The 288,358-nt window shown below is 40.1% G+C and overlaps 1 protein-coding gene and 1 long non-coding RNA gene across 3 annotated transcripts; one reads left to right on the forward strand and one right to left on the reverse strand.

The window, feature by feature from the left end:
* Nucleotides 1-5,321: 5,321 nt before the first annotated feature.
* On the forward strand, nucleotides 5,322-114,564 carry LOC126091869 (T-complex protein 1 subunit delta). Its single transcript, XM_049907153.1, has 13 exons — nucleotides 5,322-5,587; nucleotides 14,525-14,577; nucleotides 34,805-34,894; nucleotides 43,837-44,088; nucleotides 50,792-50,887; nucleotides 65,682-65,843; nucleotides 77,993-78,132; nucleotides 78,294-78,390; nucleotides 78,647-78,888; nucleotides 78,986-79,084; nucleotides 98,343-98,478; nucleotides 101,637-101,750; nucleotides 114,326-114,564. The coding sequence occupies exons 1-13, from the start codon at nucleotides 5,476-5,478 to the stop codon at nucleotides 114,341-114,343; spliced, it is 1,611 nt and encodes a 536-aa protein (XP_049763110.1). The 5' UTR covers nucleotides 5,322-5,475; the 3' UTR covers nucleotides 114,344-114,564.
* Nucleotides 101,760-121,719, reverse strand: LOC126091871 (uncharacterized). Of its 2 annotated transcripts, none has more exons than XR_007521272.1 (3): nucleotides 120,069-121,719; nucleotides 116,362-116,572; nucleotides 101,760-102,009 (listed from the first exon to the last, which is right to left on the reverse strand). It is a non-coding gene; the product is annotated as an uncharacterized LOC126091871 (long non-coding RNA). The 2 variants fall into 2 exon arrangements; XR_007521273.1 differs by having other exon boundaries at nucleotides 118,927-121,719.
* Nucleotides 121,720-288,358: the final 166,639 nt, after the last annotated feature.

Consider the following 288,358-nt stretch of genomic DNA (forward strand, 5'->3'; position numbering starts at 1 on the left):
TCAAACTGATGTAGTTGTCATATCATCCCCAAACTACACACCAAACCTTCAAATCATGAAGTTACATTGCATTAATTACCATAGGGCGCGCCTAAACACTACTTTTATCTACATCTGACTTCCCTGTGGGATCTATCTAGCATTTACTACGCAGTCCTCTCTGTCATGGCTGTGGTCTAATCTTCTTTCTACCTCAATCAAACGACTGTGAAGTTCCACCCACGATGTCTCTGATTAATTTCACATTGCCCTTCTCTTAAGTTTAAAAAGGAGTTAACGTTGGCACTGCTGGCTGTACCATCACTGCTGTCATCCCCAACCACTAATGCCTTCACATTCTCGACTAATTTATCTACCTCCCTTTTCAAAATTAAATTGTTTTCCTGTGTCCTTAATGTTAATGCCTAACTTATCTTCCACATCTTATATGGAAGTACTGTGGGATGTAATCTGTAACTGATCTTTTATTTGTTTGCTCATTCCGCTATGATATCTTGCAGCACTTTTTTGACATGCCCTTCAACATCTTCTCATAATGTAATCTGTTCAACTTCTATGGTTTCAACAGTTTCTCAATCCTATTAAATTTTGCTTCTTGTTTGATGCAGAGTTCTTTCACGTAGCGTGACAACTATATTTCGTTCATCATGAGAATAAACCTGATGTAAACAAACACAAATGCGATGATTTCAAAAATGGTTCAAATGGCTCTGAGCACTATGGGACTCAACATCTTAGGTCATAAGTCCCCTAGAACTTAGAACTACTTAAACCTAACTAACCTAAGGACATCACACACACCCATGCCCGAGGCAGGATTCGAACCTGTGACCGTAGCAGTCCCGCGGTTCTGGACTGCAGCGCCAGAACCACACGGCCACCACGGCCGGCAAACGCGATGATTGGTCAGAAGCCGTAGAATACGTACACTTGTGTTGTTACACTCCCAGAATTAGGTCCTGCTTGTGTATTAGGTATCTTATTACTAAGTTACATTAAGTAAAACTTTGAGATATTCAAATGCATTAACAACCATCGACGATTTTCTTAATCATGCTTTAGTCACGTAGTTTTTATTTCAAAAATCGTGTACGGTCACAGCCTCTGCAGCATTGTACTCTAATTGCCGCGCTGTTAATGCGTAGTATGAAAATGGCTGAGGCTGCTTTCTGTTCCGTAGTGAAACACACGTGTCGAACACAGTTAAAAAGTACTGAGAAATAGGTTGTTCTTAATGTTTTCCAGAAATTTACCGAGATAATCGGCTTTGAAGTTTTCCCAGCGTTGCATATAATGCAGTTGATAAACCAACTCACATTGAATGTGTAGTGCAGTCGGTAGCGTAATGGAATGTAAAGCAAAAGCGGCTATTCGTGCGTTTGTGAAAATTTCTCCAGTATCATTTTTTTCTTCTCGCTCAATTTGAAATACCTACATCTCGTAATTATGAAACTCATCATCATTTTTTATGAATAATGCACGGCCTCTTGTTTCTAATTACATATTGGATGCGAAATTCCTTTTTCCGTTTCAAACACAAATTCTTAATTATCGATGTTATATGAAAGACTGTTCATAAAAGTTGTTTAAATTAAGAAAACATAACAATTTAATTTTCAAGGCAAAAATGAAAAACCAAATCCTCTTTATTTGGACTATGTCCATCGTTTTGTAACACACATGAAAAACAATCATTTTCACAGCATCAAGCACATCATACAAGTGCTTCATTGTTACATTTGCTACTGTACCATAAGAATATATACCCAACAGAACTGATCTGGAGCCAAAGTGTGGGATTTAGCCCGAGAAGTGACAAGACAAGCTGCCAGACGTACTGGAACTAACACATGTAGCTTTTTCACTCGTCACTGCCGAACGCTGGCGGGATATACAGGATGAAAAGTATTTAAACCGACATACTCTGGGAGGCTGTAGGTGGCATCAAAACAAATGTTTTTCCCTAATATCATTTTTTCCTATGAGGATTTTTTAAACCGGTGGAGGCCTTATTACGCTCTTCAATTGTTAGAGGCCGTATTACGATCTTCAGTTGTTAGAGGGCGTATTACGCTCTTCAGTTGTAGGCAACTGCTGTCCACCAGTGTAGTAGTGCATTATCTGCGTTTACTAATGGAGTGATACACCTGGGGTGAGTACACTGATGTGGTTGGTGCATACTACGTAGCGCACCACAACGGACAAGCTGCACAGCGGGTTTATCAACAACAATATCCTAATCGCCGTATCCCGCATCATACGACCTTTGCTGCTGTGTACCAACATCTGCGTGAGACCGGGTCATTTAGCAGATTACCTGGACAGGGACGCCGTCGCACGGTAAGATCGCTGCAACTTGAGGAAGCTGTCTTGTAGCATGTGGAGCAGGATCCTTCAATCAGCACTCGTGCAATTGCACGTAACATGGGGACGAATCAGACGAATGTAAGAACAGTCATTCGAGTGCAATTTTTACGTCCATTTCACTTGCAGAGTGTCCACAACCTGGAACCAGTTGATTATCCACCCAGAGCATAGTTTTCGCGGTGGTACCTGGAACAGTGTGAAATGTATCCTACATTTCCATCCTCTGCGTTATTTAGCGATAAAGCAACGTTGGGGCGTGATGGAGTCTTCAATATGCACAATTCGCATTTTTGGAGTGAGGATAACCAACATACCATAGTTACTAGCGCTCATCAAGTGCGGTTCTTCGTTAATGTGTGGGTCGGTGTTGTTGAGGACTGTTTAATTGGGGTGTATCTGCTACCTAGGCCATTAAATGGCAGGTAATATTACAATTTTCTCACCAGAGCATTGCCAGAATTGCTGGAAGACGTTCCGCTCCCTACAATACAACACATGTGGTTCCACATGACGGGGTGCCAGCACATTTCAGTCACCGTATGCGTCGATTCCTGGCCCGATGGTTCCCAGAAAGGTGGATTGGCAGAGGTGGTCCTGTACCACGGCCTGCTCAGTCCCCAAATATTTCCCCTCTGGACTTTTTTGTGTGGGGCGAGATGTACAACCTTGTTTATGCAACTCCTGTTGCATCAGAAGAGATTCTGGTAGCCCGGATAGTAGCAGCAGCAGGAACAATTCAGGATATTCCTGGGGTTTTTGCCTGTGTCAGACAGAACATGATCCGACATATTAACCTTTGTTTACGTGTCAATGGAGGCATTTTTGACAATTTACTGTAATTGAAATAGGGTTGTGTTAATATGTTGCCTCTTGGTCATAAAAAAATTGAAAAGTGTTTGTTGGTTTAGTTACTTCGCCACCAGAGAAATCTTCCTCTACCGGTTTAAATATTCCTCATAAGAAGAAATGACATTAGGGAAAAATATTTGTTTTGATGTCCCCTACAATCTCCCAGAGTTTGTCATTTAAATACTTTTCACTCTGTAGAACGGCTCGTCATAAAAGGAGAAAATTCTGTGCCTGGCTGGCTTCGTGGATTCTGTTGTTGATAGATTCGTTATCCACGTAACAGGTGACACTTCGAGAATTGAAATGTATTTCTCGGATTTGGATAAGGAAGGAGCTAAGAGATTACCAGACGACTGACTGTAAGTAATACCTTCAGTGACTTCAATGTTTAACTATACGGCGAAATCCTTGAATATTCTCTTATGTTACACACAGATTACGCAGAAAAATTACCCTGTGGTTAAGTCAGAAATTTTCATCATTCTTGTTTTAGTTATAATAGTTCGTTATCTAAAAACGATAACGTGTTGCGGTTTTTGTCTAGTCGTATAAGGAGCGTATTGTGGAAGATTTGCAGTGTATTATTTCATGCTGCTTAAAAATTAAATGGCATTCGAAGCTGTATTGTTCCTCTGCTCGTCTCATTTTACATCAACTGACCGGTCAGTGCTAAATGAAATGCGTCAGTAAAGCTGTTGTTCCGTATAATCGCTAAATCGACGTGCGCGTGACCACAGCACAAAACGTGCCCTATTATCGTACTTGACAGTACTCGCGACAGCTAGGGTGCAGTCCCACGTGAAACTGAAATCCAATGAGGTTCCAGCATCTACATGTACCTGGTTACTCTGCAATTCACGCTTAAGTGCCTGGCAGAGGGTTCATGGAATTATTTTCATACTACTTCTTTACCATTCCACTCTCGAATGGCGGGTGGGAAAAAGGAACACCTGAATCTTTCCGTTCGAGTCCTGATTTCTCTTATTTTATTATGATGATCATTTCTCCCTACATAGGTGGGTGTCAATAAAATATTTTCGCATTCGGAAGAGAAAATTGGTGGTTGAAATTTCGTAAATAGATCTCGCCGTAAAGAGAACCGCCTTTGTTTCAATAACTGCCACTCCAACTCGCGTATCCTATCAGTGACACTCTCACCCCTACTGCGCGATAACACGAAACTAGCTGCCCTTATTTGCACTTTTTCAATGTCCTCTGTCAATCCTACCTGGTAAGGGTCCCACACCGCGCAGCAATATTCCAGCAGACGACGGACAAGTGTAATGAAGGCTGTCTCTTTAGTGGGTTTGTCGCATCTTCTAAGTGTTCTGCCAACAAAGTGCAGACTTTGTTTCTCCTTCTCCTCAATATTATCTGAGTGGTCTTTCCAATTTAAGTTGCTCGTAATAGTAATTCCTAGGTATTTAGGCGAATTGACAACCCTTATATTTGTGCGATTTATCGTATACCCAAAACGCGGAAGAATATATAGTGGCCGGCCGGAGTGGCTGTGCGTTTCTAGGCGCTACAGTCTGGAACCGAGCGACCGCTATGGTCGCAGGTTCGAATCCTGCCTCGGGCATGGATGTGTGTGATGTCCTTAGGTTAGTTAGGTTTAAGTAGTTCTAAGTTCTAGGCGACTGATGACCTCAGAAGTTAAGTCGCATAGTGCTCAAAGCCATTTGAACCATTTGAATATATAGTGCAATGTTTACATCTGGTTTATTCTTATGATGAACGGATTATAGTATGAACTGGCCTGAACATGCTTCACAGCTCTTCAGAAAATTGCAGATTGTATCATATTTCAAAAGCTGCGATAAATAGGGACAGTCTCTGCATTTCAAAATGCAATTTTTAAAAATATTTTCTCCGGATCATTTTTAAAAAATACTTGTTGGAAAACAAACTTTATCGCTTCACCCTCTCGAATACGCAGTGACGTAAAGTAATTAATACGTTTCAACCCATTGTTTGTCTTTCTTGTTTGCGGTAATGTATGCCTCCCCCCCCCCCAATTCAGTGATGTTTACTTTCTTTATTAAGAACTGTAGGAAGTTCTTTGATTCCCCAACTTTCTCTAGAAAAGGCACTTAGTTCAAAGATCTAAAGAGTTGTTGGTAGTTGTCTTTGGGATTGTTGCCGTATAAGGACGAGAGTGGTTTTCGAGCGTGGGTGGACAGTTCAGAAATTTGGGAGGAACGGTTTTGCACGTGCTTGTGTAAAGTGTGGTTAATTTAAAAGCACATTTATTTTTCCATGATGACTGCACAAACTGGCGCTGGCGATTCCAGAAAGACCCAAGCGGGTGCTTATAAAGATAAGAGAAAACCAGCAGACGTTCGCGAGAGCAATATAAATGCTGCCAAAGGTATGCCCAAAGTTACTCTGCCGAAGTTATTTGTCGCAACTTCTTACAAGTGAGACATATATCTGATTCTGAAAAATCTTAATTTTATTACTCGGATTCCCAGTGCCCGTTACAGTCTTTATTGAAATAAAAATTGGGCTAGTGTGATGCTGGACACCCATTCCAACATGAAATCTTGGTTGAGGCGACAGACGTCTCTGTAGCTAGCCATGGTTGAAGTTAGCTTGAATCAGTGTGGTCGATATAAAAACTAAAGGTAAATTCAGAAGACAAACATTAGATAACGAACAGGCCACCGAACGACTTTTTGATGCATAATAACGCCCCAGTGACAGTGGGAAGTATTATAGTATTGAAGACAGTCGCACATGTAGTAGATATCGCGGAAGATACGGATTGTGAAACTTAAAGTAGTTTTTTTTTTTTTCTTGTCTACAAATTAGGTTATTTGATGTGTCGACACTTGATCGTTACACAAGATCAAGTAAGCAGATTTGTAGACGAGAACCTGCATCAGTACTGTGAGCTTGATGTTATGAATCAATTGTAAAGTGGCCAAATCAGTGATTGATTGGGCCCATCAAGCAACACAGATGAGTAGTAAACACTTTTAAGTTAAGATTCATTCATTGTCAGGAAACACTATTTGGCGTGTTTGGCAGTCCTCATTGTGTTTGCTTTGAAGACTGTGGTATTTTATATGGTTTCACTTCGTTGTCTTGTGGACTTAACTGTCGTGGTGCTGTAGATGCAGTGAATGAAGGATTCATCTATCTTAACAAAGTAGATCTAGTTAGAATTCTGTTTGAAGTAGATAACCAAACACGTTACAGAGACTTGTTCACTGAACAGTACATGCAGCTAAAATAAAAAAAAAAATTGGTTTCTGTTGATCTGCTGTTTACAAAACTACCTTATAACACAATTTCCATGCAGCCTTGACATCCGAGCCTAGAGTTTAGAGTGGACCTCTATTGTGATGTGAATATCCTCAGCAAGCTCCCACTTAACGTAAAGTATGAGAATACTCAAATTCAAAATGAAGTCCCCCCCCCCCCCCCCCAAAAAAAAAAAAAAAGCCTTAGTACATCTGTACGTGAAAATTATATTCATGTTAGTGGCACAAGAAGTAACAGTTTTAATTTATACAGGACGTTGTTCTTATGGTAAATAAGTCACTGTAGACTTTTAATAGTTGATTTGTTTATGGACATTAAGAAGTAACCAGCAGCCACATGCAACAGAGGAAGCTCCAGCTTTTTTTTCTTAGTAGCAGCATTCCAATTAATTTTGTAGCTACAGTTAGTCCAAATATGTTAAACTGCTGTAACAGTAGTAAATTATTAGTGCTGTTTCTAACAGATACTACACATTGATGTTGTTTACCCTGACTCATTTCATATCCTTGAAGGTTCTCTATAATTAGATCTGCTGGACACAAATTATGTATGAAACAAGTAGTTGATCCATGTTACTTAACACTACCTCAGTCAAAATCAGAGTTGCACACTTTATGTAGAAAAATGTATTATGGTGAGAATAGTTTCAGCTTATATGCTGCTCTGATAGAAAGCCATGTCAAAAATTTATGCAGTATCAACTACTACACGACTGAACACCATACAGGAAATTAAATTAATTAAGAAGTAAACAGGAACAATGTTGTTAATCCACAAAGAAAGGTAAAGGGAGGAGGGGGGGGGGGGATGTGGAAGTAGACATGGGTAGAGAAATTTGACTTTTGCAGGAAATAAAAATTTAGAAAAATTATATTCATTAGTTATTTACTTCCATGTTTAGTCACTCATTGGTGAATTTCTTTTATGACTGACACAATGGCTCAATGTGACAAAAGCTACAAGAACTAATATAATAAATTGTGGAAGTGCTAAATAGATGTTAATTAGTTGCATTTCAAAACTGCATAATCACTCTAAGAATACTTAAGTTTTTTAAAAAATATGTTTGAACAGTGGATTATCATCATGTTATAAACTTACATTTGTCTGTTGAGATCAACAGACTCTCTTGCAAACATTGTATTTGAGATGACTGTAAAGCACTTGATGGCTCAAAATGTAGTAAATTCCCTTTCCTTCTCCTGATGAAGAATTTTAAATTTTCTTAAAGTTGCTCTGTTTCTGTCTGTCAGACTCAATTGTGGTGTTGAGTAATTGACACCGTCATTCAACATGAAAGAAAACTCGTGCAAACATTTCCCCAAATCAAATAACTCAACAGCTTCTTATAAATGTAAACCAGACAAATGAGGCAAAAGACCTAACATTCAGAGGCAAGGGCACCTGGAAATGAGTCAGTTCTCAGCTCCTTTAGTGAAGGAGAGCTGAAAAAGCCATAGGAGAAAAGTAAGAATGACAAGGACCTGGCTTGGATGACAAATAGAACAGACAAATGAACTCAGACTAAGAACACAGAAAAGGCTTGTGGAACTCTACGATAACTGCTTAAAACAGAATAACAAACCAAAAGTGTGGACGGAAACCTAGATAATTGCTGTTGTAAAATTGGAGAAAGAGCTTTCCAACCCTCAAAGCTATTGGACTAGCACTAGCACATTATTATACTGTCTATATAAGATGTTTGAACGAATGCTTTTGAACTGTCTGTTACTGAAGACTGATAGTGTACAAGAAAAGGCCAGTTTCGGACTACAAACAAAATGTGCAGCACAAATGTCTTATGCAGCACATAGAGGGTAGATTTGAAAGGGGAGACATGTCTCGTGTCCTAAAGGTCCCCACTTGACCACCTCCAATTTTGATGAAAATTTTTCAATATATAAGATTACTGCTCCATGAATAACTTGTTGAGGCCATTAACCACCTTTTTGTGGAGCCTACTTTTCTGACATTGTGAGTTGAATGAGTAATTTGTAAAGTTTGTTTTACCATTGCTCAGGATCCAAGGGACCTATCATGATGAAACTTAGCGATCCAGTGCAACTTTTTGTTGCAATGGCTTAGTTGTAGAACAAAGCTCAAGTTATGGTAAATTTATCGTAATGTGCTATCAAAGTTGATCATAAATGTTGTCATAACAAATTTGGACTGTGTTTTATCAGCATGTGTCTATTGAAAGAACTTTAGTCATCTATGATCCGTCAAAAATTTGTGTGTGTATCAGCTTGACTGTCCAACTAATTACTTTTCAACATGTACTCAAAAAATTTTAGTTAATTTTCCAACACTTTCGAGTGGGATCACTCAAATCTCATTTCTCTAGGCACCGTGAAAAGAGCTCATTTTGTCTTAGCAGGGAAAGTGTGTTTCATTTTTGTGACAGACAAGTTTAGAGACAACGATGATGGTAAAAGCGTTCTTTGACTGTGATGGCGAAGGGCACTTTTGTGTGGTGAAGACTGTTCAGATTTAATGTGTGCATTTTGAATGATGTAAAGTCTGTTGTTATTACTAGTTAAATGTGTTTTTTCTGGGGGAAAAAAATTTCAAATTATCTCAAAGAATTTCCGGGGCACAGCAAGGATTAGTAAACCAAAGAAGTGAAACATGTTTTATTGAAGATACACAAAAATATGCTTTCATAACAGAGCGATACTTCCAGTATGAATTTCTACAGAAATCCCACTGTAACCATTTTGGTGCAAAAAACCTTTCTGTAAAACTGGATTTGTGGATTATTAATGTGGAAACAGCAAGTCAGTTGTAAGCTGTGACAAAGCAGTGCGAAACTTGGTCAGAAGCTTTGTTCAACTGTAGAAAACAATTTTCAGCAAAGAAAGCAGAAAAGTCTGTGTCAATCCCAGTCAGAAGACGAACCCGAATTAGCATTACCGGCAGAATCAAACACTCAGTACAAATGGAACTGCTTTTGGGGCTACCCCTCTAAATTTAGCGTTTCAGAGAGGACGGTGAAAGCAGCTAGAAAGTTAAAGGCAAAGATGGTTTATTTTTGACACTGCCGAAGAGCAACTGGCCAGAAGATTCCAAATGTTGTAAAAGAAAGAGTAGTAACATTTCTTTCCAAAATGAAGAATTTAGGCAAATTTTCCCAGGAAAAAAGGACTGCGTTTCAATTAGAATAAATAGAAATAAAGTTTTGATGTATGAATAATTTGAGACAAATGTTTGCCACATATTGACTTCAGCACAGGCCCGAAATTGGATTTTCCAAATTCTGTGAGTTGAGGCCAAAATTGTGCATTGCTGCAGGAACTTACTGAGTCTGTGTTTGCACTATACATAAAAACCTAGAATTGATACTTGCAAGCAGTCCTATAACAGCAGATTACAAGAGTCTGATTGCTAAAATAGTGTGTTATTTGGAATCCAAAGACTGCATGCTTCCTTGGTGAGAGACATTTGTCCAGAAAAACAACTTTCAAAAAGTTTTTAGAAAGCAGTTTTGAGGACAGTGGTCCAGATGATACCATTGAGTGCAAACAATGGGTTCACACTGATGGGTTGGAAACCAAGCAGATGACCACTGAAGATTTTATGGAAAAATCTTGATTTCAAAGATTTTCAAGCTTTCTGCTAATTATATTGCAAAGCACCAAAGTAAGCTTCTAAATTCCACAAAGGAATGCCTTAAGCTTACTGAACTGATCAGATTAATTGATTTTGCCAAAAGTTATTCATTGTCTAAGATGCAGCTCAAGGTTTTCGTTTGGCTGGCAGTCAAGTAACTTTACACCAATTTGTTATGTACTTTAGAAATAACATATAGGCATCAGCATCATCAGCTACTATGTCATAAGTGAATGCTTGAAGCAAGACACAGTTGCTGTACATGCTTTTTTAATTAAACTAATAGAAGAGCTAAAGTGTCACACACATTTGCTACTTCAGTGATGATGGGTCAGCAACACAGTATAAAAGTGTCAATTTCCTGAATCTTTGCAACCATCAAAATGACCTTGAAATCTCAGCTGAATGGACCTTTTTTTTCTGCAAGCCATGGAAACTTTCCATGTGGTGGAGTTGGATGGACTGAAAAGTGCCTGGCAGCAAGAGCAAGCCTTCAGAGACCAACTGAGGACCAGATTTTGACACAAACCAATTTGTTTAAATACTGCTCAAAGAATACCAGTGGAATCCAGTTAATTTTTGTTTCAAGCATTAAAAACTGAACAGGGAGAAAGCTTCAAAAAATGGCTGCACAGTATCAGGAACAAGAGATAATCATCACTCTGTGCCATTAAATGAAAAGTAAGGTTGCATTAGAAGTGTACCCAAAGATATAAAATTGTTTTGTGCCAAATGTTGACTGAGGTCAAAGAATGATTTCTTATGGAAATATTGCAGCCTTACAACCAGGCCAATACATTACCTATATTTATGATGGAAAGTGGTGGATTGGCAATGTCTCAAAAGTTTCAGATGAAGAAAATGTCAGTTTCTTGCATCCAAATGGACCTGCACATTCATTCTGCTGGCCAGCCAGGCAGAACTTGGATTCCCGACCAACACATTATTTCTGTCATTCCAGCTCCATCAACAACAAGAATGGGCTGACAGTACAGCTTGTAATTGATATTAACAACACATTTAAACAACTGAATCAATGAGAACTGAAAAATTACGACTTGGGAACCATAACAGCAAGTTTGGTAGTGGCAAAGTGAGCATGGACCAATGAAAGTTTCTGCAAATGTAGTTGCCCAACCACACTACTTGTGGAGCTGTAATTTAGTGAGGGTCCATATAAGTCCTGTATGCACATCCTGTAAAAATTTCATCAAAAGTCAAGCTAATGGAGTGGGGAGCGTATCTAAATTTAGGCCACTTGACATGGAATGGCCCAGGGGTAAGGTTACTGGAGCGGTATTAATGAATCTTTCATCTGCTTACGATACAATTCAACACTGCATAATGCTCCACAGAACCTATTTGCTGACCCAGAACTAGGCTTCTGTAGAATAATTGGCACTTTACTTTGCAATCAAAGATTCTGTGTTGAATTCCAGGGAAAAGGCAGATTTTGGAGGAACACAAAAAAATACGGACAACTGAGGGGAGTATATTGGCACTGGTGCTCATCAACATTTACACAAATGATCAGCCAAGACCTAATCCATGTGAAAGTTTCATATATGCTGATGATGACCTTACTTTGACTGTATATACAGATGATGATGATGATGATGATGATGATGAGGAAACAGAACAGGTACTGACAACAGATCTCTCGTGCAGTGAGGAGGAGTTGTTCAAGTCACAAGAAAATCCTGTGGCAGTTGCTCATTTCTGGGCAGAAACTGTTTTATTTCAGTTTTGATGTGTGTGTATGTGTAAATTTGTTCTATTTCCTTACCTGAAATTGTAAATTAAGACTCCTATGTGTCTGCTTAGAACTCGAGAACATAAAATAAATAAATTTGATTTTTCAAATATTGTCATGAAATGGAAACACTTGATGTTGAAGGCATTGGGGCAGTATTGTTGCTAAATAGAACTGAGCACCTTCAGTGGCTTTTGAATCTTTGTCTGATCTGTAATGATAAATCTTTGATTCCAGTAATATTGAAATTTAAATATTGCACTTTTTATTTTCCATTTATTTGTTTCTTTATGCATCCTTTGGCAGTTACTATAATTGTCAACAAAATTTACATGTCATTTAGGTAATCCTTGACAGTATGGTATAAAATCACTTTTCTTACAGATCATTTTTAGCCTGTCCCTGAAAGCATGCATTTCACTTTTGCCTTTGATTACTTGCAGAAGTTTTTTGTCTAATTTAATTATATTATACAGCACACTATTGGTTTTTTCGTACTGAGATGTGAGGTTCCACATTTCTGTAGAGACCTGTTCATTGGGTACAGGTTGATATCTTTCAGTTTGTATATTCTGCTGGTTTGTTCCCCAGAAATTTATGCCATAATTCTATAATGAATGCATTCAAAATATGGTGTTCTAGTGCATGAGGTAAGCAGTAACAGGCGTAGTCAGCATTGGTTCGGTAGTCATTCAGTTAGCTCCCCTTTCACTTCAGAGAGTCTTACCTTTGGATTTTTCAGCTTATTTGGGAACTAATACGGTTGAATTTTTTATGTGTAAGGTTAATTTATTGCCTTCTATCGACCTGCATACATACTCGATTGTTTAGTTTTTTGTTTACTCCACTTGGTATCTCATCACTGATTATAATACTAGCTTCATCAGCAAACAGTACCGTTTTGCTGTGTTTTACATTTTGGAGGAAATCAGTGATATAGCCTGTATCAAGAAGAGTATTGGGCCCTGTACACTTCCACAGAGACTCCAATATTAATGTATTCTATGTTAGCAATGTGTGTTATAGTAGATTTGAGTTTATTCAAGAGATCTCCACATACTGCACTTTGTTTTTCAGTTACGAATGAAAACATTATTTACTTCTTATTTCGTGTATGCCATTTATGTAGCAGAATCGTGTTTATACTGTATTAAAATCATTCGTAAAGTAAAGGAAGATCTCTGTAATATGATCTTTATGCGGTACTTTTACTGAACCTGAAACCAGACTCTTCTTCACACATTAGAATACATGTTGTTAAGTAGGCTGTGAGTCTGTTTTTCATTATGGTTCTATTGTTTTAGGAAATAATGACAGTAAACAGAATGGCCTATAATTTTCTGGGTTGCCTTTCTTATGTAGGGGCAGGACTTGTGCATACTTAAGTGTTTCTGGACAGCAACCTGTGGTGAAAGATTCATTTATGATGTCAGCTGAAGGGTCTTTGATATTGTCTATACACCCAATCAGCAATTATATGGATACTTCATCTGTACCTGCTGAGGTTATTTTGTTAGGCTGTACTCGACAATCCATAATTCATCTCAGTGGTGGGTCACAGCATTAGTATGTTTGGAACATAGTTCAATGTTTGTACACGTTCTCTCTTGTCAAATTTCTGCTGTAACTTGTAGCCTATATTGGTGAAGTCCGGATTCACAAAGTTTTTTTGGGATCATGTTTTGTGGCACTAGTCGGGTAAAATTGCATGTTCACTTGTTTCACTTTTTTGTATTTGTTTCCAGTTTGGTGACATGTCAGGCTACTTTGATTTTGTTTTTGTCTTCATTTTAAATTACAATGAGGCAGAAAGGCTAACCACTCAATAACCTCGGAAGCTGAAAGTCTTAGTGCTGCTGGTAGAAGCACATTAAGTAGAAAATAGTAATTTTCATTTTTGGAATGTATTGTATTTTCTTCAGAGGGGAAGTTGGGGAAGTTTGGAAAGGGGGGACAGGTGATATACCCATCTCTTATGTAGAGAGGGTTACGCTAAAGTTTCTAATCTTGTAGATTAACAGCACTGTGTTAGCTGAAGCAGTGATGAAGGATTGGGTATGGGCTCACAATTGTGAAATGACAATAGAACAGGACAAGACAATGTATTTTGTAAATGGTACACTTTATACGTACATTCATTCATTCGTTTAAGGATTAAAGAGCATGAAACTTGTCACTCTAAATGTTCTGGCAGTCTTCACATACCTGCTCTTAATTCAGTCTTCAAAATCCCCCCCCCCCCCCCCGATCTCATTCTGTTTTTTCTACTTTTTATCTCTCAGTTGACTTCCTTGCTTCTGTTTTCAGTTTGTCTGTGTTATAATATGTCGCATCCATCTCCCCTCCCCTGCTTTGCTGTTTTCTGTCCATTTCCATTTTCTTACAGAAGCAAGTGTCAAAACATTATGGGAACTAGAAGTTATGCAGTTATTCTTCTTTTAGTGTCTTTTGTCAGTGTGTATTGTGAACCTGTTTTAGCAGTACATGTAATTCAACACTACTATGCAATTATGCAGTGTCAGTATTCACTTTAACGTAGATGCTAAATTCAGAACACTCATAAATAAATTTTATTTTCTTTATTGCCTAAAAGGGAATGTGGAAGGTCTCTTTAAAAGAAATTGTGTGTTTCAGCTAGATTTCTCAAAAGTTTACTGATTTTTTTTTTTTTTCCAGCTGTTGCTGATGCTATACGCACAAGCTTGGGGCCACGAGGCATGGACAAAATGGTGAGCAGTTTTGTTCTTCTGATTTACTTTTGTTCCCAGTGTCTTAGCATAACACTTGGAAAAGAGCAGTTTAGTGTGGAACTTTGAGATGATTTGGTAGTGATGTAAGGAGAGTTTACAGTTTTGCATGCCACTGTTACCAGTAGTAATGTCAGGTCTTGTCTGGATTACAGTCAAAGCCTTCCAAATCATTGAAAAGATCCAACAGATGTTGCACATCACATACTGTCTAGTCAGTCCAGCTATCTTCGTAGCTTCAGGGCATTGGAGAGTGAGGATAAAGCATTCAGACATCCCGAGAAGTTCCAAAGCAGTCTGACAGTGTAAGACATAAGGTACAAGCTAAGTGAAGGAAGAAAAGTTTGAAAAATGTCTCATTGCTGTAAGGGGAGTGCCAGAACTGGATCAGTGCTATTTATGAAGTGATAACGGTGTAACTAGTATTTTTAAGCCAAGTGCACTGCTCAGAATTGTGTGTGTCAGACTCTTTGGAGAAGGATCTTGGAAAAGATTATGTTTTAATAATGGAGAGTGCATGTAAACTTCTTGGGTCATAACCTCAATTATACAGGCACTTTGCTGAGGCTGCTCATCACACTAGTGTGAAGATCATCTCACTGTTTGAATTCTGTGATAAGCCCCGAATGAAGCATTATGTGGAAAATCACTCAAGGGAGAGAGGCATTTCCACATCTGTGTGATTAAAGTATTGCCTGTCACTCAGTTGCATCATACGTGGCGTAGTTACTATCTGACTGCTTCTTGTAAGAGAATAACTAAAGGGCTAATTGCCAGAAGTGTGTAGTCTAGTCTGACCATCCCAGTGATTTACAATGTGTTCACTAGGCCATTTTTAGTGTAAATTCATCCAAAAGATGATGCTGCAACTTGGAAAAAGTGAAGGATTGTAAAGAAAATGCATTTAGGGCCATCCCCTGCAATCTCATGGGGAATGGTATGGTGACCATCCCACAATTTAGTAATATTTGGTACCTGTGCACAGCTCGTGGTCTAGTGGCTAGCATTGCTGCTTCTGGATCATGGGGTCCCAGGTTCAATTTCCGGCTGGGTTGGGGATTTCTCTGCCCGGGGACTGGGTGTTTGTGTTGTTCTCATCATTTCATCATCATCACTGCATTGTGTAAAAATTGGGACTTCGTATGGGCACTGATGACCGCGCAGTTGAGCACCCCACAAACCAAACATTGTCGTAATATTTGGTACATGGATAGCTACATGTTGTAATAGTAAATTTGCCAAATAGCACTGTCCTAACTCTGTTTTTGATAATTTCAGGTTTGAAGGCTTAAGGGTGTGTATCCAGTCATTAGTCAGGCACCAAATTCCCTATTTTCAGTAATGTTTTGACTTAGACCTCGGTTTGTATGCATTTAGTTTGTAGGCAAATAAGTTGATGTAGCATATAAAAAGTAGAACACATCATACAGATTTTTATGAAAAATGTTGAAAAACACTTTTTCAGTTCAGTGCTTTAAATTTATGGTTTTTTAAGAAGTCATAACTTTGCACTGGGAAACAGTACAGACCTCAGCTTGTGCACTGTAACTCTTTAGTCCTGGTATTAAGAATAACTAACAGTGAAAAACATTTGGCATTCATCAACATCTGCATCATACTCTAGCCATCTAATGGTGTGTGACGGAGGGTACTTCCGGTACCACTATCTGATCCCCCAACCCTGTTCCACTCGCAAAGGTGGTTCATGGGAAGAATGATTCTCGGTAAGCCTCTGTATTGGCTCTAACTTCTCGATTTACTCCTTGTGGTCAATACGCAAGATGTATGTGGGGAGGAAGTAATACGTTGTCTGACTCCTCCTGAAAAGCGCTGTCCCGAAATTTCAATAGTAAATCTCCCCATGATGCACAATGTCTCTCGTAATGTCTGCCAGTGGAGTTTGTTTAGTATCTCCATAATGCTCTCTCACCAGCTAAACGATCCCATGATGAGATGCACCGCTCTTCGTTGGATCTTCTCTATCAGTTCTACCTGATAGGATCCCAGATAGGTAAACAGTACTCAAGAATTGGGCGAACAAGCGCCTTATAAGCCACTTCTTTCGTGGATGTGTTACATTTCCTTAAAATTCCTCCGATGATTCTGAGTCTTGTGTCTGTTTTTCCCACTATCTGTTTTATATGATCACTCCACTTAGGGTTGCTCTGGATAGTTATGCCTAGATATTTTACGGCAGATGCTGCCTCCAGCTGTTTGTCATCAATAGTACATTTATTTACGTTCAGGGTCAACTGCCAGAGTCTGCACCATTCATCAATTCTCTGCAGGTCATTCTGAAAATTCTTATCTTCTGGTGTTGCTACTGTGGTATAATGAATTGCATCATCTGCGAATAGCCTTAAAGAGCATCCAACGCTTTCTACTAGATAATTTATATATATATATATGGTGAACAGCAACGGTTCTATCACACTTCCCTGTGGTATTCCGGATATTACCTTTGCATCTGTCGATTTAGTTCCGTTAAGAGCGACCTGTTGAGTTCTATCTCCAAGAAAGTCTTGAACCCAGTCGCAGGTCTGCTCCAATACTCCATAAGCTCATATTTTTTTCATTAAATGGCAATGCAGGACGGTATCAAATGCCTTACTGAAATGAAGGAACACAGCATCAACCTGTGCGCCGTTGTCCACTGTGCTGTGGATCTCGTGAAGGAGCAGTGCGAGAGTTTCACAGGATCTTTGTTTGCGGGATCCACAGTGATTTTTATAGAGGAGCTGTTCATTTTCCAAGAATGTCATAATTCTTAGGCGTAAAACATGTTCCATATTTCCACAACAGATTGACGTGAATGATATAGGTCTATAATTGTGTGGATCCGTCTTAAGGCCTTTCTTAAAAACAGGAATTACCTGTGCTTTTTTTTCCAGTCGTTAGGTACCTTTTGTTGCTCAAGCGATCTACGATAAATTACTGCTAGAAGGGGAGCAAGTTCTTTCACATAATCTTTATAGAATCTTATAGGTATCTCATCTGGTCCTGGAGCCTTTCTGCTACTAAGCGATTGTAGCTGCTTTTTCAATTCCGTGATCCGTTATCTCAATATCTGCCATTTTGATGTTCGCACGATGATTGAAAAGAGGGACAGTGTTAAGATCTTCTGCGGTGAAACAACTTTGAAAGAGAAAATTCAGTATTTTGGCCTTCTCTCTATTATCTTCCGTTTTGGTGCCGTTGTGGTTGCTGAGAGAATGAATAGATGATTTTGACCCACTTACTGATTTTACATATGATCATAATCTCTTAGGGTTTTTACTCACGTCAGTTGACAATGTCTTACTTTCGAAATCATTGAACTCTTCTCCCATTGCTCTCCTCACGCTCATTTTCGCTTTGTTTAGCTTTGTCTGTCAGCTGTGTTTTTACTTGTCATGAATCTGAGATGAAGTGCTCTTTGTCTATGTAGTGCTTTTCTAATATGGCTATTAAACCATGGTGAATCTTTCCCATCCCTTAAAACCTTACTCGGAACATACTTGTCTAGGGCATATTGAATGATGCATTTCAGTTTTTTTCCATTTCTTCTCCACATCTTCATCATCATCACTGAATATTTGATGCTGCCTGTTGAGATATTCTGAAATTTGTATCCTGTCGCCCTTGCTGAACAAATATATCTTCCTACCTTTCTTAACATCCCTTGTAGGACCCGTCATCATAGATGCTGTCACAGCATTATGCTCACTGATACCTTCCTCTACATTAACTGATTCGATAAGTTCAGGTCTGTTTGTTGACGGGAGGTCTAAGAAGTTAACCCTCATGAGTTGGTTCTCTAACTATCTGCTCAAGGTAATTTTCAGACAAGACATCCAGAACAATACCATACGATTCCCTGTGTCTGGCACCAGTTTTGATGGTATAACACTTCAGATACCTGGCAATTTGAAGTCACCCCCTATTACAACAGCATGATCAGGAAAATTGCTAATAATATTCTGCAAGCTCTGTCTGAAGTGCTCTACAACTACAGATCCTTACACAGGTGGTCTATAAAAGCATCTGATCACCTTTTTTGACCACTCTTTGATACTCAATTTCACCCAGATTAATTCACATTTGGAATCCATGAAACCTTGCTAGATTTTATCGAATTTTTTACTGCAATAAACATGCCACCACCATTGGCAACTATCCTACCCTTACGATGAACATTCCAGTCTGAACTTAGGATTTCGTTGTCATTGACATCTTGCTTCAACCAGTTTTCTGTTTCCGTTGTCGTTGGTGTTTCTTACCTTCGCTTAAAGGTGACTCTGGAGCAGTTGAATCTCATCTTGATTTTTTATTTGCTGAAATGTTTACAAATCTGGTAGCAATCTTGGCTGCAAAGAATAATATCATAACTCACTTTATTCACTGGCAAAGATTAAATAAAAGTGCCAATTACGCATACCATCTAAATTCACTACCACAGGGAATTGGTAAATAAAAACCATGTGCACTTCTTGAAAAACTGTTCATAAAAATATTTGTGGTTGACCTATAGTTCAGAACTGTAAAAAGGTGAGAGCGGAAAACACTTTTCATTTTTACTAATGCATATGTTGTATTTCACTGTTTAGTGTCTTTTCAATGTAAAGAATTAAGACACAGCTTGGATGCACAGATGTACTGATGTATTCTTATTCTGTTAATATGAATTAACAGACAAATTAAGTGAAACAAAAGAATATATATATATATATATATATATATATATATATATATATATATATATATATATATATATATATATATGGTTATAATAGAAGGAAACATTCCACGAAGGAAAAATATATATATATATATATATATATATATATATATATATAATTTTTTTTTTGCCTTGCATGTAACATTGCTTTCCTTGCCATCATCCAGAAACAAAATGCGTTCTCTTAAAGATGAGATACAAGATTTTTTCGTAAAACATATTGTCAAGTTTATTCAACCATGCATTGTGACTTTGTTATAACAGGACATCATCTTACCCACTAGATCATGGATAGAAATGTGATTCATCAGGAGACATGCAGTTAATCTCAAAGTCTTTAAAAGCATGTGATGGTCACCCTAGGATCCACCAGAATATCTTGAATGTACATGGAATGACCTTTTAGAGCCTTCTATCAAAAACATCAGAAGACCTAGTAAAGAAAAGATGAATTTCTCAAATACAGTCAGGAAAATGAAAATGTAAAGGGAACGTCGGTAGAATGATATGCGTATCAGAACATCATATGGGAATTGCTGAAATTGAACAAATTTATTTTGACGGATACAGGCTAATATCATACTGCTGTAGGAAATGCAAAAAAAAAAAAGGGGGAGTAACTGTATATGCAAAAAATGAAGTTTCAGGCTCTTCAAACTAATGAATATTGTATTTTTTTTTCAATGCTGTGCAACAATAGTGGACCAGAAACACACAAGTTCATACTACTGATAGTTTACAGACCACCTGCAGGAAGTATCTTCTTAAAGCAGTTAGAAGCAGTTTTAGCAAAGTTATGCAGATTTAACTAAACAACAGTTATTGTGTGTGGAGATTTTAATGTTGATTTTCTGTCAGAGAGTACTGACTGATGTCAGGTAGTGTTCTTGACATCAAACTTACAGGTGTTTTCCATAGCAAAATTCTCTGCTTTGATGTAAGGACATAGTGCAGTAGCTATAGAAGTTTCTTGTTAGATCCAGTAACTTGCAGAGACTGGGATGTAATATCTTGGTCAGTGGTTTATAATAATGTGATAGTCAAATGTTAATAAAATTTACTGACAGTTTAGGAACAGATCATAGAAGAAAGATATTGTCACAGAATCAGAAACAATGACTTCATCACAGTGTTAAATGCTGGGCAGAAATTTATAAAGCAGGCAGTGACGGAAATTTAACTCTTTCTTCAACATATTCCTACAGCACATTGCTTGATTTATTTCTTTATTAACCCACAAAACAGTTTACATTGTATGGATTTCGCCATTCAGAACAATTAACAGCTTAAGATCTTCTTGGCTTACAGCCATGTCAGGTGGTTAAAATCCCACAAGCTTCGGGAATTTTAACCACCTGATGGGGCTAGAAACCTGGGCAGATTTTATTCATATCACTGTGAGACCACGCATTCAAACAGCTAGCTTCAAATTAATTTCTTGCACATTAATTGTTGATGTCTTTTCTTGTTATCAAATTACATGTGTTTCTTACTCATAGGTAATTATTATTTTATATGAGACAGAAAGCTTTAAATCATGTTTTTCCTTAAAACAAATATGGGCAATCGGGGGATTAAAATACCTTATGCTAGGAAGAAAGAACCCTATGTGATTGAGAACAATCACTAGTCAAGATTTGAGATTCTGTTAGCACCAGTATTGTAAAATTCTTCAATCGGTCTTTAAGAAAGCAAAAGTCATACACAGTGCTCACAGAATAACACTCTAAAGCAAAACCTATTTGGATCAGTCATGTGCCTGGTGATACATGTTGAGCTTTTGCAGTCTTGTAAAGATAAATTATTTTGATGGTAATTACTGCTAGTGGTGTACAAATCATTCATTAAACAGTGTAATAGTGTGTTTTTTAAGCTTAATATTAAAATTATCATTCAGTGTCCAGCAAATAGTGTTTTCACTTATGTATGTTCAACCTTTACATGAGATGTGAGATACTGCTAGGGATGTGACTAGATACAAATGAAATATCATCTTTCAAGAAAAGACAAGTAAGAGATGTATTTCAAAAATGAACAAAATGTTTCCAGAATTTATTTACTTAGATACCATCTTTCATATCTCGTGCATGAAATATCAGTTTTTGGAGGCATTGAATCACAGACAGGCACAATGAAAAAGACTGAGAAAATATTGAGCTCACAACACCGCCTCTATGTGGTGAGTAGTACTCTGTTTACATATTGTGATTCCACCCAGGATTTCCCATTGTTCGAAGTATCAATTTTGGTTGTTTTACAAATATGATAGCTGCTTCTGTCCATCTCTTCTCGCTGGTTTGCACCTTTCACCAATAATTCTTTCAGTACATACTGAAATGCTGTGAACAGAAAGAAAAGCACATAGGATACATCTCTTGTTTTTTATGCATATATTGCCACTTCAGATGTATTTTTTTCGCAAAAAATGTCATTCATTAATTTTCTTTGAATTTTTAAAATTTATGTAGTTTCTGACTAGGAATTAGCCTTGAAGATACTGTTTATCGCATTGAATTTATCTTTAGCTTCTCTTTTTGTCCAGTTATATGAATTCTCCCATTCATTTTTTTATATATCTATATTAAGGCCTCATGTTTTCATCAGACTAATTATCAGAATCACTTTCAGTATTATTTGTTCAAATTTAAGGGGTACACATGAACAAAATACTTTCATAAATCCCAAACTTTGCAGGTCTTTTACAGTAACTGAAATATAAAAAGCTGGATGATGTAGCTGAATGTAATTTTCCAGGTCGTCTTATGTATCGTGGAGTATCTGCATATTAGAGTTTCTATATACTCTAGATATTTCTATTTTTCGTTATAAATATTTGTGTTTCATGTGACTGAGCCAGTTTTGAAAAACTTGAAGATCTTATGACATTTCTGTCTTGTGGGTCTTAGTACTGGTGATTCAGAGTGGCTCAATGCATCTGACACTGCTAACTTGAGTGAGTAAGCAGCACAACCCAGAGGAACAACGATACACATAACGTGTGTCAACAGTGACAAAGCATTTTGTCACTAATTGCCATTCAGAAACAAATGTTTCAACACATTGGGCAATATTTTCAGAAGTTTGCCAATCAGCAATGTGCAGAGTGGTCATAATGGCATGCTGTACTTTGTGCTGCATAAAAAGTGCACTGTCATTGTTAAAAAAAACCTTGTGTTAATATGTAGGTCCACATGCCCACAAACCTTGTGTTAATATGTAGGTCCACATGCCCACAGTCGGTACAATTTATTTGGGTTTGGCTTGTCTATTGCCAGTAACTTCACAGTATAACTGGTCCTTGGTGGTTTTTGAGGCGTGCAAATGGTCAGTACTGTAAATTGTTCCTCTCACTTCTTCGAACGACTGAGGTCACGAAGTGGCTACGAAATCAAGCTTGTTAAGGTCATCCTGATTCAGGATGCTGAGACGGTTTCTTCAAAAACACTGCATATTCAGTTGGAATGTGTTTCTGATTCTAATGACATCATTGTCAACAGGATATACAAACCTAATGGTACTTTTTTACTATTTTGGTAAGGTGTTTTTATCTTTTTGAATGCACTTGCACTCTGAAATGTTGTGCCAAAGAGATGATCACATCCATCTGTGCATATGACAATTCATTGTGCAAGCAGGAACAAGGACTTTTGTGACAGAGCAAAAATGTTAAAGGGGAGAGAATCTTGGATGAAATGAACATAAGCATAAGGAGAAACTGTTGGTGATATTTGAATCCAAAAGCAAACGAGGAAAAGTCAGTCCTAATCTGCCTGGATAGCTGTGCATGTTAAAGCACCACTTCCAGGATGTGAAAGAGTCTGCTGAATCGAATGTATCCAGCAGATTGATGACAGGGTTGGTGTACCAGCCAACTTGGATGTGGCCTTTAGGCTATTTCCTGTATACCACTAGGTGAATACCAGGCTAGTACAAAAGTCCCGCATCATTTACTTGCAGGTTGTATACAAGGTGGAATCCAAAATTTTCAGGACTGGTGCTGCCATCTGGAAAGTAGTAGTAGTAGTAGTAGTAGTAGTAGTAGTAGTAGAAGATCTTTCCACCACTAGGTGGTGAGAGCTGCACATCTGATGAGCCAGTGTGCGAAGTGGCATTCAGCTGGGAGGACATGTTGCGTGTCCACAGTGATTTCCATCTCTGTGTTTGGTGTGTGGCGATTTTATGATGGATCCGTGAACAGAACAGAGCGTGTGTATCAAATTCTGTGCGAATCTCGGGGGAAAGTGCTACCTAGTTTCTTGCAATGATTCATCAAGTGTTTGGGGGGACAGAGCATGAGCTGTACGCATGTGTTTAAGTGGCATGCTCGGTTCAGGGCCGGCCGTACAGGTGTCAAAGATGATGCTCACACTGGAAGGCCCGTTACTCTCACAATGCCAGACATTGTTGCCAAACTACAACAGTTGGTTTGTGTGGATTGATGTCGAACCATTCAAGACCTTGCGGATGAAGTGGGTATTGGTTAAGGGACATGTCAACAAATGTTGACTGATGAATTGGGCATGCATCTTGTCGCAGCAAAATTTGTGCCAAGGATCTTGACTGCTGATCAGAAGGCACAGCGTGTTGAAGTGTGCACGGACCTCTGTCGGACTGCATCTGATGGTCCAACCTTCTTGTCACGGGTTATCACCGGCGACGAGAGCCGAATTTACAGTTATGACCCAGAGACAAAGGAACAATTATCCTAGTGGAAGAGCCCGGGCTCCCCAAGACCCAAAAAAGCAAGACAGGTGAAGAGCAAAGTTAGGAGCATGATCATCGTTTTCTTTGGTACCAAGGGAATTGTGTGCAAAGAATTCGTCTCGTCCAACCAAACCATGAATTCTGCGTACTACTGTAACGTTTTGTGACGACTCCGTGAAAATGTGCGGTGATGACGGCCCAAACTTTGGCATCAAGGGAACTGGCTGCTGAATCATGACAACGCGCCCTATCACACATACTTTCTCAGCAGGACATTCTTGGAAAAAAAAAACAACGTGGCAGTTGCACCCCACCCATCATACTCGCCAGATTTGGCACCTTGCGACTTCACGCTATTCCCAGAACTGAAACTCAAGTAGAAAGGCCATTGGTTCGACACTCTAGAGAGGATTCAAGAAGCATTGCTGGCAGTGATAAACACCCTCAAAGAACAGGACTCCCAGAAAAACTTTTGACCAGTGGCAGAAGCGCTGGGACTGGTGTGTAAGTGCGGATGGGAACTACTTTGTGATGCTGACATTAGTCCAAAGGTGAGGTTTTCAACAGATGGCAGTACCAGTCCCAAAAATTTTGGACAGCACCTCATACCCCCGGGGACAACTGGGAAATCCGGGGAAAACCTTGGAATTTTTCATTGTTTTAGTTTTCAGTTAAATTTTTGTCATTTTGATGGGTAAGAACTGATACTCTAACAAAGGATTTTACTTTAGCCCGCTACTGCAGAATAATACTGTAGCAATAAAACGTAAATGAGAGAATAGAACCAAAATAAAACTTCAATTGCAAAGAAAATGCACTATTTACAACAGCAAAACACAATGTACATAAAAGCAGCATAATGTTTCACAGACTAAGCAATACTTCATAACAGCAAACTGCTTTCACTGCATCTTTCTCGTAGGCCGCGTTTCAATGAGTGTGACTTCACAGTTGTTTATATTTCAAACAGGTGGTGGGAAAATGTTGCGATTGGTGGTTTGAGAGGCATTACTTTCAAAATAAATTTCATTTTAAGCAACATGAATTATGTTACATGCTAGAATGTGCAATGAATTTCTTAAATCATGGAGTGTTAGACTCATTCAAAATTTAACACTGAGGACCAGGTACCTAGAAAAATTTCAGCCCATTACTTAAAATTTTACTGCCACATCTGTGTTTCGTCTCTTAAAGGGCAACACGCACTAAAAAAACCTAGTTTGAAGGTGAGTTTTCATCTCTCTTTCACTTCATCCATGTTGATAAATATTACATGTGAGAGCTTAGTTTTTCTGTGGTAGCTGCATGTATGCATATTAATTTAAACCATTAATTTTCTAATTTGTGTGTTTGCACTATTTGCCACTGATGTTGTTTGCTGATTGGGTCACATGTCCTATCACTCTGAATATCTGCTGTGATTGGCTGGCGAGATCACGTGACATGAGCTACAATTGCTGGGGGAAAGTGTGTTGCAGGCTAGATTTCAGTGTTTTGGAAGCTATTGTGTGGTATTTGGTGGAGTTTGTATTTATACTTCTGTAATATAAAAACATAAACTGTAAATGTTGAACAAATACTAACAAAGAGATAGAGGTGCTGGCCAGTACTTACCTCAGCTCAGTACAGCTGATAGATACACAAAACAGAACAGAAAATTTACATTCCTAGCTTTCGGAACTTTGTTCCTTCGTCAGGGAGGAGAGAGGGGAAAAAAAGGGAAGAAGGGAAAGTGGATTCAGTTACTCACAACCCAGGTTATGAAGCAACAGGGAAAGGTAAACAGGTAGGGTAGCAAGGATGGAGGCATGGTTGTCACTGGAAAGCCAAAGATATTCTACTGTTAAGTACTGTGCCAGCTGCAAACCAAAGAGGATGCATACAGAAGTAAAGAGGTATATAGTATAAAAATAAACACAACTATGTATGATAAAAAGATGTGTGAATGGCTGAAGAGGAGAGGGAAAAAGGAGAAGACTGTAGAGTAAATGGGAGTGAGGTTGGTTAATGTAGGTTCAGTCCAGGGGGATGGCGGGATGAAAGGATGTGGTGGAGTGAAGTTCCCATCTCGGCAGTTCCGAGGGACTGGTGTTGGGTGGGAGAAGCCAAATGGCACATATGTTGTAGCAGGTTCCTAGATCCCTAAAATTATGCTGGACGACATGCTCTGCTACTGGGTATTGGACATCTCCTAGGCGGACAGTTCGTCTGTGCGCTCAGCCAGTTTAGTTGTCGTCATACCGATGAAAAAGGCTGTGCAGTGCAGGCATGTCAGCTGATAAATGACATGTGTTGTTTCACATGTGACTCTGCCTTGAATTGTGTATGTTTTACCAGTAGTGGGGCTGGAGTAGGTGGTTGTGGGGGGGATGCATGGGGTAGGTTTTGCAGTGGGGTAGATTACAGGGGTAGGAACCGCTGGGTAGAGAAGGTGGTCTGGGAATATTGTAGGGTTTGACAAGGATGTTACCTCCATAACATCCTACAACGTATGTACCATTTGGCTTCTCCCACCCAACACCAGTCCCTCGGAACTGCGGAATGGGAACTTGCACTCCAACACATCCTTTCATCCCGCCATCCCCCTGGACTGAACCTACGTTAACCAACCTCACTCCCATTTACTCTTCAGTCTTCTCCTTTTCCCCTCTCCTCTTTAGCCAACACATCTTTTCATCCTACATAGCTGTGTTTATCTTTATACTATATACCTCTTTACTTCTGTATGCATCCTCTTTGGTTTGTAGCCGGCACAGTACTTAACAGTAGAATATCTTTGGCTTCCCTCTGACAACCATACCTCCATTCTTGCTACCCTCCCTGTTTACCTTTCCCTGTTGCTTAATAACCTGGGTTGTGAGTAACTGAATCCACTTTCCCTTCTTCCCTTTTTTCCCCTCTCCCCTCGCTGACGAAGGAACAAAGTTCACTAAGCTAGGAATGTAAATTTTCTGTTCTGTTTTGTGAATCTATCGGCTCTACTGAGCTGAGGTAAGCACTGGCCAGCCCCTCTATCTCTGTTAGTATTTGTTTCACATCTTTGCCAGCCGCTGTGGCCGAGTGGTTCTAGGCACTTCAGTCTGGAACCGCGTGACCGCTACGGTCGCAGGTTCGAATCATGCCTCGGGTATGGATGTGTGTGATGTCCTTAGGTTAGTTAGGTTTACGTAGTTCGAAGTTCTAGGGGACTGATGACCTCAGATGTCAAGTCCCATAGTGCTCAGAGCCATTTGAACCATTTTTCACATCTTTATGAGATTTTCCATTAATCATTGTAAATGTTGACACATATCAAAGATCTTTACAGAACGTATTGTTTCTTGCTGGGTTTCATTTCCCAGGAATTTCTATACCAGTATATAAAGCCTTTACCACTCAAAGGGTTGATAAGTTTTACAGGGTCGAGGGAAAGTATATTGCCACTTAATGCAGAAAAAAAAATGTACTTTCACCTGGGAGAAAGTGAATTTTCACCTGGAAAAGGCGTATTTTTAACCAGAAAGTCCGGGGATTTTTTTCTTGTCCGTGTATACACCCTATAAATGATTAGCATACATTTAGAAAACTTTCACATACTTTCACATGAATAACACTATATGCAGACAGTTGGGGGTACACACATTCTGTGGAAGGTGGTGAATGGCGTCCGGCACTTAGAAGAATGTAGGACCTAGAAAACTGGTCATTTATGTCATTATTTAAAGTGTTATTGGCACATATGGAATAATATCTTCAAGAGCTAATAATGACCAAGCTTCAAGATTTATTTTTTGTATTTACTGTAGTTCTTTTATAGATTACAAATTTTAAAATAAAACCAACCTTCCATAAATAGTATGAGGTGAGTTACTGAACAATTCCTTCCTCTTGAGCTTGTAAAATTTCTTGTTCACTCAGCAAATGTGACATATTTGTAACAGAATTACAGAAACCTGCGAAACCTAGCGGGTACATGCATGAAATGTCATCAACATGATCACATATTGGCTCAGCCATTCGCAAAAGCGGCAATTACGTTTGCTAATGTTTCTTTTGAAATAATTCTGGAAATTGACAACAGAAGGCATCACCTGTCAAGGAACAGATAGTGAGACCTCCGTACATTGTTCTCATATGGATGAGTCAGTCCAGTTTTTGAGCATAGGCGGCTCGTACAGTGAGAAAATCGTGCCTCAAGCTATACTCGGATGTGGTCCTTTGAACACAGCATTGTGGCCTTAGTTATGCTCGGGCTTGGTCTCCAAAGTGTTAAATTACCCATGCGAATTCCATTAATAACCATGCTGACCCTGCACTGATATGGGACAGCGGCACAAGGAAAGGAAGAGAAGATCAATTCAAACTGAGACTAATGGCATTGTAAAAATAGAAAAAGAAACATTAGGTATAGGGGTTACATGCTCCCCAGAAACAATTTCTTCCACATTCTCTCTCTCTCTCTCTCTCTCTCTCTCTCTTTCTTTCATCTTCCCAAAGAATGATCTTAAAGGCAGAAACATGGCTTCAAACTGTCAATCAGATGCCAGAGTTATGCATTTCTGCAGGCTCAAAACATCTTGTCATCACTCTGAACTCTACCTAGAAAATAAATTACTAGAACTGGTTGAGTCTTCTCCATGATAGTCAACCGACACAGTTTTCACATATATACACCAACTGGAAACAATCTGTTTTGTGAAACTCAGTGCACTGTAGTTACACATCAGCACCAACTCTGGAGCTGATCACATGCTTTTCTGAAGATACTTTCACGTATGGCTCAGCAACTCCATCGATATTACACTGCTCAATGCCGTCCATCACAAAACTATGAAACTGATGAGTGGCATCTTTTGCACACGTCTCACCAACAGTCTTCTAGCAGGGGCTGGAGTCCCACAACTAAGAGTCCAGTGACAACTCCTACTTGCAAATTATGCAGTCATTCATTCATTCATTCATTCATTTCTATGCCTGGTCAGCATTTCCAAAAAATAGCAGCTGTGATAACTTTGTCATTTCCTTCATAAACATCGTGTTGTGCACCGGTTGTCCAAGAGGGGGCATACAAATAGGTGGCTTGGATCTTCGTCAGCCCCGCAGTTGCAAGAGGTGTCTGTGCTTGTGGGAAGGATTCCCCATTTCTTCAGGTTGGTCTTGCATCGAGGGATGCCCACTCTTAGGCGGTTGAGGGACCTCCATACAGGGTATTGTAGGTTTTCGCCAGGAGCTAGTTCTTCTTTTGGTGAGCTCTACGGGCAGTGAGCTCTTCCATGTTGCAAGACAAATTGCCTCTGGTGTTCCCTCGAGTGGCACAGTCCTACAAAGGAAATTCGTGCAGGATTTAAGACGGGATGTTGCTGCCTGATGACCATACAGGGGATGTCGGTGGCCATTCTCCTGCTTTGTTCTCTTATTGTCTCCGGCAGTGGCCCTCCAGATATTGGGTGGGGCTATTCCAGCAATCAAATACAATTTCTGCACTGGTGTTAGCTTCAAGCATCCTGAGATGACCCTTGTAGTATTGTTGATCGCAATATCAACTTACTTAGCATGAGTTGAAGTGTTCCACACAAGAGCAGCATACTCAGTGGCTCATGCACAAAGTGCAAATGCTGAAGTACTTAGGAGGTGCAGGTTGGCTCCCCAGCTGCTGCCAATCAGCTTCTTAAGTATCCGATTGCTAGCAATGACTTTCTGTTTCACATTTAGAAATTGCTGCCTGTACGTTAGAGCCCTGTCCAGTCTGACACCTAGATAGACTGGTGTTGGGCAATTTTTCAGTTGCTCTCCTTACCATGTGAAATCCAGCTTTTGCTGTAATTCACTGTTTTATAAGTGGAAGGCACTCAGTTGAGTTTTATTGGGACTGGGCTTCAGGTGGTTGGCAACATAGAATTTGGAGAGTTCATCTATTGCTAGAGACAGTTTTCCCCTCTACTTCTTTAAAGGTTGGCCCCTGAACAGGTACTGCTATATCATCGGCTTAGATGAAGCACCTAGTATTTGCTGGTGTTGGTTGATCATTTTTGTAGATATTGTACAGCACTGGAGCAAGCACACTGCCTTGGGGAGGCTGTTCTTCTGCGTTCGCCATCTATTCCTCTTACCCTGTAATGAAACTACAAATCTTCTGTTCTGCAGGAAGGTGCTAATAAGGGATGTTAGTTGGTAATCCTTTGTAAGGTCATACACTTCCTTCAACACTTTCCTGTGCAGCTGTTAGATCAACAAAAGTGACTCCAGTAATCTCACCACCCTCAAAACTGTCCTCGATGTGCTGGGTTAGATTAAAGATCTGACTACAGCATGATTTGCCAGCATGAAAGTGTGCTTGTTGTGGGATAAACTTCACTTTAAGGGTTGCACTGATTCAGTTAAGTACCAGCCGTTCTAATATCGTGATGGTGTGGCATTTTTTGTTATCATTTGGTTCCTTCCCAGGTTTAAGTACTGCAACGACTCGAGACTTCCGCCACATTTTGGGGATGTGTAGCTTTGTGACACAGGTGTTCATTAGGCTTAGTAGCCACTCCATCGTTTCACAGCCGAAGTTCTTTATCTATTTAACTCTAAGGTCATTGACACCTGCAGCCTTATGCATCTTCAAACTGGAAATGACAGCTTAGCGTTCAGCCATGGAGAAGGGATCCCTAAGAAAATAATGCTCTGTTTGGGTCACGCTGAAGAGCTTCTTTGGGCATCCTTCCTTAAACTTTGCCGTTCGGCAGGAGCCGGGTTGCTGCTTTATTAGGAATTTACTCGTAAAATTGCCTTGTGATTTTACAGGATCGCCATTCAGGTTTTTAAGCAATTTCCAGGTTTGTCTACCGTTCAGCTTCATGTCTATATTCTCTACCAGGTTACTCCAATTGGTCTTGTGAGTTGCTGAAATGGCTTGTCGTACACTCCTGGAAATTGAAATAAGAACACCGTGAATTCATTGTCCCAGGAAGGGGAAACTTTATTGACACATTCCTGGGGTCAGATACATCACATGGTCACACTGACAGAACCACAGGCACATAGACACAGGCAACAGAGCACGCACAATGTCGGCACTAGTACAGTGTATATCCACCTTTCGCAGCAATGCAGGCTGCTATTCTCCCATGGAGACGATCGTAGAGATGCTGGATGTAGTCCTGTGGAACGGCTTGCCATGCCATTTCCACCTGGCGCCTCAGCTGGACCAGCGTTCGTGCTGGGCGTGCAGACCGCGTGAGACGACGCTTCATCCAGTCCCAAACATGCTCAATGGGGGACAGATCCGGAGATCTTGCTGGCCAGGGTAGTTGACTTACACCTTCTAGAGCACGTTGGGTGGCACGGGATACATGCGGACGTGCATTGTCCTGTTGGAACAGCAAGTTCCCTTGCCGGTCTCGGAATGGTAGAACGATGGGTTCGATGACGGTTTGGATGTACCGTGCACTATTCAGTGTCCCCTCGACGATCACCAGTGGTGTACGGCCAGTGTAGGAGATCGCTCCCCACACCATGATGCTGGGTGTTGGCCCTGTGTGCCTCGGTCGTATGCAGTCCTGATTGTGGCGCTCACCTGCACGGCGCCAAACATGCATACGACCATCATTGGCACCAAGGCAGAAGCGACTCTCATCGCTGAAGACGACACATCTCCATTCGTCCCTCCATTCACGCCTGTCGCGACACCACTGGAGGCGGGCTGCACGATGTTGGGGCGTGAGCGGAAGACGGCCTAACGGTGTGCGGGACCGTAGCCCAGCTTCATGGAGACGGTTGCGAATGGTCCTCGCCGATACCCGAGGAGCAACAGTGTCTCTAATTTGCTGGGAAGTGGCGGTGCGGTCCCCTACGGCACTGCGTAGGATCCTACGGTCTTGGCGTGCATCCGTGCGTCGCTGCGGTCCGGTCCCAGGTCGACGGGCACGTGCACCTTCCGCCGACCACTGGCGACAACATCGATGTACTGTGGAGACCTCACGCCCCACGTGTTGAGCAATTCGGCAGTACGTCCACCCGGCCTCCCGCATGCCCACTATACGCCCTCGCTCAAAGTCCGTCAACTGCACATACAGTTCACGTCCACGCTGTCGCGGCATGCTACCAGTGTTAAAGACTGCGATGGAGCTCCGTATGCCACGGCAAACTGGCCGACACTGACGGCGGCGGTGCACAAATGCTGCGCAGCTAGCGCCATTCGACGGCCAACACCGCGGTTCCTGGTGTGTCCGCTGTGCCGTGCGTGTGATCATTGCTTGTACAGCCCTCTCGCAGTGTCCGGAGCATGTATGGTGGGTCTGACACACCGGTGTCAATGTGTTCTTTTTTCCATTTCCAGGAGTGTAGTATTTCACCAGCTTGAATCATTTCTTCTGCAAGTGGATCCTCGTCATAGAGAGTTTGTTATTGTTCTAACAACCGTTTGTCATCACTGGACATGCCTGGAACATACTGAGTTCTACATCCTCTTGGAATAGTTTTCCTTGAAACTTATTGGATGCATTTGATGACTACTACAGGATTCACAGTGCATATGACAGGTCTATGTTGGGTACAGGGTATGGGCCCTCCGACAAACAAAGATGTTGTCTGGGTTGTATCCTCTTTTCCACCTGCCACTGTTAAAGGAAGGTGGGATCTTCAGATCGTAGATCAGATGTAGGTCATGAGCCTCAGCCCAAGTTTTCTACACTCATTCCATTTGTGTCAGTGTCTGGGTATCCCCATGATGTGCTTCTGCAATTGAAATTGCACATGACAAAGTTCATGTCCTGATCATTGATGTTGCCTGGTGTTTTAATGCTGAAATCGGCATCGGTTGTTTTGTAGGCTGATATTACATAGAAGAATGGAGTTAGCTCTGTGAGGAGCTCGATGTTGTTTTCAGTCAGTGAGGCTGATGTGATCTGGCAAAGATGGCACTGCCGTATTTGTCGTGAGGCCTTTCCAGTATTAATTCCTTACCAGCAATTCCTGGACAATGTTTAGTACTTCCCCTGTGTGTTTCCTGGACTAACAGAATGTCACATGTATATTTTTGCTACTAAAACTTCTTTCTATCGGGAAAATCCCTCGGCGTTTATGGGGGGGGGGGGGGGGGGGGATGGTCTTTAGAAAGACAGGTCAGGATGCAGTCCATTTGAATGGAGACCTGTTACCTGTTGTGAAAGGATATGCCATCAGCGCACTTTGTAGCGTCTTCTGACATTGCCCAGGGTACACCCCTTTGCTACTAATTTCTTGGTCTTCTCTTATTGCAATCTTCGTGGAGGTTCCTTTCATGTACCCCAATTTTGCAGTGGCAGTTCTCCAGATGCTAAATCACCCAGTCGCTCAGTTCTTTTCCACCATTATCAATACAGGCTCTTTACGAGCTGACCCAGAACAGACAAACCAACAAGGACGCATCTGGAAGCTCTGAGAAATGACCTCAAACTTCCTCCATTGGAATGTGCAAGATTATCTTGTCCTGCTGCATCTCTGTGGCAAGTAACATGGCCTGTGCCACAAGTCATAGGAGAACACCAATCCAATAATTTTCTGATGATTGCTCTTAACAACTGAGTGAATTTTGCTTTTGCTTCCAGTGATCGTTCTGAACAGAAATCTTTACTGAATGCTTCTAGAGTGTTTACTGCTGAACTTACTGCAGTCACCCAGGCCCTGTGTCACACAAAATCTCAGAAGAGTAAGCTCAATGAGCGAAGCTGTTTACAAACTATTATCTGTGTTACACCCACAGTGTATGTGAATGTAACATTCAGGACCAGCTAGCAGAACAGTACATTGCTGGCATCCATGTTACTTTAATTTGGATGCCATGCCACTTGGTGATTACAGGAAATGAACTGGCTGATTAGAAGACAATGTCTAAAGAACTTCTCAGCATCAGAATCTCCACCACTGTCGTACAGTCCCAACTATGGCACCTTATTCTCAAAGGATGGGAAGAAAAATGGCCAGCTAGAACAACATACAACAAATTAAGACTGGTTAAGGGAACCACAGCTGCAAGGAAGATGTCTCAAAGAGCTTCTCAGAAAGAATGTCTTGCTGTGCAGACTGCACATGGGCCACAGCAGTTGTACCTAAGGTTTTTTTCCCAAAGTGATTGACCCACTGTGATGTGAATATGGTGCTGCCCTGACAGTCACCCATTTACTTGTGGAATACATTATTCTGAACAACATTCAGAGAGGACTGAAGTTGGATTATTCATAACGCGTCCTACTTTTTGACTTGAAGTAGCTGCCAAGTGAACTCTGCATTTTATAAGATTATGCAGTTATTATAAAAAGCTAAGAGTCCCCCTTGTTGTCGTTTGATATAGGGGATGAGCATGGAAGGTGAAACTTCTGCCAGGAGTGGCCACCATCTGGGCCCCCACTCCCTTTACTCCACTACTGTGCTGTGCTACTACTACGACAAAAAATCTGAAAGCCTGTCATCTTACTTATTTCCCTGAGGATTACACCTCTTCACCATCGCTACTGGTCTCCTGGAAAGCAACCATCCGTTTTGGTGTGCATCAGCTACTTTTTAAACATTCTGTCTTTGTAGGTACCAGTGACCATGCAGTTTGGTTCCATCCAGCAACAGTCATTGTCGTAGACATGTTCTCATACTATCGCCTACTTTCCATTATGAAGCTCATATTATTGGATGTTCTTTCATTATTTCATATGCAGTAGGTAGACTATGAATATATTTAACCTACTGATAAAATGAGCATCATACGCTTTAATATGTACATTTGTCAGATGTGGTAAATAATCTTCACCGAATTAAATGTATTCACATACATGTAACTTTTCCTTTCCACAGATACAAGCCAGCAATGGTGAAGTGACTATTACAAATGATGGGGCAACAATTCTGAAGCAGATGAATGTCACACATCCAGCAGCAAAGTTGGTAAGTAAATTCATCCACCCATTGCTGCAACTGTTTAACTAGAATGTAGTTGTTGTCGATTTGTGTGTGTGTGTGTGTGTGTGTGTGTGTGTGTGTGTGTGTGTGTGTGTGTGTGTTTGTGGGGGGGGGGGGGGGGTTGTTTTTTGTGCTGCCTGGTGAGAATTCCATTTTTCACCACTACAGTTGAGACGTACAGCTTAAGTCTTATTTTTAAAAATATTATGAAGCTGTACCTTGTGTAGTATATAAGTTCATAGTCAGAATCTGCATAGTGTAAAGCAGAAATGGCAATAGGTTATCTTCATGCTACCATCCTGAAGTATATCACATCAAAGCATAACTTTTTTAAAACAAAATTTGTCATTCACACTTCAAAAGTGACACCAACATTTTTATTTTAATGCATTATTTAGGTGACAAAAAGTGGGTTCTTTGAGTAGACAATTGTATTAATATTGTGTACTTAATATAGTGAATTGCAGAGAAAAACAGGATGTTGCACAGGACAGTCTGACAGACATAACAGAATGGTTGTAACAGAAATGACGAAATTTTAGGTAGTTCTGAAAACAAACAATTGGTAGAGAGGATTCAAGAATTTCATTGTATGCTGATTTATGTATAAGGTAAGGAAATTGGCAACCCAAAAATGACAGTTTCACCCTTTACTTTTGCTTGTGGTCTTTGGTCCAAAGGTTGGTGTGGTACAGATTTCTACACTATCCTATCCTGTGCTAGCCTCTTCATCTCCAAATAACTACCGGGTCATTCCATACCAAGTGGTCTAGAGATTTCCACACTACTGTCATGGATATTTTGATAAAATATTGTGTGACCATTTGCACTTGTTCCCTGTAAACATTGCTAAAGCCGCATGATCACCAATTAAATACTTTTGGAGATATCTTTATTTGCTTGACCCCTAGTGCAGCTATCAACAGTGGGCTGTTAGTGAGTTTTCAGCAACTTTTAAATATATCTCCAGCAGTACTTTCTGGAAAGGAACAAAACTAGATCATCCTTTACAACATTTTGCATTCTCTTAAAAGCGAAGTTGGTCCAAAAAATAGATGCTAAAAAATGTGAAGTTAAGCTTTTCATATCTCCAGCAGTGCGTAATATATTTAAAACTGTGTGTAATAACTTACCTGTACCAGGTCTTAAAACATAAATTTTCATTTCCTAACTATTTTCCAGTAGTTTACAAATTGAGGGCAAAGTTAACGATTTTTGTAAAGAAACCAAAAGGTGGTTCTTTAGGTAACTTTTATGATAAAGAATCTTTTGCAAACTCTTTAAAACCTTTTGAATTAGAAAGACAGTGTTTTAAAGTTCTAAAATTCTTATTTTGGTTTTGCAGTGCAAGCATGTAAGACTCTAAAAGACAATGACAAGGTGGAGGCGAATTGAAAATATACCCCCATTCCACTGCTGCTTAAACTAAATCTGACATCTTTTATTCTGTTCTACACTTGCTTAGTACTCTTTGGGAAAGGTAATATGGAAAGTCCTGATGATAGGAAGTGAGATAGTCAGAAGAACATGAAAAACTTCAAAAAGATGTGTGTTTTGTCATGCCTCGTCATGACATATTTCAGCCTGTTTTTATGCTGTAATTATTACAGAATCAAACTGATTAGAAACTTCAAAATTTAATTGTGCTTTACTAAGGCACTGGACATCATGATAGTAAGTTGTTTCATAAGAGGTACAACAAACATTTTATAAACAGTCTCCAAGTTATACACCATTGTCACAATGTGTGAATTTTGGTGAAGTTCGTAGCAGTCTGCCTGACTTTTTTTTTGGAAAGGATTCATTTTATTTCTTGTGCGAGTATGTCTTTTTATTCTGCAATGCTATTGACAGGCTAGTTTAACTTCAGTTTAAATTACAGTATATTTTGTGTTTGCATAGTTCGCAATTTATTGGAACATCATTATACAGATGGAAAAATTGTGTAATGTGTGGCTGTGGTCCATGGTGGCTTAACCACTACTGCATCCCCATTGTCAAAGGGGGCAACACCCATTAGCTTTGTAATAGCAGCCATGGGTGGATTTCTTTCACTGGTTCCCAAGCCTTATGATAATTTTCTTCAAGTCTCAAAGACCAAAGCTAGAAGAGATCTCCTAAGCTAATGTTTACTTCAGACTATTTGAATTTTTGTCAGGTTTCTTTAATTTATGTAGAATGTCACTTGGAAAACTATCCTGGCGGCCAGATGATGTCACTGATGGTGGTGGAATAGCAGCAATAATGTGCTGTTCCAGAACACAGTATTTGTCACTCCTCATGGCCAATAAAATGGATTTGTTGCACTATGCGGTTGCTTAAATGTTATCAGAGTATTTGAATGGTGTGCTCGATGCCACGAAAGTTACTTTTTCTGTGCTTCTGTGATGCTTAACGGTCTGGCTCAAGTGAAACCTCATCTGTACCATAGAAAAATGGTTATAGTGCAAATAAAGAGTATTTGGTTTTTCACTGTTACCCCAAGAAATTAAGTTGTATCACTTTCTTATTACGAACAATCTTTTGTGAAATATAAATAATTGCAAATTTATATTTGCAATGGAAATGGGAATTTTGGGTGCGATATGTAATTAGTAACAATATGACATGCATTTTTCATAAATTATGATCAGGTATGTGTTAATCATCATATATTTGATGACTCATATATTTAAATGATTTAGGTATTTGAATTGAATAAATAAATAAATAAATAAATAAATAAATAAAAAGACCAAAGTGGTATTCAAACCAGTTATCAATCAATTGTTCTCCCATGCTGCTGATTAAGCCACACAGCTTGTCTACAAAAAAGCCTAACTTTATTGTTACTCGGAAAATTGTCAAGTTTCTCGAGAATTTCTGAGAGCTGTACCAAACTGCTTCGCGATTTGATATTTTGAGTTCTGAATTTCACATACCGTAAATAAAAAAATAAATAAAAAAAAAGGAAAATCCAATTGTTGATTGATCACCTTGTCTGATGTCATATCTGCAATCTTCTGTATCACTAGCACCAGAAATTTTTCTGTAAACTTGTGAAAAGCATTAAGAACAACTTATTTCTTGCAGATTTTTAACAGTCTTCCTGCATGTTTCACTATGGAACAGAAAGCAGTGTTAGCCATATTTACAGTACATATTAACAGTGCAACAATCAGCGCACAAGCAGCAGGTTTAGAGACTGCTACTGTACACCGTTTTTTAAAATCAAAATAGCCAAAGTATGATTGAAAAATATTGATGGCTCTTAATACATTAGAATGTCTTAAAGTTTCATTTACAACAACATAGTAATAAGATATGTAATGCATTAGTGGAACCTACCGTATTTGCCTGAGTATAGGATGACTCTGATTATAAGATGATCCCCTTTTTTTGAAGAAGCCTCTGAAGAAAATTTTACGTGTATCGTATTCTGACTAATCAGAATTACAAAGTGTTTTTTTGACATAAAGTATCTACCTAAAAAGTTAACATCCTGCCTATTATAAATTTATTCAATTTGTTGTTTGTCTAAATTTTGATAAAACAGGGAGAAATAAAGTAATGAAAAGAAATGGTTTACATTAATTTGTGAACCCTTTTTAGCAATATTTTTTGCTTAGTAACCCTGTCACTATTTTTATCATCATCCTAACAGCACAGCTGTAAAATTTGTATCTTCATTGTCACAAATATTTGGCTGTTTCTTCCGAATATGTTGTAATTTCTGAGGTTGTGGTTACCGTATGACCTGAGAACACAACTGTTTTTATCTTTATACATAACAGCTCTCGCTTTCTCTACTGACATGGGAATGTTACAGCGTCACTTGCTTCCAAACATATTGTCTGCCCACTGTGCTCTCATTGGCTGCTAGAACTAGGTGCTGACACACCCTCATTTGTTCCCATCTTACTTCATGGTGAGCGTCAATAACATTATAGTATGAAGCTTGTACACCACTGCCCCCTATCTAGACTTTCACTACCTTGTGCAGAAATGAATACTGTTGTTGAGTGTTTGTACAATTTTAAATTCAATTCAGTTCCGACTACAAGTGTTTTCAGGCAAACTGCTGTATAAACATGGTAGATGTCCCTAAAAAGCCAAAGTATGCAGTATAGATGCTTATGTTTGGCAGTGTCACATAATTTTCTACCGGCGCATTGCAGCAAGCTGATATCATTGTTCTCCCTCCAGCCCTTCTGTAGTGCTGCCCTTCAGCAGCTGTGAAAAATGGACTGCAGTATCTTCAAGTGTGCAAGTCATAAGTAACAACAGCAACTAATACATGAATAAACGAGCACCAATATGATAGTGACTTGTGTTGGAACTGTCTCCATACTGCCATAATTTGTTCTCACAACTGTTATAATCAGTTTCATAAGAATGATTTCGTTTATTAGGCATTTCATTCTGGTTTAAGTTTTCCTTCTTGTTTCACCTGAATTACACCATCGTGTTCTAAATCTGATTAAAAGATGGTAATGTATATACTTGCTATTCTAATATGTGAGCAATGTCTGAATTTCTCATTACAACCCACTTAGTAAATCATTAGCCTCTCTAATCAAATGAAATATTGATCTCAGTTCAGAATAGAGTAACGTTTTTTGAAGGGGTACATTTGCCATTCTGAATGTAGCCTTCGCTTAAAAAGCTACTTAATTGTTTGTACATAGTACCCATACATATATTAGAACTTTTATTGCAAATCTGTTCAAATACTTAGTTTCCAAAGTGATAAAATTTAATGCTATTTCCTCTAGTGTTTCACCAAACTTGTCACATTTTAAGCAGAGCAAATGATTGTTGTAACAACTAGTTCATAGTTTCTCGTATGTCCTTTGCACTGGTTCTGTATGCGTCAAATGTCATGTGTTGTGTGGGCAACGTTGATACTGTATCTAGCACTTTGGTGTACCGGGAAATCTTGAACTTGTTCGAACACAAGTATCATTTGCCTAGACCTGCCCTTCTGAATTCTTCAAAATAAATTTGCGTGTAACCTCAATATCCAAAGCTTCATCTGTAAACGAAAGACAACCCCAGTATACTCTATTAAACATTGTAAAAATGTTAGCCTCAGCAGCAGTAGTTTAATCTGCGAATGTAAGAAAACCCTATACGTTTTGAATGACGAATTTGGGAAAAACCCTCGTATTGTAATCAGTTAAATATAGTACTTCCAAGAGTGTAACAGCATCAGCATGCTTGTACTATGGCTCTTGACCAGTTATTGCATTTGTGTTTGTTTACATCAGATTTATTCTTACAATGAAGGAAGTATAGAGACTTACATTTCTTCTTTAGCCACTCCTGCTTAGCCATTTTGCACTTCTGGTCACCCTCAATGTTAGACATCCGCATTTCCCTTCACCTGCTTCATTTGCAGCTTTTTTGTACTTTCTCCTTTCATCAATTAAATTCAATATCTCCTGTGATCTCCAAGGATTTCTACAAGGCTTTGTCTTTCTACTTATTTCATCCTCTGCTGCCTTCACTATTTCATCTCTCAAAGTTACTATGCACGTGTCTTCTACTGTATTCCTTTCTACCATTTCACTCGGTCATTTCCTAATGCTCCCATTGAAACTCTGAACAACCTCTGGTTCTTCAACTTATCCAGGTCCCATCTCATTAACTCCATGTCTTTTTACAAATTCTTCAGTTTTAATCTAAAGTTCGTGACCAATAAATTATGGACATTCCACTACTGACCCGGAAAGTCTTTCAGTTTAAAATCTGATTCTGAAATCTCTGCGTTACCATTATATAATCAGTCTGTAATCTCCCAACCTTAAATGATACTTAAACCAAGTGTTAGTGATGATTAAATTGTGCTCTGTGCAAAATTGTACCAAGTGGCCTCCTCTTTCATTTCTTTTCCTCCATCCATATTCTACTATTATCCTTGTCTTCCATTTCCTACTACTGAATTCTAGTCATGTGTCACAATTAAGTTTTCCTCTCCCTTAACTACGTCAGCAATTTCTTTCATCTCATCTGTCTTCTTCGCCTGTGGAGGTAGGTGGCAAATGAACTTGTACTGCTGTGGTGGGTGTTGCCTTTGTGTCTATGTTGTCTGTGATAATACGTTCGCTATACTGCTCATAGTAGCTTACCTGCATTCTTGTTTTCTGATTCATAATTAGACTTACGCCTGCTTTACCTCTATTTGACTTACTCCTGTATTACTTCTATCTGATTTTGTATTCATAAACCCCTACTCGCCTGACCAGAAAGCCCTGTTAATCCTGCTACTAATTCCCACTATACACTGAGGTGACAAAAGTGATGGGACAGTGATACATACATGTATACAGGTGGTGGTAGTATCACTTATGTGAGATATAAAAGGGCAATGCATTGGCAGAGCTGTCATTAGTACTGAGGTGATTCATGTGTAAAGGTTTGACATTATTATAGCTGCATGAAGAGAATTAAAAGGCTTTGTGCATGGAATACTAGTTGGAACTAGATGCATCGGACATTACATTTCGGAAATCGTTAGAGACTTCAATATTCCAAGATCCACAGTGTCAAGAGTGTGCCAAAGACACCAAATTTCAGGCATTACCTCTCAACTCTGATGGCCTTCACTTAATGACAAAGAGCAGCGGCATTTGCATAGAGGTGTCATTGCTAACAGACAAGCAACGCTGCGTGAAATAATCGCAGAATCAATGTGACAACTATGGCGAATGTATCCATTAGGACATTGTGGCGATATTTGGCATTAATGGGCTATGCGAGCAGATAACTGACAAAGAGTGCCTTTGCTAACAACACGATGTCGCCTGCAGCACCTCTTCTGGTCTCGTGACCATATTGGTTGGACCTAGATGACTGAAAAACTGTGGCCTGGTTGGGTGAGTCCTGATTCCAAGGTGGTAAGAGCTCATGGTAGGGTTAGTGTGTGGTGCAGACCTCATGAAGCCATGGACTCGACTCAAAGCAGTGTGCAAACTGGTGGTGACTCCAAAATGGAGTGGACTGGGCCCTCTGGTACAATTGAACTGATCATTGACTGGAAGTGGTTACATTTGCTTCTTCAAGACAATTGGCAGCCATTCATGGACTTCATGTTCCCAAACAACAACAAAATTTTTGTGGGTGACAATGCACCATGTCACAGGGCCACAGGTGTTTGCATTTGGTTTGAAGAACATTCTGGACAATTTGAGTGAATGATTTGGTCACCCAGATCACCCAACATGAACCCCACTGACCATTTATGGGACATAATTAATAGGTCAATTCGTGCACAAGATCCTACACATGCAACACATTCACAATTGTGGATGGTTGCGGAGGCAGCGGGGCTTAATATTTATACCGGGGACTTCCAATTACTTGTTGAATCCATGCCTTGTTGAGTTGCTGCACTAAGCCAGGCAAAAGGAGGTTAAAATGATATTAGGAGACATCCCATGACTTCTATCACCTTAGTGTATCTAACTTTATCTTTTTTCATTTTCAAATTTACTAACCTAGCTAGCTGATTGAGGATCTAACGTACCATACTCAGACCCGAAGATTGATAGTTTCATTTCTCCTGAGTAGACCCTGCCCGAAGATCCGAATGGGGGACTGTTTTACCTCTGGAATATTTTACCCAAGAAGATGCCATCATCATTTAACCATACAGTTGAGATGTCGTTGGGAAAAGTAATGGCTGTTAATTGGCTTGCTTTCAGCTATTCACAGTACCAACACACCAAGGCCATATTGTCTGATGTTACAGGGCCAAATCAATCCATCATCCACTGTTTCCCTTGCAACTACTGAAAAGCTGCTTGTGCCTCTTCAGGAATGTTTGTCTGACCTCTCTACAGACACCTCCATTGTGGTATTGTTAAAACACATAAGCCGCCCTACCTCGACGATGTCTGTGGCTCATGGGGCTATCTTTTAAGATAGTGGCTTCAATTAAATAGCACAACTTCTTTATTATAAAGGCTTTTGTACAAAATTTTGGCATTTAAGTAGCAACAGACTGTTCTTCCAGTCATGATGATATCCAAAGACTGGTTTCATACTTCACACATCTATCTTGCGAAAGTCTTTTGTAATCTACATGGCTGTTGCAGCCTATACCAACCTGAACCTGCTTATTGTATTCAGCCCTTAATCTCCCTTTAAAATTTTTACCCACTACACTTCACTCCAGTACCAAATTGACAGTTTGTTGATGCCTCAGAAAGTGTCCAATCAATCAGTTCCTTCCATTAGTCAAGTTGAGCCATAAATTTCTTTTCTCCCCAGTTAGATTCTTAGTTATCCGGTGTATCCGTATAATCTTCAGCTGTCTTCTATAGCACCACATTTCAAAAGCAAGTTTTTTCTCCTTGTCTGAAGTGCTTATTGTCCATGTTTCACTTCCATATATCGACTTGCAAGTTGCCGAAGTGGTGTCAGATGGAAAGACTTTCACCTGGCGAACGGTCTACCTGACGGGAGGCCTAGTCACACGACATTTATTTTTTATTACTTCCATACAAGGTTACACTGAAGACAGATACCTTCAGAACTGCTTTCTTTGCTGTAGGTGTCTACATTTTATATCCTCTCTACTACTTCAATCATCTGGTATTTTACTGCCCAGATAGCAAAACTAGTCCACCACTTTGTGTCTTGTTCCCTAATGTAATTCTCCCACTATCATCTGATTAAACCCACAACATTCCATTGACTGTGTTTTACTTTTGTAGATGTTTGTCTTCTAACTTTTTCAAGACAGTATTTCCATTTAACTAAATTTGGACTTTGATGTCATCAGGTTTCTCACTAATCAGTGAAGTGGCTAAAAAAAGTACCTACGATTATGCTGAGTGTTTTACCAATATATATTTTTGTAGAATTTAGGAAAGCATTGAACATTTTTCTTTTATTTCATATTTGCTTGCTTGTCATCTTATACATTTTACATTTGCTTACAGCTTGTTGAACTCTCAAAGGCACAAGACATTGAGGCTGGAGATGGAACAACAAGTGTCGTCGTCGTCGCTGGCAGCCTCTTGGAAGCAGCACAGAAGTTACTGGCACGTGGCATTCACCCAACAGTAGTTTCAGATGCATTCCAGCGTGCTGCTGCGAAGTCCGTGGAGATCCTTTCTGGCATGTCACAGCCAGTATCTCTGGCAGACAGGGACAGTCTCATACGTTCAGCGGCAACTGCACTTAATTCTAAGGTTCGTTTACTGATTCTTAGTCCTGTGAACTATTTGTTCAGAGTAAATTAATTTTGTGATGAAAAGTACATATACAGTCCAGTGATGGCAACTTGTGCAGAACACTAATATGATAGTAATAAAGCCATAATACCCACATTTTTTCATTTAACTCAGTATTTTTAAACAAAATATGGTTTTAATGGCTAACAGTGTTTTGGGCAAAAAATGCTACACCTTGGTCACGACATGAAACATATCAAATTGGCATGAAGTGCAGGTACATGCAGGAATGTGCAGCTAAATAACATTTCAGTGCAACTGCATGAGGTAGGTAGGAGTAATGCCATCTACATTCTGTATGTAAGGAGGGATTACATAACGAGCCTCTCTTGTTTGTGACAGGATGTTATTTGTGTAAGGGGAATCAGTACCAGTGTGCGCTGGAATTACATACTCAGGACAGTGGCCAATTGAGGCTGCGGTTTGTCAGCAATATTAATGCTCACAGTAGCCATAATCCCAGCTGTCATGCAAATACGGAATTGATGGATTCAGCAGAGCCAATCTCGAGGCTTTGTGGCATCTGAGGTGCCCAGTGCGACTAGTGCCCAAGAGTACAGATATTCTGTCCAGTTGATTTCCCCTCCCCCTCCCCGAGAAACTGACACATCAACTCTCATCAGCAAGTACGATTGATAAACAGAGGATAAAACTGAAGCAGCATGGAATGACATAATCATATGTTATCCAAACTCAGTTCCTCAATACCCAATTGGATTAGAGATTATTGTTGACTTAAGAGGTAGCAGCTCAGTGTACTACTTTCTACTATACTGTGTATGCTCAATAAATAAAATTCCGTTATTTGGTATCTTTGTGGGTGTTAAAATTTTATTTGCCTACAGTGTATAAATTTCATACAATTAACAGTATAATTAATATATTGAATAGTAGGTCAAGGGGAGCAACATTGGTCCAAAATAAGCTGGCCTGGCAGAAAAGTTTTTTGTTGTACAAGAGCCGTGTGATTTGAAAAGCAGTTCTATGACAACCTTCACCCCTTAAGTTTGGTTTAGTGATACTGCCAGTGAAAGTCTTACCCAAAGATGGAGGATGTTTCTTTCTGTTGTAGGCAACATATTGGAAAATTTCAGAAAGTTATGCCATTTCGTGAGCCTAAAGATTCACTTTTTGAAATTTCTACTTTATCCCTCCCCCACGCACGCATACACCAGAAAGTTTGGGTGATAGCAATTGGGGACAAGGTGTGCATTCACCAAAGTGATGAAAATGTGGTATAAAGGCCATTGGAATACAATGCAATGTGATGGCTGCCTACTGTTGGTCACTTCACTGTGTGATAAATTGAAGGACAAAGCTGCTAAGACACTTTGAGGGGGAGAGGAGGGGAGGGAGGGAAGAAATAAAAGCCAAGGGATACACAGTTCCTTTGTAATAGGGAGATGTGTTCATGTTTGTACTTCAGTAAAACTTCTGTTCCGATTGAAAAAATGTAAGGGGACAGTCAAATGAAAATGAGACAGATGGGAAACAATCATATCAAAAGTAGTTCCAAACTGTTAATACATTTATCCAACTGTGAGACAAGATTGTGAAAGCCTTCATTGAAAAAGGTTTGTGTTGCCTATAGAACCATGATTGTCTCTAGGTACGCACATCATTTTCCGAAGCAAATTGAAAGCCAAGAGTGTATTTTCTCAGAGCTTCAAAAATACGGAAATCTCATAGGGAGGGATTGGGAATGCATGGAGGAAGAGATACACATCTGGGTACAATCATGGTTCCATGGGCAACCACAGATGTTGACCATCTTGACTTTCAGTGGGATAAATGTGTAAGCAACTCTGGCAATTACTTTTGAGATAATAAACAGTTTACTTACTTTTTTCCATCTGTCTCATACTAATTTCACTGCTCGTTATAAATTAATAGGGCAGGGCAGAAAAACTTAATTTCAGGTATGGATTCGTTTTTGAAGGTACCAGATGATTATGCTATTACCTAACAAAAAGTTATCAAAAAATATTTTCCATGGGCCTGTTAGATTGTTGATGCATTGTGTTACATTACTGTCGAACAAATACTCAGTTTTGTAAACTGACACAAATTGTTTATAGTTTATCTAAATGTATTAGCTTGCAGGGAACTACCAAATTATTTACATTTTCATTATTTTGCTGCTAATGTACAGAATTCTTTTCTTCTCCTTCATTCACGAAAATCTGAAACTGATTTTTCTATTCATGACTTAGCTATTTCACTTGGGGAGGGATAGGGGAAGACTGCACAGTCAGTTTAACAACGTATTAGTTGTTGCTCCTGTGTATTTGTATGAGGGGACTTCAAAAAGTAAGTTACATATTATTGTGGCTTTTATTAAATGGTGTACTAAATTTCAGTGACACAGATACAGGGCAGTGTTTTTCAACATAGTTGCAAAGATCCTTTACACAGCAGTCAGAACATACTACCAATCGTCCAATTCCTCGATACTAAAAATCTCCTCATTGTTCATAGAGCCATTTGAAAACTGCTGTTTGGATGTTGTCATCAATGAGAAAATCTGCATTAAGATCTTCGTATCTTGTTGCCTGTTTTGGTTGATGTAACAACTGCAGCATTATGGAATGTGAAAATAAGGGCCACCTGTTTGTTTTACCCGTCCATTTCAGCACTGCAACACCCTGTGAGTGAGTGATATGCTAAGACTTCATTTTTCGTGAGTCTTGCATTTTTCAAGGCATTGAGAGGGTCCCAGACGGCAGACCCGTAAAAAAAATATTGATGTAGGTTTAATCTGATCCATCATTTATTAATCAGTATCCAATCTCTACTTTTGAAATGAATTCCAAGTAGTTCATAGAGGTACGAAAATTTATTACATAACCATCTGCATTCTGAATGGAGGCTTAAATCACTATGATTGAAATTGTACAAAGCTTTTTCAACACCAATGTTGTCCATGATTATTATTTATATCTTCGCTGGCAGCTCTTATTCCTTATGAAATCAAGGTTGGCTCTTGTCTTGTAAGATTCCAAGGGACTCCCCTATGCTGTCTTTGGGATGCTAGTAGCTTCATGCTGCACTTAACTGTGAGGTAAGGGTGTCTACTGATGCTCCAACTGGCACACACTGCCTGAGAAGCAGCTCAGACAAGTAGTACATGGGAATGATCACACGTGTATTAATTTAAACCTCATAACTGGGGACCAGGAAATGTAGCATCTATTCTTGACAAACTTCGCATCTATTTTTTGCAAATTTTGCTTCTGTATTTGTTAACATTCACATCTATCTTTTAATTTGTAAATGATTAGATGCACAAATTAGAAAGGTTGACATGCTAATGAGTGACAACAAACAAAGCTTTAGTTCTTTGGAATTGTTAAAAAAGTACTGATTGGGAACTTTTTCTTCAAAAATGGCCTTCATTTTGTTTATTTGGTTGTATTTAAGCTTTCAGATGTGGTTGTTCTGTTGGAAAGCAGCAGCATTTTCCCATTAGCGAACTCAATCCATCTCTGATTTAAGGTCTCTCTGGACATTATTTGTCTTTTCCCGCCCAATTCAGTGATTAAAAAATTTGCAGACTATTAACTTTGATCTTTCTTGGGCGTTTGTATCCATGCGAACCATGCTGTACAGTGCTACAGATAGAAGTGACAAGGCACTTATCGTAGAAATAGGACTGAATGTTTGATAACTCTATTTTAATATTTGGTGGAGAATTTTGATATAGTCAAAAAAGTTACAGATTTTTATTATCCAACTGTTATAGTGCAGAATGCAGGCACTATTGGCTATAGTGGAAGGTGGCAGCGAGTGTAAACAAACTATAGAGTTTTGACAACCAGAGGAGAGAGGAGCAGTGCGGAGAAAAGAGCCCCACCTCACTCTCGCAAGGCAGCAGCATACAGCAGAACTGACTCATTGTCACAGGGATCGCCAATCTCTTCTGGTGTTGTGAGCATTGTAATTGAAATCTGTGATGGACCAGGATTAGATGCTTCACATTTTTCAAAATAAGAAAACGAACATTGTACAACACAAAGCAATCGGGAACAGCTACCGCACAATTGCTTGTTGAGGTTAGAGTAATGTTAATGACACCATTCAGGCCCGATCTCCAGCAGTATTTGATGCAACCACAGTTCAAAACATCCGCCACGTAATTTACAGCATTAAAAGTGTCTGCATTACACCTTCGTTTCAGCATTAGCTAACAAACTTGCATTATGTGGTGTATATCTTAGACCAGTCAACGGCCCACAGTTGGCATGGCACCAGGTCATTGAGTGCATTGATACGCCATTGAATTTCGTACACTTTTTATTTTGAAAACATGGTCTTATGCACATTATCTTTCCAAATTGGGCTTAACCAGATAATGTACTATACCAGTAACAGAAAATTATTTATATACAGAAAATAAAGCTTTTCAAACTATTACTGATAAAATAGTTCATCCAGATACAGTTCACAATGAAATATCATCTACTAAGTAATATTACATTTTGAGGTAGAGTTCACATGTATCACAAAATGCAAATTTTTCCTGATCACTACTCATAACCATTATATCAGTTGCTGACTTGCTTGCTTGTTTACAAATGATTGATAAGGATACAGAAACAGCGCCTCTGGCGCTTATGGAAAAAGCCACACATTCATTTCTGCAAAAATCCTGTATTCTCAGCATCCAGTATATTCTCCCTATACTGTTCGTGAGGCAGAAGGTCTATAAAATCATCTGATGACCATGTTTGATCCACCTTCAACACATATATTTACACAAATAATTTCACATTCTTATTTACCTCACTAGATACTATTGTATTTTTTATGGCTGTAGACAAGCCTCTAACACTAGTATTCGACCTATCTTTGCACAAGACATTCCAATCAGTTTAGAATTTCATTTCTGTTAACATCCAATTTCAGCCAGGTTTCTGTTTCTCAAATGTGTGATGATGAATGCTACTTTAATTAATGTGGACAGTATTCCATCCTGTCTGAAATCAGAGTGTACCTTACCAGGCCTGCGGAGGGATATTTGTCCTATAAAAAACCATGTGTGGAGTCACACATAGTCCCCTATTCCAATAGCCAGTTCTCCCGTGTTTGTGTGTAGTGCACGCCTAACCTCCACCCAAGTGTGGAGGTTGAGAATTTGTTTTAAGCTTTTCACTTTACTCCAAACCAAACACCACTATCGGTACCGGGTATGATGCTGCAAAAACACTAGCTCACCTTCCACACAGTAAATGGGGTTAGTTGCATACATGAAATCACCCACTGATGTATACAAACTGAGGATGTCCTCTGAAATCCGGTGACAGATGACATTGTGCTGACTTGAGCCATGATTTATAGCTGGGTACTCAATTGAAGCTGGTGTAGTCTCCCACACATCCTGGACATTACCTCCACTGACTTTCTTTCCTGACCTGCCCACCATTTCCCTAAGGGGTTCCATCATCTGTTTAACATTTGAACTTCCAGTGACAAGCAGTCCCACCCGCTGAGCTTGTTCTGACCTTTCAGGATGATCTGTCCCAGTCCCAGCTGTTTGAGACATCCCATGCTTGATCAGATGTGCTTTCAGCGGTGGTCAGTACCACAAGTCTTTATTTTTCCTTTCTTCCCCCCTTAAGGCATAGGTAGGGGAGGGGGGCAGCAGTGCAGCTACTATCACCTTTCAGCTAACAGCAAGAGATTTGTAGTCCTACAAATCATCCACATTAGGCAAGTGTCAGCCAGTCAGGACGTCCAAGTTGGAAAGGACTGCAACATCAGGGAACCCATGTGACATCACAGTCTCCAGAGATACTAAAAAGTTCATCTCCAATCCCCTAACACCACCGCAGTTGAGGGCAACAGCATCGAGCCTTTTGAAAATGCTCAATGCATCTTCCAGCTGTTTATGGGCAGTGGCCAATTCCCCTCCATCTGTGCACAACAGGCACAGTCCCTATACCCCTTCAATCAGTTTTAGTCTGTAATACAAGTAATATAATGCCAATCCAAGGAGTTGCTGGGTGCAATCTTTCAGTTCTGCTGCTACTCTACTTGTGGTTTTTTCCTAGACTACCAAGTAACAGCCCACTATGCAAATACATCAGATGCCTGCAAAAACTTATTCTAAGTTAGTATACACTAGTCAACAAAGTAATATAAACAGATGCGTTTCATTTATTCGTGAAAGAATCTGAGGCAAAAACTAAACTAAATCCTGTGTAATAAAGAAAAACTGCTGCTGCTTCTAGTGTGTCCACTGGGCTCTGCAGCAAGCACTGATTCCAAATGCTGCTTATTTATGCGTGTTTGTCATTGGTCTTGTGGATACATCTTATACAGGAAAGAAATGAAATTTGTCATTTTTATAAAATATGTTGTTACCCTTTACTTATCACTGAAGTATTATGGTTGTTTATTGAGGTTTGTGGAGAATTGTTTGTAGGCTTTAGAAAGAGAGGGTGGAAGGGTATCTGATATTTGGGAAATAATAAAACTTTAGGAGAATGTAGTAAACATTTTCTCTTACTAAAAGTGAGGCATGTTTATAACAATCTGCTACCGTAGAGTCACCATTATTGTGTTGTTTTCAGTTATAGTATGTTTTGATATTGAGGGCTGTGACAGTACACTAATGTGCCCATAGTTAGAATATTTAATTCTATTTTTTGTATATTTACAGGTTGTATCACAACAGTCCAGCTTACTGGCACCAATAGCTGTAGATGCAGTCCTCAAAGTGATTGACCCTGCACAAGACACCAATGTTGACCTGAAGGTGAGACTGATAATATACTTAAATATGTGCCCTGTTGTCCTTATAGTTTTACTCCTTTAGTTATATAGTCTTTTTTAATTATGGAGGTGTGAAATAATTCTGATGAGTTACTTGGAAGCTGCATATGTTGCAGTGGTGAGGAAATGCTGCTTAGTCTAAGAGCTAGAAATGAAAGTATTGTGGGTGCCAGTAAAATGAACACACATCCAAGGCTAGTGTTTTGTGGAAGGTAACTTACTAGTGAGGGTAAATATTGTGGGATATCAGCTATAAATCAACATTTTTCAGAAAGTGATGTACTTGCTCTGCAAATGCAATCTTGGGCACATTGTGGTAATACACTTCGTGATTAAATCGGTGGGAAATCCAGGATGGAATGTGACAATTTAATACTTTGTGGTTAATGTATCGTGATCTAACACCATAACTGATGGAACTGGACCTTTCACTGTGCATGTTCTGCCAAATTTCCTGTTTTTCCTGCATCACACATTATACAAATATTCCAAATGTATCACTAATACTAAACTACTTCCGAACAGGCCTCAGAAGGCCCAACAGTATCGATTGGCTGCTGTGTCATCCTCAGCCCTTAGGCATCACTGGATGCAGATGGGCTTGTGGTCAGCAAACTGCTCACCCAGCTGTTGTCAGTTTTCATGACAAGAGCTACTACTTCTCAATCAAGTAGCTCCTTTGGTGGCCTCACATGGGCCTTTCTTGCCAGCAGCACTTGGTATACCCCAATGGTCACTCATTCAAGTGCTAGCCAAGCCCGATAGCGCATAACTTTGGTAATCCTGTGGAAACTTGTGTTACCATTACAGCAAGACTTTTGACCCCATACTTACCACAGGTATGTGAAATTATTGATGTTGTTCATTCTGTATAATAATTGTATTTCCATGCTTATTGAAAGTTAGGCAATGCTTCCTGTTCCCTACGCCAAGTTTAAAGTGCACTTTGTTTCAAAAATCGCAGTTGTTGTCCCTTTCTTTTTGTGGCTTTATCAGTTACACACTAGTGCAGTTATAGTGTACTTAGTGAAATCTTTTAATAGAAGAGCATATTGCAAATTCATGTAATTTAATGCAGCTTCAAAAGATACGTAATACCCACTAGTAAAATAAAATGAACTAAAATTTCCTACTAGATGATGTAAAAACATTGTTTGAATCTCTCTCTCTCTCTCTCTCTCTCTCTCTCTCTCTCTCTCTCTCTCTCTCTCTCCTTTTCTTTTTTTAGGTAGTTTATTTACGTTGATGATTCATCTTTCATATTCCCCTAGTAAAGTATGATGGATAAATTTGAATGTGATTAACTGTGATGGTATTATGATTTAAAAAAAAAAAAAAAAAAAAATTATCAGACTGAAATTTAATTTGTCAAAATAATTGTAATCTGCAGAATGTTGTAAAATAGGTCTAGTAGTTTTTTTGAAAAGCTATAAACACAGTGGAAGTTACTGAGTTGAATTATATTATGAAGTAGTGCTTATTTTTAATAGTATGGAAGCGTGTCCAGAAAAACGTGAGAGAAGTGGGTCAAAATGAAAATGCAGACAAGCAATGAACTAGTTAAAATCTAATACTTGAGCAGGTTAATGCATAAGAACAGAAACTGAGTGAACAGAAAGTGATAATAGAAGTAGAGCAACATTCGTTGGTGGGGCATTTAATTCAGTAGAAAGCCATAAGTGAACTCAGGCAAGGAAAGGATGTGATTAGAAAAATCTTTTTTTTTTTCCAAAAGTTATTGGTATAAAATGTGTAACAATGCAGTCATATCATGTCAGAAGTTTGCTTGGATTGTGATGGTTTATAAATCACCTGTTATTAAGATTAGACCTCGCTGACATCCATTAAATGCCCTAACGTCGTAGATTATGTGTTTCTATCATAATCTTCTTCCATTGTTTCAGAAAAGTTATACGGTTATTAACAGTTATTTTCTTACATAGTGGGGAAACTTCTGTTACACAAACTTGAGGCATTGCCATACTGACCAGATGTGATTACCGTATTTACTCGAATCTAAGCCGCACTTTTTTCCGGTTTTTGTAATCCAAAAAACCGCCTGCGGCTTAGAATAGAGTGCAAAGTAAGCGGAAGTTCTGAAAAATGTTGGTACGTGCCGCCACAACTAACTTCTGCTGTCGAATATATGTAGCGCTACACAGGCATGCTTTGCAGGCACAAAGATAAATACTGGCGCCAAAACCTCTGTGTCAGTAAATAAATTTAAAAAAAAAATGTGGAAGACGAGCTTTTTTCTCCGCCCCGAGTTTCGACCACTGCATTTTCATACATTATCCAACAAAGTAAATACAAATTCCGTATTGTTCATCTTCAAAAGTAGCAGCATTTCAATGTACTATGAAAATCCGACTGGCAAGACTGTTTGGGATGTTTGTCAATATGGCCAACTCTACGTTCAGAATTTTTTCCTACCTGTGAGAAGGGATGGTTGCTAATAGGAACTTTTGTGAATTGTGAATCACATGAAGTATTCTCTTCACCATAAGAATAATACGAATATAAACATTTTGCCATATATTCTTTGCTATTGCTATCTCATTTAAATCCTGTCTGCCTAATAAACTACGAAACTAGAGTGAGACAACAGCAATCGCGGAAGAATATACATAGCATGTCATGTTTATATTCGTATTATTCTTATGCCTTATGCGGAAGAATATACATAGCATGTCATGTTTATATTCGTATTATTCTTATGCCTAATAGTGATACAGTCAGAAATGAAGCATGGCAATTGACTAGATTTTTAAATCTAAGATGACTCTAATTTCTGTGCAGAATGTAACGTACTAAAGAGGCGTCTGCAAAGATTTTCAAATAGAAATTTTTTTTCGCTAAACTCGCGTTCAGAAATCTTCTATCATACGCAGTCTATTATTTGGTGCTTGTTGATCATTATCAAAGAAAGCATCATTGCAAGTAACAACAAATAGCAGTCTCTTGCCATTGTTTCGCTAATGAGACGATTCCTCTCTTCTTCTTCATTTTTTTAAGCAGCGGTAGCGCGCACAAAAACAAGCCATGCCACGAGCGGCGACAGGTCGTAAACACTCATTATCAGAATGCAACAAACAATCCATGACACAGTACAGTTTAACAATCCCCAGCGTATCAACTTGTGCAAGAATCCTAAAGCCTTGTGCATTGTTGGTATTTTTGTGTAAAGAAATTTATTTTTGTTGCTATTAATATTTGAAAGGCTGCTACATTTGAAGATGAACAATGCGGAATTTCTAGTTACTTCGTTGGATAATGTATGAAAATGTAGTGGTCAAAACTCAGGGCAGAGAAAAAAAGCTAGTCTTCTACCTTTTTATAATATATTTACTGACGCAGAGGTTTTGACGCCAATATTTATCTTAGTGCCTGTAACGCATGCCTGTGTAGCGTTACATATATTCGATGGCAGAAGTTGGTTGTGGCGGCACCTACCCACATTTTTCAGAACTTCCGCTTACTTTGCACTCGATTCTAAGCCACAGGCGGCTTTTTGGATTACAAAGACCGGAATAATGCACGGCTTAGAGAAGAGTAAATACAGTAGGAATTTTTACCACAAGATTAATAGAAATCTCATTTTGTGAATTTGCTTCAGTTGTTACAGGGAATTGGCAACTTTGTAGTTCAGCAGATGAAAGGATAATCAGCAAGCTTAATTTAAAAGTTATTTGTTCCCTGCCTTGTAGTACACTGCACCATCCAAAACGTAGCCCCACTGTGAATGCTGTTCTCGAACAAGAAATGAGCTGATTGACCTTCCTAAAAGCTGGAAATTGGCCTGATTACTGTCAGCTGCTGTGAATCAGCATATTGGAAGAGCTCCCAAGATATATTGGAAGAGCTCCCAAGAATCGTGTATCTGTGATACCTTTACTAGAGGTACCTCAAGTATTGTCTTCTTCTGTGGATCATGTCTCCTGTGTAGACAGTACAGGATCTGTCATTACTTGTCCACTTCACTGTGATTGGCGTGTCAGTGGTAGATTAGGCATTATGTACAAGGTGGACAGGGACCAGGGAGGACTCAGGGTGTTGCACAGATCCCCTTTATCGACAAGTTTGAGGTGCTGTCTTTCACTAAACTGAAACTGATACAGTAAGACTGACTCGACGTGTTTTGGGGAAATCTGTATTGTCTTTGGCAGAAGGTGGCAAATGCAAAAGGATAGGGGTCTATTAACCGTTGGCAGTTCAAATGTACAGCGAATGATGGTACCCCTTAGGGAAATGGCAGCAGGGAACAGGAAATGGCACCAAGTGCACTCGGAAGCCTCATTCAACATGTTGAAGACAGTATTCTAGTAGCCATTGAGGGAACAGGTTGCAACCAACTGCAGATTGTGGTGCACGTTGGAACAAGTGATGCCTGTTGTCTGGGCTCCAAGGATATTCTCAGTTTATTCCAGTGACTGGCAGAGAAAGTTGAGAATATCAGCCTTGCACACGGAGTTTCAACAAAGCTAACATTTTGCGGTATTGTCCCCAGAACTGATCGTAGCTGTTTAGTGCTGAGTTCAGTGGAAGGATGGAACCAGATAATTTGAAGGTTCTGTGACAAGCTAAGCTGCGACTTCCTAGACCTGGCTATTGGGTTGAGAACTGTACTGGTCCCTCCTAAAAGGGTCAAGTGTGCACTACACATCAGAGGCTGCTACCCAGGTGGCTGGCTGTGTGTGGGATGCGTACAAGGTAAAAAAGATTTGGCGACTCTCCCTGCAATCCAGATTATGATAGTTGTAGGAAACCCAGAAGTATCAATGTAAGATCAAATGGCTCTGAGCACTATGGGACTTAACATCTGAGGTCATCAGTCCAATGTAAGATCAAAAGAGATGTTTTCCCACAGGTGAGAGTATTAAAGTCCTAGTGGTAAACTGCTGAAGCGTTCACAATGAAGTGCCAGATTTTGAAGTGCTCATGGAAAGCAGTGAAGCTCACTTCATACTAGGTACAGAAAGCTGGTTGAAATGTGAAGCTGATAGCAGTGAGATTTTTAGGGAAAATTAAATCTATATTGAAAGGATAGGCAAATGGAAATGATAGTGTTGTATGTCACAGTAGTTGAGAAACTCATATCCATCAAGGTAGAAACTGAAGCTGCATGTGAGATTGTTGGACAAGACTCAGTATCAAGGGTGGGCATGAAACAATAATTGGATTGTTCTATCACTCACCAGACTCATCTTCTGACATAACCTAAAACTTCTAAGAAAACCACAGTTCACTTGTAAGTTCCTCAATCATACTGTAATAATTGGTGGAGACTTTAATCATTCAACAATTAATTGGGAAAATTATAGTTTTGTTAGTGGTGGGTGTTATAAGATATCCTATGCAACTTTACTGAATGTCTTCTCTGAAAACTACGTAGAACAGATAGTTAGGAACACAGCTCCTGATGGAAATATATTAAATCTAATGGCAACAAGTAGACCTGACTTTTTTGAGGATGTCCACATTGAAACTGATATCATTGATCATGACCTATTTGTGGCAGCAGTGATTACCAAGGTACAAATGACAACTAAAACAAGTAGAAAGACACACATGTTCAGTAAACTAAATAAAAAGTCAGTAGTATCATATATCACAGAGAACTTGAAACTTTCAGCACAGGGAAGGAACATGTAGAGGAACTCTGGCTCATGTTTAAAAGAATAGTTGACCATGCACTGAATAAATATGTACCCAGTAGAACAGTTCATAATGGGAGAGAACCTCCATGGTACACAGTCACTGTAAACAAACTTCCAAAGAAACAGAGATTACTGCATAACAGGTGTGAAACAAAGTATAGAGCCATAGATAGAATGAAACATGTTTGGCTCTCAAGAGAGCAATGCATGATGCCTTCAATTGCAGAATATTGTCAAGTGATCTTTCACAGAACTCAAAGAAATTCTAGCCATGCGTAAAGGCTGGTAGTGGCACTACAGTTTGTGCCCAGTTACCAATGAATAAGATACGAATTGAAATTGAGGGTAGAGAGCTTTACTCCATTTTCGACTCTTGCTTTACAAAGGAAAACCCAGGAGATTTGCCCCAATTTAATCCTTGTACCACAGCAACCTGCAAAGATGAAGGAAATAATTGTTAGTGTCAGTGGTGTTGAGAAACAACTGAAATCATTAAAATTGAGCAAAGCTCCAGGGCTAGTGGAATCCCTGTCAGATTCTACACTGAATTTGCAGTTGATTTAGCCTCTCTTCTAATTATAATCTATGGTAAGTCCCTCAAACAAAAAACCATGCCCAGTTTGTGGAAAAAGGCACAGCTCACACCTGTCTACAAGAAGAGTAGTAGAAGTGATCCACAAAACTACCATCCAACATCCTTGTCATTGATTTGTTGTAGAATGTTAGAACATTTCTAACGTGACACAGCGAAAGCGTGGATCAAGGAAACTGTATAGATGCAGTATTTCTTTATTTCCAAAAGTCTTTTGACCCAGTACTGCACCTACGCTAATTGTCAAATGTATAATCATATGCAGTATCAAGTGAAATTTATGACTGGATTGAGGACGCCTTGTTAGGGAGGCCGCAGCTTGTTATCTTGGCGACAGATGAAGTAACTTCGGGTGTGCCCCAGGAAAGAATGAGAACCCTTGCTGTTCATGTTGTATGTTAATGACCTTGCAGACAATAGCAAAATCAGGCATTTTGCAGATGATGCAGTTATCTACAATAAAGTACTACCTGAAAGAAGCTGCATAAATATTCAGTCATATATTGATAAGAGTTCAAAGTGGTGCAGAGATTGACAATTTGCTTTAAATGTTCAGAAATTTAAAATTTTGCACTTCACAAAATGAAAAAACTTAGTATCCTAACCATACTATCAGCAAGTCACTGTTGGAATTGGCGAACTCAAATGAATACATGGGTGTAACACATTGTAGGGATATGAAGTGGAATGATGACATAGCTTCAGTTGTGGGTAAATCAGGAGGTAGACTTTGGTTCATTGGTAGAATACGGGGGAATTGCAGTCAGTATACAAAGGAGGTTGCTTGCAAATCACTTGCACGACCGGCTGTAGAACATTGCTCAAGTGTGTGGTACCTGTACCAGGCAGGACTAACAGGGATCGTGAACATATACAGAGAAGAGCAGCAGGAATGGTCGCAGGTTTTTTAATCCATGGGAGAGAGTCACAGAGATACTGAAGGAACTGAACAGGAAGACTCTTGAAGATAGACATAAACTATTCTGAGAAAGTCTATTAACAAAGTTTCAAGAACCAGCTTTATATGATTACTTTGGGGATCTACTACAACCCCCTAGGTATTGCTCACACAGGGATCGCGAGGATAAGGTTAGAATAACTACTGTACGCACTGAGACATTCAATCAATCATTCTTCCTGTGTTCCATAAATGAATGGAACAGGAAGAGACTCAAATAACTGGTACAATGAGACGTACCCTCTGCCATGCACCTCACAGTGGTTTACAGAGCTTAGATGCAGCTGTAGGTTTAGACGGGTAATACACCATTGCCTCATGGAACTAAAAGTCATTCTGCTGCTCTTCTCACATTTCCATTTAACACATGGCCATATGGACACATTAAGTGTCCTTAATGTATCTGTGGGTATTTACTTCTCATTTCAAAGTAACAGATGGCAGTAATAATTCTATCAGCATTTGCCTGATGAGGGAGTATGCTTTGTAGCAGTGTGTGACATCACACAAAGTTTGTATTGGTAATGTAACATATTCAGTTTTAGCAATATAGCTCTGTATCCATGCAAAAACTGAAGAACTGCAAATAAAACAAATTTTACAAATTGATATTACACGATGCAAACACTTCTAAAATCTATTGAAATGTCTCTATCCAATTAGACTCGGTGTAATATCCTCGGTTTTATTTCATATTACCAGTTATTTACAAGACAGTTGAACTGACTGCAATGTTTCACATTTGAATAACATCAGCATAGCAGCTTTTCATGATTGGTAGAAGGCTGTTATCAGGTCAAAACCTCTGATGATGCGACATCGAAAGTGGTTTACTTTGTAGGAATTGTAATCCTTTATCATTTGATGATAATCGTCATTGCTTGAAACTGGCCAAGAATAAATTGTTTCCATACCACTGGAGCTCTTCAGAGCTGTTTACTATTGTGAGAATGTGTGGAGATCTACATATTCACGATGTTTGGAATGTGTAAAATGATACATTTCATGTTTTTTAATAATTTTTATACTGTATAGTTGCAATTGTTTGATAAATATTACAACATTTTTTCCAATTTGCATTAGTTATACTACTTGAAACGCCAGTTGACTCAACATCTCCGTACCTAATTACACTGGAGCAACCAAGAAACTGGTAGACGCATACATATTCAAACACAGATATGTAAACTGTCAGAATATGGCACTGCAATTGGCAACACCTATATAAAACAAATGTCTGGTGCAGTTGTTAGATCAGTAACTGCTGCTACAGTGGCAGGTTATCAAGATTTAAGTGAGTTTGAATGTTGTTACAGTCAGCGCACGAGCGATGGGACACAGCATCGCCGGGGTAGTGATGAAGTGGGGATTTTCCTGTATGACCATTTTAGGGGTGTACCGTGATTATAAAGTATGTGGTAAAACATCAAATCCCTCTCACTGCTGCGGCCAGAAAAAGATCCTGCAAGAATGGGACCAACAATGACTGAAGAGAATTGTTCAACATGACAGAAATGCAACCCATCTGCAAATTGCTACAGATTTCAATGATGGGCCACCAACAAGTGTCATCATCGATATGGGGTCTTGGAGCCGAAGGTCCTCTCATGGACCCTCGATGACTGCATGACACAAAGCTTTAAGCCTTGCTTGGGTCCATCAGCACTGACATTAGACTGTTGATGACAGGAAACATGTTGCCTAGTCAGACGGGTATCGTTTAAAATTGTATCTAGCGGATGGATGTGTACGGGTATGGAGACAACCTCATGAATGCATGGACCCTGCTTGTCAGCAGGGGACTGTTCAAGCTAGTGGAGGCTCTGTAATGGCTTGGGGCATGTGCAGTTGTAGTGATATGGAGCCCTGATACGACTGTAAGAGGTGACACGTAAGCATTTTGTCTGATCACCTGCATCCATTCATGTCCATTGTGCATTCCGATGGACTTGGGCAATTCCAGCAGGACAGTATGATACTCCACATGTCCAGAATTGCTACAGAATGGCTCCAGGAACATTCTTCTGAGTTTAAACACTCCTGCTGGCCACTAAATCTAGCAGTAACATCATTAGACAAACCTAAAGAAAAAAAAAATCATTAGACTTTAAACCCAAATAGGAAATAACCTTTATCACACGAAAAATAACTCCCCAGCCGTGAACATTATTGAGTATTGCATGATTCATGGTGTCAATTCCCTCGAGCACTACTCCAAACACTATTCGAGTCCATGCCACGTCATGTTGTGGCATTTCTGTGTACTCGCTGGGGCCCTACGTGATATTAGGCAAGTGTACCAGTTTCCTTGGCTCTTCGGTGTATTTTCTAATGATGTATGTGGTGCTGTTAGCTTAGGTGTTAGTGTGGTATTGGCAACTCCAGGAACAGTGAAATTGAGTGAGATAATTCAGAAGTAAAATGGTTATCTAATTATCAGTGAGATCATGGTTAAAGTGAGGTTCTGCCAATCCAATATTGACTTTATCTTCATGCATAATATGACATGTTTCAATAAACTATATTATGTCAGATTTTCTTCACCTACATACGCTGCCCTCTATAAGTTTGGAAACACCCAGTGATTGTGGACAATCGAAAGGAAATACATTATAAAATTGCATTTTACTGTTTTTTTAAATGTCTATTATGCTCAAACAATACATTGGTAAATGCAAATATTAAATTTTAGATTTCTCAAAATAGCCACCCTTTTCTTTAATCGCTGCCTTGCATACTCTCGGCAAGCAGTTGGTCAATTTTGCCAGTGCGTCAATTGGGTTTAGTCTCCATTCTTGCTGCAGGACCTTCCACAAGTGTGTCCTGCTTATGATTCCTCGTTTTCAGATCTTCATGTCCACCTCATCCCATAGCAGCAATTTCTGAACCTCCAGAGAATAGTGACTGGCGGAGGTGTATGTTTTGGGTGGTTGTTTTGCTGCAAGACAAACCCCTTCTCAATCAGAAGCAAAGCAGATGTATTGACATGTTGCTGTAGATTGGCATGATAATCCTTTTGTTCATTTTCCATCTACTTTCATCAAATCTCTTACTTATTCCCACTAAAAGATCCTCATACCATCACAGAGCCCCCTCCAAGTTTCACAGTTGGAATTAGGCATAGGTGATTCACACATTCATGGGGTGAACAGCTCTTAAATTTTTGGTATTTACTTCCAAATATTTCAAACTTGGGTCCATCAGTGAATAAGACTCTTTCCCAATCCCCTGCTGTCCAACGTTGGTATGTTGTAGTTCATTGAAGTCTTTTCTTCTTGACAGAGCACAGCAATGGTTTCCTTGCAGCTACAGAATCCTGGAGGTTGTTTTCTGCCAGACTGCTCCTCACTGTTGACTCTCGTGTATCCGTAGTTGGGTTTAGCTCGTCAGTCAATTCAGACAGTTTTGAATCTATTACCTTTACCAGTCACTACCAAATACTTTTTCTGGTGTTCTGATATTTTTCTGGGTGCTCCTGAGAGAGGACAATCATCATAGGGGCCAGTATTTCAATGTCATTGTATTGTCTTGATTAGTGGTGTAAAATTCCTGGGGATATATAAGTCGGTGCAAATACCCAGGAGAAATGCCTGGGCAAATGTCCAAAATTCATAAATGCCTAGACATTTAGGCATTTTAAATACTGATAAGCAGTACTATAAAAAAAAGAGGCAAATATATTGTATTGGAGAAGGTGTTTTTGCAACATTGCTTCTTTAATGTTTGGGTAAACAAGTTGAAAAATCTGCCTCAGAGTTAGGGGAGAGTTATTGGGGAAATAAATTGGACTGTAGACACAACTTTTTACATCTTCAATGAGGGCAGGTCTTGGAGTGGTGCATAGTAAGAAAAGAATACAACACTCAAGTGTAAAAGTAATTTTTGAAGTAAAGTATAGTTTATATTAAGCAGCTAGCCTGTAGGTAGTACCTTTACTTATACTATACTACTGCAAAAAAATTAAATATTGCCAGTCAGTTTTTTGATCTGAAGTCAAAGAATCATGAAGTTCCAGCTGTGCTTCAGATTCTCCTTAATCTGACTCCTTGCTGACCACTGTGTTCCTTCCAATTTTGTCTTTGCTTGGACTTGTCAGTATGGACTTTTCCTTGGAATCATTTTTCGTGGTGTCAACAGGCTTGTGTCATGTTCCTGCTCCATTCATCAACTTCCAGTTGTAGGAGAGGTAGGTTAGTTTTGCAGCTATCTGCGATATGAGTCTGTTGCTTTTTTACTGTGGATCCTGCTGAAGGAACACTCAGCAGCAGCAGATGTAACTGGTGTGCCCAGAATTTTTATGACAACTTCTGCCAGTTCATTAGTTCCTCTTAAACCTCACCACCACAATAAAGAATGTATGTGATGATTTTTATCTTCCTGAGGGTGAGTACTCACTCCTTCACACACTAATTGTCTGGATCAAATTTTCCTTGTTTGTCCCTGTAATCCACCCAGGGGGCTCACCACTCTTTGCTGAGTTCGTGCTTGGCTACCATGGGACCCAAGCCTTTACAGCATCTTCTGTGCTGTATGTGTATCCTCCTGCTATTCTTTTTCTGCTTTCTTGGGGAACATGTCTGGGATATTATTTTTGGGCATGTGTTCTGAATTTTCCGTAGCCTGACATCAGAATAGTCCCTCAACTGCTTCTTTTCTTCTTCGTTCCTTGCGCAGTCAGTCAGTTTGTGTAGAACTGAGCAATACCGATATGTATGTATATGTACAATAATCACACAGTGTAACAAATTTGAACTTCTTGTCTTGCCGTGAGATGAAAGTAGATGTTCTTTACTAGATCACATATGCTGAGTGCGAAAATGAAATCGGAAATGTTCCATCACATACCATTTTTTCTGAAAAAGATACGCCACATTTACAACTTTCTGTGTCAAATATACTACTTTCTACAATCTTGGAAACGACTCAGTAGCAGTACAGGAGGAATCTGCAGTAGCTTAATATACAGATCATGCAATAAGTATTTCCTTCTTATCCCATCCAGTAAGTCTCCCCTGACCCATGGTACTGGCTGACTCTATCCCGTTTCGTAGACTTTTCCATTCCTTTTCCTTCATCCCTCTTCCTTCCCCTTCAACCCTTCTACGTGAAGGAGGAGCCACTGGCTCCGAAAGCTTGCCTAATTATAATCTCTTTTATGTGTGTGTTCTGCTGCCACTTGGTGAGTAGATCTTTTATCTATCCAATTACATTATTTAAGTCAAAAGTAATTGTTTGTATTATAAAACATAAAATAAAATGAGAATGGTATGAAAAAGCTGAGTAAAGCTGGATGTACTTAACAGGTTAGAAACTTTTCCTGAAAACTTTCTGTTTACGGGTAGGTGGTGAAACTTCTTGTAGGAGTGTCCAGCAGTAATTTGCCAAAAAATTTGGCAACTATCTTCCCTTATATCATCTTTCCATGATGGTGACATCTTGTTGAAATCACTCAACATGTTTGTCACTCATGTCTCCAACATTAGGTGGAAGAAATCCAAATGACAATGAAGGAAATGTAATTTCAGAGACATATTGCACCCCATAGCCTTGCAACAGATCAGTATGTGTTCTGTCAGTTCCCTGTAATTCTCAGACATTGCACTTCCCAAGAAATTGTAGCATACATCCTTAAAAGTGAGGCAAGCTGACTTCTCAGTATCTGTCAGCTACTGTTCAGAGGTAATACCTTTCATCAAGTCACAGGTCTGAGGTCCAATGAAAATTCCTTCTTTAATTTTTGTAGTACTAATTGCTAGAAATTTAGAGAGTAAAAATCAAAAACCCTGGCCATCTTTGTCCATTGCTTTCACAAAATTCTCCATAAAGTCCAGTTTCAGATGGAGTAGTGGCAACAGCAAACTGTGTTTGTGAACTAGAGGTTCATGTGACACATTTTTTTCACCTTAATTGAAAATTTCTCTCAAAGGCCACTCTTTGACTACATAATGGTCTTTCATTGCCCTACTTACTATCCCAGTGACAAGAAACAGCAATATCTGCATTCCCAGTAGTAGTCCCATAACTTTGGGATCACAACAAATTTTCCATTTGTGATTTGAATAGCCACGTACTTCAGGAGTAGTGCAGTGTTATCTTAGTTTTCCTTTAACTGAAGGGAAAAAATAGGTCACTGGTATCAAAAGTTTCTTGTTTCTGTTACTTAAGAGAACCTGTAAGGAAGGTGTAAATAGATGCCAATCTTGTGGGTTGTAAATGGCCCTAAATTTTGTAAGCAGCCCATTTATGCCATTACAGTATACCAAATTCTGTCATTGAGAAAAGTAGAAAGGCCATGATGTCATTTACAGACTGTAATACTATTGTTTGGTTGTAACATGGTCTTTTCTTGAAGACAAGACCCAAGTAATTCTGCTTGCCTCTTTGAAAGTTTAGATATCTTAAAAGACCATTCAGTTCTGCGACTGTGGTTCTAGACGTGCTGCAGATGGTGTGTACTCCTCAAGATCTTCATGACCTACATGATCTTTTGATTTCTCGTCATCATTGTCTGTTTCATCTTTGTGTCCATTATGTTGGTTGTTTTAGAATCAAAGAGTGTCAGAATGTGGAACTGGGTGAATTGCAGATTCCAGATTTTGACTAAAAACTGTATGTTTTAATTTACTTGAGATTCCTTTTACTTTCGTTAAACAAAATTAGCTATCTGTAATGTGGTTTCTAGGTTCCCCCCACAGTTGTGGTATGGCACATTGCATAGCTGGTTGGGTTCCATGCAACCAGCCTCTTAAATAGTGGGAGCAATGTGGGCAACAGTCCTGTGGTGCCCAACATTTACCCTCAACTAACTTTAATTCAAAATACAACTCCTTTGCCTTTTTGACAATTGGTGAAATAGGATTTCTGAGACTTAGTCTTAAACTTGCTATGCACCTGGTAGAAAAGATTTGGTGAATTAACACAAATCGTAGATGTTGCTGAGTATAAGAAATGCAGGAACACCCACAGACAATATTCTTTACGTTAGTGATGTACACATGTCAAGAATCAATAATGTGTGGTTACATACTGAAATAATCATTGGTCGATATTCAACTGACCGACGCAACTGCAAATCTCTTTACCTACCCCAAGTGGCTATCTCCTTTGCCCCTCCACTCCCACCAATAGGCAATAATATTCCTAAAATAACGGAATGTTATAAGCACCGTGACAACATAATGCAGCCAAGTGCAGGTAATATTGTGTTTCCAGAAGAACGTTTAAATGATTGTGAATGACAGTTTCACCATTGTCATCAGGGCAACCACATATTTTTGTTCTGTGACAAATTTCATTGTCATGCTGTGTTATCTGTACAATACTGTAAGTGTCATTAATAATTGTTATTTGAGCATACTATTCTGTATTCTAACCAGTAACTCACGTAGATCCATTGTAATACACAACATGGTGTTTCCAAATTTATGGATGGTAGTGTATGCTAAAACTTCCAACAGTGAAAATTTGAAGTTTTTCTACATTAAATATTGCACTTGCCTTCCAAAAAATTGTAATTTGAGTCAACTGTCAAGAATATAGACATTATTTTTTGAATTTATTATTATTCCAGGACATCCGCATAATCAAGAAACTTGGTGGAACAGTTGAAGATTCTGAACTGGTGGATGGTATGGTTTTTACACAGAAGACAGTGAATGTAAATGGCCCAAAGCGTGTGGAGAAAGCCCGTATTGGACTCATTCAGTTCTGCATTTCTCCCCCTAAGACAGATGTAAGTAGTTACAAAACCTGCTTTACACAAAATAATGAAATGGCATAGAAATTTTTTTCTATGTTTTTGCCCTGAATGATGATTGTTATCACCTCTTAGTGGAACATTTTTCTTGGGCAGAAAACAAGGAATGCATTTTTTTTTTTTTTTTTACAGCTTCCAGACAAGGTCATTTTTAAATTATTGATGACATATTGCTTCCAGTTTGAGTTACATTAATAGGCAGCCACTATGATTTACTATGTTGTCAAGAGTGATGTGTAGTTTTATCATATTATCATGCAGAGAGTGGAAAGATGTGTGGGTTTTTGACTTCTGAAGGATAGAAATCAGTCTCAAGTTAATTTCACTGTGACGTATTGAAGAGGTTTCTTTTTGAGAACTGTGTAACAGTGCTGAAGCACTCAGATACTGTCAGATGGTATTACTGAAACCTCACAATATTGTGATAGAGGTAGACATTTATGTTGTCCATGATGGAATAACCAAAGCAAAGACAATGCCTAAGAAACTTCGCAACACATACAGTGAAGGTATCAGTGCAGTTATGAAACTGTTGTTATCACTTAAAAGGAAAGATTGCCTGATTAAAAACAATCATATGCCATTTTTTTGCAGAAAAATTTGATCTGTTTGGTGCATATTCAATTTATTCTGAAAATCGGTCCTAATTTCGATTGTGGTCTTAAAAAAATTAAAATTAAAAAAAAGAAAAATGCTATGAGACAATATGTACATCTTTGCAATCTACTTTATTTTGGATCTGTGGTTGGCAAGCACAACTTTTTTTATTATTTTAATTGACAATTGCTGTGGTGTAAATCTTAATTTCAAAAAAATATGTATGATACATTATCTTTTGACTGATATAGCATAATTGCAAAACCTTCCCTGTGTGTTTTCACCATCTTTTGTTAGATAAATAAAATTTAAATGTTAGTAAATCCAATTTGTATGAGGTATCGTGTAAGCTTTATGCAAGCTGATCAGCTATTGCATTGTCAATGGGAAAAATTTATCCATTTCCAAATTTCTTTTTTCATGCCCATACCTTGCAAAGAAACTACTTTTATGTACTTAATTTGTAAGTCATGTAATCAAGGTCTTGCTACCATTACCATCAATCAAAATCCATAGGATATGAATCACTGTTTCCATATTGTGATACTCAGGTGCTATAAATTTCTGTTCTGGTTCACACACTGTTCTCATAAACATGAGATGGACATTATAGTCTAGAACTTTCTCGTATTGAGTTAAGAAACATGACAGCCTCTGTTACTAAAATCACTCCAAGGGATCAACAGATCTTTTGTGGATGTGTGTGTGGTATGCAGAGTCCCCGAGCTATAGCAGCCTTTGTTCTTTCCCGTTCTGCTGTACCTTCCCCTTCCTTTTTTGTCCCTGCCCTTATTCCACTCCCGTGGCCCTCTCTTGGTGTTCTTATTTATACTGGCCCGGCTGTTCTCCTGACTTAGTTTCTTCTTGCAGTTTTGGTTTGTCTGTTTTTCCTCCTCCATCTCTAAATTTGAAATCTATAGTGTGAGCCAGATGAAGAACAACTCCCTCCCTAGTGTCTTTGGCATGGGTTCCTCTCCTCCTCCTCCTCCTCCTCCTCCTCTCCTCTCCTCTCCCTCCCTTTCTTTTTTGCCCCCTTCTCATTCCTCTCCGCCATAGCCCTTTTGCCTTCTTGCTAGGTCTCCAGCTCGGTAGCCAGTTTGTGTGGTGGAGCTGTTATGCACCCATCTCTGGCTGAGCCTCCTGACACCACAGGGATCACACTGCTGGTACCTTCACTGTGAGCACCTCGTGAAAGCCTAGGAGTGTAGTTTTTCGGGGCATCAGAACTGGCAACAACCGTCATGCTAGGCAGCTGTTGCTGTGGGTGGGTGGTGCCCATGCCCAGGGTGGGAGCCCCTGATCAGAGTGGATGGTATCAGGGTGGACTTTTGGCACATGAAACATGTTAAACTCTCTGGCCTGTGAATAGTTCACTCTCAGTTCCTGTTTCTGCCTCCCCACCCACTTTGGCTACCCTCTGAGGGTGGCCAGGCCCACCAGCTTGGGGTGGAACCCTTTCCACAGTTCCTGGTCTGTACCAGGACTGACAGAGACACTTTTGCCATCTCCACCCACCCCACCCCCTTTTTTTTTTTTTTTTTTTTTTTTTTTTTTTTTTTTTTTTTTTTTTTTTTTTTTTTTTTTTGTTTTGTGGAATACATTGAGGACAAGTTTCGTGAAGTTCAGTCCTCAAGCAAGCTGAATCTGGCCACCTCCTTGTAAAGACAGCTTCTGCCAATCAGCCGGCCTCCGTCCATGCCTGCGACTGCTTAGGAAACATTCCAGTGAACATCATTCCTCAGGTCTCTCAATATGACACAGGTTGTAACTTGGCATAGAGACCTTCTCCTAGAGTCCGATGAGGAACTTAAGGTTATTCAGGAACGATTTAGTGTTATTTCATCCAGTGTTTCCAGAGGGGCTCTAAGGACAATCCTGTAGACACTGGCAATTTCATCCTGGCCTTTGAGGGGCATACTCTGCCCGAGGTGATCAACGTAATGGTATACAGATGTGACACCAAACGATACGTTCCATCTCCCATGCATTGCTTCTGTTGCCTCAAGTTTGGCCATGTGCTCTTGCGAGGTGATGCCACTCCCGTCTGTGGTGACTGTGGCCACCCTCGTCATGTGGAGAACCCTTGCACCCCACTGCCTAACTGTGTAAACTGCTCTAGTCTACATTCTCCCCACCCACCGGAGTGCCCAGTGAATACAAAGGAAAAAAAAATCCAGGAAATAAAGATCCTTGACTGTCTCAGCTACTTTGAGGCCAGGAAAATTTTGACAGACTTCACCCTGTGAATATTTCATCTACCTTTATCTCAGTTATATATTCCATTCATCTTCCCTCCTCCTTACGCCCATGTTGTCCCCCTTCCCTTTCCTCCCCCCTGTCGAATCACGTCCTTTCCTCTCATACAGACTTAGTTTTGTGCCTCCTCAATGATGGTTGCCCTACCTACTTCAGTGCCACTCATGACACCTATTCTGCTATCGACCTCATGGTCTCCTCCCCTGCTCTTGTGGCTTCACTATAATGGTCACCTCAGTTTGATCTTCGTGACAGTGACCATTTTCCAGTGGTTCTATTACTTCCCTGCCACCACCAGGAAGACAAGCTCTCACACTGGGCATTCCACAGGGGCAGTTGTCCTTCATATATGTCTGCTGTGCGCTTCATCACTTCTCTCTCAGATTGCTTTGATGTGGTTGTGCAAGATGTCACCGACGCTATTCTTCATGCCGCTGGCCCTGTGATCCCCCTATCCACAGGTCCCCCTCATTGTCAGCCATTACTGTGGTGCACCAAGGACGTAGCAGTCATTATCCAGGACTGCCAACAGATGCTACAGTGAATTAAACGACACTCTTCGCAGACCAACTTAATCGCTTTTAAGTGTCTCTGTGCTAAGGCTTGCTGCCTTATTAAGCAGAGTAAAAAAGACTGCTGGGTGTACTATGTTTCCTCCCTGGGGACATATGCCTCTTCCTCTTCTAGCCTTCTGGCCACCAGTGACAATCAACTGTCTAGGGTGCTCTGTGCACTGATCCATTGGTTCTTGCAGAACACTCCATGACACACTTTGCAACAGCATTGGTGTCCTCTTCCTATCCTTGTTACTTTTCTGCGGCAGAAACGACCTGTTGAGGAAACCCCCTGCCTATAATGAACGCTTCACTGAATAGGAATTCTTGCTGTCTCTTACCTCTTCACATGACAAGGCCCCAGGCCCATATTCATTCCACAGCCAGATGATCCAACACTTGGACGTTACACAGAAGCAACATCTACTTAGGGTCTTCAACTGCATTTGGTTCACGGGTGTCTTCCCCTCACAATGGCGAGACAGCATAGTTATCCCTGTACTTAAGGCCAGGAAGGATCCAATGTCTCTAGACCGATTAGCTTGACCAATGTACTTCGTAAAGTGCTCAGGAGGATGGTTATCATAAGATTATGTTGGGTACTCAAATCTCGGGGCCTTTTGTCCACCCCCATGCGGGTCCGGGGGTTAGAATAGGCTCGAGGTATTCCTGCCTGTCATAAGAGGCGACTAAAAGGAGTCTCTCACCTTTCTGCCTTCATAATGATCCCCTCTAGGGTTTGACCTCCATTTTTTAAAATTTTCCCGAAGAGCAAGCCAATTGGGGAAGGGCACCTTACATTGTGCATCGTGTCCATCATTTGTTGAGATCTTTAGCCCACTTTCTCTTCGTGGCATTGCAGTCCCGCTCATCTTCCATCTCTTGAGCGAGGACCCCTTCCTGGGTGCGATTTCCTCCACCCATTGTGCTGTTTTGTTTTCTGCGCCGACAATGACCATGGAATTATTTGCACCTCATATCCAGCACGGTAGCCAGTCAGTTGTGTTGGAGCTGCCATGTACCCTGTTGGTTGTAGCCCCCTGACTACACAGGGATTGCTCTGCTGATGCCTGTGCCAACTCTCCACGTACGCCAAGAAGTAGATGCTCGTCACCCTGGGTCATCAGGACTCCCGGCAAAGGCCATCCTACCAGGTGGCTCTTGCTGAAGCTGGGTGGCACCCATGGGGAGGGCCCCTGGTCGGAGTAGGTGGCATCAGGGCGGATGACATGCCATGAAGCATAGTACGTCATCTCTTGCTGGTGGTCTGCTGTCAGCAGTCTCCAAGCAGGCAAAGTCTAACTTCAGTGCTAAGAAATATGACCTCAAATTGTACCCCTCCCTGGCCACACCATGGGAGGAATGCCATGCTAATGATGGCAGTGAAGCTTATTTGCCCTGGTACCTCATATATACAAGAGTTGATGGGGAATATTTCATGTCCTTGAAGCCTCAGGTTTTTGTGGAGCATTTGGAGGTCAAGTTTGGGGAGATGGAGGGCTTGTCCAAAATGTGCTTGGTATCAGTCTTGATAAAAACAGCATCTTCTGCCCAGTTACAGGCATTATTCGCTTGTGACAAGTTGGGGGTTGTTTCTGTTACCATCACAGCTCCATAAGAGCTTAAATATGGTCCAGGGTATTATATTCCACTGGGACCTTCTTTTGCAGTCTGATGACGAGCTGCATGCCAATTTAGGGTGGTGAGGTGTTCATTTCGTCCAGTGCATCCATCGGGTTTCTAGGGATAATCAGGTTGCCACCGGTGCCTTCATCTTGGCCTTAGAGGGTGACACGTTGCCCGAGAAGTTCAAGGTGATGGTCTACCACTGTGACGTTGAGCCATATATCCCTCCCCCGATGCGGTGCTTTAAGTGCTGGAAGTTTGGCCATATGTCTTCCCGCTGTACTTCCAGCGTCACATGTTGAGGTTGTGGACATCAGTCACATCCCAATACTCCATGTGCCGCACCTCCCATCTGTGTCAACTGCAGGGAGCATCATTCACCTTGCAGACTACAGGATATTACAGAAAGTGAGGAAAATCGTGGAACATAACACCCTGGACCGACTGACCTACACTGAGACCAAGAGGAAATTTGAGCGCCTTCATCCTGTGACTACGACCACCTCTTATGCCACTGCTACGAGAACAGTTGTCACTTCATCAGTTCCTCGCATTCCTGTCACCTCTCAGAACCAGAAGACACCTGCCCCCCTTGACTGGGGGGGGGGGGGGGCATTTCTCTCCCTGTTGCTCCCACACTACCTATTTTTGGAGCAACCCCTCCCCCCCCCCCTCCCCAACCACGGGGGACATCACTCCCTACTTCTAAGCCAGAGAAGCGTAAGTCTTCTTTGGCTCCTCTGGCTAGGAAGGGGTCTCTTGGGTCACTCCCTGCCCAGGTTTCTGCTAGTGGGAAAGATGACACCCATCAGTGGCTGAAGAGTCCAAAAGCAGCTGGTCGTAGGGCTTCACGTTCATCCTCAGTCCCGGAGACTGAATCAGTAAAGTCCTCTCAGCCAGGGAAACCCAAGGAGCTGCGAGAGAAATCCAAAAAGAAGGTCCCCAAGACCAAGGGAATTGCGGTGGCACCCACACCACCGCTACCTACAAGCTCAGACACAATCGATATAGACTGCTCAGGCAAAAAGCCGGTGACAGCAGGTGATCTTGAGGTGTAAACTGCTTCATTGAATGTTCCATGTCTTCCCAGTCTCACGATGATGTCATCCTCCGGTGGAATTGTGGCGGTTTTTTCCACCGCCTGGCTGAGCTGCGGCAACTGTTAAGCTTTACACCTGCTTTCTGCATTGCCCTCCAGGAAACCTGGTTCCTGGCAATGAGGACCCCTGCCCTCCGTGGCTATAGGGGATAATACAGGAACCGTAGCGACTATAATCGAGTGTCAGGTGAAGTTTGCGTTTATGTCCTAAACTCAGTCTGTAGTGAAACTATACCCCTTTAAACCTCTCTTGAAGCTGTGCTGTCAGAATGACAACGTAGGAAATAACTGTCTGCAGCTTATATCTTCCTACGGATGGTGCAGTACACCTGAATGTATTAGCTGCACTGATTGACCAATTCCTTAAACCTTTCCTACTTTTGAGAGATTTTAACTCCCATAACCCCTTGTGGGGTGGTACCATGCTTACTGGCCAAGGAAAGATATCGAAACTTTACTGCCTCTTAAAAACTGGGGGGCTGCCACACATTTCAGTGTTGCTCTTGGCAGTTACTCGGCCATTGATTTATCACTTTGCAGCCCAGGACTTCTCCCATCCATCCACTGGAGAGCACATAATGACGTGTGTGGTAGTGACCACTTTCCAATCTTCCTGTCACTGCCCCAGCATCAGGCCCACAGACACCTGCCCAGATGGGCTTTAAACAGTGCGGATTGGGAAACTTTCACCTCTGATGTCACTGTTTAATCTACCCCATGCGGGAACATCGATGTGATGGTTGAGCAGGTGGCTACAACAATCATTTCTGTGGCAGAAAACATGATCCCTCGCTCTTTAGGGTTCCCCTGGCGAAAGTCACTGAAGCAATTAAGGAGCATCAGCGAGCTCTACAGCGGCATAAGCAGCTCCCTTCCCTGGAGCACGTCATAGCCTTTAAACGGCTCCGTGCCCGCATTCGCCAGCTTATCGAACGACGGAGCAGGAGTGTTGGGAGAGAGATGTCTCGACCATTGGGTGCCATACGTCACATTCCCAAGTCTGGGCAAAGATCAAATGTGTTTTCAGGTACCAGACCCCAACAGGTGTTCCCAGTGTTAACATCAATGGCATGTTATCTACTGACGCAAACGCGATTGCTGAGCACTATGCTCAAGCCCCTGCGTTCGAGAATGTAGGACTGCCTGTCTTACCTTCTCTGTATGCAGACAACTTCTGCATTTCGTACTGCTCCACAAGTACTGGTATTGCTGAGTGGCACCTATAGGGAGCCATCCGCAAGGTGCAGTCATAGGCTCTAGCCCACAGTTTACAGTTTTTGGCCACAAAGTCATTTGTTATGCACTTCTGTCGGCGTTGTGCCATTCATCCAGAACCAGAACTTTACCTTAATGACGATCCACTCACTGTAGTGGAGACATATCGATTCTTAGGACTGGTTTTCGATGCCCGATTGACTTCGCTTCCTCACCTTTGTCAGCTTAAGCGGAAGTGCTTGCATCACCTCAAAGCCCTCCACTGCCTGAGCAACACCAACTGGGGTGCAGATCGCTCTACGCTGCTGCAGCTCTACAGAGCCCTTGTTCAATACTGCCTTGACTATGGGAGTCTGGTTTATGGTTCGGCAGTGGCCTCAGCTTTGTGTTTACTCAACCCATTGCACCACTGTGGCATCCGTGTATCGACAGGAGCTGTTAGGACGAGACCTGTGACCAGTGTCCTTGTGGAGGCCAAAGTCTCTCCATTGCAGGTTGGGCATGTACAACTGCTGCCCAGTTATGTTGCACACGTTCGTAGTTCTCCTGCGCATCCAAATCACCATCTCCTTTTCCCGCCCACGGCGGATCAACTCCTGCATCGGTGGCCCAAGTCAGGGCTTCCAATTGCAGTTCATGCCCAATCCCTTCTTTCCGAACTGGAGTCCTTGCGTTTACCACCTACACTTGAGGTCCATTCACACACACCTCCATGATGTTCACCTAGGCTGCAGCTTTGCCTGGACCTTTCACATGGCCCTAAGGACTCAGTTAACCCCACAGCTCTCCACTGCCACTTCCTCTCGATTCTTGACATGTACTGAGGCCATGAAGTGGTTCACATTGACGGCTCGATGGCTGATGATCAGGTCGGCTTTGCATGTGTCCATGAAGGACATATTGAACAGCATTCCTTGCCCAATGGCTGCAGTGTTTTCACTGCCGAGCTGGTGGCTATATCTTGTGCTCCTGAGCACACCCGTTCATGCCCTGGGGAGTCGTTTCTGACTCCTTGAGCAGCCTACAAGCTATCGACGAGTCCTACCCTTGTCACCCTTTGGTAGCGATCATTTAGGGGTCAATCTATGCCCTGAAACGGTCCAGTCGTTCAGTGATGTTTGTCTGGACTCCAGGTCACATTGGAATCGCAGGCAACGAACTTGCCAACAGGCTGGCCAAACAGGTTACGCAGAAACCACTTGGAGATCGGCTTCTCTGCAACTGACCTGCATTCAGTACAAAGCCGCAAAGTTTTGCGGCTTTGGGAGACGAAATGACATAACCTCAGCACATACAACAAACTATGTGCCATCAAGGAGACTACGAGTGTGTGGCAGTCCTCCATGCGGGCCTCTCGCAAGGACTCTGTGGTTCTCTACCAGCTCCGAATTGGCCACGTTTGGTTGACACACAGCTACCTCCTGCGCAGTGATGGCCCACCTCAGTGTCAGTGCGGCACCTGGTTGACAATGGCCCATATCTTGGTGAGCTGTCCTCCTTTGGCTGCCCTGCGATGGACTCTTCAGTTACCAGACTCGTTGCCATTAATTTTATCTGACAATGCCTCATCGGCTAATTTAGTTTTACATATTATACGTGACTGTGGGTTTTATCATTCTATATAAGTTTTAGCGCATGCCCTTTGTCTGTTTGTGTTCTCCACTCTAATGTTTTAGGGTGGATGTTTTAATGTGTCGCAGAGTGGCTGGCTTTTCCTTTTTATTCTCATGGTCGGCCAGCCATGGTCATCTGCCCTCTTGTTTTTACCCCTTCTACTGGTTTCTTGCTTCTCTGTGGTATTCTTTTCGTGTTTTGTCCATGTTAGTGTTGGTTGTCCTTCTTCTGGTTCTTCCGTTCTCCTGTTATTGTGTTGTACGTCTCCTTTCTTTTCTTCTTTCCCTTGTGTAATAGTTTTACCGGGAACAAGGGGCCGATGACCTCGCAGTTTGGTCCCTCCCCCCACCCTTTTTTAAACCAACCTACCTTTTGTCCACGTATCAGTGTGGCTTCCAGGAAGGATGATCTACAGCTGACCATTTACTCAGATTGGAAACAGCAGTCCTGTTTCGTGGTCTTCTTTGACCACATAAGGCGTATGACATGGCTTGGCACCATCACATTTTAATTATCCTCTATGATTGGGGCTTTCATGGCTGCCTTCTAATTTTTATCCACGAATTTTTATTCCACCACCTCTCCTGGATTAGAGTTGGCACCCCTCTGCTCCAGGAGAATGGTATCCCACAGGGTTCTGTGTTAAGTGTCAGTCTTTCTCCTCACCATCAGTGGGTCTTTGGTTACCCCAGCATTGTATGCCAACGATTTTTGCATCTGGTGCAGCTCCCACTTGTTAGTATCTGCTGAATGCTGGCTCCAAGGCATCATCCAATGGACCTGTGCATTGGCACTTTCCCATGGCCCCGTATTTCTCCCTTCAAAACATGGGTTACTCATTTTTGCCATTGATGCACGGTATATCCAATGCAGAATGTTATTTAGGAAACCAGCACTTAGAAGTCCCATTTCTTTGGTCTTCTTTGTGATAGAAAGCTGATGTGGCTGCCCCATATTCGCCTCCTGAAGACTACCTGCATGCCGGACCTTAATGCTCTCTGCCTCCTGGCCCATACATTTTGGGGTGCAGACCGTGCTACTCGTCTCCATATTTATGTGCTCTGGTTTCTTCCAGTCTAGATTATGGTTGTCATGTTTATAGCTCAGTGGCCATTTCCACTCTGAAACCTGTTTTTCAGTATGGGGTGCATATGGTGGTGATTCCCTGACCACCCTCTGTACCTCGCCCTCTTTGCAAATGAGGGACTTTTTCCTCCTGGTATCTGCCCTTGGATGGGATTACTGATTGGACTGTGTCTCACTTTCCCCCGTCAGGATTGCTGTTGCCACTCACTGGAAAGTACCTCGTGCATTTCCTCCTGCGTCCTCGCCCCCCTTCCTCGTGCCTAGACAACTGATAAGGACTGACCTATTCCAGGGTCCTAAGGTCTCTGTTGTCCCTATGATATATCGGTGTCTTATATGTTCCAGGGTGCTACCGTCTTCTACACTGTTGTTTCTAAAAAATAGATAAGATGGGATACACTTTTACATCTCCTACTGCCATGGAACACCATTTACTGCCAGGATCATGTAGTGTGTTCACAGCAGAGCTTGTAGCCATTAATAGATCCCTCCATTTTGGTATTCAGGCCTCCCTCCACAGTATTTTAATATGTACTGATTCATTGAGCAGCCTGCAGGCTATAGGCCAATGATACTCTCTTCACCTTTCCCTTTGGTCTCTGCTATCCATGACCTTCTCTCTGTCCTTGGCTGTGCTGCCTGCTCAGTTGTCTTTCTCTAGGTCCCAAGTCATGTGAGCATCTTAGGGAATGATCTGGCTGACCACTTGGCTAGAGAGGCAGATATTTAACTCCCCATTCCCTCCTGTGATTCCAGGTGTAGATATGCAGACCCACATGAAATTTCTCTTTGCCCAAAACTGGTATGATACCTGGTGCAGTACTGCTCTCAGTAATAAACTCTGCACAGTCAAGGAGACTACTGCAGTTTGGCACTCTCCCTTCTGCTTCTCTTAGTAGTAGTCCACTGTCTTATGCCATCTACTCATCAGTCAGACCAGATTCATTCATTGTTTTCTCTTGCCTGTGGAGCCAGACTAACAGTATTCCATATATTGATAGAATGTCCCCTTCTTTTGGCTGCCCGTACTAATTATAGGCTTCCAGATTCAATGTCTTAATATTAGCAGCTGATTCATGGTTGGTTGAAATGGTCTTCAGTTTACTAAATGAAAGTGGCTTTTATTTTCAGTTAAAATGTTTTGCTTTACTCTTGAAGCAGGGACAGGGTGGTTGTGGTTGGAACCTCTCTTCAAGTTTTGTGTGTCTGGAACCCACGACCACTCTCCTTGCGAGGACCTCATTCTATTCATCTGTTTATCTGGTTTTTAGGTTTGGCTTACCCTTTTCTGCCTTCTACTTATGAGTTTTTAACTTCCTCACTTTATAGTTTGACTCCTCTGACTAGATCTGCCCACTTTTAGCACACACATCTATCTTATGCAAATTAACTTTTGAATCACAGGACTGATGACATCACCATTTAGTCCCATAAAACCCATAAATCAATCAATCAATCAATCTGTTAGTGAAACAACCACTTAAGAATTCTGGTTTGCAGCACCATTGCTCCCTTATGCTATTTTTGATGGAGTATTAAGGCTATACTTCCAAAAAGAAAAAGAAAAAGGAAAAAGTTTGTTGTAGATGTGGCAGTATGGCAGTGTGAATCCTAATTTTTTTTTTGTCGTTGAAGGAACAACCACTTTTAAAATTAACTGAATTTCAATTAGTGCTTTGCAGATGATAAGCAGGAAACATTTCCTAAGATTCTGCAAAATTACATTTATTTTATTATGGACCAGCTTTTGGCTTCTTACGGCATCTTCAGGCGACAAACGAAGATGCCTAAGAAAGCAAAAACCAGTCCATGACAGAATAACTATAATTTTTCAGAACATTATGAAGCGAAGTGTTTCTTGTTTAATACCACCATTTTCATTTAAGTCTTTCATTAATCATGAATTTTTGAATGGACAGTAGGCATTAATTTCTGGTAACTTAGCAGTGTGTTGTATTGAAAACAAGTTGTGTGTGTGTGTGTGTGTGTGTGTGTGTGTGTGTGTGTGTGTGAGAGAGAGAGAGAGAGAGAGAGAGAGAGAGAGAGAGAGAGAGAGAGATAATCATTTCTAATTGCAGATGGACCACAATGTCATAGTATCAGATTACGCAGCAATGGACCGTGTTCTGAAGGAAGAACGTGCCTACATACTTAATATAGTAAAACAGATCAAGAAAGCAGGCTGCAATGTGTTGCTTGTTCAGAAATCTATACTTCGGTATGTCACCAGATTTATTTCTGCAGCATTTATAATTTAATGTTTTAGTTTTAAGAGCTGAATGTTTATATATGATCTTGCGATCCAGTTTTATGTATTGCAATTTCTTTATAGTGGTTTTTAACTTATTTTTTCTGAAGATAATTTTATGTGTTTTGCAGGGATGCTATAAGTGATCTGGCAGTACATTTCTTGGACAAAATTAAAGTAATGGTAATAAAAGATATAGAACGTGAAGATATTGAGTTTGTGTCAAAGGTAACTACAGAAAAATTGTGATTATTTTCCACTTATTTATTAAGCAGAGTTGTGAACTGAAAGTTACATAAAAATTCATATGCCTTGGCAGTGATCTTCTCCTGAATCATACAACACATCTGAAAGCAGATGTGATGTTGATGTTTGTTCCTTCTGAGCCTCATCTATCATATATTCTCCCTCCACATTTGATCCTTTTTACTTTAGCACGTGGTATACTTGCTCAAAGTAGTGATAACATTATTGCTGTTTACAGACACTTGGCCTGAGGCCGATTGCTAGCTTGGATCACTTTGTACCAGAGCACTTAGGATCAGCAGAGTTGGTAGAGGAGGTTGCAGCTGGAGCAACAGGAAAATTTGTGAAAGTTTCAGGCATTCATAATGCGGGTCGTACAGTGACAGTGTTAGTGCGAGGATCCAATAAATTGGTGCTTGATGAAGCAGACAGGTCACTGCATGATGCATTGTGTGTTGTTCGCTGCCTAGTGAAAAAAAGGTCAGTGGTAGTTAACTTAATCTGAGTTTGAAAGCTTGCTTTTGTCTTCTTATGCTATCCATATGATGTGCTGTTACTAATTTAGACTTGTTTTCAGGGCTCTTATTGCTGGAGGTGGTGCACCGGAAATAGAACTTGCTCTCCGTCTTGCCCAGTATTCACAAACTATTACTGGTGTAGATGCATACTGTTTCAGGTAGATCAAATACTATTGAAATTCTACTAAGTGATTTTTTAATTTGGTAGCCAGCCACTGATGATAGTCATTGAGATATTCAGCATGCTTATTTAAGTTTTTTTGCTGTTAGCTCCTGTCTGATGCTGTAAAATTGACAACAGTTGGTTTCCATGAAGTTTTATTGTGTGACTAGCTTAGTGCCCACTGCTTCGCTTATGTAGACTGTGTGGTCTGCACAGATTTTTTGTATCAAATTTTTATGTTGTTCAAAAATTGCAAGATCTTATAAACTTTTCATTCTGACTATAAGGTGTGCTTCTGAGTTTATGACAAAAAATGATTCTGGTAGCTGGAGTCGGAGATTTTTGTTAATCCTTCCTTTCGAGTTCTTACAGTGGTGTTTCCATAGAAACTTCCATATCCTATTTCACCCCCATAGGCTTTATAAGTACTTTAATGATGATTTGTTAAAAACAAACTTCCACCTACTATTGAACCTCCTTAGTGTTTGCATTTCAAAAAATGCCGAAGCACTTTTTTGAGAAAACAATTACCACTTTTCATAGTTATAGTTCAAAAATTGCTTTAGTAGTGACATTTTCAGAAAACCTTCCATCCGCTACGTCACCACATCTAGGGTGGGATTTTGAATAATCCCATACTAAACAAGACCTGCCGTATAAGATCAACACCCTCTCCAAATTTCAAATTTCGATCCTTAATGGTTTGGGCTGTGTGCTAATGAGTCAGTCAGGACATTTCCTTTTATCTACACTCATAGAGATGTATTAATGTTCTAGATGACTTTTTCAGCACCATCTTACTTATCAAACCCACTTGGAGATTTGACAAGAAATATGGGTGGTTACAATTCAACTAATTTGCATGATTGACAGTAGGAGACAGTAATTTCTCTAGCCAATTTTTTTATTTAGAATGTCAAACATGGAACATCTGACATGGAATAACAACAGTATGAAATAGGATGGATTGCTACCCTCAAAGAGTATCTGATGGCTTCCAGTAGGAATAAAAATTTGATTTTCAATATTTTACATAACTATCAACTGAATTTAAAATTTTGTCACAATCTACTCATCAAGAGGTTAGTCACTGTCCTCACCCATCCAGCCCGCTCACTGTTCCTATTCCAGCACTACACAGCCGTCATTTCACCGTCACACCCAGTCTTTTAATTTCTTTTTATTTCTCTCCTTTCCACTATTAACCCCCCTCTGCACCTTCTCTCCTGCCCTCTGTCCAAACTGCAACACTTCACTGTCCACCACTCCCACCATACTATCCCTCCCTCTCCCTGCCCCAGCCTCCTCCTAACCCCCATCCAGTCGCCACTCCCATCATGCACTGGTGCTGCTGCTCGCAGTGTGGTTTCTGTTCTCTGAGACTGTGGGTGTGCGTGTGCGCGTTTGTGTCTACTGCTGACAAAGGCCTTAATGGCCGAAAGCTATAATTGTGTGAATCTTTTTGCTGTGCCTATCGCGACTCAGCATCTCTGCTATATGGTGAGTAGCAACTTTCCTTCTCTGGTATTGTTACATTCCATCTTGGATTTTCCATTGTTTGATTCCTTTCACTTAAAGTGGAGTGTGTGTCACCCAGACTGTGTTTCATAGCAAGAGCACTTAGTGCCTTCCAGTAAAATCTAAACATCATTTCAAATCTTTTTAAATTTTTTCTCATTTACATGCTTACTTCCATTAAACAGTTATTCTGTACCACCATGTTTCACTAAAATTCTTTGAGATACGTTAGGTGTAGCTGTTGGGTAGGTTACAGTCTTTTTGTATTCATAAAAAAGAACTGTTTTTTTTTTTCCTCCAGTAACTTGTTTAGATATCACTCACCAATGGTTTCAAAATTTTTGTAAAATTGTTAGTCAAACCCACATTATTTTCAGAGTATGTTGTTGGTTAGAAATAATTGAAGGAAGAGGGTGTTCCATAATTGTGAATGTGTTGATGTTATGGGGCCAGTGAAATTAAATGACATAGGAAAAATTGCTGGAGTTCGGACTATCAAGTAAATTTCTCAGCATGAGAATATTATTATTATTCTTTCTTTCTTTTCTCAGACGTTATGTCTGGTCAAAAATGGAAAGTGACGCGGACCTTGATCAAGCGTGACTTCCTTTTAACTGTACGGTATATGTTATATTGTATTTAGGAACTTTCGGGTCATTGAACATGTATCGATAATTACGGATTTCTGTAGTTGTATATATAAGTTTGGATGTAGCTGTATGGCATTGATGTACTGGTGGATATTGTGTGGTATGACTCCTGTAGTTCATAGTATAATTGGTATAATGTCAACTTTATCCTGATGCAACATGTCCTTGACTTCCTCAGCCAGTTGGATGTATTTTTCAATTTTTTTCTCCTGTTTTCTTTTGTATATTTGTTGTATTGGGTGTGGATATTTCGATTAGTTGTGTTAATTTCTTCTTTTTATTGGTGAGTATGATGTCAGGTTTGTTATGTGTTGTTGTTTTATCTGTTATAATGGTTCTGTTCCAATATAATTTGTATTCATCACTCTCCAGTACATTTTGTGGTGCATACGTGTATGTGGGAACGTGTTTTATTAGTTTATGTTGTATGGCAAGTTGTTGATGTATTATTTGTGCTACATTGTCATGTCTTCTGGGGTATTCTGCATTTGCAAGTGTTGTACATCCGCTTGTGATGTGATCTACTGTTTCTATTTGTTGTTTGCAAAGTCTGCATTTATCTGTTGTGGTATTGGGATCTTTAATAATATGCTTACTGTAATATCTGGTGTTTATTGTTTGATCCTGTATTGCAGTCATGAATCCTTCCGTCTCACTGTGTATATTGCCTTTTCTTAGCCATGTGTTGGATGCATCTTGATCGATGTGTGGCTGTGTTAGATGATGCGGGTGCTTGCCATGTAGTGTTTTCCTTTTTCCAATTTACTTTCTTCGTATCTGTTGATGTTATGTGATCTAAAGGGTTGTAGAAGTGGTTATGAAATTGCAGTGGTGTAGCCGATGTATTTATATGAGTGATTGCTTTGTGTATTTTGCTAGTTTCTGCTCGTTCTAGAAAGAATTTTCTTAAATTGTCTACCTGTCCATAAGAAAGTTTTTTTTATTTCGATAAATCCCCTTCCTCCTTCCTTTCTGCTTAATGTGAATCTTTCAATTGCTGAATGTATGTGATGTATTCTATATTTGTGGCATTGTGATCGTGTAAGTGTATTGAGTGCTTCTAGGTCTGTGTTACTCCATTTCACTACTCCAGATGAGTAGGTCAATATTGGTATAGCATAAGTATTTATAGCTTTTGTCTTGTTTCTTGCTGTCAATTCTGTTTTCAGTATTTTTGTTAGTCTTTGTCTATATTTTTCTTTTAGTTCTTATTTAATATTTGTATTATCTATTCCTATTTTTTGTCTGTATCCTAGATATTCATAGGCATCTGTTTTTTCCATTGCTTCTATGCAGTCGCTGTGGTTATCCAATATGTAATCTTCCTGTTTAGTGTGTTTTCCCTTCACTATGCTATTTTATTATTATTGTTGTTATTTGTTTCTATTCTCAGACGTTATGTCTGGTCAAAAATGGACAGTGACGCGGACCTTGATCAAGCGTGACTTCCTTTTAACTGTACGGTATATGTTATATTGCATTTAGGAACTTTCGGGTCATTGAACATGTATCAGTAATTACAGATTTTTGTAGTTGTATATATGTTTGGATGTAGCTGTATTGCGTTGATGTACTGGTGGATATTGTGTGGTATGACTCCTGTAGTTGATAGTATGATTGGTATAATGGCAACTTTATCCTGATGCCACATGTCCTTGACTTCCTCAGCCAGTTCGATGTATTTTTCAATTTTTTCTCCTGTTTTCTTCTGTATATTTGCTGTGTTGGCTATGGATATTTCAATTAATTGTGTTAATTTCTTCTTTTTATTGGTGAGTATGATGTCAGGTTTGTTATGTGGTGTTGGTTTATCTGTTATAATCGTTCTGTTCCAGTATAATTTGTATTCATCATTCTCCAGTACATTTTGTGGTGTGTACTTGTATGTGGGAACATGTTGTTTTATTAGTTTATGTTGTATGGCAAGTTGTTGATGTATTATTTTTTGCTACATTGTCATGTCTTCTGGGGTATCTCTGTATTTGCTAGTATTGTACATCCGCTTGTGATGTGATCTACTGTTTCTATTTGTTGTTTGCAAAGTCTGCATTTATCTATTGTGGTATTGGGATCTTTAATAATATGCTTGCTGTAATATCTGGTGTTTATTGTTTGATCCTGTATTGCAATCATGAATCCTTCTGTCTCACTGTATATATTGCCTTTTCTTAGCCATGTGTTGGATGCCTCTTGATCTATGTGTGGCTGTGTTAGATGATACGGGTGCTTGCCATGTAGTGTTTTCTTTTTCCAATATACTTTCTTCGTATCTGTTGATGTTATGTGATCTAAAGGGTTTTAGAAGTGGTTATGAAATTGCAATGGTGTAGCCGATGTATTTATATGAGTGATTGCTTTGTGTATTTTGCTAGTTTTTGCTCATTCTAGAAAGAATTTTCTTAAATTGTCTACCTGTCCATAATGTAGGTTTTTTATATCTATAAATCCCCTTCCACCTTCCTTTCTGCTTAATGTGAATCTTTCTGTTGCTGAATGTATGTGATGTATTCTATATTTGTGGCATTGTGATCGTGTAAGTGTATTGAGTGCTTCTAGGTCTGTTGTTATTATTTTATTATTATTATTATTATTATTATTATTATTGCCGTCTTCAGACATTGCTGACGACTGATAGTCTTCATTGGGGTGCCGCCTTTATATCCCATGACCATTTTTGGGCATGGAGCCGGTGCAATGTTGGGGAAAGGGTGTGACTAGGCTATGATCCAATGTCCTCAGTCCCACTGCCACTTTCACAGCTTACAGATATCTTCCAGCGCAGCTGCTGCTGTTATGTGCAGTAGAACCATTAGGATTAAAGGTTTGAATCGATTGAGTTTGGGTTGAAAGTAAAACGCTAATACATTTATTGACCACTTGGACAGAAAATACAGACAACCTGCCCAAATAACTAAATTCACAATTCAGTACAGCAGTGAATTGTTAAAAAAAACTTAAATCTTAATAAAATTTAAATGAGTTTAATAGCATAATAAAACAATCAAAAGCAATTGCTTATGTGTATCTTATGCTACTAGTACTTTTATTGGTTTTTATATTTAATTTAACACATTGCAAAGCATTTTGAGCATGTCATGTTGAGTAATCGGATTTCTGCCGGTTATTCGCATCTTTCCTGCACGATATTTCAACTGCGTAACTCGCAGTCTTCTTCAGGTGCTGTCCGATACTGATTCCAGTGTGGAAGAAGTCCGGTATTTATGCCTATGTTGTGCTAGGCATTCCCTCTGCGGTCCACACCACATCTGACGTTCTGTCCATGTTGTGCACCGACCAATAGCAATAGCTGTAGCGTTTTCTTCTAGCCCCGGCTGTTCCGAACGCTGTGCGCATACTTTGTGTATATTATCCATTGTCAGTATAGCTGAATTAAGATCTGAGTGGCGTCCAAGCTGTGCTAGACATTTTATCTGCTGGTTGTCGTCATTTGAGTCCTGTGAATTGAGTTCTGTGAATTGACAAGCTACAGTTTGCCTGGGGCCAACATTCCCTGCTAGATCACAAGCAACAATGCCTGTCTGTAGGAATTTGGTGACTAGCTTGTGAATGTTTTTTTTCCCATTCGAACCTTTTGTAATATTAAATCTTGTTTGAAAACTGTTCCTTGTTGCTATAGGATTGTGTACCAACTTGTGATATTCTAACACCGAAAAACAGGTTGTTAATTGGTACACATTATTTCTACCTCTTCCTTCTGTATGCTAACCTCCTTTACCATTTCAGTGGTGGAACTGATCACTAGGAGCTGCAGCACACTATTTATAGGCACTGATTTTGTGATTACAGTGCCTTCTGTTAGCACCTTTAAGTATTTCTGTATAATTCTGTAAAAAATTCCTTCAACTTTTGCAATAAACATATTGTTTGTTGCTCTCATCTAGCCATCTTAATTTTAGTTTTTGAGACATTAATTTTTAAAAACAGGTAGTCCTTTCTTCCGGGTGTATACAACCCGGGATAACTATGAAATCTGGGAAGAACTGAGGAGTTTTCATCCAGGAAAACACAGGAATATTTTAGATTTCTGGGAATTTTTCATTGTTTGATTTTTCAGCTAAATTTTTGTAATTTTGATTGGTAAGCACTGATACTCTAACAAGGAATTTTACTTTAGCCCATTAATGCAGAATAATACTGCAGCAGTAAAACATAAATGAGAGAATAATACCAAAATAAAACTTAAGAAAATATGTCATTTACAACAACAAAACATAGTGCATACCCAAGCGTCTGCCAACAGCAAAATGTGTCAAAGGCTTTTGAACGAAGACTATGTAATACTTTGTAACAACAAACTGCTTTTGATGAACATGATGTCACAACTGTTCAAATTTTTAATGGGTCACAGGAAAATATTGTGAATGATGCTTTGAGAATTGTTACTTTTGCAGTCAATTTCTGTTTACATAAGAATAATTATGTTAAATGTGAGAAAGTGCGACAAATTTCTTAAATCACAGAGCATTAGACTCTTTTTCAAAGTTTAACACTTTGAGGGCTAGCCACTTAGAAAAATTGTTATCCCAAAAGACTAGCCATTTATGCCAGTATTTAGAATTTAACTGGCACATTTGTGTCTGATATATCTCCCTGCTAGATCACAAGCAACGATGCCTGTCTGTAGGAATTTGGTGACTAGCTTGTGAATGTTTTTTTTCCCATTCGAACCTTTTGTAATATTAAATCTTGTTTGAAAACTGTTCCTTGTTGCTAGAGGACAAATGTAAGGATGTAGAGGCTTGTCTCACTAGGGGTAAGATAGATACTGCCTACAGGAAAATTAAAGAGACCTTTGGAGAGAAGAGAACCACTTGTATGAATATCAAGAGCTCAGATGGCAACCCAGTTCTAAGCAAAGAAGGGAAAGCAGAAAGGTGGAAGGAGTATATAGAGGGTTTATACAAGGGCGATGTACTTGAGGACAATATTATGGAAATGGAAGAGGATGTAGATGAAGATGAAATGGGAGATAAGATACTGCGTGAAGAGTTTGACAGAGCACTGAAAGACCTGAGTCAAAACAAGGCCCCGGGAGTAGACAACATTCCATTAGAACTACTGATGGCCTCAGGAGAGCCAGTCATGACAAAACTCTACCATCTGGTGAGCACGATGTATGAGACAGGCGAAATACCCTCAGACTTTAAGAAGAATATAATAATTTCAATCCCAAAGAAAGCAGGTGTTGACAGATGTGAAAGTTACCGAACTATCAGTTTAATAAGTCACAGCTGCAAAATACTAACGCGAATTCTTTACAGACGAATGGAAAAACTGGTAGAAGCCGACCTCGGAGAAGATCAGTTTGGATTCCGTAGAAATGTTGGAACACGTGAGGCAATACTGACCTTACGACTTATCTTGGAAGAAAGATTAAGAAAAGGCAAACCTACGTTTCTAGCATTTGTAGACTTAGAGAAAGCTTTTGACAATGTTGACTGGAATACTCTCTTTCAAATTCTGAAGGCGGCAGGGGTAAAATACAGGGAGCGAAAGGCTATTTACAATTTGTACAGAAACCAGATGGCAGTTATAAGAGTCGAGGGGCATGAAAGGGAAGCAGTGGTTGGGAAAGGAGTGAGACAGGGTTGTAGCCTCTCCCCGATGTTATTCAATCTGTATATTGAGCAAGCAGTAAAGGAAACAAAAGAAAAATTTGGAGTAGGTATTAAAATTCATGGAGAAGAAGTAAAAACTTTGAGGTTCGCCGATGACATTGTAATTCTGTCAGAGACAGCAAAGGACTTGGAAGAGCAGTTGAACGGAATGGGCAGTGTCTTGAAAAGAGGATATAAGATGAACATCAACAAAAGCAAAACGAGGATAATGGAATGTAGTCGAATTAAGTCGGGTGATGCTGAGGGAATTAGATTAGGAAATGAGACACTTAAAGTAGTAAAGGAGTTTTGCTATTTAGGGAGTAAAATAACCGATGATGGTCGAAGTAGAGAGGATATAAAATGTAGACTGGCAATGGCAAGGAAAGCGTTTCTCAAGAAGAGAAATTTGTTAACATCGAATATAGATTTAGGTGTCAGGAAGTCGTTTCTGAAAGTATTTGTATGGAGTGTAGCCATGTATGGTAGTGAAACATGGACGGTAAATAGTTTGGACAAGAAGAGAATAGAAGCTTTCGAAATGTGGTGCTACAGAAGAATGCTGAAGATTAGGTGGATAGATCACATAACTAATGAGGAAGTATTGAATAGGATTGGGGAGAAGAGAAGTTTGTGGCACAACTTGACTAGAAGAAGGGATCGGTTGGTAGGACATGTTCTGAGGCATCGAGGGATCACAAATTTAGCATTGGAGGGCAGCGTGGAGGGTAAAAATCGTAGAGGGAGACCAAGAGATCAATACACTAAGCAGATTCAGAAGGATGTAGGTTGCAGTAGGTACTGGGAGATGAAGAAGCTTGCACAGGATAGAGTAGCATGGAGAGCTGCATCAAACCAGTCTCAGGACTGAAGACCACAACAACAACATATCTTAAAGGGGAACAATCATTAAAAAGGACCAAGCTTCAAGGTTAGTTTTCATATTTGTTTTAGTTCTTTTTGAAGATTAAAAATTATGCAATAATGATGGCAACAAGTATAATAATCCCTTTAAAAAAATGGGGGGGGGGGGGGTGAGTTCTTGAGTAATTTCACATGTAACTGGCTTTTCTATCCACAAATGTTCGGTGCACAGCATTGATATTTATAATTGTGCTTGTCAGAAATATTCAGGAGCTGCAATTTAAGCTGGGCTCTTAGGAGCCTCCCTTAACCACACCCTTGAGGGGAGGGGGAGGAGAGGGGGAACAGCAAAGAACTTTTGTCGAGCTGTATACTAAGTGAACGCTTAACTTTTCTTGTTGCTGTACTGTATGTATATTAATTTAAAAAAAGAACTTTTCCTACTTGCATCTACGAACTACTTAACACTGATGCTGCTATTGGCTGACTGCACCATGTGTTGTACACTCTGAATATCTGCTGTCATTGTCTTATGAGATCACCTGACATGAGTATAATGGGCTGACAAAAGTGCATCATGCAGCACAATCTCAATTTCACTGCTTTGAAAGCTACCACACTGTCTTTGGTGGAATTCATATTTATACTTTCATGATACAAAAATATGCAGTGTACGTGTTGCTGCATATCAGGTCTTTCCAAGAAGCATTTTTTTTGCTGTGTTTTGTTTCCTAAAATTGTGGGAAGTTCTTTGTCTATGTATAATATAATTTCACATGGTGTTTTAGTGTATTGTCACGCAGGAAAAAGTATATTTTCACTCGAGAAAAGGTATATTTTGTAGCTGAGAAATCCGTTCCCTCCCTCCCATGTTTTAATATCAGTCCACCTCGGCATATGAAGATGCCAGGAAATACCCTTAACTAACCTGAAACGGTACAGTGCTAAAAAAAAGGCACCAACCTTTTCGTATTCTCTGAATATACTCGTGCTACCTCTATTGTCTGTGTCCAGTCATACGGCTTAGTTAATTACATTGTACAAAACAATGAAAACTTGTAGGCAACCAACTGTCGGCTTAATCACACACTAACAGGAAGAAATCTGTACAGTAAACAGCAACATAATACATTGTAGGCAGCTAACTTAATGTGCTTAGTTCAAACACACACTAGCAATGCTCTGTTCACAGGTAGCTGTCAGAAAATGTTGATTTAGTGAGTAGCAGATTACAGTACATGCTCTGAAGATAATATTTACATGCACAACATATACCCAACATTCTGTGTGTGTGTGTGTGTGTGTGTGTGTGTGTGTGTGTGTGTGTGTGTGTGTGTGTGAGAGAGAGAGAGAGAGAGAGAGAGAGAGAGAGAGAGAGAGAGAGAGAGAGCAGAAGCAGTGACACACTAGTTCCAACGGCTCAAGTCTGCTTAGGTGAGCCAGCACACAATCACTGATGTGCATACAGCAACCACAGACAAATAGGCCAGCTCTCAGTCTGCAGCAACACTTCAGTCTTTGACTAGCTAACGAAAGTGCTTGAATTTGTGATTACGTCAACCTTCTTTCTATTAAATGGAAATTACCATGAACAAACAGATGGAGTGGTGATGGGCAGCCCGCTACCGCCAGTGGTGGCCAGTATTTTTATGGAGGCATTTGAACAAGCTCTGGAGTCAACAGTCTACAAGTTCTTATGCTTTTCTTGGTATGTGGATGATACTTCCATAATCTGGCTGCACGGACATCATCTCGTCTAAACGACATCTTGCAGCACCTGAGTTTGCTGCACGAAAATATCAAATTCACAATGAAAACATAAGAAAATATTCAGCTTTCATTTCGGGATGTGCTCATCAAGCAAAGATTATATGGCACACTAGGACACAGCATTTAATATAAACTGACACGTACAGATTTGTACTTGCACGACTCCAACTGTCTTCCTTCTTTGCAACGAGATGATGATGTAATCTCGCTAAGGCACAGAGCACGTGAAAATTCAGATCAAGGCAGTCTAGCAGCCAAATTGAAGCACCTACAGGGTGTGTTCCATATGGATGGTTGCAGCAACTGCCAGATAAAATACACTGTAAGACCAAAGAAGTCGAGGACACAGTCTGCTGAGGATGAAGGAAAACCTGTTTCAGTGGCAACCATACCATACATCATGAAGAAGGCAGTGAAAGTTGGAAGAATACTGTGGAAACATAACGTCAGGTGTGTGTTCCTCCCATCAGCCAAGATGAAAGCTTTGTTGGCATCAATAGAGGATGACAAAACTCCGGAAACTGGAGGTCTACTGCATCTTTTGCCATTGCGGGGAAAATGTATGCAGGTCAGACTATCTGGGTGTTACAGGAGAGATGCATGGAGCATAAACGCCCCACGAAAAATGAACAAAGTCCACTGTGGCAGAGCACTTCATCTCTCATGGACATGTCATGAATTACGTTCCCACAGTGTTGTTGCAACAGTCCAGTACCTTCCGGGACTTTATTCTGAAAGAACCTACAGAGCTCATACAGCTACACAATGAACTAATAAATAAAGACAGCAGTTATCAAGTAAGCAGGGCCTAGAGCCCGGCTTAGAGCACAGCCAAATCACAGTGGCAATCTGAGCAGGAATTTACGTCCTTTGCTGGTGCCAGCATGACTGAGAGGACATGAGATCGTGCCCCAGCGATGCACTTTCATCTGAGCCTGGAGTCTGTCAGCTGTAGGATGTCTGTGGGGGTTGGGAAGGGGGAGGATTTAACGGCACAGGCAGGTAGTCATTGGGAATGCCTGAAGGTGGCCAGAAAATGCTTTGCCTTAACATCATTCCTTCTGTATGGCACCATTTGGTTGACTGCCCAAGAAATATTAAAAATGTTCCTACACTGGGAAACTCTAAAATCACTAACAATAATATTGCTGCGGAAACTTCAGGTTGTAATAGCAACAGTATTAGGGAAAGGATAAATTGTCGCTCCTCACCACAAAGGTGATCTATAAAGTTGCAGACAGGCACAACAGTAATTTCATTGTGCCTTCCTGCAACTCATTGGGTCACCTTTATGGTGAGTAGCAACTATCCTTTTCCTAATATTGTAGACAATAATCTTGTATATTTAAAAACAAAGATGATGTGACTTACCAAATGAAAGTGCTGGCAGGTCGACAGACACACAAACAAACACAAACATACACACAAAATCCAAGCTTTCGCAACCAACGGTTGCCTCGTCAGGAAAGAGGGAAGGAGAAGGAAAGACAAAAGGATATGGGTTTTAAGGGAGAGGGTAAGGAGTCATTCCAATCCCGGGAGCGGAAAGACTTACCTTAGGGGGAAAAAAGGACAGGTATACACTCGCACACACACACATATCCATCCACACATACACAGACACAAGCAGACACTTGTAAAGGCAAAGAGTTTGGCAGAGAGTTTGGGCAGAGATGTCAGTCGGGACGGAAGTACAGAGGCAAAGATGATGTTGAAAGACAGGTGAGGTATGAGCGGCGGCAGATTGAAATTAGAAATTAGCGGAGATTGAGGCCTGGCGGATAGCGAGAAGAGAGGATATGCTGAAGGGCAAGTTCCCATCTCCGGAGTTCTGACAGGTTGGTGTTAGTGGGAAGTATCCAGATAACCCGGACTGTGTAACACTGTGCCAAGATGTGCTGGCCGTGCACCAAGGCATGTTTAGCCACAGGGTGATCCTCATTACCAACAAACACTGTCTGCCTGTGTCCATTCATGCGAATGGACAGTTTGTTGCTGGTCATTCCCACATAGAATGCATCACAGTGTAGGCAGGTCAGTTGGTAGATCACGTGGGTGCTTTCACACGTGGCTCTGCCTTTGATTGTGTACACCTTCCGGGTTACAGGACTGGAGTAGGTGGTGGTGGGAGGGTGCATGGGACAGGTTTTACACCGGGGGCGGTTACAAGGGTAGGAGCCAGAGGGTAGGGAAGGTGGTTTGGGGATTTCATAGGGATGAACTAAGAGGTTACGAAGGTTAGGTGGACGGCGGAAAGACACTCTTGGTGGAGTGGGGAGGATTTCATGAAGGATGGATCTCATTTCAGGGCAGGATTTGAGGAAGTTGTATCCCTGCTGGAGAGCCACATTCAGAATCTGATCCAGTCCCGGAAAGTATCCTGTCACAAGTGGGGCACTTTTGTGGTTCTTCTGTGGGAGGTTCTGGGTTTGAGAGGATGAGGAAGTGGCTCTGGTTATTTGCTTCTGTACCAGGTCGGGAGGGTAGTTGCGGGATGCGAAAGCTGTTGTCAGGTTGTTGGTGTAATGCCTCAGGGATTCCGGACTGGAGCAGATTCGTTTGCCACGAAGACCTAGGCTGTAGGGAAGGGACCGTTTGATGTGGAATGGGTGGCAGCTATCGTAATGGAGGTACTGTTGCTTGTTGGTGGGTTTGATGTGGACGGACGTGTGAAGCTGCCCATTGGACAGGTGAAGGTCAACATCAAGGAAAGTGGCATGGGATTTGGAGTAGGACCAGGTGAATCTGATGGAACCAAAGGAGTTGAGGTTGGAGAGGAAATTCTGGAGTTCTTCTTCACTGTGAGTCCAGATCATGAAGATGTCATCAATAAATCTGTACCAAACTTTGGGTTGGCAGGCCTGGGTAACCAAGAAGGCTTCCTCTAAGCGACCCATGAATAGGTTGGCGTACGAGGGGGCCATCCTGGTACCCATGGCTGTTCCCTTTAATTGTTGGTATGTCTGGTTTTCAAAAGTGAAGAAGTTGTGGGTCAGGATGAAGCTGGCTAAGGTAATGAGGAAAGAGGTTTTGGGTAGGGTGGCAGGTGATCGGCGTGAAAGGAAGTGCTCCATCGCAGCGAGGCCCTGGACGTGCGGGATATTTGTGTATAAGGAAGTGGCATCAATGGTTACAAGGATGGTTTCTGGGGGTAACGGACTGGGTAAGGATTCCAGGCGTTCGAGAAAGTGGTTGGTGTCTTTGATGAAGGATGGGAGACTGCATGTAATGGGTTGAAGGTGTTGATCCACGTAGGCAGAGATACGTTCTGTGGGGGCTTGGTAAACCTGTCCCATGCACCCTCCCACCACCACCTACTCCAGTCCTGTAACCCGGAAGGTGTACACAATCAAAGGCAGAGCCACGTGTGAAAGCACCCACGTGATCTACCAACTGACCTGCCTACACTGTGATGCATTCTATGTGGGAATGACCAGCAACAAACTGTCCATTCGCATGAATGGACACAGGCAGACAGTGTTTGTTGGTAATGAGGATCACCCTGTGGCTAAACATGCCTTGGTGCACGGCCAGCACATCTTGGCACAGTGTTACACAGTCCGGGTTATCTGGATACTTCCCACTAACACCAACCTGTCAGAACTCCGGAGATGGGAACTTGCCCTTCAGCATATCCTCTCTTCTCGCTATCCGCCAGGCCTCAATCTCCGCTAATTTCTAATTTCAATCTGCCGCCGCTCATACCTCACCTGTCTTTCAACATCATCTTTGCCTCTGTACTTCCGTCCCGACTGACATCTCTGCCCAAACTCTCTGCCAAACTCTTTGCCTTTACAAGTGTCTGCTTGTGTCTGTGTATGTGTGGATGGATATGTGTGTGTGTGCGAGTGTATACCTGTCCTTTTTTCCCCCTAAGGTAAGTCTTTCCGCTCCCGGGATTGGAATGACTCCTTACCCTCTCCCTTAAAACCCATATCCTTTTGTCTTTCCTTCTCCTTCCCTCTTTCCTGACGAGGCAACCGTTGGTTGCGAAAGCTTGGATTTTGTGTGTATGTTTGTGTTTGTTTGTGTGTCTGTCGACCTGCCAGCACTTTCATTTGGTAAGTCACATCATCTTTGTTTTTAAATATATTTTTCCTTCGTGGAATGTTTCCTTCTATTATAAACATATCATTAATTTGAACCCAACAATTACGTTTGTTATTGGCGCCTTTGCATTTCGAAATCTTTCCTGTCGACTTATTTCTCTTTTTTCTCTTTATTTTCTCTTTCTGTTTTTACCAGTAGTCTCACTTTGTATTCACCCCCCTTTTTACCGTAATCTACTATACATTTTTATCCCGCCATATATATGCTCAACAATACGTAACCCACTTCCCAACCATAACCAAAAGATTTTAGTTTCCGCTTTCAACACTACCGCTGCTATAAAATCCACCGTTTCTAGTTCAATAACAGCTGCTTTCACGTATTTAACAACCATTTCGGCTACTTCTAATAACTTTTAACTTTATTTCCACTTCCGTTTTTCGCACATCACTGATCATTTTAGCCGCTCCCCACAGGTTTTAACGTCATTTTTTCTACAATTGTTAGCCCCATTTTCGTAATCTTTCACCACAACACCACTCCTTTAATACGTTTTTTCGAAATTTTCTCGAATTTCTCCGTCCTTTAACGTCATTTTAGCCGCTCCCCACAGGTTTTAACGTCATTTTTTCTACAATTGTTAGCCCCATTTTCGTAATCTTTCACCACAACACCACTCCTCTAATACGTTTTTTCGAAATTTTCTCGAAATTTTCCCGAATTTCTCCGTCCTTTAACGTGATTTAGCGGCAACACAACCACCTAACCTTTTTACACATCGCTGTCTACCAACCCAAGTTCAATACAAGATCAACTTAACCAACACTTTTTCGCCTTTTTTTCATACCAGATCTCCAATTGCTTTCTAGTTCACCTTTATCTCTCCCCATATATTTCTATCTTTCTTTTTCATTTCAACCTCATGTTAAACTTTCCACCTTCTAATACCATGTCACCCTCACAACACCCCCACAACGACCCCATTAAGTTTTATTTACATTCCCTCCGCAAGCATGCCTTCACCCTAGCCAGATTACGCTCACATATTTTATTTTCTCAGGCTTGTCTGACATTTGGCATAACCCCCAAAGGCCTCACACTTAAAGTTCCCATCTCTGGTTGCAACCCTTCTTTCCATCAGTCCCTATACCAGTTCCAAACTGAACAATCCATTGCCCTCACCCACCTAATCCTTCACCTACACATCAACTCAGCCAATGAACACACCCGTCAACTCCTATCCTTAATAAAAGTCCTCAATCTTTCCTCTCCCACATCCACACCGGCTATTCAGAGCATCCTCCTACAGGCCAACCGCCAATTAGAACAGCATGCCACCCTTCACCTCAAAAAACTATCCAATCTCCTGGTTTCCCACCTCCGGAAAGGCAACTCACTCACCCTTCACAACCTTTCCAGCAAACCTCAACCACCTCTCATTGCACACAAACCCAGTCTCTCCCATCTACTCAATCTCCCACTTCCAGCTCCACTCCCTCCAAAACCTCAAAATTCCGATCAACACAATCTGGCACCACAACACCCTAATTCAGTAGTTAACCTTTCCTCCAAACCTCTCTCCCAATCCGAAACCTCTGTCCTATCCAAAGGCCTCACCTTCAGCCCCACTCCCAGATTCAACCAAACAGCCCTCGTCAAAGATTTACTGTCCTACACTCGTACTCTCTGCTGGAAGTATCACTTTGCCACGAAGAAAAATGATCCTAATCCTACCCCTAATGATCCAACTCCCCGAGACACTATCCAAATTGAACCCTGCCTGGAACAGTTCCGTCCTCCGTCACAGCGGGACCCACCTCCTCTTCCTCAAAATCACCCTCTCCAAACCTTCCAGGAATTTCTGACTTCCAGCCTTGCCTCTCAATCCTTCTTAAAAAACCTTAATCCTACTCCCAACATCACCACTGCTGAAGCCCAGGCTATCCGTGATCTGAAGGCTGACCGGTCCATCGTCATTCTTCCGGCGGACAAGGGTTCCACGACCGTGGTACTTGATCGTCGGGAGTACGTGGCTGAGGGACTGCGTCAGCTTTCAGACAGCACCACATACAAAGTTTGCCAAGGTAATCCCATTCCTGATGTCCAGGCAGAGCTTCAAGGAATCCTCAGAACCTTAGGCCCCCTACAAAACCTTTCACCTGACTCCATCAACCTCCTGACCCCACCGACACCCCGCACCCCTACCTTCTACCTTCTCCCTAAAATTCACAAACCCAATCATCCCGGCCGCCCCATTGTAGCTGGTTACCAAGCCCCCACAGAACGTATCTCTGCCTACGTGGATCAACACCTTCAACCCATTACATGCAGTCTCCCATCCTTCATCAAAGACACCAACCACTTTCTCGAACGCCTGGAATCCTTACCCAGTCCGTTACCCCCAGAAACCATCCTTGTAACCATTGATGCCACTTCCTTATACACAAATATCCCGCACGTCCAGGGCCTCGCTGCGATGGAGCACTTCCTTTCACGCCGATCACCTGCCACCCTACCCAAAACCTCTTTCCTCATTACCTTAGCCAGCTTCATCCTGACCCACAACTTCTTCACTTTTGAAAACCAGACATACCAACAATTAAAGGGAACAGCCATGGGTACCAGGATGGCCCCCTCGTACGCCAACCTATTCATGGGTCGCTTAGAGGAAGCCTTCTTGGTTACCCAGGCCTGCCAACCCAAAGTTTGGTACAGATTTATTGATGACATCTTCATGATCTGGACTCACAGTGAAGAAGAACTCCAGAATTTCCTCTCCAACCTCAACTCCTTTGGTTCCATCAGATTCACCTGGTCCTACTCCAAATCCCATGCCACTTTCCTTGATGTTGACCTTCACCTGTCCAATGGGCAGCTTCACACGTCCGTCCACATCAAACCCACCAACAAGCAACAGTACCTCCATTACGATAGCTGCCACCCATTCCACATCAAACGGTCCCTTCCCTACAGCCTAGGTCTTCGTGGCAAACGAATCTGCTCCAGTCCGGAATCCCTGAGGCATTACACCAACAACCTGACAACAGCTTTCGCATCCCGCAACTACCCTCCCGACCTGGTACAGAAGCAAATAACCAGAGCCACTTCCTCATCCTCTCAAACCCAGAACCTCCCACAGAAGAACCACAAAAGTGCCCCACTTGTGACAGGATACTTTCCGGGACTGGATCAGATTCTGAATGTGGCTCTCCAGCAGGGATACAACTTCCTCAAATCCTGCCCTGAAATGAGATCCATCCTTCATGAAATCCTCCCCACTCCACCAAGAGTGTCTTTCCGCCGTCCACCTAACCTTCGTAACCTCTTAGTTCATCCCTATGAAATCCCCAAACCACCTTCCCTACCCTCTGGCTCCTACCCTTGTAACCGCCCCCGGTGTAAAACCTGTCCCATGCACCCTCCCACCACCACCTACTCCAGTCCTGTAACCCGGAAGGTGTACACAATCAAAGGCAGAGCCACGTGTGAAAGCACCCACGTGATCTACCAACTGACCTGCCTACACTGTGATGCATTCTATGTGGGAATGACCAGCAACAAACTGTCCATTCGCATGAATGGACACAGGCAGACAGTGTTTGTTGGTAATGAGGATCACCCTGTGGCTAAACATGCCTTGGTGCACGGCCAGCACATCTTGGCACAGTGTTACACAGTCCGGGTTATCTGGATACTTCCCACTAACACCAACCTGTCAGAACTCCGGAGATGGGAACTTGCCCTTCAGCATATCCTCTCTTCTCGCTATCCGCCAGGCCTCAATCTCCGCTAATTTCTAATTTCAATCTGCCGCCGCTCATACCTCACCTGTCTTTCAACATCATCTTTGCCTCTGTACTTCCGTCCCGACTGACATCTCTGCCCAAACTCTCTGCCAAACTCTTTGCCTTTACAAGTGTCTGCTTGTGTCTGTGTATGTGTGGATGGATATGTGTGTGTGTGCGAGTGTATACCTGTCCTTTTTTCCCCCTAAGGTAAGTCTTTCCGCTCCCGGGATTGGAATGACTCCTTACCCTCTCCCTTAAAACCCATATCCTTTTGTCTTTCCTTCTCCTTCCCTCTTTCCTGACGAGGCAACCGTTGGTTGCGAAAGCTTGGATTTTGTGTGTATGTTTGTGTTTGTTTGTGTGTCTGTCGACCTGCCAGCACTTTCATTTGGTAAGTCACATCATCTTTGTTTTTAAATATATTTTTCCTTCGTGGAATGTTTCCTTCTATTATAGACAATAATCTTGTCTTCATAAAAGCCAGGCTGAAGTTAAAATAACTTCAGAGGAAGATACAGTGTTTTAATTTAAAGGCTTTCCTCTGGATAATAACATAAAATTCTGTGCAGTCTAGAGAGATGCAAAGAAACCAGAACAACTGTTACATCAACAACAGTAAGTACAGAAAAGACCATCTCTGGAGACTTGTTTTCAATGTGAGTTCTAATACCAGGCAAAAGGAATAGTTACTTAATTAAAGATCAGTTTGAATTTGTGAAAGATAGGAGGCCACTCAGATAGCCACACATGTGTATGAACCTACCCCCCCGCACTCTCTCTCTCTCTCTCTCTCTCTCTCTCTCTCTCTCTCTCTCTGTGTGTGTGTGTGTGTGTGTGTGTGTGTGTGTGTGTGTGTGTGTGTGTGTGTCCATCCATTATTCGTTTTTATGAGTTCTATAAAGATTTGAATGTAAAATTGTTTAACATGGCACTTGTCCAGTTTTCTTTTTTCCCTCGTATTGTAAATTATTTTAATTTCCAAATTTCAATTACAGGGCCTTTGCTGATGCATTGGAAGTGATACCTTCTACTTTAGCAGAAAATGCTGGACTGAATCCAATTGCAACAGTCACTGAATTACGGAATCGACATGCTCAGGGGGAGATGTACGCAGGCATCAATGTTCGAAAGGTGAAATTGAAATTTTCTTGTTTTAATAAAAAAAAACTTACTGTAACTACTGTGAGACTGGGAGTTGTCCTTATAGTTTGTGTTTTATGAAATGCATTTTATTTAACACAGCAAATTTTATAATTTTCATAATTAAGTTTATCTGGTCAACCCCATTTCTCTCCTCTGCCTTCATTAACCCTTTGCACTGTATAATGCAGACACAGGTCATCTGCTCTCTTATTTAAATCACCACCAGAGTGCGCTATAGAGAATTGCACGAGTCTTTTTGTGGAAACAGTGAGCTGATGGACAATTAGGATATACATTAAAACAAAAATTATGCTTTCATTCATATATCTTTACCTAAAGCATTACAACATAAAACTTTTCTTTGTGTGATACTTTTTAAAACTATCCAGGGTGGACTGCTTTCATCGTTATTTCACTCTAATTGTTTACAAATGAATCACTGTCATCATCAAAATCATTGTCACTCTCATTTTCACTTAGACTTTCCTCTAAAAGCTCTGCAACTTCTTCCTCAGGAAGGACTGTGAATGAAGAACTAGCCATTGCGCCTAGCAGCTTGAAGGCAGTAGTTACAACCTTTCTCTCAACAGAACTGCCACAGTTCAGCACATAGTTAACATAGACATTCCTTGATGACAGTATTGTGTAGCATAGAGGCCTGGAACAGTAAGATTCCAGGGTGGTGATTCTTTTGGTAAACTGGACTTCTCAAAGAATTACATTTTACCTGACCGAGTGAGATGGCGCAGTGGTTAGCACACGGGACTCACACTCAAGAGGTCAATGGTTCATATCCATGTCCAGCCATCCTGATGTAGGTTTTCCGTGATTTCCCTGAATTGCTTCAGGCAAATGCCGGGATCGTTCCTTTCAAAGGGTACGGCCGACTTCCTTCCCCATCCTTCCGTAATTCGATGGGACTGACAACCTTGCTGTTTGGTTCCCTCCCCTCAAATAAATTAACCAATGAACCAACATTTTACCTGGAACAATCAGGGAAATCTCAAGGAATTTCATAAAATCTCAGGGAATTCTGTATTTTTAACCTAACATTGAAATCAAATTTTAGTGAATTTGATTTAATGACTTTGACATCAGCAGGACATTTTTCCTTTTTTTCTAAATCATTGGCAGTGGAAACAGCTGGAAGATCTGGATTGGTCAAACAAGTTAATGCATTTTGGCATCCATGGCGAGTTTTCCATTTTAGTTTGCAGAAAAGCACAACTCTGTAGCAAAGATTACGATGATCAGCAGATTTGTTACCTCCAAGATGGTACACCCCTTCACTTTAGCACATGTGCTCAGGCTGTTTTGATACCAAAATCATTGCAGTGGTCATAGGGGCCTTTTGCAAGTTTGCTCCTACCCTTTCTTTTGTAGTTCCATTAAGGTTAGTGCACATGTATTTTCTGTCTTTACCTGCTAATCTCAAAGAATTGAAATACCTATGATGGAGCCATAAATGTGATGACTAGCTTAGTTGTTATATCTAAGATGAAACTGACTTCAGGCGAGATGTTTACTGTTCCACAAAGTCTCTTTCATATAAATGTTCAGAGCTGTACTGTTCTTTTGAATGTCTTACCATTGTTCATTACAAAACAATTTTTCAGTTTCAACAACTGTTGTATCTGCCCTTTTCTCCAAGACACCTCAAAAATTTGCCTGTGGAAATAACAGCCAGAGTTGAAGTCCGATACAGTCATGGTGGTAGCAAAATGCCATATTTTTCTATATACATTGAGAACATGTAGACAAGGAATTATTACTTCAAAAATGACAAGAGACTGATCTTGTCAGTATTCCAGATCTGTTCCATGAAGGCACAAAATATTTTCTGCAAGTAGAATGTACCAGTATTATTGATACAGGACGAGTTCAACAACGTTTTTCCACCCAAGTGGTTTATCATTTGACGTGCCCTCTCTTCCCACCTTTCCCTCATACACTTTAACCTGTGAAAGTTTTCACCTATTGTGATAGGCACTGTAAGCAAATCTTGTACTTGGGTGCAACTGGCACCTATCTTAGCTTGGCACAGCAAGTGACTGCTACTAATTGTGATACGTCCTATATAAAAGTCTAACAGTGGTGGGGCCTCTGACACTCCTTCCAGCTTGGTGGCCCAAGCAGCAGCTTGTGTCACTTGGCCTGTACACCAGCCTTGGGTAGGTACTGTGCATGTTAACTGAACAGTGAAAAGTTTGTAAATGGTCGTAGTAGCTGAATAAACAAAATGCTTAATGACTGAATACAAGCAAATTATTTTCCGTCATAAGAGATGCATTCATCTGATACAACAATTTGCTGCCTACAAATCCCTCCACTGTATTAAACAAAACACATTTCAATGATGTACAGCTAATTTCCCACAGAAGATGTGTCAGAATTATGGCTGTAAATCAGTGAGAGTCACTTCTGGTGGAGAATGACCTTCCTGAAGTCTAAAACTTTAATTTACTATAATTTACTACCTCTGTTTGATGTAATACACGAAAATTATGCAGTGATGGTACATAATAGACTGACTGTCATGGAGGGTTTAGATACACAAACACACCATTAATTCTATAATAACCAATGACAGTACATGAGCTAGGTCATATAACTCCATCACATCGCTTACAGTAGATTCACATTCATACACCATGCATCATCATCATCATCATCATCAACAACAGGCTTGTAGTGACTCCGTAATTGCTGTTATGGAGGAAGGGAATTTGATCGTATTGGAGGCCAGGGCAAGGTACGGCGTTCGTGAATGCATTGTGACACAATGACACAGCATGGTCGTGGATATGAGCATTTGGGGGTCTTGTGTGGTTGATTATGTGAAGGTGTGTACTTTTGATAGAGAAAGAGCAAGAGCTCATAAGCTACTGTAATTATTGTTGCATGTTTCTGTGTGCCATACAGCAATCGGGTACAGGTAAGTGGATGTCTCTCTTTTATTTTACATATTTTTTCCTTATATTTTCTTTTAACATACTTTACTGTTTTTACAACATTTTTCTACATTTAAAATAAACCAAATAGACCTTAGACTATAATTTGTTGCAAAGAATTTCTAGCTTGTAGGAATGCTGAAATTGGTGTTGTCCATTGACTTAAATAACATTTTTATGATTTTATTTTTTCAGGGAGCGATAACAAACATCCTGGAGGAAAATGTTGTTCAACCTTTGCTGGTATCAATAAGCGCCATTACACTAGCATCTGAAACTGTCCGCAGCATTCTCAAGATAGATGACATAGTTAGTATTATATGTTCATTATACTTTATTAGTATACATAATTTACATTTCTTTCAGTACAAAAGTTAATTAATGTAGTGCATACAGTCGCTACTACTATGAGTTTTAGGTATGTTTTTAGGCATTTGATAATTGGTGGTGGTTGTGGTGGTGGTGATGGTGGTGGTGGTGGTGGTGGTGGTGGTGTCAAGGGTAAATTTTGGTTTCCTTCCTGACTTGGTACTTCATCTCCATTTAATTCACTGTTGGTAGGATAGTTCTGAAAAAATTTAAAGATTAGTAGCTCTTGCATCAGCCTATAAGGCTTTGATTGTTGTGTCCTTTTGCTTAAATGTGTTCTGTTCTTAATTAATTAATAAGAAATTTCATTGCGACACTGCAGTTGTCTTGAAGTTTAACAGCGGTAGTTGGTGCACTTTTAAGACATTGGACTCTTTATTTTGGAGAAGAAGGATTCAAATTCTCACACAATATTTCTGATTTAAGTTCTCCATTGTTTCCTTAAAACTCCCTGATTGAATCCTATTAATATTCCACAGACAAGGCCATGGAAGATTTCTTGCCTTACCTCCTTTCTGTTGTTTAAGGACATCATGATTTACTGCAAAAAGCAGCTGATTAATACTATTTATTGAACTTTTGGCTTACAGATTATCATCAGGTTCATAAAACATTTTCATCATCATATTGGGCGATAAATGTTTTTTATGTACCTAATGATGGTCTGCAGACATTTATCAAATGGTTCAAATGGTGCTGAGCACTATGGGATTCAACTTCTGAGGTCATTAGTCCCCTAGAACTTAGAACTAGTTAAACCTAACTAACCTAAGGACAACACACACATCCATGCCCGAGGCAGGATTCGAACCTGCGACCATAGCGGTCTCGCAGTTCCAGACTGCAGCGCCTAGAACTGCATGGCCACTTCGACCGGCAGACATTTATCAGCAGTTTTTGGCTGGTGATAAATCACGACATTCTTCAAATATTTACAAGCTATAGGGTAACCAATTACTTAAAGTTGAGCAGCTGTTTCCTTTTCCTTTCTTAGCTTTTATCCCTCCATTTACGCAGTTTATTTGGCATTATAGTCCAATCCATGGACAATGGCAGTTCACGCATGTCGAGACACAGAAGGGGATTGCAATGTTGGCAATTACAAGCTACAGTTGCAGTACGCCCACACCTGTGCTTTCTGTGTTAAGAAAGTGTTTATCCTGCAAACTCGCTTACATAGAATTTATCATGTAGCACCACCAGCAGCCATTACAACTCGCAACAGATGGAATAGAAATTAACGAAACAACACACTACAATCATGTTTAATGCTCACATTAGCTATGCATACATAGCAGAGTGCTCAGAACACTTCTGAACGCTCATTGGCTGTCGGAGAAAGCGCGACGTAGATGTGCAGAACAAGCCTAAACTCGATTGCTTTTGTTCAGGACTCTTTAACTATAAAATCAGACTGACAAGGAAAGTGCTTTAACTTAATTTGCTAACTATAAGCAGTCATTATTTATATTTTTCTATCCAACTTAAGTCATGGAAGCAGTTGTTTATAACTCTTAGACACATGTGAATGGATGGCAGATGGACCAGAGAAATTCTGTACTGGATTTCACTTTTCTGTATGCCACTTTGCTGGATTCCTCGTGCTGTCTACCTATGTGTAATGTTCTTTGCAATCATAATTACATAACTTATTCACTGTTCTATTTGTTTCCCTTTTTCTCCCAGCGATTTCCACTGCAGCTCTCTCTTCCTTTAGACTGCTTTTGAACTTTTGTATGGCTTTCATATTAAAGCTATTGTCTCAGTGCTACAGTTCACAACTACCAATAAACAACAGTTGTGAACATACTTTTCAGGTACATCAAACGTGTAGTTTTAGAAGTAGTGTTTAGTTTATCAAAATCACTCGTCATTTTTGTGGTACTCCTTATTCCGTTCACTGCTGACTCAGTGTTACCATCAAAACTCAGACTTAAAACTTCTAAATGTTTGGTGCTCTGTAGCTCGTAAATATTTGTTACGGGAAACCTTGTAAGTACCAGGAGCTGCATTTAAAATGTTTAATAGTCCAACCAGTATTTGAGTATGGAATTAATCATCAGTGGGATCTGATACAGACGATATCAAACAATTGCATACATATCTATATTTGCAACGTAACTGTTGCATGTATAACAGTAGAAATGTAAGCTTGCTAACATATTTTGTATCTCTGCATCAATGAGGTGCATGTTAATTATAAATTCTTTGTGATGTTCAGATCAATGCCCATTTAGAAAGCATACAACCATGTGGTTATTTAAAATCTAATTCTGACTTTGTCAGTGTTCATTTGCTAAGATACAAAATTTATCCTACCTCATGGTACACAGTTTGTCATGGATGTTACTGCTGTCAGATCTTAAATAATGACACTTCTTGGTCACATTGCACACAGTCATATAATGTTAATATGGAACTGGCAGTATGTGTACATTTGGTGTGAATACGTAACCGAGATGGTAGCAGTGTGTGGCATACAGATGTGTATTGGCAGCACCGAGAGGAAGGATTGTTCTTGATACTCAAAATGGTTACGTTTTCACTGCAAGGACAGTGTGTAATCATTAATTTTCTCCATTTGTGTGGTATGATGCTGATACAAATTCTTTGCTAGTTGAGTGAGATATGGGGGTGGTGTCATGGGTGTATCTAATGTGCATTCATGACTGCAGCAGATCAAAGAAGGCAGAACAAACAAGACAATCTTGACCTCACACCAGCCAGTCTGACGACGACATTATTGAACTAGTGGAGAAAATTGTTTTGGAGGATTGCCAAATGAGTGTGGAACACATTGCATCCAGAGCTGGCATTTTCGTGGAACCTGTGCACACGAAACTGGATGAAGGCCTGAAAGTGCAGAATGTGTCCTCCAAGTGGTTGCCACATATGGATGAATGCAAATCAAGCAAATGCAGTGCTGTAATTTCTTGTGACAACAACTTTGAAGTGATTTCTCATGCTCGCTACTTATACGGACTGGCTCCAAGCGACTTATGACTGTTTCTAATGATAAGACACTCTCCGTGGTCGCACATTCACTAGTTGTGCCGATGTTGCATCAGTTTCCAGTTATCAAACCAGACTCTTAAAGAAGTGTCCTCAGCTTCTATGGAATATGGCATTGAAAGTGAAAAATACACAGGAAAATTATGCAAGGAAGTGGCAGAAGTTTCACAGTTTTTGTGTGGTCGTTATGTGAGAAGAAAATCAGAGGTGTTGCAACTTAAATGCACTTAAAAATACTATGCTTGGACAATTGATATGTAATGGTAAAATGTATACAAATCAAAGTGTAAAATATAAATAGATAGAGAGTGATGTTAAATCATAAATAACATGTTAAGATAGACATAATGCAAAATTTGTGTGTACCATTGTCAAATATGACTTGGATGTAACAGTTATCTAACATCATGATGGATTAGTTAATTTTACATGCAGGTGATGCAGGCAACTCTGAATTGAACTTATTCAGTGAAAACACTGTTAAGTCTGTATATAAATCTAATTCTGTAATTCTGTCTGTTTATTAAGGGTGTTATCGAGATGTTGCATCATATGAGTGTGTGTTCAATTTCTTCTAGGATGTTTAATGGTCTCCCTGTTTCTGGCGTGTGAAGAATGGGATGTTTCTAGTGATATCACTAGCAGAATGCTTGCATTCTCTTAAATGAGCACTGAATGCTGAGGGATTGGTTTCACTAATATTAATATTTGCTCTAAATCTCATTTGGAAAATTTTCCTTCTTGGCCCAAAATAAAATTGTTCACAAGCACTACACATTATTTTACATACACCTCACATTTTACATGTCTGGCTCTTGTCTATGTTGTGTGTGTGTAATGCATGATCTGAAGCCATTTTTTGAAACGAGCAACTTATTTTATTGGAAAAATGACCTCGGTACGGTCAAGTTATAAACTTCTTTCTCTTTTTTTCTTTTTGTTCACTCTGTTCTAATGTGATCTATTCTAGTGTGATCTGATCTCTGTTTTTAATTTTGTTCTTCCTATTGTCTTATGTATAACTTCACAATTAGTTTTGAATCAGAGCTATTGTTAGATGCTACCTATCTTTTTCAGTGCATGCAAGCCAGCATTAATATTCACCTTGCTTTGTTCTTTCTGTTGTCTTGTATATAACTTCAAAACTAGTTTTGAATCAAAGCTGTTGTTGGATGCTACCTACCTTTTTCAGCACATGGAAGCCAGCATTAATATTCGCCATGCTTAACGATTATTTGATTCTTCTGTTAATCACAGTGTGCAAATATGCCACTTTATAGGACAGATAGCAGGAATTGTGAATTATGCAGTCAGGTGTACTGGTTATCTCCTCCTCTTTCTTTTGACCTCCAAATTAATAATTACATTGCCTTCATGTTCAGTGGTGAAGGTGATTTAACTAACTCAACAAGGTCACCCATTTCATCAGTTTTTTTTTTATTTTTATTTATTTATTTATTTATTTATTTATTTATTTTTTTACTAGATCATTTTGATAATGGATATAGTTTCTACTATTGGGATCTTCGTACATATCAGTGTAATCTAAGGAAAAAAAATACCATTAGTTGTGTTGTGAAGGTCTTTAATCTGGTTTATCGGGCCTTCTGAGTTTTAAACCGTAATCTTTTTCTCAATTTTATAATTTGGTTGATAATGAAACTAAGTTTTATGCTTAATAAATATGCCGGGCTGTTAATGCAATTAGCAGTGAGCCTGGTTGGAACACTTTCTTTATGAATCTTGTGTTGGGATTGCAGTTTGGGAATGGGGGCTCATCACTATACATTGATAAGCCAAAACATTACCACCATTGCCTGTTGCGACCTTGAATGCCGCCTGATGGTGTTGTGGACACCTGACACAGTGACAAAAGTATGTAAGCAGAGCAGACATGAACGAGGTATCACCCTAGCGAATATATGGGCTGCAAATGTGGGAAATACATTGAGGTAAGCGACTTTGACAAAGAGCAGATTATTATTACACAGAGCCTGTGAACAAGTATCTAGAAAATGGCGAAGCTAGTTGAATGTTCACATGCTACTGTCGTGAGCATCTACAGAAAGAGGTAGGAGAACAGTGAAACCACCATTGGGCACTAAATGGTTGGACGTCCACAACCCTTCACAGAACATGGAGTTCAGAGGCTTGTCTATTCTGTTAAGTAGGATAGATGGTGATCTGTGGCACCTCTGCCAAAAGAGCATGATGCTGGTGTGTGGACAAGTTTTTCAGAGCACACCGATCATTGTACATTTTTAAACTTGGAGGCTCTGCAGCAGACCATTTCATCTTGTTCACATGTTGACCGAACGAAATTGTCAATTATGATTGCAGTGGGCTTGGGAACATCGGGATTCGACCATTGATCAGTGGAAACGTGTATGCTCTTTCGGTGAAGATCGATGGTAATCTCCACAAATGCCATAATAGAGGCGAACAGCGGCTCGAAACTTGCAGCATATTGTGGGCGCAGGCTGGTGAGAGCAATATTATGCTATGGGAGCCAGTCTCCTGTGTTTGCTTGGGTCCTGTGGTAGTAATAAAAGACACGCTGACAGCTGCGAGCCACTTGCATCCCTTCATGTTTGATGTCTTCCCCAACAGCGATGTCATCTTTCAGCAGTATAATTGTCCATGTCTCAGAGACAGAACCATGCTACAGTGGTTTGAGGAGCATCATAGTGAACTTATGTTGATGTCTTGGCTACCAAATTCGCCTGATGTAAATCCTATGGAACCCATCTGGGACACTGTTGAGCGCCATCACTGCGTATGCAAACCAGCAGCCTGTTATTTACATGAATTACGTGACCTGCATGTTGATATCTAATGCCACATACCTCCATAAGCCTACCAACAAACTGTCAGATCCTTGATATGCAGATTCAATGATCTATTTTGTTCCAAAGGAAGATAAATATACCATTGAGCAGGTGGTCATAATGTTTCAGCTCATCAGTGAACACTCGTCCTTTTCCTTATTACTCAGCAGAAATTGCCATGTTGTTAGCGCTTTCTTTATCTGAGCTTGACATTTATCAGATCCCTAACAATGCAGATATTGTCATTTGTGTCAAAAAATATACTTTTTTTATTTTATATATATACCCTCTCCCTTAAAACCCATATCCTTTTGTCTTTCCTTCTCCTTCCCTCTTTCCTGACGAGGCAACCGTTGGTTGCGAAAGCTAGGATTTTGTGTGTATGTTTGTGTTTGTTTGTGTGTCTATCGACCTGCCAGCGCTTTTGTTTGGTAAGTCTCATCATCTTTCTTTTTAAATATATTTTTCCCACATGGAATGTTTCCCTCTATTTTATATATATATATATATATATATATATATATATATATATATATATATATATATATATATATATATAATAGAGAGAAACATTCCACGTGGGAAAAATATATTTAAAAAGAAAGATGATGAGACTTACCAAACAAAAGCGCTGGCAGGTCGATAGACACACAAACATACACACAAAATCTAGCTTTCGCAACCAACGGTTGCCTCGTCAGGAAAGAGGGAAGGAGAAGGAAAGACAAAAGGATATGGGTTTTAAGGGAGAGGGTAAGGAGTCATTCCAATCCCGGGAGCGGAAAGACTTACCTTAGGGGGAAAAAAGGACAGGTATACAATCGCGCACACACACACATATCCATCCACACATACAAGACACAAGCAGACATTTGTAAAGGCAAAATGTCTGCTTGTGTCTGTGTATATGCGGATGGATATGTGTGTGTGTGTGCGCGCGAGTGTATACCTGTCCTTTTTTCCCCCTGAGGTAAGTCTTTCCGCTCCCGGGACTGGAATGACTCCTTACCCTCTCCCTTAAAACCCACATCCTTTCGTCTTTCCCTCTCCTTCCCTCTTTCCTGATGAGGCAACAGTTTGTTGCGAAAGCTTGATTTTTGCGTGTATGTTTGTGTTTGTTTGTGTGTCTATCGACCTGCCAGCGCTTTTGTTTGGTAAGTCTCATCATCTTTCTTTTTAAATATATTTTTCCCACGTGGAATGTTTCCCTCTATTATATATATATATATATATATATATATATATATATATATATATATATATATATATATATATATATATATATATATATATATATATTCCCCCCTCATGAGACTAGCAGTGTTCCCTTTATCTGTTTTTGAAGCCAGGACTAATTTGACATGATATGTTAGATTGCCATTAGATCCAACCTCCTTGGATTGTACTCTCAGAATTTGCATTATGGCCGTCTTAATCAGTATGTTGTCTAAAGCACAGAACACCGAAATAAAAGCAGTGCCCTGCCCAGTTTATTATATGGAAGCAGTAAATGACAGTAGCGTTCCTTGTATCTTGGCAGTGAATGTCATATTGTTTGTTTGTTTGTACAACCCACTATCAATTTTAGCCATGTGACCATTATCAATAAGAAATAATTGTGCTTTAGCAGTTGTCAAAACCTAAATGCCATCTGACAGATGTTGGATGAGTGTTAGGTTTCGACTCGTGCTAAAGCACAATTACTTCCTCTTGACAGTGGCCACATGGCTGAAATAGCAATAGTGAGCCATTAAAATAAATAATCTTGCAGTTAAAAAGTGCCAAGTCATTTACAAAAACGAAGGGTAACATTCTATACTGCAAAACAAGGGCATACTCTAATGTGTATAAAGTCAGTTTATTGTAATTTCTGTTGATTAATGTTTATGCATGTTTGGTCATCTAAAATTGTCCTGTACAGTCATTTTCAAGCAAATTAACTTCGCAAAACTCATAAACTATTTCTTTAAATCAACAGAAAAGAGAATTGGGAGTGGAGGAAATATGCATTCCGCGGTATAGCCAGAACTTTTTGTCACTGGCGCTACTACAAGATAATTTTTTATTATTTTCTCTCCAACTGATAAGTTCTTTGGCTGCATCCATACCTTTTGAATAATGAGATGCAAGTTTCACATGTATTTTGACAGTTGTTTATTTTGAAAGCTTTGTTCTGTACTCTTTGTAAATGAACAACAAATTTCTGCGAACAGTACATACAATTCACAATCTTCTTTTATGAGAGTCCCATTATCAAGTTACTGTATTTATAGCTGCATATGGAAGGGGTAAAACAGGAAAGGAACAGCAGAGACATTTCTTTTCCATAGCAACACAGTTAGAAGATTAAAAAAATGTAGTCCCCAATTTCATGAGTGCTTGACATTTCTGTGAGCCACTGTATTCAGTTAAATTCTCCTCAGCAAGATTTTTTTTAAATTCTTCTATAAAATCCCTTTCTTCCTCCAAACACTTGTTGTATACTGGTAGTGCATTTTGAAGTATGAAATCAGTGTGGTACAAAGTAAGGTGGAAATTTTTTTGTGTTATACTACATAGCTGTACATTCTGCATTTAATATTACTGTAAATTCTTCCATAACAGATCCATTAATGTAACTGCATTGAATAGGCCTGCTGATACACTGATGTTTGTAATACTGCTAAATGCCCACTTAAGAAAGTAGTGATAAATCATGTTGCAGACCAAATGCTTATCTGTAAAATGCTTTGACAGTAGGGGTATCATGCATAAAGAATTTGTTTGTCCAGGACAAACTGCCAACCAACTATTTTACAAAGATGTCCTTGAAAGGCTCTGGAAAAGGGTGAATAGAGTGAGGCCGGACATGGCAGACAAGTGAATTCTACATAAATGACAATGCCCCGTGTGACACAGCCACAGCCACTTCCACCATGCAATTTTTAACCTTAAAAGGCATTCCTATTACTCCACAGCTCCCTATTCACCTGAGCTGAGTCCTTGTGACTTTTTACTTTTCCCAAAATTGAAAAAGTCTTAAAATGATGTCCTTTTGGAACTCTGGACAACATTCAAAAGATCGCGACTTACATGTTAAAGCCTTTCAGTGCTGCTGCCAGGACTAGCCACAGTGACTCCGCTGGTGTATGGCTGCTCCAGGGAGCCACTTTCAAGGGAACAATTTTTTTTTTAAAAAAAAATAGATAAAAAATCAGGCTCATTACTTTTCTCACACCCCTTGTGGATGCAGAATATTTTTGATGCGTAAAAACACTTGGTGCAATGACTACTTCTTCTGTCACTAAGATTACAAGCATACTCAGTGGCAAGAAACATACTCATTCCACGAAAAACCTGTAGTGTAGCTTAATGTTTGTGTTCATGCCATACTTACACACACTGTGCCATGGTATATTACATAATGCACAAGTATCTGACAAGTATTTTGATGCATGTTATGTACATATATTGTAAATAAATGACAAAACATGAGAGGAGATCCACTATGTAACTCCTACTTAGTTTGTCATCAGATGTGAGAAAATAAGAAAAACAGATACAAACAAAAATAAAGTAGAATATGAGCAATATATTTAAACCGTATTAAAACAAGCAGTGCACATTGGTTCATAAGCAGGATCCAGTTACTCGTGTATCCGCAGAACACCATGTGACAAAAGCAGCTTCTGCTTTTATACAAAACAAACACAAATTTTGGAACCATTTATGTCACTCAGTATTAAAATCCAGCAGAATACGAGCAATGTGCTTATAATGCAATTTAAATAGTGCCATACAAACAAGAAGCAATAACCATAAATAAATTTGTGAAAGTCTGTAGAATATCAGACAAAAACCACAACGGAAGAATTTACATCAACCAGCAGTAAAATAATTTGACGAAACTTGTAACACTGTACAGCATGGCAGTGAACCAAGGTCATGTTACTGGAAGCTCCCTATAAATGTTTCACCCCCTTGGTTTACATCAAATGACAGTTGTGTCCAGTGTGACCACGAAGTGTCACTGTTTAAGATTTAACAGCAGTAACATACACGACAAACTGTACTGTGAGGTGTGATGGATTTAATATTCTATATCAACACTGACATAGTTATAATAGAGATTCTAAATATCAAAATTGTTGTATGCTTTATAAATGGAGATTGATTTGAAAATCACAAAATTTATTGTTCTCATGTCAAATGGAAACAAAACGGATTTCTGTGGCTGGGCACTATCAAGTGAATTAAAATATATTACATAATTATGGAAGGCTAAAATATGTTATTGATTTCAGATTTTATTTTATTTATACCTTTATGACGGTCAAGCATTAATCACCTTTCACAACAATGAAGTTATTTTTGTCAGTTTGCTAAAGAAATTTGGCTTTCATTAATCTTTTCTGCTGATGCAATCAATTTATTGGAAAGAAGTGTTTAATTCCACACTATTGGCTAGTTTCAACTGTTCGCTGCTTTTCAAGTGCACGTTTTCATCTTCTAGCACGTATGGCATTTCATCTTCTAGCACGTATGGCATTATGCCATAATAAAGAACCAAACATGGGATAACACAGAACCAGTATTGGTACTCCAAGAAAATTTACATCCGAATCTGCACATACAAATGTGCACTTTAAGCCGAATTATGCATTTTAGTGTAGTTCACAAAATTGCGATGCTATCAGAGTATCCTCTGATGTCTTGTTTCTTCTGTGTCATAATGTAAGATCTTTTAATGTTTTACATGTACGAACATAAGGACTTCCTGCATCATCGTAGCTGCGCAAGCATGGTGATGCTTGTTTTGTGGCGCTCTCTGGCAACTGCTGAAACGAACCTATTTCCAACAGGTCGCAGGAAAATATTGTGAATGGTTGTTTGAAAAGCGTACTTGCAAAGTAAATTTCCTTTTACGCAAGATGAACTATGTGCAAATGTACGATGAATTCTGAAATCACTGAGCATTTGACTCTCATTTAAAAATCAGCTCTTTGAGGATGCCCATTTATAAGACTTTCAAGCCCAGAAGATGAGACATTTATGTTGTTAAAAATTTTACTGGCAAATTTGTGTGATTTATCTTAAACTGTAACGCGTGCAAAAAAAAATCAACATTATATCTGAAAGCTTAGCTTCCCTTGCAGCTTATTAATCTTCGAGACGAACATTATATGTGAAAGCTTTGCTTTCCTTGTAGCGGTGCTGTGTATACTAATTTAAACCATTAACTTTTCCTATTTGTCTGTTTGTGCTACTTAACAATGATGTTGCTATTGGCTGACATCAAGTGTCCTATGCTCTGAATATCCGCTGTCATCGGCTGGTGAGATCACGTGACATGAGCTATGACTGGCTTACAAAAGCGCATCGCAATCTCGATTTCAATGCTTCAGATAGGTGTTTGCTGGAATTCGAATTCATACTTTCGAAATACGAAAATATGCAGTGTACATGTTGCTGCACATCAAATACCTTCCCCCCACCCCACAGTTTTGTTTTCTAAAGTGCCAGGAAATTCTATGCTGGTATATAAAACCACAACCATTCAAATGACTGATAAGTTTTACAGTACTGTCACTTAACATGGAAAAAGTGTATTTTCACTTGGGAGTAAGTATTTTTTCAATCGGGAAATCCGAGAATTTTTTTCCCCCTTGTCCGCGTATACGCCCTGAACTCTCTAAAACTCAAGTGTGTGTTCACTAACTGCTCATACTTTGTTTAGGTCACACCTATTATTTCTAGCCAAGTTAGTTACAAGTTCCCTAGATTGTTTGAATGAGTCTTTTATTGAAATGATGTGGAGTGAGTGAGTTGTTTCCAGAACTCCTAACCATCAGCAGCACCTGTTCATCTTCAGTAAAATAATTACATATTTGTGCTATATTTTCTGTTACATGGCTAAAACTAGCACTGTTCCCCATATTAATAAAAAATGAGTGATCACATATGAGCAGAATCCTGAAGTTAGTTTTCTCACCTAATGTAAATTTGTATGACCTGTTTGCATTTAAGGATAGTCTAGAACAGTGGTAGTCAATCTGGTCCCTACTGCCCTCTTGTGGACATTCTGGCCTTCATGGTAGGTGGTAAACGCTGTAAAAGCATTTTCATTAGATTTTCATAAAATTTTGATATGAAGTGTTTAATGAGTGGTCATTACTATGTGCTTTTAACTTGAACTCTGCTTTATAAATTTTCTAAAGTAAAGATACTTCCCTGCTTTATAAATCACAATTACTGAGGAAATAGTGGGCAGTTAGATATATATAAGTGGGTGGTGGGTAATAAAGGTTGACTAACAGAGTCTAGAGGATTGTTGGCAATTTATTCATTGTGCTTGCTGCCGTGCACGGAGGTGAGCAGCCGGTCTATATTTCTTCCTCACAACCTTGAACATTTTTAGTTCTATTAATTCAGCATAAATTACTCAAACCCAGAAGGAACATTTTAACATTCATAAAATTAATAATTGTATTTTAAAAACCACATTTTTAAGTTAATTGACATACATGTAAAATATTGGAAAAAGGAGCTAGGGGTGAGGATTTGAAATGTTGTAATAGATCTAAATGTTACTCATATTTACCATATCAGTGGAAAACCTTTGATGTAATATATTTATTATAATGCTTGTGTCATTGACTAGCTCGTATAATTAACAACACAATTTATCTTTTGCAGATAAATACAATTCATTGATGGGCCAGTGCCTAACATCTGACTCGTCCCTTCCCAGGAGGAAAAGCGTGAAGAGGAGAATTTTTAATGTTGCCTAATATGTTTTATTTAATTATTTTTGTGTTAAATTGTGCAACTAAAGGTTAACATGCATTTCGCTTTTTTTTCCCTTTCAAATTTGTGTACTCATAACTTAGTTGCACTTATTCTGTGCTTAAATAAAGCATCTTGTTTACAACAGATTTAATTTTTCTAAAATTTGTTTGTGTGTGCACAGAGGTGTTGTCGTGTCATTAAAGCTTTTGTAATCGTACTGAATATCTGATGTGTAAGTAATTTAGTTACGTTAAAATGAGTCACTACGAATCTGAGTCAGGTACTGGAAAAATGAATGTTGGGTGTTTAAATCTTGACTACTTGGTAAAGACGAGTATTAAAAAAATGGTCTCATTTGGTTGCAGCATACAGTTTCCTGAAACAAATGGTACAGGAAGTAAAAAGAAAGATGTTGAAATGGAGTTCGGAAAAATGTAGGCCTAGCAAATTCTTAAGTTTGTCAAAGATCAGGATGTGTGTGTAAAATAAATTGTAAAAATTATGGCGTTCCTTTCCATCATTCTCATAGTATTGCGATCACGTACGTGTGACCCTTTCATATGTCTTGCTGTCTTGTCACTTAGGGCCAGTTGTAGAACCTTGGCATAAATCCAGGGGTAGCTAATTGAGGGGTAGCTTGGACTGTGGATTGTACAATGGCATTTTACTCCCTGGATAGCTATTCTCAGAACAGCGTTCCCGTCCAGTTAAGTTAGCAACAACTGAATAGCACACTGGGTATTTTCGCATACCTCATTTAGTATTTACTTAATTATCGTCTGCAGAATTAGCATGTCACAACATCAGTGATTAGCATTCCAGATCACAAAATTATTTGCTTGAGGATACTTTGAGGCTGCTAGATACAGAAAATGAGTTCAAGAGTAGCAGAAGCACTAACTGCTGCAGTATCATTCAGTGAAAATATTAGCTAAGTTTGTAGGGTACTTGCATGTATAACAATATAACAATCTATTTTGAAAGTAGTTAAAGGACCGGGTATTTGTTGTTCAACCAGTAAGAGGTATTTCTAGTTTTCCAATAAAGTATGGGAAAACATATGCAACAGTTTCCATTCACATAGAACTTCACATAAATGAGCAGAGCAACAACAGACATATGCCCCCTCCTCCTCCTCACGAGAAAGAAAAATATTACACCCAGAAAAGGTAGCAGAGGCTGCAGATTGGTGGCACCCCATACATCGAATGTAAGTTCCAAGTTGTGTACAAGGCACAAGGAAATACATGATTTGATAAAGTTGTCAACACAAGGACGCTATATGCAGTTCGATTCAGATGCAACATTTTCATGGTATATGGTGAATTATAAGTGGCACATAACATAGAAGCAACTGAACACTATTTGTACATCCACTTTTTCAGTGCTGGGGCATATATAATCCCTGTTTCTATGATGCAGCAATTATTAATCGTTATATTGAGGGAATATATATATATATGAAGAATGAGATGCCAACATTTACAATAAATGACCATAATCTTTTTTTATATTCTTGGGGTAGAAATTTACCTATGGCACACATCAAAACTGGAGGCTGTTGTTACTGTATCTCACTGTAAACTTTACAGGATCAGTAACTATTTCGTATATAGTTTGTGCAATTGCCTCTAGGAGCTATATGCACTCTGGGAGGGAAGAGGAAGTAACTGGAGGTGACACCTTCAATCTGTTCTTCCTTCTTTTCTAGAGTCATCTCAAGGTAAAACTGTCAGTTTTGTTTTCAGAATAGAAATACCTGTTCTCTAATGTGAAAGAATTAGCAGGGTAGCAGATGGTGCTGCTTCAAAAGTAATGTGACAAGAACCAGAGAAGGGGGGAAGAACTGTATTGGTTAGAAAAAGAGCACACAGCTCAAAATTAGGACCTGGATATAAAAATTAATACAAATGATGTCAGAATAGAAATATAGTAATACATACATATGGTTTGTTGTATTTTCATTTAATTGCACCCGAGTGAAATAACTGACAAAACTGTCTTTTGTGCTTGTTGTCTAGTGCCATCCACATCCTTTTAGCAATCCTGCTAGCTGACACTTCGGCAATAACAAAGAAGTCTCCAGTGGACGGAAGGAAATCACCAGAGACAAAAAATTAGATTGTCTGCCTCATTGGTGGAACAGACTCATTTCTGAAAGGAATAAAAGAATGGCATGAGATAATTTGTGTGGCAAATAAAGTGAAATTTAAAAACATAGCTTGCCAGCCACACCGTCCACTGTTCTGATTCAATAACTAAATACTCCTGTTAGCAGAATTGAAAGTACCTGTGTTCTTATAACACACAGATAACTATTACTTTACAATAAACATAGGTGTAGTTGTGTGGATAATACTAACAACTCAGAAACCCAATAGCTATATCCTATAACTGACTTTCCTATTAATTTTACCGTGTTACTTACTCAGGACATTAGTGTATTATCAAACTTTTTGTTAAATTAAACATCATGATAATCCACCAGTTTCAGAAAAATGATGCTTCACTCAAGTAAAATATAAGATATTTCAGTTTAAGTTACCTTTGACTATCTACAATTTGACATAAAGGAGAATGCTGAAAATAACTCTATATTCAAGGAAAGTTAAAAATATAGCATTCTAGGCACTGCTTCCACATACAACTATGTAGATTCAATGCCTAACTTCCTGTTCTGATCTTATAACATGCATGTATTCTATTATTTTATTTTATATTATGTAATTGAAGGTGGAGGAGGGAGAAAGGAAGGGAAGAAACTGACAATATCAGCAGCATTGGGATTTTGTGTGCAGTGAATGAAAATGTGAGCTGGACCAGGATTTGAACCTGCGATCTCCTTACTACGCATTTACGTTAATCACTGTGCCATCTGGACACAGAGTTTTTGGCAAATGTGCGGATTATCTTGGCATGGTCCCTGGCCGACTCTCATTCCCACCTAGCTCCACCTGTCCGCTGTCCCTGTACATTTCCTCCCTGTTTGCTAATTTTAGATTCCCACTGGATTCATTGCCCATTGAGATGAATCAATTATATTAATGTGAGGTATCTATTCTTTCAGACATGTCTCAAAGAACAGACATCACACAGAATAGTATGTATAGCCCATGCGTTTGCAATAAACACCGTATCTGGATGGCGCAGTAGTTAAAGCAAGTGCCTAGTAAACAAGAGTTCCTGTCGCTGCTGATTTTGCAGTCTCGATGCAGCAGACTTCATCAGTTCCTTCCCTTCCCTTCCCTTCCTGCCCCCTCCACCTTCAATCCTTCCTCTCTCTCTCTCTCTCTCTCTCTCTCTCTCTCTCTCTCTCCCTCTCTCTCTCCCCCCCCCCCCCCCTCCTCTCGTGTTAGTAGTGTATGGGTAAGTTCAGAATTTGGGTATGATGGGAAGTGTGCTCAAGTAGTCCGTGCAATTGCAATGGCCAATGTGTCTGGAGGCTTAGTGGTCAGAGCATCTGCCTATTAAAACAGGACCCCTGGGTTTGAATCCCACCCCGGTAAAATTTTGTATTTTCTCCACTGATTCCAATGAATGTCCACTTGCAGCCAATATCTGTAATACCTTTGTGTCTTAATTCGATTACATAAAATGTATCACTGCTGCAGATTCCGTGTGCATTCACATATTATTTTATGATTAATATTGAACGGCTTATGTGGTTAATTGAGAAACATGACAATTAAGTTCTATAGGTGAGGAAGCATCACCGTTTAAAATAGTAATAATAATTATAATTAATTCTTGCACAGCCAGAAAAAAATCTGTTCAAAACAAAGATGTGATTGTGCTCAGCTTACTAAAGTTGACGAACCTAGTATGAAGAAATACTGTAATGGCAAAAAACAGTGCTGAGCACTTGGAAGATGTCTACATTGATACAATTTCTAGAAGGGCGTTAAAAAATACTAACTTTCCTGTTAATCTTAGTGTGTTAAACTTAGCTTGAGAAAGCACAAATAGTTCGCAGGCATGCATGAATAATGGTAGATGGGACACAATGTTGTTCTCTGAAGCATTGATGGGGCTGTGGTCCTAATATTTTTATGAACAGATGGAATGTTTTTCTGACATTGCTGTAGTGTTTCCATAAAGGGTCGTTCCCAATTGAAATCAGATTGGAACAATATTCTTTGCTATTGACGTAATGTGGCTGAGTGAAATTGGGATGCTACTGTTTTATCAGAGCGTCTTGCAACATGAAAAATCATAATATTTTTGTTTAAAACTGAAAAGATGTTAATACAAGTACTACATGTAACTGGTGTGGTTTTTTTGTTTTGGGTAAGTATATTAAGGCACTGCTAAATAAAACAAAATAGTCCTTTCCACTACTGCAGCAGCTGTAACAGATGCCAGATAAACAAGATTATTTTGACTTGAATCATCATTTTAATGTGCCTAATCTACATAAATAACATGACAGAATTCACGAAGTACTGAAATCAAATGCATATTAATATAAACAAACAGTATTAGTTTAGAAAACAGAGAAAAAGTCTCACCTGTCTGTCATGTGCTCCAGTTTCTCACATAGAAGACTGAAAAGACGAAGTACGGCTTTTGATAAGCAAAATCAGGCTATCATTTTGGAATTGACAAATTCTTTGAAATAATTGGGTGACATTCACTTCATCATTCTCAAGAACAGCTGAGCCAAAATCTCATCATCACTGTCTTACTCTTATCACTATTTCTCCCACCTTGAAAATTTGTTCCCTGGTTACGCTTGAAGCTTGCTAACCAGCCAGAAACAGCTGGTTAAGTTATCTCGAGTTTATTCCCAGTTTAGGCATTATTCTGGGTTCATACAATGCATTTTGCATGCTATTCCGAGAATAGAGCTTAACCAGCCGCTAACTGGAGAATATACAACTGGCCATTAACATGTGTTCTAGCAAGCAGCAAGTGCTTATTAGAGTTTCCAACCTTATTCTTAGTGTGCTCAGTGACTTTCATCCACCAGACTACTAAGTGGTGTTCCTAATTTTCATTAATATGCTCATCCCGTAATTTAGAATTTTCCTCTCTCTGTTATTATTCTTTGTTGGTGCAGTATCTTTATGAGGTCATTAATTTTGACAGTAAAAAGCTGGATTACCTGTGTTTTTGAGTTTAAATCTAGAGCATTTGTGCAAGAACCATTTCACATAAAAATGAATGTAGTAGTATCAGTCATTTTTTACTTGTAGTATAGATTGCTGTACATGATTAGAAAATTCAGTACAGAGTTGTATCACTGTGCACAATGTTTACAAGTTCATTAAGGTTGAGTATGACCTACATCATGGTAAAGATCGATAATGTCAGTTTCAGTATAGTTGGATCATTCACCATGTTAAACTGTAAACATTTCATGAAACTGTAAACTGAAATAGACATGTTTAAAAAAAACATGTAATTTGATGGACAAAATGAGATTCCGACAAAATGAATGGTAAACACACAACATTGAGAATATTGCTTCAAGTTTTGAAAGAGAAGATGAGCTTATCAGTTTGGTAGCCAGACTCTTGAAAATGGTAAATAGGGGAAATTATAAATCAGATTCGATCAGAATGCACCCACACACAATTAAAGGCCATTGGACTATCAGTTACGAAAAGCATGATTTGTATGGGATGTGAGTGGAAAAGCAGTTTCTTACGTGTTATTAGCATAGTCAGCCAGGCTCCAGCTGTGTTCTTGCCCATTTTGTAAGTGGAAGGCTTGAGGCAGTGACAGTAGATAAATGACATTGGCAGCGAGCTACCTCTGTTGACTGTCACAGTGCTCTCTCTCTCTCTCTCTCTCTCTCTCTCTCTCTCTCTCTCTCTGGAGTGAGGGTAGGGATTTATATCACATCTTTGGCCTTTTGCTGTGGTTACATTGCTTTTTACTCCATATTTTTTTAAGTTTCAACTAGATAACTTTTGCATATTTTGGCTTAATCCGTTATCAGAATCTGACAAATAAGAAAGGAACAAATGAGTATTAGTTTTATGAAGAGCATACAATTTTAGATACTTAAACATCATGACACAACATCTGCTTTAATAAAGATAAGTAGTATCATGCATCCCCCAGGGCTTGGAATTAGGTCCTATACTCATTTCATTGCCTATCAGTGATGTGTCATCAGTTCTGTCCTACTGCAAATACCACATATGTACTGATTGCCTCCACTTGTGTCTAAGTGCAAAACCAATAAACCTGAAGACCGCTATCAAGAATCTTCATATTGACCTGCACTATCAAAATGGATGCAGGATGTACGGTTAAAGAGCTCATCCCATCCAAAACTCAAGTGGTGAATACCTACCATCTTTAACACTAAATGGGACAAATGTCAACTTTTCTCCTTCAGACAAGTCTAGGAGTAATAATAGATGAAAATTTAAATTTTACTGAACACACAACTTCAATGTGCAAGAAGGAATCAGCTTATCTCCCTGCCTTACAAAAGTATGAAAAGCTTTTCCCTTTTGACCAGAAAAAGAAGCTTGTACAAACCCTTATACTCCCAATTATTGATTACAGTGATGTTATCCTGCAAGCCCTTTCTCAGGAAAGTTCACAGTGCCTGGAACTGATTACGAATGCTTGTGTTCATTACATCTGTGATGTTCGACTCTTCGACCATATTTCACCATCATATGCACAACTAGCTACCCTGGCTGTGTGTAGATAAGTATAGAGATTTCCATACCCTCTGTCTTCTCTAATGTCTTTTCAATGACCATTGTCTACTACAGGACCTGGCATCTGAACCTTGATGCATCAAAAACAGTAAGTACAGTGATGCACCTGAATAACAAACAAGCAGACAGGAAGCTGCACTTGAATATAGCAGGCCAGAATATAAGACATGAAAGAGCACCAAAATACCTGGGTGTTAAACTGGACTGCAGCCTAACATTCAAAGAACACCTGCAGGATGTAAGCCAAAAACTCAGACGGAGTCAATATAAAAAACTTGCAGGCTCTACCTGAGGAAGTAACAAGGGACACCTTATTAAGAACCCAGCTGATCGTGTTCCTGGCCTCAACATTTCTCGAAGAACCTAGGTGGCAATAAACAGAATTAGAACTGGTGTTGGACTGTGCAATGAGCTGATGGCCAAGTGGGGCTACATGGAAGATCCTCAGTGTGACGGCAGCGAAATACAGACGATGCAGCACATAATCAAGTGTGAAATTCATAGTTTTCGGGACGGTTCACTAGAGGATCTGCATAGACTGTGCCATTTCTTGGCTTTGTAATTTGTTTCTGTTTAATTGATAATTTTTGACAGATTACAACATGTATGTACTATAGGTTTATAAGTACTGTAATATGTATAAATAAATTTATAACAACAAAGATGATGTGACTTACCAAACGAAAGCGCTGGCAGGTTGATAGACACACAAACATACACACAAAATTCATTTTGCAATTTTGTGTGTGTGTTTGTGTGTCTATCAACCTGCCAGCGCTTTCGTTTGGTAAGTCACATCATCTTTGTTTTTAGATATATTTTTCCCACGTGGAATGTTTCCCTCTATTATATTCATATCATAAATTTATAATAAATAATGTTTTGTTACATTTGCATGTTAGTTAAGTTTCCCATGCAGAATGTGTATAGTGCTGTAAGGCATCTGGCATATCGAACGAAAAATAAATGAACATTGTCCCTCGTATCTCTCCTTGACCTTAATGCTCTTGTCTGAACAACGTGGCAGAAACACCCATTCCCATCAGAGCAAAATCCTTTTTGTCCCATAATGTTGTCTAGCCACATTTCTTGGAGTCCTTCTCAGTAGCAAGAGCTCGACTCTAGAAAACCTCTCCCATATTCTATTAGAGAACTAAATAACATCTCCAGCTTCAGAAGACAGTTAATGACACATTTAGTAAAGCAACAATACGGATTACCATTTTTCCTGTAAGCACTTGTTACCCTTGTTCACACTTCTTTCTAGCCACATCATCTTCATTTTCCAGTATGCTTAGCTGATGCAGTCTCCTTATCAGAAAATGACTATTCTGTACACCTATAAATTCTTTTTATATCTGCCACTGTCGTCATCATCATTATCATCAGCAACTGCATTAGCTCAAGAACTGCCAGTATTAACGTTAGCAGTTCAAAGTCAGTATTATTTACTCACATTGCCACTTCAGGCAATCAAATCATTTTAATACTACTTGTCGTATTAAAATTGTTATTTCTTAGGAAACTATGGTGTTGAAAAGTTGTAGTGTGTGTGACACCCGGGTCCAACGTAAGAGAACGCCTGATAGCCCTAACCAGATCATGTTAAATAGATAAGTAAGTAAATATGAAATAAAATGTCCAGTGTTAAAAGGACTTAAATGCAAATTATCTCATTAGAAATCCAATGTACACCCACACCATGGCCTAGTGCCATCACAGACCAGAACCACAATTTAGCTAGGCAGCTTGCCTTAAATAAAACTTATTGTGGCAGTCAAGTGCAGTAACTTATTCCGTTAAAATTTGAACAAAAAAGGATGCGAGCAATATAAGAGAGATATTGCAGTGAGACATTTTGCAGCACACTAAGAGAAAATCGTTCATAGATTTTAAAAATACAAATTAAATTTGGGTTTTTATACCTCAGGAAACTTGGTAGTAAGACTATGTCATAAAAACAGGTGTTGACGCACAGAAAATTAATGGATTCAGATAATTAAAAAAATTGTCAGTACTGTGATAAATTTTGTTTTGGACCTTCACCATCCAACTTGAAATGATTACGGAGGGCACATTTGTTTTGTTGATGTAGAAACAACAGCCAAATATTTCACAATCAGGCTGTCCTCTTAGGTTCCAACCTAACCATGCACTCGGAAATCGCAATATATTAGGAAATAAAGAGCCAAATATTTGTGACAAGAAGAATATGAATTTTGTTATTTAAGGTGTCCTCTTGGATTCCTGTCGAAATTCACCGCCGGAAAACGCGATATATCTGGAAAAACGGTCAAATATTTCTGACAATACAAAATATGTTGTTGCTGGTCGTTTCCTTCGCAGCAGTTTAATGCTTCGTTTTCTAATCAGGCAGACAGAAACTCATTCTCGAGAGAGGATGCACTTATTTGTAAAGGTCGAATATTGCACAACATACTTGTTTTACATTCATAACAATGTCGCAGAATACGTCAAAAACGCTTAGATGGAAAGAGAAAATAAAACTCCCGCATCAAAACTAGAACCTGCGGCCTTCATCGCAGCATACTATCATCTGTTCCGCTACACCACAACGTTATTGCAGCCATATGGTCTTTATGTGTTGCATATTAAGAAGGCTTTTATAATCGATGCGTAATCAATTGACATTTAATTATATGAAAGCGTACGAAGGGTGACGTATTTAAAATGCGCCGGTCCCTTGAGATGGCATAGAGCAAGTTAAAAAAAAAACTCAAAAGACCTCAAAATCAATATGGCGTAAGACGAGCGGCGTGCGTAACTGTGTATGTAACACTGTCGAGTGAGCGCCTATTCATGGCCACGCGGATGTCACGTGTTCGACCATGTGCACGCGGATGCCACTCGCTTGCACACTGGCTGCACATTTGTAGCGTGCGCATGCGCGTTGCGATACCCTTTCCAGTACGCCTTGTGGTTCCATCAACTTTCCAGTAAGTGTAGTGATTATCGTCAACTGTTAACGAGTCATACCATACAGTTGCTCCATGTTGTTACGAGATGAGCGAAGAACAGCAGAACATCGTAGCAGGACCATCGTTCTCTGGGGTAGGCTCTGAAAAGAGGGCGATCGAAGAATTAGAGAAACAATATGCACGGGAAAAAATTTTAACGGGTGACTGGGTGGTGCGAACCAAAACAGGTAGGCGCGTAACGAGTCCAGGCTGGGAAAAGTTTGGAGAGATACTCGAAAGGAACACTAACAGGTACACTGGTTTTGTACAATGTTTTTCATGTTCCAACATAAAAATTTTCAAAAAAGGCATGAGCCCCTCCTGGCTGTCAAAACACCAGTGTATCAGTTCAAACACGCATGTGGACACACGTGCAACGAAAATTACTTCCGAAATGAAAATCAGATTTAGGGATGCTTGTGTGAATATGAGTGCAGGAGACGTTCGGCCGTTCACTACATTCACAGGTCCCTATTTTACGGATCTGGTGCAATTATGCATTGAGTTGGGAGCAACGTACGGCTGTATTAATGCATGCGAGCTACTGAGCGATCCGACAACAATTTCGCGCGCAGTTGCATCACGTGTAAATGCTGCTAAGGACGAGGTACTGCCGGAGGTTATGAACGCTGCGCAGAATGAACGACTTGCAGCTACAACCGATTTTTGGACTGATAATTTCACCAAAAATCATTATTTGACTCTAACTGCTCATTATATAGATCAGGATTGGAATCTTGTCAATAGGGTTCTATTTACTGGAAAATTCTCTGATGGATATGAGACGGCAGAAAACATTAATAAGGAAATACTGCACGGAAGTGAAAAAATAGGTGTAACACCTGAAATGTTGAGAAATGTAACATTTGTGACAGGTGGTGGTGCCAACATCGTAAAAGCATTGTCCTTCGCGAAAGTACAACGACTATATTGCACTGCTCATTGCCTTAAGGATGTTCTGAAGACCACGTTTACCCTGAGACTGACAGATCTAAATCTTTATGGCGATGCAGGGCAGAAGATTCTAGAACTAGCTCGCCTTGCTGTCGCTTTTGCAAGATATTCCGACAAGTGCTTAAAAGACTCACAAATAGAAGTGCCAATTGCTCCACCACAAATGTCAACAGTATTCACGTCTTTACTGCCTGCACTGGAGAGCCTGAATCATAACTTTGAACAAGTAAGTCACAGTTACGTAGTAAACTATCTCCAAACGGAGATAGTATAATGCAGCCTCTGAGCTTCCGTAGTTTTCTCTTGTCCATACTTCTTCCAGAAGGCCCCTCGAATTCATCGCATATTTAACATCATGCATTCCTCTTTTAGGTGATCTTCTGCATTCTCTTCGCTCAGTTTGTCTTCATTCATAGATTCTTTCCGGTCGTCGCTTTTCAGTCATTCGTTCGTTGGATGTGGCCAAACCAAGTTAGTAACTTTCTGTCTATGACATCGAAAATAGCGTCTTTTTCTCCTGTAGTTTCCCGTTTCTGAGATGTTTTAGTCTGGAGGTGCGACAACTTCTTCAAAAATCCATTTCAAAGGCATCAACCTATTTTTCTCCGTTTTGATTAGCTCCCATATTTCCGCGCCATATGTGGTAATACTCTAACGATTGACTTGTACAAGGTTTGTTCTCCTTGTAATTTTGTCACGCAATAGCAAGGAGTTAAGTTGGTTAGTTCCTCTTTTTCCCTGTCCAGTTTTGTTTGTGATGTCTTGTGCACTTTTTTCATTTGTTGTATAAGTGATGCCCAAATATTTAAATGTACAGATATTTTTAATTTTTTCAGAATCCTGCAATAAAACCTCGATGATATTCACCCACTGCTTTTGTATTCTGTGTTTATAGTCAGGCTCCATTTTGAGTATTGTTCGTGCAGTTTCCTGAACGAATACTAACTGTAGTCATCTTTGTCTTCCGCTATCAGGACCTGGTCATCGGGGAAGAGGGATTTTTATTCCACGACGCTCTTCCAGTTTTGCAGAACTTCTACGAAGCATGTTTTATATAAAGTCAGTGATAATGAACACACTTGCCTTACACCCTTATTTATGGAGAATTCTTGGAAAGTTTTGTTACCTACTTCAACCATACTGTTGCAACCCACACATAAGATTCTTATTGCTTGTATATACTTATTAGCGATACCAAAATTTGCATTGCTACCCATAAATTACTTAGTGCAACTGTATCATATACCTTCTGTAGATCAAAATAGTTAAGTAACTCATCACTTCCGTTTTTAGCCTCTTTTCAATGAATTGTTTAAGAGTGAATATGTCGTATGTGCTCGTGTGTACTGCTCGAAACCTATTTTGCTGCTCCACATGTTTCTATTTTAAGTTTTAATACCTTATCTTACAATCTGGCCGTTATGCAAATAACACTAATTCTTCTATAATATGCACAATCGAGTCAGCTTCCTTGTGGATGAAATGATTGGGAAAAAGCATTCATTCTCCATCTGTTTTTTTTCCGATGGAATTATGATAAGTGTACTGTATATTTTGCAGGTATGTCAAGTATTAAGGCAGGATGATCAAATGAAGCTTGCGAACGATCTTCAGAATCACGTGAATGACGTAAAGGAATTAGTAAATTTCATGGAACCAATTGAGAGTGCAGCAAGAGCACATGGAAACGCTCTGGAGTGCATTGATTTGAAGTGGCTGTCTGGGCACATTGAAGAAAAAATTCAAGAATCGTCATTTTTGAAAATAGTAAAAGCGCACGTCAGGAATGAACTGGCGGTTTTAGATTGCTTACAACTTATGAATAAGTGTGAACGGATCGTTGCTCTGTTCAAGCGTCTTGGAGTGGAAGACGATCTTGGCATTACGTTGATACAAGACATGGAAACACGATGGAATTCAAAGTTGCTTATGTTGCTTCAGTTTCCGCGCAACTTCGTACAGGTATATTTATTATCACACAGCACATCGCTAGACTCAGTACTATTAATTAATATTTTTAACCTGTATATTTTTTTTATTTTTTTTTTTCAGATAAACCGTCTTTTGGAAGCTCACGGTGAACATCATTTAATACTTTCGTCGTCGGAACAACAAACTGTTCTTGAGTTAGTCGGTTTTTTGACAGTTTTCAAGGAAGAAACAGACAAAATGGAAGCTGAAAGAAAACCGACAGCTCAGTACGTTTTGCTGTCGTTTGCTAGACTTATGAAACATAGCACGCTCACGGGCAGCGAAAGTGCTGCAATGAGCAATCTGAAATGTAAATCTCGCTCTCTGTTGCGTGAAAAGTTTGTGCCACATATCTTGCAAAAGGTAGCGGTGTTTTTATGGCCTCAATTCCGACGTCTGAAAATGCTGACACAAGAGGAGAGGAGTGAGGTACCGTTCGCAAGATTTTCTAGCTCACGTGTTTTGTATAAACCAAACACCAACAAAGTAAACGGTGATTTAATTCTGCCTCAGGTCCACGCTGAGATTAGAAAACTTTGGGCCATGATTCCGTCTGAGGATAAACTAGCCGAGCCCGCTGTCCGGTCATCCCCGAAGCGATCACGTGATGACAAGTATGACGAATGGCGTGATAGCGACGACGAAGAGGAGGACGAAATTGAAGCCTACCTCAGGGACAGTCCAGGAGACGACCAAGATTTGCTTAAATGGTGGCAATCTAAGGTAAATTGTTCTCCTTCTGATAGGACCTGAAAATTTTACTTTTAGAAGTATAATCTTCTTTCGGCAATGGTTTGTTTTTACAGGAACATCGTTACCCTAAACTGGCGAACGTGGCCAGAAAAATCTTGGGAATACCAACTACCGTTGCTTCATCTGAAAGTGTGTTCAGCGCAAGTGGACAGCCACTTCTGACAGGGAGGTCAAGTATTTCCCCTACAAATGTCGACAACATCCTGTTTCTGAACAGTTACCTGCAAAATCTCCAACAGAGGAGAAACCAGACATGAAACTATGCAGGTCCAAACTGCTGGAGGCTACCACGTAGCTGGAGATAAGACTTTTTTGTTCGTTATAAACGAATTTGATGATTATAATCAGCTGTCACTTTCCCCAGGGTAAATCTTTTTCATTTGTTCTGTCCAGAATGTGGCTTATTGTTAGTGCGATTTTAGCTGCAGATTGAATGTAAGCATTATTTCGTCAGCTAGGCATTCAAGCAATGTTACAGTTCCACAGCCAAATTGATGACCTTCAGTAATATCCAGTATTTGAATATCACTTTAATATACACGTAATCATAATCAGCCGTTGTGATAATTCTTGGTGAATCTCGGGGATGAGGCAACGGCTTTGCCGCAGTGGATACACCGGCTCCCGTCAGATAGCCGAAATTATGCGCTGTCGGACGTGGCCGGCATTTGTATGGGTGACCATCTGGGCCGTCATGCGCTGTTGCCATTTTTTAGGGTGCACTCAGCCTCGTGATGCCAATTGAGGAGCTACCTGACCGAATAGTAGCGGCTCCGGTCACAGATAACCATCATAACGACTGGGAGGGTGGTGTGCTTACCACATGCCTCTCCCATCCGCATCCTCAGCTGAGGATGACACGACCACTTGTGTCCTGAAGTCGGAGTGAGTGCTCGGGGATAAAGCATACACTTTCTGACTATAAAATATGGAAATCTCGAAAACATTTTTCCACATTAACGAGTTACCATTTGGCTCCCCTCCTGTCCCCTTTTCCCTAACTTCCTTTCACCCGTGACAATTTTCGCATCTTACTGAGATGCGCACAAATCTTGCGCTTCAAGCGACAACTTGTGTCGCTTGGGCCGTAAAACCGGCTGTGTCCACTGCTAAAACGTTATGCTAATTGCAATGCATCCCAGCGCGCTCCGGGCCACCTATAATAGGGCTGCCTTGTGACAAAAAGGACCATTTCACATTGAAAAATGTGTTTGCATTGAATAGAGTAATAACAGCATTTCCAAAAACTACATTTTAGAAAAACTTCCAGGTTACAGACCCAGATAAAGTCAAAAGGTAAATCGTGATTGTGTTCCTCGTATAATTTATTGATATTCCTCCACATACTTGTCTAGCTGCCTGCACTTTTCAAGTTCAGTTATCGATAATGTATCTTCAGTTTCATATGCATCTCTCTGAACCATAAAGATACGCAAATCGACGCAGACACAGTATCTGCAGAAATGGAGGAATCCACTGTATTCTGTTATTCCTTCCTTTCAACCACGTTAACTTGCAACTTTTGCACCTGGGTCCTAGGAGCCGATGGAAATTTCTTTTTTCGAACGCCGCAATATATGTGGTAGCACGGACCTGTACTCCCAAAACATTCAACATTCTGCTGTGTACGCGTGTCTTTGCTAGTTTTGCTTCCATAAAACTGATCCCGTCTCGAAGACTCAGGTGTACATTTACTGAAAGTTGCTTTTTCTTGGCATCATTTTCAGTATTTCTGATTGATGCTACCATACTTAAGAGAAATGCACGAGGAAGATATTACACATAGGTACTCTAAACGAACCACTGGCCAGTGATATCGATGACATAAGCGGAAGTGACAGCGATTCTGTCCAGACTGTTTCGGTAGTTTTGATGAACAAAAATACTGAAATTGTCTGGTAACGATACAGAATGATCAAAAAATAAGATTTTATAGCAATTTCTGCTATTGCGTACTATTTTCATAAATGGGGTAGTCGTTCAGTTCAGAATATTACATTAAAATCCTCCCCCATATGTTATGTTGGCAGAAATTTTTATACTGAATTTGACCTTTTCTTTTGGCGTACAGCTTTGAAGCATTGTCTATGTGTTTAAAAGTGAAGTCTCAATTGTGTAGTTTAGTATTTGCAACACAGGACTTTGGAAGAGTATATTTTTCACATTCTACAGTTCATGCATTTTCACTGTCTTTTTTTGTTTATAGCGTCTATAAGACATACCAAAAATGATGAATGTTATTTTAAAATGGTAATAATTAATTATTATTAAATGTTTAATATTTAAATTCCACCCAACTGTTTTCTTTTTTTACCGAAACATACTCAAAACTTACGTTGGTCCAGAGGACCCAGGTGGGGCCTTGTGTGTTACAATTTTCGGGTCTATCAGTTAGGGGGTAAACTAAAACACATGGATGCATTTGTTCACGTCTCATTGTGCTGAGAGACTGAGAAGACATGAAATGACGGGAATTACCGTGCCGTACACAAAAGCAACAGGATAATTATTGTGAAACCACCGCGGCGGCATGACGTGTTCGCTGTGTCATTTAGACGGCTGGCGGGCATTGAGATGAGTGTTGGGCAGGAGACGCCCATCCGAGCGATACGGCAAGCGACATGACTTGTGGCATGACACAAGGATTGCATCCAGCTTGGAACAAACACAGTCTAATGGGGCAGCGTCTACAGGGATGATGCCGTTAACCTCGTCTTATTGCAAGTCACATCGCTACGGCGTGCTTTACTTCTGCCACGTGTCATGCATGTGCTATCTAGTGACAGTTTACGATACTTTCCCATTTTGCTGTGCTATCGTCTCTATACCCAGGAGAATAAGAAATAAGAATATTCATTGCATTGGTCCTGTGGAGGAATATCCTTGTATTTACGATCAAAAAAATGGTTCAAATGGCTCTGAGCACTATGGGACTCAACATCTTAGGTCATAAGTCCCCTAGAACTTAGAACTACTTAAACCTAACTAACCTAAGGACATCACACACACCCATGCCCGAGGCAGGATTCGAACCTGCGACCGTAGCGGTCCCGCGGTTCCGGACTGCAGCGCCAGAACCGCTAGACCACCGCGGCCGGCATTTATGATCACAGCAGTGTTGAACAGAGCAACGGGAGGCCCAACACAGGGTGAGAAACGATTGCCAGTGAAATATCAGAGAATGGTGTAGTAATTGAAGTTAACTTAATGAACTCACGAGAAAGAAAGAAGATGTAGAACTAAGTATAAATGTTTAAAGTGGCTTCCAAGGAACCAACACCCGGAACTTCGACAGCAACATGCGTTACTAAATGGACACTGTAAAGACCTCTTTACCCTAGATAAGCTTTGATTAAATATGCACCTTTTATCAGTTAATTGTTTACGAGGATGTGATATAATGTATATTGTGAGAGGAAAAGCTTCAACCGCATCAAAATAATAAAGAAATTTGTAGTCCGCTTGCGGCAAAGACGGAGGATACGGAAGTGAGCTCTCACTTCCAAACTGCTTTACCGAAAGAACTTTCTTTTAATTTTAATGCGGAGAATGTGAAGCAGTTGTCTATGAGTGTGGTTTATTTATTTTAGAAACAGAACATGTTTCGGGAAGAAATTAACCATTATGGCACGGCGTAATACTCTTTAAGTACCGGTACTTGGATAAAGGGATAATTTCTTCCCGAAACATGCTGGGTTTTTAAATTAAATAAAGGACTCATTTGGACAACTGGTGCTTCATATTGTCGGTACTGATGCCCGTGGTACAGTTGTACCAAGCTTTCACAACAGATTTCTTTTAATACTGCCCTAACACTGTTTCAGCCATACTGCCCGTCAGTTGATAAAAAGAATGCAAAAAAACTATCAAAGAAAAACCTTTGTAATTATAAAATGGTGTTCCAGATTTAGCAGGGTCTGTAAGTCTGGTGTGTTTTCCGGTTAATAGATTCCATGGTTCTCGGTAGCGATCAGCAATCTTTTTCCCAGATTACTGCAGTTGATGTTGGTAAATATTCAGGCTGCAGATGTTACATGTTGTCTTTGATTTTTCGGCAAGAATTCTTAGAATTGTAGTGTGCCCTTGGAAAAAAATAACGGTAAAGCAAGGCACATACGGTATTCAACTTTTTAAGTATCGTCAAAGTACCACGTTCGTTCACATTAGTAAGGATGTACCCAACTTCGTATTTTAGACATTTGTTGATTAATATTAAATAAATTTACTAACGCCAGAACAACTACATCATCCGAAGAAGACGTGGTGCCACGTGACGAACTATTCCCACTTCTGTTGGTGTCGAGTCACGAGCATGACACGTACAGTGGGCCAACCATCACTTACTGTAAACTGCGAACTCCGCACAGAACTTCGAAAACGCAGGACATTTGTGTTGAGTCGGATTATTTTCCCGGACACGTACAGCTAGTAGACAATAAGTTGCGGAACCCGATACAAATAAAACCACTATGAGGCAAAAATGCTTAACGAATATAAATGACACAAACCTACGTAAGTCGGTGAACTATTATATCGACATATTATGTTTGCGACACAGCCGTGTGCAGTGAAACATACTGCAGATCTGGCTTGCCTGAGCACAACTGCTCGGTACATGTTATCGTCAATTGTCGGCAGCTCCTCATTGTTCTCGGAAACTTGCATCTCAACTGAATAGCCAATGAATTGACAGTCACATCTGAGTACCGTACGTTGTCCACAGGACAAACGTTAGCAGAGAAATACTCATAGTCATCCACAGTGAAAGATTCTTCCCATCATTTCCTTAATGAAACGAATGGTTTTCAGAATTGTAAGGTCAGAAACGGCACTTTTTGTCAGAAGCATGACAACCTCGTATGAATATTTTTGTTTGAGCTTAGGTGCATTTAACCGTTCCCACCAAAATAATACTCTTCATTTTAGGTAAACCCTTTCTTTCTCTCCCACAATATTGTTTTTCTTTTTCAGGAAAGTTTACGTAATTGTAAATGCTGCATAACTATTTTGTTTTCAATTTTGCATATGCCATTGACATACCTCTTTCCTGATTTTAAGTAACCATTCCACTCACTAGTGCACATGCATACAATTTATGATGTCTGTAAAATTAATTTCAACAATGGGAAACATACTTAAATGATCATTTTACTAATAACTTAATACTCCAGTGCACAAAATTTTTATTTCACTTCACAAATTTATCAAGTAAGTAAAATCATTTTATTTATAACTTAATACACCAGTACATATTTTTTTATTTCACTTCACAAACTTATTAACTAATGTAGGTTATCAAAAATCTGTGTTACTGATAGATTTATATCTAATTATCGGTATTTATATCTAATTTTGTTTCTGTGGGCAAAGTCATTCTTAATCCATGAGCTATCACAAATTCTAGGTTGGGCAATGGCTTTTAAAAGTAACACCAAATGATTGCCCAGTGGCAATTAGTCTTCTATGTGGGCACTCATGTTAAGAAATAAAGTCTTGTTTACGCACATACAAAAAATGTCATTTAATATGGAATCATCAGCATTCTGCAAACACACATATTCACCACTCTTACTGCAAGAATGAAACAGTTGCTATGCAAATATACAAACATTAACATCATCTACAGGCATAATAAGAGCACCATTACTTTTTCTCTGTATCACAGAGAATGAAGAATGGTTACCATCACCTCTCAGTGCAGTCACAAAGATTTCACATCTAATTGTCATCTCTAAATACCTGACAACTAAACCATAATGTAAAAGGTTAGATAAGAAACATGCTCACCAATGGTGGCAGGAGGACACACATACAAAAGGTATTAAAGTTTGCAAGCTTTTGGAGCCAATGGCTACTTCTTCTGGCAAAAGGAAGGAAGAAGGTGAAGGAAAAGGACTGGAGAGGTTTAGGAAAAGTCTTCCAGAAGCCCAGGTTAGGGAGACTTACTGTACAGGATGAGACAGAAAGACTGATTGTTGGTAAGCCTCCTCACCTTGGGGATCTGGATGGGATGAGAAGGAAAGACTGACTATTGGTAAGTTTTCCCTGACTTGGGGTTCTGGGCAACTTTTCCAAACTCTACCCCTTTTCCTAAATCTCACCAGTCCTTTCACTTCACCCCTCTTCCTTCCTCTTCAATGCTTCTGCCAGAAGAAGGAGCCACTGGCTCTGAAAGCTCGCAAACTTTAATAACTTTTTCATGTGTGCTCTGCTGCTGTCACTTTGGGAGGAGATTTTTTTTATCTATCCAATTACATTATGTTTCCATAAAATGATTATTTTCATTAATAACAAAACCAAATATGTGTGTATAGCAACATGCACAGAAATGTAAGATAGACTACCATTGCTAGTGATATATGCACTATCATGGCAAACAGCCATGGCTGTTCCCCCCTTCCCAGAAAAACTACCTTTCTGCAGTTTTTTCTAGATATATTTAGGAAATTTTGTTGTGTAAGGTTGGCTTAATAAAAATGAAGCATTATGGAAAACTGTTACTTAAATGAGCTACATGGATGGAACTATACAGGTAGCTATACCTAATGTGCAACCACAACAAAGGAGTATCTGTAAAGAGGCCGTGCCAACAAATGGCTCCTGAAGAAGAGCAGCAGCCTTTGCAGTAGCTGCAGGGGCAACGATATGCATGGTTGTGTAATCTGGCCTTGTGCATTAGCCAGTGCTGCTACTGTAAAAGGTTGAAAGCAAGGAGACACTACAGCTGTGGCCTCTTCCTCCCAAGGGCATGCTGCTGCACTGTACAATTAAATTCTGATGGCATCCTCTGGGCTGGGCTACTCAAGAGGACATCATCATCAGGAAAAACAAAACTGGCATTCTACTGCTTGGAGAGCAGAATGTTAGATCTCTGAATTGATTAGGTATCTTAGAAAATTTAATAAGGGAGATGGATAGAATGAAGTGGGAATTAGTGAAGTGCAGTAGCAGGAAGAACATAACTTTGGTCAGGTCAGTACAAAGCTACCAAAATGAAATGAAGGCTAAAGTCAGATATAGTTGGAGTTAATGAACTGCAGTAGCAGGAAGAGCATGATTTTGGTCAGGTCACTACAAGGCTATCAACACGAAATCAGAGAGGGGTATTCAGGAGGTAATGAATAAGAAATTAGAAATGCAAGTAAGTTACTATGAACAGCATAATGAATGCATTATTACAGTCAAGACAGATTCAAAGCCAACGTCCACCACAGAAATACAAGCTCATATGCCTATTACTTTTACAGATGATGAGGAGATTTGACAGTAGGTATGACATGAAATTATTCAGGTAGTTAGAGATGGAAATTTAACTGTGATGGGTGACAGGAATTGGGTTGTAGGAAAAGGATGAGAAGGAAAAATAGTAAGTGAACATGATCCAGGGGAAGGAAATGAAAGAGGAAGCTGCTCGGTAGAATTTTGCGCCGAGTATAATTGAATCATAGACAATACTTGGTTTAAGAATCATTTAAGAAAGATGTGTACTGAAAGAGAACTAGCAACTCTGGAAGGTTTCAAATTGATTATATCAGGCTAAGACAGATATTTTGAAACCAGATTTTAAACTGTAAGGTATGTTCATGGGAAGATTTGGACTGTGACCATAATTTTGAACTATGGACCAAACATGATGATACTGCAAAAAGATAGGAAATTAAGGAGATGGGATCTGAATAAAAATTGTAGAACCATAGATTGTTGAGAGTTTCAGTGGAAGCAGTAGGCAACATTCAACTAAAACAAGGGAAAGGAATACAACAGAAAATGGATGGGTATCTTTGAGAGCTGAAATAGTGAAGGCAACAAAGGATCACATAAGTAAAATGACAAGACCTGGTAGATATTCTTGGATAGCTAAGGAGATACTGAATTTATTGGGGAAAGGAGAAAAAATAAAAATGGTACAGGTGAAAGGGAACACATATGTCGAGAAAATGAGATGGATGGAAAGTGCAAAAATATTAAGCAGGAAGGGATAGATGACATATGTAAGGCTGTAGATGCCTACAAATTAGAGAAAATATAGATGCTGCCTATAAGAAAATTAAAGGCACCTTTGGAGAAAAGAGAAGCAACAATATGAATCATCCTAACTCAGATATGAAGCTAGTACTAGGCAAAGAAGGGAAAGCTGAAAGGTGGAAGGAATATACATAGTGCCTCTGCAAGGGAAATGAACTTGAAGACAATATTGTAGAAAGTGAAAAGGAAGCAGATAAAAATGAGATGGGAGATATGATAATGTGATAAAAATTTAACAGAGCACTGAAAGAGCAAAGTGGAAACAAGGGCCTTATAGTAGACAAAATTCCATCAGAATTATTGAGATTCCTAGGAGAGCAAGCCATGACTAAATTGTTCTATCTGGTGTGCATGATATGTGAGACAGGCAAAATACACTCAGACTTTGGGAAAAATATAATAATTCCAGGTCCAAAGAAGGTACATGTTGACCAGGTGTAAATGCTGCCAAGCCATGAATTGTGGTTGCAAATTATTGACATGAGTTATTTGCAGAAGAGTGGAGAAACTGGTACAGGTTGACCTTGGGGAGGAACAGTCTGAGTTCCAGAGAAATGTAGAAATGCACAAGGCAATACTGACCCTACAACATTTTCTAGAAGATAGGTTGAAGAAAGGTAAACTATGTTTATAGCATTAGTAGATTTAGGGAAAGTTTTGGACAATATGATCTGGAGTACACTCTTTGAAATTTTAAAGGTAGCAGGAATAAAACAGGGCCTGAAAGGTTATTTAAAACTTATACAGGAACCAGACTGCAATTATAAGTCTCGAAGGAAGTGGAAATGAAGCGGTAGTTAAGAAGGGTCTGAGACAGGAGTGCAGCCTGGCCTCAGTGTTATTCAATCTGCACATTGAGGAAGCTGTTAAAGAAACAAAAGACAATTTTGAAAGTGAACTAAAGTTCAGAAAGAAGATGTAAGAACTTTGCTGATGAGCTAAGGACTTGCAAGAGCAGTTGAATGGATTGGATAATGTCTTGAAAACAGATTAGGAGGTGAACATCAATAAAAGTGAAACAAGGGTAATGGGATGTAGTCAAAGTAGGTCAGGTGACGCAGAGTGAATTAGATGATGAAATGTGATACTAAAAGTAGTATATGAGTTTTGTTACTTGGGCTGGAAAATGATTGATGATGGCTGAAGCACAAAAGAAATAAAATGCAGACTGGTAACAGTATGAAGAGCTTTTCTGAAAAAGTGAAATTTGTGAACATGTGATATAAATCTAAGTGTTACAAATTCTTTCCTGAAGGTAAATGTCTGGAGTGTAGCCTTGTATAGAAGTGAAACAAGGACAAAAGGCAATTTAGACAAGAAGATAGAAGCCTCTGAAATGTTGTGCTCTAGGAGAATGCTACACATTAGATGGGTACACGGAATAACAAATAACTCAAAATGGAGAAAAAAAATTGGCACAACTAGACTAAAAGAAGGGATTAGTTGGTAGGACACATCCTGAGGCAATTTAATGCATAGATGACTGAAAAGGAACAAATAATTCAAAGAATAATGTTCCTTGAAAGTTTTAATGCTGGGCCCTTTAAAAAGGAAACAAACAAATTATAATTATTAATTCTTTTTATACCTAGCCATTACTGGTCCAAATAGTACAAGACTTTCAGTTTGGCAAGGTATTGCTTTTTACAAGTGGGCTTAGGAATAATTTCGTCATGTTGTGATAGCTCAGAATGCTGAGCCACATTGAGGACAAAGTGATAGCTAAGAATGCTGATCCACATTGAGGACAAAGAGAAAAGTATAGCCACTAATCAAAGCTAGACAGCAGTACACATTAGAACCCAAATTAAATTTCTATAAAAAGGCCTTGCACGAAGAACAATGGTTTCCATGAATCACAGCCAGTCCTTTAGACTCATATAAGATGCCCACCAGTATTTCTACACCAGTTCTTGATTATATAGCAAATACCAGCAGCTAGGCATCCACAAACTGAAGCATTAGAAAGTGGGAAATGTGCCCACTCTGAAGACATGAAATCAAGACTGTGAAGGCAGTGGGAAGCAGTAATTCTTACTGTTCAGTTATGGATCACCATCCATAACAGGACAAATCAGATCTCTGTCCTCAGTGAACAATCCTAGTTATCATGGGGAGCAATGAGCAAGACTCTACCAGCAGATTGTGCCTGTGCAATTAAACTCAAGCGGGCGCACCTGTATATAAAGTGAGCCAACTACAAATAACATTGTCTTGTACCATTCCGTCATTGTTTTAAAATTGTGATCCCAAAACTATTCCTTCATTTTTGATCCAACTAACACAGTGATAAGTTGTGTTGCCATATGTCCAAATGAACAAAAGTAATATGCAATAAACAGTGAGCTATGTGAGACAAAATTTACGATTCAAAAAGAAAATGACACAGGTTCTGAGCTAGCAGCATAATCCTGCAATGAGGCAGTTGTCTATGAGATAATTAGTAATTGAATAAGCTTTTGGATGGGATATGATGCAATGTGTTGTTTAATGCTCTGCATGGGTTATTACTGTGGTGTAACACACGTATGTGGCAACAGAATGATACAATGAAAGTTTATTTTGTTATTGTTTAATTAATCAGTGATTTAGCTCATATAATATAGGTTTATTTTATTGTTATTTAATTCAAATAAGATTAAACTGTGATTATGCTCATACACATTTACCTTGGTAACATAGAGACAGCTATTCTTTATGTATGTACAAAGTACGCTGTGTGCCTGCTCAAGTTATGAAAATGCTCAAGGCACAAATCTGCTCAGAAAGTGACTTCAGTGCCTCTAGTGGGATGCCAGTAAACCTGTCGCTATGATTCAAAATACAAAGAGGTTTAATAAGTGACAGATATCCATACTATACTAATGTATGCACAGCTCAATTCTCCTTTGGAAAGGGGGGGGGGGGGGGTGAGTGAGGGAGATTTAGTTAAGGTTAGTTTAGCATCCTGGTTTTCAGGCCCAACCTTAAGCTGTCTTATATGTGTCCAAAACTTCTGCTCGGTGGCTCTCTTCTCTATTCTAGTCGAGAAAGTTGGCTGGGGTTTAACCTCGGTGACATTATATGTATCAACAAAGTATGGGAGCATCTTGTATGAAATCTTCCTCTGACTATGTGCCCAAAAGCTTTTTAAAATTATTACATCACTGACTGTTAGTGAGATAGGAAGGCCCAACACTCGTGATACCTTGCAGATTTCCTCTGGTCCATGAGGTGAATATGGTGCTTTGCAGCTACCCAGTTTTCTTTAGTGAGGTTAGGATGAATATCTCCATGAAGAAGGTAATTTACCGATACTAGATTACATATAGGCAACTTAATAGAAAATGCAAACATCAGGCTAGAGGATGTTGTCTTATGGCTTTCATGAACTGTAACATTAAAAGCAAAATTAAAACAGTTCATAGAATGGTCTCACTTTACCTGAGACTGAGCATTAAATATAACAAGGGACAATTTCAAATTATGGTTGACTCATTCTGCAGACGACAGCTGTGTATAATAAGGAGTAGTCATAATATAGGAACTGTATCAGTAAAGCAAAATTTCTTAAATTCTCATAAGAAAAAGGTGTGTGCATTGACACTTACCAGAAGCTTTGACACCCCAGAAACACAAAATATTTTTGCCAAATACTGGACAGTAACTCTGGTTGTCTTTGCTCTACTCAGAATTAGCCAAACAAAATGAGTAAATGAGTCACCCACTGTTTTTTGTGTGGGGAAGAGACTCCAGATATTAGTGAAAAGTTTAGTGATGCACCTCTGCTCCTGGCTGGAATGTAAAAAATCTGAATGGGTATTTGAATTAGCCTTAGCAATCTTGCTGTCCTGATGTTGACTGACCAACTTCCTTATGCAGGAGTTCAAATTCTCCTAAGTTAAATGCTCATTAATTTTCATGGTAGTTTTGTGTGTAAGGATGGTTGAAAATTCTTAGACAATTTAAGTTGCTGCTTGATGTTACATAACCAAGCATCCTGATTCTATTATTACCTCGGGTTACCAAACAATGACAGTATTTCACTCAGGACTTTAGAAACACCCATGGGTTCCTTGTTGACTTGGGGTTTTTCAGTTATTTCCAAGCTCACACTGAAACATGTGACTAAGGGTAGCAGTGATTTGGTTTTCAATGCTTCTGATATGTGGCATGGAAATGGAAAACAGAAATCCTTACAGCCCAGCAAACAATCCAGCCCATTTTACAGGGCATGACCAACACCCATCTCAAAGCCTCATTATTTGTTTCTAACTGAACTTACTTATGCTTGAGACAGAATTTAAATTTTCCAAGGGTGAGCTGGTCAGCAAAGGCTTCTAACTCACACACTGAATATTTAATTTCAGCAAATGATAAGGCTCTCGAAGCATAGGCTTCTGACTTCCACTCACCATTATACTCCTGAAGTAACATAACACTGTGGCTATACTGGAATTAGATATATATATCAGAAGGACAAACGTATGCTCATAATCAGAACAGCCAAAACCCTAGACTTTCTTAAAAGCATTTTCAAGGCTTCAAAGCCCGATTGCTTGGTGTCAGTTCACTGTAATTTTTCTCCCTTCTGATGTAATTGATTTTAATACACAGCCAACTGAGCAAAATTAGAAATAAATTTCTGAAAAAAAATTTGCAATCTAGCCACACCACTCTTATCTTTAGGTGGAGGAAATTGATAAATAGCCTTCGTGTGATTGTAATAACTTCAAGTTGAACAAATATATTTCAAGGAAGACGCAATACATGCAAGGCACAGATAAAGTAAACAGAGTAAGACGTGTGTACACTTAAACAGTCAAATCATAACTGAGTCCAAGTCTAGAGGCCGCTGACTGGCTGGCCGCTTAGGTGGCACTGCTGCTGCATGGCTGGCAGACAGCTCCGCATGTAGAGGATGCGCGTAACTGCGCGGCGGCAGGCACTTTGAAAGATCAACGAGTCACAACACTTTTCCCCCCTTTGAATTTTTTGCACAGGTCTTGATGGAGGTGGCCTGAAGATTGCTAACGTCCATAGGTGTTGTTTGACTGGCTGTAAAGTCTCAAGGAGGAGGCTTCCCATATGGACGGAAGTGTCCCCAATGATAACGGGTCGAGATGACAGGAGACGTGGGGGTCGAATCTGCTGGGGCCCCGTGCATCAATCTGCCCATTGCATCAAGTGCGGTTGTTATAACAGGAGACATGGGCAATGTGTCTGCGTCCGTAGGAGAAGGAAGTGAGTAGAGTTGCTCCGACAGATGATGGTCATCTGGTTCCTGCATGGGCACATCTCCTGGTGGTGTCAGTTCTTGTGCTGGCACCGATATGATGGTGAGAGGACTGCGTTGTGAGTAATGAGAGATTCCAGTATCCCGAGCGTCAGGTATAGTTGTAGGTGGTGTAGCGGTATCCGGAACAGGTGTGGCCGACACACGAGGCAGAAGCTGGTCCGAATGACACACTGCAACATCCGTGTCAGTCTGGATTTCATACAGGCGTTGGCCACGGTGTCGTAAGATGCAGCCAGGACTCCATTTTGGCCGCCTGCCATATCCCCGTACCCATACAAGGTCGGCGGCGGTGAACCAGCCAAGCAAAGGCACCCGCGGCCGTGAGGTGGAAGGCCGCAGAAGATGAAGTAGTGTGCAGGGCTGTCAGCCATGTAAGAGCTCAGCTGGGCTGTGGTCACCCATTGGGGTGAAATGGTAAAAAGCCAGAAATTGGAGAAGCGCATCATCAGCAGCAGAAGAAGTCAGGAGTTTCCTCATCTGAGCCTTAAATGTGCGGACCATTCGTTCAGCCTCACCGTTTGACTGTGGATGGAACGGAGGGGCCGTGACATGCATGATGCTGTGATGCGCAAAAAATCCGCAAAATTGGAAGAGGCAAATCGCGGACCATTATCAGTAACAAGAGTAGAGGGAAGGCCTTCCAAAGAGAAAATGCGAGCTAGAGCATTGGTGGTTGCCGCGGTGGTAGGGGATGTGCAACGGACAATGAAAGGAAAGTTAGAGTACGTGTCAATAACAAGAAGCCAATAAGTACCTAAAAAAGGCCCTGTGAAGTCAGCATGAATACGCTCCCAGGGCTTCTCAGGCGAAGGCCACAGTGACAAAGATGACTGCGGGGTGGCGGCCTGTGACGCACAAGGGCCGCTGGCAGCGACCATGTGTGCAATTTCAGAGTCGATGCCGTGCCAGTACACGTAACGGCACACCAGAGATTTTGTGCTAGAGGTACCCCAGTGCCCTTGGTGAAGGAGGCGCAAGACCGAAGCACGCAAAGATGCAGGTACCACAACACGTGGCGAAGCATTGTCGGTGGAAAGGAGGATAACACCATCCCTAGCCATGAGGCAGTAACGCAAAGCGTAGTAGTTCTGCAACAGATCAGAAGTCTTAGTGGAAGGACGATCTGACCAACCCTTCTGAATACAGTGTAAAACCCGGGAGAGGGTAGGGTCAGAACCCATAGCTGTCGCCAGCTGGTCCCCGGTGATGGAGAACCTGTCCACAACCCGCTGCTCGGCAACATCCAGGTGGAAACACAAAATTTCATCCCTATCGAATGCCAGATCAGGACCCATGGGAAGGCGAGACAGTGCATCAACATTCGCATGTTGAGACATCAGCTGGAAATGAATCTCATAATTGAAACGAGACAAGTAAAGAGCCCAACGCTGGAGGCTGTGTGCAGCCTTGTCGGGAAGTGACATTGATGGTTGAAACAAGGAAACAAGTGGTTTGTGATCCATAACAAGATGAAATTTGGATCCATAGAGAAAAACGCCAAACTTATGAAGAGCATAAATAATGGCCAAAGCTTCTTTTTCAATTTGAGAATACTTTTGTTGGGCATCTGTGAGCGTTTTGGAGGCATAAGCAATGGGTTGCTCAGAACCGTCAGAAAAACGGTGCGCAAGGACTGCACCAACCCAGTATTGAGAGGCATCTGTGGCAAGAACAAGATGTTGGCCAGGTCGATAAGTAGCCAGGCACGGGGCCTGTTTCAGCATAGGCTTCAATTTCTGGAAAGCTGCATTGCATGACGCGGACCAGTGAAAAGGCGTGTTTTTATGCAACACATGATGCAACGGCTGAGCCACCGAAGCAGCAGACGGTAAAAACTTGTGATAGTATGCTATTTTCCCCAAGAAGGCCTGCAGTTCCTTAACAGATGTAGGGCGAGGAAGGGCATCGATCACAGCGACAGTTTGCTGAAGTGGACGAATACCATCTCGAGAGAGTTGAAACCCCAAGTACATGATAGATGCCTGAAAAAATTTTGATTTCTGAAGATTACATTTAAGACCGGCAGTCTGTAAGACATGAAAAAGTGTGCGGAGATTTTGAAGATGTTCGTCAGTGGTGGAGCCAGTGACAACAATGTCGTCCTGGTAATTTATACACCCAGGGACAGCGAGCAATAATTGTTCCAAGAATCGCTGAAAGAGAGCAGGGGCGCTGGCAACCCTGAATGGCGATCATTGGTATTGATAGTGGCTGAAAGCCGTGTTAAGGACCAGAAACTGCTGGGAAGCAGCGTCGAGAGGAAGTTGATGATAAGCTTCTGACAGGTCAAGTTTAGAAAAATACTGGCCTCCAGCAAGTTTAGTGAAAAATACTTCAGGTCGAGGCATAGGGTAAGTGTTGATAAGGCATTGAGCATTTCAGTGGCTTTGAAATCGCCACAGAGACGAATATTGCCATTTGGCTTAGCAACGACAATGGCAGGAGAGGACCACTCACTGGAAGTGACAAGAAGCAAGACCCCTGAAGCAGTGAGACGATCCAGCTCCCATTTGACCTGATCACGAAGGGCGACAGGGATGGGCCGAGCCCAAAAAAACTTAGGCAGAGCAGTTGGTTTGAGCGTGATATGAGCTTCAAAGTTGTTTGCACGGTCTAACCCAGGAGAAAAAAGGGACGAAAATGTCGTCGACAAGGAATCCAATTGAGCATAAGGAATAGCATCAGAGACAATATTGTCAGAGTCATCTATGGAGAACCCAAAAACGCGAAAGGCATCGAAACCGAAAAGATTCTCCACATTACTATGGTCGACCACAAATATGGGAACAGTGCAAACGACAGATTTGTAAGATACCTCAGCATCAAATTGTCCCAAGAGAGAAATCTTCTGTTTATTGTAAGTCCATAATTGCCTAGAAACAGGTGACAGGATTGGAGAACCCAACTGAAGATACATCTGAGAATTGATGATAGTGGCAGCAGAACCAGTATCCACCTACATGCGAACATCTCGACCAAGTATTTGGACAGTGAAGAATAAGTACAATTGACAGACAACACAGAATCAGAATCAGCGTCATGTTCATGAACATCATGTATGAGGTCAGATTTGCAAACAGATGACACATGTTGCCGTGGGTTTTGCTGCAGTTTCTTAGAGGTTTGTTTACGGTTAGGCCGAGGCTGCGCTTGGGAGCGTACTGTGGCCACGTCGGCCAGTGGGGATGCGCCACACACTTCATCAACATCGCACAGAGATTGTATTTCCCCGACATCGCCCCATGCCTCTATTTGTGCTCCAGCGGCGCGAGAAATTTCAAAAGACTGAGCGATGGATAGTACTTCATCTAGAGTCGGATTTGCCAACTGAAGGGCACATTGCCTAACTTCATTGACGGGCGCCGATCGGATAATAGCATCCCATACCATGGAATCGGCGTAGGATTCTTTGTGAACTTCAGTAACAAATTGACACTTTCTACTGAGACTGTGAAGTTCAGCAGCCCAAGCGCGATAGGATTGATTCGATTGTTTTCGACAACGATAAAAGGCAACACGAGAGGCTACCCCATGCGTATGCTTTTGAAAATAGATGGACAGAAGTGAGCACATTTCAGCAAAGGACAAAGACGCAGGATCTTTCAAAGGAGCCAATTGCGATAACAACCGATACATTTGAGGTGAAATCCATGAAAGGAACAGAGACTTACATGTTTGTTCATAAGCGACATGAAATGCCAAGAAGTGCTGTCGAAGACATTTTTCGTAATCAGACCAGTCTTCCGCCGTCTCATCGTAAGGAGGAAAAGTAGGTAGAGACAACGATGAGAGACGCCCCGCATGAAATCACGAATCGCATTTGTGAGAAGCATTTGCTGTTCTATGAGACCTTGCAATAGTTGCTCTAAAGTAGCCATGGAAACATGTGGGTCAACGATGGAAAAGAAAAATCACTACCTCGTCGCTAATTGTAATAACTTAAAGTTGAACAAATATATTTCAAGGAAGACGCAATACATGAAAGTCACAGATCAAGTAAACAGAGTAAGATATGTGTACACTTTAACAGTCAAATCATAACTGAGTCCAAGTCTAGCGTCCGCTGGCTGGCTGGCCTCTTAAGTGGCGCTGCTGCTGCATGGCTGGCAGACAGCGCTGCATGTAGAGGACGCGCGTAACTGCGCGGCGGCACTTTGAAAGATCGGCGAGTCACAACAGTGATCCTCATTAGTCCTGATGCCATCAGCTGAGACAATATGTCCCAGAAAGGAGATTTCCCAATGGGCTAAATTAACCTTAGCAGATTAAAATTTAACTCATTTTCCTGTAAATGGTGTAAAATCTGGCCAAGGTGCTCAACAAAGGCTTCACTGTATATGATATTGTTGTCTAAATAATTTTAAACACATCTAAACTTAAATTTACATAAAACAGAATCCAGTAAACATGGCAACAAAGTTGTGCCAATTAACAAACCAAGGGGATCCAGTCATATTCAAACAAATTCCAGTCAGCACAAAATGCAGTCAGAAGTTTAGACTCTTCTGTCAGCAACACCAAACGACAGCCTTGAAGAATGGTAAAATACTTGGCTCCAACAAACCAAATTAAACAGTTATAGAGCTCAGACAAGGAGACCAATTCCAATAACACCTTCTGGTTCATTTATTTATTCATTTATTCATTAGCCCATAAGACAGCCTTAAAGCTCCATAAAGCACCATATAATTACATACATATATATTATGTGTTTTTGAAAAACAGGTTGTACTGCACAGTATGCAGTTGGACAATGTTATAATTACACTATCTATACAAAGTTGTTCTGTTCACACTATTAAGAATAATAAAGATGGAAGCTGCTTTTTTATAATTAAAATAATGGGTAATAAAGATAGCAGAAATTTGTTTGTAATTAAATTGCTATATCACTTACATTACTATTTACAAATTCATCAACAGATTGGAAAGCTTTTTCATTCAGCCAAGATACTATACTCTTTCTGAACTTATTAGTATTTAACTTACTCATCCCACCTGATAATTTGCTAAAAAGAGACCTCCGTATGCTCAGAGAGCTTTTTTAAATATTTGTAAGTCAAGTCCAGGGAATATTCAGAGAATCTCTGTCTGTCTGTGTGTGTGTGTGTGTGTATGTTTAATTTTAATTCATTTGCCTTAAACCAGCATGATGCCTTGTCTATCATAAGTTTATTCTTTTCCTCCATAGTATTTTTGTCATTATCAGAAGTAATGAATGTGGTATCATCTGCATACATTACTGCTTTGAAAGGTAGCAAGCTAGGCAGATCATCAACATAAACAATGAACAAAAATGGTCTGAGCATCAGTCCCTGAGGCACTTCTCTTATGAAGTTCAGAAAGCCTGACTCTTTATTTAAATAAGTTAGGACTATTTGCTTCCTACTGGACAAGTGTAGGTGTAATAATGTCAACGTCTATTCACTTGTCCCATACTTTTTAAGTTTATTTGCAAGAATATTGTATGATATTGTGTCAGAGACATTTGTTAGATCAGCCAATGTGGCACATATATATTGCTCCTGTTAAAATTGCTTTAAGACAGATAGAACAATATGCTGCGTTGCTTTAACCATGGACAGATCTTCACAATATCCATATTGGACCTTATTTAAGAGACGATTGTTCTCAAAATATTCATTTACTTTTTTTTTTTTTTTATTATCATCTCAATGATTTTAAATAATGTTGGAACCATGGCAATGCCTCAGTAATTGTCTGGTGATTCTCTGTCTCCCTTTTTATGCATAAGTAAAATTACAGTTAACTTAAAACAGTGAGGAAATGCAGTTTCTTCAAACATCCAGTTTATAAGGTAGCACAGAGGATGGTTTATTATATCTGTAATTTGTTTTACAAATTGTACAACATTGATTCTGCCATTTGCCAATAGGTGGCGACAACGGTAAGTAGTGGTCGAAAGAAATTGCAGATATCAAGCAGTTAGCTTGGACCTTGGTCAACATAACCTCATTCAAACATTAGTCAATTTGTGTCTGCATCATAAAGTTGTTCTTGATTGAAAATGTCAGTTTATGAACCTAATTCTCGTCATTTGTGGGAGGTGTTACTGTTTTGTTTCAGTATGAAGAAAACAACTGCTGTGTCTCATTGAATGCTGTAAAGTACATATGGTAAGGATGCTATTAGTGAAAGAATGTGTGATGAGTGGTTTCAATGCTTCAAGAACGGTGATTTTAACATCATAGACCAGCATAGTGGTGGAAGAGAGAATGTCTTTGAAGATGCAGAATTGGAGACATTGCTGAGTGAAGACTCACGTCAAACTCAAGAAGAATTGGCACAATTAGTGGGAGTGACACAGCAAGCCATTTCAAAACGTCTCAAGGCTATTGGCATGATTCAGAAAGAAGGAACTTGGGTCCCGTGTGAGCTGAAACCAAGAGATGTTGAATGGTGTTTGTATGTTTGTGAACAGTTGCTTCAGAGGCAAAAAGGGAAGGGATTTCTGCATTGCAATGTGACCGGGGACGAAAAATGGGTTCATTATGATAACCCTAAATGCAAAAAATCATGGGGGTATCCTGGCCATGCTTCCACGCCGATGGGCAAACCGAATATTTACGGCTCCAAGATCATGCTCTACATTTGGTGGGACCAGCTCGGCGTCATGTACTATGAGGTGTTAAAACCAAGTGAAACAGTCACAGGGGCTCATTATCCAATGTTGAGCAGACCATTAAAAGACAAACGCACGCAATACGGTGAGAGGCAAGATAAAGTGATTTTGCAGCATGACAACGCTTGACCCCATGTTGCAAAAGAGCTCAAAACATACTTGGAAATGTTAAAACGGGAAGTCCTACCCCACCCACCGTATTCTTGAGACATTGCTCCCGTTGAACCACCTTTTTAGATCAATGGCACATGGTCTGACTGACCAACATTTCCGATCTCATGAAGAAGTCACAGATTGGATTGATTTGTGTATCACTTCAAAAGATGAACAATTTTTTCGACATGGGATTCATACACTGCCCGAAAGATGAGAGAAAGTAGTGGCCAGTGATGGAAAATACTTTGAAAATGATACATGTGTAACCAGTTTGTTTCATTAAAGCCTCAAATGTGGGGGGGAAAAATGGCGGAAGCAAAGTTGTACACCTTGTACATTAAAGTTGTAGAGGACATAATGGTCTTCAGTTTTTGAGTCATTGAGTATTGCTACTAAATCAACTGTATCCTTAGAGGAGACAGAGTTCCATTCAAACTCAACATTACTGTGGGGTTGGTTTCAAGGTATGCACCCAGTAAGGCAAATAAGGCTGGCTTAGTGTCATTATTGGTTACCTTCTCACCATTATCAGTGTATTTCCCTGAACTGACAAAGCTGAGATTAAACTAATCTGGGCTAATAGGAAAGGTAGTTTTTTTTGTAGAGATCCCAGATTCTGATTTTATTATCTTCCATTCTGCCTTACATTTGTTAGTTGACTGAACTGTATGGTTAACATTGGCTAGCTTTTTACTTTTATTTATTTTCTTTCTGTACTACCGCTTCAGGTTTAATGTAATGTCTTGTATATACTATTGCCACAAGGCGGAGATGTTGAGTCGCAGATAGGCACAACAGAAAGACTGTCAGATAATGAGCTTTCAGCCAATAAGGCCTGTGTTGGAGATCACACACACACACACACACACACACACACACACACACACACACACACACACGCACACAAATGCAACTCCCACACACATGACTGCAGTTGCTGGTGAGGCCACATTGCAACTCAGCATCTCTGCTATATGGTGAGTAGTTACTATCATTTCCATAATATTGTTATATTCCATCCTGGATTTTCCATTGTCAACTATTGCCTCATGATATTTCATAGTATGACTTTAGCAGTATTTTTAGTTTATGTAGATACGAAGTGTATCAGTTAGTTATGTGTCCTTTCTGTTTTTATCTCAACAATTCCTCAGGTATTTGAAGTAGGACAGCATTCATTAAAGAAATCTACTATAGTATGTAAGAAATTTTCATATGCTTCACAAGAGGACTGATACCCATTGACAATGGAGATCCAGTCAGTACCTTGTGTATCATATCTGAGATTTGTGATGCACAGATCATGCAGTAGTCTCACTGTCCTGGGTTCAGCCTCATGTTTGTGAATATTTCCAACTCTAGATGGTTTTAGCAGTAGGCCATCATGGTGGGCAGGGGCTTGATGATGTGCAGGTGAGTCTCATGTTTACCTTTGTTTGAAGTGACATTATCTAGGCAAGCATTTTGTCTGGTAAGTTTATCATTGCACTAGTAAAAGTTGTGTGACCTTAGAGTATCTAGAAAGAGTTTACATCTAATTTAATATCACCAATGATTAATATTCTACATGTCTCATATGCCTTTAAACAATGATACTAATAAATTTTCTCTGCAGTCCTTAAACTCTGATGTGGGTGGACTGTGTACAGACATTATAATCATTTTGCAGTCAGAAAATTGAGTAACAGCAGCTTCAAGTTTTCTTTTTGCATTAAAATGTTTGAAATCTGTTACTCTGGCTTTCATGAATGATTGTTCTTTAACTAATACTACTACACCACCACCCTTCATCTTCTGTGATCTATAATAACCAGTTAGGCTTGTGTAGCTAGCTGGAGTGTGGAATGTAAAAGTTACATTCCTCTTCCTTAAGCCAGTGTTTGTTCAGACAAAATATTTCTCAATGTATATCTCTAACTCAGAGTTTGTTTCTAAGCGACTGTGTGTCCAGATGAATTAGGGTCACATTTTCCTGCATACAGTTAATCCTAATACTTTGCCTAAAAAGTCTTGTTTTTTAGCATGGTTCTGGTCATCATCATTTGGAAGTGACCAAGCTTTACTTAGACCAGGCGTGGTCAATGACTCATATTTCCCTGGTCCTTTAAAGCTGCTTCTATTTCACAGCATGGAAGTAACTTACAACTACTCATACACAGACTAATGCCAAAGTCTAATGCTACTTTTTTTTTAGAAAATTCCAGAATTTTTACACTATATATTTTTTACTGAGACTGTTGAGATGAAGTCCATGTGTTGTAGGGACTCTGCTTCCTAGTCTACTTATGTCCATAAATAGTACATGTGTATGTTTCTTACAGATATTAAACATGGATTCATTTGCTATTTTTACTTCTGCATTGACACATGACCACATATGTAGATCATGCCTATGGGGCACCAAGAAGACTATGACATTGGTGTTTCTTAGATAACACAGTATTTCACTAAGAGAGTGCTGAAGTTTTCTTGTTTCATTTCTAGCCACTTCATTTGTACTGGCCAAGAACACTGTAACAGGACCCATAGTGTCCAACGCAGAGTCTCTTTCTGCCACATCCCAGAAACAAGCATTTGGTATAATTGTAGTTCAACACCTGGTAATCCATCAATGGCTGATAACCTCCACCATAATGTTTTGCCACAAAAAACAGGTGAAGCATATGGTGAAACTAATAGTCTAACTGCCCCGTTGGCAAAAAGTTTATCTATAATCTGACATAGTCCCTTCTTTTTAGGAAGAGACAAATGATAGGGACCTCAAATGACAGGAATTTGATCTGTAAGCTGAATTAGAGACTTAATTTTGTTCTTGGCCCCAAATTTGTCATTAAGGAAATTGGCTGAGTAATTTATGCATTTGCTGGGTTTGCAATTTGTTCATGAAACATGTTAAAAGAAATGACTTTATCTTGAACATTACAAACACCCTGATTATAATTATGACTGCATGACAAATATCTTTGGTTGGGCTGGAACTCAAAATATTACTGTCTATGCACATAAGCTAAAATGCACTGTGTCTTCTTTATGAAGTCACAGTCTTAGCAGTACATCAACCATACTTAAAGGTGTATGAAACTGTAGAGTTTTCCAAATCTATTAAAAACTGTGGTAAAAATTGAGGTAATGAAGTATAAAATTTGTGTTTTTTCTGAACATGAAGTTTAAAATATAACAGTTCATTTGTTTTTTCATAAATTAAATAAATTCTAGAGTTTCATACACCTGCGAGTATGGTATGTATGCTGTGCAAAATTCATTGAAGAATCTCTGTAACTTATGAAGAAAAGTGTACCTATAGCAACAAATGCAGCCGTTAGTAAGTGAAAAAATGATGAAATTTCACATGCAAAAAAATTTATTTAGTTATGTTTTCGAACTTCCACTACAATAAGTGTGAATCCTGAATCTTTCCTGCTGATGCTGACAAGGTTTTATGAATTTATTTCTAAAAGTATAGACACTGGAAATTAAAATGTCCTGTGATGCCTCTCCTGCTCCAAGTCTGCCCCTTTGACGTCCTACCCCCCTTAAGGACAATTTTAAAATTTTGCACCTATGAACTTTAAATCCCATAAACAGTGAGAGAATCAATGTTGCCAGAATTTTGAAATTTCATAACAATTTCCATTATTCAATAGATGACGTAATAAATTCACAAGTAAACAGTGAAAGCATTAACAGTATTAAATTACAGTTCAAAGAGTTGAAAACAAATACATTTGGTTAATAATCAGGCATTGACATAAGACAACCAGCTTGAGCTTGGCCCAGATATCACTCGGTCCCTTCATTCAGCTCAGATTAGGTCATCTAAAACACACACAAGGTCAAAATTAAAACTACATAGCAACAAGGCAACAACAACAGAAATGAGCTGCAGATCACATACAAAAAGATCCCATAAGGCCCTTTCAGGTCTTAGTTGTGAAGAGATAAGTATTTATATATATTATTTCAATAATCTTGAATTATAAAATAATAACTGTGGCAGTTTAACACGAGTCTTCAAAAAACAACAAACAGTTCAAAGATTAATCAATGCATGAGATTTTTAACAGATGGGCCTTTAAAAAGGAAACACACAAATTATAATGATTAAATCTTGTTATACCCAGCCATTATTGCAAACAGAGTTTTAGTATGGCAAGGTACTGATATTTACAAGTGGGCTTAGGAACAACTCAGGTATGTTCCGGTAACTTGGAATTTTGATTCACACTGAAGACTAAGGATATATAACAGTCACTTATTGTATTAAATATTAACAAGGCCAAACTGAAAGAACAGTGGTTTTTGCAAGTCACTGCCAGTACTTTAGTCACACATACCAAAAGATGCTCACTGTTTTCTTTATATTCCAGCCCTTGGCAGCTTAGTAAATATTGGCAGCTAGGGATCCACAAACCAAAACAGCAGAAATGAGAAACATGCTGACTCTGTCTTAGGCCCCAGGAAGCAGTAATTCTTCAAATGTCGTATGCACACTTTTCACCATTGTGCATCACCATTTAGGGTCTAACAGATCTAGTTACCATGTCGAACAGCAAGTAAAACTCTACCAGAGAACACATCTGGTTAAATACATATGGCAAGCAGCTATACTGCCTCTGGTGGGATGCTGGAAAACCTGTCATGAAGATGAGAAGTACAGAGAAGTTTAATACTGACAGGTATTGATACTAATGCAGGCATGGCTTAATTTTGCTTCAATGAATTTTTTTTTTCTTGAAGCAATGTTTTGTTTGCTGAAGATGCTTGATTTTCTTCTTATATTGCTTGTTTACTTCACGCAATATGTCCAACTTTCTCTTCACATGAACAATAGCATCATCATGTCGTGTGTCTGAGTTGATGGGGTCATCTTGTGGAAATAAGAAAAAACAAACATTTATAAAATTACAAAAGTATCAAGCTGATACAAATTTTTGAATCCCATAAATTACCGTTACTTTCTGGGGAAGGGGTCTCCAGTCTCCACTCTGTGCTTCATAGATCCCTAAGTATTCTGAACTGCCCCTCTTTCTCCCTCCCCCCCCCCCCTTTCTCTCAACACTCCACTCTCACCCCAAGGATCTGTACTGCGTTACATAAACATAAATAAAAACTTAATCCTATCTACTCCCCCCCCCCCTTCCCTCTTTTGTCACAACTCTTAAACACAGTTAGCAGATAAGGTGCAAGGTAGACAAAAGGGGCTCTAACATGCAAATTTATTCAGTGAAAGAGATCAAGAGGAAGAAAAGGTTCAGTATGATTGCACCAGTTTTTTTTATATTCGGTATGAAACTTACACTCCTCAGAACTTGTTGACTGTTCTTTCACCCTTTCATCACTTTTCAAAGATAAGGTGATTTCCTGTGATGGTTGGTGAAAAATACATGTCTGTTGTGGAATCTGCCCGAATCTGGACATTACTATATTTGTTCAAGGATGCAACATATTCACAACATTACAACATTTGCTCAAGAATACGACATGTACACAACAGGCTATGCTCAAGTCCTGTGGCCCAAAACTGTAATGATTTTGGCATACAATGAAGATTTTGGCATACATTGGAGCTGTGTTATTTATAAGAGTGTCAGTAGACATAAATGTGACAGAAAAAACAGTTTACCATCAGGTTCAAGGAGTTGAGCAATTCACATAAAGACTGATTGGCTGTTGAACAATTATTGCAAATCACCATTTGTAAATATACAACATTACTGTAGTACACAACTGATTTATACATTAAAGGTTAACCTATAACCATCCAATACAAATAACAGTATGTTAGTAGAATTTTGCACTGCCATGCAGTTTCTGAAGGCATTAGCAGATGCAGCTATGTATCAGACTGAATGAACTCTTAAATGAAATAAAACTAATCATGTTAACCTAGTTATGACGCTATAAAAGGAGCTTGCCTCTACTACAGGTGGAGTCACAAACAATGGTGGTTGAGTTTAGGCTTGTTCTGCGCATACTCTGACAGCCAGTGAGCGTTCAGTAGTGTTTTGTGCAGTCTGTAATGAATTCCATAGCTAATAAGAGCATTAATCGTAATCATAGTGAACTGTTTAGTGAATTTTCATTCCATTTGTTGCGTGCTGTCATCACTGATGGTGGTGATAAGTCATACAATCTGCATAAGTAAGGGAGTGACATAATTTTCCAGATATATGCTTGCTTCAAGTGAAAAGCATGTGTATGTACATAGTACAACTGTTGCTTGGAATCATCAACAATGCCATCCTCGTCCACACCTCAACTTGTGCGAAATGCCGTCATTTGTGGACCAGACATGCATCACATAAAAATTACCGAATGATTTTTTTGGGCAGCTTCACATACACACTTTAGAAGAGAACTTGTATTCCATTCCAAAGCACTTTTCAGACATGAACCTTTTTAATTTTGCATGCACATATACATAGTGCAAACAGTCGCTATGTATATACAGTCAAGGAATTTAGACACATCTTTCAGTTGCCTGCCTTTCAGAACTGAGGCAGTTCCATCCAGTCTGCTGAATTTGCTGGCGAATCAGTGTCATCAATTTAGCGAATAGTGCGTGCGGAAGGCAGGTCATGTGTGTAGTCATTGGAGGGTTATGGAGCTCTAAACATAGTCATTTTTCTCTCTTGTAATCCAAATCTCAGCCAGAGCAGAAGTCTCTCTTAGCTTCCAGACTTCCGAGCAGGTGGCGTAGCATCATCCACCTCTGTCGCTGCTTGTCAGGACCAGTCACTTAAATGTGAACTGCCACTTCTCCCACTTCTTATTCCTCACCAAGTGCATGTGAATGCTATGTATGGTTGGCATGACTCACCTGCCTCTACCACTGCCTAAAGACATCATCCACCTCCATTGCCTGCAGTGTAGCAGCAGCCGCCAAGCCGAGAGGATGCGCAGCAGAGCAGCAGCAGCAGCACTTGTGTGATAAACCGTAAATTAATTTAATCTTTCTTTTTTGTTCACATGCTTCTGCAAAGAAGTGAACTGCACATGTGTATTTTACTGTGTAGACTAGTGGTTAGAAAATTAATCACAGTTTTTTGTTTTTGTGTAAGTCTTGTGAATATCGTTGCGTAAGATGGCTTCCTAGTGTAAATTTTCCTTGTAGAGAAATTTATTTCTGTTTAATAGCTTGCGGTCTCAGAGTTCAGTGAGAAATCTGCACACCAACTTTTAGTGTTACTTTATTCTCCTTTGGTGTGTCTCATAACTCAGTAGTACCATTTGAGACCTCATATCTGTTTTCTACACAGTATGATATGGCTAGGGACTGTGCTTGTTGTGAGCAGATACAAGGAGAGTCGGTTGGTGTCTGTAAACAGCTGGAAGTTGCATTGGCTACCGTCGACAAGCTTCTAGCTAATGATCGAAGTGCAGTGACATTGGAACACCAGTGACAAGACCTGCGACACCTTTGGTGTCACTGGAATCCCCTGGTGGCTGGACGTCACTGCGGCTTCCAACGTGCAACATCTGACTGGTCCATCATCACTCCAGAGTGGGTGGCAGACAGTGGTGGTTTCAAGTGTCACAGGGCGGAAGGCAAAAGAGGGAACAGGCCATGCGGCTGGCTCCCTACGTCTTAGCAACAAGTACGAGGTGCTTCCCAGTGTTGATGATAACTCTGACCCAGCATGGGATGCCTCTCCTGTTGGGCCAGTGGTCGATTTTACTGCCCAGTCCAGACAATTACAGAGGGTGGGTATACTAGTCATTGGGAGCTCCAATGTCAGGTGGGTGATGGAGCCCCTGAGGTAGATAGCAGGCAAGGCAAGAAAGAATTCCATTGTGCATTTGGTATGTTGGCCGGGAGGTCTCATCCTCGATGTGGAGGAGGCCCTGCCAGTGGCTACCAAGCACACTGGGTGCAACTGGCTGCATGTAGTGGCACATGTGGGCACTAATGATGGCTGCCACTTGGGTTCTGAGGCCATCCTCGGCTCCTTTCAGCGGCTGGCTGATTTGGTGAAGGCAACTAGCAATGCACATGGGGTGCAGGCTAAGCTGTCTATTTGTACCGTCATAGTCAGGGTTGATTGCAGTCCTCTGCTTTGGAGCCAAGTGGAAGGTCTAAACCAGAGGCTCAGACGGCTCTGCAACAGTATCAGATGCAAATTTCTCGACCTCCGCTATTGGGTGCAGAATTGTAGGGTTCCTCTTAAAAGGTCAGGCATGCACTATCTGCAGGAAGCAGCTAGTAGGGTAGCAGAGTACATGTGACGTGCACATGGGGCTTTTTTAGATTAGAGGATCACACCCTTGAAGCAAACATGATTTGCCTGTTAAATCCGGCACAACGACCTCAGAGAATCTTGGTCCTCATAGATCAGAGATAGAAAAGATTAATATGATTTTAGTAAACTACAGGAGCATCCGAGGAAAGGTCCCAGAATTAGTATCACTTATTGAAGGTTATAATGCACAGATAGTATTGGGAACAGAAAGCTGGTTGAAGCCAGATGTCAATGACAATGAAATCCTAAGTTCAGACAGGAATGTTTATCATAAGGATAGGTTGGCTGCCACTGGTGGCAGTGTGTTTATTGCAGTAAAAAATTTGATAAAATCTAGCGAGGTTATCATGGATTCCGAATGTGAATTAATCTGGGTGAAATTGAGTATCAAAGAATGGTAAAAAAAATGGTGATCAGATGCTTTTATACACTTTTATACACCACCCATCATGCCGTTGTAGTAGGGGGTGACTTCATCTTGCCAGTTATAGATTGGGAGTGTTATGATATCAAAACTCATGCCAGAGACAGGGAGTTGTGTGGCATTGTTCTGGATGTCTTGTCTGAAAATTACCTTGAGCAGATAGTTAGAGAACCAACTCTTCTGGGTAACGTCTTACATCTCCTGGGAACAAACAGAACTGACCTTATCGAATCAGTTAACGTAGAGGAAGGTATCAGTGATCATAAGGCTGTGACAGCATCTATGATGATGGGTCATACAAGGAATGTTAAGAAAGGTAGGAAGATATATTTGTTGAGCAAGGGTGACAGGATACAAATTTCAGAATATCTCAGCAGTCAGCATCAAGTATTCGGTGATGAGGACAAAGATGTGGAGAACAAATGGAAAAAATTCAAATGCATCATTCAATATGCGCTAGGCAAGTATGTTTCAAATAAAGTTTTAAGGGATGGGAAAGATCCACCATAGTTTAATACCCATATTAGAAAAGTGCTACAAAAACAAAGAGCACTTCATCTCAGATTCAACACAAGTAAAAACTGAGCTGACAGACAAAGCTGAATGAAGCAAAAATGAGCATAAGGAGAGTAATGAGAGGAGCATTCAATGATTTCGAAAGTAAGACATTGTCAACTGACCTGAGTAAAAATCCTAAGAGATTTTGGTCAACACTCCTGGAAATGGAAAAAAGAACACATTGACACCGGTGTGTCAGACCCACCATACTTGCTCCGGACACTGCGAGAGTGCTGTACAAGCAATGATCACACGCACGGCACAGTGGACACACCAGGAACCGCGGTGTTGGCCGTCGAATGGCGCTAGCTGCGCAGCATTTGTGCACCGCCGCCATCAGTGTCAGCCAGTTTGCCGTGGCATACGGAGCTCCATCGCAGTCTTTAACACTGGTAGCATGCCGCAACAGCGTGGACGTGAACCGTATGTGCAGTTGATGGACTTTGAGCGAGGGCGTATAGTGGGCATGCGGGAGGCCGGGTGGACGTACCGCCAAATTGCTCAACACGTGGGGCGTGAGGTCTCCACAGTACATCGATGTTGTCGCCAGTGGTCGGCAGAAGGTGCATGTGCCCGTCGACCTGGGACCGGACCGCAGCGACGCACGGATGCACACCAAGACCGTAGGATCCTACGCAGTGCCGTAGGGGACCGCACCGCCACTTCCCAGCAAATTAGGGACACTGTTGCTCCTGGGGTATCGGCGAGGACCATTCGCAACCATCTCCATGAAGCTGGGCTACGGTCCCGCACACCGTTAGGCCGTCTTTCGCTCACGTCCCAACATCGTGCAGCCCGCCTCCAGTGGTGTCGCGACAGGCGTGAATGGAGGGACGAATGGAGACGTGTCGTCTTCAGCGATGAGAGTCGCTTCTGCCTTGGTGCCAATGATGGTCGTATGCGTGTTTGGTGCTGTGCAGGTGAGCGCCACAATCAGGACTGCATACGACTGAAGCACACAGGGCCAACACCCGGCATCATGGTGTGGGGAGCGATCTCCTACACTGGCCGTACACCACTGGTGATCGTCGAGGGGACACTGAATAGTGCACGGTACATCCAAACCGTCATCGAACCCATCGTTCTACCATTCCTAGACCGGCAAGGGAACTTGCTGTTACAACAGGACAATGCACGTCCGCATGTATCCCGTGCCACCCAACGTGCTCTAGAAGGTGTAAGTCAACTACCCTGGCCAGCAAGATCTCCGGATCTGTCCCCCATTGAGCATGTTTGGGACTGGATGAAGTGTCGTCTCACGCGGTCTGCACGTCCAGCACGAACGCTGGTCCAACTGAGGCGCCAGGTGGAAATGGCATGGCAAGCCGTTCCACAGGACTACATCCAGCATCTCTATGATCGTCTCCATGGGAGAATAGCAGCCTGCATTGCTGCGAAAGGTGGATATACACTGTACTAGTGCCGACATTGTGCATGCTCTGTTGCCTGTGTCTATGTGCCTGTGGTGCTGTCAGTGTGATCATGTGATGTATCTGACCCCAGGAATGTGTCAATAAAGTTTCCCCTTCCTGGGACAATGAATTCACGGTGTTCTTATTTCAATTTCCAGGAGTGTATGTAAAATCAGTAAGTGGGTCAAAATCATTTATTCATTGTCTCAGCAACCACACCAGCACTGAAATGGAAGATAACAGAGAGAAGGCCAAAATACTGAATTCTGTCTTTCAAAGTTGTGTCACCATGGAAGATCATAACACTGTCCCTCCTTTCAATCATTGTGTGAACATCAAAATTGCAGATATTGAGATAACTGATTGTGGAATTGAAAAGCAGCTGCAATTGCTTAGTAGCGGAAAGGCTCCAAGACCAGATGAAATACCTATAAGATTCTATAAAGACTATGTGAAGGAACTTGCTCCCCTTCTAGCAGTAATTTATTGTAGATCGCTTGAGCAACAAAAGGTACCTAACAAATGGAAAAAAGTGCTGGTAATTCCTGTTTTCAAGAAAGACTGTAAGACGGATCCACACAATTATAGACCTATATCACTCACGTCAATCTGTTGTGGAATTATGGAACATGTATTATGCCTAAGAATTATGACATTCTTGGAAAATGAACAGCTCCTCTATATAATTAACATGGATTGTGCAAACAGAGATCCTGTGAAACTCAGCTCACTCTGTTCCTTCATGAGATCCCCAGTGCAGTGGACAACAGCACTCAGGTTGATGCCGTGTTCCTTCATTTCAGTAAAGGATTTGACACCATCCTGCATTGCTGATTAATGAAAAAAATATGAGCTTACGGAGTATTGGAGCAGACCTGCAATTGGATTCAAGACTTCCTTGGAGATAGAACTCAACATGTCACTCTTAATGAAACTAACAGGTGTAAAGGTAATATCCGGAGTACCACAGGGAAGTGTGATAGGACCGTTGCTGTTCACAATATATATAAATGATCTAGTAGAAAGCATCAGATGCTATTTAAGGCTATTCACAGATGATGCAGTTGTTTATACCAAAGTAGCAACGCCAGAAGATAGTAAGAATTTTCAGAATGACCTCCAGTGAATTGATGAATGGAGCAGACTCTGGCAGTTGACCCTGAACATAAATAGATGTAACATATTGCGCATACATAAGAAAAGAACTCCACTACTGTACAGCTGCACTATTGATGACAAACAGCTGGAGACAATGTCTGCTGTAAAATATCTAGGCATAACTATCCAGAGTGACCTTAAGTGGAATGACCATATAAAACAGATGGTGGGAAAAGCAGGCACAAGACTCAGATTCATCAGAAGAATCTTAAGGAAATGTAACTCACCTACAAAGGAAGTGGCTTATAAGGCGCTTGTTCACCCAATTCTTGAGTATTGTTCATCTATCTGGTATCACTATCAGGTAGGACTGATAGAGGAGATAGAGAAGATCCAATGAAGAGTAGCGTGTTTTGTCACAGGATCATTTAGTTGGCGAGAGAGTGTATTGGAGATGATAAACAAACTCCACTGGCAGATATTACATGAGAGACGTTGTGTATCATGAAGAGATTTACTACTGAAATTTTGGGACAGCACTTTTCAGGAGGCATCAGACGACATATTACTTCCCCCCATGTACATCTTGCATATTGACCACGAGGAGAAAATTCAAGAAATTAGAGTCAATACAGAGGCTTACTGACAATCATTCTTCCCATGCACTATTTGCGAGTGGAACAGGGTTGGAGGGATCAGACAGTGGTAGTGAAAGTACCCTTCATCACACACCATTAGGTGGCTTGCAGAGTATGATGTAGATGTAGATTTCCCACCCATCACCTGCCTGTTGAACTGCCTTTGTGCATAGCTGGGATCACACAGTGCCAATCAGAGCCTGCCAGCCAAGATGCCCATGTCATCGGCTATCCTACCCAAGCTACTGCCACAGGAGCATCATGTGCGCATGATCCTCAGTCACTCGCAGCAATTGCTGACCCCTGCATGCTGTACAGCTGTCGCCCTACACCCCATATGCATGTCATGATGTGACGAGTGTATTGCAAGTGTTTCTGTATATTAAGGCATTGAAGCCATTTGTTCAGTAGAGAATGTCGAGATTGAATAGGGAATCTCAGACCAGAATATTATAGTTATAAATTGGCAAATACTATGCTGTTGAACATTTATAGCGCCAAGCTTTCATACCACATGCTATTATTTTGACCCCTTATGTCTGTAATATAAAGGTGTCATGAGTTCAGAACTATTCTCCTAGAAGTCACTGTGTAGCTCATGACAGACTCAAATACTGCTGTGACGTATGTTGAATGCATAATTGTTTGTAGATAGGCACTTCAGATGTATGTTGTTTGGATGTTAAATGCCTGTGTAATTTAGACACACAATTCTGTTGAAACTGTATTATGCAGTGGGTTTCGCATCCCAATTTTAAGCCCCATCATTGCTGAAGTATTACTTTCAAGTCGATTTCTGATGTCCACTTTTCATGTTTAATTGATGCTTGAAAATGGAAATATAAGTATGTATAGCTATATTTTGAATGATATGTGCTAAGATGACTCCAGGGTAGAGTTTTCAATTCATTTCCAAGGGCTTGTAGCTTGCAAGATGTGATTGGCACTACAGAATATCCCAGCTGTTTGTGGCATCTTCTTTCGTGAATCCTATTTTCTTTCATCATTCTGTGGTTCTACATCGCATCTGCAAGGTGTCCAAAATCATTGGCACACTGAATCCATTGTATCCTGATTTTAGTTACATGTTCCATAAGTCATTTGAATGATTATTTTATTGAAATGATGTGGAGCAAGTCAGTTTACAGGTGTACATGGTACATGATTAGTGTTATCTTTAATGAAGACATAATTTTTAGTCCTACTCATGCCACTACAATTAAAAACTAGCTTTTTCTTCTTCTTCTGCTTTTTTTTTACAAGCTATCAATTTTTAAATAAATATTTGACCATAGAATAGGAGTTGTCCTGGAGAAATGATTTTAATTTAGACTTAAAATTTGCTTTCCTACCTGTCAGACATTTTATGAAATTGGGCAAATGATAAAAAATTTCTGTTGCTGCACACTGAACTCCTTTCTGAGCCTTTAATAATGGGTAACAAAGGTCATTTTCTCCTCTAGTGTTCTTCATAAATTGTGATGAAGTTCATAACAAATATTTGCATTGTGATGCAGTTAAGATATCCTGCTCTTTGAACATGAAGAGTTACCTATATGATGATCACAAGTGAACACCACATATTATTTTTATTGCTTGCTTTTGTGCAATCAATACTTTCTTAATATGTGATGAGTTACTCCAGAAGGCTGCTCCAAAAAACATTACTGAGTGGAAACATGCAAAATATTTCAGGAGATTTATTCATTTCCTTCCATGACTAGCAGCTATATGAAGCTCAAAGACAGCTAAACTTAATTGTTTGGGAAACTCAGGAATGTGCTTCTTCCAGTTCAAATTCTTATCAATATGTACAGCAAAAATGTGGTGCATTGTACCATATTTCCTGACTCCTGTTCATGTGATACATCAACCATTGGTATGAATCTATTTTTTGTACAAATCTGAATATATTGTGTTTTCTTAAAATTTAAGGAGAGTCCATTTTCAGAAAACCACTTAATGATTCTTTGGTGAACATAATTAACAATCTCTTCTGTTGCTTTCTCTCTAATGGGACTTATTATAATACTAGTATTGTCTGCAAAAATACCAATTCTGCTTGTTGAATGTTAATGTCATTCATATGTACAAGGAACAGGAGTGGACCTAAAATTGAATCTTGCCGGACTCCCTTTGTGATCCACAGTCACTAATATTTTCTATCTTTCCAATATTGTCTGAATTATTCAGCAGAACTTGTTGCTGTTATGTGTGATGCAAACTAGTTGCATGTAAAGCCATCAATCCATAAATCTTAAGTTTTTCTAAGAGTGTAACATAATCTACACAATCAAATGCCTTCTAAAGATCACAAAAAATACCAACTGGTGATATTGTATTATTTAAGACTTGTAAGTTTTGGTGGGTGAATGTGTAAATAGCACACTCAGTTGAGTAACTCTTCTGGAATCCAAACTGTGATATTCTTAGTAAATTGTTTCTACTTAAACATGGTACAACTTTTGAGTAAATTAATTTTTTGAATGTTTTGGGACAATGTGTCAGTAAAGAAACTCGATGATAATTATTTAAGTCTTACTTGCTACCTTTCTTATAAAGAGGCTTAAAAACTTCATATTTTAACCTTTCTGGAAAATTGATGTATTACATATGACACTGAGAACATTACTTATTAAGTTAGACAACTTTTCAGAATTCGGTTAGAAATTCCATCAACACAGTATTAGCCTGCGTTTTTAGAATTTTTATAATTGTGTTACTTTCAGTGAAAGATGTTGGTGCTGCTTGTAGTTGCTTAAAGTTTTGTGGAATGACATTTTTAGTATATCTCTCATCTGCATCCAGTTTTGAAATAAATGCCACAAACCATAGAGCTTTTCAGTCACTGTTGTGTATGTCAGATTGGTTACGGGATTAGCCAGCTTTGCAGATGCCATACAGATGTTATACAACTTTCATCTACTCCTGCCATAACCTTTAGAATGTTGTGAACTTCCAGGCTGAAAGACAAAAGGGTTAAACTTTCTCTGTCTTCCTTTCTCTCTCTCTGCATTCAGTCTATGTTTTGACTACTTTCTTCCTTTCAACTATCTATCTGTCATTAGTAGTAGCTGCCTGTACAATGTTGTAAGTAATGTAATCCAGGGTAATTAATGATTAATAATGTAAAGAGGATGTGGTTAATATGTGATATATAATGAGAGGAGACAAGGTGCACATTTAATATTAGGGTTCACCACCACATGCCAGACAACTAATGCAACACATTATTTTGACCTTCAGCTGTTATTCCCCAGAGGGAAGTGAAGTTTGGTTGACTAATGATGTATTATGATATTCATGAGTGAAAATGATGATACTGAGGGCAGTATGAACAATGATGATATCTTTTCTGCTAATGTGAAGATGACGAGTGATGTTAAACGGTCTATTTTATGCAGTAGCCCTTAGGGGTCAGAGTAGAACAGTTAAGCACATTTTATTTTACCACTCAGTGAATTTCTAATTCAGGCAATTATATGATTTTGGAGTTCTTTGAAGGCACAGCCTTTGTCATCCATGAATGTTTGCAATAAGTAGTGGACAGTTCGTGCAAACATGTCACCTGGCACAGTTGTCGCCTTGCAATAAGGCAGCTGTACAAAGACATGCTGCCATTTCTCTTTCCCGTCTTCATGTTGTCTGCCATTATTGAGTCCAGTTTTCATATGAGGGACCAACTCATAAGTAGAGGAGTGCTGGTTTCTAGACTCATTTATTGTATAGGTCTTTGACATTTGGTCATACCAGGCAGTTTCCATTATTTAGTCTTGTTGTAGACTTTTGAACTCATATTGTATTTCTCTCAAAGTGGCTATGATGTGAACCTCCTTCCAGTTTCTGTTTTGTTGACAAGGATTTTGCTTTATCTATTTTGTGGTTTCTTTCAAAATAATGCAGTAAGTTTACTTTTCTTCCTCCATTTTTCTACAACATCAATTTTTACAATTCTGCTTTGGTGAGTGTTTTGTCTTGTTGTCAAGTCAAGAACGTGCAGCCTTTCTTTGCGGTGTTCATTCTATGTGCTTTTATTTTTCAGTGGTCCATTATAAAATTTTCGTGATCTGTGTCGAATGAAATTAATATGCACCCATTTCTTACCTATTTCTTCTACAGGTCCAAACTGCAGTAGTCCTTATCACACTCTGTTCCTTATGTATTGCAATTTTTGTCGTCTTAGTGTGACTCTGTTGTGCTTTTTATGCAGTCAGTGAATTCCTATGGTGGCTGCCCAGTGTTTTCTGAATTTTGTGTTTTCTAAAAGTCAACATGGAAGTGTGTTGAGACAATATAAAAACTTTAAACGAAGATGCACTCTGACTTCCATTTTTGTTATTGGTGTTTCAAATTGTGGGTCTGAGAGTAAAAGTGTTATTTCACAAGAAAATGATGTAAATGCACATTTGGAAAGCTAAAGTGTGGACCTCTTCAGAGTGAACGAAGTACAAGTGATTTCCTGCACAGTGCCTCATTCTATGATGATTAAGTTTAAGCTCTAAGCCAATGGCTGGACTGCATTTAGAATACAACTAGTATAAGAGAAATGGTGGACAGAAGGAGAATTGCTGCTATTTCGAATGAAGGTTCAGGTATCAATCAAACAATGGAAAATCCAGGATGGCATGTAACAGTATTATGAGAAGGAAAGTTGCTGCTCACCATATGGCGGAGATGCTGAGTCACAGATAGGCACAACAAAAAGACTCTCACCATTAAAGCTTTTGGCCATTAAGGCTTTCTTCAATAATAGACACACATTCAGACACATACAGACACACTCATGCAAATGCAACTCACTCAAATAACTGCAGTCTCAGGCAACTGAAACCACACTGCAAGCAGCAGCATCAGTGCATGATGGGAGTGGCGACTAGGTGGTGGTAAGGAGGAGGCTGGGGCGGGGAGGGGGAGGGATAGTATGGGTGGGGGTGGCAGACAATGAAGTGCTGCAGGTTAGACGAAGGGCAGGGGAGATGTGAGGAGGGAGGGGATGGGGGGGGGGGGCATAACAGAAAAGGAGAGAAATAAAAAGATTGGGTTTGGTGGTGGGTGAGGACAATCACTAACGAAGGTTGAGGCCAGGAGGTTTGTGGGAACTTAAGATGTATTGCAGGGAAAATTCCCACCTGTGCAATTCAGAAAAGCTGATGTGGTGGCAAGGATCCATATGGCATGCAAGGATCCATATGGAATGGGCTGTGAAGCAGTCATTGAAATGAAGGCTATCATGATTGTCAGCGTGTTCAGCAACTGGGGGGGTCTACTTGTTTCTTGGCACTGTTTGTCGGCGGCCATTGATGTGGACAGACAGCTTGTTTTTTGTCATCCCTATATAGAATGCAGCACAGTGGTTGCAGCTTAGTTTGTAGATCACATGACTGTTTTCACAAGTAGCCCTGCCTTTGATGGGATTGGTGATGTTAGTGACTGGACTGGAGTAGGTGGTGGTGGGAGGATGTATGGGGCGGGTCTTGTATCGAAGTCTATTGCAGTGGTATGAGCCTTGAGGTAAGGGATTGGGAGCAGGGGTTGTGTAAGGATGGACAAGTATATTGTGTAGGTTTGGTGAACAGCAGAATACCACTGTGTGGGAGGTGGGGAGGATAGTGGGCAGGACATTTCTTATTTCAGGTCATGATGAGAGGTAACTGAAAGCCTGATGGAGAATGTAATTCAATTGCTCCAGTTCTGGGTGGTGCCAAGTTATGAGGGGAATGCTGCTCTGTGGCTGGACCGTGGGAATTTGGGAGGTGGTGAGAGACTGGAAAGATAAGGCAGGGGAGATTTGTTTTTGTACAAGGTTGGGACGATAATTATGGTCAGTGAAGGCTTCAGTGAGACCCTCGGTATATTTCAAGAGGGATTGCTCCACTGCAGATGCAGCGACCACAGGTGTCTAGGCTGTATGGAAGGGGCTTCTTGGTATTGAATGGGTGGCAGCTGTCGAAGTTGAGGTATTGCTGGTGGTTAGTAGGTTTGATATGGATGAAGATACTGATGTAGCCATCTCTTGAGGTGGAGGTCAACATCTAGGAAGGTGGCTTGTTGGCTTGAGTAGGACCAGGTGAAGCAAATGGGGGAGAAGCTGTTGAGGTACTGGAGGAATGTGGATAGGGGGTCCTCACCTTTGATACAGATAGCAAAGACGTCATCAAGGAATCTGAACCAGGTGAGGGGTTTAGGATTCTGGCTTTTTAGGAAGGATTCCTCTAGATGGCCCATGAATAGGTTGGCATAGGATGGTGCCATGCGGGTGCCCATAGCCGTACCCTGGAGAAGTAAGTGTGGGTGAGGATATGGGATATAAGATTCAGGTATGTATTTTTTTGGAAATACTGCAATAGTCCAATGTGTCTGAAAAGGTAAAGATACAATTCAGATATGTACTTGTTCCCCAAGACATGGTGGAAGAAGTTAAGCAGTTCAGTAAAAAGTTTTCAATAGTGGAAATGAAAACAGAAAACTTTCTTTCAATTAAAGCCTTGGATGCCATAGCAGAGATAAACTTGCTAAAGAAGGAAACAAAATACAACAGAGAAATACCAGATGAATCTGAATCAGTAAAGAAAATCCTGTAAAAGTGCAGTCCAAATATTCACTATAGAAGTGGTAGGGGAGAGCGGGGTAAGACGGGGTACTTAAGCACTTAACAATTTTTTGTAGGCTTACAAAATGCTCAATAAAAATACCAGATATTCCACCTTAAACTTCAGTATTTCTAGAGTTTATAAAAAAATTAGAACCAAAAATGTTAGTATTTGGTATAAAAAAATATTTTTTCAGGGTTTACCAAGTACCCCATCTTGTTCTATAGTGAGGGAAAGACGGAGTACACAGGTGGGGGCAAGATGGGTTACCTCAATACTGTATAAGGCAAAGGTTATTAAATGATTCAATGAACACAGGTTTACAAATTTATAAAAGATTTATTTTAATATCTAATGAAAATGCATTAAGTAAACATTATATGAAACTTTAAAATATTAACTTTAAACATGCACTTTAATTACTAAAGATAACTCCAGTAACTAAATACAAATCATCTTTTTAACATTGTATTACAAAGAAATTATATAAATAGGCTAATATTTTAAAAAAGTAATTGTAACATTAACTTAAATACCGAAAACACTTAATGATAAAAAAGTTATATTTGTTACTCAAAATATTAACTTCAATAGGCCTAACTAAAATAATTCTTATTAATGGAGGATAAAGATGTTCAATCATTTTTACTTCAATCACTAGTAGGTTTAGTTTATTGCTATTCAGTTATCATCATCTTTCTCTAAGCAAAATTCACAGACATGATGGACCTCAGCATCCTCGTCCTCTTCTCCCGCACATGAAAAGTGAGCCCACTTTTTACAAGAGATGCATGACACCCATCCTTCTGTTGACTGTAGAGTAGAAATAGCTGCAATACAGGCACATAGTGTCATTTTCTTCTGATGTGCTTTCTTCTTCATTTCCCCCCTTTTTTTATCTTCTTTGCCAAGTTTGCCACTGTTTTTAATTTTTCCCACTTTTTGCTTTACAAACAAAGACGGATTTTTTAACATTCTTCTCAGGTGCACTCTTTCCTTCTCGTTTCTTCTTTTTGCCAGGCTTAACTTTACTTGCACTCTTCAGAAGTTCTCTTTTGTAAGGGGAGCTAGTAGCAACAACAATTTTTCCTTTTTTGTGGCCTGTTTTTGGATGTTTTTATTTCCGACATGAGGGATTGGGACAATTTGTCCAGGCGGAACAGCAAATGACCTTAATTGATTGGTGTTGTTCTCAGCAGCCTGCTTGTTTTTAGTGTGGTAATTGGGGTTATTATCATTCCAAAGTGAACACCCAGGGTTTAGGCCTACAGCAAGCACATCTTGATCTTTAGGACTGGCTTGGTTGACAGGACCATCGCTTGTCTCTAGCATAACCTGCTTATGGGAGCCAACTGAAGCCTCTCCTTGGTCATTATTGACAATAATGTTAGTGGCCTCACTTGTAGCTAAAGGAGTGTCTGTAGTGAGAGAATCTTCAAACACTGAATCTGGGAAGATGTTTGGTTCGAAGGGGCAAATTCCTGTTTTTGTGAAACCATTTATGGCAGTCAACATGGTTGCAGCTCTGAGAAAAGTTTAGCCCAAAATCTCCGCAATCTGAAGCATTGTAACAACTTTACCAGGATTTGATCTTAGCCAGTTGGCCAGCTCTTGATCATAGTACGTGCTGTGAGGCTTGATCATAGTATGTGCTGAGAGGCTTCATGAATGAAACTCTAGAGGCTGAAGCCTGTGGGTATAATGGGGTGTAAAACAGAGGATGACACACCATTATGCCTTGCTCTATCTGTTATAGTCAGGCACTGCATATGGGTTGAATGTCCATCCAACAATAACAGCACGGGTTTCTCTTTGGTTGCTTTAGAAAATTCAATGAATTTGTCAACCAATTCTCAAAAATGTCTTTTTGCATCCAACCAGAGACATGACATTCCTCCCACATTCCAGGTGAACAATTGTTAAGTAGTTCCGGCTTCATTCACTCGTGAGGATACACTAACATGGGTTGCATAAAACCTCCAGCTGCATTCATGCAAAATTCCCTCTTTTAGCAGATGATAATGAGCCTACTTGTTTTTTCCCTTTCAATGCCAATATCTTGGAAGTGTTCATTGAAACAGCAGAAATCCCACTTTCATCACAATTATACATTTGATCTGCAGTAAATTTGTGCTGATCATATAGTTCCCCGAATAAACCAAAGAATTTGGATACATAAACTTCATTAAAAGCTCTCGCTCTAGCTGCAGAGGTTTGCTCAGATTTCCTAAATGATAAACCTGGGTTTCTTTGCAAAAATCCCCTAAGACAATCCTTTCCAGCAGATTCTTTGGTCTGGTTAAAATTATGCTGCTTGTTATTTCTCACAGCTAACTGGTATGCCAGCTGCTTTACATCATTACCAGTCAAACCAAACAAACGGCTTTCCATATTCTTTATATAAATAACTGATTCTTGTTCTTCTTCAGGGCTAAATACACTTTTGTAAGGTCTCAGTTGATCCTTTACAACAAAAGATTCATTTTTTTCAACTTCATTAGATTCTGATTTGAATTTTTTTACCTTACGTTCAAGTGTTGTTTGAGGCACCTGAATTTCTGTTGCTGCTCGATAATAACCCATTCAGCCGTTGACTACATAAGTGACAGCATTTTTCATAGCTTCTTCACTCCATGATCCCTCTTTGTTTTCCTTTTATATGTATGAACCATTTTCTGGAAATAAAAAATACAATTAGATTTCTTGCACTACGTGTTGTGTCATGTGGGGCACCCCATCTTGCCGTCCCACTACATACCTCGTCTTGCCCACAGGAACCATTTTTAGGTTAGGTTAATATTATAGCACAAAGGATATATTCAATTAGTTATTGCATGCTTTAATTTACTGCTATAAAGCACTTTTTTCAATGATAATACTTAAAGAGTACCAGAAACAATTACTTCTCTTACCTTTTCATGTCTTAAAATTATGAAAAATTACATCAGCACAGACGAAAACACGTTTTGATGTATACACTCTGAATGGTTTGCTCAAAATGGTTGCCAGCACTGTCAGGCACTTGTATAGCAACAGCCCACTAGTTCAACTATTTGCCGCTAAGTTTCGACATCTGCCGTGGCAGCACTTACGAAAACCCCATCTTACCCTCCACCCCATCTTGCCATGCTCTCCCCTATTGGTATTTTAATTTTACTTGCTATTTACCTATTTTTTCAGCTTTTTATATTATTTTCATTGTAATTACTAACATATTCTTGTACTACAATGAACATGTATTGTACTATGTATATCATGTCTGTTGCACCAAAAAATTTTCAAATATAGCATTGTAAATAAAAGTTTTTGTGCTTGTAGTATCTGTTTTACTTTAAAAAGTTTTAAGATGTAAGGAGTATAAGTATTTTTAATGTTGTATAAAGAATAATGCAGGGGCATCATAATTACTAACTATACCTACAACTATATGTAGACTAACTGACCACCAGGAAAATATATATGGTGTTTCAATAGTAACTCATAAAATTTATAAATAGCCATTTAAATATGGCAGTCATTTATTCAGTTTGTTTCAGCAAGCATTTGTAGCACTTACACTCTCAGCCCCTACGTTAATACAAGATCTGTATCAATGATCTGAACTAAGCCTCCCTAAACATTATTTACTTTGCTTGTCCCACTGGCACAAAATTGGTGTCAGTCTTTGCTGAGTATTACTGATGCTTGGCCTTTTGTTAAATAACATTTACACATTCTGTTTTACACTTACTTAGTATCATACTGCCAGTAGACGCCACCAGCAGTACTGCCATACATCACTCCACCATCAGTGCCATTGTACCTCCTTGTTCACCCCTCCCATACTTTACCATCATGTTTCCCCACTGAGCGCTCCAGCAATACTGCTATCTACTCCCTTTTCACTGACCTGCTGCATTGCACAGTGGTTTACCTGTGCCATGCTGAACAGCGTTTACCACTTTGTTCTTTCCCCTCACAGTGACCTGTTGCCTATGCTATGAAGAGTACCCTCACCCTGCCAGCTTTGCTGTGAAGCCATTCTTCTACACCTGTCGCCCATGTTGATGTATCTTACATTTGGAAGTTTGTTTACAAACAATGTGTGCACTATTCTGTGTTGAACCACATTCTGAATGAAGAATTTTAATATTTTACAAAATATTTTCTCATGCATCATACCAAATCACGCTTCCCATTGGCACATGTAAGTTCTCTGACAATTTGATAACTTCTTATGATTGTAGATGATTACTGAGAGTCAATTATAGTGGGAATGCTTCTCCTACTCTCACTAATTGGTACAGCATTCTATAGGGTGATCAATCCTTAATGCAACCACTTCAGTGACATGTGTCTGGCTGGCAAGACCAGCTGCTGTGTTCTCAGCATGGAAGACTAGAGGTTCGCAGTAAATATAGTATGGTTTGATGTGTTACTTGTTTCTAACATACATAACATAAACACATAAAAGTAAATTACTCATTACTTTACCTGCATCATACCAATTGAAGCTTCCAACTAACATACATAAGTTTTCTTTCAATTTGACAACTTCTTATGATTGTAGATGATTACTGAGAAGTCAGTTATAGTAGGTATGATTCCCCTACTCTCACTGTCGGTAACTGGTACAGCATTCTATAGAGTGATCAATCTTTAATGCAACCACTTCACTGATATGCGTCTGGTTGGTAAGGCCAGCTGCTGTGCTCATGGCCTGGAAGACTAGAAGTCTGCAGTAAATATAGTATGGTTTGATCCATTAATTATTTCTAACATACATAACATAAACACATAAAAGTAAATTACTCATGTTGGCATGCTGGGACTGCTTCCTTTAACTGTCCAATCATTTCTGACACTTTCTTAGCAAACTGCTCAGTACACTCTGCAGTTCCCTCTGAGAAATGGCAGCAACTTCATGCCAAATGTTAGTTTCAGCTTCATCTAAAGTATATGGATATGATTAGTACACTTTCTCTTTTAATGCCCCACAGAGATAGAAATCACAGGGGTTAAATTGACGGAACTAGGATGCCATGTGTTGTTAGCAGTAATTATTTTGAAACACATCAAACTGGGTTCGATTCCCAGTGGGGTCAGGGATTTTCTCTGCCTCGTGATGACTGGGTGTTGTGTGATGTCCTTAGGTTAGTTAGGTTTAAGTAGTTCTAAGTTCTAGGGGACTGATGACCATAGATGTTAAGTCCCATAGTGCTCAGAGCCAAACACATCAAGAATTTCCTGTAGTGAGAAATTAGCTATATGTGCCTATGCAGAGTCCTGCTGAAAGGTCAATAAAGCATGTTCTCTCTCAGCTAATTGGCCAAAAAGAGACAGCAAAATGTTTTCCACACGTCTCTCACTGTTAAATGTTTCCTGGAAAAAAGTACAGCCTGTTATTCTCTCACTGCTAATGATGCAACACACTCCTGTTTTCTAATCATGAAGGGGCGCCTCATGTATGATGTTTGTCTTTTCAGAACTCCAATAATGATTTTTTTGTGAGTTAATGTCTCCACTTACGTGGAACCATGGTTCATCCAAAAAGAAAGTTAGGTGAAGGTCAAGCTCTCCATCTTACACCCCATTCAAAATTCATTCACAAAACTGCAGCCTTTTTGCAGGGTCACCCAGTTTAAGTTCTTGCACTGCAGTTGTTTTATAGGGCTGTAACTTCAGTAACTTTTTAGCTGTTTGAACAGAGCCATAGGAAATTCTATTTGCTTGAAAACTTTCACTCAGTACACTGTATTGTGTTGCCCAACAGAAAAATGCTATCTGCAAAAGATTTCTAAACAAACAATGGCCTTGCAGCAGAGGGGAAATATGCTACCCACCAGTGTCACCACTGTATAGCTGCTGGTGGGGGCAAAACAATCTCCACCAGGTGGTTGAGTTAAGAATTGATCACCTTGTATGTTGTGGTAGCAAGGTAACCCAGGACAGAGTGTGAACTTTCTACACACTTCAAAAAAAGTTTTGCATCATCTCAGTTCCGAGAGTTCCAGAATCTGTACAGGAATGTGGAACAGAGATCAACATAAACATCATTTCCGCCCTTTTTATTGCTCATGAAAACCACACATTGCATGTTGTACCACCATACAGTGGGACCTTCAGAGGTGGTGGTCCAGATTTCTGTACACACAGGTACCTCTAACACCCAGTAGCACATCCTCTTGCACTGATGCATGCCTTTATTCATCATGGCATACTATCCACAAGTTTATCAAGGCACTGTTGGACCAGATTGTCCCACTCCTCAACAGCGATTCAACATAGATCCCTCAGAGTGGTTGGTGGGTTACGTCGTCCATAAACAGCCCTTTTCAACCTATCCCAGACATGTTTGATAGGGTTCATGTCTGGAGAACATGCTGGCCACTCTAGTCGAGCGATGTCATTATCCTGAAGGAAGTCATCCACACGATGTGCATGATGGGGTTGTGAATTGTCGTCCATGAAGATGAATGCCTCGCCAATATGCTGCTGATATGGTTGCACTATTGGTCATAGAATGGTATTCACATGTCATACAGCTGTTACAGCACCTTCCATGACCACCAGCGGCATACGTAAGCCCCACATAATGCCACCCAAAACAGGAGGGAACCTCCACCTTGTTGCACTCACTGGACAGTGTGTCTAAGGCATTCAATGTGACCGTGTTGTCTCCAAACACATCTCCGACTATTGTCTGGTTGAAGGCGTATCTGACACTCATCGATGAAGAGAATGTGAGGCCAATCCTGAGCGGTCCATTCTGCATGTTGTTGGGACCAACTGTACCACGCTGCATGGTGTCATGGTTGCAAAGATGGACCTCGCCATGAACATCGAGAGTGAAGTTAGCATCATACAGCCTATTGCGCATAGTTTGAGTCGTAACATGACGTCCTGTGGCTGCATGAAAAGCATTATTCAACGTGGTGGCATTGCTGTCAGGGTTCCTCCGAACCATAATATGTAGGTAGCAGTCACATACTGCAGTATTAGCGCTTGGGTAGCCTGAGCGAGGAATGTCATTGTCAGTTCCTGTCTCTCTCTATCTTCTCCATGTCGGAACATCATCACTTTGGTTCACTCCGACACGCCTGGAAACTTCGCTTGTTGAGAGCCCTTCCTGGCACAAAGTAACAATGTGGACTTGATCAAAGTGCGGTGTTGGCCGTCTAGGCATGGTTGAACTGCAGAAAACATGAGCTGTGTACTCCTTCCTGCCTGGATGACTGGAACTGACCAGTTGTAGGATCCTTTCCATCTAATAGGCGCTGCTCATGCATGTTTGTTTACATCTTTGGGTGGGTTCAGTGACATCTCTGAACAGTCAAAGGGACTGTGTCTGTGATACAATATCCACAGTCAATGTTTATCTTCAGGAGTTCTGGGAACTTGTAACGCTGCGCTAATGCACATGATACTTTTTAAAGCCTGTACTATGGTAAGTTGACGGGCTTCACCTTATAAGAAAGGATTTTGGTATATATGTTGACCGCGTGTACCTGAATGGAGGCAAAATCAGACTTACACCCACACAGTAACAACAATGATACGTCAAGCAAGTCTGAAGTGCAACTACACGTTAGGACAGACAAGAAACAACACAGCAGATGCTACCAATTGTTAATAATATGGTCGCCAGCCTAATTAGGCATTAACTGTGTTTCTTCCCTGTACAAATGGATGTACGTTCAAGCATAACAACACGTAGTAACACTGCATTATCTGGTAAATTTTAGAACCAGAAAATCTACTGAACTAAGAATCTCACTTTCTGTACTAATACGGACACACCATAAATACACAACAATACACTATAATGTTTACTACAAACTTCGTATTGTCTATTGATCTGATTGAAATCGGGCATAGGTTACCCTAGAAATAGCACTTTCGAAACACACATACAATGTCAATTTTAAAAAAGGTAAAACACTGATAAATTTTGGTTTTATCTTGACTTTAACTTTTCTGGTCAAATCAGTTCAGTACACTTCAGAATTCAAATGAATAGAAAAGAAAGAAAGGAGGGGGGGGGGGGGGGGGGGAACCCTGAAACTGTTATGATCACTGTATTGAAAATTTTGATTATTGGAAGCATTAAGCATTCAAGATTTCCAATATATGAGTTACTACACTTTTTGTCTTATTTCCTGCTCATTTAACTACCATTAATTTTATCTCAAATTAATTAAACTTCATTACTAAACCAATTTCAACATTATCTTCCAACCTTGTCAGACCTATATTATTTGTCCAGTATTTCATTAACAACAAAGTTCTTTAAACATCATTCTAACATAGATAGGTCTGCAGGTAATTATTATTAACAAAACTTTAAATCTTCATCTCGGGACACTCGGATTGCACAACATGTGGAAAGGATCCTGTTTAGGTTAGTTGTGAGGATAATTAAATGATAGGACAGTTCTGGTAAAATTTAAGTTGTTATTGAACAGTATGGAACAAAAGTAACACTGGTCCACACGAATACAGTACTAAAAGTTTCAACCTGTTCGTATCGATGCGGCGGTCGGCAGACGGCGAGATGGCGAGGCGCAAAGCACACATACAATCACAGCAATGGCTCTTGAAATATTGGCACTTTACTTCTTCATAGTGTCGTAATACTTTTCCTTTTAGTGCCTATGGAATATTGCCATGCTGTATAGGTGTCTGAAACGGTGCATCCGAGGCTCAACGAAATCACGTTTTCCAGGAGAGCCTCCTCGATCCAGAATGTGTTTCTCAGACCGATGCCCAACTCCGACTACTACTGCTGAGCCCATTATGCCGTGCAGCGCCCGTGTGCCTTTTTCCGCACTCGCCTGCCTCCACCTTTTACCGCTCCCCTACAGACAGGGTATTCACCAAAGGTTTTGCATTCTACATATCCTAATACATGGACCAGGCACACAATTACACTTTTAACATCTTACAATAGTTCCAACATTAGTTACACTTCACTTCGATTACAACATTACTTGAAATTTGACATAAACATTAATATTCACATCGAAAATTGTTTACAGTTTCTTTAACATAATGGCATGAAACAAAAAAAGAAATGAAATCAGAACATCGATTATACTAATTTATCATAATTCAGAAGAAAAAATTTATTATTTGTACAATAGTATAGCATTGTTGTTGTTACAAACTGTGGTAATGCAAAACTTTTTTTGATGTGTGTATGATTGTATGTCCTAAGAACATCTGACAAGACACCTTTTTCTTAAAAACTTTGCCATCTAAAAAATGTTGTGCCAATCCTCATTCATTTTCAGTTGATGATCCAACAACTGCTGTTTCCGGTTTTGTCCTTTAAGTTTTATAATATTAATTAATGGAAAACTGATGTTTCTGGTTTTGTCCTTCAATTTTTATAATATTAGGCAATGGAAAATCCAGGATGGAATGTAACAATATTCTGAAAAGGGAAGTTGCTACTCACCATATAGCAGAGATCTTGAGTTGCAGATAGACACAACGTCTTTTTGTTGTGCCTATCTGTGACTCAGCATTTCTGCTGTATGGTGAGTAGCAACTTTCCTTTTCATAATATTGTTCTAATATTAAGCATTAGCCATAGAGGGCAATTCATGATCAATTATTGTAGCAGATTTGTAAAACATTACATGTTGTATGCAATTATCTAATGCATTGTAGTGAGATCTTAAATTCCTGGTGTATTTTCTTGTCTTACCTCATCAGGTTGACAGGAATTACTACCAAAGGGACTTAGTGTGGTACTCAATTAGTGGGACATGGTTTTGCCTGATGTTGATTGATAAGGCAATGTATAACGTTCTTCATAAGACAGTTGAAGTGGAATGAGAGTAGCAGTTTCTCATGTGATGGACATTAATGACTTGTGATGGATAAATGTTACATAATTATCTTCTTTTATGCATTCATCTTGTATTTAAGTTTTACGATTTGCCACAGATGTGTTCCACTAAGTACTTTGTTGCTTCATGCTCTTATTTTAACAGTGATATAATGGGTTATAGAGGTTGATGATTTTTATTTCTGTGGTTCTGGAATTTTGATGAGCAATCAAATGACTGTGTGTTGTCTAAAATTGACAAGTAACTTAAGTTGAAATTGTATGACGTATGGGAAGCTCTTACCATAGGCACGCTCAACCTTTTTCTTGATATTTTATTTGTTATGTGTCATTCTCCACAAATATTTAATGTTATACCAGATCCTCATTTTGCAATTAGAAAATATTGTGGCATGTCAGGTCTTGAGTAGTGACTTATGAAAAACATTAATTAAGTGTCACATACTTATGTGAGGTTTACAGATGTCCACTTACGAAACTGTTGTGCAAACCTGTAACAAGCAGACCACAAATCGGCCATATTTCAGCCTTATTAATTTTCATTTGCCTCAGTTATGACTAATTAGTCTTAACTAAGTGATGTGCAGAGGAATTTTATGGAGATGGTACTGCATTGTGTTAAAATCTTTTACTAAAATAATGAACTGATAAATGAGGCAATCTTTTTACCATATAACTTTCATGCAAATGGAAGATGTAATTGTGTACCCTTCCCTTGTCTTTCAGTGTGTCATGTTTGGAACTACAGCTCCCTGTGAGGTAATTTAAGATGTTTTTAAGAGAATAGATATGTAATTTTGTTTCCTTTATATGATGTCTATTTCTGCACTTGCACTCTTTCACCCGGCAACCATAGGCAAGTTCAGACAATTTTTCTGTAGCAAAGTTGCTTTATGCTGCTCAGGTGGTTCAATTGCCATCATCTGTTCTGCTGATTTCCATGGATAGTGGCCTCTGACCAAACCTTGTTTAGTTTTGCATGTTTCTTTTTTTCTCTTACCCTCTGCTAACTTACAGAAGCTATGCTAGACTTTTTTTTGTTTTAGGGATGGGAGTTAGTTTTGACTTTGCCTTCTCAACAGTACCAATTTTCTGTTTATCTTTCCGTACACAAACTGGAGGTGTAGCTCCTATCTTATTGAAGTGTCCAACCAGCACTTGTCTGTTGAGATCTTGCTGTCCATTGTGATCTTCTCCTCTTGTGGATTGTTAGCCTCATTAATCTGTATTTCTCCAACTTAATATTCAGCACACAATCCATAAGGTTTCCATTACATCTCTGTGTTTGGATTCCACTGCCTAGAGTATGATTAGTGCATTGTGAATTTGGTCCCTTGGTAGAAAGTTACATTTTTCTTTTAGAGAGACTGACAATATTTAGCAAACTGGAGTATTGTTAATAGAAATCTTCAATAAATAAAATATCATGCGTAACCAGTAAGCAGTTACACTCATCATTCTGAAGTGTATTTACCGCAGGATCCATCTTCCACTCTCCTTTTAATTTTAAAACCAGAACTATCCCTTATAAGGTAAGATTTACTTGTTTTATGTGAGTTGTCACTTTACTGTTATCCACCTTACCTGATGATACATGGATGTGGCACTTTTCAGTATACATTACCTTTATTTATCATATAAAAGTCTTTTTTTTCCATTTGATTATTTTAAAGTATAAGTTTGTAGCATTTTAAGGAAATCATCCACCTGCATATCCATCAATGAGTAATTTTTGTTTTATTCCGTTAGGAATATGCTATGTAATACACGAAAATATTTTGTGCCTCTATATCTTGACATGGGTCAATATACCTAAGACTTGAGTTTTTTGTTTTATGGTACACCATCCCTCAGACTTGCTGATTGAGTTCTGTATTTCTATTGAAATGGTGTATTAATGTTTTCCAGATTACAAAAACAGCTACACCTTTCTAGGAGTGCCTGTAAATCATTGTAAAATCCATGCTGATTCAGTTTGGCCAGTGTCTATTCTTGTATAACAAAGAATTAATTAAGTATTGTAACAATAAACTTTTAAGACAATGTCTTTTTGACCTAATAGAATCTATCATAACTCATTCCATTTTGTGAAGCCCTCTGGCATGACTTTAACTTCATGCATTTTAAGATCTGATAAAACTATCAGTAGAAAGGTTAAATGAAATTAAGATTTAAATGTAGCACCCCATTCAGAACAGTTAGTCCTATCAGTTGATATGACATCTTGCATTTGCATTTTATTGTAATCATTATTTTACAATTTTTAACTGTGACGATTTCAGCATCGGAATATGTAATAAGAACTTTTTCTTCTCATATTTCCTCAAGCCACAGCCCTTTCAGACTATTATTAAGAAATGAGCTACTGGTGAATAAATTGTGCATTCCAACTGCAAATAACTAATGGCTTTATGGGTTCTTCTCCATCAAGTTTGTCAACAATGAGTTTGTCAATGAAATATACACAACAGTTAATCATGTTTGTGGTTGCTTAATAGGATTCCAAACTTTTCGGAACCTCCTGGTAACAAAATATCTAAATAGCTTTTCCTTAATTCTGATTCATCAAGAATCTGTTGCCAACAATACTTTAGTAGAAATGCACATTATTCAGTTATTTGAAGCCCAAACCATGGAATATTCACAGCATCATTATGAAGCAAATATAATGGAAAAATACATTTGTGGAATTTGGAGTTTTCTGTATTTACTTCTTAGATGGTGGCACTACTCTGATGGTTGTGTCCAGTACTGGCTCCAGGGATTTTGTTAATCTGTGCAAAAATTTCAAACTCCACTTGCCTCCACCTCCTTCTTGCATTTTCAGGCAAGTCATTCTTCTTCACAATGTCATTCATCCATTATGTTTTATATGCACCCATCACACTTACTGATAAATCTTTTTGACATGAGAATATCTTTAAGACCAGAGGCGGGTATACGGCACTTGTCAGCAAAACAAAGTGAAACACTTGCACTACACATTTGACTTATTCTATATTTATTTAATACAAAGAGTATTTCTCACCTGTAACTTTTGTAGGTGTTTAAGGTTGCTGTATGGCAGGAATGTAGTACTTGCTAGTACTGAGGGCTCCAGACTCCTTACTGTGACTATGTAAGGAATGCAAGTTCAAAAATATGATACTGTGAGACAAATTGTTATTTCGAATTAGGATCCTATTGTGCAATGCCAGCTAGACTGGACTCAAAAGAATTAAGTTCTACAAGGGCTCCACTCCCTTCATTTCAGGAGGGAAGAAAGATGAGTAAAAAAGTGAAAAAAATTATAAAATTATAAAAACAATGGTGAGGGGTATGCTGACATCAAATTAGTGGCAGGCTGTATGTGAGGCGCAGTCTGTGCATCCCTCCCTCCCTCTCATTCTTCTATACCTGATTATAAATTTCAAATTTAAAATTTTTTCCAGGCAGAATTGTCCTTTTGTAAACCCTCCCTTATATCCTGCTGCTCGAGTTTGTGAGTGTGAGTCAGCTGAGCATAGTGTCACTGTGCATGTGTTCTTAAATCCACCGCCAACTGTATCAGTGCAGGCCAGCCACTAGAGGCTGTTTGTAGGAAGTGTGCACATGGCACAGTCTCCGCTGCACTGTCTACCAGTGACTCACACCTACATACACGCAGAGCAGTGCTGACTGACTTTAACTATGTTCTTTTAATTTGTACTGCTCACACCATTTGTTCTGTGTATCACCTATGTTTCACCTTACGTATGCATCCCTCCTGTGTAGAATTGTTAGGTCATCACATGCTGATATTTGTCCTTAATTTTTTATTATTGGTTTTGCCTACAAAAGAACACATGAACAATCAAAATTGACATTGGTTTTATCCCTGAATATCCTAATGTGATATTTAGGGGTGAGACAATGTCAATTTTGATATTTCCCATACCCAGCAGCAGATGGCAACACGAAAGCTTTTACATTTGAGGGTTAGCCCATTTTTCCACGCATGTCTTCAATTACAATATGCATTTTCAACCTACATCTAAACATGCCAGTGTGGATGCCTTGTCCTGCCTTCCTGTGAGTCCTTATCCTAACTTTGATCATGACAAATTGCTTTCATCTTCTTGCTGAAACACAGGCTGTGATCGAGAGTTTCCCAATTATGAGCCCGTGTAAAGCAGCTGCCATTGCTGCTGACCTGGTTCTCTGCCAGGTGGTTCAGTTTAGTCAACATAACTGTCAACATAAACCTCCAGGTTGGGCTTTGGACTCCTGTGCAACTGTTTTTCCATAGTATCACTGCTCTGTTTTTCACAATGTTTTGCTGTAGTCCGTAGAAGACCTTCCTCCCTCAGTAGCCATTCCCACTGTATTATGGAGCAAGGTTCTATGCCTTCTCCACCAGGGTCATTGGGGAGTTTCACACACTAAACTGTTAGCTAGAAGACAGATTTTCTGGTCAGGAATAGATGGCAAAATTGTTCATTTCATTGTGACTTGTGAGCAGTGTGCCTGAACAAAGGCAGCTCCCTGGGCGTCTCTGTCCCACTGGACATCCCCACGGCAGCCACAGGAATGCATTCATGTAGACTTTGTTGGTGCCTTCTTGAATTCTATTGACTCTTGGTTATGGATGCATTTTCCTGGTTTCCTTACAATCTCTGGTGTGCCTCAGAATTGGTTGAAGTGACAATTTTAGGTGCTTTTTCTATTGTGGGGTCACCTTGTACCTTAGTTTGCGATAGTGGGCCCCAGTTCATTTCTCACACCTTTCAAGTGTTTTGTTCCTGTCATGACATTCGTCATGTTATGGCTTCACCATTCCACCCTCAATCAAAGGGCAGGGCAGAATGACTAATGTGTACATTCAAGTACTGAATGAAAAAGTTTGTCATGGATTCTTCAAGGATGACTCTTCTCCATTATCTGAGCATCTATCACTTTAAACCTATGGGGGAGCAGAGCCTGGCTGAGATGCTTCACAACAAGCAGTCATGCATGGTCCTCCACCTTCTGGCTGCTTTGTTCCAGGGTCACCTGTGTGGGAGCAATGGTTTGGTCTCTGGCCCAAGTGGATGCTGGCCACTGTTTTCCACTGCTGGGATGTCATCTTTGTGAAATCCATATGGCTGGCAGGCAGATGGTGCACTACTTTGATCAGTTGCACCCCCGTTTGCCGCAGGAAGCTGCCGGTTTGCAGGTGTCACCCCCATCACCGCAACCTGTCCAGACATCCTCCACCACAAGCCCATCATCATCTGCTGTGTAGGCATCCCCACCCCACTGGCTGCCTCCTCCACATGCAGTGCCCTGGGGTTCCAGCTTAGCAGCGCAAAGTGCCAGTCCGTGTCAAGCCTAGGGTCCATTGCCGTAGTTTGCTGTTCTGGTCAGCTGCCTCTGCCAGCTCCCTCACCATCCTCACCTCAGCCATCATCAACAATGGTTCTAGCCCCCTCTCCTTTACATTGTGACCTGCCTGCTGGTGACAATGCAGAGATGGTAATGGCACCCTCCTCCTTGGTGCTGTCGTATTGCCCTCGGGTGTGACTGATCTCTGCATGTTCCGTCCTGTCCAGGACATTGTTCCCCTGCCCCACCATTGGCACCAGCTGCCACCACTCTGGATGCAATGGATGCATCTCTCATTGAGCTGCTGGCATCTCCTCTGTCATGTGGGCAACCTCTTTGCACAAGGGAGAGCTGTGCCGTATGCTGCTACTAGTGCTTGTGAGTGTGATTGTGCTGAGTGTAGTGTTGCTATGCCTGTGTACTTTAATCATCTGCCAACTGTATCAGTGTGGGCTCGCCACTAGAGGCTGCCTGTAGGAAGCATGGACATGGCATGGTCTCTGCCACACTGTCTACCAGCGACTCACACTTATATACATGTGGAGCAGTGCTGACTCACCCTCACTAAGTTCTTTTAGTTTGTACAGTTGATGTCATTTGTTATGTGTATCGCACCTCCTGTGTCATTCTTTTGTTGTGTTATGAGGATTATTTCTGTTATTGTTCAGAGGCTTATGAATAAAGCCATATTTGTATTACTTATATCAGTTTCATGTATTACTTGGTTACTACAACCCCCACTGGTACTCTCCTAACTGCTGATCCAGTTGGCATTGCAATTTGTTTTGTAATATATTTGAAACAATTCTGTAAGTCACTAGAAGGAGAAAAATTCCTGTGTGGTTGTTCAGGTCAGTTTTATCTCCTTTTTTTGGATGTGGTGAGTTAATGCTGTTTTCCAATCTTCTCCATTAGCTTCTGTTTACCAGACTTTTTGAAAGATTCCATGTAGCTTCTTGACTGTTCCAGTGCCTGCAGCTTTCCACATTTCAGCAGTTACTGAATTTCGTCTAGGGGCCTTATCATTCTTTAAATCTGTAATGATATTTAGGATTCCACTCATGCTGGCAGTGGGGTTTTGAGTTTGTGTACATGCATCTTTTTGTTCTAGAAATTTGCTCCTGGTTCCTCACAATTTAATAACTTCTTGAAATAGCTTGCTTTATTTCAGAGTTTTTTTGGTTGTTTAGGGCTAGTTTTCCACCTTCATTTTTGAAGTGCAAGTTACATAGTTGGAAAGTTTGGAAGCTTTGTTTAAAAGTTGTATAGGAGTTCCTGGCATTGTTCATTTGGAAGTCTTCCTCAATTAGTGGTAGCTGGTACCTTTCTAACTTTCTTTGGACTGCCTTTATTGTTTTTGACACCTTTGTTGTCTAAAGCTGATAAAGTTTCATCTCTTTTTGTGGAACACTATTTCTGCCAGGCCTGTTTTCTAAGTAGTAATGCTTTTGCACGCTGTTCATTTTACCATCTGTGCTTTTTGCATTTTTTGAGTAGTGCTATTTCAAAGGCTGTCTTGACTAATTTTGTTTAAATCTCATCCCTGTCTTCTGAGTCTATATTTAGGAGTTTCTGAAATTCTTGTTTCTTCACTTTCAGAGTTTCAGTAAAAATTTTATGAATCCTATACCCTTGTTTTGGAATCTTCTTTGTGAAATAAATTTCATTTTTATTGCATGTAGTGATCTGTTTCTGTATTTGCACCCTTTCTAAATTTTATTTTCATGTTTTTTCATTGGTAAAAGATATAGATACATAGTCAATCTGAAATTCTTCTAGGCTTATAATAGATGATTTCCAAGTTTTCTGTTTGCTCGGCAGTTTCTTAAAAAATGTGGACATTATATGAGGCTGAAGACTCTGTATAGTTCTATTAGTCTTTCCCCATTATTATTGGTTCTTTTGTGCACTGGATACTCTCCTACAGTTTTCCTGAACTTTCTTTCTTTTCAACTATATGCATTGAATTCCCCTAATAAAATTTTAACATTCTTCAATGCAATCTTTACTCACTCATTTTCAAGTAATTCCCAGAAGATTTCAACTTTTTCTGGATTCCTTTTATTTTCTTGATTTATTGGAACATGACAGTTTATTAATGTGTAAGACTTATTTGTATGTCACAGGGTGAGACTTCAGGGCCTTTCCTTTGGAGAATAAAAATCTTTGACTGAATTTACAATTGTTATGCACACAATGAATCCTATTCTTAGTTATGGAATGCCTTTTCCCACTGGATTCCAGCCTTTCTTTGCTTTGAGACTCATACATCCTTTTGATTCTATAATGTCACCAGTATATCTAGTCTCTTGAAGAACCAAGAGTTGTATTTAGTATTTGTCTAATACTTTAATCAATTCTTTTAGTTTCCCTATTTTCAAAAGTACATTAATGTTTAGGATGCCAAAGAAGTGTTTATTTTTTGTTCTGAATTTACATGTAGGGTTTCTGTGGCATTGTGAATCTTTACTTCGTGTGTTGTTCTGAACACCTCAGAATCCAATGGTCCAGTTGCACCACTTCTGCAATGGAGGAAGTCTTTTTTAGATTACCTCCTGGGTAGTTTCATTTGGAGAAATTTCCATAATGCATAACCTATTTGATATCTTGTTGGGAAATTGGTGTTTGCTACCTCATATTTAAAATTTAAGATTTTTTCACGCCCAAAAATCTGCAACCTGAGGCAGTGGCATGGTTCATCCCCCATCCCCTCATCCCCTCCTGCTCTGCCCCCTTCAATCCAGCCCTGACTGTCTATGCATCAGTATGTATATGTTACTGAAATTGGAACTTCGTATGGCACCTGATTTGCTTATTGCACATCTGACATAGAACAGTCTCACCATCAGTAATGAAAGCATTGTCCATTGTAAAACAAGATCTTAATTTAGATAGTGATTTTGATGCAGCAGGAGGCATCATGAACATACAGTCATGAACTCTTAAGTAGCACTATTTAGTAAGGCACTACAGTCTGGAACCGCACGACCACTACGGTCGCAGGTTCAAATCCTGCCTCGGGCATGGATGTGTGTGATATCCTTAGGTTAGTTAGGTTCAAGTAGTTCTAAGTTCTAGGGGACTGATGACCTCAGAAGTTCAGTCCCATAGTGCTCAGAGCCATTTGAACTATTTAGTAAACTTTTCTTTGTGCACACAGTTCCTAGTTCTGAATTGATAGATGTCTCTAATAGTAGGAAAACTTCAGGCTCCTAGTATTTTATTTTCCCCACTGCCAATCTTGACAGCATATGGAGTCCTTTACTATACACAATAGTGGCTACTACAATACTACACAGTATTATTATTGAACCTGCTTTTCTTTTGAGAACTGTAATTCTGAATCTTGGAAAGTTAAGCAAAAGCACATCTTTTTGCAGTCATACTCAGAGTAAAATTACCCATCTTTTACTGCACTGCAGTGTGTTTTTAAATATTATTTAATTCCTTACTTCAATTCTTATAGGAGGTTGGATTTGAATATTTTTATTTGTGGGTTACTGACTAAGCTTGGGGAAAAATAAAAGTAGAAAAGCAATAATATGTATCTTTATGTAACATAAAGTTAAAATATGTAAAACATTTAATTGTAATGAAATATATAAAAACAAGTTGAAATGTATTAATGGGTGCAATATAATTTGTGAACATTTACACTTTCTGTGTGCATAGGAGTGAAGAAAAAGTTGATGTTATTGCATAAACTTCTGGACTCTACTCATGAGGAATTAAATGAACAAAATGATTTATTGTTGAATTAGTTGCTTACCCTATTCTTCTGAGGCTTCAGCACTTAGTGAATATTTCAACCAACTGGAGATCCACATGGTTTGGCTGCCTTCAGTTCCAGTCATGTAAGTAGGTGTTGTCTCCTCAAAGTCCAGGTAAAAAATGTGACCTAGATGCTCTCTCTGGGGCCTATTAAAAGATGCCTAACTAGAGAGAAAACAGCTGATTTATATGTAGCAGTTTCTGAAAGAACTGTTCTGTGATTTTAAGTTGGTAAATCCTGTTGATTTTATACTGCCAGTTTCAGTTTGCATGTGGATCATTGCATTTGACAGTAGGCAGTTTCATGCTCACAATGGGTTTCTGTCTGACAGAAATTGTCATCTTGGCAATAATTGGTACACTATGTAATCAAAAGTATCCGGATCCCCCACCCCCCTCCCCCTCTCCCAAAAAAAAAAAAATACGTTTTTCATATTAGGTGCATTGTGCTGCAACCTACTGCCAGGCACTCCATATCAGCGACCTCAGTAGTCATTAGACATCATGAGAGAGCAGAATGGGGCGCTCGTCGGAACTCATGGACTTCGAACGTGGTCAGGTGATTGGTTGTAACTTATGTCATACATCTGTATGTGAGATTTCCACACTCCTAAACATCCCTAGGTCCATTGTTTCTACCGAGCGAGGTGGCGCAGTGGTTAGCACACTGGACTCGCATTCGGGAGGACGACGGTTCAATCCCGTCTCCGGCCATCCTGATTTAGGTTTTCCGTGATTTCCCTAAATCGTTTCAGGCAAATGCCGGGATGGTTCCTTTGAAAGGGCACGGCCGATTTCCTTCCCAATCCTTCCCTAACCCGAGCTTGCGCTCCGTCTCTAATGACCTCGTTGTCGACGGGACGTTAAACACTAACCACCACCACCATCCATTGTTTCTGATGTGATAGGGAATTGGAAATGTGAAGGGACACATACAGCACAAAAGCATACAGGCCGAACTTGTCTGTTGACTGACAGGTGAAGAGGGCCGTAATGTGTAATAGGCACACATCTATCCAGACCATCACGCAGGAATTTTAAACTGCATCAGGATCCATTGCAAGTACTATGAAGTTAGGTGGGAGGTGAGAAAACTTGGATTTCATGGTCAAGTGGCTGCTCATAAGCCAAACATCACGCTGGTAAATGCCAAATGATGCCTTGCTTGGTGTAAGGAGCGTAAACATTGGATGATTGAACAATGGAAAAACATTGTGTGGAGTGATGAATCACAGTACACAATGTGGCAATCTGATGGCAGGGTGTGGGTATGGTGAATGCCCAGTGAACATCACCTGCCAACGTTTGTAGTGCCAACAGTAAAATTATGAGGCAGTGGTGTTATGGTGTAGTCATGTTTTCCATGGAGGGGGCTTGCACCCATTGTTGTTTTGCATGGCACTATCACAGCACAGGCCTACATTGATGTTTTAAGCACCTTCTTGCTTTCTACTGTTCAACAGCGATTAGGGGATGGTGATTGCATCTTTCAACACGATCGAGCACTTGTTAATAATGCACAGCCTGTGGCAGAGTGGTTACACGACAATAACATCCCTGTAATGGACTGGCCCTGCACAGAGTCCTGACCTGAATCATGTAGAACACCTATGGGATGTTTTGGATCGCCAACTTCGTGTCAGGCCCCATTGACCAACGTCTATACCTCTCCTCAGTGCAGCACTTCATGAAGAACAGGCTGCCATTCCCCAGGAAACCTTCCAGTACCTGACTGAACATATGCCTGTGAGAGTGGAAGCTATCATCAAGGCTAAGCATGGGTAAACACCATATAGAATTCCAGCATTACTGATGGAGGGCTCCATGGACTTGTAAGTCATTTTAGCCAGGTGTAACTCATCAATTAAATTACTTAATTAAATATCAGGACACATCATTACGTTTTCTTCATCTGCCAGACAACCTGGGAACATACTTAAAATTAATATCAGTATTCAAATTTAAGTACTTCATTACTAATAACATTTTCATAGTAATTTGTAGCTCATATTTTACTTGATTCCTAAATATAAACATGATATGACTACTCCTTGTCAATGTGGCATCATAGTACCACTATTGGTTATCCAAACATCATGCTTATGCAGACTCCGACGCAGAACTGGCAATTAAATGTATTCTTTCGTTCATTACTCATACCTTTTATTGACTGTTTGGTACACACATCTCTCCACATCTTCAGCTGTTCTTTTTTTCAATGCACAGTAGATATACCTAAAATCTTTGATAAACTGTTTCACATACACTCCTGGAAATGGAAAAAAGAACACATTGACACCGGTGTGTCAGACCCACCATACTTGCTCCGGACACTGCGAGAGGGCTGTACAAGCAATGATCACACGCACGGCACAGCGGACACACCAGGAACCGCGGTGTTGGCCGTCGAATGGCGCTAGCTGCGCAGCATTTGTGCACCGCCACCGTCAGTGTCAGCCAGTTTGCCGTGGTATACGGAGCTCCATCGCAGTCTTTAACACTGGTAGCATGCCGCGACAGCGTGGACGTGAACCATATGTGCAGTTGACGGACTTTGAGCGAGGGCGTATAGTGGGCATGCGGGAGGCCGGGTGGACGTACCGCCGAATTGCTCAACACGTGGGGCGTGAGGTCTCCACAGTACATCAATGTTGTCGCCAGTGGTCGGCGGAAGGTGCACGTGCCCGTCGACCTGGGACCGGACCTCAGCGACGCACGGATGCACGCCAAGACCGTAGGATCCTACGCAGTGCCGTAGGGGACCGCACCGCCACTTCCCAGCAAATTAGGGACACTGTTGCTCCTGGGGTATCGGCGAGGACCATTCGCAACCGTCTCCATGAAGCTGGGCTACGGTCCCGCACACCGTTAGGCCGTCTTCCGCTCACGCCCCAACATCGTGCAGCCCGCCTCCAGTGGTGTCGCGACAGGCGTGAATGGAGGGACGAATGGAGATGTGTCGTCTTCAGCGATGAGAGTCGCTTCTGCCTTGGTGCCAATGATGGTCGTATGCGTGTTTGGCGCCGTGCAGGTGAACGCCACAATCAGGACTGCATACGACCGAGGCACACAGGGCCAACACCCGGCATCATGGTGTGGGGAGCGATCTCCTACACTGGCCGTACACCACTGGTGATCGTCGAGGGGACACTGAATAGTGCACGGTACATCCAAACCGTCATCGAACCCATCATTCTACCATTCCTAGACCGGCAAGGGAACTTGCTGTTCCAACAGGACAACGCACGTCCGCATGTATCCCGTGCCACCCAACGTGCTCTAGAAGGTGTAAGTCAACTACCCTGGCCAGCAAGATCTCCGGATCTGTCCCCCATTGAGCATGTTTGGGACTGGATGAAGCGTCGTCTCACGCGGTCTGCACGTCCAGCACGAACGCTGGTCCAACTGAGGCGCCAGGTGGAAATGGCATGGCAAGCCGTTCCACAGGACTACATCCAGCATCTCTACGATCGTCTCCATGGGAGAATAGCAGCCTGCATTGCTGCGAAAGGTGGATATACACTGTACTAGTGCTGACATTGTGCATGCTCTGTTGCCTGTGTCTATGTGCCTGTGGTTCTGTCAGTGTGATCATGTGATGTATCTGACCCAGGAATGTGTCAATAAAGTTTCCCCTTCCTGGGACAATGAATTCACGGTGTTCTTATTTCAATTTCCAGGAGTGTATTTTAATCTTCATCTGACAATGTATTTTTTTCCATCTTGCTAGACCTTCCAATGTCAAGTTAATTAGTATTGCATGTTTTAGCAGATGTCCCACCAACCCGTACCTCCTCCCTTAGAAGATTTTCCATGGACTCCTTTTCCTTAATGTTTAAAGCCTTTATGTAGTAATAAATACCAAATGTTTCCTGTTTATTTTTCCCAGGGTTTTTCTTTTTCATTTTACATGTTTGTTTTCCAGATACATTTCAAATACTAATGCTTCACTTGTGTTTCAATATAAATATATTAGATGAAAGCATTGACTCAGTAATGGTCATAATCTAAAAATTTGGTTTCAAAGTAAACAAGAGAAAATGAAAATACAGCAACCTGTATTGATAATATTTCAACAAATTAGAAATTTGATGATTCTGGGAAGCTATGTGTAGACTTAAGACTTTCAGACTATCCTGCTCTGTTTACTGAAATAACTAATCCTACTGAACCAAGCAGTAGAAAAACTTATTGCAAAGGACATTTCAAGATGATATTCCAGTTCCTGCGCATTTTAACATATTTTTAGAAATTTTTTACTTATATAGTATTTAATGAAATATTTCTACTTACAGTATGCCACTCAAAAGTGTCAAATAAGCTAAGTTGGACCGCTGCTAGAATAAAGATATTCAGTGTGAAAGCAAGACAACTGAAATACAACAAAGAGCCTGGTTTCATTAATTATGTTAAACAGTGTATATGCATATTTAAAAGGTAGTGAAAGCAGCAAAAGAAATAGTTAATAATCAGTGAATCTTGGCTCAGGGACTCAAATCAAAGGCAGTGTTGTCTGTTGTAAAATCAGAACGTACAGCAAAGGTATTTCCAGAATTAAATGGGAAATCCTGCTCATATGGCAGAATCATTCAATAAATTTTTTTTACGTGTATCAAAATCATATGTTGACAGAGATGTACGTTTAGGCCAGAAAATGTACGTTTAGGCCAGAAGGCAGAAGAATACTTTAAACATCTGAGAAAATTTTGGCCCAAGCTGTAGAGAAAACTATATTACAGCTAATTTAATAAAAATTCTGCAGTCTGAGATGGCATTCCTACAAAAATAGTTAAAGCAGCTATCAGGATAAAAGCCCACCCTCTTTGTTCAGTGATTAACAAATCACTTGAAGAAGATGACTTTTCAGACGCCCTGCAAGTCACAGAGGTAAAACTTTTGTTTAAAATAGGCTCATGAGAAGATATGAGGAACTACTGCCCAATCTCTATTCTCCAATTTTTTTCAAAATTATTTCAAAAAGTGATGGTAATACAAACTGAAAAAAATTATAGAAAAATCAGACATAATTTTAGATAGTCAATATGGCTTTCAAAAAGGCAAAGGCACATTAGAGGCCATTAATGCATTCGTGAAAAAAAAATCAGTTCTGGCTTAGACAACTTGAGAAAAGTTGCAGCTTTATTCTGCAACCTCACAAAAGCATTTGATTGTGTAAACTATCACTTGTTCGTGTATAAAATGGGAAGATATGGAACTGGGGGTCATACTTTAGAGTGGTTTAGGTCATATCTCACAAAAGAAAACAAAATTAATGATATGAATATAATAGAGGGAAACATTCCACGTGGGAAAAATATATCTACAGTAAAAACAAAGATGATGTGACTTACCAAAAGAAAGTGCTGGCAGGTCGATAGACACACAAACAAACACAAACATACACGCAAAATTCTAGCTTACACATTGTGTCTGCTTGTGTCTGTATATGTGTGGATGGATATGTGTGTGTGTGCGAGTGTATACCCGTCCTTTTTTCCCCCTAAGGTAAGTCTTTCCGCTCCCGGGATTGGAATGACTCCTTACCCTCTCCCTTAAAACCCACATCCTTTCATCTTTCCCTCTCCTTCCCTCTTTCCTGACGAAGCAGCCGTTGCTTGCGAAAGCTAGAATTTTGTGGCTATGTTTGTGTTTGTTTGTGTGTCTATCGACCTGCCAGCGCTTTCTTTTGGTAAGTCATACCATCTTTGTTTTTAGATATAAAAGAAAACAAAAGGTATTTATATTATTAGGAAAAAGAAATTTCATCACTGAATGGATGATTATTCACAAGGCATTCCACAAAGTTCAATTCAGGATTCAATTTTATTCCTACGTTATATGAAAGACTTCTTTATGTAAAAGCCTTGCCCCTAAATATAAATTTGCACTTAGTTTCACTTGCCAATGATACTTCTGCCCTTGTAGAGAAGAATGACTTGGAACATTCTTGGAGAGAAGTATATGATACCTATATTACCAACGAAAAGATGGAAAATTTTTTGAACATTTTCAAGCATAACTTTGACATAGCTTTTCCATAAAGGAAATTGATTTCCAAAAGCACAGATAGATTCAAAAACTGGATTATATCAGGCATTAGAGTATCTTGTAAAAGGAAGTGGGAACTTCTTCTGCAGTCAAAAACTCACAGTAGTCCAGAATTTATTAATTTTTCAAAAAATACAAGCTAGTTTCGAAATGTGTCATAAAAGAGGCGAAAATTAAGGTAAATGACAAATATATTATGAAGTCATCCAATAAAACTAAGTCCATTTGGAAAGCTGTGCAGGATCCTACAGGGAAGAAGGAAACTCACAAAAATATTGTGATATCACATAATGGCAAGAATGTAACTGACCCTAGGGCAGTTGCAAACAGTTTCAACTCTTACTATACAACTGTTACTGGAAAATTAGTGAAGGAAAAATTTGGAAATCCACCTAATACAGCTTGGAAAGAACTTACATCTATTGAAATAAATGATATATCCATGTTCCTCAGACTAGTAAGCACAACAGAGCTCCTAAATACCATTAATTCACTGAAGAGTAAGTATTCAACTGGTATTAATGGTATTCCAGATTATATTATAAAAATAACAGCACGACAAATACTTTTCCCTTTATTGGACATATGCAATTCATCCTTATCATGTGATGTCTTCCCTCAGCAACTGAAAATGGCAAAAGTAATACCCCTATATAAAAAAGGTGATTATCAACGTATGGGTAACTATAGGCCTGTGTCTCCGTTGTCACGGGTTTAGAAAATTATGGAAAAAATGTTCCTTTCAAAACTAATTACATTCTTCGACAAGAATAATATTATTTCTGGCTGTCAATATGGCTTCAGACCACAGCGATAAACTGAAACAGCTGCTTTCACTCTGATAAACCATGTTTAATTGCAGTGGACAACCACAGAAATATCTCAGGTTTATTTTTTAACCTAATAAAAGCTTTTGATGTGATTGATCTTTCTGTACTCCTGAGGAAGCTTGAATGGTATGGTGCAAGCGGTGTGCCAAATCAGTGGATTAAATAATATTTGGAATATCACTCTCAGGTAACTGAAATTAAGTACATGGAAGGAAATGAACTCCAGGTACACCTTTCAGAACCATGTGGACTAAGTCATGGTGTTCCACAGGGCTCCATTTTAGGCCCCATTCTTCTTTTGGTCTACATTAATGATTTCCCATCACACGTTAGGAATTCTGAACCACACCAGTCTATTGATTGAAGGGAATAAAGAAGAAAATCTTACTGCATCTTCAAAAGATATTACAAAAGGAGTGTCTGAATGGTTTACCAGAAACAGGCTAACAGCTAAAATAAAAATCCAGCACAACCTGTAATATGTACAGATAACCAAAACATCAGTGCTGTCAATGAAACTAAATTTCTTGGGATTCATATCCAGGAAAATCTTAAATGGAGCACTCATATCACATCCCTAAATTCAAAACTAGCAAAAATGAGCTATGTAGTAGGAATTCTCTGCAACAATACTAGTGCAGAAACAGTTAGGGCTGTATACTTTCATCATGTACATTCAATACTGAAATATGGTAGCATTTTCTGGGGAAATGTACACCAGGCCATAATAGTTTTCAGGAAACAAAAGGCAATTATAAGAATAATAAAACAAGTGAGCAGCAGAAAACCATGCAAACCTTCCTTTAAAGATCTAAAGATCCTACCCCTTCCCTGCATTTATATACTGGAAGTAGTCATGCATGTCAAAAAAAGAGTACTGAGAAAAGAAAGCCTTTTTCCTCAAAACAAAAGTGTCCATGATTACCAGGCCAGACAGTGACATACATGTTAATCATTGTAACACCACATTATGCCAAAAAGGTGTATATCATACAGGAACAAAACTTTACAACAGATTACCAAGACATGCAAAATCTCTTCCTGAACTATAAAGCTTTAAAAAGTCTGTGACAGCCTACCTTCTGAAAAACTGCTACTATTCAATCTCATAGTATCTTATGAAAGAAAAAATGTAATTTGTATCTTTAATTGTAGAAATAAGTTATAAATATACAGTATTTCAAAAATTTGTAATTATTAACTGTATAGATCCAATTTGTCATAAAAATTGGAATTATGTATGTTTGACATTTGAAAAACCAATAGCTAAAAAAGTTTTATATCCAATATCCTGTGTACAATATATGTACTGAAAAATAGATTTATATGGACAAATAAATAAATAAATAAATATTTGCTCAATTGTCACAAATCTTCTAAATAGTTTACAAAAATGGTTCAAACTACATGGAATTAAACTGAATACTGGAAGAACACATTTACTGCAGTTTAAAATTAAAAACTGAAAGGTCAATGAAATCCACATTAATCATCAAAACCGAGAACTGGAGGAAGTGGGTGGTGGAAAATTTTTAGCACTGGACCAAAATTTATCCCGGTCCTCATGCGTAAAGTACTACTTACCAAATAAATCAAACAACCTGATCTTTGCAATGATTATTCTGTCATATTCAGCTAGTCAGGAGATGAGAAAAGCAGTTTACCACAGTTATTTTGAATCAGTTATAAGACATGGCATTATTTTTTGGGGTAGCTCAAGCAAAATGATGACAATATTAAAATTACAAAAATAAATTGTTAGAAATGTGTGTAGTGTAAAACCAAAAGAATCCTGTTGCCCACTGTTAAGACATTAAAAAATATCAAGTGACCCACAGCTCGTACATTTATTGGCTGATTACTTTTGTATTCAGTAACTGTAAGTTATTCATATACAATAATTTTAAACATTTTATAGCACTAAGAACAAGGGGAATTTCATGCTTTCCAACCATAGATTAAAGCTGTAGGCACAAACCCCAGAATACATGGGCATTAAAATTTACAGAATTCTAAAAAAAGAAACAAATCCACAGCATGGAGCTAGAGCAACCCACATAAAAGCTACAGAAGTTGTTAGTTCAGAAATTCCTTAGAAGAATTTCTGAATGATATCGTGATGATCTAAGGAAGGAAGCAAATGGTCGACAGGTTTTATTAATATATCTTAGTAGTTTCATGTCAAATAAATGACTGTAGTAATTGTGTTTTTATATTAACTTTGTATGTTATGGGACAATAAAATTATGTTTCTGATTCTATTTGATACCAACTGGCTTTCTACTGAGGGGAGATTTCTTTATCTGGACTAATCTGCATGTGAGGTCTTCCTTCTTCAGCCATCTGATTTTGTGTAAAAGAGTGTTGTAATAAGTCAACTGATTCAAAATTGTCCTTGTCAAAGTGTTGTAATCTGCATCAAGAGAGTGACATAAAAAAGAAGGAATTTGAAACAACAAAAATAGTTTGAACAGGACATGTAACCTTGTATTTTTAAAAATTTTACAGACTTTAAGACAATGTTCAAGTTTTTTAGGAACCATTACCTCAAAACAAGTATTCTTTCCTCTGTTTATCTAGGTACTGGGTCAAACCAGAACAGATGGAATATCATGCACCAGAGGGCTATAAACATGGAAACAGTTTTGATTTCAGTTCCATAATGGTGGGACTGTTACTTATGTTTCTAATGAAATTGACTTTAATACATTCGAGCTTAGCTGTGTATGTGTTGGGAAACATTCTGAAATGACAGAAGTCACATGTGCTGGATGAAACTTGAGCAGAAGAAAAAATATTTTAGACAACTCAGACAATGTACTCAAGTACATGATAAAGTAGAAAGAAACTGTTATTATAAATGAGGGAGACGTAAATTCAAACTTTGATGCAGTATTTAATAGACTTGGTATAAAAAAGTACTGAACAGGCTGAAGTAGCATAATTTTAATAATGATTCAAAACTTAGAAGATGAAAAGCATGTTTACGTGATATTTTTCTTAACTGTCCTCATGCCATTAGTTCTTTCAGGGTAAACAAATTTATTTCTTGGATCATTAAATGTTATCGTAATAATAATAATAATAATAATAATAATAGGGTCTAGTAGTGATAACTTTCATACTGTGATGTGACAAGACAGTTTTATGTAGTAATTTGCTTGTAGACGAGACTTGATTTGAGAAAACAAAACATTTCCAGCTTCGCGACTAAGACTTGAGTTCAAATAATTTATTAAGAAGCGACTGAAAACAAAAACTGAATGTTAAGTGATTATATTAAATAATACTAATACACAAGTATGAAGCTTACACAAAATTTTCTCCACTCTGTCCCAAGCTGAGATTCTCACCCAGTGACTAGCGTAAGTTAGCAATCAATATTCTTTATAATTTGGCTTTAGTCTTTGCAATGGGTTGAGACATAACCTCAGCAGTGCTTTGGCAAGTCTCAATACAGTTTGCAGTTGGTGTGTTTAATACAATGCAGTTCTATGGCTTATGAGATGAAACTTACCATTGTTTCTAGTACTCTGTTTGTTCAGGTCAGTGTTCACATTTAGTTAAACTGGTCAGACTAGTACAATACATTTAAAAATATACATATTTATAACAGTTAATATACCAGCTATAGGGAATAAATTTCAGTATTAGTCTCTTGGTTTTATGACATATATTATTCTTACAGCATATTTCTGTAGCTTTAAAAGATTGTAAAGGTTTCCTTGTGTTGTGGCATCCCATACATACAGTTTAAATTGAATGAGACCATTGCATAATAAGCAGTCCATTGTAGACAAGCGTTATTACCATATTTGCTAAAAGTATGTAGTTCAAACCTATTTTGAGACAGTTTCCTTGCCAGAGAGCTAACATACGTATCCCATTGAAATATATCTTGTATTGTTATTCCCGGGAAATTTACATAGTTCTCTTTAACATCAGAGTCTGTTTCAGTGCACAATTATATTTCAAAATGTATTTGTCTAGTGGAGTTAAAATCCGTTATTTCTCTCACACTGCTCAATATAATTGGGAGTGATTGTTTTTAAGATGTACTTCACATCCAAAATTAATATGTGAATCCTTTCAGAGTTATTTAATACATATCTTAGATATTCACCTTGTTTCAAAGGAATATTGCAAAATAAGAAAGAGAAATCTCTGGTATATTAAAGAAATAGGAAAAAAAAGAAGGCCTGACTCTCTCTTTCTTTGGCCATACAATGGAAGCTTTCACAGCAGGTGCTGACATCACTCAAAAATTCTGGGCTAACAGGCCATGGTCGATGTACAAAACTGTCTCCTAACTTATTCTCTCTGACTGCAGGAGGCATCTTCAGAGGTAAGATGGTGCACTGCAACCTGAACTTGAGGGAGCACCTAATATATGAGCACTGTAGAGGGTATCATAGTCCATCATGTGATGTCAGCACGATTATCATCTCTGGTAATGCCAACATTCTCGACTGAAAGTAAGCGATCATCATTCTTACATTCCAACACTGACAACCAAATTTTATCTAATTTAACACCTTCCTCTTTTCTGTTAAAATTGTTGTGGTGTTAATAAATCTCAATAGCATTTCTATACATGTGCACATAATAATACAATGTATAAAAAAACAAAGATGCTTTAACTTACCAAACGAGAAAGTGTTGGTATGTTGATAGACACAATAAAAAACACAAACAAACACACAAATATTTAACCTTTCGCAACCCCTTAAAACCCACATCCTTTTGTCTTTCCCTCTCCTTCCCTCTTTCCTGATGAAGCAACCAGGGGTTTAGAAAGCTTGAATATTTGTGTGTGTGTTTGTGTTTTTTATTGTGTCTATCAACATACCAACACTTTCTCGTTTGGTAAGTTAAAGCATCTTTGTTTTTTTTAAATATATATTTTTCCCACATGGACTGTTTTCCTCTATTATATTCATAATAATACAATGTTTTTGATATGATGCTCGTCTCACTGAATTTTAGTTCATGATCACCCTCTTGGCAAACATGTTCCACTGCAGCTGATTTGTTCATATGTTCCAAGTGGCAGTTCATCTTGTGTTCAACAAGACAGGTTTTAACACTTCTTTTTGTGGTACCAATATAAACCATCCACAACTACAAGGAATTTTATATACGTCTAGTGTAGCCAAAAGATGTCATGTATCTTTTGCTTATCTTACAGGTTCTTTTATCTTCCTGATGGATCTGAAGGTAGTTTCCACACCATATTTGCTCAACACTTTCCAAATGCAATCTGTAGCCTTACTGCTGAATGGAAGGAAAACTCTCCTCTTGGGCAGCTGTTGTGTCTTGTCAATCCTGATTCTCTCCCTAGGGTGAACTGCTCACCCTATCTCCTTGTCGCAATAACCATTCTCCTCGAATGTTGACTGTAAATGTTTGACCTCATCTTTTAAATATGTAGATTCACAAATTTTGTATGCCCTATTTACCAAGGTTTCAATACCACCTCTATTTTGTATGGGGTGGTGGTTAGAATCTTTATGAAGGTAAAGGTCAGTTTGTTACTGTTGAGTTGTATCAGGAAGGCATTCATTTTTCTCTGCACCATGTGTCTATACTATGAAAGGAGCATCGACATAGCAGTACAACCTGGCTGGTCTTTTGCTAGCCATCTGCAATGCCTATTGTTTAAAGTTCTCCATAAAAAATTGGCCAAAGCCAGACTAAGAGGACTGCCCACAGCCACCCCATCAATCAGTCCACAAAAATCATTACTGTACTGAGAGAGGTTATGGTGAGGCAGTGTCTGGATAACTACATAATGCCTGCTGGAAAAATATCCACTATACATGAGATAGCTTTGTACACTGGAATAACAATAAAACATCAAAACTAATGAGGATACCACCTGGATCATTTGTATTTCCTTTAATTTGTCAATGGAATGATATGAATCTTTAATAAGATGCCGGCCGTTGTGGCTGACCTATTCTAGGTGCTTCAGTTTGGAACACCCTAGAACTTAGAACTACTTAAACCTAACCAACCTAAGGACATCACACACATCCATGCGCGAGGCAGGATTTGAACCTGGAAGTACACAAATGATTGAAAGTTCTAAAAGTGGCATCTATGCCATATGTTAATATCATTGTTAGAAGATACTATAATTGGGTCTGTGATAAATTTCACAAAATTTTTGTATGGCTGGAAGAAGAAAACATTGGTAGGTTGCACAATGCCCATAAACTTTGCTGAAATCATCTTCTTGATGAATTCGATGCCTTCAGGAACTGTAGAGTTGTATAGAACTTCATCTCTGTTGATTGTCAAGGAGTCACCCAAAAGAAAAGCCTTAGTTTTTTATTGTATATCTGGCTACTTTACTTGTTCTCAGAAGACTTTTAAATCCCTTTTTGTCATATTAGCTGATCTGCTAGCAAACATCTTGATGTTCAGTAAATTTCTTTTCATATTTGAAAGGAAAGCGACTGCTGGGCTCCAATAAAAGGACATACAAATGGTGCAGCAGCATCTCATCCATCCCAGTCCAAGGTATTATCATATAAAAATATATGGTTGCCACTATGGATCCAACTGCACCAAAGACATGCTTGCAGCCCTTCACTGCAAAGTCTGTCCAGATCATAACTATTTATCAAATTGTGGTTGGTCAGTATTAATTACCTGATCTGGTGACAGGCATTTTTCCTCAATGAGAGACCTGATTTCACTGACAAATTGATAACTTTTTATTGAATATCTGCATCCACTTCAGTCAACCGCTTGCTAACTTTGTGGGTTATTTTGCAATGGACTGTCTTATTCTTACGTTTAAATTTATCTACCCATGAGTTGGAAGCTTTGAATTGCAGTGAATTATGAGGGTCAATTCTCTTCTTTGTTTTCAGTGCCCAAAAGTTGCAGTGTGCAGTCATGTATTATTGTGTTTTCCTGTCTGCTATAAAATGATCATGTATTTCACAATTTATTATATCCTTCAGAATTTTCAGATCTGATGAACTACATAGTTTCAATAAAATATGGCATTTCAGTCTTCGATCGCTATTCTTTATTTGCAATTACCGGTTTCGGGCTAGCTGCCCATCTTCAGATCTGTTAGACAAAGTTAAAAATGTAATTATTAAGAGAGATACAGTTAGTGATAGAAATATCTTAGTTTACAAAAAGAAATTTTGGAACGTATTAAATGCCAACATACCATATATTGTAGTTACAGAGTAACTTGTCCGTACAGAACACTCGGTTCGCTGTCATAACTAAAGTAAATTTCAATCTGTTAGAACCTTATATTGCAGTTTTTATGAGTAACCTGATTGGTAACAGTAAAAAGTGCCCTCTACCTATAACAATTGTGCATCTGTTATTATTTCACCATATATATTAATGGCAAATATTCTTTTTAATAAAACAATTTTTAAGGTAATAACATATGAATAATCTTTATTGAGTGGACCATGAAACGAAAAATTTAAACTAATTTAAAATTTCTTTATAATGAAACATAAAATATAATTAAAATGTGGATATTCTTTTGAAAATATGTGTTTCCTCTTCTTTGTTTTCATTGGTGGTGGAGTGGATTTCCCTACGTCAGAATGTACACAATGCCACGCCGAGTCCTCTTCCGCCACGCCCAATTCACCTCGCCGCCAGTATGCTGAGGGCCGTTCCGCTGCAGCTGGTTCTTGCTGGGGCGTGCTGTTGCATTCAAGAGTAAGCCTAAAACAGGTCTTTAAAAATCTCATAATAATTCCTGTGCATAAAATCACTTTGCTCATTAAGTAGTAGGCCTGGGGTTTTTCTTCGATGAGCGTTTATTTCAATCTCTTCGAGCACGTTGAGATAGAGACTTTTTGGAGCTTTATGTAGCACCTCCATTTGTTCATTTATATTACTCACTTCATGTCTACTCTCTTTTACATGTGTTCCAAATGCTGTTCGATTGCTATGAATGCAATGTTCCCTGTATCGAATTTCAAAGTTCCGCTCTGTTTGTCCTATATAATAACTGTCACTTCCTTTAGTGGCAATCTGAGGAATATGAGTTGCAGAAAGAACTAGGTATTATTAAGCAAGTAGCAGCAGCTAATGGATACAGGACATAAGATGTTACATGTATGTTTAACAAGATCAAAAACAAATCTGCGGGTATAAGTAGCGATTCTAGGAAAATTAAAGTTAAGAAGAAGTTTGTCACCCTGACATACAAAGGGTGTGTGTCCGAAAGAATTGCTAAATGCTTTCCAAAAAACATCGCAGTGGCATTTCAGAATGAAGGGCAAATGGCACATAGGCTAAGACATAAACCAGCAATGACAAAACAAAGGAAATACAATAATTCCGGAGTATATAAGATTAAATGTGCTGCATGTGACAGTTATTATATAGGACAAACAGGGTGGAACATTGAAATTCGAAACAGGGAACATTGCAGTCATAGCAATCGAACAGCATTTGGAACACATGTAAAAGAGAGTAGACATGAAGTGAGTAATATAAATGAACAAATGGAGGTGCTACATAAAGCTCCAAAAAGTCTCTATCTCAACGTGCTCGAAGAGATTGAAATAAACGCTCATCAAAGAAAAACCCCAGGCCTACTACTTAATGAGCAAAGTGATTTTATGCACAGGAATTATTATGAGATTTTTAAAGACCTGTTTTAGGCTTACACTTGAATGCAACAGCACACCCCAGCAAGAACCAGCTGCAGCGGAACGGCCCTCAGCGTACTGGCGGCGAGGTGAATTGGGCGCGGCGGAAGAGGACTCGGCGTGGTGTTGTGTACATTCTGACATAGGGAAATCCACTCCACCACCAATGAAAACAAAGAAGAGGAAACACACATTTTCAAAAGAATATCCACATTTTAATTATATTTTATGTTTCTTTATAAAGAAATTTTAAATTAGTTTAAATTTTTCATTTCATGGTCCACTCAATAAAGATTATTCATATGTTATTACCTTAAAAATTGTTTTATTAAAAAGAATATTTGCCATTAATATATACAGTGAAATAATAACATATGCACAATTGTTATAGGTAGAGGGCACTTTTTACTGTTACCAATCAGGTTACTCATAAAAACTGCAATATAAGGTTCTAACAGATTGAAATTTACTTTAGTTATGACAGCGAACCGAGTGTTCTGTACGGACAAGTTACTCTGTAACTACAATATATGGTATGTTGGCATTTAATACGTTCCAAAATTTCTTTTTGTAAACTAAGATATTTCTATCACTAACTGTATCTCTCTTAATAATTACATTTTTAACTTTGTCTAACAGATCTGAAGATGGGCAGCTAGCCCAAAACCGGTAATTGCAAATAAAGTATAGCGATCGAAGACTGAAACGCCATATTTTATTTACTGTACGATCGCGGAATTCCCATTGAGAAAATGATGTCTAGTTTTGATATACATAGTTTCAGCCTGTTTTGAAACTTTTGTTTTAAAGTTTTCCTTGTCCGTGCCAACACTGTCATTATCAGTTGGTAATCCAGGACAACATGGATGGGGAGGATCACCATTTCCATCTTTTTCCCTTGGTTGTTTTGTCCATATCTTTTAAGCATAAATCAGACATCTTTCTGGAAACTCTATTCATTTTCCTGGAGGCAATGGCTGATAAGATGAACTGTTGCTTCTCTGGAAGTTTGCCACTGGTGACATTGCTTCATCCCTCACTACCATTGCACTATCATTTTCTTGATCTGATGCCTCTTCCTCTATTAAAAGTGTAGTAACCCCTGCCATTACATCATCCTCTTCTGTTAACTGTCGTTTTACTTGTTCATAAATAACATACTGTTCTCCTGCTAGTACTTCTTACACAGTAGCAAAGTACTCCACAAATAATTTCACAGTTGTGGCCTGTCTCATTGTCCAGGGCGATACACTTACTAACTCTGTAAATACAGTTTCACATCACAAAGATAGTCTGATATACTCTAACAGCAAACACAAACCCATCTGATGTACTGTGACCACTACACTGCTTGTAGAGCAATACGTAAATGGAGGGTTTCAGCAGAGGGGGAAACATATTATCGTCCCACTTCTTCCTCCCTCTCCTGTCAATGCCAATACTGCATAGCAGCTAAAACTGTACAAAGAATTTTTGTTAGTCAGTAACAAAACAAAAATAGTTTTAATATATTCTCTGTGACAACCATCATGACTTTTCTCGGCCATTAAGATGGACAATAGTAGCTTCAGATGTATATCAATTATTGAATCAATTTTTTCTGTAGTATCCTAGAAGGAACGTAATGAGTTAATGGGACAGAAGAACTTCGTAACAGAAGTACTGTGCTTTGAGTCTAAGATATGGATTTTAGGTTATTTGCCATTATTTGAATGTTTCAAGAAATAGCTATACCATAGCTGCCCTGAACTTTCCAGTTCCCCCTTTTCAGCCTTCATTCATAAATGAGATATGTCCTTTTAGAAAGACTTTGAGTAAATTGTAAATAATTTCTGTTCATATCTCAGTATAATTACATGGTATACTGGTGGTTTGTTTAAATGTGGATAGAAAATTTCTTAGACATTGAGTAGTACGTAAGTACTATTTTATGAGAACAATTATTTGAGTCAGAATACCTACTGACATCATCATAGGGTAGAATTTTAGATTAGATTGCCGTCAGCCATACTTTAACAATTTTACTGCTGGATCCTGTGGCACAAATTGAACTGATGTTTTTACTGTGTTATTGATTAAGAGTGCAATAAATGTAAGGTCTGACATGCTATTCCTCCTACACCATGTGACGTGATGCTACCTATTTGTATGCCTTCAAGAAGTCAAAATCTTAAGCTCAAGTTCCACAGTCTACACTTTCCAGTTTCTTTTTATAAATTTTGATAGGAAGCTCAATTACATTGCATCTCAAAAAGAGAATATAATAACACCCACCCAGTTGAAATTCACCATGACTCTTGGAGTTAACAGGAATACTCAAAGACAATAGACATCTCCCATCTACATTATCTCCTTTATATTGTTTAAAACATTGCCATGGGCCCATCACTAGTGCCCAGTTCACAGAGTGTTGCAGTTCCATAACACTGATTGGTGAGGCACTAGAAATCAGGCAGGTGATGCCTACCTCCATCAACCAAGCAGTCAACTCACTGCTGCACCACACTGCATTGCCTCACCACCGTGCTCACAATGCCTCCCCAGCCATCCACTGGTCTTCAAGAGTTAACCTGTAAAGGCAAGAGTTGATGAAAGCCTCATGTCAGTCATTGTTAACACACATTGATAAATGGCTGAGGAAGTATTGTAAATTTACTCCACGTAACACACTAAAATAGTTGCAATCTTTCTAATCACCTCCTTTTGGTCCATTAGGTTTGTATTAGAATCCACCACGTGTCCAAGGGAGAATTCAACAAATTACAAACAAATGTAAATCTGGTATCCCACTCCTGAGGAAGGGGGATGACCATTCTTTGAAGTGAACTGGAAATAGTTATTACAAATTTTTGATTTGTAAGGTTTTCTTTTCCTGGTGAAGTGTTGTTGCTTGCTGGAAGACCACTGCCATGTCTTATTACTCAGTACAGGCCCATGTTGATGGCCTAGCAGAGATCCCACAGCAGTGGACTGCAGATGAACAGATGCCTAGGAAATGTTTGTGTACAGCCCTCAATCATATGGGAGTATGGAAGGACGATAATGTGAGAATTTTATAGACAGGAGCAGAGTGCTGAGTCCATGCAGGCAAGTGATTCTTGACCTGGCGACAGGAACCCCTTTAATTTTCTACATCTTGTACTCATTACGGATCCCTTCATCCACTTGTGATATTCTCTAGGTCCATGCTATGTATTCCCAATCATTGAAGATTTGCAGATCATTGTTTAAGAGTGCTTTTCATTAAGAACTTACTCCCTTGTTTCCAGCCATATGAGCTTCGGCTCTGTTTACACACATGCTTAGTCCCACTCAGAGAGGAATGAATTGGATGTTCAGCATCTTCATCTGCATCTGACACGTTACCTTTGGTAATGGCTTGGTTAGTAAATCAGCCTGCTGGTCTGTGGATGGAACATGTCCCGGATACACTCATTCTTCTTGTACCTATTGGGCACAAAATGATAGCATATATCAGTATGCTTACTTCTCTGAATAAACTCTGGTTTTTAGTAAGTTTCACTGAACTTAAATTGTCAATCTTCAACACTGTTTTTATGTTGAAAAAAGCCAAGTCTTTGAGCAGACTTTTCACCCAAACAATTTCTCTTACTGTCTAACTGGCTGCAACATACTATAATCTTACCCTCCCACACATCACTATTAAAATTCTCTGTCTATAAAAGTTTCAAAAGATTCAATAGGCATAAGATATACCAAAGAAGAACTTCTTACTTATCTTCATTTTCTCATCATTGTTGGTTCCAATTGTTGTGTCTAGGGGTACATTCTTGTAGATGGAATTTTGATTTAACATTGTGCATTTCTGAAGAAGAAATAATTGATGAAGAATTATCTGTTGCTATGATTTTTTTATTATTTTATCCCAGTCTTCTAAATCACACTGACTACAAATTGCATTATTAGTGACACAATCAAAAACACGTCCGATTCTATCAGAGGCTTGCCCACTACTGCTAACATTCTGCAGTACTCACAATATTCCAAAGGGTTTACAAAGCAAAAGAGTTTACAAACTTCCTTGACCAAAGAAGAATCTTCAAGTTATATCATTATTTTATAAATTAGTCCAGAAATAAATTTAATAATTAGTGTTAGATTGTGCAATGAATAATATTAATTTTAAGTATACCAGAAATTTCATAATTTCAATTATTTTTAAAAGAAGAGTAATTTTGACTGTGCATACAGAGTGTTACAAATTAATTTCTTTTTAAACATTTTAGTCTGAAGCATAACACATCATATACAAATCATATGAAGTTTATTCAGTTAGACAGCTGATATAATGTTCATTTATACAAGACTGGATACTATAAATGGTATCGGTTACTTCTATAATAAAAAAAAAAAAAAAAAAAAAAGAGGGGTAATGTTAGAAAAGGCTGTCCCATTACAATTTCTCTTACCGTCTAACTGGCTGCGACATACTCAGCCTCAGTTATAGAAACCACTACCATTCTGTTTTGTTGAACCCCATGTAATAGTGGATTCACCAAGCTTTAGCAAAGTATCAGTTGTGGATTTCCTAGTTTCCGCATCGCCAGCATAGTCTGCAACACTGCAGGCATACAGGTGATTTTCCTGTTTTGATGGAGAACAAAGTCTATAGTCCATTTAGTGGTTTTAACACAGGATCCTTTTCACAGCATTGCAGTGAATTTTCATTGAGTTCTCAAGTTGCTGACTGGCACTTCTGACTGCAAAAGTAATATCCAATCATGTGTTTATTGACTAATACAAGTGGCTGCCCACAGCTTGCCTAAAACAAACATTGCACATGTCATTCTGCCCATTCTTATGCATGTTAGCACAGATATGATGATGATGATGATGATGATGATCTGCATGGACTCATAGTGTTAGCATCCTGCATCCTGAAGTGGTGTAGGATCTTCCTGGCATAGGCCTCTTGATGTGGAAAAATAGAACCTCCTGCTAACTGTTCTGCCTGCTGTCCCAAGTAGGTACTCAGTTTTCTGGATGGGATGTCACATTCTCTTTGTAGTCCACTCAGCAAAAAGTTAGTGGTAGCAGGATCTTTAGCAGCTATCATACCATCATCTAGTATACTGTCAAGATTAATAGATTAGTTGTGCCCTGATTGGCAAATACATGTGGATCTGCATCTGAGGTCTGGAGTCCAAACTTGCATAAAACTGCTGTGAAAAGTAGTTCCCAGCACCTGGAAGCTTGTTTCAGGCCATGTAAGCTTCGATTCAGTTTACATCCATGCTTATTCACACCTTAAAAACCTTTTAGTTGATTCATGTAAATAGATTTCCAATAAATTTCAAATCAATTTCCACAAAGAAAAGGCATTCAGGCATCAAATTGTTCAAGATACATGCTTGTGGAGGCTGCAATTGATAACAATACACAAAGTGAGTCAAATCTAGACACTGGACTATAAGTTTTGAGATACTTTATGCCTGCAACTTACTTGAAACCTCTAGCCACAAGTCCAGCCTTGAAATATGATTGATAGATTGACTGTTTTATTGGTCCATTTCATCATTTTTGTATATAGTTACAAATTGATTATGGACAAGTGAATTCCTGTGAGACGATGAGATGAGACAATGTGAATTTATGTGATGATTCTGAATTATATACCTATTACGATATAAATAAGTTTACATACATAAAATTGTAAACAAATATCTACATATAATTACTGTCTTCATCCTCTTCTCAAGAACTTGTATCAGTTTTCTAGTTAAAAAGCAAGAGGATTTTTACATAACTGTGTTGATCATAGCTTACAATTATTTTGTAAAAGGAAACAAGTTTATTTAAATTATGACACTTTTCTTCTGAATTAACAACAATTACTCTTATTAACTAAAAAATCAGAGTAGTATTTACAGGTTTTTGGTATCTTCATGATGATAGTTTACAGCTTTTGCATCTGTACAAATGCTACAACTTTAAAGATTAGAAAATATTTACTATTTATATGGCCTACACTAACATTGACTATGTTACTGATTGAAATATTCTACAGGAACTCATGCAAATTTTAGAAGGCAGCTAGCTTCACTAGCGTCTATATAGTTTAAAATTGTATATATTCATCAACACTATAATACAGTTTATTCAAAAGCATCATCACTGTTAGTATATGATATTGCAGTGTGTGTATAGTTAAGAAAAATGATGCAAAATTCTTTCAGACAAACATGAATGTCCAAAGGAACAAGCACTGTGGCAACTACAGCTATTATGAAATACGTGAAATGTATTTGCAATTGTGAGTACAAATGATCATCAGCTGTATAAGGGAATGACAATGATGAAAATTGGTGGCAGACTGGGACTTGTACCCGAGCTTCTCATGTTACATGAGCAGTCACATTAACCAGTTCGGCTAACCATGCACATCTCATGGCCAGACCAAAGCTTTCATATGTCATTGTTCCTGCATCACAACCTTTACCTGTATACACATTATGTAAGTGGAAGACATTTTAATTGAAAGTTGCTGCCTGGTATTGGTGGATAAATATGCTATTGCAGTACCTGCGTTGTTAACAAGAATGTTGCAATGTTCCGCCAGACATTGTTGCATGCAACTGACCAGTTTCATCAGCCACTGCTTCCTGTTAACTGATATGATCTGTATGTGCATCGCTGTCTCCCTCTTCACAGATTTCTGTAGAATCCTGCATCATGGGAACATTATGAAGGTTGCCTTCTACAGATGCTAACTTATTTTCAGATAGGAAAAAGTCCACTGCTCTTGCTGTTGATGTTTTGCATGTGCTGCAGTTTTCTTTAAAAAGTTTTCCTATAAATAAAACATCTCTGTGAAGTTTTACTTTTTGCCAGTCTGGAAACCACACCTGATAATCTTTTGTGTTTTGGTCCTAACCAACAAAATACCTCTTTTCAGCGTTTGCATCCCATTTTCGCCTCTTTTTCTTTGGGGACGTGGACATAAAATTCTTCACCAAAAGTTCTGAAGATTTTAAACTTTGTTTCTTCCCTAGGCACAGCTTAAAGGGCCCAACAAATGCTCCCTAGTCACAGCTCACATGCCATAAAATGCCTTTCTTTACTTGTTCCGGTCCAATTGAGTATGAGTACTGCATAATTCACAACTTCTGCCCATATTTCTGTTGGCAGTCCACTTGCATGCATGCAAGTTCTGGATAACTTGACTACAGTTCTGTTCCCCCTCCCCATGACCCTTTGTTGTGGACTCTATGGTATCGTTTCCTGAGGTAAAGTGCTGTGCTAGTTAGCCAAACTGTTAACCTCTTGATTACAAAACTCTAATCATTATCTGTTCTTAATGTCTTCATGCCTCTGCACAAATGCTTCTCACTCATGTTAAAGAAATTTCTTAACTATTCAGCTGTGTCTGATTTATTCTTGATGAAGAACATCATTCTCCAGTGACTATAGTCATCTTTCAGTATTAAGAAATGTTTTGCACCACCAACAGAGACTTACTGCGTTTTACCACACAAATTTGCTTGTACAAACTCACGTGTTTGTTGTGATTTGGTGTCACTGGATGGAAATGACAGTATACACATTTTACAGCTATGAAGTCTTCACACTGAAACTTCTGATATCGAAAACGTATCCCGGCACTTGAAAAAACTTCTTTAACTTGCGTGATATTCTGATGCATCATCCTTTTATGCCACACAGAAAGAGGTTCACAAGCAGCAAATTGCACAACACTCATGATTCAGCATAACCTTAAATTTTGATGTAAATAGTTTTTCATGTCTCTCTCTCACTGCAACAACACTTCCATCATTTAAAAATTTACACATTTTATTGTAAAAGTGATGTGTCATACGTTTATAGTGGGATGCATCCAAAGAGAACAGATTGTAGGATAATGCTGGAACATACAAAACCTTGCAGATGCACTTCTCCTTCCATTACTTTTCAGTGTAGGCTAGAATATTAATGTATCCAGATCCAATAGCAGAAATCACCAATACAAAAAGGTCTTGCCTCTGGAAATCCTACACAGGTGAAATCCATGTACCATACTTCTCCAACTGTATCAGAATCACTTGCATTGAATATATCTTTTCCAACAAGAGCTTCTCCACTGGGTGAAGACTGGTTTGTAGTTACTATTTGTTGTTTTCTGCAGTCACAGATCCAATTAGTTAGTTAGTTTCATGTTCCATGATCATTTTTCATTATAAATCATAATGATGTTGAATGAGTCATTGTACATTCACATTGCAAATTAATTTGTAAATATGGCAATGCTGAACATTTATGTTTTTATTTATTTATGATACTCAGAAGTGCCCAGGCTGAAATTTTCATTGTGCAGAGGAGTGTGCACCGATATGAAACTTCCTGGCAGATTAAAGTTGTGTGCCGGACTAAGACTCAAACTTGGGACCTTTGTCTTTTGTCGTTAAGAGCTCTACTAACTGAGCTCCCCAAGTGCAACTCATGACCCTCCTTCATAGCTTTACTTCTGCCAGTACCTCATCTCATACATTCCAAACTTCACGGAAGTTCTCCTGCAAAACGTATCCATGACAGGAAAAGATTTCAAGTTCGAGTCTCTGTCAGGCACACAGTTTTAATCTGCCAGGAAGTTCCATATCAGCGTCCACTCCACTGCAGAGTGAAAATTTCTTTCGGGAAACATCCACCAGGTTGTGGCTAAAAAATGTCTCTGCAATATCCTTTCTTCTGGGAGTGCTAGTTCCCCAAGTTTTTCGCAGAAGAACTTTCATGAAGTTTGATAGATAGGAGACAAGGTACTGGTGGAAATAAAAATGTGAGGATGGGTTGTGAGTTGTGCTTGGGTAGCTCAGTTGGTAGAGCATTTGCCCATGATTGTCAAAGTTCCTAATTTTGAGTCGCAATCCAGCACACAGTTTTAATCTGCCAGGAAGTACACAGATGTGAGTTAGTAATTCCTACCCACCACCTTCTACACATTACAATAGTAGAAATTCTTCTATGGAATAGGAGGCATTGTAAAGGAGACATTTTTCAGTTTGTTTTCAAATTTTACTTTTATGTCCATCAAACATTTTATATCACTGGGTAAGTGATCAAAAACTTTCGTTTCAGCATTGTGCACCTATTTCCGGGCTAAAGTCAATCTTAATGTGGAGTAATGAATATGAATTTTCCTTCTGGTATTGTAATTATGAAACATCATTGTTCCTTTTGAACTGTAGTGGATTATTTAACACAAACTTGATTGTGAGGGCAAACGTGGCCGAGCTAAGTTGATTTACAAGTTCCAAAATGTGCTTTCTCCTGTTTAAATTCTCATCAGTGTGGACACCTAAGAATTTTGAAGTTTCCACCCTATTTATTATTTCTCCACTTTGTATCACACTTATCATTGGTGTGGTATCCTCGAAGTGCAGAACTGAATATACTGTGTCTTTTTATAATTGAGGATGAGACCATTTGCAGAAAATCAGTTAATTATATTTTAAGAACATTGTTTACCACATCTTCTGTTCCTGCATGTGTGCTTGGACTGATTACAGTACTTGTATCATCTGCAAAAAGAACTAATTCTTCTTGTATATTACATGGAAGATCATTTACATATGTGAGGAATAATAGTGGGCCTAAGATTGAGCCTTGGAGAACCCATCGGTGATTTCTGCCCAGTCAGAATTACATCCCAGGCCATATTGGTTGAATTAATAATTACAGCTTTCTGCATTATTTAGGTTAGATACAACATTATCCATTGAGTGGCTGTACCACCAGACCCATAAAACTTCAATTTATCTAGGAGATTACTGTGATTCACACAGTCAAAAGCCTTAGATAGGTTGCAGAAAATACCAGCTGGTACTATTTTATAATGTCATGCTCGTAAAAATGTGGTAAGTGTACATGTAAATGGCATTCTCAACAAAGCATCTCTACTGAAACCCAAACTGTGATTTATTGAGGATATTACTGCTACTAAGATGAAATACTATTTTAGAATACATCACTTTCTCATAGATTTTGGGAAATGATGTCAGCCGTGATCTAGGTTGATAGTTATCAATCTATCTTATCACCTTTCGTAAAGAGAAGTTAAACAAGGGCATATTTCAGTCTCTCTGGAAAAATGCCTTGAGTTAGTGATACGTTACATATTTCAGATAAGACCGGGCTTATTATATGGGAACAATTCTTTAGTACACTACTGTAAACACTATCAAAACCAGGTGATTGGCTTATGGCAATAGTGAGAAGTGCCTGATTTTTCAAAATGCTTGTGTTTTTTACCACAATATTTTTTGTGAGAGCTGTTGCTTGCTGTATATACTGAACTTTCACCTTTATCACTTGTGCTCACTCCACTTTCCTCAATAGCAAGTCTGGATATCAGATTCCTAATTGATCATTCATGTCCCTGCACACATTCTCATGCACTGACAAAATATTTTTATGCTACTGGTAGAGTCATCAAAATTTTTGCGACTGTCTACTCAGGTATGTGCTCATGTAGCATAGTTTGTTGAGCTGTTGTGTCACACCTCATTCAGGCTGTAAATAACTTGCTGTTTGCATCATTATTGGGTGCTTCTTCAGGCAGGTTAAACAAACTGTTGACAAGAGTCCAAGTATTGTGATTTCACTACTATGCACATTTGAAACTTTGAAGTAGTCCAATTTTTTATATTTTTAAGTTTATTTATGTGGATGATCCTACTTTCTATATTGAGGTTAAGTTATCTTTCCCTTTGTGCATGGCTGAAAAACTAGCTTCATGTGGCACAATTGTATTTGAATTAACACTTTGTGCCCGATGCTAACTTTTCACAAAATATTATTTGTCTTGTATTCCTGGTCCCATAACCTATTGGAACTGATTATTCCTGAGTTAACAAATGTTTGTAAACCCTTGTCACCAGCTTTGTAAAGATCTTGTCACTACTGCTGTGGAGGCTGAGTTGCCACTGTTGTTATGGTAGGCTGAGTTTATGAGTTCGTGAAACAGTTTCTGGTGCAGTATAATGCTAAGAAAATTTCTGTCCGCCACTATTACATAGCTATGACCTAGGGTAAGGTAATAAGATAGGAGAACAAAGGTTCTACAACACTACAACATATTAGTAACAAAGTCACACAAATGAGTTAAAATCTTATCTTTGTGACTTGTTGAGTAATGAAGTCTGCAACACACATGTAATATAACACAAAAAAATACCCTCGATGGCTAAGTGCAAATAATCATAGGTAAACTTCACAGTAAATAGCAAATGCAATTTACAGCAACTGTCTGTTCACTTCTAAGAGTTTACTAAACAATGTTCCTTGTCTAAGTCAACCCTTGATGGTGATCTATAAACGAGTGGGGGAGAGGTGCTCTTCTATCTTCTGAGTAGGTTTCTGTCCATTGTCATCTGGTCATTGGCAGATTGTAGTCAGCTGGCAATTGGCCAAGGTGAAGTCGATATCTTCATCCTCAGCACCATCTGCGGCACTGGTGGATCTCGCCCAAATAGTGAGTCGCTATGGCACTTGCACCAGCTGGCATCTTTGCACCTGTGGTGCTTTTGCCCTGGCTGTGTCTTGTTTGGACATAACAGCACAAATAATAGATTGAATGTGATGCAGTTGGATTTTATTTGATACACAGTTACACACAGAAAACGTTCAGAATGAGCAGATACTTACAATAGAAAAAACAGAGATATTGGGCTGCAAAGTATATACAGATAGCAAAGATTCATGATAACCAAAGAAGATAAATCACTGAGTTTCTAACATACAACCTCTGACAATAAAGTTTAGTGAATAGTCCTGTAACATTAACGCAGATGAACTTGAACTTCATTTACCTTACTGTCCTGCAAAACAGTCACCTCCCATAACTACACACTGCTGAGCTCTGCGATACACGTCCTGGAAACTTTGCACACAGTCCTCCTTCGGGATGCTGTTCAAAAGGCATGTCAAATTTTGTTGGATGTCAGGAATATCATAAAATCTCTTTCCTTTCAAAGTGAGTTTGAGTCAAGAGAATAGTAAGAAGTCTGGAGGAATGAGATCTGGCGAGTATGTTGGATATTCAAGTTGCGCCACCCCCTTATTTGCCAGGAACTATTTGACGATATTGGCTATGTGTGGGTGAGTGTTGTCATGAACAAAAAACCAGGAACCTCATTTTGCATACTGGGGTTGTACCGTGTAGATGTTGCATGAAACAGGTCAAAATTTCAACTTACTGTGCAGCATTCAATATCATTCCCCCAGGTAGAAATTCCTTGTGGATAATGCCTTGACTATCGAAAAAGGTGATGAACATAATTTTGATGCGTGATTTTTCAGCTCTAACATTTTTCCAATGAAGTGATGTTGGAGAATGCCATTCCATGCTTTGCCGTTTCATTTCAAGGTCGTACCGGAGCACCAGGTTTCATCCTCAGTGACAATATGGTTCAAGAAATTGCATTCACATCCACCAGTTCGGCAAACTCCTGTGAAGCCTCTAAACATGCCTGCTTCTGATTGTCAGTCAAGTGACGTGGCACAAGACGACAACATGTTTTCCTCTTCCCTAACTCCTGGGTAAGGATTTGTTGCACAGATTCAAGGTTCATCTGCAACTCATCCACTATCATGAGGACAGTTAAACGATGGTTATTTGTGATTAATGTCCTCACTTTATCAATGTTTTCATCACTGATGGCGGTCACCGGTTGTCAGAAACACTTTTGTGGCCTCCCCGAAAACTGGTGAACCGCTCATGCACACACTTCATGGACAGTGCTTGATCCCCATAAACACGTACCGGCATTGCATGTGTTTCTTTCAGTGCCTTGCCAAACTTAAAACAAAACTTTAAATTGACCCTTTGCTCGTCCACTGTCCTGTTCTCAGTTCAGAACCAACACATTAACCAAGCACTTTGTCCAACAGGTCTAACATGGAACACACGCAATGCCCAACTGAACTACGATGGGGCAGGTTGTTAACACCAGCCACTACACAGGTGCAGCATTGTGAGTTGCCAGTGTTGCCTGATCGATCGTTCTGACTTCATTCACCAAACTTTATTGTCAGAGGTTGTATATAACAAATAATGTCATCATTATTTTACACATTTTCTAATGAATACAAATGTCATTGCCTCCCATAATTACAAATGAGCAAGACTTCATCACTTCGAAGCATTCAACATGGCTAACAACACAGATTGGTTTATGTCAACAGTTTGGAGCTACCCCAAAATGCTGCAATACTACTGGCTGTCACTGCTCTGAAATACTACTGACTATGAAGTCAGATACATGTTGTAGGTTTAATGTCTTCAAACACAGCAGGCATCATTTGGCAGGTAAGAATGCACTGATACAAGAAATTTATGACATATGATTTCTTTTTTCATGCCAGTGTCTTGCAATAGGTTAAAGCATGCATCAATTTCCTTTGAGTACTGAATGACTGTACTATTCAACATTTTGTTGTGAATAGTCACCTAGCTTCCAGAAAGAATCAGACAATTTCCTAGACTGTCCATCTTTTAGTCTTGAAGAGCATTTTAAATGACACGAGCAGATTCTCAAGGTAAAAATTTTTCCTTTTGTCGGTTTTTCTTTTCTGGTCGTATTATTGTCCAGTATTTTGGAGATCCTTTCAGATTTCAATGGTTTCTTGTAAATTTTCTTCCTGTCGTGGCTCACTATTCTCAACAATTTCCTCTCTCAGCCCCATAATGAAAAAATTGTTTCACATGATGTTTTAAAATAAGTTATTTTACTTTAATTTTCTTCTGAAGCTCTTCTTTGTCCATATTTTGAGCATCCTGTGTAAGAGAACAACAAACATCCAAAGACAGTATGGACTGTGGACTTGCTTCACATGTATTCTCAAATGATAAACAACTGTTTCAGTTGCCAAGTAAAGTGCTGTCACCTTACAACAACTAGGGACTTCATTCACTTTTCCGTTCTCCATACTGAAGAGTGTAATTTGCCCCTGTTGGAGAAAAGTGTACTTACACCTCTTATATTCTGACTGCCCTAATGTAACCTGCAGAGAGGCAGCAGCCTTTTCTTTAGTTACAGGAACAACAGTCTATACAATTGAGGGCCCTGCCCTTGTAACATAAACCAATGTGGCAGAGTTATATTGAAAATTCTGCATGGCTGAAAGCAAACAGAAACCACAGTCATTTTTCCCCAAGGATGAAGAGCTTTATTGTATGGCTTAATGATGATAATGTCCTTCTGGGTAAAAGATTGTAAAGGTAAAATAATCACTTAGTATGTTCTCTGAGAAGGCCCTGCTTAGAAGGGCATTGTCAACAAAACTGGTGTTCTGCAAGTCAGTCAGAGTGTGTTTATTGTTTAGGTAGGTAAAGAGAGCTTGAAAAAATCAGTGGCTGGGTTAAAGTACTAAAGCTGATGTTGACTTGATAGTGCCACCATTGTGTTACCTTTATTATCAGGTGATAAGTAAAAGACCATTTCCTGAAAGACAGAATATGCAGTCGTGACACCAGCATACAAATGTAGAGATTAGCAACCGACCTCTAATTACTGACCAATCCTATTCCTTCCTGTTTCTCATTTTTTTTAGAAAGTAGCTTACAACAAATTCCTGAACCATCTTTCTCAGAATGCCCCTTTAACACCTCAGTTTGGCTTCTCTACTGAGAATTTAGTATACGATCTCACAAACTCAGTTCAAAAAACACAATTTTACTTAGTATGTGTATACAGCATAGTAGGATGAATATATGATTCTATATATCTCTCTTCTGCCATGTAAATGGAAACCACAATAATGGTTATCATGTGTACTGTTCACTGTGCTCCAGATGTCCATGTGGATACTGGTCATGCCGGAAACAAGAATACTACCTGAATAGAGGTACCTGATGTTGCTGAGAAATTCTGCACAAATGACCAAACAACATATCTGTCCTCTTGGGGATTGGTTGCATGGGTTGAGATCCTGTATGGTATTGAGAAAGCCCTCCTGAACCCTTTGATTCCACATTCATATGACAGTCATGGGATTTCAACCAACATCACAGCAATATTGTAGAACTGTAAAATGCAGTTTTGGTAAGTGACAATCCTGCTGACGCCAATAGCTGACATGTGGTAGTAGTATCCTACTTGCACAAAGTACAATGCAATCTTCTGACAAATAAATAACATTCAGATGTGATTTCTGAATGAAAAACATACTGTGTAATCTTCCTATCATACATTATGTACATAGCATTATTCTTCCTTACATTGTGCGGTTTTGATTAACTGCTAGACATAGTCATTTGCATATTGAAGCTTGTAGTACACTTTTATGTATGTTATGTACCAAATTTATGGTGTATTTTTAACAGCCAACAATGTATAATGATAAGATAGAGATTCAGAAATCATGTTTATACCGCAAACATTTCCAGGAGTAGATATAAAGTCTGACCAAGTGAAATGAGAATTTCAGAGTGAGCATCAGATGATGACCAATTGAAATAGGCAAAGCATATTGCGTCCCATGCTGTTCATGTTGTAGTAAGACTTTGCAGACATTATTACACTGTCAAGTCCTATTAATGTAACCACCTGTCAAAAACCTGAATAACCACCTTTTGTACTATGAGACGTACAGAAAAAGAATCGGTGAGTTTCTGGAAGGTGCTGACAAGGACATGGGGCCATGCTGACTCCAATTCTATGGTTAACTGCATTAGGTTTCTTGGTCAAGGATACACAGCGTGAACAGCCTGAATGAGGTGGTCCCACAGATTCTTGGTTGGGTTTAAAGGTGGTGAATTTGGTGGTCAGGGAAGTGCAGTAAACTCATCCTGGTGCTCTTTGAACCATGGACATACACTATGAGTTGTGTGACATGTTGCATTGTCCTGCAGGTAGATGCCATCATACCAAGAAAAAACAAACTGCATGGTGTGTGGAATGCCTCCAACAATAGTAACACACTTGTGTTGATCCATTGTGCCTTCCAGAATGACCAGATCACCCTGGGAATGCCATGAAAACATTCCCCGAACCATAACGCTTCCTCTGTCGACCTGGAACCTTCTGCTGATTGTTTCAGGCCAGATACAACAATGGTCATTTATACAATGGAACACAAAACATGATTCACCTGAAAAGGCCACCTGTTGCTTCTCAGTGGATGTCCAGTTGTAGTACTGCTCTTCAAATTCCAGGTTTCATTGCCGATGAACAGTAGTCAGCATGGGAGCATGAAAGATGTTGCTGTGAAGGAGCATACACAGCAATGTTCACTGAACACTCATTGAGGAGACACTATTGATAGCCCCTTGGTTCATCCCCTGGGCAGCCAGTTGCTCAGTAGTTGCATGTCTGTTCACCCGTACACATCTCTGTAGCTGTTGTTCACCCACGTCATCTTTGGCCTGTGGTGCGCTACAGTTGCCTCATTGCCAGTTTTGGATAGCACCATTTGACCATGTGTGGTATACTTTAACCACAGTGCCACATGAACAGTTTACAAGCATAACTGTTTTGGAAATGTTTCCACCTCTGGTCCAAAAGCCAATGAGCTTGCCCTTTTAGACTTCAGATAAATTGATCCGTTTCTGCATTATGACAATGACTGCACTGTTGTTCACATCCTCTCAATGTGCTTTACGTATCCTCCTCTGCAAGTGCTGCCACCTGCCGTACATGAGAGATTATTGCATGCCAATGTTAAACGCAGCCAGTGGTCACATTAATGTGAATGGACTGTGGAATAGTAACTTCAATCTTTTCGCAGAGGATGCAGTTGTCTGTAATGAAGTACTGCAGTTGTTTGTAATGAATTACTGTCTGATAAAATGGGCACACATATTCAGTCAGACCTTGATAAGATTTAAAGTGGCGCTGACATTGGCAACTTGCATCAAATATTCAGAAATGTAAAATACTTTGCTTCACAAAACAGAAAATCTTAGTACTGTAGCTACTCTTATGACTACAATATGAATGAGTTAGTACTGGAATCAATCAACTCATACAAATATGTGTGTGTAACAGTTTGTAGGGATAAGGAATCATGCAAATATGTGTGTGTAACAATTTGTAGGGATATGAAGTGGAATCTTCACATAGGCTCAGGTGCATGTACGGCAGGTGGAAAATTTCAGTTAATTGGCAGGATACTGGGGAAACGCAATCGGTCTACAGACGAGACTGCTTACACATCTCTTGTAAACCCCATTGTAGAATACTGTTAAAAGTGCATTGCATTCATATCAAATACAGGGCACGGACAAAAATATGGAAACACCAAAAACATAATGCATTATCATTGCCTAATATTGTGTAGGAAGTCCGCTGGCATATAAAATAGCTTCCAGTCGTCTTGGAAGGGATAAATACAAGGTCCTGTATGATTTTCGTGGGAATCTTAATTAATTTTTCCTGCAAAATAGTAGCAAGCTCAGGTAACAATGATGCAGGAGGATTGTGATCATGCACCTTTCACTACAAACTAGGGCACAAAGTCTCAATACTATTGAAATGAGGTGGCCAGTGCATATGTGGCATTTTATACTTGTACTCAGAAAACCAATCCTTGATGATGTGAGCTGTGTGAACAGGGACCCTGTTGTCTTGGAACACAACATCACTATTGAGGATCATTGTACCATGAGAAGGTCCTGATCAGCCAAAATGGTCACATAACCCTTGGAAGTAATTTGACCTCACAGAGTAACCATGGGTGCCATGGATTACCACGTTATGGCTGCTCAAATCATCACCAAATCTCTGCCATGTTTCGGACTTGGAATGTAAACTCAGCCAGAAACTGGAAATAGTGTGAAAAAAGACTCGTCCAATTAAATGACATTCTTCCAATGCCCTAAAGTCCAGAGTTGATGGCATTGGCACCAGGTTTTCCTGTTATGGGCACTTGCGTCACTGATAAAAGGTTTTGGAATTCCGGTTTGCCATGCACTTCCCTGCATATGGAGTTCCTTTCATGTTGTTTTGGTGCTGACAGGGTTCACGACTATGAGATTCAGTTCTTCAGTGAATTTTGCAGCTGCAGTTTCATTATACACACATCAAAAAAAGTTTTGCATCACCCCGGGTCCCAGAACTCCTGACGATAGATGTCGACTGTGGATATTGCATCACAGACACAGTCCCTTTGACTGTTCAGAGATGTCACTAAACCCGCCCAAGGATGTAAACAACCATGCATGAGCAGCGTCTATTAGATGGAGGGGGTCCGACATGCAATCAGTTGCAGTCATTCCACCAGGAAGGAGTACACGGCTCATGTTGTCTGCAGTTCAACCATGCCTAGACAGTCAATACCATGGTTCAATCACATCCGCAAGGTCTCTTTGTGCCAGGAAGGGCTCTCAACAAGGGAAGTGTCCAAGTGTCTCGGAGTGAACCAAAGCAATGTTGTTTAGACATGGAGGAGACACAGAGAGACAGGAACTGTCAATGACATGCCTCGCTCAGGCTGCCCAAGGGCTACTACTGCAGTGCATGACCACTACCTACAGATTGTGGCTCAGAGAAACCCTGACAGCAACGCCACCATGTTGAATAATGCTTTTCGTGCAGCCACAGGATGTCGTGTTATGACTCAAACTGTGAGCAGTAGGGTGCATGATGCGCAACTTCACTCCCAATGTCCATCTTTGCAACCACGACACCATGCAGTGCGGTACAGATGGGCCCATCATGTTGAATGGACTGCTTTGGATTGGCATCACATTCTCTTCCCCGATGATTGTCGGAGATGTTTGGAGGCGACCCGGTCAGGCTGAATGCCTTAGACACCCTGTCCAGCGATTGCAGCAAGGTGGAGGTTCCTTGCTGTTTTGGGGTGGCATTATATGGGACGGCATATGCTGCTGGTGGTCATGGAAGGCGCCGTAACGGCTGTATGATACGTGAATGCCATCCTCTGACCGATAGTGCAAATGACCATATTGGCAGCATATTGGTTAGGCATTCGTCTTCTTGGACGACGATTCGCACCCCCATCATGCACATCTTGTGGACGACTTCCTTTGGGATACTGACATCGCTCGACTAGAGTGGCCAGCATGTTCTCCAGACCTGAGCCATATCGAACATGACTAGGATGGGTTGAAAAGGGCTGTTTATGGACGATGTAACCCATCAACTACTCTGAGGGACCTACTCCGAATCGCCATTGAGAATTGGGACAATCTAGACCAACAGTGCCTTGATGAACTTGTGGATAGTATGCCACGATAAATAAAGGCATGCATCAATGCAAGAGGAAGTGCTACACGGGTATTAGGGGTACCGGTGTGTACGGCAATCTAGTCCAGCACCTCTGAAAGTCTCGCTGTATGGTGGTACAATATGCAATGTGAGGTATCGTGAGCATTAAAAAGGGCGGACATGATGTTTATGTTGATCTCTATTCCAATTTTCCGTACAGGTTCCGGAACTCTGGGAACCGAGGTGATGTAAAACTTTTTTGATGTGTGTATTTCGTCACAATTCTTTTCAATGTCCGTCCATCACGCTCACTCAACTCACACACTTGTCTACATTGTGACTTAGCGGATGGTGTTTTCTTGCTTTCCCAGTATGCTGTATGAACCTTCGACGCGGCGCTCTTGCAACACCAAACTGCAGTTATGAAAGCGGCTACCTTATGCGCACCAAAAATTAGCCCTCGTTCGAGTGCACTGGTCTCTGACATAATAAACTCACTACTACATAGAACACTGTTCTGGTCGCAACTGACACTTCCGACCTATTGAGAACATTTTGCAGGTCCTGTTGGTGGACAAATGCAATTTGCAAACTTTTGTAGCGTTCGCATTTTAGTTGAAGCATGCATATCTCGCTGTTTGTCCACGCTAATCGGGGATGTAGAACGTATACAAAGAAGAGTGGCATGAACAGTCGCAGGTTTTTTTGACTTATGGGAGAATGTCACGAAAATGTTGGTAAACCTGAATTGGCATATGCTTAAAGAACGACACCAAATATCCCGATAAAGCCTACTTACTAACTTTCAAGAACCAGTATTAAGTGGAGAAACTAGAGGCATTCTTCATTTCCCTACGCATAGGCTTATGCAAGGGAGGGGGTGCTATGTACCCCTTACAAAATAAAAGACGAAAGTAACTGACAAAAAAACGAGTGTACTCAATTTCTCTGGAAAGTAATTGTTTGGAGTCTGGATACACTGCAGTGACTACAGCAGGAGCAGAACATGGAGAGACATAATAAAATATTCTGTCTCGAATACCTTGTTGGTTGACACGGGGGAGCGGAACAAACAGCTAGGTCACCAGTTCCGTCGGATTAGGGAAAGATGGGGAAGGAAGTTGGCCGTGCCTTTTCACAGGAGCCATCCCAGCATTTGCCTGAGGCGATTTAGGGAAACACAGAAACCCTAAATCAAGATGGCCAGACGCGGGTTTGAACCGTGGTCCTCCCGAATGCAAGTCCAGTGTGGTAACCACAGCGTCACCTCGCTCAGGCGAATAAGACTTATTTTCTCACCTGCTTGTGTAATCGTCGGGTTCAGAGTCTTTGCTGGCGAGCAGATATGTTCGTTGACAGCGGACAGTGATAGCATGGAGAAAATGTGATAAAATGTTTTGCATCCATATTTATTATAAAAATGGATGTACGTATATGCATATATGTTCCACATCTCATCCTAACCCACTGGACCGATTTCCGCCAAAGTTGGTACCATATCACTCACTGTTTGGAAATCATCGCTGTAGGGGTAAGAACCACCTGCCTATAAAAGGGTTGGGGATGGGGATGAAAAAACAGTGTATTCCACGACGCGCGAATAGCCATACTTTAGTCAACTAGTAGTCCATTTGAAAATAAGAACATTTAGAGACTTGCAACAGACATAATTTCAAACCTCTGCGAAACTTTTTCTCACTCACGACCCCACGAAATGACGAAAGGAAAAAGTTTATCGCTTACTACATTTTCACTGTTCTTGCAGTAAAACTGGCGCAAGTAGAATAACGTTTTTACTTTATTACTTCCAATATTACTAACTGTATTCGTGACATATTTTGCAGACAGTATTCATGTACACCACTGAATGTATGTACCATTGTTCGATTCACAGTTCAGGAGATGTGACGTAATAAGCACTGAGATGCGTAAAAAACCACCGCGTCATGCATAACGTTTTAACTTATTACATTTTTTTTTACATATAACTCCATGCACTACACATTTCGCAGACAGTACCATATATACCACTGGGTGTACCTACAAAATTATATCATTATACAACATACAGTTTAGGAGATACGAAGTCATACACATCGAGCTACGTGAAAATGAAACTGCAGGGCGGAATTCGCTAGATATACGGGTGAAATATGTTACATATATATGAAATATGGTAGACATGTGCGTACGCGGGCACTGCGAAGATAAAATTAGACTGATTATAGCATGCATAGAGGCACTAAACCAGTTATTTTTCCCGTACTCCATACGCAATTCAGAAATGGTTCAAATGGCTCTGAGCACTATGGGACTTAACTTCTGAGGTCATCAGTCCCCCTAGAACTTAGAACTACTTAAACCTAACTAACCTAAGGACATCATACACATCCATGCCCGAGGCAGGATTCGAACCTGCGACCATAGCGGTCGCGCGGTTCCAGACTGTAGCGCCTAGAACCGCTCGGCCATTCTGGCCGGCCATACGCAGTTGAAATAGACAGAAATCCTAATATACGGCATGCTAGTAAGAACCCTTCGACACGCACTCTATAGTGATTAGCAGAGTACTATTAATGGATTTAGTAGTTTTATTCCGTATTTAGACAGCGTTGTCTAGACCCATTTGTTACACATCTAATGTGAATTGAAATTGGTGCTTTACATCAGTCACTTGAGCAGTTGGTTAGGCCGCCTCGGAGCGTTCATATAAACAATTACGATAAAGAAGTCCTGTAAATCAGCTCCAATTGGAAGCTAGGCCCTATTGCCCAACAACCACTGATGTAGTTAGTGCAGGTGAGTCTTTGTACACGCCTCCAAAGCTGTGAATGTCTCGAGAGTGTCTAAATATCAGAGATAGGCTTCCTCTATTTCAGTGGCGCCACGAATAGAAAATTTTGAAATGAGAAAAAAAAAACTGGGTACGAGTCAAACATGATTTTAAATAATAAAATCAAAACCCTAAGTGTTATTAATCATTAAATTGCACCAGGAAAAGAAAAGGAAACGACGCACCACGAAGGAATTATCTGAATGGGACGGAAATTGATAACTGTGATGTTTGTGTACTGACAAACAAATGATTACAAATTTTAAAAAAAGGATTATTTGTATGGTCACTTCGTCTTTTCGTGACAGCAATGTGAACAATATCAGGAACGGGTATGCTCCAGCGAGAGAGACATCTCAAATTCCGAAGAGATTCATTCATATTACTGTAGTGTTATATAGTAGTAACATCATCAGTATTATCACAATCATTTCCAGTATTTTTTTCTCATTCGTCTTCTTCATGGGGTATCATCATTTCTGTGTTGCCGTTTTTGCCTTCTGAAGATGAGCTGATATTATCCGAATCATTCCTTGCTTCATTGTGAGAACCAGTTTCTTTTGATGGGCTTTGACTATAGTTCTTGTAACATATTTTAAGATGACTTAAGGCATGCTCTAAGTGCATAAGTTTTATCCTGTTTTGCTTTTCTCTGCTGAAATCCGCTTTTTCTTTTAGATGTATGAACTCATCGAGGCATTTTATTTTATTTTTTTGGGTCTCATGTAACTAAAACAAATTCTCAGTTAGTATAATCGACTTTATATATTCAAATACATTTATTTGTAGGATTATAGATATACGTTTTATAATAAATACATATCTTTTACGAATAAGTACGTACACTACCTATGTTAACTAATAAGGACAGTTGCATTTTCTGCAAGCGTCTTCGTATGCACTGTGAAAATGGCTGAAGTTGCTTTGTAAAACAAACGTGCTGAAAGGCCGTAACAAACAGAAACTGATACTTAATGTTCTCGAATACTATGAAAAATATTAGCGTTGTGCGCACTACTGCTTCCTAATTTCTAGACAATAGGCGCTCCTCAAGGTACCTGTCTTCAAACAAATGATGACTGCGCCTTGGGAAATTTCACTTACTTAGCCCAGCAGAAAGCTGGCTCCACTTGCTGTTTATTTCCACATTATGAAATGAAATGTTTGTTGCTACGCATGTTTACGAGGTGTAACATTAGATATCGATACCAAAAATAATATGTTAATGTTACAGCTAGGTTCAGTTAGCTTAAGCCATCCATTTTCTAAAGTTAAATGAGATGATTTATGACATGTTTGTGCTTGGGTAGCACAAGTCACGTACATGAACCGTAACAGAAGTGATACTGTTGGCACGCAAGAGCTGAGCACTGTATGATTAATTGACAATCGATTGTTACCACTTCCGTTATGATTTAGGTGTGTGACTTATGCTACCATGGGCATAAATCTACCCATTTCATCTTCAGATGGCAAAAACGAAAATACAGAAGTGATGATACCCCATGAAGAAGAATGGGGAAAAATACTGAAAATGATTGTGTTAATACTGATAATGTCACTACTATCTAAGACTATAATATTATGAATGAGTCATGTCTCTCACTGGAGCAGACCCATTCCTCATGATTTTCACATTGCTGTCATGAAAAAAAGAAGTGATCATACAAATAATCCATGCTACCCATGCCATAAATCTCTCTGATATAAATTTCGAGAGTAGATAACTTATACTAATCGAAACCGGCCAATAATGAGTTTCCAAGCACACCTGGTGGCTGTATTTTACATCCTGAATTAGCCTATGTGACAATTCTTGAAGCGACAGTGATAAACAATATTTATACATTTTGTTACAAGTTATTGAACTATCCCATCGACTTACCTTGGGTTCAGTTTTTAACAAGACATCTTTCCAGCTCTTTTATGACATTATCGAAATAACAATGATTCATTTAACGTCAGTCAAAGTTTACAACACGAAAGAAACGGGAAAAGGAACAGCCGACAAGCAATGACGGTTTTAGGGGAAGCCGAGCAACAGACCTATGGAAATAAAAACAAGTGTCCGTTACTGTTTGTCCAACCCGTAGGGAGCTCAAACGCTGCAGATTAGTTCCGTAGAAGTCGCTGTACTTCGTGCCTTCTGTCACAGCTGCCAATTCTAGCGATCTATTATTTGGTACCAGTGGCGTTTTCTCAGGTTATGCAGTTTGTGTGTCAGCGCCCAAATGCAATCGAAAGAAAAGTAATAAATTATTTTATTTCATTTGTATAAATATAACGTTTCATTTAATGTGTTTTCCTTTAATTATGCAGCTCCATATATGCAATAGTTACTCTCTGCTCTGTCCGGAGTCGTCTGCTACTGCCATGCTAACCGGCAAGGTGTTGGATCCGTTCCCAACGACTTGGAAGCTTCATTCCCTGGATATGCTTATGCGTGCATGTGCTTTCAGTCCTCATGCCTTGTTCTGGCTAAAACTGATTAAGGCTTTGGTTCGGTTTCCAACGCTTGATTGTTGTTTTCGAGCTGCGCGCTAGTGTATTATTGCTTACGAAATCAAGTCGGAAGTTCAAATGTTTAATATGGATAGTGAAAGCGTAGTAAGACTGTTTTCATAACTTTCTTACAACAAAAACAAGCATGTGACTGATAGCGGCCGACCACGCCGACACTCAAGCTGTCGACAAGTGAGCAAGAACCGAGAGGAGGGCTCGAAAGACACTTGCGTGGAGAACTGTATGATGTTGCGTGGTGGCTTTGCGGGTGTAATGTGATAAAAAACCTGTAAACTGTTTGGAGTAATCAAGGATACGAGGATCTGAACCATCTGAATACTATTGTGAAATAACACAGTGAGTCTAATTCAGCTTTACACGTTTTCCAAATTTAACAATTTATTTAGTTTCCTACTGGAAACTATATTTTGTTAGATTGTCAACGGAGAGATGAACTCCAACAGCACAATGAAAAAGTGAGAAAGAACAGGGGCGCATTAAAGAGGCCGGTTAATGGTGTATGCTTTTTGGGTAACCAGGGACTGCCATTCCGAGGTCACAATGAAAATAGAGTCCTCCAGTAGCTCTAATTATATGGAATATCCTACTGCAAGTTCTGAGTTTGATTCTACACTGAAAGAACGTTTAGAAACTTTTACAGTCTTCTGCGGAGCCTCAGCAAGTATTCAGAATGATTTAATAACTTCAATTGTTGAATGTACTGAGAGATGAGATCACGACGAAGTTCAGAAAACGGACATCAGATGTGAACAATAAGTCTCAGCTCTCAACCGTGTAGCGATACTTTTCCACCACAAAAAGTAATAGAAAAATTCGTTAGATTTGTTGTAATTGCCAAAAGAACTGTACAAGCAGTATTTAGTAATGTAAACACAAACATGGGCAGATATAAATGATTTTCAAACGAAAGTACAGGGTGGGGTCAATAAAAGTGGCCCGGTGAACAGAGTTCCAGGGTACAAAGAAACACAGCAGAGGGGAGGAAATACAGTACTAACCTGACTATAGTAGATGTTGAAAGTGACCACTATTCATCTCTTGGCACTTTTCGTCCCTGGTCAGAAAGTAACTGAAGGCGGATCGAAGCTGGATTGTTGTAATTGCTCCAATCTCATCCGAAATGTTTTACTGCAGTTCTTAAAGAATATGAGGATTGTTTCTAAACACCTTAGACTTGAGTGCTTCACACAAAAAGTAATCGAACACTGAAGATCAGGTGACTTCGGTGGGCAGCTAGCGCCGCGACTAGACTGACCTCTGCTAACAACTCTTTCAGGCGTCAAGATTGTGTAAAAGTGCAGCAAGGTTCGGCCCGTTGCTAAGACTCTGAAGCATTTTCTGGTGGACTGCAGCCACATTTATTTTTTTTGTGTACGGGCACGTTTCGGAGTGTTTTTTGACTTGTTCAAAACAGACCCTGTCTGAGGTCATTTCCGAACTAAGCGTTTCATGGCTCTTTTAGCTGGCGCTTTGACACCATTGCGCTTCTCAGCAAACAACTGAGCACACCGTTTCAACGACTTTATTGTCGTGTAACTAACCACGACAAACATCCGCTGCTCCACTTCCCATCGTCCCCTTTGCACTGCTCCACTCATACTGACTACGCTCTGAAGCGGTATGGATCACATTGCGAGCGTGCACGTGATGTGCCCGTCACTGGGTGTGATTATATGCATACACTCACGTCTAATCGTATGCATTCGTCCGGGTCACTTTTATTTGCCCTAGTACCCTAAACCCTCTTCAGACATTGCTACGCTCAAGTTATTAATTTGGTACTTCAACAGTCTCTAGGACAGTCCAACAAAGAGATTAAAGTCTTCTTCGGTAGAGTTAAATCTCTACCGTCTTTCTTTTCTCACTCTCCTAAAAGGCTGCACGTGCGCAGAATGCTTCCATCAGCAGCTCCTTGCGGAAGGAATTTTACTTCGAGACTTATACATACAGCAGATAACAAGAGAGAAGCATGTTTTTCGAACACGTTTGTGAAAGCGGAGATTTCGACAACTTGACTTCAATGACAGCTAGAGGATTTTATGGCTTTTTGAAGGATTTCGAAAAATATGTTTTTAATATAATATGTTTTCAACATAAGTGTTGTCGATTTGTGGCATTTTCAGATGTACTGTTCAGCGTACTCCAGTCCACGAATGTTTCCATATTATACTGTAGTAATAAATCAGTTGAATTCAGCAACAGGTGCAAAAGGAAAGAGATAACTTCAAACCGTTATGGTCATCTATTTTAGGTAAGTTGGAGATGAAGAACTTTCGCCGATAAAAAGAGGAAGGCTGAAAGATGAATCAAGTGAAAACTATTTTCGACGACTGTATTTCGAAATCACAGATAAATTAGCAATCAATAGAAATTGGATTCTCATCTTTTGAGAAGATGCAGTACTTCAGTTTGGTAAATCCATCAGAAACGAGCCACTTTAAGGAAAGAGAAAAATTTTCCATGTCATTTACGAAAAATTACACTAAGTCTACGGAGATATTCTTAATTTGAACAAGCTCCGCTTCTGAAGAAGACTCGGAGAAAACACGAGTTCAGATTGTTAGTTATTTACTAAAAATTAATCCGCAGAGTGGCCTTACAGAAATTTACAAACTGGCCGTGCTCACTGCAACAATTCCATCCAAGACATCACCTGTCGATGGGTCATTTTTGTCCTTGAACTGGATTCACACATGCCGTCATGTAACACAATTCAACATAGCATGGATAAGCTAAACCCCATTTCCAGTGAGAAACAGTTGCTTTCGAAGCTGTGAGATGTTGATAAATGCAAATTCTACCAAGACTCGGTCGAGAAATTCTTGCAGAAAGAATGGAATTAGAATCCAAGTAACTGTAAATAACATGCACGATTTATTGCTGTTAATTTATGTCGTTTTTAATTCTTATATTTTGCTAGAGGTTTAACGTCACACTCACTCTGAAGGCTTTCGACGACTCAACGATGGGGAAAAACTATTACCCGAAGGATATAGTCTCAGAATTTGCCTGTTGTGAAAACGGGAACTACGGCAAACCATGTTTAGAGCCGTGGCACCGTAGACAATTGACGCGCGAGATGCGTCGCGACCAATACGGCTGAATACGGCATTGTCGAAGCTTCTACTTTACAAAATAGTGAGTCATAGGCAGTGGCGGACACAGAGAAACCTCAGGGAGAGGGCGCTAAAGATATATTGAGCTACCTTTACTTTTACCGTAATAAAAAATAATCAAGTCACATGCAAAGTTTTAGAAAGTTTTATTTACACTGATTATACACATATACAAGACAATGCTATCTCATGATATAAAAGAGTTACAGTTGTGGTTCTCTTCTTTAAATGATGAATTCTATATAAATATATTTCTCCATCTGAATTTAAACTAGCTTCCTATTCGGCGATCACTACAATAGCCGCGACTTTTCTCGTAGGTATGTGTTAGTTACCTATGTGCCAGGCAGAAAAGTATAACATACGATGACGCGTACGTGCAAGTACTGGATAACTAAATTCAGTCGAGTCCACTGACGAAAGAAATGAACGAACGAACAGCGTGCGAGCTGACTGGCGGGGGCGGCGCGGCCCCCATATGTATCCACCACTGGTCATAGTGATGTGTAAATTATTGTCTATTCATAGAAGCCAAAGAGGCCGCTCTAGATGAGAAGGTGGTTATCGAAATGATTATTCAAAACTGAAGAAAAGCATAAAATAGTCTCTTTATCCGAAATACTGATCGCTAAGAGAGTAATTTTTTTTTTTTTGGTTACTCGTTATGGGAGACGATCGTTGAGCGACGTCTGATTATACTTCAGTGTGACATTTTTTACCATAACAGTACCGCCCTCCCCCCCCCCCCCCCCTCCTTTCTCGCCGTAGTGTTTTATATATACACAAGCTTAAGTTGACGCTCGACCTGGCCGGTGATGGGAGAGATTTCCCATTTACAGTAGCTCCCATCCGCCACCGCGCCGAGTATCAACTTAGTTTGCGTGTATAATATGTGATTCTTCCTCTCTCCCCGCAAACCACACCTAGGCGAGCTAAGTATGTGTAACGCGCGCCCACCAGATACCAGATCTGTTCACGAGACGCCACATTTTGGTACGAAGCGCGGTTAGAATGCATTCCAGTAACTGTATTGCCAAATATTGTACGTGAACAGTGTGTGTTCTTGCTGTCATATTTACCGCATTTAAACGCGAACGTCTTTACACTGACGTGACAAACGTCACATAAAAGCGGTATATACATATGTTTACATGGAATGGACTGGGTCCTTTGGTTCCATTGAACCGATCATTGACTAGAAATGGTTATATTCGGTATTTGAAGCCATTTATGGACTTCATGTTTCCAAACAACGATGGAATTTTTATGATGACCGAGCGCCGTATCACCGGGCCACAATTGTTTGCGACTGGTTTGAAGAACGTTCTGCACAGTTCGAGGGAATGATTTGACCACGCAGATCGCCTGACATAAATCCAATCGAACATTTATTGGGTCTGACATAAATCCAATCGAACATTTATTGTCCGCAGCTCGTGGTCGTGAGGTAGCGTTCTCGCTTCCCACGACCGGGTTCCCGGGTTCGATTCCCGGCGGGGTCAGGGATTTTCTCTGCCTCGTGATGACTGGGCGTTGTGTGATGTCCTTAGGTTAGTTAGGTTTAAGTAGTTCTAAGTTCTAGGGGACTGATGACCATAGATGTTAAGTCCCATAGTGCTCAGAGCCATTTGAACCATTTGAACATTTATTGGGTGTAATCGAGAGATCAGTTGGTGCACAAAATTCTGCACCGGCAACACTTTCGCAATTATAGACGGCTATATAGGTAGCGCGGCCTTATATTTCTGCAGGGGACTTCCAACGACTTATTGAGTTGCTCCGATCGCCCAGCAAAACGAGGTCCGACACGATATTATGGGATATCCCATGACTTTCGTCACCTCTTTGTACATTGTGCTTTCAGAATTGTTCTAGTTGCATGAGATATTTCTATCATAGCAGATGATTACCACGAAACCTGATTTGCCAGTATTCACGAGACGCTGCCCATCACACCGCTAGTCACGCAGATACTGTCTTTCCCCTCTCCCCGCAAATTCCACTAAGGTGAGCTCACTGTAGATAGACAGACTATAAGTTAGATTCTACCGACTCTGCGGGCCCCGAACAGAATGTTAATCAGAAGAAAGAAATAACACTGCTTCGTTGCACCCCCCCCCCCCCCCCCCACTGCGCTTCGCTACGTCACTGCACTGTCCCGGCTGCACCAGAGAATTTTTTTTAGATCAGCTAAAGCGCATGTCGAATTGTTGATTGGAATGGGTTCAGCCCTCTAATTCGGCTTTTTTTTTCTTTTTGGAAATTAATGGACCATTTTCCCGAAAAAGTGTGCTTTTCGTATTGACGTGCAGCATGTACTTTAAGTTTGTACTAATGTGACAGTGGGGGAGATAGACGATTCCAGAAAATAACTTACTCATCTTGAATAACATCCACAGTGTACCGTACGTGTCCAACAGACCGGCAGCTTAACCATAAGTTCCACATACCTTCACGTAACAGCGGAGAGATTTGGGAGTAATCGAAGGACATTGGCGGCTGCTTTAGACAATAATCAGGAACTTCATACCACAAAGGGTAATCCTGTACGCTGGATCGAAGAAAATTTTTTCGTTACTTTGGTTCGAACTAGTCAATTTCTCCTTTTTCTTAACTGTCTAGTACGAGTAATTACTATAACGCCAAACACAAATACTGCTCTCAATGTTATTCAACATCAGAAAGGAATACGTGCAAACTGTACTCAGGGTTGCATACATTACACACTCGTTATTCTGAGATCAATAATTTGCCGAAACAATGGTTTATGCCAATTGAATTAAAAATCGTTCGTAGATTTCTGAGAAACACTTATTTAACCTAAAGCGAGGTGTATTTGTTTCACAAATGATTACGCTTACTATTTAAATGAACACGATATTTTTTAATTGGTAGGGCTTACGTTACACAAGAAAAGAAACCATTGAACATAATAAAAGTGTAGAGCAAATGTTTAAAAAATGAGATTACTTTCCGTCACAAAATGATGGCAAATGGCATATTTGAATATTGTCAAAATTGAGTTGGTACCATGTGTCTGTCAACGAGATGTTGAAACAGAAGATAAATGGATCACCGGTGTACTAGAAAAAATTTCGTTAAACGAAAAAGTAACAAAGCATGATGACGCTACTGACATACCTTCGAACGAAGTAAATTTTCATGTTCTGTTGACTTGAATGATTACTAGTATGATGATGAGAAAGCCGAGTGGTGTTAAGACATGAACAGAGTCTGACTCTCTTTTTTATCTGCTATGAAAAAAAAAGATAAAACATACGATGACTTATAAAACAATCCTTTCTTCTACCTGCAATAGTAACAGTAATGTGAATGTAATAAAATGACATTTTCAAAGTGCAACTTCGTCGTTTTATAAAAATTCGATGTTAAAAAAGTTGTTCTCTCCGTTTTGTCTTATTTAAATGTTCCGTACTGAGCAATCTATTCCACTACCTAAGTCAACCGTTAAAGAACGCTGAAATATTTTTGTATGAAACTAATTTAATAAAAAGCGTATTAAGGCCTACGACCCACTAAATATGCATCACAGAAATGTTGCCATCATTAAGCCTCATTGTGGGGCGCTAGTACAGTTTCATCTCGAAAGTTCATTTGTTTCGAACAGCAGCAGCTCGCAGGGTTTCAAATGCAGATTTCTTAAAACATTTCAGTATGTAAAACGCTGCAACTTGCAAAATCTAGCCGCCTCCAAGCTAAGTTTCATTAAACGCACGTTAGTTTCGGAGGTAAGTAACAAAATCGCAGCAAATTAAATGCATTATTATTTCAGCGACAATCCAGACAGTGGTTGGCTATTACAATATTAACGGATGTATTTGTTTTTTATCTGTGGCGCCGTTTCTGTCTACTATAATTTTTGGAGGGCAAGCAGATATTCTAGGAACTGTTCTAATGAATTTCTTTGTATGACTTCTACCGAGTCTTTTTTGTTCATTTGCGCCCAAGGAACGAAAGGGGAGGAGTGTCTGTGTTTAGGGTGGACTTTAAAGCTTTGTTGTATAACACGCGCCAATCCAGCGTACGCTGTGAACCCTTTCACAACTATGTACCCTCTCTTTTTTCCCGCTTTTATTAGGGAGAGAGTTGAAAGGCAAGCGCCTCCCTGAATAAGCGAGGGGAGTGGAAGGTGGGGGCTAAGGGAGCATACACAGGAGCTATTCACAATGGAAAGGGTTGACAGAACCTCCACAATAGGCACTGCATTGTGTGCTAAAAAAGCGACTCTGCAAGCGCTGTTTCTAACCACCTTTTAAAGAGAAACAATGATGTATGGTACACAAACTGGCAGAGAAGCTTTGGTGCACTTACTTTAAATATAGCTTATACCCTTTGACTTACATGGCTTCAAGGTGCGTTGGTATCCATTGTAATTTATTTCAGTCTGATGCTCCCTAATAAGTTTGAGTTGCTCTATAATTTTATGTAGCCATATAGTCTATTTGCATTTACATCTTTTGTAAATGTACAACCTCATTTCATTTGAGGTAATGTTTTCAGCACACTAATAAGTGTCACAGAGAAAGTAACAGCAGTTTAGCATGCTTAATGGCACATTTTTGAGAATAAATGAGAATAAAATAGTCTAATTGACATAAAAATAATATGGTTATTTCCAGTTTGATTAATAATACTATTTTCAATAACAGGCCATGCATAGTTTTATGGGAGTAGACACGCCCCTTTCAGATAAATCACTCTTTAATAGAACTGCAGTGAGAGAGATCCCCTCCACTGCTCTGAGTCTCACAGCAACCCTTTCAGAGTACGAGGGGTGGAAATGTTAAACAGAGGGGCCCGGAAAAATGAAATGGCTGGTAGGGTGGGAACTTTTTTAGTAGAGGGATTATCGACAGTCTTTTGTGCTAACCCCTTCCATTGCAGAAAGGGTTGCACCATGGAGGAGCTCATAAATGACTGCTAAAAGACGAGGGACCCCAGGCGCACAATGATTGGCTGAACGAGAGGAGCACACCCTCCGCATTTGAGCAAGCGCAGAGATGCTGCACTCTGTAGCCAATCAGATGGGAGCACAGCTCCGTCACCAGTTGCCGCTGTGCCTTGGAGCAGTCAACATCGGTACAATTTCACTGGTGGGTGTGTTCACTTAATGCTGTGTTGTTTGTGAGTGAAAGTTCATAGTCTAACTTGGATTACTCATGCTTGACAGGTAAGTTTCTCAGATGTGTTACCTTGATTCTCCATATGCTTTCTTCACTGTTATCTAATGTTTATTTTCTTTACATATTTGTTTTTTTCAAAATTAGATAATTTGAAATGGTGAAGTATTTGGAAAATAGTTGTGCAGGTTTGATAAACTTATGTGCATGATAATTTTATATATTGTGTGAGTCTTACATGAAGCACAAAACCAAATGCAACAAAATTAAAGCACACATTGTGTATGTACCTTATAATGAAGCACACAGGTAATTTTTAATTGCATAGTGAAACAACTTTGGATGAACATGCATTTACAAGTGCAGAAACAGAGAGTAATGTTAATGTTACAAAACAAAATATGAGGGTAGGAAAAGTGTTTTCTCTACCACTTTGAGAAATAACATTTCTCACTGACAGCAGGCACTACCCAAATACTTTTCTTGAACATTACAACATATTACTTGCCATAGTGTTTCAGTGTAAAGTTGGAAATTTGTTATTAAGTGTAGGCCTCTTCGTAATACCACACAGATAAAACTAGACATGAGCTGTACAGTAGGACCTAAATGTGTGATACTGATTACATCTCCTTGACAATTTCATAACAAAACATGATTATGTGCTAATGAGAGTGTTTGAGGTGACACCAGGAGCATTTTTCTCTTTCTCACATTCTGTATGTTTTACTTCCTAGTCTGCCCCGGCAGCAAACATATGTTAAAAGTGAAAATGTCATTCTCTAACTAATAAACTAAAACCACACAATATAGAGATATGTATTTAGTGATATAGATAAATCAACATGCAGTTTTATCAGATTATAAAAGCTGAGTAAAGTCTATAGAGAGTTATCATGTCACAGAGGCAATTGGTAATAAAATTAAAAATGAAGAACACAGTGATGAAAGAACACATTACAATGCTTATGTATGATGAAGTATTGATTGATGGACAGGCACAGTGCACAGAACACTCCATCTTACAAGTGAGCAATAATATGTCCTCAAACAGTGTGCATTTCCCAAGCAGTACGTTATGTTATTATATCCCACTCAGCAAATGTCATCTAATATTTTTAAAGAACTTTGTGTGTTATTCAGTCTCACAAAAATACAACTGCAGTGATACTTTTTTCTAAACACTATCTGTCAGTTTTTTGTATTTATTTGTTAATATTGTTTGTTATTTAATTGGTTAATTAGTGTCATATTTCATATGGCAGAAGCATAATATACATCATAATGGCATGCAATGTGTTACCAGAAGTAACTGAACAGATGTGTAAATGATTAAATATTGACCACTTGCAAACAGGTATACAGAAACTACTGAGAATAGTTTTTGTAGTTAATGAAGAAGAGTAGAAGTTCTTATAGTTAATGGAGAAGAGTTTTTTTCCCTAGTATTCAGTTTATACACTTTATAGCTTATTTAAAAGATGATTCAGTTCTAAAAGATGAATTATAGCTGAGTATTCAGCTCCCCAGAGAGGTGCCTTCAGCACGGTTGTGAACAAACCATGTGTGTCCTTCTCACTGTACTCATACAGCAACAAAAAATCTCTGTCCAATTTATGAACTTACCAGCATATGATATCACAAGTCATAAATTAATGGAGCACCAAAATCTGTCAACTTAAGGATTGTTTATCTTCAGAACTGGAAATGATGTGAAGTTTGTGAACTATTTTTCTTTTCCTCTTTTTAATAGTCTGACATACACCTGAACTGTTATTTTGATAATCTTTTACAATGATTGTTGTGTTCCTTCCATTCATGGATATGTAATAGGTCTCAAATGCAAATAGCTACATGTATTTGAGCTACATCTTAATTAAGTTGCTGCTGAATTCTTTTGCGAAACAAGAAGGCAAATGAATTCTCAGGGTTCATTTAAGTGACTTTCAGTTTTTGCTCTCTTACTTATGTGTACAGGTTATATTTGCTTGTATGTTGTTATGCCTGTCACTGTGTGGAAAAAGCGAGATCACATAACTGGGTTTTTAAGCACATGGAGCACTTCAAGCTTTTTATAATATGGTATATTACACAACACAGTTGGTGTTTTCCTATTGTAATTATATTTTGTTTTGGCATCTTTTCCCTTACTATTTATTTGCCTATCATTTTATGCTCTGTCAGTGGTAAGTTACTGTGTTGGATCTGTGTTGGATGGAAAATAATTAACATTCAAAACAATTTGTGGTAATGTGGAACAAAGGTTTTTCTAAAGCTGTAAAGAGTTTGTTTGATACATTTGTGTGTATGAGCTAGTTTGAGTTTATCAGCTGAAGTATGTTAGTACAAAACATTTTGCTAGTTTCTGGGGAAAAATCATTAACTTAGTTGACAGATTTTAGTTTGGTTTAATGGAATTTCACTGTCATTAGGTAAGTTATTGAATATTTTTATAGAAGTTTATTTTATCCTCTTGAAGAACTGTAGAGTAATGAAGAACATTTTTTCGTAGGCTAGTGCAGTTTTATGGACACATGTTCTTTTTCTTATTGATACCCCGAAGTGATAATGGACAATCACATCAGCTCATTAGAGATGGGATAGTCCATCATAATAAATGTGTAATTGAGAGAGGCTCATCATATTAAGTCACCAGAGGTGGGATAATTCACCATGAAGTAAATGCATAACTGAGGGAGGTATCAAACATTGTTTTAACCATTTATCAATGATCTGTGTAATCTTGTTGAAATGAATGTCTACTTTTTGCATATAGAAAGTGATGGAGGACTTGTGATCACAACATTTACATGAATAAGATAACCTTACAAAATTTAGGTGGCTTGCAAACCATTATGATAGATAAATCTGGGAATATATTACAACCTCCTGCATATTGTTCCCATAGCGGCCACAGGACAGGATTAGACTACTAGCACTGTGCACAGAGGCATTTAACCAACCATTCATATTGTGCTCCATATGTGAATGGGACAAGAAGAAACCTTAATAATTTACACAGTGGGAAGTACCCTGTGCCATTCACTTCACAGTAGTTTGCAGAGTGTGGATGTAGATGTAGACGACCTGGTCCCACTCCTACCTCTTGCAACATACAGGCAGGAAACTCTTATATTCGATTGGCTTAAAAATATTTAATGTTATACAGTTCCCATTAACCCACATTAAATTTCTGTGATTCTTAAACTGAACAGAAGGCATCACTGAGAACTATATGAAATGACAATGATTTAAAAAAATGTAAGAGCTGTATGAAATATTCCTGAATAAAACAATGTAATAACATATATAGACTATAACTTACCATGAAATAAAATTATAATCAGGAGTAGATAAAAAGCTAATTATATGGAATTGTATTGACACCCAAGAATCAAATTCTTTCATTCATAAGTGTTTTCTAAAGATTCTTCTGAATAACTTGTGAGGAATTGAGTGTATGCATTGTATATGCAAGTCTATATAATATTTGTGTCTTTTATTCACATGTAAATTGACAGTTTGTGTCCAGAAACCATGCAACTGAAGAATTATTTGCTTGCGACATTGCTCTGAACTAGTGCATTTTTGATAAGAGATGAATACTGTTATAGCTGTGGCCACTAATGTTACCTTTGGGAGCAGCAAACTTAAGCAATGTATTTTAAGATAGAGACCATTAGTTAACATTTGTGAAGAAAGATTTTTGTTTCTAATTTTTGGGGTCTAAAATAGAGACAACTTCCACTTCTTTATAAACTCACCTCCTGTGTAAGGTTTCTTTGCATTTACTAAATTAAAAATCAATATGAAGCCAGCTCTGGTTGTTAAATCTGCTTCCTTTGTAAATATGGATATAACTCTACTCTTGTGTTGAAGTTTTCCTTTGGTAATGTCCGTTTAGTTTTTCTCAGTTGAGAACCAACAGGAAATTCTTTTGTTAAACCTTTGTGATTAGTGTTGTGATTGCGTTTTAAATTACTTGCCTTCCTATGTGACAATATCATTTGACACAAGAGACACTGGTTTGTCTTTTCTCTGTACAAAAACAAATTCTTCTCATCACTCTTTGCTGAACACTAAAGTCTCTTCCCCATATTTGTGCTTCTTAGACAACACTGTAACTGTCAGGGCACCAGTAGTAATCACAGTTTCATGTAAACAGTCTTTCTGTATGGGGTACAACAGTCATCTTGCTTGCTGTGGTGGTGACTGAATGATTGCTAACTGCTTTGTACAGCATTATCTATGCAACAACGAGCTTGCACATTTACAGTACTGCTGAGATAAGAGCAACAGCCACATGCAGCTCATGAGCCACGTAGTTGCCATCGCTGCTCTATTACAACATCTGATAGTGTTGGCAGCTATTGAAAATATCTCCTCAGTTGGGTTGTTGTTATGGTCTTCAGTCCAGAGACTGGTTTGATGCAGCTCTCCATGCTATTCTATCCTGTGCATGCTTCTTCATCTCCCAGTACCTACTGCAACCTACATCCTTCTGAATCTGTTTAGTGTATTCATCTCTTGGTCTCCCTCTACGATTTTTACCCTCCACGCTTTCCTCCAATACTAAATTGGTGACCCCTTGATGTCTCAGAATATGCCCTAACAACTGTTCCCTTCTTCTAGTCAAGTTGTGCCACAAACTCCTCTTCTCTCCAGTTCTGTTCAATACTTCCTCATTAGTTATGTGATCTACCCATCTAATCTTAAGCATTCTTCTGTAACACCACATTTTGAAAGCTTCTATTCTTTTCTTGTCTTAACTATTTATTGTCCACGTTTCACTTCCATACAAGGCTACACTCCATACAAATACTTTCAGAAACGACTCTTGACACTTAAATCTATACTCGCTGTTAACAAATTTCTCTTCTTCAGAAACACTTTTCTTGTCATTGCCACTCTACATTTTATATCCTCTCTACTTTGACCATCATCAGACATTTTGCTGCCCAAATAGCAAAACTCCTTTACTACTTTAAGTGTATCATTTCCTAATCTAATTCCCTCAGCATCACCCAACTTAATTCGACTACATTCCATTATTCTCGCTTTGCTTTTGTTGATGTTCATCTTATATCCTCCTTTCAAGACACTGTCCATTCTGTTCAACTGCTCTTCCAAGTCTTTTGCTGTCCCTGACAGAATTGCAATGTCATTGGCGAACCTTTCCTTTCATGCTTCTCAACTCTTATAACTGCCATCTGGTGTCTGTACAAATTGTAAGTAGCCTTCCGCTCCCTATATTTTACCCCTGCCGCCTTCAGAATTTGAAAGAGACTATTCCAGTCAATGTTGTCAAAAGCTTTCTCTAAGTCTACAAATGCTAGAAATGTAGGTTTGCCTTTCCTTAATCTATTTTCTAAGATAAGTCGTAGGGTCAGTATTGCCTCACGTGTTCCAACATTTCTATGGAATCCAAACTGATCTTCCCCAAGGTCGGCTTCTACCAGTTTTTCCATTCGTCTGTAAAGAATTTGTGTTAGTATTTTGCAGCTGTGGCTTATTAAACTGATAGTTTGGTAATTTTCACATCTGTCAACACCTGCTTTCTTTGGGATTGGAATTATTATATTATTCTTGAAGTTGGGTAAGAAATCACAACTCTCAAGTAATATCTTGCTAAAGGACAGAGTATCCGGCACTTGTGCTTGAGATTTTCCAATACCTCTAATGAATTCACTCTATGATTAACAGTGACAGCTGTTGACAAACAGGGAGATTTCTTCTGAGTCAAGGTTCACAACACTTTCTTGGTTGTATTCAGTGGCTGCGACTTATGTAATAGTTAAAATATGTAATGAATCTTCATTTTGATAAGTTTATCTTACAGGACATGTTCAAAACAATACCAATTACAAGTGTGTAGGAAATAGAATTAGAAATGCTTGATATGGTGGGAAATGCATGATATTGATGTGTGACTGTTAAATATCGATGTTTCTGATATATCACTGCTGTCTCTATCTCCAACACTGTTAGATGTTGCGTAGTGTCCTTCACTGCTGTTCTACCACCCACAATCCTTAGTAAATGATTCAAAAATGGCAATAACAATAATAATAGTAATAACAACAACAACAACAACAATAATAATAATAATAATAATAGTAATAGCAATAATGATGATGTGACTCTTCAAGCTTTCTCGGAGGATATGTTGTAAATAGTCTTCACCGGTTTTACACCCAATCACGTGCAAATTCTACACTATTTCCTCGGAGCAGCTGTCCAACATCACGTGGTTCAACTTTGCTTTGGCTAGACTGCAAATGCATGACAGAAACACTTGATTCTAGTAGTCGTACCTAGCCACAAGCAAGGCTGAATCACCTGAAGATGTCGGACAGTTTCTCTGAGGAAATATTATGGAATTTGGACAACGTGGTCCAGCAGTAAACCCGTGAAGACTTTTTGCAATAATGATGATGTTAATAACAATGATAACAATGGTAATAATGCTATACGGCTCACTGACCTGGTCAAAATCTCTCAGTTTGATACGACTTTGGTGACTTTTATGTTCCTAACCCACCCCAATAATCCTACCATGGAAGGAGACCTAATAATAAATAATAATAATAATGCTTCATTTAACATCAAATGACTCATTGCATATGTATAAAAACAGATTACAATTCTTGATACATAGCACAATAATACATTCTTATGAATATGTCATTGTTAAACAAAATGATTAAATTACAAATGAAATGGTTCACTTAACACCATTTACATATTTTTCTGAGCCTTTATTATTCTGCATGTAAGTATGATATTCCTCTAATGTGTAATATGGATTTTGTAACAGGAATTTCCTTAGCTGAAATTTAGGCTTAATTTTGCGTAGGGTCACAACTTTACTGGGCAGTGCATTGGCTGACTAAACCTGCATATTGTGGGCCCTTTTCATAGAGTGCTGTTCTGCGGCTGCTGATGTAAAATTTTTCTTTATTTCTGATATTCTACTGATACAGATTGGAACAAATGTTAGGCTGTAGTCTTTTAACAAGTAATACATCTTTTAGAATGTACTGGAATCTGAAGTATGTGTTGTTCCTGGTGAACCTTCACATAATTGGGAATTGAAGCCTATAACATAGCAAGCTAAAGAAGACTCCTGACAGTTTTCAACTGTTAAGTGCAAATGGCGGCAGGTGAAAAAAGTAGTTATATCTGTGATAACAGTGAGGAATTGCCATAGAGATGTATACAAAATCATGTTACATGACTGGTTGAGGTGGACATCTGAAGCAGCCACACCAAGCCCACTACAGCTGTCAGGAACCTCCTTTCACCAATTCTACTAAGCTAAAGGCAAACTGAAATATTACATGGTCGAACTGGTATTTGATTCTGCGGCCTTTCAGTATGCAGGCATGTGTTTCACCACTAAATCACCAGGACCAATATTACGAAGTGCTCATGTCATCTACAGGAACTCATCATATTATTTGAGAAAGTCAGATATACTTTCATTTTCATTCATTACCAGTGTCTCTGACTCATATTAGATGCTCTGTGGATATGATACCTCTTTCAGTGACTTAGCTGCCAATTTTCCATTTCACCTTGTTGTTGTTTTTTAGCATTTCATCATTATCATCATCATCAACAACAACTTCATGGTCATGATCATGATCATCATCATCATTAAAAGCCTCTAACAATTCAAAATGTTAGAAAAGCTTTTTCCATAGGCAAGTTGCCAGTTAATTACATTTCCTACAGAGTTAATACTCACGTGATGTTGTATTAGAACACACTGATTATAGTTGCTAAAGAACTCTTTGATCATAGTTTCAGAAGGTTGCCTGAGACTGCAGTCATGTGTGTGAGTTGCATTTGTTTGTGTTTGTGTGTGTGTGTGCGTGTCGCCTACTTTTGATGAAGGCCTTACTGGCCAAAAGCTTTATTTGTGACAGTCTTTTTGTTGTGCCTATCTGCGACTCAGCATCTCCACTATATGGTGAGTAGCAACTTTCATTTTCATAACACTGTTTCAGAAGTTAACTAATATATAAGTCTGAGCCACTTTATTTTGTCTTTCTGCATTATTTTTAGTGCATTTTTCAAAAGAAGTAATGCTAATGTGTCAACAGTTGGTTGATCATCTGCCGTTTCATATATACTTATTTCCCGCAACCCTCTATTAGAACATGATAGTTATCTATTAGCTTGACAACCTTGAAAACTATGGAATAAGTGCTAATATTTTTTCAAAAATTTATTCACCCTCTACCTACCTCTAGCACAACGACTTACACAAACTCCCACTACTATGAATGTTAGTGATGTCCTATCCCAACTTTACTTGTTCATTTTTGCCCAGGTATGAAGTCACATAAGTACCAAGTTTTGATGAAATGACTCCAGAAATTCCACAATTATGCTTATTTTTAAATGTGCCCCCTTCCCCCTCCCCCTCACCACCACCCTCCAATTCCATAAAGACAAGCAAAAATGTTCTAGTCATTTTGGATCCGCAAATGAGCAAATATGTAATTACTGCCTTCAGTACTGTATAGTATGTTGTTCTATTTAGTGCAAATGTACATCAGATTAAACTTTTCAATTGAATCCCCATCTGAGTTGCCTCAAATGTCTCCTTTGGCCTACCTAAAGAAGTACATTACATGACATACAGTATTTCACTATCCCTCTCACCTCACATTCGTATGCAAAAACCTTATGATGCTCATGAAATTTGACCATACATGCAATATTTATCTACCCTATCTCCTTGGGTGTCTGCAAAAATTTTTCCAAGAGGGGTGATTTTACATATTTTTATCTTATTAATATGTCTAGGGATGCCACATTTTTGACTCAATGATCTGAAATTACATACTCATATAATTAAATCCACAGTATCCAAATATTTATGAAATAAAGTCAGAAAACATCCACAAAAATATTTTATTCATACTCACATAATGATACACTGAAACTGAAAATTAAAAATCTGAAATAGGGAAGAAAAGACAGACATATTTTCCTTTGCTGGCTATGTTATAGCCTCCAATTCCCAATGATGTGAAGGTTCACCAGGAACAACCCATGGTTCAGATTCCAGTACATCCTAAAAACAGTATTACTTGTTAAAAGACTGCAGCCCAAATTTGTTCTAATTTGTATCAGTACAATACCAGAAATAAAGAATTTTTTACATGCACAATTAAATTTGTGAATATTGTTATGCTCATCTGGTATGTAGCTGTGAGTGTCATGAAACTTATCCTCTACTAGAGGTTATTAACTTTGTGTAAAATATATATGTATTTCACAGAGAACAGATTTCAGGCCTACAGACATAGATGTGAAGCCCCATAGGCAACTATAAGAAAACAATATATTGCACCAGACAAGATACATTGTAGGAATTCAAAGAAGATAGCATAACGAAATGGAAAATACAGGGTGATTCAAAAAGAATACCACAACTTTAGGAATTTAAAACTCTGCAACGACAAAAGGCAGAGCTAAGCACTATCTGTCGGCGAATTAACGGAGCTATAAAGTTTCATTTAGTTGTACATTTGTTCGCTTGAGGCACTGTTAACTAGGCGTCGGCGCCAGTTGATGCTAAGATGGCGACCGCTCAACAGAAAGCTTTTTGTGTTATTGAGTACGGCAGAAGTGAATCGACGACAGTTGTTCAGCGTGCATTTCGAACAAAGTATGGTGTTAAACCTCCTGATAGGTGGTGTATTAAACAACTCAGTATGAACGTGACTCGCCTAAGGTGAACGTTTTCTGTGCCATTTCAGCCAATAAAGTTTTTGGTCCCTTTTTCTTTGAAGGTGCTACTGTAACTGGACTACAGTATCTGGAGATGTTAGAGAATTGGCTGTTCCCTCAGCTCGAACAAGAAGCACAACAATTCATATTTCAGCAGGATGGAGCGCCACCACTTCGGCACTTATCTGTCTGTAACTACCTGAACGTCAACTACCCGAGGCGATGGATCGGCCGCCAGGCAGCCCGTGACAGAGCACTTCATCACTGGCCTCCAAGAAGCCCTGATCTTACCCCCTGCGATTTTTTCTTATGGGGGTATGTTAAGGATATGGTGTTTCGGCCACCTCTCCCAGCCACCATTGATGATTTGAAACGAGAAATAACAGCAGCTATCCAAACTGTTACGCCTGATATGCTACAGAGAGTGTGGAACGAGTTGGAGTATCGAGTTGATATTGCTCGAGTGTCTGGAGGGGGCCATATTGAACATCTCTGAACTTGTTTTTGAGTGAAAAAAAAACCTTCTTAAATACTCTTTGTAATGATGTGTAACAGAAGGTTATATTATGTTTCTTTCATTAAATACACATTTTTAAAGTTGTGGTATTCTTTCTGAATCACCCTGTATTGCCACCACTGATAATTTTACAAATTATCTGAGTCATTGTTTTCTGATATTTGCATGTGGTATGTTATAGTAATTTCCCAACTGTTATACACTGAAACATCAAAGAAAAAGGTATAGGCATATGTATTCAAATACAGAGATAATTAGACAGGAAGAATGTGGCACTGCGGTCAGCAATGCCTATATAAGAGAACAAGAGTCTCGCGCAGGTTAGATCAGTTACTGCTGCTACAATGGCAGGTTATCAAGATTTAAGTGAGTTCAAACATGGTGTTATAGTCAGCACATGAGGGATGGGTTGCGGCATCTCCAAGGTAGCAACAAAGTAGGGATTTTCCTGTATGACCATTTCACGAGTGTACTGGGAATATCAGGAATCTGGTGAAACATCAAATCTCCGACATCACTGCAGCCAGAAAAGGATCCTGCAAGAGGGGGACCAATGATGATTGAAGAGAATTGTTCAACATGACAGAAGGGCAACCCTTCCGCAAATTACTGCAGATTTCAATGCTGGGGCCATCAACAATTGTGAGCGTGCAAACCATTCAATGAAACATCATCAATATGGGCTTTTGGAGCTGAAGGCCCTCTCATGTATCATTGATGACTGCACAACACTAAGCATTACTCCATGTCTGGGCCTGTCAGCACCATCATTGGACTGTTGATGACTGGAAACATGCTGCCTGGTCAGACAAGTCTCATTTCAAGTTGTACAAGCAGATGGACGTGTACGGTTATGGAGACAACCTCATGATTCCATGGACCCTGCATGTCAGCAGGGGATTGTTCAAGCTGGTGGAGGCTCTGTAATGGTGTGGAGCATAGCAGTTGGAGTGATATGAAACCCCTGATATGTCTAGATATGACTCTGACAGGTGACATGTACGTAAGCATCCTGTCTGATCACCTGCATCCATGCATGTCCATTTTGCATTTTGGCGGGTGTGGGCAATTCAAACAGGACAATGTGACACCCCACATGCCCAAAATTGCTACAGAGTGGCTTCAGAAACACTCTTCTGAGTTTAAATACTTCCACTGGCCACCAAACTCCCCAGAAATTAACATTATTGTGCATATCCGGGATGCCTAGCAACGTGCTGTTCAGAAGAGATCTCCACCCCCTCGTACACTTACAGATTTATGGGCAGCCTTGTAGGATTCATGGTGTCAGTTCCCTCCCACACTGCTTCAGACATTAGTTGAGGCCATGCCATGTCGTGTTGTTGTGCACGTGCTTGCCAAGACCCTACATGATATTAGCCAGGTGTATCAGTTTCTTTGGCTCTTCAGTATAATATAGCTACTAATTTCCTTCAGTTTACTCCAATCCTGATTCAGTTCATTCCTACCATTATGCACGTATCTGTTGTTTTTTATTACTCATTTTTATGTTTTTACAGACAGGTTAACCTTTATTTATTAGAGAAGGTTTTTACAGACAGCTAAATCTTTATTTTATAGAGAAGGGGCAGGGGCAGCAGACGGGAGGGGGGGGGGGGGGACACAGAATTGGACTCTTTGCCTTTGCAAATCATGTGCAATGAGGAAAAATGTCTAGCCTGCCATTTACACAAATACACTTCTAGCCTTTGAAATTTCAACTCCATGAAGGCAGCATCCAACATACTTCAAATTGTCATGAAGTGTACAATATATTAGGATATACAAATGGTTAGCATTTTAACATAACACAAAAAATAGGAGTAACACCACCTACAATCAGAACATAAAGAAATTTTATATATCATGTAAGAGGGAGAGGACAGCTGCCAGATCATGCTCTATCATAACTGTCATTTATCGTTCCACAATATTGCTGCTCATGTTGGTTGAGATCCTGTGACTGTCATGCGGATATGGGACTGATTGATTCAGGAAGACCATACTCAATGCCCTGGAGGATCTCAGTAGTCCTGGATGACTAATGCCCCAGAGGAAAGGCACATTATGCCATCTGCCATACTAGATCATACAGCCACATCACATACCTTGATTCAGGAAGTGGGCTTGCTTCCAACAAGACAAGCATCCATACAGACACAGCGACAATGTCTGGAGCACCATGGACTGTCAGCATGGTGAACATTGCTGCATAACACAGCAGAAGGAAGAGGTGTGATGACAGTGGTCTTTCCAAGCGATGGACACAGTAGTGCCACTACATCATCTTTTCAGGCAAGTGCCTGTTCTGCACAAGTACCAATGTTCTGAGGATGATGAATACTGAAAGATTACATTTTCCTCCATCATATGGGCCAGGCAACTGACATGATTGTTTGGGGTGCCAATGTGTGCACAACATGATCACCTCTGATTTGCATAGTCTGACATATTTTTCTCAACATGATAATGCAAGACTGCACATTCTCCATGCTGTCCTGAACCAACCCTATGCAAATGGCATTCCACTGTTGCCCTGGTCAGCAAGTTCTCCAGAGTTCTCACCTACTGAAAATATCTGATCATGGGTTGTTGAGGGACTGCAAACCCCCACTTGCTTACCACTACAATTTATAAATTCTGGCATACAGTTGAAGCAGTACAGAATAAAATAACCTTCTCTGTCATCTAAGATCAGTTTGACCAGATACCCAGTCAGGTAAGATCCATGGTTTCTGCCAGAGGTGATAGCTCTATGTACCAGATTTTGCACTTTATACACCCTAAAATGTGTTGCAACTTTAACTGCCAGGAATGCACTTCAAGGACAAGCACATAGCCTCATCAAGTTTGTTCACATTATGTACTTTTATTTTTATGCTGTATTTCCTTGCTGTTTCTTGTGAATTTACGCTTGCCATTTCATTCCTGCAATTCTTGTGAACCAAAGAACCAAATTTTGCATCCACTCATACCTGTTATGTATTTGGGTATCACAACGATTGTTGCTGCCTTAGACTGAAAAGAACAGAAAACATCTTGCAGTACTATAAATATATTTTTATGTTTATATATCTAAAAACAAAGATGATGTAACTTACCAAACAAAAGCGTTGGTATGTCGATAGACACACAAACACACACACAAAATTCGAGCTTTCGCAACCTAAGGTTGCTTCATCATGAAAGAGAGAAGGAGAAGGAAAGACAAAAGGATGTGGGTTTTAAGGGAGAGGGTAAGGAGTCATTCCAATCCCGGAGCAGAAAGACTTACCATAGGGGGAGAAAAGGACAGGTATACACTCGCGCGCACACACACACTTATCCATCTGCACACATATCCCTCTCCTTCCCTCTTTCCTGATGAAGCAACCTTAGGTTGCGAAAGCTCGAATTTTGTGTGTGTGTTTGTGTTTGTTTGTGTGTCTATCAACATACCAACGCTTTCGTTTGGTAAGTTACATCATCTTTGTTTTTAGATATATTTTTCCCACGTGGAATGTTTCCCTCTATTATATTCACATTTTTATGTTTAAGTACAGATGACAACAAATAATTGGAATGGAAACATGCTTTACACAGCATATCTTTGACTTCCAACTATAGGCAGAATTTAGAAAGAATGGCAGCTTACACATTACTTAATTTCATTTTTGCAATTCCTATGTAAACTGCAGGATATTAATAGTAACCTCAGACTTTTTGGGCATGATGGAGTTATCTATACTGAAGTACTATATTTAAAAGCTGCACAAATATTCAGCAATCTCTTGGTAAGATTTCAAAGTGGTACATGGACTGGCAGGTTGTTTTAAATGGTCAGAAATGTAAGATTTATTATGTTGAAAAATGTGCAAATGTTTGTTCCTGTGACTGCAATATCAATAAGTCAGAGAGGATTCATTTTCCTTGAAATATACAATTGTAATCTAGCAATATAAAACTTCCAGGTTATTGGGAGCTCCAGTGTCAGGCACACTACAGAGGTACTTACGAAAATAGTGTCCAGGGCTGGAAAGACATCCAGTGTGTGCTTGGTACATCTGCAGTGTGTGTGTGTGTGTGTGTGTGTGTGTGTGTGTGTGTGTGTGTGTGTGTGTGAGGGGGTGGGGAGGTGGTGGTGGTGGACGAGCCTCATCTGAACTATGGAGGAGGCCATTCTTGTGGTTGTATTTGAAGAAAGCATTTTACACAGGTCCCCACCGCAGTCTGTTAATGAAGCTCTGAGTGTATGGAATAGTTTCTCAGATATGTGACTGGCTGGAAGACATTTTGAGTAATGGAATGGAGCATGTTGTTCTGGACTGCAAGTCATCATCAGAGACAAGGGTATCGTCAGGAGTGCCCCAGGGAAGCGTTGACTGATGATGCTGCAGTGTAAGGGAAACTGACATTGAGTGTCTGTAAGGTGATGCAGCATGACTTAACTTAATTTCTATTAGGTATTATGAATGACAGCTTTCTCTAAATGTAAGAAATAATAGTTAATTCAAATGAGTAGGAAAAACAATCCTGTGATTAGTTGTGCACTGCTTAACACAGTCATGTCAAATAAGTATCTAGATGTAATATTCCAAAGTGATATGCAGTGGAGCGAGCATGTAAGGCTGGTGGTACGGAATGCAAATATTGACTTTAGTTTATTGGTAGAATTCTAGCTCAACTATAAAGCAGACAACATATGGAATACTACTGCAACTCAGTCTTGAGTATTGCTTGAGTGTTTGGTATCACCACCAGGTGGAGTTAACCAACGATGTCGAAGCAATTCAGAAGCATGCTGCTAGATTTGTTACTTGTAGGTTCAGTCCCCCACAAATATTACAGAAATGCTTCATGTTCTCAGTTGGAATCCCTGGAGGGAAAACGACATTCTTTTCATGAAATACTACTGATTACTACTGAAAAAGTGTAAGGTACGCACATTGCTGTTTTTTTTTCTCATTCCATTTTCAAGTGGAACAGGGAAGGGAATGGCTAGTAGTGATACAGGATACCTTCTGTCATGCACCACATGGTGGACTGTGGAGTGTGTATGTAGGTGTAGATGTACCAATAGTAGGTACACATCAGCTATATGGTGTAACTGATGAGACAGGAAACTTAAGTCAGCTTCATTTCTAATTTACTTGACTGAATTTGTGATAAGTATGAATAGCAAGAGCAGTATAGTGATAGTTTGCTGTGAATATGCATAGACATGAAACTTCAATGGTTTTCTTGTCTTGTGTTAATATATACCTTGACTTGTTCTGCATTCCCAAAGGTTCTGCTTCATAATGGGGTCTGCAGAACACAATGACTGAATGGTATCAGTCAACTTATACAAATACGAGGGATAACAATTTGTGCTGATATGAAATGGAATGATTACACAGGCCTAATTGGGACTCTTAGGGAATATTGAATGTATACATATAATGGCAGAGTGTATGGTTAACAGATTCATTTGACCCATAGGATAGGGTCAGAAAGATGCTGAAAAACCTGAACTGACAGATGCTTGAAGATAGACACATACTATCCTCCGAAAGCCTACTTACAGGGTTTCAAGAATCAGTATTAAGTGAGGAACCTAGGACTATACTACAGCCCTCTATGCAACATTCCCAGAGGATCCACAAATTCGATTAGACTACTCAAGGTGTGCAGAGGGGCATTTAAGCAACTGTTTTTCATAAGTGCCATGTGTAATCGGAATGGGGTGAAACCCTAAAAGAAGGTACAGTGGGAAGCACACTATACCAAGTACTTAACAATAGTTTTTAGAGTATGAGTGCAAATGTAGATATTTCTGTAGCTCCTCAAAAATAGATTCTCAGTTCTTTGTAAGGAAATTTGCAAGTTATAATCTCATACCTGAGAGGTAAATGGGATTAAGTCCAATTTCCTAAAATTTATAAAAAACACACACACACACACACACACACACACACACTCTGCTCATTTGTGACAGACGGGCAGCTGCCTTGGTCCAGCCACTGACCAATTTAGGTAGCGCTGAAATGCTGCTTATTCATTTGACATAGCCTAAATCAGTCACGGATTGGAGCAGTACTGTCACTCGCCTTCCACAAATGAAACAGTGCGTGGCTTTTGCAGAGGCAGACTTACATCACTGTGCTATCTGAATGATCTTTTTCATTGGAGACTTAACCACTATGAAGTCTGCATACTTCGGATATTTTCACTCCATTATGTGTCATGGAATTATCTTCTGAGAATATTCGGCCTTAACACAGCAAATTTTAGTGGCCCAAAAAAAGGATACATGAATTATGTTAGAGTACCTCCCATGATGATATAATCTTTTCAGAACACCTCAAATAATGACCACTGCGTCTCAGTACATATATTCACTTATATGTTGTATAGCAAGAAACCTGTTTTGTACGACTGTAATAGAAACCATCTTAGCTATGATATAAGAGGGAAAGTAAGTCTCTGTTATGACTTTAAGAAAATATTTGATAGGTTCGTACATTTACTTGTTAGAAGAGTTTTATGCATAAAAATGGGAACATATATTTAGAGAAAACTAAATAATTGCCTATGATAAATTACTGAACTACAATATATGAATTACTTTATTTCTTATCAGATGATTGTCTTTTATCGATGTGCAATGTCTTCATTTTTTGTAATGATCTACTTTGAACTCTTGTCTTGTAACATCTTCAGCACATGGTTTTTTGTGTAATGCCTTGTGGATATGCATTTTTACTTTTTTTCAAAGCATAACATTTAAAATTGTAGTACTGCTATCTGTTTTTGTAAATAATTGAAAAAAACTGCTGTGTTATGTACATTACCTAGTTTTTTTCAAGAGAACAGATAAATTCAAATACGGTATCTTGGTGAATGCATCCAAACAAATGTGCTTCATAAAGAAGTAAACAAAGGACTAGCCAGAAACATAGAACTAACAGACAGGTTGGTATGGAATGGACATACTGGTAACAAAAGAACACTGTTGAATAATGCAGAGATTCACACGTCAATATGGATGTTAAGCACCTTACACTTTACTGTTCAGTATGCTTGATACTGAATAAGAAATGAGAAATGGAAAACTAGAGAAGAAGAGGAGAAAAATTGTAAGGGAGATCCTCAGGGCACAAAAAAGAAGTGATGGTACATAGAAGAAGAGGAAAAATGAAGATCTGTATGAAGAAGTGGAGAAAATCACAGACACTACATACACAAGAAGGGTATCTCTTCAGAATGAATGAATGAGGACTGGCAAATAAAAAGGACATGGAGGAAGTTGGGATGGTTAGAAAAAGAATTGTAATAAAGAAGTATTTCAAATTAGGGTTGACAAATTCATGGGGTTGAGAAGAAAAGACTGAACCAGAAAGCTGTTGTGTGTACTCCACAGTAAGCCTGAAGTCAAAAACAAAGTGGGGAAAAAGATAATGTACAAAGAACCTAGTGTTATTTATTCTGCATTCTTACAATTGCATGATGGTCATTTATCAGTTTTGATTTCTGCGTCTAAAATGTGTGCAAAGCATGACAACATAGATGCCCTATTGTTTGTTCAGTTTGTCAAACCTTGAATTCAAGATGAGATTCTCTATCTTGTTTGTATCTTATATATTCAGTTTAAAATAGGAGATCATGAGTCCTGTTTCTTCTGCTATCACATGAAGCTTTTCGAGCATTATTAGAGCTTCTGCTTCTTCTTTAACACTGCCTAGCTATACAAACTCACCAGTGAACACAAGGCAGTGTATTTTCAAAACCTGTTTATTTGGACCTAGACAGTTTTCTTCTACTCCTTTTTCTCTCATGGCTTCCTTTCGTGTTCTTTTTTTTTTATAATTGCCTTAGTTTTTCCATCTATTCCAAATTCTTCCATTTCTTCCAGGCTCTTAACCTCTTATCTAGGGACATCGTCATGTTTTATTCCACCATCTGAGTTTATGTTTGTGGTATCATATATCGATACCACCTTCCTGGCGTGACAAGGTGATAATGGATGGGAAAGTTTTTGACTGACGCTGATAGCGGTCACATGGGATCTGGCAGACCCAGTGGTGTATGCCCACTGAGCCATGCCTTCAGTGGCTTCATATGACAAAAACTCTCTGCTGCCGCAATATAGGATGGCTGATGGCAGCCGCTCAGCCCACTTGCACTTGGAGCCATTTTGCCCCATGATTCTACAGAGGTGCCATCTTATTGCCACTGATGAGCTGGACTCTGTTTCTTACTGCAGTATTTGTAATGAGTTTTGTGTGCTTGGAGAAATATGAGTCAAGAATATCTTTTGTTCACTGTGATTAACTTGTTCGCTAATCATTTCTGCTCCTGTCCAGGTTTGTTACAATGGCTGTTGCCTCACCAGTGTGTGACCCATCTCTCCTTTATTCCTACAGGTTTTCAGATGTTTTTATTAATGATTCATTCATTCTCCCAGTTGTTGAACTTTGGTAGGTTCTCTTGCTAGATGTTCTTGTTTTGTTTGATATTTTGTGTATCAGTCGTTGGTCTTTTTCCAGTTCTGTTTTGGTGTCTCTTCAGCTGGATGTTTACTTTAATTTACAAAAAGTAATATTCAGAATTACTGTTCATACTTTTTCTCACTCTATAGTTCAGTAGCTCCCTTTTGTTTTTAGTTGCTGTTCCAACATACTATACCTACCAGTGAATTGAGGCAGGTCCACGTTTTTTTTTCTGCTTTGGGAGGGCTCTGAAGTGAGGAGACAAAAAACAGTTTTTGACATCTATTTTCCTTTCCCAAATGTGCATTACAGCCTCCAACTATAATTTTCACATGTTCTTGGGTGAGCTAAAATTTGATTACAGATTTCTTCACCACAAAACTGTCCCTAAAACTGGTAGCCTTCCTTTGGAGCCCTGTACTATAGCTGAATTTACTTTGGTATACTCTCAAATCGTCTGACTCCACTTTAGTTTCATCCAAAAATCTCGTTTCTTGCAATACCAAAATGTATAGGACTATGTTCCTTTCTTCCAAAACTTTAGTCAGTTGTTTTAGTTTTTCTATTTGAAGAAGTGTATTTATATTCAACATTGCATGCAGATGCTTTCATTGTGATAGGGTTCCAGGAAACTTTGACTCTTCCCTACTTAGTGTTTCAGGCTCTCCAGAACCCAATGGTCTGCTCGCACCATCAATGGTGGTTGCTCCCTGGAGCTATTTTTACCGAAGAAGTTTCCATCATGGCAATTGTTGAGGAGTCAGGATATCTTGTTTTTGAAAATAGAACTGAGGTTGTAAGCCCTAGAACCCTTTTCTCTTGGGTTAAGACCCTAAGTGTTTCAGAAACCATCCTCCACATACAGGGCAGTAGCCCAAATTGATCAACCACATGTGGGAAGGGTCGCCACCTTTACTGCAATGAGGTCTTCAACATAACCTAGTAAGGAGCCATTTGTGACAGGCAGAGCTTGGCTCCCTGAAGGGTCAAGGTTGGTGGAGTTCTCTGTTCCTCTTTATTATTTCATTCCTTAACCGCTCATGACCTAGAGTAGGCCATCAGCCAAATATGTCAAGAATCTGAAGAAAAAAGTTTAAATATTTAACATTAATGACTAACTGCTTCTTTTGAAAGTGTTGAAAATGTGATTGAGACTGATGACGTTAAAACTGCATGATGATATTGATAAAATGGTGAAGGTGGTAGATTATGCAGTGCACTGACTAGGAAGGATCTGCACTGGAAAGGCTGTGTGTAGGTGTATGTTATGGGGCAGCAGTTAGGCAGGTGGGCTAATTTGAGGGAAGTGGATGTGCAACGGTACCACTGACCACCTTAAATGGCAATCGATGCTAACGTTATACCTCTGCGAGGAATTTTTGAGGTGTGACCGTGAGATAACGTAATGGAAATAGAACAATCAAACTGGGATTCATTTCACACTGTCTAGAAGAGTATAAACAATGGTAACGATGGGTCTGGAACAGCAGTTCTCTCAGCACAAAAGCAAGTTGTAACATTACATATTAAAATCAGTCACCAGCCTAATTAGGCATTCTTGTGTCAAGCAAAATGGTGAAGCAGGAGGTAGTGCTAAGGCTAACCTAACCTTTCTTGACACACACACTAAACTCTTTCCTTATATCTGTTCATACTACAACACAGTAACCTAATCTTGTAGATAAATGTGCTACTAACAAACAAATGGCCAATGAGATAGTAAACAGTAACATATGTGACTCAACAACACGTACCTTAATTGACCTAGGTATGACAGTTTATAAAACCAATTACTGACACACATGAAACCAGCAGCAATACTGAACAGTAAAAAAGCTTGAAATGATTCTGAATTTAAAACAGAGGGTGTGCTAATGATCATATCTTCATTGCTTAGTGCAGGATCTCTATGCCTGTGCATTAACCAACGTGCATTAGAACAGATAACACAGTAAATAGTTCTTTCTTAAACTCGATTTGAAATAACTAAACAGAATGCAGACCTAACTACACTGGCTCTAAAGGAGCCTTTGCATTGCTTCATTAACTAACTAACCTAGTATAGGATGACCCATAAACTTTCATGCTCATTAACAAAACTACACCAGTATGTATGGGAAATTATTAATTAAGTAAAGCCCAACAAACTATAACTCTTCAAATAACAAATGAGCTTTCATAAGCAGTCTTTTGACCAACTCAAAAGTACAATTGGCTGTGCAAATGACAATGCAACATTAAATTCAAGTTCAAGTACTTTCTTATAATAAATTAGGACATTCAGAATTAAATTCACTAGGATAGGATTCATGTCCTGGTGTGTGATAATCACGGCTGTAAGAGTTTGTAGCAACACCACAGTTATTATTATAAAATCAACCAAATTTCACAAATACCTGGTCCATTTACAGAGTGCCAAAGATAAACAATTTAGTGGAAGGCTGGTGGTACTGACTATTAACTATTGCAATGGCTATTAACCTGGCGGCGAAGCAATCCTACTGTTGGCCTCGCCTTTTACATATCTTCTTGGCGTCGGAATTATATTTAAAGGGCCGAAAACCATGCCATGATGATGGTATCATCAAATGCCTATAAATACTGCCCTTAAGCTCTTCTGGCCTGAAAACTCCAGGAATATGAGCCACAATGATCCGCTACTGCTAGCGAGGTGTTAACCACAGCACTGCTCCCTTAAGCTCTTCTGGCCACAAAACTCCAGCAATATGAGCGGCAACGACCAACAGCTGCTTGCGAGGTGTTAACCACAGCACTGCTCAGCCCAGACTCCTTACCAAGTTGCCACTTGCGCGCCAAAAACACCTTTTCCAATCCGCCAGGCTCCTTTCGTAGGTGAGGGGCTTCCCCGCAACTTTTACATTCAACCTTATGTTCCCCAACTCTGGACCACGTCATTTACAGTACATTATATAACAATCATTTCAGTAGTTATTTAAATTCACAAGCATAATTTAAACATCATTCTCAACTTTCACATAACTGAAACGTGTATACATAGTCAAAGAATTTCCACGACAGATACAACATTATACATACGCAGTTCTACAAATTGACATAGAAATATCGATAGAGATACAAAATAGGTCAAAAAATACGTGCTGGTACCCATTTACATAGGGAGAAACTATCATCGTAATAAAATAAGAAAATCAGAGCTCGCACGGAAGGATTTAGGTGTTCGTTTTTCCCGCGTGCTGTTCTAGAGTGGATAGGTAGGGAAATAGTCCAAAGATGAACCCAATGCCAGGCACTTAAGCGTCAACTGAAAAGCAGTCATGTAGCTATAGATGTAGCATATTATGAATTCACTTACAAGAGCGATAATAAAAACCTCTCGACCTGACTATGAATCCTGTTTTTAATTTTGTTTTTACTTTCAAAATACGCTCGTTTTCGACGTAGACCCTTCTTAAGCCAGCGGAATATGTACATTGTTTTCCAATGTACAGCTTCTACCTCTCTCACTATCGGAGGTCTGTGGAAACTTGTTCTTAGCTACTCCTGCCTCTTAATCAACTGAAACCTTTATCCAGTGACTTGTTTCCTCAGATGTGGAAATAGGTGTAAAGAAATCAGAAGGTGCGATATCTAGTGAATAGAGTGGGCGCTCCATGAGTTTATATTTCAAATCCCACAGTTTTCGCATTGTGAAAACACCTTTCTGCACATCAATCCGTGGTTAGATGAGTCCCCCTCCCCCTTCTTTAATTCACGGCCGTCTCCTTACATTTGTTTTTCATCCCATTGTTGCGGAAAACTTACTTCGCTAATCATTGCTTTACCTTTCGAAATGGAAGGAAAAACAATAATCATATTCGCATCTTACAAAACTGGCTATAATCTTTCCACACAGATGAAATCGACCGCCAGTACGTCCTTTCTGGCGCAGGACCATAGGCTTCCATCTGTTGCTTTAATTGGTGTTTTGTTTCCGCTTGAAATGGCAGACCAATATCATGTACAGAATTAAAAATGCGCAAAAGATCAGTAGGATTGTTTAAAAAAGAACCTCTTAAATTTGGTCAACAGCAGTGCTGTTTTTCTGGGGGAACGCTGTGGGATGCGTACCTGTAAACTTTTTCGTCGACAATGTAGTTTTTTTACGATGTTGAGAACTTGGAAGAGTGCCAACGATTTATTTCATGGACGTACATTTTTTATTTCATTTTTCCGTATTGGTAATTGTAGTACGAACGGTACAACTGCAGTTCTTGGTGGGAAAAGCGACGTCATTGACTCTTTCAAGCATTTTGAAGCTGCGGTAACCGTTCTCGACAACTGAATCGCTGGCAGCCAGATAGACAAGCATGTAGTGCCCTCGCCCGCTAATAGTGGCCGATGGTAGTGCTAAACAGATATACGTACGCTCAAACGCCGAGCAACCGATAGATGTCTCTACGGTCCCGCTACCATCATCCTTCGCGATTCATTGTCATCTTTGTTTTGTTATTCGTTATTCATTTGCGTTTGCTGTTCCATTCTTGTCGGTTGTGCGAAGTTTTACAGTGTGTCCTGTCTTTCGTTGCAATTTGTAAATTAAGTTGGAGGTGAGAGATGAGCAGAAAACTAGGGGTTGATGGGAATCACATGCTTCATTTGAGGTGATGTAAACTGAAGTGTTCGATACCACATTCTCTTGTATCTTTGGGTGTTTCTCGGTATCGCCTGCTTCATTTGAGCACCATTTCAACTGAAGAGTCCGACACCATTTTTTTGTAGTTCGACATGTTGATGACGTTATGCTTAAAAGCAGACGGGTGGTCTCCCATGCTTCAGTTGTAAGTAAAAATTTTCGCTGCATTATATCCAATGTCGGAGTACCCTCAAACTTTTTTTTGGAAAAAATGCACTAGTCAACAGGAATGCCAGATCCATATTCCAAAAAGATTCCACAAAGTTAATTTTTTGTGTAATATTTGATACGTCTACAGCATTAGCTGTTTCGTTTATACTGCCTGTCAAAAAAGTAAAACATCTAGACGAAATGAAACCTCGCGGGGTAAGAGAGCATGTGATGTTATTTCAGTGATTACAAAATCTAGTTAAATTTACAAAGAACTTGGCAATACGAGCCACTTATCAGTATGAATTTGCACCGACCTGGCTTGACGTGTGAACTGACTGGGAAAGGTGTCATAAAGACGTTATATCCTCTCCTGAGGCAAGGTGGTCCACAATTTTTGTAACTTATTTTTGATATTCTGGATATTGGTACTGGGGTGGAGTTGACATTCGAGCTGGTCCTACACTTGTTCTATCGGAGATAGACATGGGGCTCTTGCTGACCATGGGAGTTCGTCAGTATCACGCAGACAGTTCATAGAGGCACCTCCCGTGAGTGGGCGAGCATTGTGCTGTTGAAAAGTGGCACTACGTTACTGTCGCAAGAGATGTAACATATGTGGATGCAGGATGCTCGTGATGTACCGTTTTGTAGTCAGTGTTTGTTCAATCACTACCAATTGTGACCTGAATTCATATACAGTGGCACCCCACACAATGACGCCAGGAGTAATATCGCTGTGCCTCTCCAAAACAGGAGGAATGGGACCTCTGCCCAGGCCGTCGCTGTATTCGCTTGCAATGGTCATACAGGGTAATGCAGAATCACGATTCATAACTGAACGCAAGCAGTCGATGCTTCGGTTACGGGTCCACTCCAAACGCAGCCGTTCGTGATGTCGTGTTAATGGGAGCCTAAGCTTGGGACGGTAATTCCCTAGTCTGGCTGTTACTAGTCTTCGACCAATGGTGTTAGACGAAACAGACTGCTGCAGGGAGTCCATTACTTGCTCTCAGATCGCCTGAAGACGACGTGACGTGCTTGGGGCACAGTACGGCAGTGCTCCTTTGTGATGGTCAGGCATGGTTAACTGGAACGTTGACGACGAGTATGCCCACCCTCACGTTTCCATGCAGTCCAGGAGCAGGCCACTGTTACATTCGAATGCCTGACAAATCTGGACAATGCACTATTTGACCAGCCAGCCAAATGGAGATCCACAATGAGGCTTCTTTCAAACTCTGTTGGATGCTGATTGCTACGGTCACAGGTTTGAATCCTACCTCGGGCGTGGATGTGTGTGATGTCCTTAGGTTAGTTAGGTTTAAGTAGTTCTAAGTTCTAGGCGACTGATGACCTCAGAGGTTAAGTCCCATAGTGCTCAGAGCCATTTGAACCATTTGAATAAAGTAATGAGACTGATGTGAAAAACATTTTGCTTACCGTTTTAGTCAAGTTTAGTGTTGTCTCTTTCAAAGTAGTTTCCTTCGGATTGCACACGCTTTTTCCAGCGCTTCTGCCATTGATGGTAACTTTTCTGGAAATCATCTTCTGTAATATCCTCCAAGACCCTCGTCAAAGCTTTTTGAACATCTTGTGTTGTTTGAAAATGGTGTCCTTTGACCAGCGTTTTGACTCTTGGAAATAGAAAAAAGTCGCACAGAGCGATATCTGGTGAATACGGTGTCCGTGGTAGTAGTGAAGTTTGTTTTGAGGTTAAAAATTGCTGTACTGGCAGAGCAGTATGGGATGGCGCTTTATCATGATGCAGAATCCAATTATCAGGAATGTTGGCGTGGACACGAAGAACTATTTTACGATGTCTTTCTAAAATTTCTTTGTAGTAATATTGGTTAACTGTTTGCCCAGGAGTCACCCACTCTTTATGAGAAATTCCCTTGAAATATTGTGAGATTGATGGTCGTCCACTGCGGTCTTCAGCTTCAACATTCGTTCTGCCTTCACTAAACATTTTATACCAACGAAAAATTGAGCTCTTGATATAACCTCTTCTCAAAAAGCCTTCTGAAGTTTACCGTAAGTTATCGTCGCGTTTTCACCCAATTTAACGCAAAAAGAACTGGCATACTGTTGCGCAATATTATGCGGTTCCATTTCCGTGACGAGAGACACAAACACATGTTAACTTATTACAGCACAACTCATGACTGAGCAGTTGCATCAATGTGCGGCTTGGACTAGAAGCAGTTTATAAACCAAGGTCAAAGATATTGTGCCTACGCAAGCCTGCAGGGTTGCCACATTTTGCAAAGAATATCAGTCTCATTATTCTATTGTTGCACCTCATATACCCTACATGCCTATTCTTTTTTTTTTTTTCCCTTCAGTCTCCTGACTGGTTTAGTGCGGCCCATCACTAATTCCTCTCCTGTGCCAACCTCTCCATCTCAGAGTAGCACTTGCAACCTACGTCCTCAAATATTTACTCGATATATTCCAATCTCTGTCCTCCCTTACAGTTTTTGCCATCTACAGTTTCCTTTAGTATCATAGAAGTCATTCCCCGACGTCTTAACAGATGTGTTATCATCCTGTCCATTATGTTGTCAGTAAAAGAAAGTGAAACGATCGTGTGACATTGTTAGCTGGGAAGCCCCCTGTGGAGTTTACCCGATGGGTAGCAAGTCTTACTTCAGGTGACGCCACACTGAGCGACTTGTGCATTGCTGATGATGAAGGCAACACCCTACCCATGAGCAGAGTAAATCTCCAACCTGGCCGGGAATCGAACCCGGGCCCACTGCATGTGAGACAAACACGTTATCACTCAGCTAAGATAACGGACCTGCTTGTCAATCTTTTTCACGTATTCCTTTCCTCTCCGATTCTGAACAGAACCTCCTCATTCCTTACCTTATCACATAATTTGCTACATTCATCTGCAGAACCACATCTCAAATTCTTCGATTTTCTTCAGTTCCCGCATTCCCCAGTCCATGTTCCACTACCATACAATGCTGTGCTCGAAACGTATATTCTCAAAAATTTGTTCCTCAGAATTAAGGCCTATATTTGAGACTAGTAGACTTCTCTTGGCCATCAATGCCCATTTTGCCAGTGCCAGTGCTAATCTGCTTTTGACATCCTCCTTGCTCCGTCCGTCATTGGTTATTTTGCTAACTAGATAGCAGAATTCATCTATTTCGTGACCATCAATCCTGATAAGTTTCTCACTGTTCTTATTTCTGCTACTTCTCATTACTTTCGTCTTTCTTCGATTTGCTCTCAATTCATATTCTGTACTCATCAGACTGTTCATTCCATTCAGCAAATCATGTAAATCTTCTTCACTTTCACTCAGGACAGCAATGTCATCAGCAAATCGTGTTACTGATATCCTTTCACCTTCAATTTTAATTCCACTCCCGGACCTTTCTTTTATTTCCATCATTGCTTCTTCGATGTACAGATTGAACAGTGGGAGTGAAAGACTACTTCTCTGTCTTACAGTCTTTTTAATCCGAGTACTTCGTTCCGCTCTTATTATTCCCTCTTGTCTTCTGTACATATTGTATATTACACGTCTCTCCCTATAGTTAACATCTATTTTTCTCAGAATTTCAAACACCTTGCACTATTTTACATTGTCGAACGCTTTTTCCAGGTCGACAAATCCTATGAACGCGCCTTGATTTTTCTTTAATGTTACTTCCGTTATCAATCGCAACGTCAGAATTGCCTCTCTGCTGCCTTTACCTTTCCTGAAGCCAAACTGAACGTCATCCAACACGTCCTCAAATTTCTCTTCCAGTCTTATGTACATTATTTTTGTCAGCAACTTGGATGCATCAGCCATTAGGCTGATTGCACGATAATTCTCGCACTTGTCAGCTCTTGCAATCTTCGAAATTGTGTGGATGATGTTTTTAAGAAAGTCAGATAGTATGTCGTCTGGCTCATATGTTCTACACATCGATGTGAATAGTCGTTTTGTTTGTTGCATCCCCCCCCCCCCCCCTCCATGATTTTAGAAATTCTGATAGAATGTTATATATCCTTTCTGCCTTACTTGATCTTAAGTCCTTCAAAGCTCTCTTAAATTGTAATTCTGGTACTGGATCTCCTACTTCCTCTAAATCGACTCCTGTTTCTTCTTCCCTCACATTAGACAAATCTTCCCCCTCACAGAGGCCTTCAGTGATCTCTTTCCACCTATCCGCTCTCTCCTCTGTGGAATTCCCGTTGCTCTCTTAATGTTACCACCTTTGCTTTTAATTTCACCGAAGGTTATTTTGGCTTTCTTATATGCTGAGTCAATCTTTCCGACAGTAATTTCTTTTTCGGTTTCCTTAATTTTTTCATGCAGATATTTCGCCTCAGCTTCCCTGCACTTCCTATTTATTTCATTCCTCAGTGACTTGTATTTCTGTATTCCTGAATTTCCCTGAACGTGATTGTACTTCCTTCTTCCATGACCAACCGAAGCATTTCTTCTGTTACCCATGGTTTCTTCGCAGCTACCTTCTTTGTACCAATGTATTTCTTTCCAACTTCTGTGATTGTCCTTTTTAGAAATGTCCATGTTTCTTCAACTGTACTGCCTACTGAGCTATTTCTTGTTGCTGAATCTATAGCCTTAGAGAGCTTGAAGCGCATCTCATCATTCCTTAGCACTTCCGTATCCCACTTCTTTGCGTATTGATTCTTCCTGACTAATCTCTTAAACTTCAGCCTATAGTTCATGACTACGACATTGTGATCTGAGTCTGTATCTGCTCCTGGGTGTGCCTTACAGTCCAGTATCTGATTTCGGAATCTCTGCCTGACCATGATGTAATTTAACTTAAATCTTCCCGTATCACCCAGCCTTTTCCAAGTGTACGTCCTCCTCTTGTGATTCTTGAACAGAGTATTCACTATTACTAGCTGAAATTTATTACAGAATTTAATTAGTCTTTCTCCTCTGTCATTCCTTGTCCCAAGCCCACATTCTCCTGTAACCTTTCCTTCTACTCCTTCCCCTACAACCGCATTCCAGTCCCCCTCGACTCTTAGATTTTCATCTCCCTTTACCTACTGTATTACCCTTTCAATATCCACATTTACTTTCTCTACCTCTTCGTCTTCAGCTTGCGACGTCGGCATGTACACCTGAACTATCGTTGTCGATGTTGGTTTGCTGTCAATTCAGATAAGAACAACCCTATCACTGAGCCGGCCGCGGTGGTCTAGCGGTTCTAGGCGCTCAGTCTAGAACCGCGCGACTGCTACGGTCGCAGGTTCGAATCCTGCCTCGGGCATGGATGTGTGTGATGTTCTTAGGTTAGTTAGGTTTAAGTAGTTCTAAGTTCTAGGGGACTGATGACCACAGATGTTAAGTCCCGTAGTTCTCAGAGCCATTTGAACCATTTGAACCCTATCACTGAACTGTTCACCGTAACTCGCTCTCTCCCCTACCTTCCTATTCATAACGAATCCTACTCCCGTTATACCATTTTCTGCTGCTGTTGATATTATCCTATACTCATCTGACCAAAAATCCTTGTCCTCTTTCCATTTCGCTTCAAAAAAATGTTCAAATGTGTGTGAAATCTTATGGGACTTAACTGCTAAGGTCATCAGTCCCTAAGCTTACACACTACTTAACCTAAATTATCCTAAGGACAAACACACACACCCATACCCGAGGGAGGATTCGAACCTCCGCCGGGACCAGCCCCAGTTCGCTTCACTGACCCCCTACTCTATCTAGATTAAGCCATTGCTTTCCGTTTTGCAGATTTTGTAGCTTCCCTAACACGTTCAAGCTTCTGACATTCCACGCCCCACCTCGTAGAATGTTATCCTTTCTTTGGTTATTCAATCTTTTTCTCACGGTCACCTCGCCTATGGCAGTCCCCTTCCGGAGATCCGAATGGGGGACTATTCCTGAACTTTTTGCCAATGTCCTGTGGATACACATTATGTGTCTTAAATGCAGTGGTTCCCTCTGCCTTTCACATCCTCATGCCGTTGATCATTGCTAATTCTTCCGCATTGGCGGCCGAAGACTTCCGGCGTAAGAAGTCAGCCTCATTCTGCCAACGGCCTTGTAAAAGAGGGCGGAGGAGTGGATAGAGGTTCAGGGCACTCTTGTCCTAGGGGTGGGAAATTGCCCCTAAAGGCGGAAGAATCAGCAATGATCAACGACATGAGGATGCAGAAGGCAATGGAAACCACTGCATTAAAGACACGTAACGTGTATCCACAGGACATGTGGCCTGTAATTGAAGAAGCGTCATGATGATCTCTCCATTGGCAAAAGATTCCGGAATAGTCCCCCATTCGGATCTCCGGGAGGGGACTGCCAAGGGGGAGGTTACCATGAGAAAAAGATTGAATAATCTACGAAAGGATAACGTTCTACGAGTCGGGGCGTGGAATGTCAGAAGCTTGAACGTGGTAGGGAAACTAGAAAATCTGAAAAGGGAAATGCAAAGGCTCAATCTAGATATAGTAGGGGTCAGTGAAGTGAAGTGGAAGGAAGACAAGGATTTCTGGTCAGATGAGTATCGGGTAATATCAACAGCAGCAGAAAATGGTATAACAGGTGTAGGATTCGTTATGAATAGGAAGGTAGGGCAGAGGGTGTGTTACTGTGAACAGTTCAGTGACCGGGTTGTTCTAATCAGAATCGACAGCAGACCAACACCGACAACGATAGTTCAGGTATACATGCCGACGTCGCAAGCTGAAGATGAACAGACAGAGAAAGTGTATGAGGATATTGAAAGGGTAATGCAGTTTGTAAAGTGGGACGAAAATCTAATAGTCATGGGCGACTGGAATGCAGTTGTAGGGGAAGGAGTAGAAGAAAAGGTTACAGGAGAATATGGGCTTGGGTCAAAGAATGAAAGAGGAGAAAGACTAATTGAGTTCTGTAACAAGTTTCAGCTAGTAATAGCGAATACCCTGTTCAAGAATCACAAGAGGAGGAGGTATACTTGGAAAAGGCCGGGAGACACGGGAAGATTTCAATTAGATTACATCATGGTCAGACAGAGATTCCGAAATCAGATACTGGATTGTAAGGCGTACCCAGGAGCAGATATAGACTCAGATCACAATATAGTAGTGATGAAGAGTAGGCTGAAGTTCAAGACATTAGTCAGGAAGAATCAATACGCAAAGAAGTGGGATACGGAAGTACTAAGGAATGACGAGATACGTTTGAAGTTCTCTAACGCTATAGATACAGCAATAAGGAATAGCGCAGTAGGCAGTACAGTTGAAGAGGAATGGACATCTCTGAAAAGGGCCATCACAGAAGTTGGGAAGGAAAACATAGGTACAAAGAAGGTAGCTGCGAAGAAACCATGGTTCAAATGGCTCCGAGCACTATGGGACTGCGCAGTGGTTAGACACTGGACTCGCATTCGGGAGGACGACGGTTCAATCCCGGGTCCGGCCATCCTGATTTAGGTTTTCCGTGATTTCCCTAAATCACTCCAGGCAAATGCCGGGATGGTTCCTCTGAAAGGGCACGGCCGACTTCCTTCCCCATCCTTCCCTAATCCGATGAGACCGATGACCACGCTGTCTGGTCTCCTTCCCCAAACAACCAACTAACCAACCACTATGTGACTTAACATCTATGGTCATCAGTCCCCTAGAACTCAGAACTACTTAAACCTAACTAACCTAAGGACATCACACAACACCCAGCCATCACGAGGCAGAGAAAATCCCTGACCCCGCCGGGAATCGAACCCGGGAACCCGGGCGTAGGAAGCGAGAACGCTACCGCACAAGAAACCATGGGTAACAGAAGAAATAATTCAGTTGATTGATGAAAGGAGGAAGTACAAACATGTTCCGGGAAAATCAGGAATACAGAAATACAAGTCGCTCAGGAATGGAAAAAAATAGGAAGTGCAGGGAAGCTAAGACGAAATGGCTGCAGGAAAAATGTGAAGACATCGAAAAAGATATGATTGTCAGAAGGACAGACTCAGCATACAGGAAAGTCAAAACAACCTTTGGTGACATTAAAAGCAACGGTGGTAACATTAAGAGTGCAACGGGAATTCCACTGTTAAATGCAGAGGAGAGAGCAGATAGGTGGAAAGAGTACATTGAAAGCCTCTATGAGGGTGAAGATTTGTCTGATGTGATAGAAGAAGAAACAGGAGTCGATTTAGAAAAGATAGGGGATCCATTATTAGAATCGGAATTTAAAAGAGCTTTGGAGGACTTACGGTCAAATAAGGTAGAAGGGATAGATAACATTCCATCAGAATTTCTAAAATCATTGGGGGAAGTGGCAACAAAACGACTATTCACGTTGGTGTGTAGAATATATGAGTCTGGCGATATACCATCTGACTTTCGGAAAAGCATCATCCACACAATTCCGAAGACGGCAAGAGCTGACAGGTGGGAGAATTATCGCACAATCAGCTTAACAGCTCATGCATCGAAGCTGCTTACAAGAATAATATACAGAAGAATGGAAAAGAAAATTGAGAATGCGCTAGGCGACGATCAGTTTGGCTTTAGGAAAAGTAAAGGGACGAGAGAGGCAATTCTGACGTTACGGCTAATAATGGAAGCAAGGCTAAAGAAAAATCAAGACACTTTCATAGGATTTGTCGACCTGGAAAAAGCGTTCGATAATATAAAATGGTGCAAGCTGTTCGAGATTCTGAAAAAAGTAGGGGTAAGCTATAGGGAGAGACGGGTCATATACAATATGTACAACAACCAAGAGGTAATAATAAGAATGGACGATCAAGAACGAAGTGCTCGTATTAAGAAGGGTGTAAGACAAGGCTGTAGCCTTTCGCCCCTACTCTTCAATCTGTACATCGAGGAAGCAATGATGGAAATAAAAGAAAGGTTCAGGAGTGGAATTAAAATGCAAGGTGAAAGGATCGACATTGCTATCCTGAGTGCAAGTGAAGAAGAATTAAATGATCTGCTGAACGGAATGAACAGTCTAATGAGTACACACTATGGTTTGAGAGTAATTCGGAGAAAGACGAAGGTAATGAGAAGTAGTAGAAATGAGAACAGCGAGAAACTTAACATCAGGATTGATGGTCACGAAGTCAATGAAGTTAAGGAATTCTGCTACCTAGGCAGTAAAATAACCAATGACGGACGGAGCAAGGAGGACATCAAAAGCAGACTCGCTATGGCAAAAAGGCATTTCTGGCCAAGAGAAGTCTACTAATATCAAATACCGGCCTTAATTTGAGGAAGAAATTTCTGAGGATGTACGTCTGGAGTACAGCATTGTATGGTAGTGAAACATGGACTGTGGGAAAACCGGAACAGAAGAGAATCGAAGCATTTGAGATGTGGTACTATAGACGAATGTTGAAAATTAGGTGGACTGATAAGGTAAGGAATGAGGAGGTTCTACGCAGAATCGGAGAGGAAAGGAATATGTGGAAAACACTGATAAGGAGAAGGACAGGATGATAGGACATCTGCTAAGACATGAGGGAATGACTTCCATGGTACTAGAGGGAACTGTAGAGGGCAAAAACTGTAGAGGAAGACAGAGATTGGATTACGTCCAGCAAATAATTGATGACGTAGGTTGCAAGTACTACTCTGAGATGAAGAGGTTAGCACAGGAAAGGAATTTGTGGTGGGCCGCATCAAACCAGTCAGTAGACTGATGACCAAAAAAAAAAAATTCTTCCGCCTTTAGGGGTAATTTTCCACCCCTAAGGACAGGTGTGTGCCCTGAACCTCTGCTTGCTCCTCCGCTCTCTTTGACAAGGCCATTGGGAGAAGGAGGGTGACTTATAACGCCGGAAGTCTTCGGCCGTCATTGCTGATTATTAATCAAGGCTGGTTTCGAACCCGGGACCGATAATGTTTTTGATTACTAATCAAAGGCGCTACCCCTAGAGACACTAAATACAAACAATACTAACGCACTCTGGTGGCCGTTGGACCTATCACGGAGAATTTCTGACGATGTGCACGCGAACGATCTTACATTGACATCTATTTATGTCGTCCTGGTGCTTGATTTTTTTGCATCAGGCGGTGTACATTTAAAAGTCGATTGTCGAGTACCATATCATGCGTTTTCTCCAAGTTTTCATTTGTTGTTACAGCTTAGGGACGGTATTCACGTAGATCAATGTATTTAGTGTCCGCTTTGTATTCCAGTTTGTTTGAACTGAACACACACATGAATTTTTGAAAAGGCATATAAACAACGCTATTCTACAGTTCAAGTCGGATCTTGATTTGTGTTACTGACGTCATGTACCTGCATGGCAAAATGATTCACTGGTATCAATGACACCCAGCCGAAAATGTTTCACCTCACTAACACAAAGTTTACCGTCAAAACTGACGTGTGGGTACTCATTTGAAAGGAACAGTGCATGATGCCGTTACTGCCGGCGAGTCGCCGCTCACTCTAAGACGATAAGGAATATCGTGTAGCTCTTTATCTGAGAATCGTTGGGTTTCAGTTTGTGTTGTGTTTATGAAGCGCTGATATGAAACCAGTCGATGATTTGCCAGGACAGATTGCAGAAACTAGGTTTAAATAAAAGAAAGGCACGAACAAAATGTGGGTCAGGGGTCAGTATGATTATCGTCTGCTGCAGTGGTGTCCTTTTGCTTAAGGAAGCTTAAGCGTGTGTTATTAAATGAGACGATAGATCGTTGGATCATACTTTTCTTGGTTACGCGAAAAGGAGTGTGCAAAACTGTCATCTCCCATTTGACAGTCTCTCTCTTCCCCGTCCCGTCCCGTCGTGACCCTTTTTCGCAGGGTTTGCTACCCTTTCGTTCAGAGATGGTGCTAACACAACCCCCCTCCGCGTCTTTCGCCCGCGGCTGTCCACCGCTGGTCTCTGCGACGTCATTTATCACTGCGTCTGTCGCAGCTCCGTTAGGCCGGATCATTTTTCATAATCCCCCGCAAGAACCGAGAGCGCGCTCGCCCACTACATCGCTCCCCCGCCTGAATCCAAGTCTCACGGACGCTGTGTATCCTGTCGCTGCCAGAGACACATGAATGGTTCTGGCTTAGGGGCGAGAAGAGGGGCAAAAGTTGGAATACTAGGTCATTCAGTTAGGAAAAAGGCAATGGATATTAAATCAAAGAATAAATACAGTTTGTGTGAGTAGTGAATTACCGTTGCTTACTTTACACAGTGCATGCCATTCTTTCGTTTTCATTACAGAATCAGCTCTTCGAAGCGAAGGATATGAAAATTAGGTGGTAGTTGAGAAGGGTGTGAGGTAGAGTTGTAACCTATCCCCGATGTTAATTCCCAGTGCATTGAGAAAACAATGAAGGAAACCAAAGAGAAATTTGGTAATAGAATTAAAAATTGCTTAAGCTTTGCCAATGATATTCTCATTCTGTCAAAGATGTCAAAGAACCTGGAAGATCTCTTTAACGCAAAAAACATCACCAAAAATAAAAGAAGGTAATGGAGTGAGCCAAAATAAAGTTAGGTGATGCTGAGAGTGTAAGATTTAGAAAATGAGACTCTAAAAGTAGAGGAGAAGTTTTTCTATTTGGACTGCAAGATAATTTACGATGGTTGAATTAGAGAGGCTGTACATTGAGGTACCACAAGTCATGGGATAGCAATACACATATATACAGACTGCGGTAGCACCGCATCCACAAGGTATTAAAGAATGCGGCGAGAGTAACAAATTTCGGCATAACCTCTCACCACGGACTACGCAGTGGCCGATGACCTTCACTTAAGGACCGTGAGCAGCGGCGTCTGGCGTTTGCGTAGAGTTCTCAGTGCTAACGGACAAGCAACACTGCGTGAAATAACCGCAGAAATCAATGTGGGACGTACGACGAATGTATGCGTTAGGGCAGTGCGGCGAAATTTGGAATTAATGGATTATGGCAGCAGATGATCGGCGCTAGTGCCTTTGCTAGGCGCACGATATTACCTGAAGCGGCTCTCATGGGCTCGTGACCAAATCGGTTGGACCCCAGACGACTGGAAAACCGTGGCCTGGTCAGATGAGTCCCGATTCCAGTTGGTAAGAGCTGATGGTAGGGTTAGAGTTTGGCAGAGACCTCACGAAGCCATGGACACAAGTTGCGAAGGAGGCATTGTGCAAGTTGGTCCGCAGCTCGTGGTCGTGCGGTAGCGTTCTCGCTTCCCGCGCCCGGGTTCCCGGGTTCGATTCCCGGCGGGGTCAGGGATTTTCTCTGCCTCGTGATGACTGGGTGTTGTGTGATGTCCTTAGGTTAGGTAGGTTTAAGTAGTTCTAAGTTCTAGGGGACTGATGACCATAGATGTTAAGTCCCATAGTGCTCCGAGCCATTTGAACCATTTTTTGCAAGTTGGTGGTGGTCCCATAAAGGTGTGGTGTGTTTAGATGGAATATACTGGGTCCCCTCGTCAAAACTGAACCGATCATTGACTGGAAATAGTTATGTACGGCTATTTGGTGACAATTTACAACCATTCATGGACTTCATGTCCCCAAACAACAACTGAATTTTTGCAGATGACAATGCTCCATGTCACCAGACCACAATTGTTCGCGATTGGTTTGAAGAACATTCTGGACAGTTAAAGCGAACGATTTGTCCACTCAGACCCTGCGACATGAAACCTATCGAAAATATACTGGGTCAGTTCGTGCAAAAACTCCTCCAGCGGCAACATCTTCGTAGTTACGGACGGCTGTGGAGGTAGCATTGCTCAGTATTTCAGCAAATGACTTACAAACATTTGTTAAATCCATGCCACGTCGAGTTGTTGCACTGTGCCCGGCGAAATGTCCACTCGATATCAGGAGGTAGCCCATGACTTTCGTCACATCAGTTTAAACGATAGTGTTAGGAAGTTGTTCCTGAAAGTATCCCTCATAGGGCAGTGAAACGTATATGATGAGTAGTGCTGTCAATAAGAGAACAGAAGCATTTGAAATGTGGTGCTACAGGTAAATAACGAAGATTAGTGTAGGTGGATAGATCGAATAACTAATGAGGAATTACTGAATTGGGGGGAAAAAATAATGGCGCAGCGTCACTAAAAGAAAGGATCGTTTGATACAAAATATCCTGAGGCATCGAGGAATAGTCGGTTTGGTAATGAAGCGAAGTGCTGGTGTAAAAAACCGTAAAGGGAAACCAAGGCTTGATTGCATAAGCGGGCTATAGTGGATGTAGGCTGCAATAGTTATGCAGAGATGAAGAGCCTTGCAGAGTCGAGCTGAATCAAACTAGTACTCGAATTGAAAACAACATCGAGAACAACTCTTGTTTTACTGGGACGGATACTAGTGCTATTTGAGAATTATGTAAGATCAACGTAGGCTCTGTCTACACCAGATAGTTCACTAAAGAAAAGCCAGTGCTGCGAAATTTGGATTTCTGCTGAAGAAATAAATGATATTGCATACTAGCTGAGAACCCGGCGTTGCCCGGGTATGTATTTATTCCCTCCTATCCCTTTCCTCGTCCATCTCCTCCGCCCTCCTCTCTCTCCACCTGCTACACCCCATCCCGCACTTCCTGTCCATCTCCTGTGCCGTTCTCTTCCATCTGCTACTCCCCACTGTATTTGCACCTTTCATTTCTGTGCGTCTGCTCCTCTCCCCTCTCATCTACCCCCTCGATCTCCTCCTCACTCCATCTCCTCCTCACTACAACTCCTCCCCCCCCCTCTCTCTCTATCCATCCCCTCCTCACCCATATCTGTGTTCATGTACAGCTTACCCCACTTTGTCTGTCCAATTCTTCCTCCCCTTTGTCTCTTCTTGTTTGCTGGTCCTGCCCTCCCCCCCCCCCCCCCCCCCGCTCCACACACACACACACCCCAACTACAATATTCCTTTCTAGGTAGTAAGTAATATGTGTTCCAAGTTTGGTTTCAATCGATCCAGGGGCTTAGAAGGAGATTTTTCACCCAAGGCTTTGTCCGCATACGCACATGTCACATACATTTCACATACATTTAAAATATTTTACACACGCTTGTATATGCGTTTCATTTGCGTCGCTAGGCAGTTTCGTTTTTACGCAGCTCAATGTTTATGACGTCATTACTCGTGAACTTTGTGTTGTACACTGATACAATTTTGTAGATACATTTAGCGGCGTATGTGGATACTGTACGCGGAACTTACGGACTTCGAACATGGTCAGGTGATTGGGTATCACTTGTGTCATACGTCTGTAAGCGAGATTTCCACACTCCTAAACACCCCTAGGTCCACTGTTTCCGATGTAATAGTGAAGTGAAAACGTGAAGGGACACGTATAGCACAAAAGCGTACAGGCTGACCTCTTCTGTTGACTGACAGAGACCGCCGACAGTTGAAGAAGGTCGTAATGTGTAATAGGCAGACATCTATCCAGACCATCGCACAGGAATTCCAAACTGCAACAGGATCCACTTCAGGTACTATGACAGTTACGTGGGAGGTGAGAAAACTTGGATTTCATAGTCGAGCGGCTGCTCATAAGCCACACATCACGCCGGTAAATGCCAAACGACGCCCTGCTTGGTGTAAGGAGCGTGAACATTGAACGATTGAACAGTGGAAAAACGTTGTGTGGAATAACGAATCACGATACACAATGTGGCGACCCGATGGCAGGGTGTGAGTATGGCGAATGGTTGGTGAACGTCGATTTGCCAATGTGTGTAGTGCCAACAGTAAAATTCGGAGGTGGTGGTGTTGTAGCGTGGTCGTATTTTTCATGGAGGGGGCTTGCACCCCTTGTTTTTTGCGTGACACTATCACAGCACAGGCCTACATTGATGTTTAAAGCACCTTCTTGCTTCCCACTATTGAAGAGCAATTTGGGGGTGGCGATTGCATCTTTCAACAAGATCGAGCAGATGTTCATAATGCACGGCCTGTGGTGGAGTGGTTACACGGCAATAACATCCCTGTAATGGACTGGCCTGCACAGAGTCCTGACCTGAATCCTATAGAACACCTTTGGGATGCTTTGGAACGCCGACTTCGTGCCAGGCCTCACCGGCCGACATCGATTCTCCTCAGTGCAGCACTCCGTGAAGAATGGGCTGCCTTTCCTCAAGAAACCTTCCAGCACCTGACTGAACGTATGCCTGCGAGAGTGGAAGCTATCATCACGGCTAAGGGTGGGCCAAGACCATATTGAATTCCGGCATTACCGATGGAGGGCACCACGAACTTTCAGCCATGTGTCCGGATACTTTTGATCACAATGTTCGTACACACATACATGCATCCTATTTTGTAATATGTACGGATTCTAATCTTTTTCCATCCAATAGTGAATGTAGGACACGATACCTCTAGCTGATAACACACGTCCTATTAACCTACTTCTTCTTATGTCAAGAATTATCCATAGTCTTCTTTCTTCTATGACCATATCTCTGGTATCGCTTATGGTACTTGATATCTCCATTTAATTTTTAACATCCCACTGTTGCATCAATTTTCAGATGCTTCTAATTTACTCTGTTCTGTTTCCACACAGTCTATGTTTCTCTTTTAATACAGTGGCGTGTTTCAAACGTACAGTTTGTAGAAATATCTTTCTCAGTTCAACATTTGATACCAAAAGGACTTCTTCTGACGAAAAAAAAAAATTTCTTGCCTTGCACTAACATGCTTCTGATGTCTTCTTATTTTTCTTGTGTAATCTTGCATCCTAGACGGCAGAAATCTTTCGTTTGTTCTATTGTTCCTTCCCCAACACCGATGTGTAACAACTGATTACTCGCTTTTCTATTACTCTTAATTACTTTGCCACCTTTTCTTTGGTTCGTTGACACTAACTCATTTTCTGTTCTACACTCAAATCAGAATAAAACGTTGTTGACAGTGGAGAATAGTTACGCGTTGAAAGCGGGATGTCAGTTCGCCGTTACCGGTACACATTATGAGTGTCACAGAATCAACTGCGAGATTCCGTTAGGAATACGTTCACAAATTCCCTGTTAACGCACAGTGTTAATTCGCAGTATCGTAATAGCACTCTGTCTTCGTCAGACCACAAGTTGCGCATTGGGACCATCCGACCGCCGTGTCGTCCTAAGAAAGGATGCGGATAGGAGGGGCGTGTGGTCAGCACACCGCTCTTCCGGCCGATATGATAGTTTTCTTTGACCGGAGCCGCTACTATTCGGTCGAGTAGCTCTTCTGTTGGCATCACGAGGCTGAGTCCACCCCGAAAAATGGCAACAGCTCATGGCGGCCCGGATGGTCACCCATCCAAGTGCCAGTCACGCCCGACAGCGCTTAACAACATGATTTTCCTGCGTTCGCTTCTAGCTTAAAATATACTGTTACGCTAAATAAACACGCCGCAAAGATTAAAACACCACACAATGAAAAAGAATCAAGACATTTGCATTACAGGCTGCAATTGCCATTCGCAGCTCACAGTGGATCGGCAGGGCAGAGCGATTTGACAACGGTGAGCAAAACAGAAGACGTTACTAGGGTGACTCTCAGAATAGTCGTTGCTGTGGGAGCCTTTCTGTCGGCAACAAGCTGTCAAATACTGTATTGCTCTTATTCCGGGTAAGCGCTCAGTCCGGAACCGCGCGACTGCTACGGTCGCAGGTTCGAATCCTGCCTCGGGCATGGATGTGTGTGATATCCTTAGGTTAGTTAGGTTTAAGTAGTTCTAAGTTCTAGGGGACTGATGACCACAGCTGTTAAGTCCCATAGTGCCCAGAGCCATTTGAACCATTTCTTATTCCGGTATAAGTGTGCTGTTCATCCAATTCGATAGTTATTCAAAGATGCCGTCCTCAGACTTATTACTGATATCTTTTAACCTCCGAGTCTAGTTCCTCTAACGAAATTTTCTTTCATTTGTGTTATTCCTATATCAGCATAAATGATAAATAACACTGACGTTAGACTCCTGTCCTAAACCATTGTTGACAATCCTCAGAGGTACGTAAATCGTTTATCGTTCGTTGTCACGTAATAGTTCAAATGGTTCAAATGGCTCTGAGCACTATGGGACTTAACTGCTGTGGTCATCAGTCCCCTAGAACTTAGAACTACTTAAACCTAACTAACCTAAGGACATGACACACATCCATGCCCGAGGCAGGATTCGAACCTGCGACCGTAGCAGCCCCGCGGTTCCGGACTGCGCGCCTAGAACCACTAGACCACCGCGGCCGGCTCACGTAATAGTAATTTCAGTCATACAGTAATAAGAGAATTGACGAAATTGCAATTGCTGCATTAGCCGAACTCGGGCATTGAAATGAATCCAATGGCGACAATTGAAAATTTGTGCCAGTCTGGCACTCGAACCCGGATTTCTCACTTCAAGCGAGCGCACGCCTTAACAGCTTTCTTTTTTCAAAATTTTAAACATGGCTGAAGCAGCAACTGCTGAAAATCTACACGGTAAGTGATAACAGACAAACAGTTGCAGAATAAATATTTATTGAAATCCTTGACCACGTTTTGATATATCTAAGTATATCTTCATAAGAAGCAAAAATACACTAAAATCACATCCTGCAGTGAAGATGCATAAAACAATCGTGCCAAAGGTGTCGTCAGTAGTTAAAATTAAAATATCACCTCCATCTGTACAGCATAATTATGAAGAGGTGGTCGATCCTATCAGTACTTAGCCTGTATTCTGCAGGATGTGATTTTAGTGTGTTTTTGCTTCTGATGAAGGTATATTTAGATATACCGAAACCGTGGTCAAGGATTTCAATAAATCTTTATTCTGCAACTGTTTGGCTGTTATCATTTTCCGTGGAGCTTTCTTTTCTTTTATTGATTGCCTTAAACAGTTTTTTTAATTTTTTTTTTAAAGAGAAGTAGAGCGGTCAGATTCAGGTTGGTGAAGACAAGGTGGGCAGGGATCAAAACCCGAGCCTTGCCTCGATGCCTCCTTCTTCCCATTCCTAAACCGCCCCCTCCGATTTTTTTAAAACTGTAATGCAGGTTGAACAAAACATCCTTATTCATGTAACTGTGCTTTCCTAGGGGTAAAGGCCCCCCTTCCGACAAAACCAACATTCGATACTACACCCGCAGCTGCAGGCGACAATATGTCTGCGAATCCTTCTAACCTGCCATTGGAGCTGGGCACGTCTTCATAAAGAAAAGATCAATATGGGTCTGTCAGTTGTTCCTATCCGTAAAACTGCCATGCATATGAAGTTAAGTTTTCATACCCGGCTCCGGGGAGTATCCAAGAAGACTGTATACCGTTCAGCTACCCGTGCACGCTTCATGTCCAACACACATTCCCAACTTGCAGCACACTACTTGCTTAGTGTCCCATATAAATTACCCTCATTGCCCGCAGGTTCACGCTGATTCTAGGAAGATGCCGAACGAAGTGTGCATCGGCATTGAATTATTAATTACCGTCAAAGAACACATATAAAAAATAAAGATTTTTTAAGCAGTCTTTCTTTTGCTGATTTGGGATGTCATGAGGAAAGATTGAAGGAATGATTCAAATGGCTCTGAGCACTACGGGAGTTAACTTCTGAGGTCATCAGTCCCCTAGAGCTTAGAACTACTTAAACCTAACTATCCTAAGGACATCACACACATCCATGTCCGAGGCAGGATTCGAACCTGCGACCGTAGCGATCGCGCGGTTCCAGATGTAGCGCCTAGAACCTCTCGGCCACCCCGGCCGACAAGATATTGAAGGAATCCTGAACAAGACTTTCGGCGGCGAAAAGTAGATGTTTTAACTGTAGTCGCTGTTTCATATTAATAAATTAAATGTTATTCCATTTATACATGCTTTCAGCATGTCTTTAACTTTTATTACATTCTTTTGCGTATTGGGAAAAGGGGCGCAACCATTAGGACATTGTACTTGCGTTCACAAGAGGTGAGATTTAAATGGTTTTGTTGGATTTAATTTTTATGGTGGTTTTCCTAAGTTACATGAGACGAAACTGGTATATATCCATCAACAAGGCTACTTCTAGTTTCCTGGCTTTTCCCTCTCCAGACGGGGCAATACTTGGTCTGTAATTACTTCTAAGTCACTAGGGCGATAAACCATAAACTTCCTTACTTATTTGCCTTTTTTGATGGACAGTGAAGTTGGAACGTTATAGGATACTCGATCACAGAGAACGAAGGCGCTAATCAGTAGTTAGAAATTTTGAATGGCTAATTTTGCCAACACTGCCCTGCTACAAAACCTGTAGTACGGAGTCACAAAGCAACGGCGTGTTACGTAAAACAGTTATGATTGGACATCAGTAAGCTTGAAACGGATCGGAAACTCTTCCAAAACGTTTCCTACGTTAATTTCCCAATCTCGAAGGAATGTTCCGAGGTCGGGCGCGTTTTGAGTCCTGGAGTGCACAAGCGCCGTGGCTTATCTCCAGGCCGCAGGCGTGCCCGGCGGACTAGCAATTTGCGAATTGAAGTCTGCGCGGAGGCCCGCCATTGTGCGTAGAGATGCTCGACCCCACACACACGCAGCGTGGATGCGTGTGCGTGTGCGTTATCGGGCCGGGGCAGCTCTCCCTGCTCGTCAGGAGGGTCAAGTGAGTCAGCCACCCCAGCAGGCCGGGCCGGTGGCGTCTTAGCATCATCTTCCTCTCCTTCCACAGGCGCGCCGTCCCCCGACGCTATCGCGCGTCTTCCAGTATACGGCCGGAGTGCAGCGGCGGGGAGGGGGTAGCAAGCCGTGGCATCAAATACACAGCAGGGAGGCGGGCTGGACAAAGTCTGCGTCTGCGCAGAGATGTCGTCCTCCCGGTACAGACTTTATCATAGGAGAGGCTGTATGTCAGGTGTTTCGTAGTATGTGAAAAAATACACTGAGGTGACAAAAGTAATGGGTCAGCGATATGCACATACGCAGAGGACCGTAATATTGCGTACAGAAGGTATAAAAGGGCAGTACATTGACGGAGCTGAAAAGGCTTCCGACGTGAATGTTGTCGCACGGTGGGAATTACACGGAATGGGTTTCGAAACTAGACGCTTGGGACATTCCGTTTCGGAAATCGTTCGGGAATTCAGTATTTTGAGATCTACAGTGTCAAGAATATGCCGAGAATACCACATTTCGAGCATTACCTATCACCACGGCCAACGCAGTGGGCGAAGGCCTTCACTTAACAACCGAACGCAGCAGCATTTGCGTAGAGTTGTCAGTGCTAACAGACGGGCAGTGTGCTTGAAATAACCACAGAAACCAATGTGGGACGTATGACGTACGACGTACGACGAGCGTATCCATTAGACGCTAACGGGTTATCGCAGTAGGCGAGCGACGCGACGTCGTTTGCATCGCCTCTCCTCGGCTCATGACCATATCGGTTAAACCCTAGACGACTGGAAAACCGTAGTCTGGTCAGACAAATTCCACTTTCGGCTGAAGTTGCGACATTAAATGCAGTTATCACTGGAGGGGGCCGGTTTGAGGTGAGGGGTGCCGCAATATCTCGCTAGATAAGGAAGTTACGGTGGTTGTCCTTCAACATGCCCGTCTATTTGTATCTCTTACGATTTAGTGAAATTTTCGTACAATATTAGAAATGTCAAGTGTACGTGAATCGTTGTGCAGTTCAAAATGGTTCAAATGGCTCTGAGCACTATGGGACTCAACATCTTAGGTCATAAGTCCCCTAGAACTTAGAACTACTTAAACCTAACTAACCTAAGGACACCACACACACCCATGCCCGAGGCAGGATTCGAACCTGCGACCGCAGCAGTCCCGCGGTTCCGGACTGCAGCGCCAGAACCGCTAGACCACCGCGGCCGGCACGTTGTGCAGTAGTCTGCCATATTGTACACCACTGTCAAGTCCAGCGTGACAAAATGACATGTAGGAGAGCGTGCTGAAAAGTAAGGTCACCGAATTTTTTTGGTGAAAAGTTTTAAAGCTTTTTAAATAACACACATTAACATTCTACATCTTTAATCTTCATCTCTACATATTTTCAATCCACTGAATTGTAGCTTGTAAAATGGCGGTGTGTAATGTAACTATGTCAGATACAGCGTGCTGTGACCGAGTTTCGGAAGGAAGAATTCGTCCACACATGGAGCAACTCTCCTTCAGCATCACAATGCCAGACCACACACGAGTGCTGCGAAATCTGCAACAATCCGACAACTTGTGTCGATTATCATCGATGATCCTCCATACAGTCCCGACTGGGATCCATACGATTTTTGTTTGTTTCCAAAACTTAAAGAACACCTTCGAGGAATGCACTTCGACAGGGAAGAAGCGGTAAAATCAGAGGTAAGGTTATGGCTCTGTCAATAAAGTCAAACATGCTACAGTGACGATATCAACAAACTGATCTCTCGTTGGCAGAAATGTGTTCGTCGCCAGGGTGACTAAGTTGAGAAATACAGTGAGGTGACAAAAGTCATGGGACACCTCCTAGTACCGTGTCAGGCCTCATTTTGCCCTGCCTACTGCAGCAACTCGAATTGCATGGACTCAACAAGTCGTTGAGAGTCCCCAGCAGAAATACTGAGCCATGCTACCGTTATACCAGTCCATATTGCAGAAGTGTAGCCGATACAGGATTTTGTCCACTAACTGACCTCTCGACAATGTCCCATAAATGTGCGATGGGCGATCCGGGTGGCCAAAGCATTCGCTCAAATTGTCCAGAATGTCCTTCAAGCCAGTCACGAACAACTGTGGCCCGGTGACGCGACATTGCTGTTTGGGAACACGATGCCCATGATTGGCTGGAAATAGTCTGCGAATAGTCGAACATAACCATTTCTAAACAATTATCGGTTCAGTTGGACCAGAGGATCCAATCCATTCCATGTATACATAGCCCACACTATTAGGGAGCCACCACCACCTTGCACAGTGCCATGTTGACAACTTAGGTCCATGGGTTCGTGGGATCTGAATCACACTCGAATCCTACCATCAGCTCTTACCAACTGAATTCGGCACTCGTCTCACAATGCCACGGTTTTCCAATCGTCTAGGGTCCAACCGATATGGTCACGACCCCAGAAGAGGCTTTGCAGGCGATGTCGTAGTGTTAGCAAAGGCACTTGCGTCGCTCGTCTGCTGCCGTAGCCAATAAACACCGTATTTCGCCGCACTGCCCTAACGGATACGTTCGTCGCACGTCCCATATTGATTTTTGCGGTTGTTTCACGCATCGTTGATTGTGTGTTAGCACTGACAACTATACGCAAGCGCCGCTGCCCTTGGTTGTTAAGTGAAGGTCGTCGATCACTGCGTTGCCCATGGTGAGAGGTAATGACTGAAATTTGGTATTCGCGGCACATTTTTGGTACTGTAGTTCTCGCAATATTGAATTCCCTAACCCATACCGAAATGGAATGTCCTATGCGTCTAGCTCCAACTACCATTCCGCGTTCAAAGTCTGTAAATTGCCGTTGTGTGGCCACAATCATGTCGGAAATCTTTTCACATGAATCACATGAGTACAAATGACAACTCCGTCAATGCACTGTCCTTTTAAGCCTTGTGTACGCGATACTACCGCCATCTATATATGTGCATATCGCTATCCCATGACTTATCATCTCAGTGTGCCGGCCGGTGTGGCCGTGCTGTTCTGGGCGCATCAGTCTGGAACCGCATGACCGCTACGGTCACAGGTTCGAATCCTGCCTCGGGCATGGTAGTGTGTGATGTCTTTAGGTTAGTTAGGTTTAAGTAGTTCCAAGTTCTAGGGGACTGATGACCACAGATGTTAAGTCCCATAGTGCTCAGAGCCATTTGAACCATCTCAGTGTAAATACACTACTGGCCATTAAAATTGCTACACCAAGAAGAAATGCAGATGATAAACGGGTATTCATTGGACAAATATATTACACTAGAACTGACATGTGATTACATTTTCACGCAATTTGGGTGCATAGATCCTAAGAAACCAGTACCCAGAACAACCACCTCTGGCAGTAATAACGGCCTTGATACGCCTGGGCATTGAGCCAAACAGAACTTGGATGGATTGTACAGGTACAGCTGCCCATGCAGCTTCAACAAGATACCACAGTTCATCAATAGTAGTGACTGGCGTATTGTGACTAACCAGTTGCTCGGCCACCATTGACCAGACGTTTTCAATTGGTGAGAGATCTGGAGAATGTGCTGACCAGGGCAGCAGTCGAACATTTTCTGTACAGGACCCGCAACATGCGGTCGTGCATTATCCTGCTGAAATGTAGGATTTTGCAGGGAACGAATGAAGGGTAGAGCCACGGGTCGTAACACATCTGAAATGTAACGTCCACTGTTCAAAATGCCGTCAATGCGAACAAGAGATGACCGAGACGTGTAACCAATGGCACCCCATTCCATCACGCAGGGTGATACGCCAGTATGGCGATGACGGATACACGCTTCCAATGTGCGTTTACCACGATGTCGCCAAACACGGATGCGACCATCGTGACGCTGTAAACATAACCTGGATTCATCCGAAAAAAATGACATTTTGCCATTCGTGCACCTAGGTTCGTCGTTGAGTACACCATCGCAGGCGCTCCTGTCTGTGATGCAGCGTCAAAGGTAACCGCAGCCATGGTCTCCGAGCTGATAGTCCATGCTGCTGAAAACGTCGTCGAACTGTTCGTGCAGATGGTTGTTGTCTTGCAAACGTCCTCGTCTGTTGACTCGGGGATCGAGACGTGGTTGCACGATCCGTTACAGCCATGAGGATAAGATGCCTGTCATCTCGACTGCTAATGATACGAGGCCGTTGGGATCCAACCCGGCGTTCCGTATTACCCTCCTGAACCCACCGATTCCATATCCTGCTAACAGTCATTGGATCTCGACCAACGCGAGCAGCAATGTTGCGATACGATAAACCGCAATCGCGATAGGCTACAATCCGACCTTTATCAAAGTCGGAGACGTGATGGTACGCATTTCTCCTTCTTACACGAGGCATCAAAACAACGTTTCACCAGGCAAGGCCGGTCAACTGCTGTTTGTGTATGAGAAATCGGTTGGAAACTTTCCTCATGTCAGCACGTTGTAGGTGTCGCCACCAGCGCCAACCTTGTGTGAATGCTCTGAAAAGCTAATCATTTGCATATCACAGCATCTTCTTCCTGTCGGTTAACTTTCGCGTCTGTAGCACGTCATGTTCGTGGTGTAGCAATTTTAACGGCCAGTAGTGTATGTAGGCACGAAAAATAAAGATGTAGAATGTTAATAAAGTTTGTTTTATTTGAAAAGCTATAAGAGTGTTCACACAGACAATTTGGAGCCCTTACTTTTTCGCACGCCCTCGTAAATCGTCGCATGCTGTACTGGGTGATGTGGTGCCTTACAGCAGAGGCTGTGTTGCATGCGCACAGCTAGGCGGGGGCGCTGCCCCAGCCGCTGCATCGATTTGCTGGCAGCTCGGAATACCATCGCCGTCTACTCGTCGCTTTGCAAGAACTCTCTCCGTCCACTAGTATCTTCCCGCAGTTTCTTCTGCAGATACTGACAGGGCATCTCCTCGTGGTTAATGGGAAACTCAACTTGCGAGCGGCAGCACGTACGAATACGCCGTCGTGTTCATCGGCTGCGCAAAAGGAGCAGCACAGCACGCGAATTAATTCTAGTAAAACCGTGAGAGATTAAATCACTGAAGGTACAAGTGTATTAAGTTTCTACAAAAGCATTTCATAGTGACTCAATTGCAATGTAGACCTTCTGTTTGTATGAATCGAGGAAAATCTGCTTTAAACAAAAGAAAGTACGTTTTATTCATTTGATGAACGCAGATTCTTTTTTATCCTACGCCTCTCTTTCTCAAAATATAAAGGAAAATCACCTACAGGTGACTATTTTACCCTGTTTCTCTAATATACATTATTTATTTTGGCTAAATTTTCGGCAGTTGTGATGACTGCATTTTTTTTCTTATAATGCTTTACTATATTAGAAACGATTTTTGAACACAAACTAACTAGCGGTTGAATGATAAATAGCCACTCTAATGGAGAGATAGCTACTGTTTTCAAAGTGAATGGAATAATTCGGCGAGTCACTTCTACATCTACATAACTGCACCAGCCACCATATTGCGCATGACGGAGAGTATCTTCCCTTTCCTGTTCCACTGGCAAATGGAGTGAGAAAAAACCGAATGACTACAAGGGGCGTTCAATAACCAATGCAATACATTTTTTCTGAGAGCAGGTTCGTTTTATTCAGGATTGTAAAACAACATATTACGAGGGTAATCCCAAAAGTAAGGTCTCCTATTTTTTTATAAGTACATAGACCTGTTTATTTCTAAAATGGTTTACATCAGTTTACAGCTTGAACATTTAGCTATTTTTCGACATAATCACCATGTCTGTCGATGCATTTTTGTAGACGCTGTGGCAGTTATTGCACGCCCATGTCATACCAGCTCGCCGCCACGCTGTTCAGAAAGTTATGAACCTCTTCTTTCACCTCGTCGTCGGAGCTGAATCGCTTTCCGACCAAATGTTCTTTTAACTTAGGGAACAGGTGATAGTCACTGGGCGCCAAGTCAGGACTATAGGGTGGGTGGGTGATTATGATCCACCGAAACTGTTGCAGGAGAGCAACGGTTTGCCGAGCGATGTGTAGGCGAGCGTTGTCATGGAGAATGTGTGCGCCCTTGCTCAACATTCCTCTTCTCCGGTTCTAAATTGCCCATTTGAGTTTTTTCAGAGTCTCACAGTACCTGTCAGCGTTAATTGTAGTCCCAGTGACCAACAATACCCCTTTCCGATCCCAAAAAAACTGTTGTCATGACTTTTCCCTGGCAGACTGTATTTGTTTGAATTTCCGCGGCTTTGGCGATGAAGGATGCGGCCACTGGCGTGATTGTTGCTTGGTCTCAGGTGTAAAGTGGTATGCTCAGGTTTCGTCACCCGTGACAATTGAGTCCAGAAAGTTGTCCTGTTCGGCTGCAAGGCGGTGAAGATTGCGCGGGAAGCATCAACTCGTTTCCGCATGTGGTCCTCAGTCAGCATGCGTGGCACCCATCTTGCGCACAGATTGCGGTAGTTCAATGTTTCCGTTAAAATTCTGTGAGCAGTGCTTCGGGAAACCTCAGGAACCAACGTGCAGAGATCATCCAAGGTGATCCGCCGATCTTCAGGCGTGCTTTGCTCAACCTTCAACACTGTCTCCTGAGAAATTGACTGTCTCCCGCTCCTTTGTTCGTCGTGAATTTCGGTCCGACCAGCTGCAAATTCTCTACACTACTTACGAACACTTTTGACATCCACGCACGACTCACCATATACTTCCGTCAATTGGCGATGGCTTTCAGCCGGCGCAGTGTCCTTCGCGTTCAAAACCTGAATAACTGCGCAATTTTTACTTGGCGGTAACATCCAACGGGAGCTCCTTTCTCAACGGCTGCCAAGCCAAGACAGCGCCTCAGCGCGGCGTGCCCATGTTTACACACAACGACTGAAGCACTCTTCATAACAGTGTGACCAACTGCCAAACAAACAGAGTTTTGTACTTGTAAAAATATAGGAGACCTTGCTTTTGGGATTACCCTCGTATTCCCCATTCTTTCGGTTACAAAAACCCCTGTTTCTCAATATAATTTCGGTTCAATGCGGCCGCCTTTCGTCACCTTACTCGGAGGGCCTGTATGAATGCATGGTAACACATTTGTGGTCGACGTCGGAGCCAACGCCTTGCTGCATCAATAACCTCCCATCATCCACGTACTACTACCCGCGGAGCGCATCCTTCATTGGGTCAAACAGACGGAAGTTGGAAGGTGCGAGATCCGGGCTGTAGGGCGGATGAGAGAGAACTGTGCAGTAAGGTTTTATGAGCTGACTTGTGTGAGGCCTTGCGTTGTCATGGAGAGGAAGTTCGTTCGCATTTTTGTGGCAACAAACACGCTGAAATCGTTTCCTCAAGTCCCTGAGGGTAGCACAGCACACTTCAAAGTTGTTCTTTGCAAAAAAAAAAAAAAAAAAAAAAAAAAAAAAAAAATAAAAAAAATAAAATAAAATAAAAATAAAAATAAATAAATAAATAAAATAAAATAAATAAAAATTTTCAAATGTGTGTGAAATCTTATGGGACTTAACTGCTAAGGTCATCAGTCCCTAAGCTTACACACTACTTAACCTAAAGTATCCTAAGGACAAACACACACACCCATACCCGAGGGAAGACTCGAACCTCCGCCGGGACCAGCCGCATTTTGTTCGTTGTTGATCGCTGTGTCTGGTCGTTGCGGACGTCACATGACATCCGTTCAAGTTCGTTTGTTGATCCTTCCATTCAGTTTTTTTATTACAGAGGCCAACCAGCTCTCTGACCGAACACGCTGAGCTACCGTGCCGGAAATAGCCTCTTCTGAGTCTCAGAAGATCGTCGCTTTGACTTTACCGGCTGAGGATCAGGATTTGAAGTTTCTTTCCTTCGGAGGAGAGGTGGTGTGGCGCCACTTCATGAACTGCCGTTTTGTTTCCGGTTCGAAGTAATGAAGCCATGTTTCATCGCCTGTCGCCACGATCAACCTCGTAACGAGCAAGCAACTCCACTCAGGTGGTCTTTCGTTGCTCTTTACATCTAAATCTGCATGGATACGCTGCAAATCACATTTAAGTGCCTGTTCATCGAACCATCTTCACAATTCTCTATTATTCCCATCTCGTATAGCGCGCGGAAAGAATGAACACCTATATCTTTACGTAAAAGCTCTGATTTCCCTTACTTTGTCGTGGTGATCGTTCCGCCCTATGTAGGTCGGTGTCAACAAAATATTTTCGCATTGGGAGGAGAAAATTGGTGATTGGAATTTCGTTAGAAGTTTCTGTCGCAACGAAAAACGCCTTTCTTTTAATGATTTCCAGCCCAAATCTCGTATCATTTCTGTGACACTCTCCCCCATATTTCGCGATAATACAAAACGTGCTGCCTTTTTCGATGTACTCCGTCAGTCCTATCTGGTAAGGATCCCAAACCGCGCAGCAGTATTCTAAAAGAGGACGGACAAGCGTAGTGTAGGCAGTCTCCTTGGCAGGTCTGTTACATTTTCTAAGTGTCCTGCCAATAAAACGCAGCCTTTGGTTAGCCTTCCCCACAACATTTTGTATGTGTTCTTTCCAATTTAAGTTGTTCGTAATTGTAATACCTAAGTATTTAGTTGAATTTACAGCTTTTAGATTAGACTGATGTATCGTGTAACCGAAGTTTAACGAGTTCCTTTTAGTACTCATATGGATGACCTAACACTTTTCGTTATTTAGGGTCAACTGCCACTTTTCGCACCATTCAGATATTTTTTCTAAATCGTTTTGCAGTTTGTTTTGATCTTCTGATGACTTTATTAGTCGATAAACGACAGCGTCATCTGCAAACAACCGAACACCGTGCCCAGATTGTCTCCCAAATCATTTATATAGATAAGGAACAGCAAAGGGCCTATAACACTACCTTGGGGAACGCCTGAAATCAGTTTTGTTTTACCCGATGACTTTCCGTCAGTTACTACGAACTGTGAACTCTCTGACAGGAAATCGCAAATCCATTCACATAACTGAGACGATATTCCATAAGCACGCAATTTTACTACGTACAGTGTCAAAAGCCTTCCGGAAATCCAGGAATACGGAATCTATCTGAAATCCCTTGTCAATAGCACTCAGCACTTCCTGTGAATAAAGAGCTAGTTGTGTTTCATAGGAACGATGTTTTCTAAACCCATGTTGTCTGTGTGTCAATAGACCGTTTCCTTCGAGGTAATTCATAATGTTCGAACACAATATATGTTCTAAAATCCTGCTGCATATCGACGTTAACGAAATGGGCCTGTAATTTAGTGGATTACTCCTACTACCTTTCTTGAATATTGGTGTGACCTGTGCAACTGTCCAGTCTTTGGGTACGGATCTTTCGTCGAGCGAACGGTTGTATTTGATTGTTTAGTATGGAGCTAATGCATCAGCAAACTCTGAAAGGAACCTAATGGGTATACAGTCTGGACCAGAAGACTTGTTTTTATTAAGCGATTTGAGTTGCTTCACTACTCCGAGGATATTAACTTCTACGTTACTCATGATGACAGCTGTTATCGATTCGAATTCTGGAATATTTACTTCGTCTTCTTTTGTGAAGGCATTTCGGAAGGCTGTGTTTAGTAAATCTGCTTTGGCAGCACTGTCATCTATAGTATCTCCATTGTTACTGTCTTCTGTTAGGTGACGAGGAATCAAGCGGGCGCCGGCCGCGGTGGCCGAGCGGTACTAGGCGCTTCAGTCCGGAACCGCGCGACCGGTACGGTCGCAGGTTCGAATCCTGCCTCGGGCATGGATGTATGTGATGTCCTTAGGTTAGTTAGGTTTAAAGTAGTTCTAAGTTCTAGGGGACTGATGACCTCAGAAGTTAAGTCCCATAGTGCTCAGAGCCATTTTGAACCAAGCGGGCACACACGTTTGGGTTCACCAACTGGAGGACGATTGTGTCAGCACTTCCAAACAGACACACCCAGTCGAGCAGTGATGTGTCTGATTGTGATCCATCGATCATTTCGAATGAGAGTGTCCGCAAAAGTCACAGCTGTGTGCCGCCGGACGGCACGTGGGAGATGGGACATGGTTGCGCGACCTGGTTTCGATCACGACAGACGCCTCGCTCAATGACTCGCCGTGCTTCTGTTCACTGACATGTCTCCGTAGACATTCTGCAAGAGCTTGCGAATATCTGTGATGCTCTGGTTTTCCGCCAAAAGAAACCCAATAGCAGCTCTCTGTTCATCATTTGGATTTGCAGCTCCTTGTGTTTCCCGTGTTTGCAGTTAAAATTGTTGGATGTGAGGTCCGTCAGTTATGCAAAACACCATTTTTTCAAGTACCCAAACATGTTTCAGCACCATTGTGCCATCATCAGTGGGTTTCCGTTTTATTTAATCTGTAATGATAACATTTTTACTAAATGATTACAAAATGATGTGGATATTTAGTTCAAACAATAGTTCGTTTCTTTTTGTTAATGCCTTTACACTTGGTGTGCATGATTTTTCAGGACCGCTTGTGTCTTATTTATTACAGGTAGCTTGTCATCTGCAAACGATGCACTTTCTTTGGTGCGGATGACATGTTATTCAGAGTTTTTGATATAGCAAGCTCTACAACAATTACAGGAACACCTTAATGAAGCTTCAGAATACAACTCTCAATATACAATTTAATAAAAATTTCCTGGCTAATAATATAATTCCAGACTATATCAAAAACTCTGTGAATAGCATGTCATCTGCACCAAAGTGCATCGTTTGGTTGCAGATGACAAGCTACCTGTAGTAAATAACACAAGAGGTCCTCAAAAATCAAGCACACCAAGCGTAAAGGTATTAATAACAAGAAACGAACTATTGTTTGAACTAAATATCCACATAATTTTGTAATTATTTACTTCAAATGGCTCTGAGCACTATGGGACGTAACGTCTGAGGTCATCAGTCCCCTAGACATAGAACTACTTAAACGTAACTAACCTAAGGTCATCATACACATCCATGCCCGAAGCAGGATTCGAACCTGCGACCGTAGCAGCAGCGCGGTTCCGGACTGAAGCGGGTAGAACCGCTCGGCCACAGCGGCCGGCAATCATTTAGTAAAAATGTTCACATTACAGATTAAATAAAACGGAAACCCACTGATGATGGCACAGTGGTGCTGATACATGTTTGGGTACTTGAAAAAACGGTGTTTTGCGTAAGTGGCGGGCCTCACACCCTACAACAGCTTTCTGCTTGGAACGCACCTCCTTTACAGGCGCCATTTTGAAGGCTATGTTAGCGGTGCCACCTGTCGGAACCATGAAACTATAGGGGTCGAAGAAGGAATATTCTATGATG

Source organism: Schistocerca cancellata, chromosome 7 (assembly GCF_023864275.1).
Source record: "Schistocerca cancellata isolate TAMUIC-IGC-003103 chromosome 7, iqSchCanc2.1, whole genome shotgun sequence".
Lineage (NCBI taxonomy): Eukaryota > Metazoa > Arthropoda > Insecta > Orthoptera > Acrididae > Schistocerca > Schistocerca cancellata.

Excerpts from the sequence above, each read along its gene's own strand:
- LOC126091869 (XM_049907153.1), top strand. The coding sequence starts at position 5,476 with ATGATGACTGCACAAACTGGCGCTGGCGATTCCAGAAAGACCCAAGCG. Across the intron at positions 14,578-34,804 it reads CACGAGGCATGGACAAAATG|ATACAAGCCAGCAATGGTGA; the intron begins GTGAGCAGTTTT and ends TCCTTTCCACAG. Across the intron at positions 78,889-78,985 it reads CGCTGCCTAGTGAAAAAAAG|GGCTCTTATTGCTGGAGGTG; the intron begins GTCAGTGGTAGT and ends ACTTGTTTTCAG.